The 288,358-nt window shown below is 44.2% G+C and overlaps 4 protein-coding genes across 4 annotated transcripts; 2 read left to right on the forward strand and 2 right to left on the reverse strand.

The window, feature by feature from the left end:
- The first annotated feature begins 35,897 nt into the window (after positions 1 to 35,897).
- Frem2 (FRAS1 related extracellular matrix 2) lies at positions 35,898 to 175,120 on the forward strand. The gene is made up of 24 exons (XM_087899508.1): positions 35,898 to 41,303; positions 46,902 to 46,991; positions 92,334 to 92,480; positions 97,425 to 97,655; positions 106,870 to 106,995; positions 108,506 to 108,757; positions 133,600 to 133,749; positions 135,732 to 135,941; positions 138,221 to 138,418; positions 139,806 to 139,970; positions 141,518 to 141,700; positions 144,630 to 144,760; positions 146,884 to 147,042; positions 148,528 to 148,831; positions 150,293 to 150,424; positions 150,687 to 151,018; positions 160,162 to 160,354; positions 162,598 to 162,702; positions 163,955 to 164,082; positions 164,167 to 164,301; positions 165,037 to 165,163; positions 166,228 to 166,415; positions 166,625 to 166,771; positions 169,058 to 175,120. Exons 1-24 carry the CDS (start codon positions 36,170 to 36,172, stop codon positions 169,565 to 169,567), a joined length of 9,477 nt encoding a protein of 3,158 aa, XP_087755634.1. The 5' UTR covers positions 35,898 to 36,169; the 3' UTR covers positions 169,568 to 175,120.
- Positions 175,121 to 179,618: 4,498 nt separating this feature from the next.
- Stoml3 (stomatin like 3) lies at positions 179,619 to 197,291 on the reverse strand. The gene is made up of 7 exons (XM_048424651.3): positions 197,128 to 197,291; positions 189,880 to 189,983; positions 189,727 to 189,799; positions 186,651 to 186,733; positions 185,043 to 185,246; positions 182,602 to 182,736; positions 179,619 to 180,650 (listed from the first exon to the last, which is right to left on the reverse strand). Exons 1-7 carry the CDS (start codon positions 197,165 to 197,167, stop codon positions 180,426 to 180,428), a joined length of 864 nt encoding a protein of 287 aa, XP_048280608.2. The 5' UTR covers positions 197,168 to 197,291; the 3' UTR covers positions 179,619 to 180,425.
- A 4,425-nt stretch (positions 197,292 to 201,716) lies between these two features.
- Proser1 (proline and serine rich 1) lies at positions 201,717 to 223,197 on the reverse strand. The gene is made up of 13 exons (XM_085682437.2): positions 222,546 to 223,197; positions 220,336 to 220,401; positions 218,589 to 218,657; positions 217,799 to 217,893; positions 216,915 to 217,008; positions 214,985 to 215,095; positions 213,543 to 213,626; positions 209,212 to 209,290; positions 208,180 to 208,275; positions 207,920 to 207,964; positions 203,909 to 205,592; positions 203,402 to 203,552; positions 201,717 to 202,991 (listed from the first exon to the last, which is right to left on the reverse strand). The coding sequence occupies exons 1-13, from the start codon at positions 222,588 to 222,590 to the stop codon at positions 202,869 to 202,871; spliced, it is 2,742 nt and encodes a 913-aa protein (XP_085538563.1). The 5' UTR covers positions 222,591 to 223,197; the 3' UTR covers positions 201,717 to 202,868.
- Positions 223,198 to 223,599: 402 nt separating this feature from the next.
- Nhlrc3 (NHL repeat containing 3) lies at positions 223,600 to 234,368 on the forward strand. Its single transcript, XM_048424919.3, has 7 exons — positions 223,600 to 223,800; positions 224,353 to 224,505; positions 225,018 to 225,165; positions 228,062 to 228,262; positions 229,238 to 229,329; positions 231,715 to 231,827; positions 232,252 to 234,368. Exons 1-7 carry the CDS (start codon positions 223,717 to 223,719, stop codon positions 232,502 to 232,504), a joined length of 1,044 nt encoding a protein of 347 aa, XP_048280876.1. The 5' UTR covers positions 223,600 to 223,716; the 3' UTR covers positions 232,505 to 234,368.
- Positions 234,369 to 288,358: the final 53,990 nt, after the last annotated feature.

Consider the following 288,358-nt stretch of genomic DNA (forward strand, 5'->3'; position numbering starts at 1 on the left):
TATTTTCGCAAACTTAAACATGTCTCCCTCAGACAGGACTGGAGAAACAGCTCATTGGTTAAGAGTATTGATTGCTCTTCCAGATGACCCAGGTTTGGTCTCCATCACATACGTGGCCACTTACAAGCTTCTGCAATTCCAGTTCCCAGAGATCCGGTACCTTCTTCCAGTCATTACAGGCCCTGCACCCACACAGTACACAGATACACATTCAGGCAAACACTCATACAAATAAAAATAAATCTTAAAACATGTATTTCTCATTCTTCATTTACACAAAAAATAAACTACATTCATAGTGCAATTTTAACCAAAACTAATTATTATCAAATATTTTCTTTATACATGGATTTTAGAAGAGAAAGAAGACTCAACTATCAGGTAAGGTAGAGACCTGAAGATAATAAAGTCAAAGAACTACAAATAAATGCTCAGGGAGAGTACACAAGCGAACAAAAGACATACATAGAAAACAAAAACAAGGAGAATCAAACAGATGAAACATGGATTAAACCATAAAAGGAAAAGTAAGGAGTAGAGTTCAAATAAAAGGAATTAAAAATCCATACTATGTAGAATAGCCAATCAACAATAATTTTAGAAGCCCTAAATAAATCAGGTAATTTGTGTCTCACTTTTTTACTAACTGGTTAATAGGCTGTTCAATTAAAGTGTCACCAAATATAGGCAAGACTGCTAATTCTCAAGTTGAGGTATGATTTAATTTATTGAGAATTTTATACAGTTTATGTGATCACATTCACTGTTTCCCCAAAGTCTTCTGTAACCAACCTCTCTATCCTCCAATCCATTCCCACCCAGCATTTTTCATAACCACCCCTGCTACCCTCCAATTTATTCCTACCCAATGTTTCCCATAACCACCCTCTCTACCCTACAATCCATTTCCACTCAACTTTAAGAACTTTGTCCTTGGTTGTTCCCACATAATGCTGGAAAAAGTAAGTCTCAAATGTTTTGACCTTGTGGCCCCTTTGTGCTCTGGATAAGCAGTATTCTAAGAGTCTCACTGGTCTTTTGCTTACGTGAATTTATTTTTTAAATATTTACCGTATCAGAAGTTAAATTTGTGAACATTTTAAAAGATATAATTTTTAACTTCTATAAAATAGTCTCCCACAATAACTATCTTACAAATTTAGTGAGAAAGTTGATATAGATTTACGTCTTTGGCATTTTCTCATTTCTAACACAAAAGAAGGCAGAAGAATGCCACATTTGCTTCTGTATCTGGTCTCTAGCAATGCTTTATTTGGTTGAAATATAAAATGATAACCTGGTCTCATACAGATATTTAAAAAATGATTAGAGTATTTTAATAGCCTTTCCCAATAATTATGGATAATCTTTTTACTATGACACCAAATCTCACTAGTGTTCAACCTCATAGAGATTAGTTCTAATAAGAAGTAATATGATACTACAGGTTTTATATGCGGTTGTGTTACAAGCTTTTCCCTATCTTAAAGAAATAATTTTTTAAAAGATCCATGAATGAGTTTGTAATATCATTCATTCATCATTAGTAAAACAGGAGTTCCCTGAATCATCCATACGTCAGCACATTTCATTATCTATTATCAAACTGTGATATATGATAGACACATGTCTTTCCAAATTCTAATTCATTTTCAGGGGCTGGAGAGATTGCTCAGTGGTTAAGAGCACTGGCCGTTTCTGCCGAGGACCTGGGTTCAGTTCCTAGCATCAACACTGTAGTTCACAACCATCTGTAACTCCAGTTCCAGGGGATCCAACAATCTCTTCTGACCTCCACAGGCATCAGGCACACACTTGGTGTACATCCAATACAGGCAAGCCACACACATACAGAAAGCACATCAACCTAAGCTTCTTATTTTTTTAATAGTGCCTCATACGGGGAAGAGTGGCTTATCCAGTTTGTAGCTGGAACAAGTGCACATATACTTTCCTTCAAAACATCAATACATCTTTGATATGGAGCAGAAGTGTCTGTATGTGCTCCCCATTGTCCAAGAATGCAAGGAGTGCAAATGTAATAAATGGATATATTTTATAAAGCTTCATCAGTAGTATTCTTAACGGGGAGTCTGCAGTGATCAACCACAGTGACTAATCATTACAGCTTAATAGACGGGGTCATATATGCTTCAACACCAAGAGTTTTGCCCACGACTGCTTTCATGACCTCTGTGTAAACAACCATATGATACAACATAAGAGGCAGATGGCATCTTAGTATTAAATCCGAAGAGTTTAGATTTTTCCAATTTCATAGAAAGGGCTTTAAAAAAAAGTCTGATACAGATTGAGTACAGATTGGGAACCAGCAGAAAAAATATTTCTTATCCGTCTTGAATTACCAATGGACCTCCCCAGACTCACTGAAGCAACAGCCCTGCCCTGATACAGTGTATTGGAAGAAACCCAGTCAAAGTAGCATTTCAAACAAAGAAAGCCAAAGAACTCCTAAATGTAATGCTTTTTGCTAAATTTCTACCAGTAGATAAATTTTAAAGGCAGTAGAAAAATTATTTTGCTTTAATCCACCAAAAATTTGTTGGACTGAAAAAAAAATGGTTCTGCTTAATCCTTGACCTGTTGCCATGGAGTCAGACTCCCCTGTTGGGTGGCAGCTAGCTTCTTGTAGACAATACATACATTTCACTTTCTAGAACAGTTGTAAAGCCTAAGTAATGACTGCAGATACTTTAAAAAAAACGCACATAATTAGCATAGCTGTATTTTTATTTGGTCAGGGGAGCTTAACCCCTCCATAATAAAAAAGAGAAAAGAAAGGAAGGGGGGGGGGAATCAAGCTCTGTCTGTGGGACTTGTTTGAGGTACTCTGAAAACATGGTCTGGCGAGCAATTTTATGAGGCTAGCATATATATCCTCTTTGATATATACTCCATAAAATGCTGAAATATATGTTCCACTACAGGGCTTGATGAGTGACGTCATGATCTAAACGACACACTGAGAGTCAGGACATGACTGACAGTAACCGTTCATCCACTTGTCTCCAGCTGCAGGAGCCCCTTCGCTGTGCACTGAACTCCGAGGAGCACTCCTCTTGGTTAGAGCAATATGGTCAGAAGACGCTATTTACTTAGTCGTGTATGTTCTGTGGAAACAAGGAATCTTGCAGTAATCACATGGGGCACAAAACTAAGCTTTCTCTCTTTCCTTTCTCGGGGCATCCGACAACACAAGTCAACTATACTATGACTTGACAAGGGTAGAGAAAGCAGGCAGGCAAGGATCCATGTGTTTGTGCTCACTCTGTTCTTGATCGCGGATGTGATGGTTTAACTTTTGTCTTGTTTTGCCCACAGTAATGGACTGGTACTGTAAGCCAAATAAAACCCTTCTTTCCTCTTACTTTCTAGTGTTGGAACCATTTGGAGTCCTGGCCTGCAGCTGCTCTTCCCTGCTAGAGATCTTTACTTTCCTTCTGATTTGAGTTACTAACGCTGTGTCAAAGTTGTTTACCAGCTCTGCTGCTTCACAAGCACGTGTTGCCTTGGCCTTGAGGATCAGAGGATAAAGTTTTCACCTGTTGGCCCACCTGACTGCTGGGTATATAAGCCTCAATAGTGCTATTGAATAAGGGGCTTCTTACCAGTGACTAGAGGTCCGCGTCTCTGTCTCTCTGTCTGTGTGGGCTTGTATATTTCAACCTCCAGCCCCTTGCCTGAAACTTGCAAACTGTATGGTAGCACATAAAACTGTTTCGTTTGTATTCTGAGAGCCCTAAGGTTAAAAAAAAAAAAAAAGAGTGCTGGGGAGAAGTAGAAGCTTACACAAAACTAAACCTTTCCCCTTCAGAGAAGGAAGCCATGGAAGACAACGGATTTTATAGTTAGTCAAGTGTGGACCTTCATGTTGTTCCTTTCTCATAGAGAAGGTTAGTTAAACAAAACCAGAACAATGTTTAAATGGCCAATTTTGCAAAAACCTATAATCACGTGAGAAAAGTCTTAATGATGGGGCATTGTCTTAATGCTTAACTGACAGAGGAAGATACATCCACTGCGGGCAGCACCAATTCCCTAGGCAAGGGAGTCCAGAACTGTACAGAAGTTGATACAGCCACAACCACTTATCCATATACTCCTGCTTTCCGAACATTCTTGCTTCCGTGCTCCTCTCTTGAACTGGCCTCTCCAAACACCATGAAGCAGCTTATTGTTAAGTCCACGGAGCAGTGTCCACTCTGCTTCCTCTGTGGGTCCACTGAATTAGTCTGTTTCGCCTTCCATTTCTGACAACCCATTGTCAACATCCTTGTCATTCTGAAGATACATCATTTGTCATATTCTCTCCTCCCTTCCTCAAAAATCCTATTGGCCAATTGTTCCAGGCTTCTAACTGTAAGGTGAGCTCTCACCCCTACTTCGTCATCCCTGGCTCTGACCTGAGCTCCTATTGGGCATTTTCAGTCAGTGGACATTTCCGCCCATGCTTCTATATAAAGTACTTAAAAATGGACTTTTAAATAAACCTCAAATGATGGCACTTGGAATTATTCCTTTTTCTTATTTCTAGATGTTATGGCATCACTTTACAAGTCAGGCATCTATCTACCTGTCTGTCGCACTACCTGCTACCTACCTATCAATCTATCTATCTATCTATCTATCTATCTATCTATCTATCATTATTTATCTCTATCTGTATCTCTAGTCCACTATAAAGCATTGCTGACGCCTGTGACAGAGGCGGCAGGCCCTCCCACTTACCAGCAGCAGCACTCAAGACAGTGAGCCCTGCTCTTCATCAGCCTAGTAGTAGTCTAGTAGGCTCCTTCATACTGTACCCCTTTCCTGGGGTTCACTTTGCTGATCACCCCTATTGAGCCCTCTGAGAACTTCTGCAGTGAAAAGAAAATTCCTTTGGCTTCCTCACATCCGCCTTATATAAAAGAACCCCAAATCTACCTTTGCAGTTTCCTGTTTCATCACCACCAGAGCCTCTTGTTCCAGATCACTGGGTCTTAGTGCCTCTCTCTCCTCTCCCCGCGAGCACGGATTTAACGAAGCAGCACCTACTCACATCCTGCTTGCTCGAACTCAGATCCTAGCCACATCCCACTGTCTCTTTCCGTTTCATTGCTTCTCCCGCGGGAAGTCTTTCATGTTGTTTAAACACCTTCAAATGCTTTTTACACTGTCTTGTTTTTCATTAAGGAAAGCACGGAGACTTATGTATCAAAAATGGTCAAAAGATAACTGTTGCTACTTTCGGATGTTTAACTTTTCTTTTTCTCAATCCTGACTCAGAGAGCATCATTTAATCCAGCCTTCAGTAGCTAGCTCTCACACAGATGTGGGACATCCCTTCAGACTCCCTTTCCAGCTAATGCCACTTTAGTTGCTGCCCCGGCTACCGTGCTCCTTGGCCCCATCTACCTCCCGAGAAGATTCGATTTCATCAGAATGGAAACTGTTGAAAGACACAGAGACTTTTCATCCATGCCTTAATTCCTGGACTAGACTTAAATTTCTTTACATCTCTAGCAATGAAATCTTGGAGATGTGTATCAACACATCTCATATTCACTAACCCCCAACACCTTGGTGGTTAAACTGGGAAGCTTTGATACATGAATCCCGGACTCATGGGAAGGCACAATCTAAATATCCAGGCCAGAAAATGCCTCTTGTCCTTGGGTCACGATCAATGATTTTGCTGCTGCCTGGATTTGTTTCAAATGCCCCTGAGCTTCTTTCTTTTGTGGATAGAGGTGAAATTCTTTTTGAAAGCTCAACTGGTCCCCAAAGGTCCTCTATCCTTGTCACATCTAACTTGTTTGGCTAACTTGTTGCTGAGAGTCAATCCAAGATAGTTAAAAATAAACTACCTTCCAGATAATGCCCTCCGTGCCTTAGATGCTTTAGATACTGCCCTCAAAAATATCCTAAAACCATAAAGTTTTTGTATCTGTTGGGAGATTTCTATTACACTGGATTTTCTTCTATTTTATAATGGAACAAAAGCAAATAACATGTTGTTCTTAAACTTAAAAGAGTCTGTTATTCAAATCTGCCCGCAAACCCACCCATCCCCTGTGATCTCAGTGGAACTCTGAAAACTAGGCTGCACCTGCACAGGGCTGACCAAGAGGTGAGTGATCAGCCAGTCAGCTGGGCATTCCACTCCCTAGGCCTAGCGAACCCCTCCCCCACTTGCCTCAGCTTCACTAGCCAGCCAGCAGGCAAGGTTCCTGCTGGTAGGCTGCTCCAACATGCCTCCCTCCCCCATTGATCAGACCCTGTAAGATACAAGGCCCACTCCGCCCCCAAACCTACCCATCCCCTGTGATCTCAGAGGAACTCTGAAAGAACAGGCTGCAGCTGCACAGAGTGGACCAAGAGAGCTGGCCAAGAGAGACCTCAGCGGCTCCCGGAGACACAGACAGCAACTGCACAAAGACTAAGAAGACACAAGCAGCAAGTGCAAGGCTTAGACCAAAGGCAAAGACACTGCCAGCACCACAGGAAGAGATGGGTATGCACCAATGCAGCATCCTAAAAAACAGTATGATAATACCAGAACCCAGTGGTCCTACAACAAGAGGACCTGATCATCCTAACTCAGAAGAAGGAGAAGAAAATGATCTTAAATATAACTTTATGAAGATAATAGAGACCCTTAAAAAAGAAATGAAAAATTCCCTTAAAGATATGGAGGAAAAGGCATACAAGAAATTGGAAGAAATCAATAAATCTCTTAAAATAAAAACATGAGAAAACAATCAAACAGGTGAAGCAAGCAGTTCAAACAGTTCAAGACTTAAAAATTGAAATAGAGGCAATAAAAAAAACACAAATGGAGGGAATCCTGGAAATGGAAAATCTGGGTAAACAAACAGGAACTACCAATGCAAGCATAACCAACAGAATACCAGAGATGGGAGAGAGAACCTCAAATGTTGAAGATACGATAGAGGAGATAGAGTTATCGGTCCAAGAAAAGGCTAAACCTATCAAATTCTTAACACAAAACATCCAGGAAATCTGGGGCACCATAAAAAAGACCAAACCTAAGAATAATAGGGATAGAAGGAGAAAAACTGCAGCTCAAAGGCACAGAAAATATATACAACAAAATCATAGAAGGAAACTTTCCCAACCTAAAGAAGGATATGCCAGTGAAGGTACAAGAAGCTTACAGAACACCAAATAGACTGGATCAAAAAACGTCCCCTCACCATATAATAATTAAAACACAAAACATACAAAATAAAAAAGAATATTAAGAGCTGCAAAGGAAAAAGGCCAAGTAACATACAATGGCAGACCTATCAAAATTACACCCAACTTCTTAATGGAAACTGTGAAAGGACAGATGTGCTGCAGATACTAAGAGACCAAAGGTGCCAGCCCAGACTACTATGCCCAGAAAAGCTTTCAACCACCATCAATGGAGAAAACAAGATATTACATTGACAAAACCAAATTTAAACAATACCTATTCACAAATTCAGCCTTACAAAAAGTACTAGAAGGAAAACTCCAACCCAAGGAAGCTAACTGTAACCCCAAAAGCCACAGAAAACCTCATACCAGCAAACCCCAAAGAAGGGAAACACAAACACCACCACAAAAAAAATAACAGGAATTAACAATCACTGGTCATTAATGTCTCTTAATATCAATGAACTAAGTTCACCTATAAAAAGACACAGGCTAACAGAATGGATATGAAAACTGGATCCATCCTTCTGATGTATACAAAAAAAAAAAAAACACTCCTCAACTGCAAAGACAGAGTAAAGGGATGGGAAAGAATTTTCCATTCAGATGGACCCCAAAACCAAACAGGTTTAGCTATCCTAATAGCTAACAAAATAGTCTTCAAAATAAAATCAATCAGAAGAGATGGAATAGGACACTTAATACTCACCACAGGAAAAAGCCATCAAGATAAAGTCTCAGTCCTGAACATTTATGCCCCAAGTATAAAAGCACCCACATATGTAAAAGAAACATTTCTGAAGCTTAACTCGCACATCAAACTCCAAACACTAATAGTAGGAGACTTCAACACCCCACACTCACCAATGGACAGGTCAACCAGACAGAAACTTAACAGACAAATAAGAGAACTAACAGATGTCATGACTCAAATGGACATGACTGACATCTAAGGAACATTTCACTAAAACACAAAAGGATATACATTCTTCTCAGCACCTCATGGAACCTTCTCTAAAATTGACCACATTCTCAGTAACAAATCAAACCTCAACAGATTTTAAAAAATGGGATAACTACCTGTATCGTATCACATCACCATGGTTTAAAGTTATAATTCAACAAAAACACTAATTGCAAAAGCCTACAGATTCATGGAAATTGAACAGTGCTTGATTATATCACCCCTGGGTAAAGAAAGAAATAAAGAAATTAGATATTTCCTAAAATTTAATGAAAAGGAAGGCACAACATACCCAAACCTGTGGGACACAATGAAAGCAGTGCTAAGAGGAAAGTTCATAGCACTAAGTGCCTACATAAACAAAATGGAGAAATCTCACACTAGTGACTTAACAGCACACCTGAAAACTCTAGAACAAAAAGAAGCAGACTCACCTAGAAAGAGTAGATTACAGGAAATAATCAAATTGAGGACTGAAATCAATAAAATAGAAACAAAGAAAACAATACAAAGAATCTATGAAATAAATAATTGGTTCTTTAAGAAAATCAACATGATAGACAACCCCTTATCCTAACTAGTCAAAAGTTGGAGAGAGAAATTCAAATTAAGAAAATCAGAAATAAAAAGGGGGATATAACAACAGACACTGAGGAAATCCAGAGAATCATTAGATCATACTACAAAACCTGTACTCCACAAAATTGGAAAATATAAAAGAAATGGACAATTTTCTGAACAGGTACCACATACCAGATAAAATCAAGACCCAGGTGAACAATTTAAATAGACCTATAAGCTGTAAGGAAATAGAAGCTGTCATCAAAAGCCTCCCAACCAAAAAATGCCCAGGACCCAATGGCTTCAGTGCAGAAGTCTATCAGAACTTCAAAGAAGAGCTAATACCTATACTCCTCAAAGTGTTCCACACAATAGAAACAGAAGGAACATTGCCAAACTCTTTCTATGAGGCTACAGTTACCCTGATACCAAAATCCCACAAAGATTCAGTCAAGAAAGAGAATTACAGACCAATCTCCCTGATGAACATTGATGCAAAAATACTCAATAAAATTCTGGCAAATCGAATCAAAGAACACATCAAAAAATCAACCACCATGATCAAGTCGGCTTCATCCCAGAGATGCAGGGATGGCTCAACATATAAAATCTATCAATGTAATAAACCATATAAATAAACTAAAAAAATATGATCATCTCATTGAATGCTGAAAAAACATTTGACAAAATCCAACACCCCTTCATGATAAAGGACTTGGAGAGATAATGGATACAAGGAACATACCTAAACATAACAAAAATCACATCCAGCAAGTTGACAGTCAACATCATATTAAATGGAGAGAAATTCAAAGTGATTCTACTAAAATCAGGAACAAGACAAGGTTGCCCATTCTCTCCATCTCTATTTAACCCAGGTTTTGAAGTTCTAGCTAGAGCAATAAGACAACAAAAGGAGATCAAGAGGATACAAATGGAAAGGAAGAAGTAAAGCTTTCACTATTCACAGATGATACGATAGTACACGTAAGTGACCCCAATAAGAATTCTATCAGGGAACTCCTACAGCTAATAAACACCTTCAGTAATATGGCAGGATACAAGATCAACTCAAAAAAGTCAGCATCCCTCCTATATACAAATGATAATGAAGCTGAGAAAGAAATCAGAGAAACATCACCCTTTACAATAGCCACAAATAACATAAAATATCTTGGGGTAACACTAACCAAAGAAGTGAAAGACCTGTTTGAAAAGAATTTTAAGCCTTTGAAGAAAAAAAGTGAAGAAGATATCAGAAAATGGGAAGATCTCCTATGCTGTTGGATAGGTAGGATCAACATAATAAAAATGGCTCCTACCAAAAGCAATCTACAGATTCAATACAATCCCCATCAAAATCCCAACACAATTCTTTACAGACCTCGAAAGAACAATACTTAACTTCATATGGAAAAGCAAAAAAAAAAAAAACTCAATATAGCCCAAACAATTCTGTATAATAAAGGAACGTCCAGAGGCATCACCATCTCTGATATCAAGATTTATTATAGAGCTACAGTCATGAAAACAGTTTGGTATTAAAAACAGACAAGTTGACCAATGGAATTGATCTAAAGACCCAGATATTAATCCACACAACCATGAACACCCAATTTTTGACAAAGAATCTAAAATTATACAATGGAAAAAAGAAAGCATCTTCAACAAATGGTGAAAACTGGCAAAACTAGATGTCAGCATGAAGAAGAATGCAAATAGATCCATACCTATCCCTATGCTCAAGACTCAAATCCAAATGGGTTAAAGACCTCAGTATAAACCCGACCACACCGAACCTGATAGAAGAGAAAGTGGGAAGTAGTCTTCAATGTTTAGGCACAGGAGACCACTTCCTAAATATAACACCAGCACAGAGACACTGAGAACAACTATAAACGAATGAGACCTCCCGAAGCTGAGAAGCTTCTGTAAAGCAAAAGATACAGCCAATAAGACAAAAAGGCAGCCTATTGAATGGGCAACCCCACATCGCACAGAGGACTGATCTCCAAAATAAATAAAGAACTCAAGAACTTAGACATCAAAATATCAAATAATCCAATTTAAAAATGGGATATAGATCTACAAAGAGAATTCTCAACAGAAAAATCTTAAATGGCCAAAAGACACTTAAAAAAATGTTCAACATCCTTAGTCATCAGAAAAATGTAAATCAAAATGACTCTGAGATATCATTTTATGCCAGTTAGAATGGCTAAGATAAAAAAAAACACCAATAATAGCTTATGCTGGAGAGGATGTGGAGTAAGGGAAACCCTCCTCCATTGCTGATGGGAATGCAAATGTGTACAACCACTCTGAAAATCAGTGTGGCAGTTTCTCAGAAAATTGGGACCCAACCTACCACAAGACCCAACAATAAATATCACTCTTGGGTATATACGCAAAGGATGCTCACCTATACTACAAGGATATTTGTTCAGATATGTTCATAGCAGCATTATTTGTAATAGCCAGGATCTGGAAACAACCTAGATGCCCCTCAAATGAATAATGGATAAAGAAAAGGAGGTACATTTACACAATGGAGTATTACTCAGAGGGAAAAAATGACATTTTGAAATTTACATGCAAATAAATGGAACTAGAAAAAATCATGCTGAGTGAGGTGACCCAGACCCAGAAAGATGAGTGTGATATGCACTCACTTATAGGTGAATACTAGCTGTAAAGCAAAGGATAAGGAGCCCATAGTCCACAACCCCAGAGAAGCTAAGTAACAAGGAGAACCCTAAAAGAAACATACATAGATCCCCTGAGAAGGGGAAATAGACAAGATCTCCTGAGAAAATTGGGAGTGTGGGGGTGGGGGGACAAGGGAAGGCAGAAAGAGAAGAGGAGAAAAGGGGAGTGGGGAGGAAAACTTGAGAGATGGGGGAAGGACAGACAGAGAATAAGGAAGGAGATATTTTGATTGAGGAAGCTATTACGGGCTAGCAGAAAACCTGGAACTAGAGAAATCCCCAAGAATCCACAAAGATGACCCCAACTAAGACCCTAAGCAATAGTGGAGAGAGTGCCTGAACTGGCCTTACTCTATAGTCAGATTGATGACTACCTTAAATGTCATCAAAAAACCTACACCTAGCAACTGATGGAAGCAGATGCAGAGACCCACAGCAGAGCACTGGGCTGAGCTCCCAAAGTCCAGCCAAAGAGTGGGAAAATGAGAATATGAGCAAAGAAGTCAATACCATGATGGGAACAACCACTGAAACAGTCTACCTGAGCTAATGGAAGCCTACTAACTCCAGCCTGACAGTGAGGGAGCCAGCATAGGACTGAACTAGACCCTCCGAATGTGGGTGACGGTTGTAAGGCTGGGGTAGACTGTGGGGCCAATGGCAGTGAGACCAGGATTTATTCCTACAGCTTGTTCTGGCTTTTTGGAACCCATTCTCTTCGGAGGGATACCTGGCTCAGCTCCAATTTAGGGGGAGAGACTTGGTCCTGTCTCAAAGCAATGTGCTAGACTTTGTTGACTCCCCTTGGGAAGCCTTACCTTCTCTGAGGAGTGGATGGGGGGTGGGATGCAGGAAAAAGGTGGAGGGAGCAGAAGAAGGGGAGGGAGGGGAAACTGGATTTGGCATTTAAAATTAGAAAAGATAGGTTTTTTAAAACAAAAATTTTTCTAAAAAGATCCTGTTACTCATATACAGGGGGCAAAGATAAAAAACAAAGGGCATACTCCCATCTGGTCCTTTGAAGACATTTACAAAAAAATAAATAAATAATAATGACTAGAATTTTTTTAACTGGTTAATACCACTAAATCTAGTGAGGAAAAAAAATCATAGTCCAGAGAATAATACAAATTTGTGAGGTAAATCTGCCTAGTCAGCTTGAAGCAGACATACTTAAACTTTTTAAGTATGTGATATGAAGTCATTTGGTTTAAATTCATGGTTTAAAAACTTAATATGACATTTATTTAGTGTACCAAATCCAGTGATATTTGAAACACGTGACTGGAGTTCCTCTTTTAACTTTTCTTAAAGATTAACTCTGGTGGGTCTTAAACTTTCCTTAGTCTTATCTTATTGTAATTAAAGAGATTGTGCTGAATTTTAATTCCTCTTTCAAATTAGGATGGAAGAAAACTTCTGTTTCATTAAGCAGGAGACAAAAATCTCTTTACACAGTATCTTGACTGGGAAAGAAAATGGCAAAAGAAAGGAGCTGAGTTTTTTCTTTTTTGTTGTTTTTATTGAGCTATACATTTTTCTCCACTCCCTATACTTCCTTCCCTCTACCTTTCTACCCTCCCCTATGATCCCCACACTCCTAAGTTTCTCATGAGATCTTGTCTTTTTCTCCTTCCTATGTAGATCCACGCACGTCTCTCTTAGGGTCCTCTTTGCTGCCTACGATCTCTGAGGTTATGGACTGTAGGCTGGTTTTTCTTTGTTTTATCTCTAAAAGCCACTTATGAGTGAATACATATATTTGTCTTTCTGGGTCTGGGTCACCTCACTCAATATGTTTTTTTTCCAGTTTCATCCATTTGCCTGCAAATTTCAAGATGTCATTTTTTGACTGCTGTGTAGTACTCCATTGTGTAAATGTACCACATCTTCTTTATTCATTATTTGGTTGAGGGGCATCTAGGTTGTTTTCAGATTCTGGCTATTAAAAATAAAGCTGCTATGAATATACTTGAGCACATGTCCTTGTGGTAAGATTGAGTGTCTTTTGGGTATATGCCCAACAGAGGTATTGCTGTGTCTTGAGGTAGATTGTTTCTTAATTTTCTGAGAAATTGCCATACTGATTTCCAAAATGACTGTACAAGTTTGCACTCCACAAGCAATCGGCAAGTGTTACCTATACCCCACATCCTCTCCAGCATAAGCTTCCATCAATGTTTTTGATCCTGACCATTCTGACAGGTGTTAAGATGGAATCTCAGAGTTGTTTTGATTTGTATTTCTCTGATTTCCTCAAGTGTCTTTCAACCATTTTAGATTCCTCTGTGAGAGTTCTCTGTTTAGGTCTGTATCCCATTTTTAAAATTGGATTATTTGTACTTTTGATGTCAAGTTTCTTGAGTTCTTTGAATATTTTGGAGATCAGTCCTCTGTCTGATGTGGGGTTTGTGAAGATCTTTTCCCAATCTGTAAACTGCTGTTTAGCATGATACAAAGCTAAAAAAAAAAAATCAGTAGCCCTCTTTCATACAGATGATCAATGGGACAAGAATGAAATCAGAGAAACATCACCCTTCACAGTAGCCACAAATAACATCAAAACTATCTTGGGGTAGCACTAACCAAATAAATGAAAGACCTGTATGACATGAATGTTAAAACTTTGAAGAAAGAAATTGAAGCAGACACCAGAAAATGGAAAGATCTCCCATGCTCTTGGGAAGGTATAATTAACAGTAAAAATGACAGTCTTGATTCAATGCAACGTCCTTCAAAATTACAGCAAAATTCTTCACAGACCTTGAAAGAACAATACTCAACTTCATACAGAAAAGCAAAAAACCCAGCCTAGCCAAAATAATCCTGTACAATAAGGGAACTTCTGGAGGTATCGCAATCTTAGACTTCAAACTGTACTATAGAGCTACAGCAATGAAAACAAGCTGGTATTGGCACAAAAACAGACAGGAAGGACCAATGGAACCGATTCAAAGGCCCTGATATCAATCCACACATCTATGGACACCTGATTTTTGACAAGGAAGCTAAAATTATAAAGCGGAAAAAAGAAAGCATCTTCAATAAATGGTGCTGGCATAACTGGATATCAACATGTGGAAGAATGAAAATAGACTCATATCTATTGCCGGGCCCAAAACTCAAGTTCAAATGGATCAAAGACCTCAACATCAAACCAACCGCACTGAACCTTCCTGAAGAGAAAGTGGAAAGTACACTTGAACACATTGGCACCGGAGACCACTTCGTGAATATAACCCCAGTAGCACAGACACTAAGATCAACAATTAATAAACGGGATCTCCTGAAGCTGAAAAACTTCTGAAAAGCAAAGGACACAGTCAACAAGACAAAACGGCAGCGTACAGAATGGGAAAAGATCTTCACCTAGGTTTGTCTTAATGTTTCGTTTTGTTTCTGCTTAGTGACTGTTTCTCTTTCCTTTATCTTGAGACAGCTGGCAAGGACTTCATACTAAACAAAGGTTTTCCTTATTTGTGATATTACCCAAAGGAACTAGTCAACCTGTAGAAACTCACGCCCGTCAGTTCTTTCTTAAACACTGGTATCTGTAAGTTAAATGGAATTATGATCACGTTCAACTGCATGTCGTCATTTCTCCAAGTGAAAAATATACATGGTTTAATTTGCTGCTGTTTCAATACAGACCAAAACATTTACTGTAAGCCCCCAATATGGTATAGCAACCGAAGACGACATTATGAGAAATGTGGGTGGATTGTATATTTTTACTTTGCCAATATGAAGGGTAATAGATCCCTCTGCAATGGCTTTCATGAGTTCGGCCTCTAATTTCTACATGGTGTAGTCTACTCCCACAATATGCTGGAACTACTCTTTATAAAAACAGAGACAAATATTTTGTAATAAACCTCCAGGAGGATTTCTGCTGGAACAAAGTGGTACAAGCAACCTGCCACCATTGCTTAAAAGCAAACCTGGGCCTCAGTGCCCTCCAGTTTTAGGGAGGATAAAGGAAAGACACAGCATTACAGGAGCCAGCAGGAGCAAGCCCATCATGGGAGACCCATCAGTGAGCACACATCCTCACTGACAACATCCCCAGGAGAGCCCCGGCTTTAGCTGAGGGAAGTTTCATTATTTAAGACAACGCTTATACACTGAAAATATTTATGTTAGTTGACTTTCCAGGTTCATATATGATGTGTAAAGGGCTGAGATATTTCATCCCCACAATGTTCCATTTGTCTCCATCTGTTTTGCTAAGAAAGTACAGTGTTTGTGCCAACCTGTTGCTTCGGACTCTCACAAATGACAATACCTAGAGGTGACACTCGAATGTGGAAGGCGGTCATGTTTTTCAATTCTAAACTGCCTTGCCGTGTGGCTCAGCTATATCGTTCCTCAATATTGACCCCCCAAGACTCCAGGTCAACATACCAAAGAGACATTTACACATTGCTGTTTACTGCAGCACGGTTCACAATAGCTAAATTATGGAACCAAGCTGGGAGTTCAAGACATAGGCACAGATAAAGAAAATGCGGTTTCTACACAGTGGAATTTTCCCACCCATAAGGAATGAAGCCAGCTAAGTAATGATGTTGCACACCTTTAATACCAGCACTTGGGAGGCGACGTAGGTGGATCTCTGAGTTTGAGGCCAGCCTGATCTATACATTGAGTTCCAGGTCAGCCAGAATTGTTACATAGAGAAACCTTGTCACAAAACAAAAATGAACAAATAAAAAACAAATGAATGAAGTTATATGGGTCTGAAGGCAAAAGGATGTAACTAGAGATAATTGTATTAAGTATATTAAGTTAGTTTCTGAAATGTAAATCACATGGTCTCCCTCATTTGGGGGCGCTTGACATACTAAAAATTGCATGTTTACTAAGGGCGTGAAACTCAGAAGGGCATCTTGACAAAAGGTGCATACAGATATGCTGTTGACTTGGTGTGTCTTGAGAACATGAATGCTTTGCATTGTAGACTTTTCTAGATCTTGATCTATATGGCAGAAACAGACATTAGCTACTTTCTTTATTTCTTACTTGCCCATAATTTCCTCATCTGCAGACACATCCCATTAGCCCAAGTTCTGCTTTTAACCATTATATGCATTAGGTAAGTGATTCTTTTGCTTAATAATAAAGTAGGAGATGGTGAGATAGCTCAATCATTAAGAGCTCTTGCTTCTCTTCTAGAGATCTCAGGTTCAGTTTCCAGCACACAAATGAAAGCTCACTTGGTGTGAGACAATGGTCTGTATTCTGTCAATTATATTTTAAATAAATGCTGATTGGCCAGTAGCCAGGCAGGAAGTAGAGGTGGGTCAATGAGAACAAAAGAATTCTGAAAAGAAGAAAGCCTTTTCTGCAGTTCTGTCCCAGCCACAGAAGAAGCAAGATGTGACTGCCTCACCAAATAAGGTACCAAGCCACGTGGCTAACATAGATAATAATGTGCTAATGTAAGAGTTAATAAGAAGCCTGAGCTAATGGGCCAATCAGTGTATAGTTAATGTAGACCTCTGTGTGATTTCTTTGGGACCTAAGGACTGCAGAAACTGGGCAAAACAGAAAAGTCACTCTCCACTCACTGGAACTCGCCTGGAGCTCTAGTTCCAGAGGACCCAGTGCCCTCTTGTGGCTTCCACAGGCACCAGGGAAATATGTGGTGTGCATATGTACATGCAGGCAAACATTCATCCACATAAAATAAATGTTTATGTATCTTTAAAAAATAAGAAATAGGGGAGGTGCTGGAGAGATGAGTCAGAAGTTCTGGACTGCTCTTCCAGAGGACCTGAGCTTGGTTTTTTAACCTCCAGGCCAGATGGCTTACAGCAGCCTGTAACTTCAGCCCTCTTCTGGTCCTCTTGGACACACATGGCAGAAACACACATAAAAATTAAAACAACAGCAACAAATAAACAGTCTCTAGTGTTCTGGCCTCTTTTGTTAAAAACAGGCCTGTGGTTTCTTTCTTTCTTTCTTTTCTCCCTGGAAGAGCTAACAGAGGGCAGAAGTTTCGCTGTCTGTTTTTCTAAATGCTCTATTTTATCTGCCGACTGCGAAGAAAGGAGGCAGATTACAGAGTCAGCTGCAAGACCCAGGCGAGACCCCAACTACTTATAAGCAGCCACTCCCACAGTGAGATAAAAAGAAAGCTAACACAGAAAACTCCAGACAGAAGCAAGTTTAACTGTTTCTGCTCCAGAGGCAATCTTTAGGCCAATTTTGTCTTCATGTTGAAGTTGATCAGAATTGTTGATTTGCTTTTTCCAAAGAAAACACATGGAAACTTTTTTAAAAAAATTATTGTGGACATAATCTGAGGTTTATATTTCTAATGTATACCAGTGTTGTGTGTGTTGTGTGTGTGTGTTTGCCCTCTCCACTAGTCTTGCTGCTCAGGGAGTTCCCAGGATCCTTTCCTCTCTACCTGCCAATGCTGGGACTGCAGACCAGAGTAGCTACGCCCAACTTTTGATGTGGGTGCTAGAGATTTGAACTCAGGTTCTCGTGCTTGCAGAAAGCCACTAACCATCTCCCTAGCCTCGCATCTGGAGGGTTGTATTGCTGGTACGTGATACAGGTGGCTCCATGTATCCACAAGGGTCCTTAGTCACAGATTTCAGCCAGTCATATATCAAAAAGTGCCCTGCGCTCGGCCTCGCCTGCAAGAACCACGCGGGACACAGGATTCTTTTGTAGAAATGGCTTTAATCCTCTTGGGAGCTAGAGCATAAGCCATATGGCGGAGACCCAGATATGAAGGAAGCCATCCCTTATATATGAAACAGTCCTAGCTTCAGACGTGTCATTCTTGGATTGGTCAACTGCTCCCAGTCCCAGGTGATACCTTGGGAGTAGTGGAAAGTTACCAACACGTGTGAGCTTTCTAGTTCACCTGGCGGTGCAGCGCCATCTATGGTGGAGAGTGTGATTGTGGCCTTCTACAAAAAAGTTTTGGTTTTAAGTGTCTTAGTTTTAAAGTGTCGATACTGAATTTATAATGAGATTTTTCTAGAAATAGCATTTATGCTGAATTAAGTAAAGTAGAAAAGACAGTGTCCAAAGGCAGAGAGTAGTATGAGATGGTGAGGCCAAGGCGAGTCTTCTCCGTCCTACTGGTAAACGCACACATGTGGGCAGCAGGCAATAGTTTCTCAGGAAATAATTCTACTTAAGGGATTGGCATAGGTTAGCAATCTTTTAAGAGCTAGGAACCCATCTACCTCATTCCAACTCCGGCAACTACTGTTCACAAACCTGTGATCTCTATACTGAAGGCAGAGAGGGGGATCCAGGGGAATCATTGCAGACATTCTAGCTGGATCATCAAACTCTGGGATAAGTGACACTCTTTTTGAAATAGCAAGCTGGAAAGTGATTGAAGAAGATGCCTGATGGCCACTTCTGGCCTCATATGGATGTGAGTATATGTGTACCTCACACATGTGAACATATGCACACATTCATACAGAGACCCAGACGTAGACACGCCCCCCCCCCCCCCCGCACAGGGGCAGCTGTTATTCCACAGTCTGAAGTTCACGCCAGCCACTATACTCGTTAGTCCATTTAATATTTCACCACCTGGGACAGAAAGAACACTATGAAGAAAGTGGAAATTGAACAATGATAGAATAACACGCTTCTTCATACCTCCTATGTAGAACCATGCCTTAAAATGAGCAAACTGGCCTTTGACATACATCCACAATGGCAAAGGGAACATTGCAAAAGAAATAAGCAGTTCTGAACAAGTGGGGGTCCCTTCCCTTCCCACCACCCTCTTCTCAAGCCCCTGTGTTCCCACAAGTACTGCATTGTTCCCAAAGCCCAAAGCGAGAAATTCAAAACAAGCACGGACTTTTCTCGGTGGTGGTGGTGGTGGTTGGGGGAGCACACTGTAGTTCGGTTGCTCAGTTGCTCACAATTTTTTTTCCATCACATTACTTTTTTTTATTTGACTCTTTTTAGTTTCTCTGCTGAAGTGCTGTTGTGTCTAGCCTGCTCCAACTCTGGCTGCTCCCTGTTCTGGCCACTGAGGCAGGAACCGCTTTGCTCTGATTATGGGGTCTCCACGCTCTCCACAACTTTTGTTCCCCAGGTCTTGCTGACTTTATTGATCACATGAAGAAATATATATATATATATGTATGTACATATATGTACATATATGTATATATATATAAGTTTGTGTTTATGTTTAAATTACAGAACATGTCCCTAAATTGCCATTACATTTTCTTCACTATAGGGGACAGGAGGTGTACTGAAGTTTTCTAACTGTGAACAGAGCTACTGAGGGCCTCTGAGTTTCCTTCCTAACACTGCTAAAATTCACTGTCTGCTTGACTAGTGTTTGTCTTGACCGGGATTTCAAGGGCTCCAAAGACAGACATCATTTGCTGGGTTTGATATGGTTTACTTGAATGTGGCTTGTTTTCATTCTGACTAAGCAATACAAACTCAAAGCTGAGCACACAAGGTGAACGGCACACACAGCGAATGACTAATGCCTGCCGTCAAGGACCAGATTGAAATCTTAGCCAGCCCTCTGCAAACCCACCTGTTAGGTCACAGGAATTTTTCCATAGTCTACACGGCCTGTAGCACCTCTGTTCTGAGTCCACTCCTAGAAACATGTGTCTGCTTTTCAAACTGTCAGCGTTGCTTTCAAAGACACAGATGAACAGAGACACGCAGCGTGGATCAACAACAATGCCCCATGCATGTTTAAACTTGATGACATGTCGTATCCGTGCCTAAGGAAATGTGTCGGAGTGAATTACGAATTCACGAATCACGAATACACAAATGGTATTTTGCCCGCAGTTGTACCAGAAAATGTCTGGGCCTCCAAATCCTTGAGAACAAGAGACGATTTCACAGGGTCAGCCATCAGGTGTTACAGAGGGAAGGTACTGACATTTGGGGTGACAGGCAACAGACATGAAGTGCAGTGATGTGTCCAAGCCCTGAAGAAAGATACAAACATCAACTAATATAGCTGAGCAAATGAGGGGCAACTCTTGTACCAAAGCCCGTATCACTGACACACGCATTCTGTTCCTCTATTTCCGTTTAATCCCCACCACTTTGCAGTGAGACTGAGTGACAGAGCAAACCAATATGCTTGTGTATCTGAGGCTTAAGCACAGTGTTACGGGGTTGATCAGTTATGAAATTAAAGAACGTTTAAATCCAAAATCCAGGAAGGCAAAGAAGAGGACCAGAGGACACCGGGACAAAGCAAAGTAGGGTTTGTGATTTAGCAGAAGAACCAGTTCTGAACGACCCACCTCTTCCTAGCTTCTCTCTGCTTCCGGGCCTCATTCCAGTTGAATTTCTATATTGAAAGCTAAGCCTTTGGCATCTGCTTTAGCTCACACTGTTTGTAAAGAGCCGGTGTTCTGACACTCAGTTCTGAGCGCCTGGCTCCCTTGCAACAGAAAGGTCATAAGCATGAGCCCTTGGGAAAAAAATCCTGTGGAAGGATCAAATCCCAGTACAACTGTCAGTGGAGCTAAGAACACACACACACACACACACACACACACACACACACACACACACAATCAAATTCATCATTGCTGACCTAAAAATTAATCACCATGCCTTCTTGTCTTAGTTAGGGTTTCTATTGCTTTAAAGAGACACCACGACCATGGCAACTCTTATAAAGAAAAGCATTTAACTGGGGCTGGCTTGTAGTTCAGAGGCTTATTCCACTGTCAGCAAGGAGGGAACCATGATACAAACAGGCAGACATGGTGCTGGGGAGGCAGCTGCATCCAGACCTGAAGGTAGCAAGAAGAGACTTAGAGCCACTAGGCCTGACTTTAGCTTCGGAAACTTCAAAGCCCACTTCCTAGTGACACACTTATTCCAGTAAGGCCACACCTTCCTCATAGAGCCACTGCCTATGACCAAACATTTAAACTTGAGTCTGTGGGAGCCATTCGTATTCAAATCACCACACTTGGCAATGCAGCTTGTTAGATCTTTTGTAAGTGTTTGTTTTGTTTAGAAATACAAAGAAAACATTAAATTAAAAAGTTTAGGTAAATATGGAGCCAAAGACACAGAATTGTAAACAGTGATCTTGCCTGGCTAACCCTTGAAACTAAGCACAATTATTGCAATGCCTGCTTCTTTCAAAGCCACACCTCCATTTTTTTCCAGTGCCATACTTTGATGATCCTCCTGCTTGCCATACTCAGTGAGGCCCTCCCTCCTCTATCGATTGATGGGGCCACCAACTCTTTTAATCATGCCTTGGTGACACCTCACTAAGGACTGCCCCTAAAATAGCCTTCCTCCACCTTTAAGTCTGATGAGATCTCAATTTGCTCTGTAGAACCTAAGGTGACAGAAAGAGAAGCCCTGCCACCGTCATGAACATGAAGGACACAGACAAACAGCCAAGGTTTGTGTGTGTTGACAATATAGTTGTGTGTTGCTCTGTCCACAGTCACAAAAGACAGAACAGTTTCCTGAGGGACTGATGCACAGACAGCGCCGACAAACCACAGACACACCGAAGCACAAGAAGGGTGGAGGGACCAGGAAGTAGAGAGTATTCCAGACCTAGATGTAGGCCCACCAGATGTGAAAGGGGACAGAGAAAGGTCAGGTGGGATGAACTCCAGATCTCAGAGCAGTTTGGGGAAAGTTTTAACCAGGCCAAAGTTACCTGTGGAACCCTCTTATTTGCTCAACCTTGACACTCAGTTGTCCCTAACTATAACAGAAGAGGTTGCCCTGGCCCAGCCCAGAAAGGGAAATGTCATTTCTTATTTTCTTAACAATGGGTCATTCCTAAAATGGGCTGTGGTGGCGCACACCTTTAGTCCCAGCACTCAGGAGGCAGAGATAGACGGATCTCTTTGAGTTCAAGACCAGCTTGGTCTACAAGAGCTAGTTCCAGGCCAGGCTCCAAAGCTACAGAGAAACCCTGTCTTTAAAACAAACAAACAAACAAACAAAGAATCAGAATGGGTCATTCATTATGTATCTGTGATGAACTCTGTAGCCTTGTTTCCTCCCAGGAGAGCTGCCCCACGATAGGTTCAGTCATGTCAAGTCCTCATGTTCTGAGCACTGTCTGTGAGGTAGGCTAGCCCGAGGAAGGCCAGGAACAGAGCTCTGAATCCTCACCCCTCACCCCTTGGCATTAGATACATACCTACTGTAGACCGTGTGTGACTGGCACACAATTTATTTTTAAAAAATAGAGGGTTGGCCGGGCGGTGGTGGCGCATGCCTTTAATCCCAACACTTGGGAGGCAGAGACAGGCGGATCTTTGTGAGTTCGAGACCAGCCTGGTCTACAAGAGCTAGCTCCAGGATAGGCTCCAAAGCCACAGAGAAACCCTGTCTCAAAAAAACCAAATAAATAAATAAATAATAAAAAAATAAAAAATAGAGAATTGTATTGATTCACCCTCTGCTGGATTGCTTAATCTTATTGGTAGCTATGAGAATTTATGCAAACCACCCCACCATGCCTGGTCCACTGTTGAAAGCAGCGTCCTTTTTAATGTCAGTAAAATTCCAGCATATCATTTGAGAACCACAGAATAGGAAATGCTTGTGTTAGGCTGGGTCAAAGGAGTTCAATAGTCTAATAGTAGCTTTTCTTTATTTGTATCCCAGGAAAAGAGCCATGTTGCAGAGTCTAAGGAAGAAGCCATAGTTAGAACACTCTGTCATTAGTTCTTTTAATAACCTGATTTTCCCCCTATCTGGTATCACCTAGAATACTTACAAAATAAGTTGGTATTTATAGTTATGGAAAACCAACTATTTTCACTCATGTGAATTCAGAGATGACATCAGAGTAATACTACGTTAAAATAAAGACTGTTTTATAAGCTATTTGATTGTTTCTATCACCTATGATAGATCCCCAACTAGTATGTATTTTCATTATTCATTATATTTATTGTTCATGTGTGCATGTATGTATATATATGCATGTGTGTGTGTTATTATTTCTTTAATAGCTTTCCTACAGAAGCCAGCATAGCACACCCTGTATCCAAGGCAGCATTCTGATGTGCCTGTTTTAGCACACATGGGGTCATGGCACTGGGAGGCCTGTAAGGCTGGTATCCTGAAAAAAAGACTTAGTCACCAAAACCAAATAGTTCAGCACAGCTGAAGGAAGAAAGGTACCCTTTCTCTGCTATCATAGCCTACATTGACAAAAAGGCAGGATGTTTCCATATTAAAATCAGAGAAGCCCCAATACACCCTTCCTAAGACTCATCTTGCTTAATTGCATCTTTGTACAAATGCCATCTGCTCACACTGGAAAGCTGTTCTCAAAACCAGAGCCAGACAGACACCAACACACATGACTCTTGAGGAGTTCGGAAGAATATATACAAATGTGCCAGAAGTATTTGTTTGAGTACATAACTGAAAAGAAAAAAGTTGCTAACTTCGATAATGTAAGAGGCAAAGTAATTACATTATTCCAAAGTTGAAAATAATACTGCAAAGATCTTGAGAAAATCTTGCCTCTGAAATTGGAGATATTTTGACTATTCTCTGTAGTCCCAGCAGAAGTATCTTTGTACTTCACAGCGTTTTATTAAAAATAAATCAAAGAAAACTCAGCAGTCTTGTGTGTAATCAAATTACATTTCTCTCCTTTGATCCGGCATGTTAGACATGGGTGTGTATGCATTTACCTTAATGCAAGCTTTTTGAGAAGCTTTGGGGGAAGACTCTGGCTTGCATCACCGTGAACTCTGTTCTCTGGTTGGTGGGTGGCACATGCTTGAACCTGGCGTTCCACTTCTGATGGAGACAAGTTTTCAGGTAAATGCTGGACAGCTGTCTTTGCGTCTCTCTGGGCTCGCTAACCTGCCTAGTCTTACATAGTCCTCTACAGGTACTAAGAATTCAGCAATCAATTATTTAAATTACTTGCTGTGGATATATTGTTATCTCCAAACATCCCAACCTCCCCTGGTTTCCTTGTTTCTGTAGCCCCCGTCCACCCAATGATGTTATCCATCCCACCACAATGGCTTCCTAAGCACTATGGTCACTCTGCAGACCTAGATGTCACAGCAATCGTCCTAAAATATTGCTATTACTTTAAAAATCTACTGACCACTGGATTAGTTTTAGACTCTTCAAACGATTTTTTTGTTTTATTTTGTTTTTTTTTTTTTTTTTACAAGACTCTGAAGGTATCAGTCTCTTTATCGATACTGTCCTTTATACTGGAAAATCACCTAGTCTTACATGGCTGGTGCTAACACCCTGGTTTAACCACAGCGACTCGACTCGACTTTTAAGCTCTCTTCTTTTTCTTCAGTTGTCCAAAGTAAACTTTCTATTTCAAGACTTTCATTTCCTTATCCTTCCTACTTAATTTACCTTCTTCCTCACTCTCTGAACAAGCCTGGATTTCACCTAGCACCTTCTATTATGGAATCACATGTTAGTCCTCCTTCTCTCTAGCCGCTCAGCATAATGTCTTGTTGGGATGCATTATGTACAATTTCAGAGGTAAATCCTCACGCACCGGGTTACAGTTTTACTCATCATGTCTAAGGCTAAAATCATGAATCACGGGCATGGAGGAAATAGTTATTGGCTTTATCGATGCTACACATTGATCCTCATCTGCCCAGACACAGACAGTGAGAAGGGGATAAAAAACTGCTAGTTTCCTTCTTTAAACCATCAATCTGAATGATTGGCATCTTGTAAATATTACAGAAAACAGTAAGTTTGTCAACTCAAACCCTCACAAATTTAAATCTTCTAAAGAATTTTTAAAAGGGTGTGCTTCTGTGGGGTTGACTCCTGTAGTTACACTCACAAAGCATTCTAGTGAATCTTTGTAGATGTTAAAGAAAGAAAGGCGAGGAGCCTAAATGCTCTTATAAATAATGTGAAGTAAGGGGCTGGAGAGATGGCCCGGCCAGTGGTTAAAAGCACTTGCTGAGGGGACCCGGGTTCGGTACCCACCAGCCATGTGACAGTTTTTGACTATCTGTAACTCCAATTCCAGGGGATCCAATGCCTTCTTCTAGTCTCCGTGAGCAGCGCACACATAGTGCACATACGTACATACAATTACACGCACATAACATAAAAACAAGTAACTCAAATAATTAAAAATAGTGTAAAGCAAAATGATTACATTTATTAAGAGAATGAACTAACAATGGGGAAAATAAGATTTAAAGTCATTTACTTTTCCTATTTTAAAATTGTTTTTATTCTTAAATTTTAAATAAAGTACAGGAAGGGACTCTGCGCACTATCAAAATAGGAACACAAACACCAACCCTGCCACACACACTTTATCTACAATTATGTAGTACCTGTAAGACATGCCAGTGCACTGGTGGCACAAGCTTGTGGGAGCAACCAACCGATGCCTGATTTGACTTAAGGACCATGAGTGGTACCCATCCAACACAGGGGTGACCAAAAACCTGGGCAGAAACCTGGGGCAAAATCAAATAATAATCGTCTAAAAAGCCAGAAAAGAAAAAAATAAAGTGACCCCCTAAAGATATTCTGCTATATTTATAGATCAGTGCCTTGTTCAACCAAAATCAGGGAAGCTTCCTCCGGAAGCAGATGGAAAAAAATAGTGAAACCCACAGACGTTATGCAGAGAGTGAGAACCCTTGTCACACTCAGCCCTAAATAGGATGTCTCCTTCAAGCCCCTCCCTTCAGAGCTCAGGGAGCCCCACAGAAGAGGAGGCAGAAAGAGTGTGAGAGCCAGAGGGGATGGAGGACACCAAGAAAACAAGGTCTTCTAAATCAGCATGAGCCAAGCTCACGGACTCACAGAGACTGGAGCAGCGTGCTTAGGGCTTCCACACTTCTGTGACTTCCAGTTTAGTGTCTTTACGGGATCACCAAGCACAGGATCCAGCGGGACTTGGACTCGGGAGCCCTCATGGGCTCTTTTCCTTCTGTTGGTCTGTCTCGTCCGACTTCAAAGGGATAGCTTCTGCTTTATCTTAGTAGATATTACTTCGTTATCTTTAAAATGAAGGAGTGAGTGAGTGAAAAAATGATTGAATGGAAACCTAGTTACTAGAGTACAGGTTAACAACAGAGCTGTCAGTTATACCTGCTGGGAGAAGAAAAATCAGTTTTCTCCCATGGTGTGAATGACAGAAGGTATATCAACCTCTCCATGTTCAGACCTAAGGTATATCAACCTCTCCATGTTCAGACCTCATGTTCAGGAACAATGGTTATTTTCTTTTTCTTTTTCCTTTTTCTTCCTTCCTCCCTCCCTCCCTCCCTCCCTCCCTCCTTCCTTCCCTCCCTCCCTCCTTCCTTCCCTCCCTCCCTCCTTCCTTCCCTCCCTCCCTTCTTTCCTTTCCTTTCTTTCTTTCTTTCTTTCTTTCTTTCTTTCTTTCTTTCTTTCTTTCTTTCTTTCTTTCTTTCTTCCTTTTTCAAGACAGGGTGTCTCTGTAGCTTTGGAGCCTGTCCTGGAACTAGCTCTTGTAGACCAGGCTGGTCTCGAACTCACAGAGATCTACCTGCCTCTGCCTCCCGAGTGCTGGGATTAAAGGCATGCGCCACCACCGCCCAGCATGATTATTTTCTTAAGCACTGGATTTAGAAGTATTATGAAATATCCAGTTATCTAAAGTCAAACAAACACATTCCACTTATTTATTTATTTCTGACGCATCTTTAAATTATAAAATTGACATTTTCATTTAAGAAGGAGCAAGGGAAGGGGCTGATATGTGGTCCCCACTCTTGGTGCACGGCCTTCTCTCAGATGGTAAAGTCATGCTCCTAGGGAGTTCTCTATGACTGGTGGACAAAGGAAGGGGAAGCTCTGGTTCACATCTGGTTCTTTGTGCTATGTAGGCCTCATATGCCTTCACAGCCCCAGCCTCTATGCACTTTGGAGAATCTTGGCCTTTGTCATGTTGTTAATACTGCTCCCAGCCAAACAACTCGCTCCCTGGGAAAAGACAGTAGCAATAGGCCGAGACTCATAGGATCGACTCGTATGACAACATTCCCTATTCATTTCAAGCAGGTGACATAAGAGTAGAGTGACCTTTTATTCATACATTAAATATACTCATTAAGGAAAAAAATCCCACGCAAATTGACATTATTTGAAGAGCAAATACCTGACGTGTTGTTAAGACCTCAGTGATGTTAACTTTCTCTTGTAATGACACAAAAGCTCATAGGTAGAGCACACGCTGCCCAATTTTGGATAAGTACAAAATTGGGCCGGCTTCTGTTTACACAATCTGAATGATTGTACAAATTCAGCTCAAGAAAGGGACATCAGCTCATCCTTCAAAAGACTTTGATAATGGTTTTGAGGCAAATATCAGTCAGCCTCACAGTTTTAAAAGTTTTAATACAAATTCAGCAGGGTGGCAACCAAAGAAGCGGACGTACACTTACTGTATGTTGTTTTCAATGGGTTCCCTGAAGTCTGTGTGTCTGACTTGATCTTCAGCCTATAGTGCTGTTGAGGCACGGTGGGGCATTGGGAGGCAGGGCCTTGCGGCTGTTTTCTGCTCCCTGAGGTCATGCTTCTGGAGGAATATTGGGAATGTCATCCTTCCTTCATTGACGCTTCCCAACCATTCCATGCCAGACTCCACAGAACATTCCTCCCATGACACTTTTCATTACCACAGACAGACTCAAAAGCAATGGAGCCAAACTCTTATGGACTAATACTTTCCTGATCAAAACTAAATATTGTTCTCCAGTTATTTCATCTACCGAATATCAAGAACGGATACTTGAATTCAGAGACCTATCAATAGATTCCAGTAATAATTATTGTTTTTGCACAGCCCTCAACTTTTTGTTTGTTTGTTTATTTGGTCGGCTTTGGTTTTTCAAGACAGGGTTTGTCTATGTAGCTCTAGTAGTCTCAGAACTTGCTCTGTAGACCAGGCTGACCTTGAACTCACAGAGATCCACCTGCCTCTGCTTCCTGAGTGCTGGGATGAAAGATGTGTGCCACCACTGCCCAGTGCCCTCCACGTCTTACCCATGTGTTTATCTTTCATACTGCAGTCACCATTCACATATTAAATAAGAGTTCTCTACACTGCTCCTTCAGGTATCAACATCTTATACATACACCGTTGAGTCCACACAATTGGATTTCATGTATTTCCATTATTCAGACAATTTTTCTTTATAATTTTTTTGTTTCATCAATATTACTGTCATAAAATCACTATCTACATAGCACTTGTTGTAACTTGGGTTGGTTACTAGAATAGAATTTTGGAATTGTAACTGTTATTTCATAAGGAAAAAAGTATTCTCTTCTAGGGAAGCTAACCAAAAGATTTATAATAATCTATAATCTATCACTTTTTTAGCTAATATGGTAATGGTTTGTACTGTCCATAATTGAAACTTCCTCTCTTTCTACTTTAAAGAATGGTGATTGTTCGGTTAACCTCTAATAATTTAAGAGTGGGCTGTGGAGACTACGTTCTTTCTGCCATTAGGACCACTTTTGCCACTCCAAACACGTTAACCATTCATCTTTAAACCACAAAGGATAGAGGGAAGCATGGTGAGGGACGGACGAAACATTTATCTAGTAGGGAAGAACCCCATCATTGTACACATGCAACCCTGTTTCAAAACTCGTGGACTCTCAAGACAGAAAACACAGCGGCAGGGGTTCCCAGATGTGTCTTCAGCGGCAGTGGGGAGAAGCAGCAATATTTAGTCCATACTAAGATAACAGGCTGGGGAGTGTCTGCGGTCTGGAATGCCTGACAAGCTGTCATGTGGACGAGGGAGTAGGGAGAATCTGTTTTGTGCTGGAAACGGAAATCTCTCAGAAATCTCTCGAGGAGGCTGTCGGGGGCTCTCCAGGAGCACCGGCATTGCAGCCACTTTAGCTTTCCAGTGAAGGGCCTGACTCCACACGGCATGGCAAGCTTCTGTTGTTGGTAAATGTCTAGCAGCAACCCAAGGAACAATCTATTACAGACATCATGAGGTAGACTGAAGTCTGGACAGGTGGAGAGGCGGAAAGTGGACTTTTAAGATTTTCTTTAGATGATTCCTGTGCTGAGAAGGTTTATGCGAGCAGTTTGGTGCCCTGGTTTGTTTGAACCAAACAGGTAAGCTTTATAAACTGGGGCTGGAAAATTCAGGAAAAAAAATGTTTAGGGATTAATTTTAAATGATAAAGGAGAATATTTTCGAAAAAGTGTTAACTGACCTGGCAATAAAATCATTCTCAAAGCTGATTCATTTGAACGATGATTTCTAAGATTAATTCTGCATTTGTTTTATATGCTCTGGTTTTATATCTCAGATTTGAAACTTTTATATTCTTTCCCTCAATAGAAATATAAATTATCTTACTTTTATATTCAAACTATATTTTAACAAGTTTCCCCCCCCCCTTAGATTATTTCTGTAGAACTGGATTATTTCTAAGAGAAGGAAAAACACTGAAAGACCTTTGCTAAATATCTGTGTCTCCCATCAACACTGTGGAGGTTTCCATGGACACCTATCACGATAATCAGAAAAGAAAATTATAGTCAGAAGCATTTGAAAGTACTCATGGGCAGTATCTTTTAAAGCTTTCAGTAAAAGTCACAGTAAGAGAAGAGTTTTGTTCCTTTTTTGTTTTTGTTGGTTGGTTGGTTAGTTGGTTGGTTGGTTAGTTGCTTGGTTGGTTGGTTGGTTGGTTGGTTAGTTGGTTGGTTGGTTGGTTAGTTGGTTGGTTGGTTCTGGACTCGGCCCACTGATAATCAGTTGTTTAAATTGTTTGAATTCTACTTCAATATGAGCTTGTTTGAAAACCTGCAGGTGGAGAATCTATGACCTTTAATGCCCTGGGATCACTGTTTTCCAGGAGATCTAAACGAATACTCAGCCAAAACATTGGGGGAAATCAAACTAAGGAAAGGGTGCCCAGGGAAAGGCTCTGTGTTGACTGCCAGGCCACGCTGAGTGTGCATTGTTGGCCCTCTGATCCCTCCAGCTTCAGAGTCCACAGTGGCCTGAACGCACCACATCTCCTCCATCACGACAAGGGTGTCTCACTGTATGAATGTAGGAACCTGCCGATGGTATGATCCTGTAATCCCCATCATCAAAGCTTGCCAGCTCATAGGCAACCAAGGGTCTTTTTCCTCCACTCTGCACAGTTCCCTCCCTCATCCCCATACTGGGGAAGAAAGAAGACAGGAGAGGTCTGAACAAATGCATCTGAAAGTAGAAAATGAGAAGAAATTTGAGATAAAAGGAAGCCCATACCAGCGGTAAAGTACCGGAGAGAGGTTGAACACCCCCTGTCTAAAACCTTCAAGTGTAAAATCCTCCAAAAATCCAAATATTTTTACATTCTGAAGAATGTCACAAGAATTCCACACCTGACCTCATGTGACAGGTTGTCATCAAAGTGTTGGTGCGATAAGATTACTCCCAGTTTATGTGTGTAAGATGTATATGGTGAGGAAAAGATGTATACAGTGCATAAGTGAGTTTTGCTTTATATGTGTACCTCAACCCAACATGCTTCATTGTACATTCGCAACTATATATAAACAAAATATTTGCATGTTTGACATACATGTGACTGTAAGCATGTGTGTGTCACCCTGTATGGTTCATATTAAACACACACACTATCACATCCAAAAAATATTCCACAGCCTGAAAAAACACTGTCCAACTTCTAAAACACTTGTAGTCCTAGGCATTTCAGGTAAGGAAACTCAAGCGTAATTGGATGATTTCAGTGCTAATCATTTTCATTAACTTCCATTTAATCTAATTTCCTTCATTTTAATTTTGATAGTAATTATGCAAACTTGAAAAAAAATCACCATTTCCCTGGCCAGTTGTCTCAGACATAGATTCTGAAGCCATGTAGTTGTTATTCATTCTGTTATAATGAGCAGGGGTCCTGTTTGACTCTCTTGAATGACAACCTCTTTCTCCTACTTAAGAAATCCCTGTGGGGGGCTGGAGAGATGGCTTAGCAGTTAAGAGCACCAGCTGCTCTTCCAGAGGTCCTGAGTTTATTCCTCAGCAGTCATATGGCAGCTCACACCCATCTATAATGGTTTTTGATGTCCTCTTCTAGCATGCAGGCAAACATGCAGATAGAACACTTAAACTCAGAAAATACATGCATTTCTGAGAAAAGAAAAATAAATTAGAGAAATCCCTATGGTAAGACTGTGTGGCAAGGAATCCACACAGCATCAGCATCAGGAAACCAAAGAGACTATAGAGGTTCACTTCTCTATGCCTATGTAGCTCAGGCCTAACACATGGACAGTCCAGTCATGCCCTGGCCTTTGAATTTGCAGGGACAAGAACAGAGCACCCAATTTGCTTGGTGGTAATAGTCCAAGCCCCTAGACACAGGGTACAGCAACTTCAGGAGGTTGATTCACGTTGAAGCTAGACATTGCCACCTGCAAGGACCAGTGTCTTGCAGTGGTCACTGTGTTAGCCCCATGAAGTATCTTGATGCTGGTTTTCTTGGCTTTTAATATTTCTCTGTCTCCCTAGAATCACGGGAATGAGTCAATATCTAAAAATCCCCTCCTACCTCGATCAGAGTCAGTTTCTGTTGATTGCTACCAAGAAAACTGAATAATCTAGTAGGCTACCTTACAAAGACGTTGTGAACTAATTATTAATTATTGGTAAATAATTAAGTATAGACATTATTTTCTGAGTATTTGGAGAAAAATGTATCTTAGTGTAAAGGATGAAATCTGTGCTAAGACCCTTTCACAACAATGACATGATTCCAAGCACTCACATGGCGGCTCACAACCGTCCTTAACTCCAGTTCCTTGGGCTCTGACTACATCAGGCACAGGGGACATACATGCTGCAAAAACATTCATGTAAAACAAAACAAAACAAAAAAGCAAACACAACCACCCATGCACAGAAGACAAAATAAAATTAAAATTTAAAAATAGCAAGGGCATGCAATAGTAGGTCACCTATATCTGCAATAAAAGAATAGAATCAGAATTTAACTTTAAGGGTAAAGCTCTTTGTTCGACGTCTGAGACCTAGGTAGGAAAACAGGAGGCCTTCTGCTACAGCCCCCTGAGCTGGAAGGAAGGATCCCCCTCCAGATTAATCAGTCCAACTGATTAATCTCTGTTTGTTCTTCCTGCTTCTTTGAAACCGTCTGTAGGAAAGCCTGTTTTTGAAGCTGCTCAAAAATAAAACTCTGCTGAGAATCAGCAAGTGGTCAGCACAAAAGTGCGTTCATCTGTCTCAGGTGCAGCTGGCTCTATGTATTCAGGACTTCCACAATCATTCAGTCAACAAACCACTGACTGAAGATATTCAGAAAACCTTGGTGTCTGGGCTGAACATGGACAGATGGTTCTTACGTGTTTGTCCTCTGAAAAACAGCACACCCATCTACACATTTATAGCATCTTGGGTACTATGAATAAACTAGAGGCGACTTAAGTATACGGGAGGATTGCACAGATTATACACAAACAGTTCACCTGCTTTACATAAGGGACACACACATGCGGATTTGGGCTTTCGAGGGAGGATCCTGAAGCCAATCAACCATGGATATTTAAGGAGGGCCGAGCATATTTTTAAAGCGCCTCTGAGACTATTAGAGTCTCGGGAGCCGATAAAAGTCCATGAGGAGAGTGAAGCAGACTCTTGAATGAAAACTAATGTTCAAATTTAACCACCTGCTCCCTTAGCGCCTGCCCGGCTTTGTATTTCCACCCCTGCCGGTACCTTTCCGGCTGCCAATCTTGCCTGCATCTTAAATACCTCCTTTACTTCAGGAAATCAGTTCCGTGCTACTTAACCTTAGGCCGGAAATCTTCCAGGGTTTTGGTAATCATTAAATTTGAGTTTGTTGTTTTGAAGAGACTCTTTGTGTGAATTTTCTAAGAAGAGATAAAAAAATTAAGACTTTATCCTAAGGAATACTTTGTCTGGATTATCTACAAGAAATAGCACAAGGCTTAAGAAATAAGAGCTAAAGAACTAAGCTGGGATTTAAAAAAAATAAGCAAACATTTGTTAGCTTTTTTGTCACCTTTAAGATCAAGAGCATTTTCTTTAAAATGATATTTCCCTGCTAACTTCAACACATCTCTTTTAATGTCAAAGTATCAGTAGTAATTTCTCTCTAATAATAATGTGCTATTTTACTGTTTTAGCATTGATCCTCACTATAAAAGATATTTAGCAACTCTGCATTGCTAGCTATCTGATTAAAAAAAAAGCTAAAATAATTTTTTTTTAATAAAAAACGTTTCCCAAGACACATTCCATCACTTCAGTTAAGGAAAGCTAAAATTAAAAGCCACAATGAGTCCAGTTTATTGATTTTCTTAGTCCACTTAAAAATAAACTCGAGCCTGTATTTTTAGCATGAAACAAAATATTGAACACTGCCCTTTAGGCATCCGACCATACTTCAAATGCTGATCTTATCACTGCTGGCAATCAAACATTGGTGGACTTTAAAAGGAAGAAAGAAAAAACGCCTGGAGCCACTGGGAGCCGTCAGAGGTCCAGCTGTGGCTCTCAGTCAGGCCAAACACACACACACACATAAGGACACTTATTTGACTTCCTTTTCAATAATTAGGATTTAGGACATGATACAGAAAGACCCTTATTCTGAAATTGATCTTCTACCCTCCTTGTTGTCTCCCTGTGCATCTGCAAACAGAAAATGGGATATTCTCATGTCTCGGTCACTTGAGTTCCAAATGAAACCGTAAATCAGCACGATAAATCATAAAATAATTAAATCAAGAGAACTGGAAATTGGCCAGGAGTCGGACGGGAATTTTCTCATGTGTTTCAAGTCCTGGCAGTGTCCTTTCTATTTTTGTGACAAACTGTGACATGTCAGAAGGAGTTGAAGGCTCCCCAACCGTCCAAAGCACACAGAACAAGGCTAAAGCTCTACTGACTAAATTTTCCTGGTTTGTTTGCATAAATGTCTCCTCTCTTTTTAAAAAGACTTTCAGAACCTTCCACTTCTGATTCTCAGAGACCAAGGGCCAGTGGGTTTCTTGGAATAGAATCTGACGTTTGCCAAAGTTAGTGTTGTGTAAATACATCAGACAGGAGAAATCTCCTCAAATAGAGGCGCTCAAATTGATCACAGAAAGGACTAAGATGATTAGCATTTCTTCCTAAAATTCCCCTGCTTAAATCTCGCATCTTTCATTTCCACTGAAATTTAAAAGGGTTCTTCACACACCCCTCTTTTCCAAATTCGGAGCTTTATTGAAGAAAAAATAAGGGAATTGTTCTATTATTCCAATTTCTTGTTTCATAGTCCATTTGTGTCATTGGGAAAAAAATATTTCGACCTAGCAAGCAAGACTGGCCAGAAATCCATTGGAAACGGCTCTGAATTTTGATTGTGAGGGGCTTCGGGTGCAGGGAAGGGAGAAGAAAACCTTTTAAGGGGTATCTGCCTGCCGATGAAACCTGACCAACCGACGCAAGGGGGCAGGAAGCGCTCAGGGTAGAGAGTTTCAAACTGGGCTATTTGAGCAGAGACACTATCTAAATTCTTCTTCGTCCTCCGGGTGTTTATCAGTTGTCTCAGCGTGCAAAGATTTGCGACGTTGACGAGTGGGTTTAGATTGTACTTCGTCTAATTACTGCGAAGGGAACAGAGAGCTTCTGCTATGACAGCTATCCGCCAGCGGTGGCTAGAAGACAGCCTGGGGCTACATTCTCTGGAATGTCTGTCTTGGAAGACTAGCGATTCTGATCAGACTGCATTTCTCACACATTTCAAATGCCTCCCTTCCCCCCTTTAACTCTGTGAACTTTGGTTGCAAAGGAGGGTCTTGTTAAAAACCCACCCATCTGTGGACTATGTCCATTGTAAAGTAAGGGGAAATCAGTGAAGAGGAGGGGGAAAGAGGAGGTGAGGGTTGCAACCTGCTCTAGCTAGCTGGGTCTGGTTTTTAAATCTCGGATTCTTTTGAAAATCCCCAGTGTCTTCCCAAACTGCTCTGAGTTCCTATTCAAACTCAGATGATAAGGTCGTTTAACTTTGCTCCCACAGCTTCGAAAGTTTCGGCGAGAAGTAGTCCTCCTGGGAGGGATGTCAATGACCATGGAAGGGGACTGAAATGAATTAATCTTGGCCCCAGACCTGAAAACCTGAGACCGTAGTACCGCGGAGGGAGGAGGGGGTGCTGGCGGAGCCACAGTCCCAGGTCCAGGGACATCTATCCTCCAGCAAGCAGATCCAGGAACCCCCTCTGTTCCAATCAACCTGTTGCACCTCTCTCTGCGCAAGTTTCCCCGCCTGGGAGCTGATTGACAGCAGTCACTACCCAACCCTGGACTCAGAGCCTCCTCCAGGGACCAGCGATTGGCCCCCTGGCAGAATTGGAGTTAGGGGGTGCAAGGGGAGGGATTTCCCTCAAAGTCTAAGGTCCCGGGACCTGGAAAGTTGGGACTGTTCTGCTTGCAGCGCGCCCCGGACGCGCTGGAAGTGTTTAGCATCTTGGGTTGCCGCTCCAAGTCGGGACCGCACGGCGCGCTGGGCCATCCTCCAGGTCCTGCCCTGCCACTGGGAGGACCCCACAGGGGCCGCGCCGAGTTTTCGGCCCTTCCCAGCGGTCTCTCTGGAAGCCTGCACTCAGACTAGCTTTGCAGACGCGCGGGGTGAACTATCGGAACCCTAACGCCGGGACCCTGCACACCACACAAGAACTACAAGGATGGCCACCCGAGCGCGCTTGAGAGTCAAATTCTCCGGCTTCCAGACGATACCCAAACAGTCCCTCAGGCTGCTCCTGCTGTTTCTGTCACTGGTAAGCCGCGTCTCCACACAGCCTGCTGCCCCAGGCGCAGCACTTCTGTCCCCGGGTCTCTCCGGGGCTTCTGGAATACCTTCGGAGGACGCTATAGTGGTGGCGAACCGCGGGCTCCGAGTGCCCTTTGGTCGCGAAGTCTGGCTGGATCCGTTGCGGGACTTGGTGCTGCAGGTGCTGCCAGGGGACCGCTGCTATGTGACGGTGCTAGACAACGACGCGCTGGCTCAGCGGCCAGGCCGCTTGAGTCCCAAGCGCTTCGCGTGCGACTATGGCCCCGGAGAGGTGCGCTACTCGCACCTGGGTGCTCGCAGCCCTTCGCGAGACCGCGTCCGGCTGCAGTTGCGCTACGATGCCCCGGGAGGGGCGATAGTCCTGCCGTTGGCCCTAGAGGTGGAAGTGGTCTTCACCCAACTGGAAGTTGTGACTCGGAACTTACCTCTGGTCGTGGAAGAACTACTAGGGACTAGCAATGCCCTGGACGCTCGGAGCTTAGAGTTCGCCTACCAGCCTGAGACCGAAGAGTGCCGCGTGGGCATCTTGTCAGGTTTGAGTGCTCTACCTCGTTATGGAGAGCTCCTTCACTACCCACAGGCTCCGGAAGGGGACAGGACGGGAGGGACCTCGGAGACCCTTTTGATGGACTGCAAAGAATTCCAAGAGCTGGGAGTGCGCTACCGGCACACAGCCCCCAGTCGCTCACCTAACAGGGACTGGCTGCCTATGGTGGTGGAGCTACATTCGCGAGGGGCTCCTGTGGGCAGCCCGCCTTTAAAACGTGAGCACTTCCAGGTGCTCGTGAGGATCCGGGGAGGAACGGAGAACACTGCCCCCAAGCCCAGTTTCGTGGCCATGATGATGATGGAGGTGGACCAGTTTGTCCTGACCGCTCTGACTCCAGACATGCTGGCAGCCGAGGATGCTGAATCCAACCCAGACCTTTTGATCTTCAACCTCACCTCTGCCTTCCAGCCTGGGCAGGGCTACTTGGTGAGCACGGATGACCGAAGCCTGCCTCTCTCCTCCTTTACACAACGGGATTTGCGCCTGCTGAAGATTGCCTACCAGCCTCCCTCTGAAGACTCTAACGAGGAGCGTCTGTTTGAACTGGAACTGGAGGTAGTGGACCCTGAAGGAGCAGCCTCAGACCCTTTCGCCTTTATGGTGGTGGTCAAGCCAATGAATACATTGGCCCCAGTGGTCACACGAAACACTGGCCTTATTCTCTACGAGGGTCAGTATCGGCCGCTCACCGGTCCTGTAGGCAGTGGACCCCAGAACTTGGTCATCAGTGATGAGGATGATCTAGAAGCTGTGAGGCTGGAGGTGGTGGCCGGGCTCAGGCATGGCCACCTTGTGATTCTGGGTTCTCCCCGGAGCGACTCTGCTCCCAAGACCTTCACAGTGGCCGAGCTGGCTGCTGGCCAGGTTGTCTACCAGCATGACGACAGAGATGGCTCACTGAGTGACAACCTGGTGCTTCGCATGTGGGATGGAGAAGGCAGGCACCAGGTGCAGGTCCTGTTCCCCATCACGTTAGTGCCTGTGGATGACCAGCCGCCTGTCCTGAACGCCAACACTGGGCTGACGCTGGCAGAGGGTGAAACTGTGCCTATCCCACCCATGACCCTGAGTGCAACTGATATGGATTCCGATGACTCGCAGCTGCGGTTTGTGCTGGAACCACCTTTCTCGACCACCGGGCACCTGCTTCTCCGCCAAACTCACGCTCCCCGGGAAGAGCAGGGGCTGTGGCAGAAACAGGGACTATTTTATGAGCGGATGGTGACAGAATGGCGGCAACAGGATATCACAGACGGGAAACTCTTCTACAGACACTCCGGACCCCACAGCCCTGGGCCAGTGATGGACCAGTTCTCATTTAGAGTCCAAGACAACCACGACCCCCCTAATCAATCCGGAATCCAGAAGTTTGTGATACGCATTCATCCCGTGGACCGCCTCCCTCCGGAACTGGGCCGTGGCTGTCCCCTTCGGATGGTGGTCCAGGAATCCCAGCTCACACCACTGAGGAAAAAGTGGCTGCACTACACTGACCTGGACACCGATGACAGAGAGCTACACTACACAGTGACCCAACCCCCCATGGACACAGATGAAAACCACTCGCCAGCTCCGCTAGGCACTTTGGTCTTCACGGATAATCCCTCAGTCGTGGTGACCCATTTTACCCAAGCCCAGGTCAACCATCATAAAATTGCCTACCGGCCCCCGGGTCAGGAGCTGGGAGTAGCGGCTCGAGTGGCGCAATTCCAGTTCCGAGTAGAGGACCGAGCTGGGAATGCGGCTCCGGGCACCTTCACCCTTTACCTGCAGCCTGTGGATAACCAGCCCCCTGAGATTGTCAACACTGGCTTCACGGTGGAGGAGAAGGGCCAGCACATCCTGCGGGAGACGGAGCTGCATGTGAATGACGTTGACACCGATGTGGCCCACATCTCCTTCACTCTCACACAGGTCCCCAAGCACGGGCACCTGCAAATATCCGGACAGACATTGCATGTCGGAGGTCGCTTCCGTTTAGAGGACATAAAGCAGGGCCGAATTTCCTATTCAAATAACGGGGATGAATCTTTGACGGACAGCTGCTCCCTGGAGGTCAGCGACAGACACCATGTGGTGCCAATCACTCTCAGAGTGAATGTTCGGCCAACGGATCGTGAAGGTCCCATGCCACTCCTTCCGGCTGGCACTCTGGAGTCCTATCTAGATGTCTTAGAAAACGGGGCTACTGAAGTCACTGCCAATATCATTAAGGGGACCTATCAGGATACTGATGATTTGATGCTGACTTTCCTATTGGAAGATCCACCTTTGTATGGGGAAATTCTGGTCAATGGAGCTCCAGTTGAGCAGTTCACCCAGAGGGACATCCTGGAGGGCTCTGTCGTCTATGCCCACACCAGTGGTGAGATTGGCCTCTTGCCCAGAGCAGACTCTTTCAACCTCAGTCTGTCAGAGATGTCCCAGGAATGGAGAATTGGCAGCAGTATTATTCAGGGTGTTACTGTCTGGGTGACCATCCTTCCTGTGGACAGCCAAGCCCCGGAGATTTCCATTGGTGAGCACTTTGTCGTGCTGGAAGGTGATAAGAGTATGATAACCCTAACCCATCTAAGCGCCGAGGACATGGACTCCCTCAATGATGACCTCTTGTGCACCATCGTCATCCAACCCACCTCGGGTTATGTAGAGAACATTTCTCCGGCCCCAGGCTCCGAGAAGTCAAGAGCCGGGATTGCCGTAAGTGCCTTCACGATGAAGGATCTCAGGCAAGGGCACATTAACTACGTCCAGAGTGTCCACAGAGGGGTAGAGCCTGTGGAGGACCGGTTTATATTCCGCTGTTCTGACGGCATTAACTTTTCCGAGAGGCAGATTTTCCCCATTGTAATCGTTCCTACCAATGATGAGCAGCCAGAACTGTTCATGAGGGAATTCATGGTGATGGAAGGAATGAGTCTGGTGGTCGACACACCCATCCTCAATGCGGCCGACGCTGACATTCCCCGGGATGACTTAACGTTCACCATTACACGGTTTCCGACTCACGGTCACATCATGAACCAGCTGATCAATGGCACGGTGTTGGTTGAAAGCTTCACCCTGGACCAGATTCTAGAGAGTTCCAGCATTATTTATGAGCATGACGGTTCTGAGACGCAAGAAGACAGTTTCGTGATTCAACTGACCGACGGCAAGCACTCCGTGGAGAAGACAGCCCTCATCGTGGTCATCCCGGTGGATGACGAGACCCCCAGGATGACCATCAATAATGGGCTAGAAATAGAAATTGGGGAAACCAAAGTTATCAACAACAAAATACTAATGGCAACCGATTTAGACTCTGATGACAAATCGTTGGTGTATATCATTCGTTATGGGCCGGGACATGGCTTGTTACAGAGACAAAAGCCTACAGGTGTCTTCGAGAACATCACTCTAGGCATGAACTTTACCCAGGATGAAGTGGACAGAAATTTAATTCAATATGTCCATTTGGGGCAAGAGGGCATTCGAGACCTAATCAAATTCGATGTGACAGATGGGACGAATGCCCTTATCGATCGCTACTTTTATGTGTCTATCGGAAGCGTGGACGTTGTCTTCCCTGATGTGATAAGTAAGGGGGTGTCCTTGAAAGAAGGTGGCAAGGTCACTCTCACAACAGACCTCCTGAGCACAAGCGACTTGAACAGCCCTGATGAGAACTTAGTTTTCACCATCACCAGGGCCCCCGTGAGAGGGCACTTGGAGTGCACAGATCGAAGAGGGGTGGCCATCACTTCCTTCACTCAGCTCCAGCTGGCTGGCAACAAAATCTACTACATCCACACAGCTGAGGATGAGGTCAAAATGGACAGTTTCGAGTTCCAAGTCACCGATGGACGGAACCCCGTCTTCCGCACGTTCAGGATCTCCATCAGTGACGTAGACAACAAGAAGCCGGTGGTCACCATCCACAGCTTGGTGGTCAGTGAAAGCGAAAGCAAGCTGATCACTCCCTTCGAACTCACTGTGGAAGACAGAGACACTCCTGACAGGCTCCTCAGGTTCACTGTCACCCAGGTTCCTGTGCACGGTCGGCTCCTATTCAACAATACGAGGTCCGTCACGGTGTTTACGAAGCAAGACTTGAACGAAAACTTGATCAGCTACAAACATGATGGCACAGAGTCCACGGAAGACAGCTTCTCCTTCACGGTGACTGATGGCACCCACTCCGACTTCTATGTCTTTCCGGACACGGTGTTTGAAACTCGGAGACCTCAAGTGATGAAAATCCAGGTGCTGGCGGTTGACAACAGGGTCCCCCAAGTTGTGGTGAACAAAGGAGCTACTACGCTTCGGACTCTGGCCACTGGCCATTTGGGCTTCATGATCACAGGAAAAATACTGAAAGTGGAGGACAGAGACAGCCTGCATTTTTCTCTCAGGTTCATTGTGACAGAAGCCCCCCAACATGGCTACCTTCTTAACCTGGGCCACGGTAACCACAGCATCACACAGTTTACTCAAGGTATGTTCTGCTTCTCTCCTTACAACCAAAGTTCATGCGGGCTTTTATTTTTTGAGAATGAGCCCGTCACTAAGCCTTATAAGTAGAGCATCAATATTGAGTTAAAAAGAAGAGAAAGGGAAGGGAGAAGAGAGGAGGAGACAGAGGGGAGGGGTGCACATAAATACCCACAGTTCTGGGGAAACACCCGCTTTGCCGGGTGTTGCATTGTAGAGACCTTTGTCCGAGGGACTATAAAGGCACTGTGACCGTGGCAAGATATGCTTTTGAGGCGAGAATGAGAATACGGGGGTTATGACAGAGGCTGACTTTGCGGTGCTGTTTTATTTCGCCAAATTTTTGCCATTTTCGGCTTTGTACACTGCACATAGCCGTCAAAATATTTTAGAGCCGTCAAGAGAGTCAATGCGGTACAAATTACAGAAAATCACGTCTGCATTCATTGGCTAGCTAGTGACCCATCTCTTTAAAGTCAGCATATAGGAAAAGAGGATTGATAGCCAAAGGAGGGAATTATTTCATTATTATTTTTCATGATTCTACTGCTTTTATTATTATTTGTTATTATTTGTTTTTCCTTAATTACTTTATTATTTGCTATCATGTTATTTTTATTATTGTTATCATGACTTATTTCATTGCTTTTTTTCATTCACTGCTCTTCATTCACTATTTCTTCACCGCCTTTTCTGCCCGGTCCCAAGCAAAGTGTCAGGCACCCCTTGCCTGAAGCACCTGCGTAGCCCCCCCACCCCCACCCCCCCCACCACCCCCCCACCCCCGCCACCAGGCTGCAGGCTCTGATGAGGTCAGAGATGGAAGGGCAGGTGACCTCTGCAGAGTGGCCCAGAGCTGGAAAGGGAGAAGCCATTCAGAGGCTGGCTGGGAGGTGAGGGCTCTGTTCACAGAGCCTGCCACTTTCATTACAAAGGGATTTGTGTTGCTTTCAGGGAAATCTCTCAGCACCAGAATGGAAACTGGATCTGCCCTCGTAGGCTCTGGGGTGGAAATGGAGTGTAACCCCAGGACATCCCTGTGGGGGTGTTCTTTTTCTACTGCAGCTTTCTGCTCTAACACAACAAACACTTTGATAGACGTGGATGTTGTGTTGAAGCGGTCTACTTTTCTGTTTGATGCTGGCAAACAGCTTCACACCCCAAGCCTCTGACTCTTGGCTGAGAGCCTGCATGTACCTCGGGCATGCAGGGACAGGAAAACCCCAGAGTGGGAGCCTGTCCTGCCAGCCCAGCAGAGAGTTTTCTGCAGTGTTAGGCTGGCGTGTTTTCATGGGAAGGACGGAAGAACTATTCGAGAGCAGAGAACCTTATTTCTCACCCTGCCCCCTGACTCCAAACCGATGTGTTTTCATAGCATTTTTGTTGTTAAAAGAAAAAGAATTGGAAAAAGATGAACTAATGATTTCTTTTACATTCTACAGGCCAAATTCCACAGCTCAAAATTGCTCCAAATTATTCCTCATTTATTGAACTTTAAAAATTAACTATTTTATTTATTAGGCATTTTGTTTTGTTGTCACGGGGTTACTGTGATTAAGTTCTATTAGCCTTGTAATCGTAGAGCAGTTGTATTTCGTCGCAAAAAAAATATAGCTTTAAAAGTTACATTTTGAAGGACCTTATCACATCCTAACACAAATTCAGACTCGAAGGAGGAGCTCTTCTGATATTTAATCACACCGCACTCATCTGAACAAGCTGAGGCCGGAGTTCGGCTCAGAGCAGTTATTTATGGAGATTAGATAAGTAGCTAAGGATGCCGAGGCCTCCTGCACAGCTGGCTGCTCCTCCTGGAGGGGAAATGGGAGCCGCGCGGGGCGTGAGGACTGTGTGTGCCGTCCATCTGGTTTGGGTTTTGCCTTAATCATGAAGAGATAAGGGAGACTAAATTCTGACAGAGTTAAACACTTTTAGCAAAGGTGGCCAGAGAGGTTATTCCTAAGTTGATTAACTAAACGACCCTTGGGGGACATTTTAAATTTATTCCAAAGACTTAGAAAAATGCGTTGTCAGGAAAGGTTCACGAGTGATGTCCCTGCCTACACCGGAACAGCTTGCTCCCGGGTCTGAAGCAGTCGTCTCAAGTACCTAGACTTTCCTTTTTTTTCTACAGTGATGAGGCTGCAGAGATGGCTCAGCAGTTAAGAGCACCGGCTGCTCTTGCAGAGTGCCCAGCTTCGGTCCCCAGCACCCACATTGCCGCTAACAACTCCCTGTAGGTCCAGTTTCAGCAGATCTGATGCCCTCTTATGGCCTCTTTGGGTGCCAGGCAAGCGGACAGTGTTTCCTGCTGTGTGTAGGCAAAGCACTCGTGTACATAAGATAAAAACAAATAAATAATGAACACATACTGATCTTTTGGTTGGATAATTTGTTAATCATTTCCAGGCCTAAGAGGCATGAAGGCCTCCTCTATTTGTACCAGCTGTCATTACCAAGGACTTTTGATTAAAATAGAAACTTTGGAACGGTTGTATAGATCAATGAAATAAATGTATCAAATAGAGCAATTAGAAGAAAGTCTAATTTTTAGATGACTGTTGTCACAGTCTAGCTGTCTTAATTATTGTGTTCTTTTTACTTAAGGAAGGTACTGTTTGTGCACATGTGCAATTCATTAATGTTTTTGAGACGTACCTGTGCAATGACAGCATTGTCACCGAGGGCCTCCCAAAGTTGGAGGGAAAGTGATAAGCTTTGAAGTGGTCAAAATTTCGGTGGCATTCTCTCCTAATGCTGTGTTTTTTAAAGAAAACTTTGACACATGATGTATAATAGAGATTTTTTTTTAACTTGTATCTTTATTTTGTTTTTATTGGATGAATGTTTTGCCTGCATGTGTGTCTGTTTGCTGTGTGTGTGCCTGGTCCCTGTGGCGATCAGAAGTGGCCATCAGCTCCTCTGGAACAGGGGTCCCCAGAGGCTAAGAGTCACTCTGTGGTTGCCTGGAATAATTCCGGGGTCCTCTGCAAGAGCAGCCAGTGCTCTCCACTGCTGAGCCATCTCTCCAGACCCTGAGCTTCATGTCTTAATCAGTTAAAAACTTCTGTTTAGACTTATTTTTACGTGTCTGTGTTTTGCCTGCATGTATGTCACCCACGTGCATGCAGCGCCCAAGGAGGCCAGCAGTGGTCAGTAGAGCATCTGTAACTGGAATTAAGATGGCTGTGGATGCTGCGAACTGAACAATGGTCCTTAGCAAGGGCAGCTGAGCCATCTCTCCAGTCCCCTATCATGATCATCATCAGTGATTGTCATTTTGATTATGATTATTACTATTATTATTTTAATTGCCAAGTAGTACATTTAGATTTTCGTATAAAATGTAAGAGGAGATGAGAAGTTTAGAACCGAGTTTTTCCTCATGGCTGCAGGTCATGGCTGGTACTATAGGGATGTATGGTCAGCAGGATGCTCATCACGGCTTACTTGAGCAGGTAAACAGGTCAAAGAAGGGCTGTGCAGGGCTGTACAGTGGCAGTGGTACAGGACTGTGAAGGGGGTACAGAGGTTGTACAAGGGGGTGCAGGGGTGGTGCAGGGGTCGTGCAGGGGTTGTACATGAGGGTGCAGGGGTGGTGCAGGGGTCGTGCAGGGGTTGTACATGAGGGTGCAGGGGTGATGCAGGGGCTGTGCAGGGCTGTGCAGGGGCTTGCAGGGACTGTGCAGGGGCTGTGCAGTGGTGGTGGTGCAGGGACTGTGCAGGGCTGTGCAGGACTGTGCAGGGGTGGTGCAGGGGTGGTGCTGGGGCTGTGCAGTGCTGGCAGAGGCTGTGCAGGGGCTGTGCAGGGGTGGTGCAAGGGCTGTGCAGTGTTAGCAGAGGCTGTGCAGGGGTGGTGCAGGACTGTGCAGGGGTGGTGCAGGACTGTGCAGGGGTTGTACAGGGACTGTGCAGGGACTGTGCAAGGGCTGTGCAGGGCTTGCAGGGGTGGTGCAGGGGCTGTGCAGGGGCTGTGCAGGGTGGTGCTGGGACTGATCAGGGACTTGCAAGGGGGTGCAGGGGCTGTGCAGGAGCTATGTGAGGCTGTGCAGGGACTGTGCCTTTGAGTCTCACAGAGGCTAGCTCCAGGTTAAGGTGGAGACGTGGATGAGTGGGTGAGGCCACCTAGCTCTTTCATTTCAAGTTACGACTCATAAGAGCATTTGCTGACTGTAAGACCTTCAATAGAGAACTGCGACATGTAAAAATGGGGGGGGGAACCTTCAGACTTTAATTTTCTAGGAAAGAAATCTGTGCAGATGGATTTAAACACTCAGTAAAGGGTATAGGCCACTGTGGCAGGGCTAAAGATAAAGTCCTACAGGGGGGGTTCAGTACATTTGGACTTGGTCCTATGGACTAAAAAGCAGACTTTCCCATTGCCAGGAGCGTTTCTTAGGCAGGATCGAGTTCGCATGTCAGACCTCCTAAGGAGAGATTCAGAAATCTTTGGCAGAACGCGCTCACTCTAAGCACTCTGCTCACTCCAGACAGCTTTCTCATATTGGCGTTTTGTTTATTACCCCTGCGAGCTCCATGGCACAAACCTCACGGAGCTTTTAGAAATTAGAAAAGTCGGGCTGGAGAGATGGCTCAGAGGTTAAGAGCATTGCCTGCTCTTCCAAAGGTCCTGAGTTCAATTCCCAGCAACCACATGGTGGCTCACAACCATCTGTAATGGGGTCTGGTGCCCTCTTCTGGCCTGCAGGCATACACACAGACACAATATTGTACACATAATAAATAAATAAATAAATATTAAAAAAAGAGAAATTAGAAAAGTCACAAACACACAGGAGACAGATAAATACTACATACCTGGTTGATGGTGTTTCTAGCTACATTCTCATGTCGTGTAACCTTAGAAGCTCACTTACTGGCCCAGCTCCAAGACAGATATGTTTTAAGTATCACAGGACAGAATGATATTTGTTTCATTAAAGTGTGTGTGTGTGTGTGTGTGTGTGTGTGTGTGTGTGTGTGTGTGTGATCATTAGAAAGAGGAGGTGGTAAAATGGATGAAGTTTTAAGACTGTGTGTTAGTGATGTCAACAGATCTATGCACACGAGTTTGGTGGACTTGGAAGCAGTGAAAGGGGCCATTCTGGGGCGCTAAAGCCTCTGCAATGCCTGAAAGCTTTACAGCTATCTACTGCACCATAGCAGCTAAGAAAAATCACTACCCCGGGGGAGAAAACCTCTGTTCCTTCCTTTGGCTTCCTGTAAAACTCACTCTGCAAAGGAGGCAAAGCATGCAATTTCAAGAGGCCCAGGAAATCTGCCATGCCTCAAAATATCTTCCTTCCCACCTGTCATGGAGCCTGGCATGCCGCATTTAGAGAGCCACTCCTTTGGTGGGAAGGGACACCACCTTGCTATTATTACAGTCTAAGCCTGGCCCTCTGTTTCTCTGTGTGCAGGATCATATTTCTACAGGACAGCTGGTATTAGGGTGTGGAGATAGAGAAGTAAAGCATCGTTCCCCCTAAAAGGGGATCTAAACATGGTTTCAGAAACTCAATAGCCAATAGGATTTATTGTAAGCACAAGCTATCTGTTTTGATACCGCAATTAATCACCTTGCCCTTTGATTGCTTTTTAGCTGACATTGATGACCTGAAAATATGCTATGTCTTGAGAGAGAGAGCGAATGCCACAAGTGATCTGTTCCATTTCACGGTGGAGGACGACGGTAAGCATTCCACTCTCTGGGTGGTGAAATCGGGAGGCCTTTCCATTTCCATTTATTTATTTGTTTATTTTGGTTGTTCTCGGGCCACATTGCTACAAGGAATCTTTAGCAGATGCTACTGTGTGCTCATTTGCTTTAATGCAGAGTGAATTCTGTGTCTGCTATAGAAGATTTGGTGGTTTCAGTCAGACAGAACTCTGTCCTTTAGGGGATACCGGGAAATGTTGTGTTGTTTCTGTCTTGTGGTTTCTAAAAGCGACGGTGGCAGGAAGAGAGAAGAAGACGGAGAGGTACCTCTGCCCTGTTCAGACTACTTAGGTTGCAGGAAGATACTGGAATCTGGCCATGCTCTCATCGAAGCCTGTACCTGCCCTGGTGGGTCTTCCCCAAAGAGGATCCCCTTGGGCACTGGCTCTACTCAACCAGAACTCTGTGATAAATAAACATGGCCTCGTGGCCCCCGTTTCAGGGTGTATACTGATCTTAGCTTGGGGGATTTTTGTGAGTTGGTCTAGCTAAAAGCTTTCCTTGGCCAAGTTTGAAGAACGCTGTAGAAACTGGTGTGTGCCTTTCTGTCTAAGTCTCCTAGACAAGAAGCTTTATTACCACCACCCACCCTCAGGCCTGCTCGGGTACCCTTCTGCTCCCAATGACTTCCTTCTCACCCTGCAAACACAGACCTGGAAACATCTAGCCACTTCTGGATTAAGGATGAAACTGTTTTTGTTGTTGGGTGTCCTCGTGGAAAGCCACGGAGTCTCACCAAGTATTTGAACAGGACGCAGGAAGTTCCAAGAAAGAAGCCAACATGCTAGGGAGAATATAGAGAGGAGGACTCACTCAGACTAGGTCTGAGTCTGCTTCCTTGTGACACTTTGAAAATATGTTCTACTGTCAGGTTGTCTACCTTAAAAAAAAAAAAGAGGTGCTTCTTGCATAAAATGCTCTTGCTTAAAACTCCATTGGATACAGCATGACCAGGTGTCTGAAAGCGATGTCTATTTCGTGCGTGCCAAAGAGGCCAAAGAAGGTTTCCCAACATGGGCAGAGTTATTTGATTCCTACTTCAAATCCAAGGCTTAACATAGCTAATGCCTGTGTTTGAAAGGAACCAAATCATAGTTTAGTATTTGACGTACTGACAAAGGAATCTCAGTACAGAGCAAAGTCCAAACCAACTGACAAAACCAAAGCCGTCTCCTTTCCGAAGCCTGCTGCTCAAAGGCCAAACTCTGCTGACAGAAATGGCAAAATAAGACCTGAGGTGATCAAATATTGATTTCAGGTAAAAGGTTTGTCTTTAGAACGAGTGAACAAGTCTCAATAACAAAAATATGCTTTCTTAAAATTACAAAAGCATTAAAAATCCCGTGGCTTGCTGCTAGAGGGATGGCTCAGCAGTTGGGAACACTACTGGCTCTGGCAGAGGACTCGGGTTCGGTTCCCAGCACCCACAAGACAGCTCACAACCATCTGTAACTCCAGTTCCAGAAGATCCAATGCCCTCCTTGGATCCTTCTGACCACCTTGGGCACTGCACACATGATCACATATATCACAAGTACAAGCAAAACACTCATACACAAAAATAAATCCTTTAAAAGAAATACCACAGCCTTTACTTTTAAAGTGTTTCTTCGCATTTCTATATACACCTGTAATTATTCTACTATTCCACACATTTTCTTGCTGGGTGGGACGGAAAAATTACGCTAAAGCTGTATTCAAACTTTGGAATTGTATTGTCTATCGTATCTCAAAATAGTGAGTTAGGATGCATGGTTAAAGAGATCAGGTTTATATTTAGGTTGCTGAAGATGTGGTGGGAGTTTCTGGAGATGATCTTTATGGTTATGAAACTGGGAATGAAATCATCCCAGGAGTTCCTTTTGAGCTTCATTTTACATGGACAGAATATCTTAGAGATGTCCATCTGTGCCTTCCTCTCCACAGGTGTATCATTACCTGCAGGGCACAGCTAGATCCTGGCAAAGGGTCATTAAGCAGAATGTGTCTGGACCTCCCTGATGTAAGAAAAGTTCCTTTTGACAGAATAAACAGGAATCTACAAGACCGAAAAAATAGAAAGTTGTATGTGTATCTTAGAATTGAGTTCACTAATTTTTTAAGCTGGTTGTTGTTGTTTTATTTGCTTTTTTGAGACAGGGTTTCTCTGTGTAGCAGTCCTAACTGTCCTGGAACTCACTCTTGTAGACATAGAGATTACCTGCCTCTGCCTCCCAAGTGCAGGGATTAAAGGCATGTGCCACCACCACCCAACTTAAGCAGGATTTGATGTTATCTTGCAAAGGGTCTAACATTTGGATAAAGCTTTCAGTTCTGCTGAGACATACAAATTATTAGCCATAGTGATCTTTCTACTTTATACAAAGAGGATACCTGCATCTTTAAGTCACCTGCAAGATGTGTAAACAGCTTCCAGTATCTCACATCTGGGCAGTTGTCAGATACCACTGCATAAGATAAGGAACATTCAATGTTCAAGCTTCTTTCCAGCCTGTTGAAGTCAGCTTCTTCAAACCCACAGGACTGTTTTTAGAATGGTGACTAGCGACGCACATTCTCAGGACAAACATCATCCTTGGGTCTTTCTAAAAATAAAACATTATAGCCAGACAGTGTTTGCGCACGCCTCTAATCCCAGCACTTGGGAGGCAGAGGCAGGTGGATCTCTTGAGTTTGAGACCAGCCTTGTCTACAGAGCAAGTTCCGTAACAGCCAAGGCTACACAGAGAATCTTTGTCTCAAAATAACTGAATAAATAAGATATTACTTCATGTCAAGGATCAAGAAATGGCTGGAAGCAGAAGCCTAAGAGTTCTTGCTTCTGATTAGTTATACTTGGTTAGAATTTGGCGGGTCACAGGATTCTCCTGTTGCGATGTGGTCATGAATGGGTGACCATTCACCATTCAAGAGAGGGTTTTTGGAATGCCCTCTTTGCACTTGGAGTTTGGAGCACTTTGATGTTATCTATCCAGTGGTGGGAGGAACCATTAGTTAGAGATGGCTAATGTTGGGTTTTATCCCAGGAGGCCCCCTGTGTTCTAACTTAACACAGTAAACCAGCTCAGAGTTCCTATTACTGTTCTTGAAGGAGCTTTTCAGAAAATAAAAATAAAAGCAGCAGTTAGTATATTATATAAACAATTCCACAACTTAAAATTGTAAAAAGAAATAGGCATTTTTCTATGTGATGTACTGTAGAACATACAAGCCACACGAAGCCCTTAGATCTCAGAGATCTCACAGGAGGCTCCAACCCTTCTGTATGATTTAACGTCACCCGCACAATTACAATTTTGTTCTCACCACATCTGAGCTCAGTACAACAACAGCAAAATAGCATCGTTATTTGGAAGAAAATGAAACTGAGTCACAGAAATGAGCAGCCAACCTCTTAAGTGGCCCAAGAAGCGTGAACTGATGAAGCCCAGGTTCTTCCACTGGACACTGAAACCCGTGACTTCCCACTGTTGCTGATCTGTCGAAGAAAGCAGAGACTCCCTGTCCTCGGTTCTGTATATTGAGCTTTCAGGGCGAGTGGTGGTGGCACACGCCTTTAGTCCCAGTGCTTGGGAGGCAGGAACAGGCAGATCTCTGTGAGTTCAAGGCCTGCCTGGTCTACAGAGCAGGTTCCAGGATAACCTGGGCAACAGAGAGAAACCCTGTTTCAAAAAACAAAAGCAAAACAACCATAACAAAATGGAATCAGAATACTGTCTGCCTACAGAGTGTCTTTTAGATTAATTTTTATCCTAAAATACTTCATATGTCCTACAGCTCTCAACTTTGTAGTCTTTTCCCCTGATACTGTGGTTTAATTGTTAATACTACAAGGTAGTCTCATATTGAAGTTATTTAGGGGCCTGTGTAATTTTCTCTCCAAGGGACTACTCTAGCTGTTTATTGTGATGTGAAAGCCAGTTTCAAGTAACTATTTCAGCTACGTCCCACCCTTAGCCCTAATGACTGCTAATCTCCTTTCAGCACCAGCTCGAATGTCATTTCCTCCCCAGATCTGTTCCCTGTGCCACGATTAGGAAGTTAGCCATGGCCTTCTTGATGCTTTATATTCCTAACTTTACCTACAGCAGGAATGCCTATTGTGCCAGTTAGATCATGGTGAGGGTCTCCATCAATACATTCGAACACCTTCATCTCAGGATGTAACCTTTTGTCCCAGGACCTCCTCAGAGATGAGCATGAGGCACATACAGGACCAATGTTAAAATGGATACAGCCACAAATGAAGGTCAAGCCCTTTTCTATACAAGGACCGGTTAAACAGTATCCAAAGGGACGTTCCTATAGCTGTTTCCGGGGGAACCTTGGCGTTCTGTATGAACATTCTCTGATCCCAGCTTTAACTTAAATCCCTATGGCACCACCAAGGATTCTTAGTTAAGCCTCCACGTTTATAAGCGTACAAAACCAAGTACTGTAGAAAGTGCTTTGAAATCTTCAGTGAATGGACTTAAGATCAGAAAGAAACCCAGTTTAGAGTTCTTGTTACTATTCTTAAGGAAGCATTTTTTGGGGGGGAGGGGAAGCAGCTTTGGTATATTGTGTAAACAGTTTCGCAACTTCAAATTTAAAGAGAGATAAGCATTTTTGACATTCCTGAATTTTTAAAGCCAGACCATAATTTTTGGGCAGGTTCTTTTCTGCGTTGGTCACCCCAGTCTTTTATTTTGAGGGGATATGAGATTTCTAGAGAAATAGAAAGCCGTCTTCATGTAAAGGATGCCCAGGGCTCATTTGAAAGGTGTTGTGTCATTTTTTTTTAACTTACTTTTGTTGTTGTTTGTTTGTTTTAAGTCTCAAAGATCTCAGTCACTGATCTGAGAGGGTCTTGGGGGAAAACGGGGATCCTGGGGGGTTGCGTCAGACTCACGCTTCACTACTGAACTACATCTCCTTAGTATGTTTCTCAATGAGCCTAGAACTTGGCTATGTGAACAGCTGCCTTGATAAACGATGTGAGAGGAATCTTACTTTTATTCTGTATGAAACTGGTTTGGGTTTGTCAGTTCCTCATCCAAGTTCTCACGTGTCCCAGGCGTGCCGTCTAACTCCGCTCTGCCTGCCCCTCCTGGCACTGGCAGTGAACAACAGACATAATATTGATCTGTGTTGACTATTACAGGGTGTTCGGCCCACAGCCAGGTCATTTGCTGTGTGGTGGCTGTCTTTGACTTGATGGTGACCAAATTCCCGTCCACCCGGATCTTTAATTCATGAGCCACTGGAAGATATAAATAGCACCTTCAGTTAATGCAGGAAGTCACGGTCATTTCTGTCTATGAATGGTCAGTTAAGGTCAAGGCTTTCAAGTTCTTATTCAACATTTGGCAAATTAAATACTCAAATACAAAAGGGTCTTGGGAACCGTTTCATTCTAGACAGAAGGAACGATGCGTCTTGACTTGAATCTGGCTGTTACATCAAGATTGAAGGCAAAGAAGTTACTGATAATTTGCTTGAATTTAGAGAAGGGGCTAAAAAATATAAGTACAAAATGCAGGAAAATGAAGGTTGTAGGAACAAGCATTGAAAGATCATCCTGACATTGAGCTGAGAGAGAAAGAAATGTTTGTAGGAAGTCAAGTCACTGCCTGAGAACAGAGGCGGAGAAAGAATGGGGGAGCCAGAGCCTTGACCTTAACTACAAGATAGTGAAATGGTGCCAAGACTTTAAACTTGGATGGGATACAGGCACCACTGGAGAACAGATCTTGGGAAGGACATTGGCTATGTGGCTATGGTCTGTAAGTCCTGCTTTATTCTTTGAGCAGTTAGAATAGTTCCGGTCATCAAAGTCCATCTCTGGTGAGTTATCATCTTCAAGGTGTGGCTCTAACAATGCACCTACTTAACCTCTGTGGAAGAAGTTACTCTTTTGGTACAAAAAAATACAATTCAAATTTTAGCAGATGTCATCCCCAGAGTTCACGTCATATTAATACACACTTGGCTTTATTCCAGTTCTTATTTTCCTTACATCATGAAACCACTTAGAGATTAAATTCCTATAGAGAGACTTAACATGAATCCATATTTACACCCCCAAAAAATAATAGTCCCTTTAAAAACTAAATAAATCTTTCTATCACAGGTAATTAAAAATGCCATAATATCAAATCAAACACTTATTTGTGGTACATGTTCTAAAACTGAGTGCTATCTTATCCTATATCTTGTAAGTTTTTTCTGTGTGACTGAGACAAAGGGAAGGCTGTTTTCCATAGACAAATTTATGGTTCTAATCAGCTTTATTCTGTATTTTTGTAGAGTCAAATAAATGAAACCAAGAAACCAAGGGTGATATAGGAGAAAGGTCAGAATTTCTGTGGTTAAACTTATTTGTTATGAAGAGAGTTGATGTGGGATTTCCGTATGTATGCTATGATTACCATTGATTAATAAAGAAACTGCTTTGACCTACAGCAAGGCAGAACTTAGCTAGGCAGAAAAGACTAAACTGAATGCTGGGAGGAAGAAGGCAGAGTCAGAGAGAAGCCATGGAGCTGCCACCAGCAAGCAAAGCCCATTCGGGAAAATAAATGTGGCTAAACTTTGTCTTTTAGCTTGTGATAGGGCAAAAGAGTAGAACTAGGTGGGGAAAACTAAACTGAATGCTGGGAGAAAAGAGGCAGAGTTGGGGAGAAGCCATGTAGCCCTGCTGGAGACAGATGCTAGGAACTTTATCTGGTAAGCCACAGCCACATGGTGATACAAAGATTACTATAAATGGGTTAAATTAAGATATAAGTGTTAGCCCATAAGAATCTAGAGCTAATGGGCCAAGTAGTGTTTTAGATAATATAGTTTCTGTGTAATTATTTTGGAGCTGACAGGCAGCCAGGAAACAAACAAATGGCTCTCCTTCCAACAGAGAGTCTTTATTTATTTGTTGAATTAGTCAACAAGTTCTTTTGACATTCCCAGGATGTTTCAGGTGGGGACGTGGGAAAACAGCAATAAATAAATATAAACATATATACTATACTATAAATATAAATAAAAATAAGTATGTTGATTGACGGCCTTGACCTTAGGTCAGTCCCAAGAATAAAGCAATAGACAGAACATTCTGGAGTTTGTGAGCTTGAAATGCAGCTCGGAGGAAACATCTCTGCAAGGTGATTATTTGAATGTAGGCTTAGGATGAGCCACATGTGGCATGGAGTTGAGAGGGTCAGGCATGTTGGTACACACCTTTACTACCAGCATTCGGAAGTCAGAGGTAGACGAATCATTGCAAGTTTGAGGCTAGCCTGATCTACACAGTGAGTTCCAGACCAGCCAGGGCTATAAAAAGACAGACGCCCTGTCTCAAAACAAAACAAGACCCAGAGGCAAGAGGTTAGCCGTCCCACAATTTTGAGTCTAAATGCATAGCAACTTTTGTTGGCTCATTGAAGAGGAAGGAAGGAGTGGGATGTGGGCATAATTCTGGGTGTCACATGGAGAATGACAGTGCTGTGCACCAAGATGGAGTGGACTGGAAGGCCCTGATACAGAGTCGGGGTTGACGCTCGGGTGGTTTGGGCATACTGACTATGAGAAGCCCCACTTCTCTGAAGTCTGTGTACAGAAGGCTGGTCTTTGATTCTGCTTCTCTGCCTCATCTAGCCATCTTAGAAATAGGAGTCGTAACAAACGCTGGTAGGGACCCTTTCCTTCACCGAAGACCTGACCCTGAGCCAAGCATCTCCCGCTTGGCTGGTCTCAGTGGCAATTATAAAGGGGCTGGGGGTTGAATAGTGAGCAGCTAACGGGGCTCTTTCAAAGACTGAGTAGAAAATGCACAGAGAGATCGCCGTCTGTACATCTCAGTTCCCGGAAGGAATTGCAGGGAGGTGCTTCTGTCCAGCTGTTGTCCCGTCCCTGAGGACTTGGAGAGCTTCTGACTCCTCCATTTCTCCTCTCTTCCCTACTTCCCTCCTCTCTCTTAGTTCTGTTTTTGTTGGTTGAGGCAAGGTGTCATTATGTAACCCATGCTGGTCATGGCCCTCCCCGCTCAATCTCCCTGGTGCTGGCATTTACAGGAGCATGTCACACTCATGGTCCTTCCCCCCCTCAGCCTCCCTAGTGCTGGTGTTTACAGGAGCATGCCCACACCCAGAGTATCTCTCTCTTTTTTTGCAATCATCTTCACATGTCTCTGCTTCTGCACTTTTCTTCTTTCCTTCTCTTATTCCTTCCCTTCTGCCTTTGCCATGGCAACCGTCTGTACAGTTTGACTGGCAGCTTATGACTGACAGGTGAGGGATCTACAGGCATGAAGACTGGAAGGTGGTAAACTTCTCTTCAGTGCAGAGGGCAGAACCTATGGATGCTTCAGAACCACTTTGCAGGGTGTCAGTGGCCTAACTAAGATTGTCGTGAGGAATTTTCCCCATGTTTAGATAGCAGAGATATACAATTTATATCTCTTAGCTCTGTTAACTTGTTTGGTTTCTCCTTTCCTACAGCTGGGAATATACATTTTGTATGACTGAAAGTTAAAGAGAGTAACTTGATTTTGTTAAAACTGTGTCTCCTTAAACAACTATATTTAGCAAATGTTCAGTCAAAGGGTAGTTTTATATGGAAATTTCTGGCACACAGGCTGAAGACACTGGTAACAGTCTCTAAATATTCAGCTCTTCAGATCATCTAATTGTACTTCATGTGTATACACACATGCACACACACACATGCACACACACACACACACATTGCTGTAGCCACTGTAGTGACAGATATTAGTGAAGATTGTAAAGAAAAGGCCACATAAATACATGTACAATTGAGAATATTCATAAATGCAAGCAGTGAGAAGAACACAGTCTAGGAAACTCGCTCCTAAGGTTATTGAGAGGCGAGTGCCGTGTACTTTGCCTGTACTCAACACCTTCCTTCAAAAGTCAGATGTTGCCTCTGAAATGATTTATAGTCTAAGGTGCCCTTTGACCCCTTGTAATGAGCACTAAAATAATTATTTTCCTGAGACTAGAGAAGAACTTTGTAGTATGTAAAATATTGTAATCCTGAGGTTTTTATAAGCAAAGGCTGGGAGATAAATGAATTTTACTTATCATTTACAATGATAAAGTTTTTACCTTCTATTTGTGAAAGCCATGTGTCTCTGAAATCCCGGCGAGGTCAAAGATGCAAAGTGACGTACATAATCCTCAGTGCAAATAAATAATAAGATGTGCTGAGCTTGGACCTGGTGAAAATAGGAATGAATAACACGCAAACATGGAACATTGGTGACTTTGTCCTTTCTGCTTACACGGAAACTGATTTCTTAAGTGCATTTCCTTAGGGCTAAAATATTTATGTAAAGGAGAAAGAAATTTTTATCATCAGCATTCAGTTTTGGAACAGATACTATAAATTTGCTAAAATTATTAATTTACTAATTTGTTTCTGACTTTGATAATTTAAAATAAAATGCTTGTGAAGTGGCTGTATATATGCAGTCTTTTAATGTTAAGAAAGCCGGCGTACCTTCAGCTGACTTACATATAGAATCCTGACAATGTTGCCAGGGGAACTTTCCAGAATGAATTATTCAGTTATAGCTAATTACCATTTAATACAAAAGATGGTATACGAGTTTTAGCATCATTTGAACAAAGAAACTAAAAAAAAAAAGAAAAAAAGGCTGAGAGATAATTACAGAGCTATGTTTAATTTTTTTCTTTTAAAAAGTAGTTCTTTGTTCTTAATGTTAAGTTTGATCTAAGCTTGGAAAATAACACCCTTCATGCTACCTTGGATGAGGGAACCCTGGCGACAGTTCTCTTAGTCCCACTCTGGCAACACTCCTTCAGATGGAGGGCCTTTGCTCCTCACTCCTGTGCCGGATGCTTGAGCAGAGAAAGCCATCCTGTCTTGGTCATGCCACCTGCTCCCTCTGACTCTGCTTAGGCAGCTGTGAGTTGTTCAGCACATTGAAAAGAGTGTTTCACGGGGTGTTCAGGAAAGCCACTTTAGAAGGTGAAGAGAAAGCCTTGAAACTTGTCAGAGGACTTTAGAAATTCAAGAGGCAGGAGAGAGCCATCTTGTGTTCCCATAATTCTCTTCCCTTTTGTGTAGAAATGGCTGAAAATTGAGGTCACATCATCGTGGCCATGAACCATGTAAAACCGCATTTGAGAAATTGTTTTATTAAACCTTTTCTTTCTGTCTGGACATCAAAGTCATTTTGGTGCACTATCCATATCCACCCAGATCCTAGATCCAGCCAGTTTTACCTAACTTTTGGTTTCTGATGAGCTTCACGCACACTTAATTCCTTGGCTACTCTTTTCGTTATGAGCATATTGATTTAGGAACCCAGCAGATGGAAACTGCTTAAAATAATGGCTGGTACAAAGTAGGTGTTGTTGGCATTTTCTTTGAGTTGCCAACCAGCTCCCAAATAAGTACACAGAGACTTATTATTAATTATGAATGCCTGGCCTTAGCTTAGGCTTGTCTCACTAGCTCTTTTAACTTAATTTAACCTGTTTCTACACGTCTATGTTTCTCCTCAGGGCTTTTTACCTTTCTTTCATTCTGTATGTTCTACTTTTCTCCTTCATGTCTGTCTGTCTGGCCCCTGACATCTCCTTGGAATCTCTTTTCTTTCTCCTCCTGCCCACCCCTCAGCCTAAATTCCTCCTCCTACTTACTCTCTCTGCCCTTAAGTCCCACCTACATCTCCTCTCATGTTATTGGCTGGTCAGCTTTTTTATAGACCAATCAGATGCCTTGGGCAGGCAAGTCAAACAGTCAATGCTCTGTCTTATCATGGGGCTAGGTCCATTCTCAACTCTCCTAAGGTGATTGCACCCAAACTGCTTTTTTGTTTGTTTGTTTGTTTTTTCTGTTTTTCAAGACAGGGTTTCTCTGTGTAACCCTGGCTGTCCTGAAACTCACCTGTAGACCACACTGGTCTTGAACTCATAGGAATCTGCCTGCCTCTGACTCCCAAGTGCTGGGATTAAAGGCATACACTACCACCATCTGGCTCCACATTGTTTTTAACTTTACACTATGGGAGAGATTTTCATACAGCCAGTATCTGTATTTATATATAAAATCAAGATGGAAATCACATTCAGAACCAATAAACTGGAAATATGGATGGCTGTAAACCACCATGTGGGTACTGGGAATTGAACCTATGTCCTCTGGAAGGGTACTCTTTACTCTTTAGCCTTCGCCCAAGTCCCACCTTTGCACGGACTTTTATGTCGGTGTCAAGCTGTGTCTCACTTTTTAAGAACTGATCTTCTGGCTTGTGTATGTCTGTGTACATGTATGGAGGAAAGGCATTTGCTTTTGATGTCTCAGCGTTTGTCTATTCTGCAGCTTCTTTAAGCTGACTGCCGTAATAAGCATATGTGTATGTTTCAGACCTCACTGAGAAGGGAATGGGTTGTTCCCTCATCTTAATGGATTGATTTTGCCCCCTTACCCCACATCTCTCTGCCTTCTGTCAGCAGCTGCTGCATGCCCCTTCTCTATGTCTACCTCAGACCACTCTGCACCTGGTACGAATAAACATGTATGAGAAAAATCATAAGGTCAGTTGAGTGACACAGGGTACCGAGTCATGTAGCATGGAAACAAAGATCATACTGGCAGACACAATGTGGACCAGCAAAGCACTGTGTAGAAGAGAACTTCCCAAGTAAACAAGGACCCTAAATAATATAATATGAAGTAAAATGATATGAAGTAAAAATGTCTGGGAATAAGCTCCATTTAAGCTCCACAAAAGCTGTCCTCTTTTGTGGGTCTCCATTGATCTTAAGTTGATGGCACAGTAGTTATATTAATATCTGTGTGACCATGATAAAGACCTTGTATGAGAACGGTTTGGGAATTGTAAATTGCTCAAGCGGGTTCTGCCATACCTAGTCCTTCCTGTGAACACACAGGTTGTGTGCTCACCTTGACTCTCTCTAATACTTACTCATTTGATTTCTGTGAACTACAGCCAATGAGCTCGCCTCTGGCTATTTCTCTGTGCTACGAGTTGTAAAGCATGGTTACTGTTTTCAACTAAAGAGTAGTACTTAAGTAGATTTGGCTCAGCCTGCACCTGCATATCCCCATGCCCACACTCTCAGGGAATGGCATTGTCATTCTCTACACTGTTATTGGACATTTTTAACACAGAACCTTTGGGTCTTCCTCCCCATCCTTCTCACACGCCCACTCCTTTGGCCGGGACAGGAATCCTCTCTGGTATCTGTTGTTTCCGGTCATCCCAACACACCTGGGTGCACAGTTACACACTTGTGCACAGGACGGCACTACCACTGTCAAGAATTTAGGGCTGATCCCTAGGCGGTACGCAAGAAGGGGCAATGGTAGTAACTGAATTTCTATGAGCCCAGAGTCATTGAGGAAACCTTTCCGATTCAAAACAGTTTCGTCCTCATCTTGATAACTGTAAATGTTTTCCTTGAAAGGTTTTTCATTTCATCACCTGAAAGACGATTACGGTAAATTTTATCAGTGGGATTCACTGGAAGTGTTCTTTTTACACAAATATGCATATTCATTATAGGGAGATACTAAATATAAAACTAAAATTAAAAACGTACATTAACTTAATTTTTAAAACCAGGCAAAATCACAATTATATTTAGCAAAATATATTTATTATGATTTTTTTCCCAGATCATATGTTTTATCCCAGAAGGCGCTGTTTCATATAGTCTGTTCTAATGCTGAATTATTGAATTTCTTGGTACCTTTTGAACATTTTCTACATCAATAAATATAGATCAAGAGGGGGTTTAGTGTGTGTGTGTGTGTGTGTTGGTGAGGCATGCTTGTGAGTGTGTCAGTGTCTGCACCCATGCACGCACATGCAAAAGCCAGAGGGTTGTCTTCTCTCTCTACCTTACTCCCCTGAGAAACTATCACTGAACCAGAAGTTGTCATTCTGGTGACATTGCTTGGCTAGTGAGCTCCCGGGATCTGCTTTCCTGTGCCGTCCCACCCCAATGCTGGGGTGCCAGGCATGCACAGCCTTGCTTTTCATCTGGGTTCTAGGGATTCCAGCTCAGGTCTCCGTGCTTACACAGCAAGCTCTGTCACCACTGAGCCATCTCCTCAGCCCGCCCCTCCCCCAGAGGTTTCTAATGATAAATTTGTGATTCGCTACATGATGATATTCTGCAAATTACTTAAACAACTGCAGGCATTTTGAAAGAACTCTACATTCACATAAGAAACTATACATTCTTCCATGCCTTCCTCTGCTGGGTGTGACTAATTATGGCGCCCCCTGCTCTACAGGTGAAGGATATTTTGAAACCGTTCAAGTCTGTTCCGTCTTCTGTTGCTAACAGGTAGAATCTTGCTGCATTCTTGTGTTTTTTTTTTTCAGCATTGATAAGAACGAGATCCCATCTGCCATGCCTTCTCCTTATTATTAATAGAAAGAAGGTATAGTTTATAATGGCTTTTTGACCTTGGCATTCCTGGCATGCTTATTCAGAGCATTTGCCAGCTCTGAAGTCATTTTATATCCGCGTGTGATAAGTCCTGTGTAAACAGTGTTTCTTTAGTATGTGCTAATGGTTCCTATTTCACTGGTTTCGATTTCTTTTGCTGTTAAAAAGAGAAAAAAAAAGACTTTGCAAATATTTCTTTTAAAAGATAATTCTAAGACAGGATTAGGGGGGCCTGCTTGTAATCCCAGCACCTGGGAGGCAGAAGCAGAAGGATCAGGAGTTCAGGGTCATTCTCAGATATTTATGGAGTTCAAGGGCTACATAAGATTCTGATGAAAAAAAAAAACCTCATGAGGGAGCGGGGAGAAAGTGGAGAGAGAGAGAGAGAGAGAGAGAGAGAGAGAGAGAGAGAGAGAGAGAGAATTTTATAATAATTAGTAATTACACGTGTCTCATAACACGTGTGTTATGAGCACAATTGCAAGGTGGGTAGGGTGGAGAGAGGCAGGATGCTCAGTCAACATTTCCATCATGGCGAGCAATAATTCTCATTATCTACATTTAACACAGGAGAAAATAAAAACTCAAGGACTAAACCAAATTTCTCCGAGGTGGAGGAGCAACCCAGTAAAGCAGGTGCCTGCCATTGGCAAGGATTTGAGTTCAATGTCTAGGCCATCCCAAACAATCACACAGACAAATTTCTCAAAGTGTCTCCATTTATTTCCTATTGTTATAACACATTGTCACAGACAGACGTAGTGGCTTAAAACAACATGAGGGTTGGAAGTCCAAAAGGGATCTAAGTACATCAAAGTCAAAGGTATAAGCAGGTGTGTCTACCTAGAAGAGAAGTACAGTACAGGCAGGTGTGTCTTCTATAGGAGATCCTGTACACACACACATGTGTGTGTGTATATACATATACACATACATATACATATACATATGTATATGTATATATACCTATATAAATAGATACATATGTATACAGACGCACATATATACACAAGGCTGGAGAAATGGCTCAGTGCTTAATAAGAGCACTCACTTTTCTTGAAGAGGACCCAGGGTTGGTTCCCATCTCTGACATCAGCTAGCTTACAACCATTCGTAGCTCCAATTCCAAGGGAACTGATGAGCTATCTCCATAGTGGGATCTCCCCTAGCGCAAGCATGGGAACATGAACACACAGCACCGTGACACTGGATTGGTATCCTTGCTTACCCCTGTGCTGTTCAGACTTGATGGACCAAAGAAAATCACTGGTCCACTACCAACTACGTTTGGATGAGTGGGCAGAGATTGACAGAAGGAGCAGCCAATTCAAGTGGACACATTTTTATTGACTTCCTGGTATACACAGCACATGGGTGGAAGGTACAATGCATATCCACGTTCTAGAAGATTCACATTGTGTCTCTCCTTGAGTAGATCCTGACACAAGAGAGTAAATGCATATTTTTAGCCTATAACTGAAGGAGCAAAAGGCTGTAGTCTTCAATAACTCACTAGGGTGAGGAGGGAGATGTCAACTTGCCCAGGGGTTTGGGGTCTGAAAGAAAATTTTCTCCTTCTGAAAATACATTAATTCTATCCTTGATGTAGGGCCTGTACTACTAGGACATTACCAAAAGTGGAAGGGTATTGGAGATGTTCAGCTAAGGATAGGGGCGTGCGCACGTGCACACACACACGCACTTTTTTTTTTTTATAAGTTGAAAGAGACAAACATATTTCTATGCATGAGTTCTTTGAAGCTAAGTTCTAGTGTCCCTAGAATTTGGGGAGAGCAAGGCTGTGCAAAGGAGAAGCCTTGGGTGAGCTGCAAAGCGGTGATGCCAGGACCGTAGTCTCCTGGGGGAGCTGTGCAGCAATGTAGCCCACAGTCACGGGTGCCTTTGCTGTGTGCGACAAACCGATTCTTATGGCAGAGGGGGTTTGTAATTTGTATCAGACCAGTGCTAATCTATAAGTCAAGTGTGTGTTGGGGGGGGCGGGTTGATCTCTATGTAGTTCAAGGTGACCTAGAATTCACGATCCTCCTGCCTCTGTCTCCCAAATGAGGTGTTTACGATGTGTGCCTCATGCCTGGCTCCGAAGGCAGTTAAACAGCAAGTTTTACGACAAATTGTGGTTGGCCAGGCTATGCGAACTCCAACCATGAAACAAGCTGTGAGGCTGTAGGGCAAAAGATGCCCTCTGGTTCTCGCTCCAGTTTCTGGGAGTAGTCTCCCTCCTGGAAAATGTTTTAGTGCGGATGGATCCAGTCATCTTGAGGAAGCTTGCCAAGCTTAGTTTTGAAAACCATACATTAAGTGGCATTTACTCTCATGTGCTAACAGAATAACTGCAAGCGTGTTACCTCCCTGTGGTACCCATGTGACTCCTGTCAGACAGAATGCCAGGATAGACAAGGCGTTTTTGTCCTGCTCGGGAGGAACTGATGCTTGGGGAGAGGGTGCGCACCACTCTGCAGGACTCTGTGTCACCTGGAGAGGTTGTGCATTTTCCTATCACCTGGCAGTTCCGAGAACTGCAGTCTCTAGTGCCCTTGTTCTGATTTCTGCAGAGGCTCACACCAGAGGATGCCTTGACTCTTGGAGGAGACATTAGGCTTGGGCTTTTGAGCAATACTAAATAATTAGGACATGGGGGTTTGGGGAGATGGGATGGGTGCATTTGGCATTGTGAAATGGTCGTATTTGTGAACCAGAGGATGAACGTCTTATTATGTACCTTAAGATCCTCCCCCTCCCCCAAAGACTCATACAGTAAAGGTTTGTTTTCCATTGATGTGCTACTGGGAAGTGGTAGACACATGAAGAGATAGGGGATGGCAGGGTTATTTTCTAGTCATTGGGAATGGGACCCTAAAGACTGGCTGAGAGACCCCAGGACTCCTCTTTTCTCATCCTGGTTGGGAGGTTTATGGGCTTCCTCTAATTTCATGCTCTTGCTGTGTTATTAGACTGTCTCCGGTTCCAGGGGATCAGGCATCAGACACGCACATGGTACATGTGCATACATGTAGGTAAAACACGTGCACACATAAAATAAAATTTAAAAATGAAAGTATCCAAGGTTGGAGAGAGGGCTCAGTGGTCAAGAGCACTCCCTGCTCTCCCAGAGGACCTAGGATTAGTTCTCAGTTCCTGTTTGGTATCTCACAATCATCTGCAACTCTAGGTTCAGAATTCCCAACACCCTCTTCTGACCTCCACAGGCTCCTGCATACAATGTTGTGCACGCACGCACAACACACACACACCTGCATACACAGATGCACATAGAACAGATGAACAATTAAAGGTATCTGTTACTCCAGTTGCTGGCTCCATGCTGTGCAGGGTCTCACAGTGAAGCCTCAGAGTGGTCAGGAGCAAGGAGGAGACATGGGCATGCGCCTCTGTTGTGGTGTGTGGGGGCAAAGCAAGGCAGAGAGAGCAGGCTAAGGCCTGGCTACTTTGAAAAGTTTCTGCGGGCTTAAGGTGCAGGGCCTGGCTCTTTGTCTGGTTGCTCGTCCTAGAGGTGACTTGGCAGAGAAGCTGACTTTAAAATGAAGGGCCATCTGTGAGAGGTGTGCTGTCCAGAGCAACACTTGCTATCTCTAGGAATTAGCCAGTCTCAGTCAGAGCAGGTTCTCCTGAGCTGGCAAGGGTCCAAATACCTGGGCATCAGGAATACAGAAAATAGAACCGATACTGGGGCCGAGGTAAGATTTGAAATGAAATCTCTCATGGTGGAGATGGGTGGAGAAGGTTGAGCTGTTGGAAAAGAAGATTTCTTTTTTATTGTTCTTTTGTTTTCTCAAGAATGAAAGACTGGGGGGCTGGAGAGATGGCTCAGCGGTTAAGAGCATTGCCTGCTCTTCCAAAGGTCCTGAGTTCAATTCCCAGCAACCACATGGTGGCTCACAACCATCTGTAATGAGGTCTGGTGCCCTCTTCTGGCCTGCAGGCATACATGTAAACAGAATATTGTATACATAATAAATAAATATTTAAAAAAAAAAGAATGAAAGACTGGCTGGGGGGAGGGGGATATCAGCAAAGAAATAGCAGCTGCCTTTTCCATATCCATCCTGTTGCCCAAACCACTCCAGTGTATTGTTTTACCTCAGACAGACGGCTGTGGGTGGGGAAAATAAAAATATTTACCCACTATGCACATAATGGAATGACAGCCATGGCTACACCTTAATTTGGGATCTCATGGGTGTTTCCGAGGAGTTAAGTGGTGGTTCCGTTAATCGGTAGAGTGCTGCTAAGCTGCCAGGTACGTTAATTAAAACGGTTGAAATGAAAGGTGGTGATTGTCAGCCCTGATGGAGGAAGAGCCTTTGTTGACTTTAATTAACGTGCAAAAAAAAAAAAAAAAGTATTGTTTTAATTCTCCGAAGCTTATCGAACGTAGTTGTTAGGCCTCCAATACACTTTCAGCTGCCCTTAACCAAGTATTTTCATCCCTTGCGAAAAATATCTGAATCCCAAGCACGAGGGTTTGGGATTTGCAGTGAAGACGCACAACTCGTTGCTGTTTGGTTGGTAAAAGTAATTCTGAAGTTTTGTTGTCTTGTTCCCTTTAAGCACTGTGAAAATGCAGATCCGCTGTCTGCATTTGAGTATTTTGCTTATATAGATAAAAGACAACATGAGTTGTGCAAGGACCATTTTCCCTGAAGACAGGACCTCAGCACCGAGGAAGCCCGCCGAGCATCTCGTGAGTGCATGAGCAGATGCACACGTCGTCCATCCATTGGCGTGGCAGCTGATGTAGCTTCAGCCACTCATATAGTCCAGCACAGGCCTCGGGAGAGGTCTCTTCCTTCAGCTTTCTGTCTCTTGCTTCTGACAATAATGTTTTGTCATTTCGTTGTATAATTTTAGGGACAGCAAAAGTCGATCACATTAGAGCTCGAAAGCTTTCATTCCCCTCTGATTATAATGGCAAATTAGCCTGAGCTCGTCCTCTGAGTGAGGCTGAAATGGCAGCTGGTTATGAAGCCACAGCGTCTCTCAAACTTCCAAGCAGGTTTGCTGAACCACACAAGTGCCTATCTCAGATATGGGCGATCCATTTCTCGGATGAAGGAAATAAGGGTGGGTACGTAATGAGTCTTTCTCCGTCCACCAGCCAGCTCCCAAATGCTGACATGAAGACTTATTAATTATGAAAGCTCAGCCTATAGCTTAGGCTTGTTCCTAACTAGCTCTTATGACTTAAATTAACCCGTTTAGATCTACTTTCTATCTCATGGCATTACTTCTCTTCCATCTTGCACTATGTGTTTTCTCTCTATGTCTCCTGGCTTCTCCGGCATGCCTCTATTCCTCCTCCTCTTCCTTTCTCTCCCTGAAGATCCTGCCTCTACCTCCTCCTAGCTATTGGCCGTTCAGCTTCTTATTACACCAATCACAGCAATCCATCTTCACACAGTGTACAAATATCCCACAACACAGTAGAGGTGGAAGGCATGTTTAAGCATCTTCTTCAAAGGAGGGTATGCACATTATATTCCCGAGACTTGGGAAGTAGAGGCAAAGGATTGCCGTGAGTTTGAGGCCAGCCTGGGATAAAGTAAGCTTATAACTAGCCTAGCTACAGAGTGAGAACTTCTCTTCAATGTAATCTTCTGGGGCTAAAGAGATGGCTCAGTGGTTAAGACTACTGGCTGTTCTTCCAGAGGAACTGGGTTTAATTCCCAGCACCCACATGGTGGCTCTCAACCATCTGTAACGCAGTTCCTGGAAATCCAATCTGGCATCTGTGGGCACCAGGCACATGAGTGATGCACAAATGTACACACAGGCATAACCACTCATACACATAAAATCAAAGTTTTTTTCTATGCATGTGCGTATAATATTGCTGTTTTAGCAAATTATTTTACTTATGAGATAATATCGAGATACGAATATGTATGATATTCCTGAGACGTGGGGCTGGATGACTGTCTAGAAACAGTGAGGTTTATACCAACTGCAATGATATGTCCCCATTTAATTTCTTTATTGTAGCATCCTCAGACTGTGAGGATTTCATTTAATTTTAATGCTTTTAGCTAAATTACTGACTTAACCAGGAACTTAGGCAAGTTTCATATCTAGCATCTTAAGTCTAACTAAAAGACTTGTATTTGGATTTTAAGTCTCACTTAACTTTTTTTTTTTAACCAATTAATACTTCTGAAAAGGCCTGATGGCTGTGACACGCACACCTCACAAGACTCTGCCACTGACACACCAGGCATTAGTGTCAGGAGGAATCTATTTCTATTTTTTTTTTCAAGACAGAGTTTCTCTGTAGCTTTGGAGGCTGTCCTGAAACTCACTCTTGTAGCCCAGGCTGTGCTCGAACTCACAGAGATCCGCCTGCCTCTGCCTCCCGAGTGCTAAGATTAAAGGCGAGCGCCACACCACCACCCTGCCGGAATCTGATTTCTCTGTGACAGTCTATTCTCTTCCACCTCGAGTTGAAAGAGGAGCTGCTTCCTGCTGCCCGACTAGCTTAACCCTGAAATAATTACACAGAAACAGTATTCATTTAAACACGGCCTGTCCCATTATATCTAGCCTCTTCTTGACTAATTCTTACATCTTGATTCAACCCATTTCTAATAATCTGTGTATCACCATGAGCTCGTGGCTTACCAGGAAAGATTCAACATGTCTGACCTGGCAGTTTCATGGCTGGCGGCTCTCTGCCTGCCTTCTTTCTCCCAGCATTCTGTTCTGTCTACTCCACCTATCTAAGGGGCTGCCCTATCAAAGGCCATGGCAGTGTCTTTATTTAACCAATGAAAGCAACACATGGAAAGAAGACCCTCCTACACCAACCTCTCAGACTGGAGTTGTAAAGAAACACTCACTTCTGGGAGATACCGGCTGTCCAGATGGCTCTGCTGGCACAGGTGTCACTTGTTGGAAGCCTGACAACCTGAATTGGATTCCCAGGATCCACAGGGTGGAGAAGGAAAAAAAAGACTTCAGTCTCTATGGGGTCAAGAAATATATTCATTAAAATGTATTGCTTTGGGTGGAAGGAAAGCACCTACCCCCCAAGTTGTCCTCTGACCCCCACACATGCACTGTTGATGCGTACGCTCATGCCCATGCACATACACACGGTATTAAATGTCATTCAGAAGCATGATTTTCGCAGACGCTAGTTGGATATGTACTGACTTTTTTAATGGCTTTGCCAAAGTCTGACTGTGGTCCGCTACATAGCTGAGTTCATCTTTTTTCATCACGCTTGGGCAGTTGTTCTTCTCAGAGATGTGTTAAGCATCTAAAATTATGTTTCCTTTAAGTTCATGCTGCTAGAGGAATGGATGGATGGTCATACTGAGGTTGGGTAGCAAGCATAGCATATCTGTATATTGCTTAAATATTGCTGTATCCTGATGTAGCCAAATAAAGAGCAGCACTTCATTTGAGGAATAGTCTACCTCTTGGTGTAATTATTAGGAGTTGTTAGGAGGGACTGCACCCAGAATAGTCAAAACTTCAGAAGCTGTTAAATAGACCAAGATCTTGTTGTCAGACATCTCCTTGGTCCACTGGCATGGCTGCAGTGTGAAGGGGTCTTTGCTGTAACTAGAAATTTCCAGTTCTCTGTTTGGCTGCCATGGTCTTCATATGACACATTTGTTTAAGAAGTGGGGAGGGAGGGATTTGTTAACACGTGAACTCTTTTTTAAAAATGGTATTTCTTTCTGTTTATAAAGTGGTTCTGTCTGCTAACCATCATTCAGTGCTGACACCTCAAATGGAATCCAAGAATCCAAATGGAATCCATTTAAATGTAAGGAATACACAGGGGATGTGAACAGGGCATCTGGGCAGTTCTTAAAAGGCACTTATAGGCTCGACAGAGGGATTTCTTGCGTTCTTGCTGTTCTGCTGGTGTGAATCTGTACCCACTTCTGGGAGGAAGGAATGTTGGATTGCTGGAGTGTCTCATTAAGGCTTGGCACTTTTTTGGAAAGACTTGCAAGAAAAATGAGAAAGAATTACATCTGACCTGTTCTTTAGGCAGCCTACTCTCCCCTCCCACCTTCCCCCAAAACTATTATTTGCACCTCAGGTTTTGAGATAGGTTTATAGCTTCGCTGGTATAAGATGAAAATGCTTTTATCGAACTGTGATTTGTCATGTGGACAGGCTCATCTTGTATGTGCAGATAACATGGGAGATTCGGGAATATCATTGCATATTACAAAAGAGAACGGTCAAGCTCCTGAAGTTTTTGAACAGTAAAAACTTGTCACATGGACATCGTTATAAAAATGCTCTGGGGCCTGGGGAGGTGGCTCAGTGGGTAAAGTGTGCAAGATGAGGACCTAAGTATCCAGAACACACATAAAAGCCAGCATGGTGAGACACACCTATAATTTCAGCAATCCTACAGTGAGCTGGAAGGCAGGGAGACAGACAAATCCCCGCAGCTCGCCAGATAGCTAGCCTGGCATACACACACAGCAGTGCATGATAAAGAGGTAATCCTACCTCAAACAAGGTAAAAGGTGAAGACTGACACCTGAGGTTCTCCTGTGATCAGCGCATGTGCTCCTGCCTACATTGCAGCACACGTACACACACACACACACACACACACACACACACCACATTCTGATGTAGCTTATTTCTTCCCATTTCTCAGGTGTGTCTTTGCTCAGAGATTTTCACATATATGTGTATTAGAAAATAGTTGAATATTGCCTAGAGAATCCATAGCTTCCTCTGTTGCCTTTAATTTCAAAGTCAAGACTTCATAATGCCCAACCTCAGTCTTTTTTGTTATAACAATGTTCCAAAATTCTAAAATAGTCTCAAGAAAAGCACATAAGGAAATCTTCGAAAAGTTTGTGTTAACGTCTATAAAATGTTCCTGGTGCCATAGCCGAAAAAGAATATATGCTTAACTGACTTTCCTTAGAAGCTGTTGTAAACATGAAGTCAAGAAAATTATAATGGCTAACGGTGATGTTTTTAAGAGGTAAATGATTAAAGACTGCTCTCAGATAAATTGGCTTTTTAAAAGCACATTGTTGGAAGATCCTTGATAATCTAAAATGTCCATAGAGAGAGCCAAGAAGCTAGGCATTTGATGAATGGGCTAGCTTGACAAAGGGCCTTTTATTTCATTACGGGAAAGGATTGGGTGGAAATATAATTTATTATCAAGCCAGGCTATTCTGAGAGACAAGGACACTGACCATATTGTACACAAACCCAACCATGGAAACTGGGACAGTCCTGAACCAGTAGTGAACCTACAGATGATGGCTTGTCACCAAGCCTGCCCATCTCAACTCACCCACGTTAGCAATTACAAAATTAAATTATTAACACAAAGAAGTGGTCTTAGCCAACTCCATGAAAAACTAGCATACCTTTCAGCTTGCAGCAAAGAAATTAATTGGAGCCTAAAGCAACGCCACTACTGAAAAGTGATCCAAGGAACTGAGTTTAAGGCCTCCTAGAAAGCAGAGGACTCTGAACCCTCATTGCTTGATGAGTTACCTGTTTGGAGGTCCTTTACCACCTGCCACTTCATGTTCGGTTAATCTGGTGACCACAAGAGAGAGGTGGGAAACAGCAGTGTGGAGTGTACATGTTCTCTCTGCCTTTAGAACAGCATTCTTAAATAAGTAATCTGGGCTTTTCCAAAACCCTGCTAGGCAAATGTAACCATGTTCGGGTCTTCGGTGTCTCTTAACGTTCAACCGAGCATCGTGCACTCTTGAAGATTTAAATGAAACTGCATATACAGACAGGTCAGAGCTTGTCAGTTCTGGTTCCATGTCTTGCCAGATTACTAATTGGACTTTACCATGGGTCCTGCTAATCGAACAAATTATTGCCAAAGGTGAAGCAATTATGAAAACTTGTGGCTCATTTTACCTTTTCAACCTCTCTCATTATAACACACATTGTTTTCAAAGTGTGTTACATACGCAGTTCATAAGACTCTCTTAAGACCTATGGGAGGCTTTACATTAGACTCTCTATGGTGGTTCATGATCAGCAAGATGGCACCCGTGTCGGAGAGGGTGTAGGTGGGAGGGTGCTTAGATACACAGCCCTTCTGCATGTCACCAATGCTCACTGTAGGAGGTGACAGAGAGCCTCACCAACTAGAGAGTGCACTGGTGGGCTGAGAACACTGTCGCACCTGGATCTGGGAGCCCCAGGGCTTGGGGGTGTCGTGCCGGCTTGGAGCTGCCGTGCTGGTTCGGAAATAGTGAGGGGGGTTACTGTGTTGGGAAATTGTCCCAGAAACTAATGAAGATTTAACAGCTGTTGGAGGATGAGGGGGACGAAGCCAGAAAAGAGCTTCGACGAGAACAAAATGGTAGAAGCTTTAATGGGAAAGACGAGGACAATATGGTAGAAGCTTTGATGGGAACAATACAGGGCTAGCTTCATCAGCTTCCATTGCTGCTCCGTGAAGTTCTTCTGCTTGACGATCTTGGTGATAGACAGAGGATGTCAGCAGGTGACAGCAGGTGAGAGAGCTGAGCTGCAAGCCCATAAAGAGGACAATGTCTTAAAGGTCTAGACCCAAATGCGGCATCTACAGAAACAGAGTATTCAAAACGTGGGCTGGGGAGATGGCTGAGTCAGTGAAGCGTTTCTGTCGCGCAAGGATGAGGATCTCAGTTTGAATCCCCAGGACCTGTTTTAAAAGCTGGCATGGCTGGAACAGAAGTATAATTACATATACAGATGCATATGTAGATAGATAGTTCCAATCCTTTATTTTACTGCTTTAAATTTTTGTTCTTAAACTATTAGTGTTGCTGGTGAAATGATTTTGTGAGTAAAAGCACCTGCCGCCCTGCTGATGACCTGAGTGTGAGCCCCAGGACCTGCATAGCAAAGGGAAAGATTCAGCTCCTACAAATTCTGACTTCCATATCCAAATCAGTTCCCGCAAGTTGGGATGTAGCTGCTGATGTATGCCTTTATTTGAATGCTAAAGTTATTCCAATGTTAATTTAGTGATCCTTTAAATGTAACAATGGACTTATGTTAAACAACACTTTTATTTACGGTCAATAAAAATCTTAGGGTATAGAGGATCACATGTTTAAAAATAGGAACACCATGCTTCCTAGGAGACCACTGGGCTCAGATCTGGTTCTGTTCTGTCTGGTCATTTGCCACTTGGGATGAGATGCCTTGAGAAAGGAACCCTCACTGCTTTCCCTACCATGAAGGAATTCTATCTGTACTTAACTCTTAAAAAGTCAGAATCACCTTCATGCATAAGATGTTAAAGTCATCCCAGTTTGCAACAATCCTCGCATTAGAAATGTCCCCCTTACTTTAGAAGTCACGTGGCTCAATTTAGATGAACAGAGACCCAGTGCAACAGCGTCACCCACCCAGTGACGTTTCTGCTTGCCAGTGAAGTCCCTGAAAAAGGGGAAATACTTGATGCTTCTCCCTGATTATATCTATAGAAGGGGTAGGACCCCTTTGTCATTTCATTTCCGCTTTTATTCTTACTAGAAAAAAAATTATTTCTCAAAACAGTAATTACTTGCCACCCTCACAGCAGGAAACTGCAGCAAGATCTCTTTAAAACACACCGCTGGGGAGTGACTTAGGAGAACGTAGATGCTGTGTGTACCACAATCAAGATGACGGGGTTAGGCCGAGGAGGAGCAGATCTGAGGTTGACTCTGAGAGCTGATAGGGCTGCTCCTGACAGGGAAGCCTGTGAGGGGCTTTGAGCGCCCCGCCTCCTCTCTGAGCGCCCCGCCTCCCCTCGAGAGCCCCGCCTCCTCTCTGGGAGCCCCGCCTCCTCTCGAGAGCCCCGCCTCCTCTCTGAGAGCCCACGTGCACTCTTGGCTCCAGGTGACTCGAGAAAGAGCGGCAGTCTGTCCGCCTGGCTTCTCAGACAGAGAGGAGCTTTCTTGGGAAAGCCGCTGCTGTCTGTGGTTCCTGGGTCAGACAGCAGTGGTCTGTGGTAGGGTGAAGGCCCCTGTGAGTGTTAGACCAAGTAGTGTCCTGACTGTCCCCAGCCCCCTTCTGGACTGGTCCTGATCGCACTGCTTATTCACGCAAGCTCTTCTCTGCCGTAGATGCCCGCTTAACGATAGAAGCTGCCCCAAACCTTGAGAGATAATTTTTAACTATAAAGTAACCTATTTAGAAGAAGAAGGTTTTAGCAGGTGGTTCTAACTAGCACGTTTCCTGCCCTTAGGAAGCTGCAAGTGTTTCAGGAGAAAGGTAAATGACTTAAAATTGGATACGTGGAAATTGGAGTACAGAGACTGATCTGTGTGGAGACCTAATTTAGAAATATAAGATGATTCTGTTAACGGATCTTTTATCGGGACCTCTCTGAAACCAGGCAACAGTTTTTTGCAAAGCTAGAGACAGGAAGTACATTTGACTACAGGAATTTGTGTCATTTCAACACGTGAAATGTTTTTGAAGGTTTGCAATGAGCGTTTGCAGTATTTGTGTGCGTATACTCACACACAAATGCACACAGCGGGGGTGGGGGGAAGAGAGGAAAAGAGAGGAAGAGACAGGGAGAGGGGAGATAGAGAGGGAGAAGGGACAGAGGCTACTGTGCCCAGATGTTTATTTAAGACACGGTTCTGTCTATCCACTGTTAGATGTGCTACATAGCGTTATATGGCAATGCTATTTTGAGCATGAGGCTTATGGAAGAGGACAAACCACAGGTCTACGGTTAAGCCTCCCCTGTTAGGAAGACAAAATAAGAATCACGGGCTAATCCTAGTTAAACTAAACCATGCAAATCATCAGGGGAAGCATTCGTATGGGTGATAACAAATACTCACTTGCTTTAAGAAAACCGGGTAAGGCCCTTCGGGGTTGCGCAGACCTGGACCTCACTGACGAGCTGTCTGCTCTCTGTTTCCTTCTGTTTTCTCCCTCCACACTCATTTTCAGTGGTGTCTGCACTTCATCTCTCTGGCTCTCGTGTTTTTACGGCTTTCTCGACTTAGACTTGATTTGCTTTGTTCTAGACTCAACTTCAACACGCTTTCCTTCCGGAAGGCTTGCCACTGCCACAGAGGCTTCTGTGTGCTCCTCTCCTGCTGGAGGGAGTTCCGAGTGAGGTACACAGGTCTGGGCCCATCTGTCTCCTTCATTCTTGTTTCTTCCACCCCAGCACAGCTCCTTAAGCCTTGCTTATGTTAAGGTGGTGGAAAAAAAGAAATAAGACAATTACTGAACTTCACTTTTGAACAATCAGGGACTGAAGAAATTCTCCGGATGTTTGAATATTAGAAGTTTAGAGTACACGTGGGTATGCATTCAATATTATAACCCATGTAATTCATAGTATTATATATTATAATTCCTTCACCAAAGACATATCAAAAAAAGCGAGGAACCATATTAGAATAACCATATTAGAATATTTTTATCCAACATCTAAGGCAAAGTACAGGCTGTTGTAAATGATCTGGTTTATAATTTATGTTTATATGTACAGTATGCAATCTGGTTCGGGACTCTTAATTTGAAAGTTGGAACTAATAGTAAATTTAAAGTAAATCACTCGAGAGTTTTCTAGAACACAGGACAGGGTAACAATTCAATCACTGTTTAGTGAGCGCTAGTCGTTCACTAAAGATTTACTCTGTTGGGAGGACTTGGTGAAGCCTCTTCATGTTGCTGGATCAGGATAGTTTGGGGGTGGTTTACATGGAGGTATCTGAGAAGCGAGAGTGGGAAGGTTAGGGGAGGTTCATGCACCTTCTGAGGTTTTAGATATTCTTCTCCAGTCAGTGGGGAGACGGGGAAGGGGTTGGAAATGATGAATATGCTTATCAGGCGTAGTCAGGGTGTTCGGATGCTAGATAAGAGAGAAGAGCAGAGTAGGAGGCTGTAGACAAACCAGGTAGAGAGATCACGTGGCAGAGAGAACAAGTTGCTATGGCGAAGGGAAAAAGGAGACGGAATTCCAGAGATGTTTAGGCCTAGTAGCAATTAGATAATGGGGCCCAGTGAATGTAGGGGAAGCCGGTGTAACTATCCCAGGGTTCTGCCTAGCAGCGGAAGAGGGAAACAGCATTATTCTTATTCTCTATCATATGAAACACAAGAGGTAGCTAAGCAAAGACATAGTGCGGGCGCAACTTTGGGATGTGTGTGAGATCCAAGTTCCCCGGGGGACAGCGGGGCTGCCGCCCTGGCAGTGCAAATGGATGATCCAGCTCCAGCGGAGATGAGTGGCCCCACTGCAGTCTCTGGAGACAAGAGTGCGGGCCGGGACTGTGAGATGAGCTCAGTTTCAGAGGGCTACAGAGTGTGAGAGAGGCTGCGCGCTCTGAGAGCTCCCGCGACTGCTGATAACAGGATGTATTGTGTGGAAACAGAAAAGAGAGTCCCAGGGAGCACAGAAGAAATCCGAATGCGCGTGACGTCTTGCTCCATGATCTCACTTCTCAGGCGAGGCAGTTTTCAGTCCCAAATCAGCTGACTGCACCCCACTAATTAGGGGGAAGTGTTGGAGGTGGGGGACCGGATGGAACCCAGGTTCCTGACTGGAAAACAGGCACAATAAAACTATCTACGTTGCTATGTTCTCTTGGGGACCTAGAATGCCACTTAACAACTCTCGGCAATGTCTAGTCCACCCTGGGCACCGGAACCAATATGTAGCACCCCTCTGTGGCCTCTGCCTCAGCCGCTGCCTCCAGGTCCTTGCCCAGCTTGAGTTCCTGTCCTGACTTCCTTTGATGATGAACTGTGGTGTGGAAGCTGAGCAAATCCTCTCCTCCCCAGGTCTCTTTGCTCATGGTGTTTCATCACAGCAATGGTGACCTGAAGGCAGAGAGTAAAAAATGAAAAAAAATCTCCACCAGGTGGTAGTGGCACATGCCTTTAATCCCAGTGCTCAGGAGGCAAAAACAGGTGGACCTTTGAGCTAAAGGTCAGCCTGGTCTCAGCCAGGACTACACAGAGAAACCCTGTCTCGAAAAACAAAACAAAACAGAAAGAAAACAATTTTTTAAATTATTTTTAATAATATGTAATTAAAAATAGTTGTGTACCTGTGTGTGTGTTGGGGGGGGTGTGTGCACATGTGGTACAGGTGCCCACAGAGGCCAGAAGAGAGCACTTGGTATAGTCAGAGTCTCTTTGGATCACCAGCTCCCAAATAATGACACGGAAACTTCTTATTAATTATGAAAGCTTGGCCTTAGCTTAGGCTTGTTACCAACTAGCTCTTGTAACTCAAATGAACCCGTTCATATTAATCTACATTCTGCCATGTTGCTTGTTACCTCTCCTCAGTACCATAGTCCCATTTTCTCTGTGCCTGGCTGGGAAATTCTGCTTCTCTTTTTCCCATAGTTCTTATCTCTTCCCAGAGGTCCTACCTAGCTATTAGCCATTCAGCTCTTTATTAAACTAATCAGAAGGTGCCTTTGCAAAGACACATCTTCACAGTGTACAAAACAATTATCCCATAATACCTTGGAGCTGGAGTTATAGGCAGTTGTAAGTTGTTTGACGTGGATGCTGGGAGCCCAAGTTGGATCCTCTGCAAGAGCGGTACATGCTCTTAACTGAGCCATCTCTTCAGTCCCTGAAAGAGACTTTATTTGTTTTTTATAGACAAACTCCAGGATAGAATAAAGGAATAATACAAATATTACCAAATTTTCAGTGAGCGTGGCAACCTAGATAAACGCATTTCTGGGGTCAAGAAACCCCACTGTTCTGAGGATGAAGTTCACGGAAGGTGAAGGGTCTGGGGTTGTGGGTGTTGAGTTCGCTCTTGATTGGTACGAGAAGGAGAGTTAGAGAACTCTGAGCTGCAGGGTGCCCCGCTTGGTCTTCCATGCATGAATGAGCATGGCCTTAATTCTTCCTGTGCTTGTCTGGTGGATGTACAAGGTCTCCCTTCCTAGGACGTGGAAGCCCATGCTGCTCCCTGCCCAGCTGAGAGGAACTCAGCTCTGCTCCCTCTTTGACTGGCTCTTCTGTGTGAATCATGGCACATAATCCCTCCTCTAGCCTCACAGCCAAACGCTGCTCATGTGTTACTCACAGATATTCTGTGAGAGTCTGTATAGAGTGGAGCCGTCTTTTCTGGTGTTAGCTGATATGGGATACATAACTGGGTCTTGCTTGTTGAGGATTATGCAGTGATTGGCGTACACTATAACCTAAAGTTACTGTCTGTACTGCTTTAGAAAATACTGAGGCTGATCTCTAGATCTCTATTTTATGTTCATAGTTAGGCCTGGGAGTATTCAGAGAAGAATAACAGCGGTCAGTGATAGTAGTGCTTTTCACATTCGAATGTCTGTTAAGGCTTGACTCTAAAGCCCATGGAGTGGTGCTAGCTGAGATGGCACTCCTCACAAGGTGGGGCCTCATTGGAGGACATGGATTTAGAAAGGCAGATGCTAAGGGCTCTGTCCTGCCTCTCTCTTTTGTTCTACCCCCCCCCCATCTTCTTGACTGCTGAAAGGTAGAAGCCTTGTTTCCCAGCATGCTCTCTGCCACGATGTTCACAAAGCCAAAGCAGCAAAGCCTAGTGGCCATGGTCTGAATCCTCTAAGACCATGAGCCAAAGTCAAATCTTTCCTCTTGTCAGCTGACTCGGTATTCTCACAGCAACAGGAAAAAAGCTCACGTTTAGGTTTATGGCTGCACATCACCACTCTTCCTTCTAGTAACTATTTATGCCTGCTGAGTAGCACAAAGCCAAAATAGCCAGAAGCTTATCACAACCAAGCCATATTATATAAACACGAAGGGGCATTCAGCCTGACCCAGGATCTAGGGTCTTCGTCAGTGTTTTTATATAAGCAAGTCCAGTTGTAACGGTGCAAATAAGTTTGCTCAATTATTTAATCTATAAAAATTATTTAAAAGGACATTTAATTGTAGATTGTATTTTGCCGGTCTGGAACTACATGATCTCATCTCATAAACATTAAAGACTTATGGGCGAAGGATGAAATGAGTGTGTTTTAAATATTTAAATATTCAGTATTTTCACAATGGGGCTTTAACAATGTGAGCACTCAGGACTCCCGAATAGACCTGAAGCAGAATTGTTTATTGAGATTATTAGCTGAAGCCAACAGACAAATCCAATGATCATGTGGCCCATCCTCCTCAAGAACAAAACATAGAGGGAGTTGCCCGTTCCCGTTTCCCATCGCTCTTCCTCATAAAGAAACAAATGGATCCTTCTATATTCTGTTCATGGTGTTCTCTGGCTTCAATGCAATACCCGCCATGATGAAAGAATACAGTAGACTGTTATTGACTCTCTGGGCATCCATAACTGCTGCAGATAATTAAAATGTTAATTGCAAAGAACCACCATTGTATGCTATCACCTTTTAAAACAGTTGTGCCCTTGTATGCTGCACTAAGCCGTTAGGAAAGTTTTATTCATGGCATCCTTTCAGAGACTTGCCCTTTTATGACTAGTTCCTGTTGGAGGAATAGTAGTAGGAGATGTGTGGGGTTAGTTATTAGTGAGGAGTGATGTGGTCGAGGGGTTCTCTAGTAAGGGAAAAGTAGGAAGGTAGCACTCACCCTGTTTCTAACAGCTTGATCCCTCCACTGTCCCTTCTCTAGGGACTCTCTCCTCACCCCGGGTAGAAGTACTAATTGAACTCACCAGAGGGTTTTTGTGGGTCTTTTATGGCTATCGTTACTCCTCTGTCCTGAATTAAACCTCTGGAACTCTAAACCCAGCCTCAATCACTCCAGGTCCTTTCTCTGCAAAACAATGTCCCACCTTCATTGAACTCTTTGGTAAGGCTGAGGGATGCTTATTTAGTAGAGAGACCTGCACGCAGCCAAGCTTCTACGCTGCTTCAGTCTGTTACCCGTGAGAGTTTTGCAAAACTGTCCAGGAATGTCCAGCATAAAGCATAATGAAGTTCTGATTAAGACTTTTTTCTAATACATAAAAATGCCCGTATTCCGTTTTGAAGCATCTGGGTCACTTTTCTAGGTGACAGTTTTCATTCAGCAGTGACGTGAGTGAGGGATGGAATGTTCAGGAAGTCGGAACTGGAAGATGAAGTAAACCATCCATGATTTTGTGAACTAATATATGGGAAATTAGTGAAAGCCATGGCATTGTACAAACAAAAATAACTGAAATACTCATGCTTATAAATCCTCTTTTCATTAGAATATTGATATTGGGACTGGAGAGATGGCTCAGTGGTTAAGAGCACTGGCTGTTCTTCCAGAGGACCTGAGTTCAATCCCCAGCCCCCACATGGTGGTTCACAACTATCTGTAACTTCAGTTCCAGGGACCCAATGCCCTCTTCTGGCCTCTGTGGGCATCAAACACACACGAGGTGCACAGACATGTATACCTGCAAAACAACCATACACATAAAATAAAAACCATATAAGTACAATAAAATATTCGCTATTGTACAGCTCTCATTTCTCGGAAAACTTGAAAAGAAACGCCTGTGTGCAGTGTAAGCTGGATAAGACCCCTGTGTGTAGTATAAGCTGGATAATTAACTGAGTGTTCCCTCTGCATTTGACAAACAGCATTTTATAGCAGAAGTTAGGAAAAGGGGGAAATTGCTGAAGGGAACGATTGGCATGAAAGGAATGAAGGTCCTAAATACCTAAAGGGGCTTGAGTCCTAGAACAAATGAAGTCCTGGTAGGCGGGGAGAGTTTACCTAAACAGGGTTTCAGCAGATGCCCCGCCTCCTAGCTGGAAGCATTTCCAAACACTGGCCCTGCAGTCTCTAATCCAGGCCACGAATCTTAACTCAGCCCTTATATGCAAGTGAGGGCAGCTCAGCCTAGCCTTTGCCCAGATCTCCTTGGTTCAGCATGTATAGGTCTCACTGAGCCCTGGGCTCCTCTGCCATCTGCCCTGTCCCCGGATCTTGAGACAGGGGATACAGGATCACAGCCATTCTCTTTGCCACCAATAAGGTAAGAAAAAAAAATATCATGAAGGTTTTCTGTGAATCTTGAAATTCCTAAAACATGGGTTTTCTACTGTTCTTTTAAGGGTACTGATGACTTTCTGAGTGTTCATTGTCTCAGACAATTATTAGTTTCAATTTCTAGGGGCATACAGTTGGACATTATGTGTGTGTGTGTGTGTGTGTGTGTGTGTGTGTGTACATATTATCCCATGTGTATTATAAGCATATTTATTGCCCCAAAGTTCCAGGCACACGTGTGTGTATGTATACACACACACACGAATCTTTGTACCCAGTTGCAACACAAATGGGACTAATTCATGATTTTAATTTGAAACATGTTCGATTCTTCTGAAAACCACAGGAATTTCCCAGTAGAATATGTCAACATCATTACAAAAAACCCGTCTGAGATCTGAATCAGAATGTCATTTCTATTTCCTCTGAAATTGATGGGTACCTGGGACTGGAGAGATGGCTTGGTAGTAAGAACACTGGCTGCCCCTGCAGAGATGACCTGGGTTCAGTTCCCAGCACCTACACAGAGGCTCACAGCCTCAGAATCAGCTCCAGGGTTTCTGTTGTCCTCTCTTGGCCTCTACAGGAATTGTATGCCCGTGGCACATACGTATCAGCATGCAAGCTCTCTCGCTTTCTCTCTCACACACAAATACAATAAACATAAATGTTTCTGAAGAGATGCTCGACACCGAGCTGTTTGCTGCAGTTCTCCTGGGACGGAGTAGCTGATGAATGAGATAGAAGTTCAGACTTGTGGACCGTGGGCTTTCACACTTTGTTTATTTAGCCTCTTTCCAGAGCCCTGCTAAGCCCATACTTCCCGAGCTGGTGATTTCCTTGCTACAGAAGCGTTCTTCTTAGTAAGCCTGAAAATCTGAGTTGGACAGATCATGGGGTTTAAATGTCCACAGGGAGCAAGTTTAAGATCCAACGGAAAACCAGGTGCGAATGTCGCTCAACATTGCTGGCAGCTTTGGCCGGATTTTTGTTTGTTTTTAAGCTGGAGAAAATCCTGATCTTTGTCTCCATTGAGATCTGATCCCACATTTGATTAATTAAAAAAAAAAAAGTGGAGCACTCTATTGTTAAGTCACAAAAATTGAACTATGTAAATATGTGATCCTAATGATCACTGTGTCTTCGATGGCACAAGCATACCAGGGGCCAGCTGTATTTGTTCGAACTCGCTTTTCTTGGCATCCTACAGATAAGTATATTTGCTTTGCCATCTGAATTAGAAATTAGGAGCACCCAGTTTTAGTTGCTTTTCTCATTGCTGGGTTGAAATACCTGACAGGAAGCAATTTGCAGAGGAGGGGGGTCACATGGCATCCACAGTCAGGAAGCACTGGGAGATGAATGCTGGTGCTTAGATTCCTTCTTATCACTCAGTGTAGGACCCCACCCCATGGAATGGTGCCACCCACAGTTAAGGTGGCTCTTCTCAACCCCATGGAATGGTGCGCCCACAGTTAATGTGGCTCTTCTCAACCCCATGGAATGGTGCGCCCACAGTTAATGTGGCTCTTCTCAACCCCTTAGAATGGTGCCACCCACAGTTAAGGTTGCTCTTCCCACCCCATGGAATGGTGCGCCCACAGTTAATGTTGCTCTTCTCAACCCCTTGGAATGGTACCACCCACAGTTAGGGTGGCTCCTCCCACCCCATGGAATTTGGAAAAAAAAATATTTATTAATGGTATTGGACTTTACTCCTGAAATTTCTGAAATCCCATCCTACCTGTTGGTGACGGATGATGGGACAGATACTCAGGACCCTCTGCCTGGTCTTTGTCCATACTGGAAGCTGACTTGTTCCAAGGTATAGTTAGAGGTCGCTTAACAAATGGGATCCCTTTCTCATAGGCCTTCAAGACACAGTCGTGACTCAGAGTCCCAGGTATTTCTTCAGGATAGGCCATTTATACAGCTTAATGCTGCCAACATCCTTCCTAGTCAATGCAGTGTGTGTGTGTGTGTGTGTGTGTGTGTGTGTGTGTGTGTGGTGGGGTGACAAAAAACCCCACACAATGCGGGTCAATGTCCAGAAAATATGAATTCCAAAAGAAAAATTGCCTCCTGCATGTTGGCGGAGGAAAATGTAAAAGGAGCTAGCTATATGTTCTATGCTTTTGTTTGTTTGCTTTTATGTGTATGGGTGTTTTGCCTGTCTGTCTGTATGTATGTATGTATGTATGTATGTATGTATGTATGTATGTACGTGTACTACATGAGTGCTCGGTGCCCCTTGTAAGCTAGAAAAGGGCATCAGACCCCCTAGAACTGGAATGACAGACAGTTGTTAGGCACCATGTGGGGGCTAGATCCTGGATCCTCTGCAAGAACAGACAATATTCTTAACCGCTGAGCCATCTCTCTAGCCCTGGTGTGATACATACTTTTGGAAACTGTTCAATCTCTGTAAAAGGAAAAGTGAGAACGTGCATGTATGTGAATATGTGCATGCATGCATGCGAGCATGAATGTGTGTATAGGAATACGTCTGTATGAGCATGCATGCATGTGTGTGCATGCACGTGTGTTTACACTCAAGTCCATGCTTGCATTGAATATGCGGTATTTCCACTATTGACAACAAAGCATCCTAGAAAGTGGAAGGCTGAGTAGAATGTGTTCGGTGCTCAGCCGTGTTATCTACAGCGACTTCAGGAAACCCTTTCTGCCTTCATGTTTCCAGACTCTCAGGTGCTCCGGTGAAACCTCATCTACTGAAAGATCTAGAATACAGCAAGCCAATCTGATACTTGATTCCTATTAAAGCCTAAACTAGGTGTCGAGTTTCACGGGGACCCAGTGAATTTCTAAAGGTCCTTCCTCACCCCAAGTGTCCCCTGGGATTAGCTGTACATTCTAACTGATTGGGAAAACTACCAGCTCAACTGTTTCCTGCAGAAGGAAAATAAAACACCTTTGCTGGAAACGTTGCTGCGCCAGTGGGAGAAGGTCTGAGTACGTACACAACATCAACATACTGAAGATACAGTAAGAAAACACGGGTTTGCCCAGGGCAGTCTGCCGCTGTGCTAACATTAGGTACCCTTGGACCAAAGCCTGTCTGCATTTGCATGTTGATGTTTGGTGCCAGTTAATTCTCTTCTTAAGACATAGTTGGTTTTTATTTTTATTTTGAAGTATATGTAGGTTTGTGTGAGTGCACGTGGGCACATGCTTGTGAGTTCAGGTGTCATGACACAGGCGTCTGATCCCTGAGAGCAGGAGTTATCGATGGTTGTCAGCCACCCAATATGGATGCTGGGAACTGATCTCAGGTCCTCTGGAAGAGCAACAAGTACTCTTAACCACTGAACCCTAGGGAGATAGTTCTAAGGTTTTGTGTATGGATGTAGGGTGGAATCTGTCTGTCCTGGGTATTGTAAGACCCTTGGTCTCCCCGAAGATGTTGCTCCCTCCATCTTCTCCCCATCCCTCTCCTCTGCAGTTATGACAACCAAGACTGCCTTGTCTAAGGGCCGAGGAGCTGTCTAAGGGGCTAGAGAGCTGTCTAAAGGCTGGGAGGTCTCAGTAAGTGCCTGTGGCACAGACATAAAGACCTGAGTTTGGATCCCCAAAACCCCCATAGAATCAGGTTTGATTGCCCCTGTCTGTAATTTCAGCTTTGGCATATGGGTGTAGGTTCAAGACAAGGCAGCCTCAGGAACTCACTGGGCAATCTGCTAACTGGTGAGCTCCAGGCTTAGTGTGAGAACCTGTCTCAAAATATAAGGTGGATAATGAGTGATCAAAACCAAACACCTACTGCTCGCTTCTGGCTTCTATGTGCATTCAGACGCATATGCACACGTACACTCACACACATGTGTGCACATGTATGAGAGCATAAAAACACAAAGTCTCTAGACTTTGCCAAAATGTTCCCCAGTAGCAAAAATCACCACCCATTCCCAGAGAGAACTAGGTTAGACTATATTAAAGGCACTGTGTTTGCTTTTGAAGGATGCCCTTTAAAAATGCCTGCCTGGAATAGGTATGAACTCTGTTGTGACTGTTATCTCAAAGTGTTAGCAGGTTCACCGTGCATGGCCCATTAACCAAGTAGGAAAAAATGTCGCTTGCTTTGGCCTAAGAGAACAGTTTGTCAACTGGCCTTCATTTTCTACCAAGTAGACACCAAAATTCAAAATTCCACAAGATGCCTGGTCAGGTCTTCGTATGATTGCTCAGAACAAACAAATGCTGGGGTTACCTTTTTTAACAGCATTTTTGGAAGGACTGAAAATTACACCAGGTATGCTCGGCGTTATGAACATTACAAAGTCCAGAGACCATAGACTACCTAACATTAGGACCCGCAACTATAGCTCAGCCTGTCTCCATTTTATTGTAATACTGAAGAAAATTAGGCTCATGATTTGTTGGCAACACCTCTATAAACTTTTATTCCCAAAATGCCATTGAAGATTTACAGAGATACCTTATCATAGCTAATCTGATACTACTTCTTATTGCTAATAATATATTTTTCCCTCCGTAAGATGTGTTGCTTAACAAATAAGAACAGTAAAAGATACTCATAAAACCCTTTTCTAGCTGAAAAATATATTTTTAAGTCACACATGGTGCCACACACTTTTAATCCCAGCACTCAGGAGGCAGAGGCAGGCAGATCTCTGTGAGTTTGACTCCAGCCTGGTCTACAGAGCGAGTTCCAGGACAGCCAAAGATACACAGAGAAACCTTGTCTCGAAAAAACAAATATATACATATATATTTAGCTTGAAAACAACTGGATCCAAGCTTTAAATTATTTTCCAAACATAACACTTCCAGTCTTGGTGTTTTAAAAAGACAGAGGTGTCCTTTAAAAAACATGCTTGTTGAAGAAGTGTAGACAGTGGACACTTGCTGAGTATGTAGAGGGTAAATGGGTCCCGTCAGTTTCTTCTGCTTCTCTTCTTCTCCCTCCTCTCCTTCCTTCTCCTGCTCGCCCCTCCAGCCTCTTCTCCATCCGCTTTCCTCCTCTTCCCCCGCTAAATACACAAACAAATTATTGTGCTTTAGAGACATACATCACCAAGAGGATTCCATTGAATTGCTTGCCTAACTTTGAAGGGATCAGACCTGTTACCAAAGGGATTGACTAATTAAATACTCCTGCAGGTTAAGCAGCAAGGCTCCCTTTGCAAGTCTAATCTGAAGTAGATGAGAAGAAACAATGAACACAACGAACTGACCTGTGACACTGAGGCTGCCCACGTCTCTGTCTCTGTCCCATCTCCTCAATGCTTCCTTCCTTCCTTCTCTCCTTTGTGGACAAGGCTGTGCTGATTCCTGCAGGTGCAATAGCTGGATAACCAGGCATAATTCCATAATTGTTTTTAATTGTAGAAACTTAAAGCTTACAACTTCAAAAACAAACCAAAACAAAACAGAAAGATGGACCATTAGGGAAAAGGAAGCCAGGGAGTGAGCATGGGGAGAGGAAGGCAAGAGAGGAGTGACCAGGACAGGGGTGGGAGCTGGTGTGGCCCAGCCAGCCATGCATGCATGCAAGTATAGAATGTCACAGTGAAACCCTTGAATTTCTGCACCTAATATGATTGAATCATTATGATTTTTAAAAAGAAATTCCAAATTTCAGAAACTTAACTTTTTGCTGCCAAAAATAGAGCCGAGAATGTGTGAACAATTCAGATTTCTATCTGTACAGCCAACAAATAAAGCAAAAATTAGCTCTATAAGAAGGTTCCTCTTAGTTCTGGCCTGCCACTGTCTCAGTTCAAAATCAATCACAGCATTTTGATCATACAATGACTTTCCTGCTCCCATCTCAACCAAACCTCCCAGCCTTGCCATCAAATTTAAATGCTGGTGATAATGGAACAAGAGGAATTAAGGTCTTGATTGTTGTTGTTTCCTTTTTAATAATCATCTTAAGAAACATATACTTTTCCATTTTATATTTTTGTCTGTTCCCATGGATATAACACAGAAGAAAGCATAGTTGGGCCATAGTGCCTGTGGCTGTATGTCTTCACCTCACTGTGGTGTGGGATACTGTCACACTGATGGTAATTACAAGCCTCACCTCCCTAGGGAATCAACTACAACACACTAAACCGGTTACTCCTGGAGGTGGTGGGCCACGCCTCCTCCCTCCCTTCCCCTCTTCTTGGGGTGGGGGAGCCTGTCTGGCCCTGGCGCCACAAAAGGAATTAAGCTTTGGTTTGAATAGAGACCCGGAGGCCATTAAGTTTATTTTAAGAACATGTTGCCAGAGATCTAATAAATTTATTTGTAGCTTCAGGCAGGGCTTGCGTGAAATCTTGCTGCACCAGGTGTTTGCTTTTGTGTTTTTTTCCCTCTCCCCAGAGGGAGATGTGGGTGTGGCTCTTCCTAACTCTGCTCTCTGGAAAAGCAGTCAGGGCTTCTGTGAAAATGTTTGTTTGCTTACATCTTTATTTCTGTGGGAAATCAGGAAGATGATAGCAGATTAGTTCTAGGTGGCTTTTAAAAAGAGAGAAAAGGTAAGACCTCCCCAAAGCTAAAAACATACACAGGCATATATTAATACTTTTATATTTCATATTTGAAATGTTTAAATATATAAGCCTATCAAAGGACCACTAGAGCAGGCTCAAACCACCAGGTAATATTTTTTAATCTTTCACAGTAAAGCAATGCCCTTACAATCAATCCATCGAAACTACACCTTTCTAGGGCATTAATAAAATAGCAAGTGAAAAGAAATTGCTGGTCCATGCTCTACTCTAAAATACCTAATGTCTGTATTTGTGCAGTTCAACAACATAATTATTTCTTTAATGTTGCCTGATCAGCAAAATTAAGTGAAAGAAAAAAAAATCCTTAGCTGCTTGCGTGACATGAATGAAAATAACTAAGTGTTAGTTCCCAGGCTGCAAATGCTCCTGAAACAGTGGGTGAGAGTTCACCTTGCAATTACCTGTGTTTGCTTTGTCCTTTGCCCTTTTCAGGTGCACATTCAGGTGGATGTGCACCGGAATTCCTCATCCTGGAGGTGCATACCAGCAGCCAAGACCTTAGTTCCACCAAGTCTAACTCAGGAGATGACATGGGACACAAACCAGTCAGGCTTGATTGAGCAAAGGACTCTCAAAGCCTAGGTCGGAAGATGGACCTCAGTGGTTCTTCTGTTGTGAGGGGGTTGCAAGAATGAAAATAAGCACATTCCTTTGCATTTTAATTCCTTGTTTGTTGGGCAGGGGCAGTGGGGGGCGTGACGGGGCAGCTGAAGCTTAGTGGGGGGAGGGGTCGTGCTTAGTTACTAGAAGGAGCCCTGAAGGCTCAGGCTTGAGGATCCCATCCAGCTGTGGCCTGCCAAGTCCCTCCATCAGAAGCGGGTACCTCTCAGCTTCCTCAGCCCAACCTTCAGTAGCCTCTGAATGCCTTCTGAAGTTAGGGACTCTGAGCTCTTGTGTTCCTTGCTGTGTTCATCTTACTGTCCGGGGGCCTCGGGGTCTTGGCCAACATGGAGGGACAGTCACTCAGAGAGTGTTGCTTCTATTCCCATGTATGAATTCATTAACCTGAGACGATTAAAAGGATGCTAGCACGGTCTGAAATTCGACGTTGGTTGACCTCAATGAACTGATCAGACGACTCGGAAGAAGGAGAAAAGAATACCGGAAGTTGGTGTTAAATTGGCCCTGACACACTCTATACACAGATTTAACCCCACGCCCTCTGACCTGGTTCTCAGAGTGTAGAAATCCCTGACCTACTGTGTGTTGAATGGGGGTAATAATGTTTCAGAAAGATTATGATGACTATGGCCTCCGACCTGTCCGCATGCCTCACCAGGCCCTTGAAGGACCCACAAGTCTCAGCTGAGTTCAGCCAGTTTACCCCATTCCTGTGTTCCTTTTGCCGAGTGTTAACACTGGTAGAACCAACCTCGTGCTTCCGGTTACTAAAAATCATAGTCACAGGCCTTCTGGTACAGGGTAGGCAGTCTCTGCATTCAGCCCCGGCCTGCGGTGAGAGCACAATCTCCCTGTAGTCTTGACAGTTATGTCCAGCTTCCTTATAGCAGATAACACGTGCTCCCAGGAGCCCCCAAGCCAAGCCCTAGAGCTGTGTGGTAATCTTTTCTGCTCTTCTGTATCTGAAAGAAAAAGGCTTCCAAGGGGGACATGAAAAAGATTAAAATGTCTGATTTCCAGGGACCTCAATAGCAAGAAGAGTAGAAATTCGTATGTAGCAAATTCCCTAGGCACCCACAAAACTGCATTCTCTGAAGTTCTCTTGTTCCTGGGCTCCTCATCCAGAAGCACCCTTCCCTCCACCACCCTGAATGTCCAAATGGCACCCTGACTTAAGGACCATTTAACCACTGTCTCTTCCATGTGTTGTCTCAGATTCCCTCTGGGTAAAGCAATCCCCCCCTCCACATGCAGGGCAGCGCCTCGCAGTGCTTGACAGTCTCTGGCTTGTATGGTTTGCGCATGCGCATGCGCCATGCCCCATAGTTGAAGATTGACTCCTGGGCTCCAAAGACCCAGGTCGGCTTCTGTTTTGTACCAGGCAGTATTCAGTATTCAGTAAAAATCAGCCTGACTGTAAGGGGCAGGGGTCTGGCTCTACAAGCTGACAGCCTCTCCTATGAAGAACCTATGGCCAATGCAAAGTTAGAGATGCATCTTGTCATAGACACAACAGTGAAATGAATCCTTTCCGTGAGCATAGCGGGAATCACCAACTCCCATAAGCATAGCTGGAATCTCACCAACTCAGTCCTGATGGTGATTAAGTCTGGCTTGCTTTTAAAGAAAAAAACTTTCTAAAATTTGCTTAAAAATAAAATGGCATAATTTTGCCTATAAATCAGATAATAATAATGCCTTAAATCTTTTCCAATATAAACACCCATTTCTAGCTGAGCACCCTACCATTGACCTACATCCCCAGCCCTTAAATATCTGTCTCTATCTTTGGCTTTGAAAGGTTAAATCCAGATTAGCTTTTGTTTCATTGTGGATGCCTATTTGACTTCTAAGGAAGTCTCCAGATTGAACGTTATTCTTGGCAAGTGGAATTTACGATAGAAGGACAGTTTTTCTGCTAATTAACTTTTGTCTAAGGGCAGATTCCTCATCAAAGCGAAATGTTGGGCATCCTCCCTCAACAGCACAGGTCAGGGCTGTGGCACACTGTGCTATGGTTATTATGTGTGCCTTGTCTTAAGGGAAATCAGGAAAGCCAGTTTCCAGGGAGGGATCTCTGAAGATCTGCAATTCTTTGTTATTCTAAAGTCACTATTGAGTCTGAACTGAAAGAGAAAATTGTAACAGCCTAAAGACCAGCTGGAAAAGTTCAAAGGAAGCCTTCTCATCAAAACCTTAATGGCTCTGGTGTCAGGGCTTGGGGACAAAGCATTGGGGAGTGTGGTTATCAGCTGTCAGGCACCTGTTGTGGAGATTTATGGCAGAAGCCATGGGCCTTAATTTGTTTCCAGCTCCTCGGGCATCTGACACCGGGGTCTGCTTTTAAAAAGCAGCCAATCACGTAAATAAAATTTGTCTGGTTTTTAAACTGATTAATTTTATGTACAATTCCACAGTCATGTAGCCTTAGTTAACAGCGTTGACATGTAGTATTCCCATCTGCGGAGGTTAGAGGTGTTCGCATGGTATATACAAAACAAGGTTGATTTCCACTATGTTCTTAAAACACAGTTCAGTTCTACAGGATCAATCACACTCTTAACACACAGAGTTAAAGTCAGCAAAGTTTAGTCCTTCCGTATCCCGGCATCTTCCTTACACAACAAGGGACTGCTGAGGTGTTGCAAGTTCTAAACCTCAGGATGGCCCACGTGTTCAGAGGAGTCAGGTGGCAGATCACTGTTTTGAATTGGACTATACAGGTGTGACTTGGTGCTCTCTAGTTAAATATCCACTAAAAAATCCCAGCTTTACACTAAGTTCTAAATCCCTGTGGTAATTCACCTGGACCATATCATCGTCCTTACAGAAGCAAAGGCTCCTGATATTGTTTCTGGTTTTCTTTTACTAAAAGTGTTGGGAATCCATGAAAATATTTATTCAGCCAGATGTGATTGAGAACTGTGGGTAAAATCAGTAATTTGGTACCTATTCCAAAATGAAAGACAATTTAGATGTATCCTTAAAAACAATAGTTTTAAATGAAAGGATTCGGGACTGGAAGTTACATAAGTGTAATATGACCCAGTAAATGGGGCACTTCCTTTAACCAAAGCATTGAATTCTACTCCATGTAGTGACCACTTTTTTTACTCTAACAATAATCAAAATAAAGTGCCTGCTCTCTAGATCAGGGGTCAGACTCAGAAGAGGCAGAAACGACCAGACAGAAAATACCTACATTTAGAAAAGGAGGCAGTGGAAAGTACTGTGTAGTAAAACTATTCCAACAGAGAGGTCAGCGAGTGCTACAGCTTGCTGGGGTGTCTTGATTCATTCAGGGATGATCAAAGCCCTCCACCACCCAATAGTCCTCGGTGTGTAGTGTTTAGAAGACATTGCTGCTTCTTAGACTATTTCAGCAAAGAGAATCAAATTGTAAGACTGGCTAAATATCGTCAAATTTGGAAAAATAATCATTGCCAAGAGGAGGAGAAAATTGATGGGTGCTAGAAAGGAGACTGTGCATCATGCAAACCCCACCCCCGTGTTCGTACATTAAGAAAACAGTTGGATATGATCGCATCTCTTCCTATACAAGTGACGATGCGCTGTGATATCCTGTCTGCGTACGCGAGGGGGGCTACTTACATCAGGTAGCTAGTGATTCCATCCCTTTCTCCTTTCTTCGTACCAGAACCTTCAAACTCTGTTCTGGCTACTCATAATCTATACAATCAGTTAGATCAGGTCTTCTCTGCTGTAACAAAGTGCCTGAGATAACCATCGTGATAAGAGCACAGGTCTACTTTGGTTTATGTGAACAATTGGCCCTCGTCCTTTGGACCTGTGGCATGACAACAGATCATGCCTGTCTCCCTGACACCCATGTGGTGGCTCGCAACCACCTGTTACCCCAGTTTCAGGGGATCTGATATTCTTTTCTGGCCTCCACAAGCACCAGGCAGGCTTATGACACACACTCATACATGCAAGCAAAACACCTATACACATAAAATATTAAAATAAATATTAAAAAAATTTAGAAAGTAATTATAGAGGGTGTGTTCATCTGTATTCAAGAGACTGAGTTAAGAGTATTGCAAGCTGAAAGTCTATGCTCACATTATGTAGTGAGACCCTGCCTCAAAATCCAAACCAGCAAACAAACAAGTCAAACCAGAAATTAACAAAAAGCTTAATTGTCCAGCACCTCATCAACTCTAAGCATGCAATAATCCCGTGTGTACGGTGCATTCTATGTAGTCGCATCCAAAGCACATGTTGTCGCTTCTGCATCACAGTTTTAAGTGCTTCAGTAAGGATTTTGTATTTATTGATTTCCGTGGTGGTTCAACCACTCGGCGGTACTGGGGATCGAACTGAGGACCTTGTAAACACCAGGCAAAAAAGCGCTACCAGAGTTGCAGCTCTGCCCCTGAATCTTCTGTGCAGTGACTGAAAGGCTTGGCAGTGGTCTGCTGTAGTACACTAGAGTAAGTTTTGTCAGGTCTGGGGTGATGAAGGAAATCGTTACAATGAGTGCTCCCTTACAAATCTGTTTTGGCTTCTTTGGGGACAAAACTCCCTTGGAAGACTGACAGGAGCGATCAAACATCCCTTTGCCTCTGGCATGCGCTGTGGGACTTTCTGAGAGGCTGCGATGCCAAGTCAGACAATAAGAGAACCAGTTTCCCTGCATAGTCTCAGCTGCATGAGGTTTTCAGGTGGGAGAGTTGATAACTCAAAGTCACCATGGTTTTTCCTTATAAACGTTTAAGATAAAGATGGTATGTTTCTCCCCTGGTTGCTTTGCCTTGTACAGATTTTCACCCAGCCAGCCAGAGCCTTGACATTTCTCCACCTCAATTTTCTCTACATAGCTCTCTTTGTGTGGACTCAAAAGAGGGGAACCCAGAATACAAATGCCCCTTTAGCTGTGTTTGTTATTTAGGCTTTGTCCTCTTACCCTTTTCCAGAAAGACTTAAAAGGAATTAGTGATGCCTTTGTTTATAAACCTCACAGATCAAAAGGCAAGATGTGGAGGGATAGGTGTGGAGTGATCAGCTGATAAGCAGTTCTTTGATTTACTCAATAGAGTAGAGAGAGATCACACACAAGGTTCTCTTTCTCCCTAGAGGCTGCCAGCTCCGTTTGGTGGGAAGGTGGGAGGAGAGGGGAGGCCAATGAAAAAGGCTGTCTGTTTGCTTTCAGGAATGGAGTGGAGTCTGGTGAAAAGGGGGGTGGAGCAAGAATATTTGTTTTTCTGTAAGTGGTTATAATTAAAGCCTTCCACCCAATTGCTCTGTGAACCAGAAAAAGGTATTTGGAAAGGTTTTTGTGTGTGTAAGAACATTGCAACCCTCTATAGAGAAAAGCTTGCTCACCAGCGGCACCTTGTGGTGAGTGTTTTTTTAAAGTATCTTTTTATTAACTGACAGCCCATACAAGGTGTTTCCATCACATTCATCCCCGTGCTGTTCCCAGATCTACCCCTCCCTGTTTTATGACTTTCCTGGCTTCAGAATACTACGTGATCCTTTCTGCTTCCCACCCTTCCATCCTGAAAGAAGGAGGAATTTCTGAGGGACCATATCATCTGGAATGCCTGACAGTCACTGAGAGGCCGGTTCTACCTCCACGCACGTGTTCCAGAGTCATGTATTAAATCCAGCAGTATTCTTTTCAGAGTTTTCTCGTTTGTGGACTGTTAAGGCTGTCCATTCAAGAACGCAGTAACGTAAGGTTTTACATTCTTATTTTCCAGGTGGAAACAAGTTAACCAACCAGCATTTTCGACTGAACTGGGCGTGGATCTCATTTGAAAAGGAATACTATTTGATCAACGAAGATTCCAAGTTTCTAGATATTGTTCTTAAACGCAGAGGGTACCTGGGAGAAACTTCATTTATAAGTAAGTTTAATTTGCACTTCATATGTGTTTAAAATTTTTCTCTGGTGATAAAACTATAGCACTAGTTTAGGTCACTGATCTTGGCTAAATTTTAGTGAGACGTTGATATTTAACTTCTAAGAGATATCAACAGATATGCATCAAGGTGCATGATTGTGACCTTTCTGTGGTGTAGAATAAATGCACAAAATTGGAAGAAATCACCGATGAATTCAAAAATTAAATCAAATGTTCCTAGGTTAGAATAAACTAATGAGAATCTAATTTATCCCCAGGGTACAATTCATCTGAAACAGAACTATAAAAATACATACGACAGCTGGGCTTTGGTGGCACACACCTTTAATCCCAGCACTCGGGAGGCAGAGGCAGGTGGATCTCTGTGAGTTCGGGGTCAGCCTGGTCTACAAGAGCTAGTTCCGGACAGGTTCCAAAGCATAGAGAAACCCTGCCTCAAAAACCTAACAAATGAACAAACACACAAACAAAACATATGACAGCTACTTTAATAAACAAGCAAAACTATTCATGGAGTTGGGCCCTGTGGCCCCGTGGCTCACCGAAGTCCCTTCCTGACCACTACATGTTAAGATGTTACGTGTTATATCCTAGTCATTTTCTCAAACCAAGAGCCAACAGCAAATGGATAAAACCCTTGTTCAACTCCGACTCAAGGCCACATTTCACTTCATCTAATCATAAAATAGGGGAATGTGTGAAGCAGAAATACAGTCTGTGCAGAATACTGACTGCATTGACAAGAAGTGGCATTGCACCCCAGGCGATGGTACCACCCTGAGAACCGCACATTTAATAGAGTGGGTAAGTGCCGAGGAGGGAAATTATTAATCACAATAGAAAGCTAGAAAAGGACTGGCAAAAATGAAAGGGTTGTCTCTGAAATTATTACTTTGAAATTGCGCTGGCCTGTCACCCCCTTAAACATTCGGTCCCTATCTACAGACGGGTCCCTCCACTAAACACACAGCTCTCCCCTGATGTGTTTGGACCATGGATATTAATTATTCTTTCCTTTAAAAATAGGGCTTTTATTTATATTTTTTTCTTGTCTTTTGAAAAGAGGCCTGTCCACCTTCAACTGGGCTGCCCTTCCTGGTCCTTCCTGTGCTGTACTTCTGCAAGTACATTCTCTTTGACTTTCTAGATTCTACATTCTCTTTGACTTTCTAGATTCTACATTCTCTTTGACTTTCTAGATTCTACATTCTCTTTGACTTTCTAGATTCTACGTTCTCTTTGACTTTCTAGATTCTACATTCTCTTTGACTTTCTAGATTCTACGTTCTCTTTGACTTTCTAGATTCTACGTTCTCTTTGACTTTCTAGATTCTACGTTCTCTTTGACTTTCTAGATTCTACGTTCTCTTTGACTTTCTAGATTCTACGTTCTCTTTGACTTTCTAGATTCTACGTTCTCTTTGACTTTCTAGATTCTACGTTCTCTTTGACTTTCTAGATTCTACATTCTCTTTGACTTTCTAGATTCTACATTCTCTTTGACTTTCTAGAGCGCAGTAGATGTTTGTCCCGCTCTCCTTCTTAGGGACTCAGTCTCTCTGCCAGGGCTCCCCTCTGCACACCCCCAGCAGATGTTTACTGTCAGCGAGAGGTAGGTTTCAACTGTCCTTTGTGCCTGTAAACACAGTGAATAAATTGCACTGAAAACAGGGGAAAGCGGAGCCCCTTGGTCCTTATCAACAATGTTCCTGCCTATTTGCATTCTGTCCACGTTTTTGGCAAGTTTGTGTAATTTGAATTCACAGTTGTCCTACTCAACTGTTACTGTTTCTCAGGTAACACTGAGAAAGTTAACCATTGAAAGGTGTTTTAAAGACTTTCAGATCTGAATATTTTCTCGCTCTCCTTTTTATTATTCTTCTTTAGTGAAATACTAATGCATTTTCCTAAGTTGTTTGTTTGGACCAACTATGGTTTCCTATGACTGTGACTCTCCCAGCAATTCTACAAGGGCTCCCTAGCTCTGCTTGGCTCGCCTCACACAGCTACTTAGCAGATGGAATGGAAGAATATTAGAAAGAACCTGTGTGTCCACGTCTCCCTGTGTGTCCACATCTCACTGTGTGTCCACGTCTCCCTGTGTGTCCAAGTCTCCCTGTGTGTCCAAATCTCCTGTGTGTCCATGTCTCCCTGTGTATCCAAGTCTCCCTGTGTGTCCACATCTCCCTGTGTGTCCATGTCTCCTTGTGTGTCCACGTCTCGCTGTGTGTCCAAGTCTCCTGTGTGTCCACATATCCCTGTGTGTCCACGTCTCCCTGTGTGTCCACGTCTCCCTGTGTGTCCACGTCTCCCTGTGTGTCCACGTCTCCCTGTGTGTCCACGTCTGCCTATGTGTCCACATATCCCTGTGTGTCCACGTCTCCCTGTGTGCTCACATCTGCCATTATTGAAGATGACCCTAAAATTATGCCAGGACCTGGACTAGAGTTCAAGTGCAACGCAAAGCAGATTTATAGACGTCTACAATGAAGATGCTGGTCCCATAAAATTTCCACTTCCACATACTGTCTTAGTTACATACACACTAGAACACATGGTAGCTGCAGATAGAATATCACTTGAGTACAGTTTATAAATCAAGATTTACACAAAACAAATACATACATTTTCCCAAGGATGACTCTTCGTCTTGTAACCCTGTGTTAATTCATGTTTGCATTCCTGTGACGGAAACTCCTGACCAAACCTACTTACGGGAAGGAAGGGTCGCCCAACCCCCAACACTGGCAGTGAATGGACAGAGGCAGGAGTGACCCCCAACCGTGCCAGCAGAAGCAGGAGATGGGACTGTTCACATCTTGGTTGACCAGAAAATAGAAAGAGCTAGACCAGGCCCAGGAACAAATATAACCTTCAAAACTTGACCCTAGGGACCTGCTTCTGCCAGCCAGGCCATACAACCTTTAAAATAATGCCAACAGATGTGGCCCACACATTCAGGACATCAGCTAAGCAGGACACCTCATGTTTAAGCCATAACAAACTTCTTAAAATTGAAGGTCGGCGTATAAGCTAATGGGGTTTGCTACGGCATTTTCATACACACACATCAGGCTTTGGGCTTGCTCACCTTCTGCTACTGCCCTCTTCCGACCCCCGTTTCTGCTTTCATGTGGCATGAATTCCCTCACCCTCCCTATTCCACTCCCCTTAAGATCTCTTTCCTGCTCTCTTAGTCTCCTTTATACTTTCACAGCTTACACACACACACACACACACCTAGGTTTCTCATTAAAGAAAACCCATGTGCTTGACCTTCTGCTCCTTGCATAGTTCACTTACCATAACGAATCTCCATTCGTCCGTTACATTATCCTATAACTGTCATGATTCCGTTTTTCTTGATGGCTGAATGAAAATCCATTGTGTCCGTGAGCCACAATTTCTTTATATGCCATCCTTTGCACGGTCATCTAAGCTGCCTCCATTTCTTAGCAGTAATTGGACATGCTGAGATCTCTGCGGTACATAACAACTTCTTACGATCCACTGCTGAACTAAATGCGCATTCGTATTTGATGATAGTCTTTGCATCTCAGGGATCTCACGCCTACTGGTTAGCAAACATCTATTAATGGCAAGAACATCCTTAAGCCCACTGAGTGCTCTATCCATCTCTCTTCCCCTTATAAGCCTTCATTCACCAGTTCCCCAGTCCTTTAGTCCTGACTGGTGCTGCACTAGTCAATAGGCCTACAAAATGGAAGTGGTTGTTACTGCAATCTGAGTCTTTATCCATGCCAGGGCTAGTCCCCAGTACCCTCCAGATCTTAACCCCACGAGAAAAATACCATTATATCTTCTACTTCACAAGTGAGCAAAGAGAAAATGTGATACTCCCAAATAGTCAGGTCCCAGGGCCCACACTGATAACCATTTCGCCAGACTGTCTCATAAACCGAGAGCGGTTAGGGTAATAATTGGTTTGCATTCTATTGCTGTGTGGCTGAGAGGATTGAAAGTCCACTTTCTCAGTCCAAGGATGCCTTGTTTCAGCCCCGCACTGGCAGAAGTGCATTGCTTCATTCCGCCCCACACCGTTTGTCCGCGTGAGAAACGACACAGAAGTGGCTTCATTTAATAACTGAAGGGAACGCAGGTGGGTGTTTTCAGTAGCAGCAGTGGGGATTCGGTATTGCAACCTGTGTTCCATCAGGTGGATGACTCTGCTGTCCTTTGGTAAATGTGGCTGAAACTGGAGGTGATGCTTTATAGGATAGGAATTCCTTTCTGGCTTTAACTGTCCTCTACATCTTCTGGAAAGAGTTCATTGCTGATGAAAGAAACTCCAGCCAAGCAGGCAGCGGTCGACTAGCAGGCTGCTGTGATGGTTGTGGTGGGAAACTCAGCCAGATACAGAGAGCTGGGACTCCTTTTTGGAGCCCTTCATCCTTTGCCATTAAATGAGCTGTGCTGTCTGCTACCGAAGCGGATGCATATGTGAAACACTACCTGACTGATGTTCTCCCAAAGACTACAAGATGAAGTCTTTTCACAAAACCTTTATTTCCATCTTCATGTTAAGATTAGCAGTCTGTGGTGTATTCAGATATATCCAATTTCTTTTTCCTTTTTTTTTTTTTTGTGTGTGTGTTTGGTTTTTCAATACAGGGTTTTTCTATGTATCCTTGGCTGTCCTGGAACTAGCTCAGTGGACCAGGCTGGCCTCGAACTCACAGAGATCCACCTGCCTTTGCCTCCCTAGCGCCGGGATTAAAGGCGTATGTCATCGTCACCACAGGAGGAAAGTAACCTTATATAGGCATTCTAAGGCAATTTGTTTCGTTTTAGTCTCTGATAGAGATTCAGCAATTAAGGCAGAGCTGGATGCCCAGCAATGAAGCAAAGCAAAAGAGGGAATGGTTCCATTTCTTCTAAACGGAATGGTTTATACTGTCTCTGCAGGCATCAGCACAAGGGATGGGACTGCACATAAAGACAGTGACTTCAAGGGCAAGGCCCAGAAACAAGTGCAGTTCAACCCCGGCCAGACCAGGGCCTCGTGGAGAGTGCGGATCTTGAGCGATGAGGAACATGAGCACTCGGAGACCTTCCAGGTGGTTCTCTCGGAGCCCGTGCTGGCGGTCCTGGAGTTCCCCTCAGTGACTACTGTGGAGATCATCGACCCAGGCGACGGTGAGCGTGATCATCTCTCCCATCCGTCATTGCCGATGGGAGTTTAGGAGAAAACACTTTCCCTGTAGAGGAGCTGAAAGTCACTGTGTGGACTTTCTACACAGAGAATTTTCCAGATTCTTTAGAATTCTCAGGCACATTGATGGAAATGGGGAAATGTAACCGTAATAAAGGGAAGCGATATCTCAGGTACATTAGCTGCAACCAATGCCTCAATGCCAGGTCCTCTCCATGACTGTCCTTCTAAGAACCAGTGTGGTTGGTTCCTCCAGTTTTTGTGGCCCCAGTTCATCAGCTTTGAAGTCTTTCAGATGTCTTACAATACCTTTTGAGCAAATGGTTTGAGAGTCAGACCACTCTGGGATAAATTTGTCCCCATATTGCATTTTATTATTTCCACCTTCACGGGGTAGTGCCCACCCTTTTGCTCCCGACCGCCCCCCTTTCTGCAATGAGCCATAGTTCTGAATTTCTCTTCGACTACTTTCCTTGTCAACGTGTGCACTTGGCTGACATTGTGAAAATGAACATTAATGTTCTTGTAAGTTGACCTTTTTCTGCCCCTTGCATACAATCCTGGTTTGTCTTCATGCGTATTTGAGTTAGGGCAGGGGAGGGGGGTACGGGAGTGAATGGCTTTTTGAGGCCTGGCATTTACACAGACCTCATCGAGACTTCTAAAGTTGAGATGCTGTCAGAAGCCAGACATGACTTTCTTTCTAACTGCCAGCCTGCATTATTTTGTCAGTCAGAAAATTCTTAAATGCACTCCAAAAATGCAATCTGCCGAGTTCAGAAAATGGGGACTCATGCAAATCCCTGTGTTAAAAGACTCAGCATAATTAAAGAACTGAGGGCTTCCTGGCATCCTGAGCTTACCTGATTCCTCTGCCTTCAGTCAAATATGAAGTTCCCTTATGTTTGTGATTTTCATTAAAGAATATTTAACATTAATTGCATACATTCTCTGAGTGAATAATTAAACTTTCTTTTAGTCTGCAGCTTTGGGGATATACTTCAATAGTAACGCTTTTCCCTTTTGAACAATCCCATGACAACGTTAATACATTTAAGCTGATCTGTTAGTTTAAGCTGGAAGCTAGCTTTTGGGATTTTATTTGTTATTTAGTAAAATTGCTATCGTTTATGTTAAGGGATAAGACTTAAAACGTATTTCTGCATTCCTTACCATAAAGGAAGATATTTCTCTCTACCAGTGACATGTCTGAGCAATGGGATTTTAAAACAAGGGAAACACGCACATGGGAAAGCATGTATGTACACACAGACACCCTGGACCTCACATAGTTATAATTATGCATAGTTATAATATCTTCTCTATATTCATTTATAGTTTTTAATTGAATAGTTGTGATTTAGGGAAGGATTTTAAACTATTTTGTATTTCACTCCATATATTAGCTTCTATATTCATCTGCAAACACACACCCTTTGTTGCTTATTTATTTAATGGGAAGTCATTCTCAGGGCTAGCATGGATAATGTCTAACTCCTCCCTTGCCTGCCCGTTATCTGTGGCCCTCTGCACCACTGGAATAGGTACTGACCTTCCACCTCCACCGCAAGACGAGGTCCAGTCCTCGTGTGCCTGTGGCATCCACGCCGCAACAGTCTCGAGTGGCAGATACCAGGGAGGGTGCTCCAGAACTCCCCTGAAAATTTGGAGATGACCGTGAACACAAAAAGAGTGAATCTCCAAGCTGCCCTGTCCCTTGGGAAGGGACTATCCAGAGGCAGTTTACCCATCCAGTGGATCCTTGTGTCTAGAGTAGACGTATTTTGCCGTGTGGAAATGTGGGATGGAAAAGAAAATTCAGTGTTATTCAGTAAGCTGTGGGGGAGGGTGGAGAATGGCTAGAACCTTCTTCTGGGGAAATAGATAGTGGCAGCCTCCTAGACTAATAGATTCGTATGCTTATTGAGCGTATCAATAAACTATGTCAACCAATTCCTAGCTTCTTACTGGTTTCTGTATAAAACCTGGAAGGTATTAGCTTCAGAGAATAAACCCAAGTGTTGTAAAAACAAAACAAAACAAAACAAAAACAAACAAGAAAACAAGAGTGCTTTAGTCCTTGTATTTTGTGCCTGTGTAGTCAAAGGCTTGCTGAGCATCTGCTGTTGATGCCAGGAATTCTGCTAAGTGCTGGAGCCGCAGGTGAGACAATGCAGGTGTGCAGTGAGTGCTAGACCTTGTGACCACACTCCGTCCGCTAATAGTATAGAGAGCTGCTTGCTACGATATATAATATGAGCCATAGAAGGAGCAGTTAACCCATTTTAATTTTTTTAGAGATTTATTTACTTATTTTATATGTATGTGTTTTGCCTGCATGCATGTATGTGCCTTATATCCATGAAGTACCCTGGAAGCCAGAAAGAGTGCATCAGATGTGCTAGAACTTGGGTTAAAGATGGTTGTGGGTCACCATATGGGTGCTGAGAACTGAACCCAGGCTCTCTGTAAGACCAGCCAGTGTTTTGAATAGCGCTGAGCTATTGCTCCAGCCATAACCCAGTTTTGAGAGGTTTTCAGGACAACAATTCTTAGCTTTCTGTCTATTAAATCCTGTATCTCAAATAATACCAGCGCTTCTTACTCTTAGAAACATATGGACATTACCTGGTAGTAAACCTTTTCTGTTTAAGGAAAGTTTCTGTTAAAGGAAAATGCATAAAAACTAAACTTAAATACAATAGATCCTATTTGTCTTTTCACTTCTTAATCTCTCTGCTCAGAATAAAATGAATCTTTGTGTATATTTATTGGGAGACCACAACCTCAAATAGTCAAATAGAAACACATAGAGAAAAATATAGAAAGCTCATTTTAATGTAATTATTTGCCTTATTACACCTGAAACGCTTATAAGCTTTTACCCATCATGTCATTCTGATATTTCCCTCATTATATATAAAATCATGAGTAAGTAGGTCAGCTCTTCCATTTCTATAGGAATCAAATTGAGTTGCTGCCTAATATTATACATATATAAAAAAATAAGCCTGGCAGGAGAGATGGCTCAACAATTAAAAGTACCTTCCGGCTCTTTTGGAGGACCTGGGTTCAATTCCTAGCACCCACATGATGGCTCACAACCATCTGTAACTGCAGGTCCAGGGGATCTGATGCCCATTTCCGTCCCCCATGGGCTCCTGCATGCCTGTGGTACACGTATGTGGTACACTGGATGCAGACAAAACATCCAGATACATTTAAGAACATAAAGATTACCAAGTCACTTTAAGCAGTAAGTTTGAAGGGCTATCTTTGGATCTTCTACTCTCTTGATATAAACTTGTATCCCCTCTTATGTGGGTCAGGATGATTTCGTCTGCTTCTTTCCTAAGCTCCCGTTAACAATGGTCTGTATCGACTTGGTTCATTTTAGAAGAATAAATAGATAACAAAGTGTTAAAGAAATGCCCAAGTTCAGACATCAGTGGCAGCATTCAGACGCTTCTGCACTGAACACGCTGGCTGGCCATGGCCTGAAGATGTGCTGGAAGGTCTTCTGAGTTGTTTTCAAACCTCCCAGATTCCTGCAAGGCAGGGAACACTCATTGCTTTCATCCACGCCCCAAGTTCTCTTCCTCTCCGCCTATTGTGACGGGTTTTTAGAAGATCTCTTGTTCTGTCGTGGTTTTAGGATTTTCTTCATCTGTGCAGTGTAATGGAGAGAAAGGACAGGATGTACATTCTCTCTCCGCTGTAGCTCTAACTCTGTTTCTAAGAATTGAAGTCACTTTTTTGTTTTTTTCCCCCGCCCCCCGTTGCAGCATCGTCAAAACTTAAAAGTAAAATTTAGAGCTACAAAGCAGTACTCATTATGGTGTTGTCATGCTGGTGGATAAAGAGGATGCATCCACTCTATCCAGGTTTATCCTTCAAAGTGAAGAATATTCACATTCACCCTTAAGTGGGAAGACAGCTCACATTTACTGTCAGAGAGAAAATTCAGTACGCTCCTAAGAGTGGGAAAGAGGAGAGGTGTGAGGGGCGGAAGGGACCCTAGACTTCCTGTTTTCTTGCCTCTACAAATCTGAAACTAGCAAGAAGCAGAGAGTGTTCATTTTTCAGTCACTATAATCCTCCCACATGGAGGCGGCCATGGCTGGTGTTGTGAGCATGGCAACACCCGCGGTTGCCTTTTCTCCTACTGCCTTCCGTTTGCTTCTTGAGAATTTACCAATCCCATAACTTATCCCTCAGTTCTTCCTTCATAGGGACTGTGATAGTTCCAGCCTGTTGTGTACGTGGGGTGTAACATGGGTACTTCTAGGATATATGTCTTTGTATGCTCTCTGTCTGAGCTAGTGGATGCTAGTCACGCTAGCTCCCTTCAGGATTCTGTATGTATGCAACAATCTACATAGACTAACACAGAATGTGTGGGAGGTTCTCCGCTCTTTTAAGGAGTCGTCTGGGTGCTTGCTTTCAGCTTCCTTTTAACCTTCCTCCCCTCTCTTTGCCCTTTCTCCACCTCAACCACGCTGAATGCCTCTTGACATCGGTTAGCTTTTCTTTTCCTCGTGTGCTAGCCTTGTCTTTCTCACCCCGCATAGCTTCCTTTGGGGAGAACCCTGGGCAACCATGGAACAAGGGCTCTGAGATGAGTTGTCAGAGTTCAAATGCAGTGCCAGTGCCTCCCCACCTGTGTGTGTGTGTTTATGTGTGTATGTATGTGTGTATGTGTGTGTTGTGTGTGTATATGTGTGTGTATGTGTGTGTTGTGTGTGTGTATGTGTGTGTGTATGTGTGTTTGTGTATGTGTGTGTATGTGTGTATGTGTGTGTGTATGTGTGTTGTGTGTGTATGTGTGTGTTGTGTGTGTGTATGTGTGTGTGTTGGCTCCTTAGAGCTAAAATGCAGATCACTGAAGTTCTTACCGCAAAGGTGATTGCAAAAATAAAGCCAGTCGATACATGTGGAGTGTTTAGAATGGGACTTGGCAAGTAGTGAGGCTCTGTCGGTGTTAGCTAACTACATTTAAAGGCTGGTGCAGCAATGGTGCTCTTTAGCTTTTCACTCACAAAAAGCTGTGCTTCCTCGAGGCAGCCTGCGTATACACTTCTGCTGTAGATGTGAAGCAAGGCTGGAAGATCATGTTGACCTGAACGGCAACCGGAGAAATCGTTCAATTGTCTTTCTGACCCTTCCACGGTTACATATTTATGTGGAAAGTTGGGTCAACAGAAGATCTGAACTCGATACGGGCGTATTTACCCTCTGTCAGATCAACTGTAGCAGTAAATTCCAGGTCTGAGGCCATTGTCCAGGCACACGGCTTTCGTCTCTATTCACGGTTCAAGCCAATAAGCACTGGGGAGAAGTCCTGACTTGTGTAATCCAGCGTGCATGGGTCATGGGGTACAGAAGGAACCAGACCGTGAGTCCTCGAGGTTTAGATCCTTTGGGGGCTGCTTAATTAAAACCCTACACATACACCTTCCTTCAGAACATACTTGAAAACAAAACCGGCCAGGACAAATCTGCAGCGTGGAATGAACGCTGTCTGATTAACCCCGGTTTCATCAGCCCTCGCTTTTGTAACAAAATATCATAGATTGGGTGACTTTAATATAACAGATAATAATATCCATCTGTTCCTCACAGTCGTGGGGGATTAAGAATTTGAGCTCAAGGTGAAAGGCTAGGAGTAGCGGGCTTGCTTAGTGTGTTTGTGACCCTGACTCTCTCTCCAGCGATGCTGATACAGAAGCAACAGATAAAGCTTGGGCTAGTATACTCAGGTCCTGCTAAGGGTCGTCCGGGCTTACAGACATTCGTCTCCCGGGTGTGTGCCACCCTGAATTCCTTGCCTGTTGATTGAGAGAGAACTCTCCCATTGCTTTTACAAGAACACGAATCCCTGTTGGGGCCTCCACACTCAGGACCTTGTCTATATCCACACACTTCTCAAAGCCCATCTCCTTCACCATCACATTCAATGTCTGAATATAGAGGTGCGCAAACATTAGCACGTAGCAAAACTTTGGGATAAACCAAGGACTTCATGCCAGCTCCTCCTGCTTCATGTTTATCATGCAGCAGCTGAAATATGTTCATAGAATGCATCAGAGTGCAGCGTCCCAGCTCGGTCCACGCCTTCTAGTGCATTCACCTGGAGATACGGACTAAAGACAAGAGGACGTGTGAAAAGCTGTGACCCACTCTCTGTACCATCCGGGAAGCCAGACAGTCCTGTAGCATGTTGAACCCCAATATGATCAGCACTTGAACTCACAGTTTCCCTAATTGTGGTCCCTAATTCTAACTCTGGGCCATTCTGTGCACAGCCCCGTTGCCCGTCCCCCTTCCTGTTTACATGCTACAGTTCCCCGTGCCACACAGTCTCCCATCGTGGCACACCTGAGTCTTCCTCTCTTTCCCCCTGTTACATGTCCCCATTCCTTTGCCTGCCTTCAAGTCTGTCTAAGCACCAGTGAAGAGCTGGGGATGTAAGTCTGCGGTTGACTGGCTAGTATTCTGTCCACTTAACACGAGCTAGAGTCGTTTGGGAAGAGGGAATCTCATCTGAGAAAATGTCCCCATCAAATTAGCTGGTGGGCAAGCCTGCGGCACATTTCTTAAATTGTTATTTATGATGTGGGAGAGCCAAGTCCATTGTGGGTGGTGCCAAGCCTAGTCAGGCGGTTCTGAGTTGTACCACAGAGAAGACGGAGCAAGCGTGGGAGCAAGCCAGGAAGTGGTATGCCTCCCTGGCCTCTGCTTCACTTCCTGCCTCCAGGTTCCCGCCTTGAGTTCCTGCTTTGTCTTCCCCCGGAGATGGAGTGTGACCTGAGTGTTATAAGCTGAAAGAAACCCATTCCTCCTCAAGTTGCCTCTGGTCATTCTGACAGCAAGAGAAACCCTAATTAAGACACCGACTATTCACAGGACACTGTAGAAAAAAGGAAACAACGAAAAGGAGAAAGGTGGCTGACGTCATTGCTCTAAGGAGCTCTAACTATAGTTTATTCTCACCCAGTTCATTGGGCAGCTTTGCTTATGTCTACATCCTAATTAGAGTGAAAGTCGAAGTCCTCCCGGCGTCGCTGAAGAGGTCTGTGTGATCTGCACACCCTCCGCACCTCTTCAGCTTCATGCCTGCCCTCTGCTTGCCCTCCACTGCCCTTCTCCTTGCCGTCCACGCTCTCACCCGGACCCTCTGCCCACTCCTTGCCCAGTCGCAGCATACCCTGCTTTTGGGTTCTTTTCGCAAGTAATCCTTTTGTATGGGGTTCTCTGCTCTTCACGGAAGACATCACAGCTCAATTGTACCAGCAACACTTGCCGTGACTTTCCTGAGTGTTGTAGGCCACCCAGAGCACTCATCCCCAGATACTTGATTTCCTTTGTCACGTTACCCCTACGTCATATGCATCTTCTTGTGTATTTGATTGCTTTCTTCCTACTTCCAGTCCCTCAGCAGAAAGGAAACTCCATGAGTGTGCGGGTTTCATTTATTTCTGCCCCAAGGTGCCTGGCAAAAAAAAGCCGTGCTTTTTTGTTTGTTTGTTTTTTTGTTGTTGTTGTTGTTGTTTTTCTGTTGTTGTTGTTTTGAGACAGGATTTCTCTGTAGCTTTGGAGCCTGTCCTGGAACTTGCTCTGTAGACCAGGCTGGCCTCAAACTGAAAGAGATCTGCTCGTCTCTGCCTTCCAAGTACTGAGATTAAAGGCATGCACCACCACCGCCTGGCATGAAATTAGTGTTTAATAAGTGAATAATTAGCTATACAATGGGGTCATTCTAAAAGTGAATGTATTAGTGAGAGTCTCAGAAGAAGACAGATGATACTGGGAAAATTAGTCATTTCAAAAGCATTTCATGTCACAATTGTCTTCCAAGGTTGGGGCGGGATCTAAAGTCCAGATATACAAAGTGCCCCCCAACCCGGGCAGTGAGGGCCAGTGCCAGAGTCACCTCTAGGTCTGGAGAGGGTGGCACATGCCTCTGGGTATCTGAGAGTTGTTGGAAAACTGAACTCCAGAGCTCATTGGCTCTTAATTTTTTTTAAAAAAAATTAATTTATGTGTATCTATATCTTTGCATATGGAGTGGTGCTTATGTGGTGCTCACGGAGGCAAGATGTCAGATCCCCTGGACTAGAGTTACAGGTTGGTGTGAACCACCATATGTAAGTGTTAGGACCTGAACCCTGGTCTCTCTGCAAGAGCAGCACGCTCTTAGCCACGGAACTATTTCTGGTTCTTGTCCTACAAGCCCCTTCCTGCAAGCTCTTCCCCTTTGGCTGACCCACCAGCATCCTCAGCATGAGGGAAACGTCTTCAAAGGCGTTCATCCTTCACGCCCTCAGCCACAGGGCAGGGAGAACTGAACATCTTAACTGTGTAGGCTATTCTCGAGTCTTTCATAGCCCCAGAAGAATTGTGCGTACTGTTTCAAAGATGATCAGGAAGTATGTTCTGTGTGCATGTTAAGGCTATCAGGGAAATGGCTTCCAGAGGAATATCACCATTTGTTTGGGGTTTATAATGTCAAACTATTGAACTAAATCATCATGAAAGCTTTACACAATAGATCTATTTTTAACAACTTAATTATACTACTTGTATTACTTGATGTACCTTTCATCTGTGTTAAAATGAACCATTGAGACTTATAATCTTATATAAACATAGTTTTTATATCACAAGTAATTGCTATCCCGCTAGAGAGGCAAAAGCATTACTGAGGTGTTTTTATTGCTTATGAAAAAGGCGCTCGGGAACTCAAAAGGAACTGCTGTCTGAATACAGTTGAACAAGTATACTGTTACGTTTTTAATCACGATAAGAATAATAATAGAATAGACAGACGTCACAGAATCTGAGTTCCAGTCCTGCCTAACGAGCTTGCTTGGGAGCCAGGTTCAAGCGTATGAACCTGGGGTCTGCAAAGGAGGCATTTCCACCTCTTGGGTTACACCAGGGAAGATGTCATGCTGTAACAGGAGGAAAGAAAAGGATTGAAAAGAACCGTGCAATGGTATTTTTCGAGAAAAAAAGAGATGGCTGGAGAGAGACGCTATGCTGAACTTCGTGTAGGTGTTCTTCCCCTCTCCCGCCCTTCCTCTGGCATTGTTCTTCTAAAACAGCAACAAGCAGAGAAAATTTTAAGTTTCTGAGATAGGGAAATTCTGATCTAAAAAAATTGTTATAGTGACTGTAACTGTGTATTCTCCTTAGAATCAACCGTGTTCATTCCCCAGCCGGAATACTCCGTGGAAGAAGATGTGGGCGAGCTGTTCATTCCCATCCGGAGGAGCGGCGATGTCAGCCAGGAGCTGATGGTGATCTGCTACACACAGCAAGGTAACGCGATTGCCTAGTGAAGTGAAGTAGCCCGCAGTGTGCCCGTCAGCCTCTTGTCTGGTGGAGCCCCAGGGGGGTGGATTTTGTTGGAAGTTTTTTTGTAGACACTGAAGAACTGGACGTTAAAACATGTGCTTTGGTATTGTATTTCTAGGGGCTTCTTTGTGTCTGTCTGGCAGGAGGCTGTTGCTTCTTCCCTCAGATTTTGGTCTCTTAGTCCAATTTAAGATGGTGGGGAACTGAGGCCTGTTCAAACCTTCCAAGTTAAAGAGAGTTATTTAGAGGTGGGGTCTGGTCTAGTATCAGGGTCCATGAGATAATAAACAGAAAAAAAAATGCATGGTTGAATCAAAAACCAAAACTGATACTTTTATACGTGACTGTAGAACTTTATTAAACTGAAGACCATTTAGATAATGAGTTATAGACAAATCATTATCAATTAGAAATAGATCAATGAATTATAGACAGGTCACTATCAATTGGAAATGGGTCTAAACTCTTCCTAAAGATGCCTTCTTAGAGTACATAAAAAATAAATATTAATCGTTAAGGAACCATGTAACAAATATATGCAAATTTCCCTTTGATGTCAATAGATTTCCCTAAGCATATGGGTTTTTTTTTACATAATTAGTGCTAAAATGACCAGGATAACCAATCCAACGTGTTTGGTGAATTCTGGAGAGACTCGTGGAGTTAGAGCAGTGATAGAAAGCCATATATATCTTCTTGAAATGCTTCAAAGTTTCAATAAGCATTAAACTCAATTTTAGAAATGTTCTCAACTTGAAAGAACCGTAAATGAGTATTTAAAACTTTAAAACTAGTTAATAATCATTGCAAACAATTTTCGAAGTACTGTTTTGCCTTTATGCAAGAAGGAGGAGCTTGATCCTGCCTTAACTTGATATGCCATCCTTTGTTGACTCCTATGGGAGGCCTTACTTCTTGTGAAGGGAGATGGAGGAGTGGAAGGGAAGGGGATAGAAGGGAGGTAGGGGGGAGGAAGCGGGAGGAGAGGAGGAAGGGGAAACTGCGTTTGGTATGCACAAAACCCCAAAAAACAACAACAACAACAACAACAAAAAAAAAAAAAACTCAGTCTCGGTCTTGGGACCCAGGTGGCAGAACTAGTGTGTTGACTTCTGAATGGCTCACTTCCCCAAAGCCTAAAACCCAGTAGATGCATGGAAAGACTAGGCAAACACAGAAAGCGAATGGCCTTGGCCTGTATATGGGGAACGTTTGGATAGTGGGAGGTATTACCTTCCCGGTTATGTTGACTTGAAAGCCTGTTGGAAAGAAGGCAGGAGGAAACACTGGAGGGCCAATATTAGGCATGCGTGCGAACATTCTGCAGGAGACCCGTGATGCTAGAACACTGTAGTTGCCAGTGCAGTTGAGGTATTGCAGTATACAGTCGCAGTCGTTAAATACTGAACCTGAAAACAACACGTTTGGAAACAGTGGTTCAGCCCTGATGTCTCTTGGTTCTTTCGGGCCCTAGGGACGGCGACCAGCACTGTGCGGACCTCAGTGCTTTCTTACTCGGACTACATCTCCAGGCCCGAGGACCACAGCAGCGTAGTTCGCTTTGACAAAGGCGAACGTGAGAAAACGTGCCGTGTGGTGGTAATCGATGACTCCTTGTATGAGGAGGAGGAGACCTTCCAGGTCCTTCTGAGCATGCCCATGGGCGGGAGGATCGGTGATAAGTTTCCGGGAGCCAAGGTGACCATCCTCACAGACAAGGATGATGGTGAGTTTTGATTTATCCTCCCTGCGGCGGCAACACCAGACACAGCTTTTTAAACAGAAAAACTAGAAAGCAAATAGAATCACCGGGTGCATGTTGTTTCACTGCTGGATCGTATGGTGACTTAGGTTCATCAAACACTGGCTAGTCAATCATTCCTCATTCCTCATGTATTGTTTCCGTGCCCAGTTTCCTCTCTAGGTCCTCTTACAGTTCAACTCACCAATAAGTAATTGCAATCAGCTTCCATGGTGAAGAATCAGCATACTTTTAATAAGCATCATGGATTGCCTTCTCTTTCCTAACTTTAACCCAAGTGTTTGGATCTGTTTTTCAAGGAGACCCATAAGAAGGGCTATCAGATGAATCACTGGGTGGGAAACAGCTCTATGGGAAGTTAAGTCTCAAGACAGGAGGAGTTGATAGACTAGACCACCCTTCCCTGGGGAAACTTAATTCCGTGAAGCAACACCAGCTGAAAAAAGGTTGGCATGTTCTTGTGAGAAGAGAGAGAGAGAGAGAGAGAGAGAGAGAGAGAGAGAGAGAGAGAGAGAGAGAGACTGACTTCAAATGATCTTGTGATGCAGGCAAAGGGTGAAGCAGACAGCACTGTCCTCCCATGGACTGGTTCCCGTCTCCCTCCCTTTTCCCCATGACAGATCAAAGAGGATGGATGGCCTTTGCTTTTGGAGCGAAGCTGTAGGAGAGTCAAAAACCCAAAGAATCTTAAAACTCAGGAGACTGAAAACAATCTACCAAGAAAGGTCTTGGCTAGCTAAGGTGAAGGAGAAAGTGTGAGACAAAGCTGTCAGGTTGCGTGCACACACACACACACACACACACACACAAAACCCTTTGTTTTCGCCTCTAAAAGTCCTCTGAGTTAAAGAATGAGGCCTTTTTGTGGTTGGAAAAGTTTAAAAACACTGATCATACATTCAGAAGTGACTTCTGACAAAAGGCACAGAAGAAAAGCTCTCCTGAATTTAGATAACATCCTTCATTTTAAAATATGTTTCTCTACTCCTTCACTTAATAAAGGGTCCTGTATTCATTTATTTCTTAAATTTTTAGTTATGCAGATGAGGGTGCACTTGAGTACAGGTCCCCAAGGAAGCCAGAAGTGGTGGTCAGGGTTCCCTGGAGTCATAGTTACAGATGAGTGGATCTGAGCAGCCCTGGTAGCTGCCGGGAACTGAACTTGGATTCTCAGTAAAAGCAAAATGCACCTTAACAGCTGAGCCATCTACTCTGCCGTGTTCTATATTTAAACCACTATAGGAATTTTATTTCAAATTGAATCATTCTTAGAGAACCAGTATTTTAAATGTTCAAAAATAAGCCTCAGAATTTGCATCAAATTCCCGTGTATCCTCTGGCGGACTCCTTTCTTTGCTCTGTCTGCAATGGTGTCGATGGAGCAGGACATCATTTAAAAATCGAAAGCCGAAAAAAAAAACATCAAAAGCCAAACTGCTGTTGCTGCTGCTGCTGCTTCTACTTCCCAAAGTCTTTAAGTGTGAATTTCTATAGCATGTACGTGGGCAAGGCAACATGTCTAGAGGGGAAAGTTCGCATGTGTGTCACCAGATCTTAACAAGAACCAAGAGTGGTAGTCTTCCCTCTGTCCCATTGGGTAAGATAAAAATTTAGATGTGTGGGGTAACTGGCTTGTGTTTACATGGCTAGGGCACACACAGGGAAGTGGACAAGGGCTCCAAATGTATGCACCTTCCAGGCACCTTTGTCTGGAAAAATACCTTCTTGTGGTGAGTGGAAGAACCATTGCCAGAGTCCTACTGTATAGTATTTTGCAGCATACTTATTTTGCAAACCTTGACCCTGAAGGATTAAGGTTTAAGGCTCTGGGGTCACCGGTGAACACTTCCTCCTCAGTAGCTCGGAAGCCACGTTCAGATTAATCTGCTTGCCTGTCTTTCCCTTCCATCCCTGTGTCACCGCCCTAGTTCACACAGGCTGTTTTCTTTCTTCCTAGGTCTTAGAAACACCTTTAGTAAAGCAAGCCCAGTTTCTAGCTGAGTGCTCTATTTTCAGTCCTGAGAAACTGTTATGAAATTCCTTTGACCTACAAGAAAGGGATTGTCCCTGGCTTCTATAAGTGGATAGAACAAGATGCCCCAAGGCTTCATTTTCTCACCCCAGGGTTCAAGTTCAGATGTCCACATGGTATTCAACTCAGCAAGAACTCACTTCGGTGTGGCTGAAATACTATACTTGATAGTACTTGATACTAAACTTGATAAGTTCATCTGACATTTCTTCAGGGAAGGTTTCAGAGATACTCAAACAATGATGTCCCGTAGCAGGCTCTTCAGCAAATGGTACTCAGATGTGATAGTCCATCAGATGTCACCCCCTCTTAAGACTGGTAACACTGACCTGCAGCCCCTGCGTCCTGCACTTAGAGTCCCACGTCAGTTAGTTTGCATTATGCATGACAGTTTGCCCTCTTCTCTAGACTGTCCTTGATATCATGTTGTCTTTATCTTCTGCCATATAGGACCTTAGTTTGGTGCTGTGCGGAAACACAAAAACATGCACCCACATCTATCTATCTGTATGTATGTATGTATGTATGTATGTATGTATGTATGTATCTATCTATCTATCTATCTATCTATCTATCTATCTATGTATCTATCGTGTGTGATAGATAATATCTATATGTATGTATGTATGTGTCTGTCTATCTATCTATCTATCTATCTATCTATCTATCTATCTATCTATCTATCGTGTGTGTGTGTGTGTGTGTGTGTACAGTTTGGTTTGAAAAAAAATCCTTTAAGTAGTCACTGTGGGTTCCATACTCTACACCAGGAAAAGAGGATCTGTGGATTGACAGGCAGATATGATAATTCTTTATGTACTCCATGCCAGATTTTGAAAACATCCAGACTAGCAAACAAGAGTAAAATGCCACAATAGCCATGCCTGTGTCTGTGGAAATGGGCACAACAAATGAGGCATTAAGTAGCTGATTCTGGTTTTTTGAGACAGGGTTTCTCTGTATAGCCCTGGCTGTCTTAGAACTCATTCTGTAGACCAGGCTGGCCTCAGACTCAAAGATCTGCCTGCTTCTGCCTCCCAATTGCTGGGATTTAAGGTGTGTACCAACACCACCTGACTAGCTGACTGTTTCTTCTTTTTAATTTTTTGTTGTTGTTGTTGAGCTCTACATTTTTCTCTGCTCCCCTCCCTGCCTCTCCCTTCCCCTTCTACCCTCTCCCATGGTCCCCATGCTTCCAATTTACTCCGGAGATCTTGTCTTTTTCTACTTCCCATGTAGATTAGATCCATGTATGTCTCTCTTAGGGTCCTCATTGTTGTCTAGGTTCTCTGGGATTGTGAATTGTAGGTTGGTTTCCTTTGCTTTATGTCTCAAAGCACTTATGAGTGAGTACATATGATGTTTGTCTTTCTGGGTCTGAGTTACCTCACTCAGTATGGTATTTTCTAGATCCATCCATTTGCCTGCAAAATTCAAGCTGTCGTTATTTTTTTTTCTGCTGTGTAGTACTCCATTGTGTAAATGTGCCACATTTTCCTTATCCATTCTTTGGTCCATGGATATTTAGGTTGTTTCCAGGTTCTGACTATGACAAATAATGCTACTGTGAACATAGCTGAGCACATGTCCTTGTGTCACGATTGAGCATCCTTTGTGTACATACCCAAAAGTGGTATTGCTGGGTCTTGAGGAAGGTTGTTTTCTAAAAATCTGTTTTTCTGAAAAATCGCCATGCTGACATCCAAAGGGGCTGTACCAACTTGCACTCACACCAGCAATGCAGAAGTGTTCCCTTTTCCCCACAACCTCTCCAGCATAAGCTGTCATCAGTGTTTTTGATCCTGGCCATTCTTACAGGGGTCAGATGGAATCTAGCTGACTGTTTCCTAATGAGGAAATCAAGTCCTCTAATTTTGTAACCCAGGGAACTCTGAATCTTCTGAAGTGAGATTGTCCCTCTGTGAAGTTATAAAATGGCACTTGTGTCCCTTGCGTGGAAGACGGAGAAGAGGATGGTGGCGACTTCTCTTATGGGCAAATCCCTGAAAATCTCCACTAGGACCAAGAATCTCTCTGGCGATGTACAGCTATAGGGATGTAGGATGGGGGCCACAGAACTACAGAAATACATGTCTAAAATCTGTACTGCTTCAATAAGAAACAGCTAAACCTGTTGTTTGAAAGAGCTACACACTATGAATCAGGATGTGTCTGAAGTTAGGAATATGCAGGCATCCTAAGCGTCCTCCAACAGCATCATCAGTGTTCTGTCCTTCTGCAAGATACAATTAAATGCTGCAATATTGGTTCCTTACAAAAAGCATTCATTCAGCACTAAGAGTAACTTTGCTGTCAGTCCCTGGAGTGAATGAAGGAGCTGAAGCTGAATTCAGGGTCTGCCTTTGTGTGACAACCGTCCCAGGGCTTGGCTCCAGTGCCTGTCTTCCTTGACGACCCTGGAACAGTTACTATGCCAGACAGAAAGTAGGGCTTTGAAAATGGCAATAGGATGAACCCTGTAGTAAATGAATCTCAGTTCAAGGCCGTTCAACATTAGAGCAACCTTAGACTCAAAAGTGGAAACACTTTTGCGGAAGAAAATGCTTTACACTAGAAAAAAAAATGTCCCACGTGGATAAACTTGTTTGTGCAAAGCTGAAAGACCTGCTTGCCTTCCTTTTTTCTCTTCTTTTTTAATGTTAAATACACTTACTTACATTAGTTTAAGATCCAATTAAGAAATGCCAGCCAGTTCATGCAAGAAAGGGCCAGATCCAATTAAAGTAATAACTTGACAAACATAGTCTGCATGAAATACGCCTAAGCTAGAACGCTTTTTAACATAAAGAGGCAGGTGTGGGGGACAAGTTTGTAATTGTTCAGAACATCATCGATTCGTTTCCGGTTCTGCAATCACACTAGCACTACAAGTCGGTACAGCCGCAGTGACTGAATGATAGAACCAGAGAGGTTTCCTTCTCCATGGACAAGATGCCACATACAACACCCTTGACACCAAAATGAACTGAAATAAAAAAGAATAAACAAGGCATTTGGTCCTTCAGGGAAGTCTAAGCATGCAGCAAGCACCTGCTGTGAAGCCCGTATTACTTGTCATAGACTTAGGAGAACTTGTCATGGGCCAGAAACCCCCAAGATTTAAAATCTGTTTCTGCAGGGTGGGGCTGAATATATAAGTGAGGTTAAATCAGGATACTATATGATGATATCTGAAGCAATAGAAAGGGAAAATAAGGAAGCAGGTTGTGGTTAAACACACAGCGACTTTGTGAGTCAGAATTAGCGAGACCTTGAAAGATGCAATGGTCTTAGGGCAGCAGAGAACAAGACTAATGTTGACAGAAATTTCTGTCCTGCCCAGTCCTGCATCCGTTCAATCCAAAAGAAACACACAGAGGCCTACATTAATTATAAACTGGTTAGTTTATATATTAATTATAAACCAATTAATTATAAATTGGTTAGTAGCTCAGGCTTTCTTATTAACTAATTCTTACATCTTAAATTGACCCATAATTCTTGTCTGTGTTAGCCATGTGGCTTGGTACTTTTTATTAATTTTATTAAAATGAGGCATTCTCATTTTGCATCCTTTGTGTCTGGGTGATAACTGCAGACTGAGCCTTTCTTCTTCCCAGAATTCTCCTGCTCTGGTTGCCCCACCTATACTTCCTGCCTGGCTATTGGCCAATCAGCATTTTATTAAACCAGTACAAGTGACAAATCTTTACAGGGTATGAGACCATTGTCCCACAGCAGACTAATTATGATTTGACTTCACAGCTAAATCAAAGGGAGTATTGGGTTATGGAGCCCTGAGGAACCCAGTTGTCCTAGCCGCAGTGTTTTAAGAAAGCTCCCGGTGAAGATCTACAGGCAATAATGGCTGTTGAGAGGAAGAATCAGTATTCTCCAGGGAGGAACCCTCTGACTGCTTATTCAGTCCCAGGCAGTTAGTCATAGACACATCTACATACTAGTAGCACTAAATGGATCCAGCAGGCTATATTTGTATAGGCATGTGTATATTTATTATACAACTATATATAACAGTAATAATAAAGTTAAGGTGATGGATGTGAGAGATAGTTGGGGGAAAATATAGGAATCAGTGGAAGGGAGAGAGAGGGGTCAAAAATTATTTAAATATAATACTCTGGTATGAAATCCCCCAAAATAAAAATTTAAATTAAAAAAGGTTTTCTGCCAAGCTCCACAGCCAGTGTCCTGGGCTGCTCCTGTCTAGCCAGTGGTTCTTGTCCTTCCAAGCAAGTCCCCTCCTTGTTCTCCAGCCTGCTTTCCTCTCATGAAGCATGATATGGCTCAGCTGTCTCTACTCATAGCGTTTTGTGGAAATTAGGTAACATCATCTGTAGGGAAGTCCATTAAAAACTGACTCAATAGAAGACTGTGAGCCTCGTGGGCAGTGAGTCTGGGAAGATGGACTCGAAGCACCTGAAGATGCCTCAAATAAAAACAGATGGTCTGAATTATTGCGTAGGGAGAATGGGGAAGTTTTTGGACAATATTGTGAAAATACCAGAGTGGAGTCTAAAGGTTATTGATTAGAAGACAGTGGAAATTAACTGAAATCAGAACCAAGGCAGACATTGGAAGTGGAGGGAAAGGAGGTGAAGTTAAACATAAGAATGAACACCAACCCCAAAATGACTAGGCCTCTGTGTAAGAAGAAGGGAGGAGATGAATTAAAAAAGGTTTGTGTCCCGAAAGCTTGTGGGCGGTTTAATGCGTGGTCTTATGCTAAGAATTTAAAAGAACCAGTGTAGGAAAAGAGGTTAAAAGGCAGTGAGATGAGAAATTTTATTTTTATTTTATTTCATTATACGTATGGATGATTTTGCCTGTGGGTATGTCTGTGTACCATGTATGTGCCTGTTCTTAGTTCTTCCACTTAACCTTTTCCCATTCAGCTATTGGCCAGTCAACCACTTTATTAAACCAATCACAGCGACATATATTCACACAGTGTAAAGGAATATTCCACACTTAATTTATTTTGAACTTTATAAGTCAAAAGACTGTAAGTTTAAAAAAAATCACACACCAACATAACCCAGACCATAAGACTAGACAACTCAAAATCACACACCAGAATAATCCAGACCCAAGGACTGTACAACTCAACAGGTTTTTTTACAGGAACGCAGCCATGCAGAGCTGAATCCATGGAGCATCTCATTGGATTTTACACTTTCACTGTTGAATATATTTTTATGAACTTATCCAGTACCAAAAATGAAAATTCCATGCCCGGCTTAGAAGTAGAAAAAGAACTGACTTATATACTCTTTCATCACTCATGTCCATGGCCTGCGTTCAGTCCTTCCTCATCCCATAATACTCACTTTCTTTTCCTTTTCCTTTCTTTTTATTTATTCTTTGTGACTTTCACATCATGCATCTCCATCCCATTCATTTCCCTGTCCCTTTGTATCTGTCCTCTGCCTTTCAACCTCTCCTGCCACAAAAAAAAAGAAAGAAAGAAAAAGAAAGAAAAAAATTGAGAGAAAAATAGAAAAAGGAAAAATCTCGTCGTGGAAGCTGTAGTGTGGCACAGTGAGCCACGCAGTAAACCCTTTTATCCATGTATCTTTGCTTAGATGTGGTCACTGCACAGAGCCATTGGTCTGGTTCAAGGCCTCTGGTTTCTACTACACTGTCAATGCTGGCACCTCCCTGGAAGTCCTGTTGGTTATCCTGCTGTTATCCTATGGCATAGAGACCCTGCAGCTTTGCGTCTGCAGGACCAGTCACTTCATGTGCTCCAGTAGATCATAGATGGGTAGATGTTGGGGTGGGCCAACTCACAACCCATGTTTCTGGGCATGGATAGTTGCAGGGTTGGTCAGCCAGTCAGCTCTCCACCATCCTAAGCTCCAGGATGAGCTCTCCAGCATTGGCCTGGATAGTTTGAGGAGCAAGGGCTGGGGTCAGTTCTCCTGCTTTCATGCCCTCGGGGTCATTCTCCCACTCCTGCACCTTCAGGGCCACCTGTCATAGGCTTCAAAGGGAGAGATATCTCTACCAACCACAGCACCATATGGCAGATGAGGGGCAGGGCCAGATCACCCATGTTAGGTTCACCCACAATACTTTGCCTTTCTTGTTCTCTTTTCTATATATACTGTATCCACATATACATCTGTTTACATATATACATATATTTACTACCACATGAGGGAGAATATGTATTTTTTTTCTCTGAGATTGTATAATCCAAACTGATTTTGAATGTTGCAGCTTTTCAAAATAACTAGAAACTGGATGCTTTTGTTGTGTCTTTTTGCAAATCAAGTTAAATTTTAACTACTTTCTGATGAAGACTCATGTTGTATCTTTGTTTAATTATGATTTCTGGATAAGCATTGCAGAAGTACAGCATGTATTCATTTTTTTCCAAACACATGAGAGTGGGAGAAAATGGGAAGGAAAAAACCCCCGGGGATGTGAGTTAGCAATTCACCAAAGAGGAGGAGGAAGAAGAGGATGAGGAGGAAGAGGTGGAGGAGGAGGAGGAAGTAGAGGAGAAGGAAGAGGTGGAGGAGAAAAAATAGTGGAGGAAGGGAAGGAGGAGACAGAAGAGGAGGAAAGAGTGGAGGTAGAAGAAAAAGATGAGGAGGAGGTGAAAGAAGAAAAGGAAGAAGAGATGGAGGAGGGGAGAGGGAAGAAGAGAGGGTGGAGGGAGAGGGTCTAGGCCTCTTCAGGTTTAGCTGCTGGAGGACCTGTGCTTCTGGGTCCCCAATTCCTAGCCCCCTCTCTTTAATTCTGTACCTCACTCAAGAAGTCAACAGACCAGTAAAGGGAAAGTTCCCAAGGAACAAGGGACACTTGCTGAACTAAGAACCATGTCAGGAACTGCAGGAGTAGGGTCTGTCTCGGTTGGGGCACCTTTGATGCAGCCCCCCAAAGACCTGGCTGTTTGGGAGGTCCCTGATCTTTCTCAGTCTGTAGGCACAATTCACTACTCACTGCAGGAGAAGCATTCAGATTTTTTTCCCCACTGTACACACGCAAGCTTGGCGGGCAGCCACTTGGATCCCTTCTCCACATTGCCTGAGAACATTACACCAGAATTACCAGAAAAGGAAAAGACTCCAGAGCGTTTTATGAGGAGGGCTAAATGTTTTGTATAATTTACATGGAACAGTGACCTTGCTGCCCACAAAGAAAGAGAGCCCCAGGGGACTGTGCTTGGACCCAGAATGGGTTACCCAGAGTGAGCTCTGGGTTCATAAAGCCTGTGTGTGCAGGCATGGGCTGGAGAGGTTCAGGGCGGAGCTGTTGTATAAAAGCTGTCTCCAGTATTACGTTAATTCCTGTTTTCATTTTTCAGGGTTTAAAGAGAAGGGTGTGGCTCAGTAGTAGAGCAGTTGCCTAACATGTGAAAGGCCCTGGATTTGATCCCAACGCCCGCCACAAAAATATCACTTGATTTTCTAGTGCTGCATATCTAACGCATAGCCAGTGCTAAAACAAGTGCCTTCTAGGCTCTGGCATTTTTTCACTTATCACACATACATTTTGTAGAAGGCACAGCCTGCCTGTGCTCTGTCATTCGGTTGTGCTTAGATAACTCACCTAAGGGGAACAGTCGCTGAGCGTCGAGCCAGTACAACTGCAGAACGCTTGACATTAACCTGGGCAACCCACTTCATATCCTACTGGCGGTGAAAATATTGCGCAAACACAGTTGCCTTCTGCTTCTACTGCAAGATTCAAAGGATTTGGGATGCCCTAGTAGTGAACTTGCCGCATGAAGCTCTCTGCTCTTTTGTATGTCTCCAACCTCCAAATATCCTAGAATAACTGAAGTATTGTAGATGTTCCAGTAATTCACAGCTGAGCCTTGCTAGCTCCCTCTTTGCCGACTCTAAGCCCTCCAGGCTTAGACCACATTAGTGCCATCTGTTGCATCAAGATAAAGATGGCTCTGCCTTTGGCACGCCATTTGAGAGCCCAGCCAGCAGAGACTGTTACCTCTGCAGTGCCGGGGCTTCGGTTCGCTTGTCAGATTCTTTCAGACACATGGTGTCTTGTGTTTGGTTTGTGTTTTTCAGAGTAGCACTGTCGGCCTGATACCCATCTCTTCCACACTCGAGAGCGCTCTCTGGCTCTGCTATCCCTGCAGATGTCAAGAGTGTAAACATCCACCCTTCTTACCACTAAAACCCTGGCAGCAGATCACTAACATTCATCCTTAGGATCTCAGGCAGCGATGAGTTCTCTCAGGGCTAGAAAATGTCACATAAATGCCAGTAGCCACTTTTCAGACACCAGACTTTTAAAATTCATAAACTTAGAACTATCGAGGGAAAGTTTCTTCTTTTTTTTTTAGTATTTGTATTATTGTTTATGTGTACCTATGTCTTTGTCTGTATATGTGCATGGACCTGAGGTTAGGGCTGTCCCATGGAGCTGGCATTGCAAGCAGTTGTAAGCTGCCTGATGTGGGCGCTGGGAATTGAACTCAAGTCCTCTGCAAGAATGGTACATGTTCTTAACCACTGAGCCATCTCTCTAGCCCAGTTTTATTTTCTAATTAATTTTTTAATTATTTTATTTTATATGTGTTCCTGTTTTGCCTATATGTGTGTCTGGGTACCACATGCCTGGTGCCCAAAGAGGCCAGAAGAGGGCATCAGATCCTCTGAAACTGTAGTTCCAGGGAACTGTAACCACCAAGTGGGTTTGTGGAAATTTCATAATAAAATGCATTCAGAGACTGAACAGATGTCTCAGTGGTTACGAGCACATGCTCTTTTTTGCTTTTTTTTGTGTGTGTGGGAGGGGGGTTCTTTTGGAGACAAGGCTACTCTGTGGCTTTGGAGCCTGTCCTGGAGCTAGATCTTGTAGATCAGGATGATCTCGAACTCACAGAGATCAGCCTACCTCTGCCTCCCGAGTGCTGGGATCAAAGGCATGCGCCACCGCCACCCAGCTTAAGAGCACATGCTCTTATAGAGGACTCACGTAGGGTGAGTCACAAATATCTGTGACCCCAGCTCCTGGGACTCTGATGCCTTCTCTGGAGTGGTTTTTATTGTCTCTGGCCTTTTTTCAAAAAGTTATTTGCTTATATTTTATGTGACTGAGTGGTGTGGTGTGTGTGTGTGTGTGTGTGTGTGTGTGTGTGTGTGTGTGTGTGTATGTGCACGCAATGGCCTCAGAAGCTAGAAGAGGCACTCAGATACACGGAGACTGGAGTTATTGGCGGTTGTGAGCTGCCATGTGGCTGTCATGACTGAACCTGCCATCATCTTAACTGATGAACATCTCTCTAACCCCAGTCATTGGTCTTTAAACAATACTGTGTCTCAACTACTGACAAAATGCCTATGAGTACCCGGTACTATAATAATCTGCAAAGGACTTCAAGTACATGGAAAGATGTGTAGGTTATACACCAGCGCTGCTCACTCTGTTGAGGAACCTGGCCAGCTGTATACTTCGATATTGTGGGTGAAAAACACAATGCTTTGTCCAAAAAAAAAAAAAAAAAGTCCAAAAAAGGGGGGAGAGAGTTTATTCAGAGACTAATATGAGTGACTACGGCCCTGAAGCATAGATCCAGGTTCCCCTGATCGGCGGGTCCTATCATCAGTCAGATTGCCTGAGCTTTTATCAGTCACAGAATAAAAGGAAATTGTAAGTCAGTGTGCTTAGCAAATACATCCACCAGGACATACATTGGGTAGACCAGTGAGAGCCTAGCAGGAAAACCTCTTCTGTCTTATTCTTAGCTTTGAAGGAGGTGGAAACTAATGTCTACTGAGTTGATATATTTCAAAGGTTGCCTAATAATCAAAGGGATATTAAGTCAGAGATAAAGGCTGGTGATAATTAGAAATTAAGGGGGCTAAAGGCACCCCAAGATAATTTTGGATTTCTGTCCGCAACATCTCTGCTCTCTGCAATCATGAAGTCCTAGCCAATCAGCCTGTCTGCAGAATTTCCAACACAGGCATGGCTTTTCTGGGAAACTTCACCACAAGAGTGCCCACCAGATACCCTGCAGTGACCCACGGGTGTTCAGGCAGTGACTGTTTCCTTAGATGTTTGCTAACTACTTGTATTGTTCAAGACGCTGTGCCGAGATGTCAGAGGCGAAGAATTCGCTCTAACCTTTCATGTTTCCTGAACCCCTATAAGTGTTGGGTAAGTTCCCAAGGTGCTAAAAACACGGAGGTGAAGAGAGATCCCTTTCTAGGAGAATCTGAACAAAGAGCTCCACAGATCCGGCACTTTACTGCAAATGATAAGGGCAGGCTTCCCATTGGCAGCTTTCTGAAGGTCGTGAAACTTGGCCTTGACCTTCAGGAAGCCTTACCACCCCTTCCTCCTTACAGAAAAGACTTCACTTGAATGGAGTCGCTCACACTGGCAGCTGGTAAATTAATGGGCATTGTCATGTGTCCCTTGGGCTGTGACAGTCTCTCTTTTGTGAAGACAATTGCACTATTGGGAATAGCGCTGCCTTAGCAGGTCAGCAGTCCCTGAATGCAGCCCTTGAAAAGAAGTAAAATGGTCGGTAGCTTTTTATGAAAATGCTTTTTAAGAAGTGAAATCACAGGCCTGTTACAGGCCTCTTACAGGGCTGAAATAGATCTCAGCTTCTGTCTCCCTGGGGGTGAGGGTGTTTCACAAATGTTTGGTTTCACAGCCCCTGGAAATGTGTGTTAAGAAGTGAAGCTGTTAGGTCAGAATGCCAACAAGGAGCTCGCTCTGGGTTTCCTGGCATTTTTGTTAATGATCATCCTCATCCTGAAGGGTGATTTTCAGGATTGTTCACTGCCAGGAAGAATTCAAAAGCAAGTAAACACAAAAAGCCACGGAGTTCCCACAGCCGTAGTGTGGTGAGATGGCCCTGGAGAGGAGCGCTAACATGGAAAGAAATGCCAGGGTTTGCTCCATACCTGTGCATATGAGCTCCATCTTGGCTGGGGAGGGGGGCTATCTAGACTACCCAGCGTGATCACAAAGATGTGATGCCCCTTTCCAGGGATCGCTGTGCCCTTGACAGTTGGAACCTGTGACCTTGCTGAACTTGAACTCACACGTTTGTGTGGCCTGGATCGGGTTCAACAGTCAGCCATTAGCAGAGAGCCCTTGATTAATTCTCTGGGGACAGGAAATTGCCACTTTGATCAAAACATTTTTTTCTCCCTTGGCTGTTCTAGAAAAGACACTTGAAAACTCCTGTGTCATAATTGCGGGAGACCTAGGAATTCAGCTGTAGATCAAAAACATTTTTCTTTTTTCTTTTTAACGAAGGAAAGGACCGCCACACAGCACCACCCAGGCTCCAGGACACTAGCCTTAGAGGCCAGACGCAAGGAGAACAGAAAAAGCTTCAGTAGCTGTCACAACTAACCCTTGACCTCCCCTGGTTTCCCTCCTGAAATTTTTAATTATAATAAATTATTTTGTATGTACGGATGTTTTGCCTCCACGTACATCTGACCACCACCGGCAGAGCCTGGAAGAGGGTGTCAGATCTCCTGGAACTGGACTTCCGGGTGGTTAAGCACCACCATGGTGGTGTTGGGAGCTGTTCTTAACTGCCTAGCCATCTCTCTAGGTCCCTCCCCCCGGTATTCTTCGTCATAGATGCCAGCCTCTTCCTCTCACCGTCCACCCAAGATCCTTATTCGTTTTACGTCCCTATGGTTTGTCCTTCTACCAGATTTCTTCGTACAAGCAGCTCACACAACAGCCAAGCTAGCTTCAAGTGGCCCCTAGATGCTTGTACTTGCTGCCTGTGGGCTGTCCATCCACCTTCCACGCCCCTAAAGGCATCCTCACTTAAATGAGTAAATTAAATCTCATCAGCCTCTCACCCTTCTTAAAACTGAGCACACCTTTGGACCAGATATCTACCAGGACGAGATTCCAGTCACAGGGGCCTGCAGGGCCTGGCCATTGGCACCTATTTCTTTGTTCACGTTGTCTCTTTTCCTAAGGATTATACCACAACCATGCCAAATGGTGCTGTCCCTAGGTAGGCAAGGCCACGGACTCATCCACACCGCTGCTTCGCTTCTGCCCGTCATCCTCCCTCCCCACCCCACCCCTCCACCTTCTCCTGACTGACTCACATTAGTGCCCCCCAAATCCGGCTTCTATAGCAGCACACCACAGGCATCTTGCTTTTCCTATGGAAAAAAGCCACCGTGTCGACACTGTACACATAGCCTGACAAAGTGTATTTGAGGTTTACGGATCTTCCCAATTCTATCGTTCTCTTTGCACTTTCTCCCAACTCCATAGCCTGCAAAGCTCGGCCGGGACCATCCCTCAGGTCATAAACTGGGGCTGCTGTCTTCCCGTCTAGGAGGTTTGACTGCTTTATTATTTTTTGTTGTTATTCTCTGTAGATTATGTTTATTAGTAAAGTAGCTATAAATCAAAGACTTTAAATGAGCAAAGTCTTAGCGTTAGAGGCAGGTGGGTTTGGGCGTATGTTGTCTGCCAGGAGATATAAGAGCTACAGTCCCTACATTTTTATCATATTGGTATATGGCTTCTGCAGGTGACCACGTTATGAGACAAGAATGTTTTTCCAGCTCCCACTTGAGAGACTTTTCTTCCCACTTACCTTCTACTCAGGAATACAAAAAGTAAACCGTGAACGGGTTGCGTGAACATAAATAAAAAAAAAAGAAATGGCTCTAACTAGAACACACACACACACACACACACACACACACACACACACACAAAAACAACAACAAAAAAAAACAACAAAAAACAAAAAACCTCCAATCCCCAGGAGGGAAAAGGGTATGATAGCCTAATAAATCAGGTGATCTGACATCACATGGTCCAATTGGATTGCCCTTGTGTTATAAAGCAGAATTTTAAGACCCAGGGAAGTGACTCCTTCAGGTTCAGGCTTTGCACAGTGACCCAGGAGGTCCTGGGCTTACAACTTGAAGCGGGGAGCTCTTCTCATGGCTACACTGACCACAAAACCACCGGCAGAGCTGACAGCCAGCCACCCTGACGAGCGTTCACTAGGACTCTGACAGGAGAAGAGTGCATTCCTTTGAGCCCAGAACAGAATGGAGTGGCGCGGGCTGTTTATTCTGGACCGACGCTGGCTGCCAGCAGACGTGTTCCAAGCGTTGTTTCTTAATCAGTCTGTGGTCAACATTATTTATTTTCCCAGTGTCAGCCACACGCTCTTATCCCTGGGACCTCACACGGATTGTGTTTAACACTTTATTCGTCACGGTCTTTCTTCCTTCAGCTGCTGAGATTCCCAAACAAATCAGCCACATGCCGGAGCTTTATTGATTTGAAATCTTGTAAATTTATCATTAGTTAGCAGGCATGAAAGTGTTTGTGTATGCCTTCTGCTCGGTGATTTCTGAAGTAGGTACAGTTGCTTTAAGCGCCATCTCGTCTCTGTCCCCATTGTTCCCCTTTAGTTTTTGAGTGATTGCATTTCTACAACTTAATACAAATGCACACATAACACTCTTGCTTTCCCATGCAAAGAAAGGTTTTTTTTTCTTTTCCTTCACACAGTCATTTCTACTTATGCATCTTTAAAAAGAATATTCTAGAAATATGAACATCTAAGTATGTTTATTTAAATATTTTCAAAGAAGTTGCTACGTAGTGGAAAATAATTCACATTTTACTATATTAGTCTCTCATGTTTGAATCCTGCTTGTTCTATGTCCTATGTAGCAAATTGTTTAACCCCTCCAAGACCCAACTTGATTTTGTCAACAGTAGATAAAAATAATTACCTTGTAAGACTGTTAGCTCTGGCCAAGCCCTGGAGACAACTTAGCATAGGGACTAGAGATGGTGATGTGACCTGAAGAGGCGGATGCCCAAATGCAGCTGGCGCATCACCCTGACTGCACTGTTGCCATGGCAGGAACCTGGTATGAACTGCTGTGTTTTCTCCCACACAAGAGGAACTTAAAGCCAGAGCAATTCCTTTACATCAGATAGTCAGAAATCTTAACTTATGATCCCAACTCTTTTTCTTTCCCTTCCTTCTTTATTCCTTTCTCTCTCTCTCTTCCTTCTTTTCTTCCTTTCTTCCTTTCTTCCTTAGACAGGATCTTACATTGCCCTTACTGGCCTAGAACATGCTATGTAGATCAGACTCGCCCTAAGCTTACATAGATCTGCCTGCTTCTGTCTTTTCATTGCTAGCTTAAGGCCTGTGACATCATGCCTGGCTAAAAGATTGTTACCTTAATTTTTAATACATATGTATGTGTTGTGCTTTGATATATACATATGCACTAAATGCCTGAAGAGGTAGAAAAAATATATTGGGTTCCTGAAGTTGTAAGCTACATGAAGTTGTAAGCTACATTGACATTATAGGTTGTTGTGAGCTGCCCAGTGTGTGCTACAAAATGGACCCTGGGTCCTCTGCCAAGAAGTACTCTTAACCTCTGAGCCATCTCTCTTAACTTTGTTCCTTTATTCATTTATTTTATTTGGAAATAGGGTCTTTATATATAGCCCTTGCTGTCCTGGAACTTGCCATGTAGACCAGGCTGGCCTCAAACCTACAGAAATACACCTGCCGCTGCCCCCTGAATACTGGGATTTTACGCCATCATATCCAGCAAAGGGAAACTGTACACACAGGCTTTGACATAGGCGCCGAGAACTGAACTCTCAGTGTTTGGGTGGTGAGCCTGAGCTGTCTCTCCAGCCCTCCTTTGAGTTTCAATGAAACACATTATGTCAGTGCAGTCTGGAAGCGGAAAGCTACGCGGGTTTAGAAAGAAGCTAATTTTACCCACATCAAAAACTTGGTTGATTTCCACCTGTGATTGGCTTTTGATGTTTGCCTCTCTGCAATCTTTGCCTTGTAAAATAGATGTAATGTTGACTGAAGGCTTTTTAACTGGTCTCCCCAAATAATTACGCTCGTGACTGTAAACCGTGTCCCATTAGCTCCTCGGAACCCCCAGCGATGCGCCCTCTGTACTCTTATCCGGGATAATCTTTCGCTTTCACAGTCCCTCCAAGGCACCCACAGGCGGGAGCAGGACGTGGTAAGAGACAGTTATTCTTACTGCAGCAGTTTTAAAGAACTACATCAAACAAGAGTCTTGGGAAAGCTTGCAAAGTAAAGCGGAGTCTGGGGAAGTCAGTGGGGCTTGGCTCAGTGACGCTGTGAAGGCCTCCACCATCGAAACGCTGCCCAGCTAACATCCTTACTAACCTGTTCCACTGACAGGCACTTGCTTTTGACTAGGTCTCCAGCTCTTAGGTCAGCCCCGCCCGCACAGTGCACTAACGTTCCCTTTCTACAATCCGGGTTTCAGATCCTGTCCTTTCAAGATTACAAACTTCTGTCATCCCCCCCCCCCATTTCTATTCTCAATCAACACCCACACCCTCCCCTCCCTGTCCCTGATACAAGTCTGTCCATTGGCTGCTGTTCGCCCCTGCTCAGTCTGCAGGGCAGCTCCCTGAGTCACTGTCAAGCAACAGGTCACCCTCTCAGAACCTCCACACTGTAGGGTCTGTCACCTGGTTCAGTGCCGTGTTCCTGTACCTTGGCCCCCGAATCTTATGCATGCGATTCACCTGAGACCCTTCAGAATGTTTGTTCGGTGTCCCGGCTGGTTTTGATTGAGATGGGTTGCAAGGTGCGAGCACTGCCCTGCAGATCTGTGAGCCCCTTCGGGCAACATTGCCGTAATAAAAACTGTTTGGCAAATTCTAAATTTCACCCCATTGGCTTGAATTTGCCATCAGCAAGTTTCCCATCCCTTCCTTTGTTTGCAGATTATAAAATACTATGGGATAAGAAGTTAATTAATTTATTAATTAAATGTTGGACTGGCAGGATGGCTCAGCCTGCAAAAATGCTTGTCATGTAAGCCAGATAACCTGAGTTTGATCTGGATTCAACAGTGGAAGGAGAGAACTGACTCCTAAAAGTGTCCTTGGGTTACAAAATGTATACCATGGTAAATACACACACCACACCAGATACACACACAGACATACACACACACACACACGCACACCATGCACACACATACACACACCACACCACAGACACACACAAAACACAATACATACATAACACACAAATGCCACCCCATACATATACAACATGTACATACAACACAACACACACATGCATATACCCCCACACACATACACACGAACACACTCACACACATAGAGTCCATTTGTAAATTCCTAATTCATCCAAATGCATAGTGAAAAATTTTCATGATTGTGGTACTAAAATTTCCCCTAAAATGTGTGTTGACCTTCAGACAGATCAGGTCTGTTTTGGGGGTGAGACTGTAATGGCAATAGACTGGTAACATTATCTTTCTGGAGAAAGGCTCACCCTTCCTTTTGCTTATCTAAAACCTTTGGAAGATACAATTGCTATCGGCATCCTAAGGATGTACTGATTTGTCTTGATTCTTTCTGGGGAAGCTATTGTTGTTGAGAATGAAATGTCAGAATGTGCCTTTAAAATGAGGTAGACCTTTAAACTTCCTTTGAAATATACATTTAAACTTCAGTTTTTTTAACAAGAATTTTGAAAACTGGTTTCAAATATCAAACAGGAGGTCATTTTTAGAATATATATTTATGTATTGAAAGTATTTCTGGAAAAAAAAGTGGGACCCAGCCAAAATAATTTAGGATTGTATTTATACTTCCAGATCAAAAAAGGGCTTACAAAGTCATTCTCTGGCACAAACAACCACATACTCCCTCTGGGGTGCACACTGTCCCTGCCTGGCGCTGAGTGCACTTGGCTTCCAGCACGGAGGCACATACATTAATTCAGTTGCTATGGGCAATAAATGATCTTTACACTGCTGCTAATTCACTCAACAGATACTTGTTGTGCACCCACTGACAGCTATGGATAGAGCTAAGTGCCCAGGAAGTATACATGAATAAAGGAAGCTTAGTCCTGCCCCTACAGGCTGAGACAAGAGCAGAATGGTCCCCAAAGCAGCATCTTCCTAAGGGAAGACTGGAAGAGACAGCCAGAGGCTGGGAACAGAACATACAAGATATCCCAGATGCTGTTACCGAGCAGAAAGTGACCAACACGGGGTACAAAAGGCAGAGAGAGAGCCTAAGTTTCAATGCCTTGTAGTCCATAGTGAGGAGTTTGGGGACATCCTAAGGATAGTGAAGTACACTAGAAGCTTTCCAGCAAGACGGTAAGTGTGGGGTTTCTGACTTTGGGGCTGTCTGTTTTAGTTAAGAGTTTCTTTAACTGGTCCTTGGGAGAATTCAAGCATCGGGTGACGCTAGCGGCATCCAGTGATGAGCTGGAGAGCAGCAGGAGGAAGGAGTTACGGTTTGAGAGTGGACTGTTCCCCACAGGCTTGTGTGTTGGAACACTCAGTCCCTATCTGTTGGCATTGTTTTGAAAGGTAGAGAGCCTTTAGTAAGTGGAGGTTCACTGGAGGAGTTGTGTCTCTAAGGGTGGGCCTTGAGGGTTGCTAGACTGACCCCACTTCCTGTCCGTGCTCTGAAAATGAACGCGGAGGCAGCATGTCTAGCTACCGTGTGTTCCTGCCATGATGTATCCCCTCAAAATACAAATCAAATTAAATCCATCTTTTCTAAAGTTGCTCCTGTTAAGTCTGGAGCGTAGTCTCCAGGCTCTGGCATCCATCCCAGTCAACCTGGCCTAGGAGTTGCATTGCTCTGGACTCCAAATCCCAGCATGCCCGGTCTTGACCGCTCTGGGGGTGGGGAGAAATCAGGACCGCTCCCACAGGGTAGTTAAGTGGGCTTCCAGAGGCGAAACACGTGGTTCTGCTTGGGCTTCCTGCTTTCCTGTCTTCCTGCCATGCGCTGGGCCACCGGAGAGCGCTGTGCTTAATAAAACGATACGCATTTTCATTTGGTTTGATTTGACCTAATTGGATTTCTTGCTACGGCAGAGCTGCCCTTCTTAATTTATTTTTTTTTAACAGCTCCGTGAGTATTTTATCACAGCAAAGCAAAAAGAAAGGGATACAGGAGTGGAACTAACCCTCCCCACCCTGAGGGAAAAAAATGAACTTGACATGCTGTGGGAAGTGGGTTGTGAGTACTCAGGAAGCCAGGAAGGCCTGTGCTGGTCAGTTTTTGTCAAATTTACACAAACCTAGGCAGCTCTTGGAAGAGGACATCTCAGTAGAGGAACTGCCTCCATCAAGCTGACCCATGGCTTTATCTGTGGAACCTGATTCCCATGATTGCTGAATGATGTGGGAGGTAGTAGCCCCATCTCTGAACATAGAGGTCTGGGAAATACAAGAAAGGTAGCTGAGCAAGTCAGGGAAGCAAACCAGAAAGTGGTCTTCCTCTATGTATGGTTCCTGCCTCTTCTCCTGCATGAGTTCTTGCCCTGACTTGCCTCAAAGTTCAGCTACAGTCAAGACCTGTCAATCAAATAAACCCTTTTCCTCCCCATGTCATTTTTGGTCGTGGTGCTTATGTATTACAGCAATGGAAAGCAAACCAGGGCAGCACGGAAACCTCCAAAGGGATTCCTAGGTTAGAGTCGATCCCCTGGTATTATTTTCAATACCAAATCCAAAGACAGCGTTGACACTTTGCCCAAAGATAGCGCACAGACTTGCATCCCATTCCGTTTTAAGCAGTTAGTTAAATCTACAGAGCTTGCTTGCCTGATGGTTCTTGGGCACACAGGAGTCAGTAAGATTAGGCTCCAGATAGCAATTACAGCCTGCACCTCTTCCTTTCATCTCAGGAGACACAATGAAATCGTAAACACCAATCCAGACACCAAATAAATAGATACATAAATAATAAGAAGTTCACTTCCTCCCCTCTGGGAAGAGAGCTTGAATTATTCTGCAGGTGTGTGCGCTGTGTGGTCTTGCCAAGCCTTTGCCTTCACTTCCATGTCAGCAGAAGAGAAGTGAAAGTGTTCACAGCCTGGCAAGTCTGACTCCTGCTTTATGAGCCAGAGTAAGTCTCCTAGCACCAGCGCCTTTGCCACCTCTGCCCTTGAACTTAAAGAGCGCCCCAAAGAATGAAGAGAGATCCTGGCTTCCTTTGGGAATTTCACACATTGTTGCCGTAGCCTTTAAAAAGCCTCCCTTTGCAGGGAGGTTTGCCCGTGCTTTAGATGAGACTTATCTGCCCTGTGCGGAGAGACTAAGCATGTTCTCTGAACTCTTGTCTGAGAGGGATGAAGGGCCGAGGAATGTTTTCAGGGAGTGGAGGCTGCAGGGAGCAGGGCTTTATTTTATCATCCTTCTTCCCGTTGATAGTAGCAGCTACTGACTGCTCTACATTAAGTCTGTGCGCGTAACTGCGGTTCAAGGTGCAGTATAGCAGTATGTACTTAAGCACCAAATTCGGGAACTGAATGGATGTTTTCTACTTGGCTCTAGATTGTAATGTGAATATGTCTATGGCAGATTTACAGAGGTCTCCAGTTAGTATTAATTTTTAAAAACCAAATGCTAGCGAGAGAGACAGAGAAGGAGAAGCTTACCAAAGAGGCTCGGTGTCTTAATGTTCTAATGCTGTGAAGAGATACCATGACCACAGCAACTCTTACAAAGGAAAGCATTTAATTGGGGCTGACTTAGAGTTTCAGAGGTTTAGATCATTGTCATCATGACCGAAAGCATGGCAGTGTGCTGGCAGATATGGTGCTGGAGAAGAAGCTGAGAGTTCTACACCCAGATCTGCAGGCAGAAGGAAGAGAGAGACACTGGGCCTGGCTTGAACTTCTGAAACCTCAAAGCCAACAGTGACCAGTTTCTTCCAGCAAGGTCACACCTCCTAATCTTTCTCAGGTAGTGCCACTCCCTGATGACCAAACATTCAATACAGAACCTATGGGGACCGTTTTTATTCAAACCACTACACTCGGCAAAAGTTGTCCTTATAAAAACTATTTACTAGAGCAGACAAATTAGCTGTCCTGAGTTTTGCATAGGTTCTTTGTCTTCTAGTGAGCTTCAGCCATTCATTCATTCCTTCTTTTGGGTCCTGTGGTATCCTTTTAAATGTCCCAAGCATAAGGCTAGAGAGATGCTCAGTGGTTAAGAGCATTGGTTGCTTTTCCAGAAGGACTTGGGTTCAGTTTCCAGCACCCACATGGCAGCTCACAAACATCTGTTACTCCAGTTCTCAGGAGCCCAATACCCTCTTCTGGCCTCTCCCAATCACCAGGCACACAAGTGTTTTACAGACTGACTTACAGCTTAGTCATTTTGCTACCATCTCTCTCACACACACTCTCTCTCTCTTCTCTCTTCCTGTTTTCAACTGTGAATAGCATATTAAGCTATAAGGTGAAAGATTTGCTCTATGGTTAGCAGGATGTGTGTGAGTGCACTTGCAAACACAGTTTCTTCCACCCACCCTCGTCTCCTCCCCCATACACACACCACCCCCAGCATGTTGCTCCCTTGCTGTTTTATGATGACGCTCATGTGATTTTATTCAGTTCCATTTCAAATATTCATCTGGGAGGACTGGGAGGATGGGAGGTACAGCTTTTGCTCAGAAACCTAATTCATGTGATACCAGAAATGTGGAGAGACTTAGTGTAATTCTTTTAGCCACCCAAAAGGCTACACTTCCGGGTTCTGAAGCTGGCACATGTACCCCTATGTGCGCATGCGTGGGTCGCCTGCCATCTGCGTCATTAGTGTCTGACCCAAAAGCCCCCGTACGCAGGTGCAAAGCGTAGTGTCGCCCATCATCAGCATCTGACGTAGGCATGTCTTTCCCCTCGTGCACCTGTGCTAGGAAGCCATTAAAGGCTGGGCGCGCCATTTCTACTTCCTTCTTCCCCTTCTTCACACCGTTTCACATGGCCTGTGAGCACAAACCTCCCTAATAAACTCCTGTGTGGGTTCGTTTGTGTCTCGTGTCCTCTTCTCATTTCCGCCGGACATTTTTACTTAGAAAGGTCGCTTGTTGGAGGCACATGACCAAGCTTCCATAATAATCATGAAAGCCTCTTGAGGAGAAGCTGCCGTGCCTAGTTCAGCCGTCTGCTTAGAATACTCATTTCTGGCTTCTCTCCCTTCACCTTTGCCCCTCCTCAGATGTGAGAAATGTAAGGAATGTATTAGTTTGTCATTCAGGTCTGCTTGCCTAGGGTTATAAGATAACAACTCCATCTGTACAGACACCCAAATGTTCAAGTTGAAAGGAGAGCAGGGAGGTGAACCATGCCATAGGCAGATTTATCACCTCCAAACCAAAGCAGGCAAACATTTCCAAGATTGATTTCATATTATCTAAGAGGTCAGTGGAGCTAGAAGCTTTGAAATATGCCTGCCAGTTGGAAGAAGAAAAGAAGCAAGCATTTGTAGTATACCTTCTGAAAAAGATAATTAACTTGCAGATAGGGGAGTGAAGAAGGACTGCCTTGGGCTTTTTCTGTGGTTTTGTTTTATCCCGCGTGTAGGGGATGGAATCCAGGGTTTTGTACACGTTAGACAACTGCTCTCTCCCTGAGCTCACCCCACCACCACATTCATCCCCATCGGCACCCTGTGGCTTTCTGAGCCATTGACAGTGGACTCCCTTCCCCTTGAGCTTTTGGGGAATTCAATCTAATTCTAAGAACTAGAACAACATCCTTTTAACGATGCTAAGAAGCCCTGGAGTGAGCCGTGTATTCTTGGATAAACTTCTTTTGAATCTTGTAAAACTAAAGACAAATAAATAGATTGCTTTTCACGTGCTCACTTGGTTATTTTACTTTGTTAATAATTGCTTATATGATAAACTCTTAGTGGGGAACTATTTGCAGTTTCCTGGACGGCTATTCATATTTCAAAATCAGGTATTTTTGAAAGTTTTCCCGTAATTCATCTCAGTTTTCCCTCGTCATCTACTGTCTTTCAGACCTCTGGCAAGAGTCACGGGTTAATCATAAAGAGAATAGATAGGAGAATTAATAGGAGACAGCTACATCCATTCCAATGCATCACCAGCACAGGAGAAAACAGTACTCCGGAGGCAGGAACTACAGACAGCATCCTTCACATTCAAGAGGATAGACGCTAACCTCTTAACATGAGATTATCTTAGTGAAGCCTCAATTTGTATAGAGGATACCAAAAGCCCCACAAATAACCGGCAACCAGTTCTGGGTCTCTCTCAAATCTTAGGGACTAATCCTTGTTTTATACTGTAGAGGCTAATCCTGCTAATTAAAAGTAGACTCAAATATCACGAGTTAAATCTAAGTCCAATTGACCAGAAGATAGCTTAGGGCAAATGCCATCTCTCTGTCCCACAGTGGGTTAGTGAGTGCTGAAGCAAAACTTTAAAAAAAAAAAAAAAAAAAAAAAAAAAAAAAAAAAAAAAGAGCCAGGCAGTGGTGGAGCATAGCTTTAATCCCAGCACTCAAGAAGCAAAGGCAGGCTGACCTCAGTGAGTTCTAGGCCAGCCTGGTCAACAAAGTGTTATATGTTGCGCTTCATTTGATTGTATTTTTTCAGCTAAGCTTCTAAGGATGCCTAGAAACCACTTATAACCTACATATGAGTTCATGGATGTAACTCAGTGGCACAGCACTTTCCTGGCACGCATGAGGCCCTGGGTTCAATCCCCAGCATCTGAAAACACAACAATACAGGCATTGCATAGATGAAGAGCAAGCCAAGTCATGTACCTTGAGATGAGGTCTGTTAACTCACTCAAAGGAAACATGGCGCGGTGCCAATACAAAGAAGCAGACTCGGGAATGGTTGATGTAAAGAGAGAGAAATAACAGCAATGTTTTCTGTATCCTTGTTGACAGAGCCCATCTTCTACTTTGGTGATGTCCAGTACTCCGTGGATGAGAGTTCCGGCTACGTGGAGGTGCAGGTATGGAGGACGGGTACTGACCTCTCCAGGCCTTCGAGTGTCACCGTGAGGTCCCGGAAAACGGAGCCCCCCTCAGCGGATGGTGAGCAGTCTGGCCAATTAGCCTTTTGTGTCATTCAACAGCGTCCAGCTGCCAAGTGCTTCCCCTGACTGAAACATTCCTCATGGCTTACTTTTCCTGAAATTATTCCTATTGAGTATGTAAATTTAGACTTTACCATTGTAAGGAAAGAGATTTAGGCACCATGAGCCAGAGTTCAGGTTATAAGATTCAACGGCTAAATTGCGATGTCCAGATTTGCATGACTTGGTTCTCTACCCAGCAAACCTAATACACTTAGCTGTTCTGACGTTCCCAGGGGAGCAGTCATACCCACCACCCTCACAGAATCTAAAAATGCTTCAGCCTCTTCCCAGTGTGCCTCTTCACTTGCCTCCCTCCTCGTTTTAACAAGTGTCCCTCTAAACACTTCAGATTCAGCAGGCTTCCCTCTACACAGCGCTACATAAAGTGTCCTAGGTGCCACAGCGCTGACTCTGATCCCAGACTCTAAAATGCTGATGACAAACTTTAGGGGCAAACACGAGGCTGAAAATTTCATTTTCCTTTTTTCAGCTAGCTGAATACAGTTTCTCTCATATACACCTGTCCCTCCTGTGTGACTAGTGTGTGACATGACCAAGTGCACACGGATCTCATCATACACGCTACCTGTCGTAAGCCATCATGTAGCGCAGGCAGGAGCGACTCCATTTTAAAAGTCACCCATGGGTTCTAACTACTTGAATATAGTTAACCAGCAGGTTTATGCCACCATATTCAGCCCCTAAATTATATTATTATTATTATTATCATCATCATCATCATCATCATCATCATCATCATCATTTTGAAGCAGGGTCTTTCTACATGGCCCTGGCTGTCCTGGAACTTGCTATGTAAACCATACTGGCCTCAAACTCTGTCTCCCAAGTGCTGGTGTTAAAAGTGTGCACCACTGCACCAGGCAAATTATTCACTTTTAAGAATAAAATTCAAATCAGAGTGAAGGCTGTGCATAAGGAAAAAGAAGAATAAACAAAACAAAAATACAAAAGAAGCATAAGGAAACATTTGTGCATGTGTGTGCATTTGGGTTTTTTTGGGGGGGGGGGCCGTTGGATGCTAAAGATTGAACTCACAACTTTGCAAGTGACCAGTACATACTCTTCCACCAAGTTTCTATCCCTTATTGTTATAAGGAATATAAATCTTATTTCTTAATCAATCAAAGACAAATACACTCATAGTTGCAGATTCAGAGATAAAATAGGTTAGAGAGAGAGAGAGAGAAAGAGAGAGAGTTAGAATTGCCAGACTAGTAGGAAAAGAAACCAACCATACAGAATTACTGTCCCCCACCCTCAAATCTTCTTGGACACAGTGGCTGAAGATTAAAAGACAATTGCACTTTTACCTACTTTATATGTAAATGGAGGTGTCAACACTACATATCTACTGCATGGTCTCAAAAGTCCAAATTCAGTATCAAATATGTCTTTGGAATTGATGCTTGCTTTAGTGACCTAGAGTGAGTGTGGGACAGAGGAACTTAGCACTGAAAAATGATGGGTTCTAATCAAGAGGCCACAATAGGCCCCAGTAAAACAGTCCCTCCAGAAACAGAGACAAGATAGACATTTAATTGACATAAACAAAATTTAAATGTATCTACTATATATACAGTCTTACCATGCATTTGACTGATATGCTGATTGTTTTAGAACTGATTATTAAAGGACTTTAATAAAGATGAAAAAGAGAGAAAATGGGAAGGTAGCATATGTAATTCAAATCCAGTCATTGTAGATAAGGTTTAGGCCTCGAATCTAAGAGAATCAGCTTATATTCAGACATCAAAAACCACGTAGATACCAATCTTTTCCCTCCTGTTAATTGAATGTGTTTCTCTGTAGTATTTTGTATATATGTTGTAGTGTAAAACATTAACTATAAGTTTGTCTATATAATTGATTTTTTTAAATTTAATCCCCGTGTAAATAATCCTTTCCTTATGGTTTTAGCTGGAACGGATTATGTGGGAATCAGTCGCAGCTTAGATTTCGCACCGGGAGTCAACATGCAGACTGTTCGTGTTCTCATTCTGGATGACCTGGGAAGACCCATGCTGGAGGGAGTTGAAAAGTTTGAATTGGTACTTCGCATGCCGATGAATGCGGCCCTTGGCGAGCCCAGCAAGGCCACGGTGTCCATAAATGACTCCGCCTCAGACTGTGAGTGTCTTTAAGTTTTACAGTGCCAAGGCTGAATGTGTAGAAATGGCAGGTAGGGTGTTAAGCTTAGTTTGCCTTTGCTAAGACTGACGATGCAAAGGGCCACAGACCAGATGGCGTGAGCAACAGCAGCCTCTGCACTGCTAGTGAGGAGCCTAAATGAGAGTCAGCAGCCTTGGTTCCAGCTGAGACTGCAAGGGAAAGGATACCACAGGCCTCTCTCTCTGACTTGTCAGCAGCCATCTTGTCCCTGTGCCTCTCCACATCATCCTCCCTCTTCAGACATCCATGTGACCAGTTCTCTGTGTGACAGGAGAACACCTGGCATATCTGGCTGACATCAGTCCTAACGACCTTAAACTTGATTACCTGTTACCAAGGTACTTGGGCTATAATTTCAATATATAAGATGTTGGCGTGGGAGACACCATTCACTCCATACAAACACCCCAAGTCTTTTCTCTTCCTTCTCATTTTGATAGACTTAGACAGCCTTTAAAGACAATCATTAGTCTTTTTATATTTTATAAAAAAAAAATGTGGTATTGTCATTAGTGTGACATGATTCCAACATGTCCTCACTACCTGCATGGAGCTGAGTGGCCATGGTCTTTTTCTGCTTAACACTAAGCCGTTTCTGTCACCCAGCCACACCTCAGATTTCTGTAATCACGTGTCAAATACAGTGTTGTGTGTTACTCCTCCTAAGGAGACCAAAGTAAGGATACCACAGGAGTCCAGCTGGCCGGACCTGTAAGTTCTGTTGGGGTCACTGACAAGGAACAGAAATGACTCAAAGACAGCTACACCACCAAAGCCCACCCCTGCATGGGTGATAGTTCACAACGCTGGAAACCTGGGGCACACTGCACAGTCTGCAGACAGATCAACAGGATGGAGAGTGTCTCTGCTAGACGGTGGGGCTGGTCTCTGCCTCTTCCAGGCTGTTTGGTTTGTCTGGCGGTGTCTACCAGCTTATATATGATTGGAAAGGGCAGTGGGGAGCTAGTGAATCTGGTCAGCTTCAGGGACTTCCTGGAGGCTTTGTTTACTCCCTGAACTTAAGCCTCTCTGCAGGGTGGAGGGTTTCTCCCCTCAGAACACCCTGTTGTTTCATCGCCCTCTTAGTGAGCTTCCATCCAAACCGGACATTTTTCTTGAAAGAAATTGTAACACTAAAATCTCATGGCAAGCCTCTCTAAATATCATCACTCACTACAGAAATCTGTGTACCTTCCTGCCATGAAATGGTTCTTGGAAGAAAGGAACCTGTTACCAATGAGACCTGTGTATGACTGACCTGGCTTCCATGTCACCTAAAACTAACACATGCTCACATTGGTCAGCTTTCCCTACCATTCCTGTATAACATGTACTTGTCCTTGAAAGGAAAGGTATTGGTTCAAGACCCCAAGACCAAGCTCTCAGCACAAAGGAGATTTATTTGCCGCAAAAAGGGAAGGGAATAAGAGATAGAGACAAGAGATGGGGTGGGGGAGAGGGACAAGGGAGAAGCGGGAGGAAATAAGAGAGAGGGGGGCATTCGGTATTTGTCTCAGAGGGTCAAAGAACTGCCTCTGGATAGAGAGACAGAAGTGGCCCATAGGCAAATGGCTGTTTATAAAGGTAGAAGGGGGAAACCCTGTTAGGATGAGGTGTTTAATTTTAAGTAAGCATATTAATAAAAATGGGGGCAGAGACTTTTGGTTACTGGACTTAAATACTTTGATAGCTGAACCTATCCTGAATCAGCCTCAGAAGGAGGAAGTGGCCAAATAAGGGAACAGACCTTGTAGACTAGCTTTAGGAATGCAATCTAACGGTTTTTACCAAGACAGAGAACGTTGGAGAGACGGGCAAGGCCTGCCAGAGCCACGTTTGCCAGGCCCAGGCTGGCTGGAGTCCCTTCTGTTATTATGTGTACAATATTTTATGCTCTTGATATCAAGAAAATTTTAAAGTGTGTGACCGACCAAACAGCAGTTTTGATACAAGTATCTGAAAGTCGCCAGTTCTGTCTACCTCTTCAGCTTCCATTGTGCGTGCTTGCGTCTTCAGCTTCCATTGCGCATGCTTGCATCGCAACAGAGGCCAAGGAAAACTGCAATGATGAGGAAATGAAACGTTCGCGGGGATGTGAACTGAGCAGAGACCGAGATGCTTTTCTCATTTTTTTTTTTTTTGTCTTATTTTCTACCTTAAACCTTATCACCTGAAATGCCATTTGAAAGAAAGGACGCGTCTACGCGTTTTGACTCATGCATTTCTTTTCTGTACAGTGCCTAAGATGCAGTTCAAAGAAAGAGTGTACACTTGCAGTGAAAATGATGCGCGTGTAGCTGCCGTGATCTCCAGGAGTGGCGATGTCCAGCACAGGTCCTCTGTGAGATGCTACACGAGGCAGGCCTCGGCGCAGGTGATGATGGACTTCGAAGAACGCCCAAATACCGATGCCTCCATTGTCACCTTCCTTCCTGGTATGTGTGAGCTCGGAAACATCTTAAATCTTTTATTAATTTATTGATTTGGGGTGTATGAGCATGGGGGAGGGGCGTGTGCGCGCCACAGCTGACATGAAGTCAGAAGACAAGTTTTAGGAGTTGGAATTTCTCTTCCTCCCGGACCTTGTCTGGAGCATTAAACTCAGGTCGTCAAGGTTACGGAGACAGTGCCTTAAGCTTTTGAAGTTTCTGGGTGTAATTTAAGAACCCCAAGTGTGGATTGAGAAATAGGTTATCAAGAAAAGAGAGTGAAATCAAATTTCCCAGTTTCCCAACAAGCTTGCAACATGAGCTTATGTGCACCAAATGACCAGGCATATGCATTGCAGCAGGTTAAATAGATATCCTGGGGTCTCTTCATTAACTTTTTGATTCCAAATGATGTATTTTATTGTTAGTTCAGAACTCAGCAGTAAAGAACCTATCAAATATGCAAGTTTTACAAAGCTAGAATTTGAGTTAATGTTGAAATGTTGTTAGGCAAAAATGCATCTCCTGCCTTGACGGTTTTTTAAATGTATTTACTTTTATTTTATGTACATTGGTGTTTTGCCATAGTGTCGAATCCCCAGGAACTGGAATTACAGACAGTTGTGAGCTGCCATGTGGGGGGTTGAGAATTGAACCCAGGTCCTCTGGAAGAGCAGTCAATGCTCTTAACCTCTGAGCCATCTCTCCAGCCCTTTATCTCACACTTTAATATATGTCAGTGCCTTCATATACTTCATTACTTTGGCCTAATAGTTTAATTTTGTGGAATATATTCTATCGAAAAGGACATTCGTGTGGAGAGTTATGCTAATATTGATGGAGTATTGAGAGCAACTTAAGTGCTCAACAGTAAAGCTTGTTTATTAATATTTGAGCATCCATATGTTTGTATGTCATATGGCCGCTAATCTGTTTTTAAAAAATTTTTAGTGAGATTGGAAAAAGTCAGGCCTATAATATTGGTCCCAGTTATTAGAGGCAAAAATCCAATTGTTTTGGGTCAATGATTTGTTCAACAAGCCAAAAGTTAGGAACATGAAAACCCAGCGCAGTGAGATTAACAGACCATCAGCAGTGGTTTGTTGACCCACTTCACCACCACAGTTCTAGAAACACACGCGCAAAACCGGCATTTCCTTTTCCCTTTGCTGTCCAAGACAAATGCTAGGCTGTAAAGAGAGAAAGTGCAGAACTCTTTATAAGTATGGGCCTGTGTACAAATAGTCCCATGGTCAGAAAATAGCTATTCCAGAGTTATTACAGACAGCAGCTTTTGCGCTGGCAGAGCAGGGGACAGCAACACCCTTGCTCTTCTGCTTGGTTCTCATTGCCGGCGTCTCCTTCTATCATGTGTCGCTGTCGTTTGCTCCAGGTGAGACAGAGAAGCCCTGCGTCCTTGAGCTGGTGGATGATGACGTATATGAGGACGTGGAGGAGCTGCGCCTGGTACTTGGCACGCCGCAGAGCAGCTCTGCCTTCGGGGCCGCAGTCGGCGAGCAAAATGAAACTCTGATAAGGATCCAGGACGAAGCTGACAGTAAGAAGTCTCTGCCTTTGCTAAACAGTGACTCTGGAACTGAAGGCCGTTCCCCACCCCCCTCCCACCCCTGAGTTTCTGGGTGGTGCAGAAAAGTATCCCCTCTTTTTCAGTGGGACTTGCAGACAGACTGAGAAGAAAACAAGTGGGGAACAAAACAGCCCCCACACTGATAAATTTAGGGGCTAGGGAGATGTTCAGTAGATAGATAAAGTGTTTGCCAGACTTTTATACTTTAAAATAAAGTCCGAGGGCTGGAGAGATGGCTCAGAGGTTAAGAGCATTGCCTGCTCTTCCAAAGGTCCTGAGTTCAATTCCTGGCAACCACATGGTGGCTCACAACCATCTGTAATGGGGTCTGGCGCCCTCTTCTGGCCTGCAGACACACAGACAGAATATTGTATACATAATAAATAAATAAATATTAAAAAAAATAAAATAAAATAAAGTCCGAGACTGGCTGTGGGTCCCTGCAAGATCCCGGCAAGCAGGCCATGTGGCGACAGGCAGACACATATCAGGCAGGCAGGAGACAGAGACGTGGATATACACAACATGTAAAGTGAGATTGAAATATTTATTCAGGAGGTTATGGAGGGGAAGGGGAAAAGGGGGGACAAAGAGGGGGTGAGAGAGAGAGAGAGAGAGAGAGAGAGAGAGAGAGAAAGAGAAACGGGGAGACACGTGCAACCCCCAAGAGAGGACAGTAAGAAATCAAAGATGGCGGGGAGAGGTCAGGGGTCGCCAGGAATGGGCGTGGCTTACCCCTTAAAGGGCCAAAAGCATAACACAGACAAGCTGGAGATGTAGTTTATGTCCCCAGAACCCTCATAAAAGCTGCACAGGTATGGAAAGCTGCCAATAATCCCCTACTTCATCTAGGAGGCAGAAGAAGCAGGATCTCTGGCGCAAGCTGCCTAGCTAAGACTAGTCAAATTGGCAAGCTCCGGGTTCAGCGAAAGACTCTGCCCTGGAAAATCAAGTGGGGAGTTCTGGAGGAAGACAAGCAGCAGCAACTTCCGGCCCCAGCATGCACACTGACAAACAAAAACTGACAAACTGAAAAGCTGTGGATATAGGTCAATGGTCACGTTCATACCTAACACGCACAAGACCCTGAGTTAAAGGCCAGCACTACAAAATTTAAAAATTGACAAAGGACTTTGGGGTGGCTATGGTTTATGTCTGCATACTGAAGCATAAGCCTTCATACCTGCCCTTGCCCCTACATAGGTCTTTATGTCTACCCAGTCCTGGGCCACTGGTTTCCCCTTCCACCGCCCTTCTCAGTGGCATTCTCTCATAAGCTCTATGGGACAAAGAGACACCCCAGAGGACATGCCTGTTGTGGGCTCCCAGGAAGGATTGAGATGTTACTCACCAGCTTCTCCTTCTGACCTCACACTAATATTGAGGCAGCAGAGAGAAGCCGAAAGGATAACAATAATTAAAAAACCCTATGTGGAAAGAAACAGAAGTGGGGTAAAAACATCCACCCCCAAAACTTTGCCAGCCACTTAATTTGTCTGTGTTTTCCACACTCTCAGAAGCCGTGATCAAATTTGGAGAAACCAAATTCAGCGTCACTGAACCCAGCGAACCAGGAGAGTCAGTGATTGTCAAAATTCCAGTGGTCCGCCAAGGAGACACTTCAAAGGTTTCCATTGTGAGAGTCCACACCAAGGATGGCTCGGCCACCTCCGGAGAGGATTATCACCCAGTGTCAGAAGGTACGGGTCTCCTGGGGTCTGTCACCAGCTGGATTGTGACTGCACCCTTGGAGCTGAGACTGTGAGGAAGGGGGTGGGGGCACACGGACTGTGAAAATAAATGAGCTTTTAAACTACCTTAGAAAGACAAAGCGCAGAATCCCCAGAATTCTCTCTGAGGGAAATTTTAGAATTGCTGTGTGTGTTTGGAGCCCACGGACTGAGTTTTACTCCGGTTCTGTGGTCAGACGTTATAGCGTGCATTCGCTGTGAATTTGAAAGTGTGTGCTAGCCACGCTGGACAGCTTCATTCAAACATTAAGGGTAGTGTGCTAACAGGGAACAGTGGATAGGTGATAAATACCAGCCACGGCAGCCTCGATTCTGTGGGGTGTAGGAGCCTCTGTCGTTTTCTCCTTCTGCAAGTTTGGGTACCAATTCATTGTTTACTTCCAAGAGCTAGTGAAACAACTAGATGCTTCTCTCTCTCTCTCTCTCTCTCTCTCTCTCTCTCTCTCTCTCTCTTTCTCTCTCTCTCTCTCTCCCCCACACCCCATCTCTCTGCGTTGTTTGCTAACAGCATAATCATAAACATAAATTCTGCTTATCAGCATATGTTCCTGTTTTTCTGCCTCAGCTCAGCGGCCATTACCTCTTTAATCACAGCATTCTGGGCATTCACTTTGATTTTCTGACTCATTAACAAAATGTTACAAGTGACTGATGGGTTATTGAGTCAGTAACAAAATTAGTAAGTAACATTAATAAGAAACATCACAGCTTCTACAACAGAGCTTGATTTCCCTTGCAGAAACAGTCAGCGTTATTCCCAGACTTGGAAGCTCGTCATTTGTAATTCAAAAGCCATGAAAGTAAAACAGATTTTTCTATCCAATTACAAAATCTCAAGTCAGTTTTTCTTGTAATGAACAGATTTTACATGAAAGAAAAACTGTCGAAATATCACTGTGTAACCTTTTAACAGAATTCTTTTGTCTTAGAAATAAAGTTATTCTTTCAGTGAACAGAGAAAGCTTATAAATATGTAGTAAACTCACAAGCAAGGGCAAAGTTAAACAATGCTAAATCCACCTGGGTGTCAAATAACCACTAAGCTTATTGCTTATAATAAAATTTGGCAGGTTTTTTTCTAAGATATGTTTTAATTATTCATTTTATGATCTAAATTGGGGTCATGCGCAATCAAATAGGGAAAACATTACCACAAAAGTTGAACTTTTGTGAAATGAAGTGGGAGGGCGTAAGGCAAATGGGACTGAAATCTCATCAGGAAAATGCACATCAAAGACAACCACTGAGATGTTTGCAATAAACTATTTTAAAAATGTCTTAGACATTTGCTCTGCCTAACTGGAAGAGGGCTGCAAAAGTTTGAATGCTTACACATTGACGTCTGGTGACAGAAATCAGTGAAGTCAGGGAACACGGAGAGGCTGGAATGCTGGTCAACCTGAAAGTCCACTATAGAGAAAAGCCCACAGGTGCCATTAGCTCAGTTACCAAGGAAGACACAAAACAACTCAGGTGTTTGTGTTTTCCTATGCAATGCCCCAGTGTTTTTAATGTTAAAAAAGCAATTTTTAGAAATCACACCAGACAGATCAATCCAAACTGTTTTTATAAAATAGCATCACATGGCCTACCCTACACATACACACCACCAAATTTTGCTTTTAAAAAAATTTAAAAGCCAATTGGTAGGCTAGAAATAATTAGCTATTCTCATCTTCCTATGTTTTTCATGGTGGCCAAAAAAAAAAAAAAAAGATCCAAAATTGTTGAACTCAAAGAGCATAATAAGGCTAGTAATTGGGGGAGAAAATGTATCCAGAATTGAAACAAAAAATTTTAATTGTGTTGATTAATAGCTGATTGTTAAATTTCTTTGTTATAATTTGTAATAAAGCTTTTTGAAGTCCAGAAGTGTGGGAAGCACATGACCAGTGCAGTCTTCTGCTGTAGAGAATTGACACCTGCCTGCAGGCGCGTCAGGATATAGCGCCGACTCTGCTATTTGGAACGATGGTGTTTGTCTTTCCTCCTATTTTCTTTTCAGACACAGTTTCTCCAAAGGGGGAATAACACCTTCAAATCAACTCATCTAGTCTCTGCAGGAAGGCCTGATGCTTAGACTTCAATAAAACCTAATCATCATAATGCTTTACCTTTTTAAAAATGAGTGCTAGCAGCGTGCCCTCGTGGTTAGATTGTGTTCCCGTGACAGCATAGCAGTCCTTGCTGAGTAGGGCAGGTGAGGGAGAAAATGCTGTCCTTCACTCATAACAACAGCAAAAATAAGTCCTTTTAAAATATAATTTAATAATGCACCTAAACAATTCCAACCCAGTTTATGTATCTCCCTACACCCACTAGCATTCAGTCCTTCCTATCTATGGTCCTGTTTCCACTCATTGGGCTTCATTCACTTAGGAAACTAGTGGGCTAAAAGGGGAGTCTTTTTCTTTTTATAGCCCAATAAAAAAACCGTTCACTGCCCCTCACTCAGCAGTTTCCAAACTGTGGAGCAACAAAGCAATTTAGTAAGGCACAGTTAGCATTTTCCTTTGGCGAGAAAAGAGAATAGAATGGTAGGAAATGTGAGTGGACACTGGGGAGATGCCTCAGCAGGTAAGAGGGCTTACAATTCAATCACAAAAATCTCAGTTCAAATCCCACTACCTCTCCTGGCTCCCCATGCCTGGAACTCTAGCGCTGTAGGAGTCAGAGATGGGAGGATCAACGTGACTTGTTGGACCCCAGCCAAGGTGTATAGTGGTTTGGTTTGATTCCCTTTAAGTAACCACACACATGCCACATGCATGCACCGATATACTGGACCCCAGTGTAAAATGTCCTTGTTATAAACCAAGGTCCAAGAAGATCTCAGGTTCATATGCAAAAGCTTAAATCAGTGACTTTGTATTTGTAGAAATCGAATTTAAGGAAGGGGAAACCCATCATATCGTTGAAATTGAAGTACTCTTCGACGGGGTCAGAGAGATGAGGGAAGCCTTCACGGTTCACCTAAAACCAGATGAAAACATGGTAGCAGAGACACAGGTAAGTGAGACTTTAAGTCCACAGTCAATCTTTTCTTAGAGTAAATGCACGTAAGAAGTCACAGCAAAGAGGACTCAGGGTTAGAGAGATGGCTGAGTTGTGAAGAGCACTTTCTGCCCTTGCAGAGAACATGGGTGCAGGCCCTAGCACCAACATGGTGGCTCACAACCATCTGTAGCTTCAATTCCAGGGGATCCTATGTCCTTTTCTGGTCTCTGTGGGCACTGCACACACAGTGCACATGCATAAATGGAGGCAAACACTCATGCACATGATATAAAAGTAAATCCTTCTTAAAGGAATGATGACGTTGTACGTGAAAGGGGATGTGCATGAAGCCTTTCAACCACCCACGTTAGTTTCTGTTTTGATTGGATAGATATTCCTTTTTGTCTTTGGAAAATCGTGTTGATGGGAATTCAAAGTTGTAGTCCCTGGACCCCACATCAGCCTGTGTCGTGACTGAACTTGGAATTGGCTGCCACAAAGATGACATAATTATTTAACATTCATTAAAGCAGGCATCTTTATCCACCAAACACTTTCCTGGCCCTCAAGGTACCCACTCGTTCACCCTACTATGGCTAGAATCTGATGTTGAAAACGTCAGGTGCAAAGTTTTATAGTCAAAAAATGTGTTTCAGACATCATATTGCCTGCCAGATTTTCTTCAAGATAGATGTAATCGCCATGGAATTTGTTTTTGCACAGTGGAAATAATTTCTTAAATTACATGCCGTTTGTAGGAAAAAGTCAGTTTCAATAATACTATGTGTCAGTGTACTACGCTGCTTTCATCATCTTGTTCACTATCAATAAGGAGTCAAATGGGGGAATATATTATTCTGTAAAAATGGTAATTCTGTGACATTGCTGTCCCTTAAGAATTTTTTAACTTTATTTTTTTGTATTCGTGGTGGGAGGGGAGTGCCATGGAGCACACATGCAGGTTATAGGACAGCTTACAGAAGTTAGTTTTCTCCTTCCACAGTATGAGTTCTGGAGATCAAACTAAGGATTCTGGGCTTGGCAGCAAGTGCCTTACCCTCTTGGCCATCTCCCAAGCTACATTGTCATCCTTTTAAGTCATATTTAGAACTCAAGATCTGCAGGTACAAAATCTTGATCAAATAGATTTTCTGTGAATCTTTCACTGTTTTTATGGAGTGGCATGTGACATTCTTTTGGGTAAAGGAACAGTGCGTAACTAAAGTCACTTTTACTGTTAAAGACCCTTGAAAACAGAGAAATACCTTTGGTGTGACCGTGATTCAGCTTACATTTCTTTGCCTTTACAGTGCTGTAAAATTATTTGTAAAAACGTTAATTCGAATTTACTTTATCCTTATTCTGTAGTCATGAGCTGCAACCCTACAGCCCTGTGTTTTTGGTCCATGATGTTCGGTAGGTTAGGAAGATTAAACACACTTGCTTTGCAGTATTTTCAACTCTTGTAAGTGTCAGGGTGATGCTTGAGAACTGCCCTATCAGTTATCAGAGGTAGGAAAGCTGCTCAAGAGCCAGGGACATGGGCAGAGGTGATTTTCCTCCTTGGCTAGACAGTGTCCAGAGCCGCCTTCTGAGCAGCTCTCGTCTTCTCTATCCCGTGGTACAGGTAGTCCTAGCCTTTGTCCACCTACAACTTAGCTTCTCCCTGGCCTCGCCGCATCACAAAAATGATCACACAAGCCCATGACCTTGAAAGTCTCACGTCTTTCAAGGTGTCTGTCAGTTTATTTCCTCGCACTATCAATTAATGGGTTTTTGTTATTGTTGTTGTTGTTCGTGTTATTTCAACTTCACAAAGCCACAACTGAGTTAGCTACTATCCTCACAACTGAAGAGAAAACCTTAGAACCTGAGCATCTCAGGGGCTAGTAGCAAGCCTTTGGATGAACCACTCAAGGCTTAGAGGTCCCTCCCCTACAAACATTCAAGATGAGCAAGGCCACCAGGGTCACATGAAATAAGCTGTGTGTGGCCTGTCACTCTGCATGGGGTCTGGGCAGGACAGTTTCTCATCGCAGTGATTCCCAGGGATTTTCTAGTCATTATTCTGACAGAGAGAAGTTCCAAGAACCCGGATATTTAACAAATCAGTGATCACTCTCCTTTCCTTCCAGGCAACCAAGGCCATTGTTTATATAGAGGAATTCAACAGCATGGCGGATGTCACCTTTCCCTCTGTCCCTCACATTGTGTCCTTGCTGATATATGATGACACTTCAAAAGCCAAGGAGGACGCTGGGCCTGTGTCTGGTTATCCCGTTGTCTGCATTACGGTGAGTAAGAAATAGATCAAATTGGGAAAACTTTTAAGATGATTCATTTTTTAAAAAAATTATTTTTTTTATGTGTATGAGTGTTTGCTTGCATGTTTTGTGCACCACGTGAGTGCCTGATACAAAGTGCAGAAGAAAGCATAAGATCCCCTGGAACTGGAGTTGCAGACAGTTGTGAGCTGTCACGTAGGTGCTGGGGACAAAACCCAGGTCCTCTGTAAGAACAGCAACTCTTAACCCTGAGCCATCCCTCTAGCCACACAAGACAACTATTTAAAATAATTATAAACTTTAATAAATAGTATCTTGGGAAATTTAAGGTTTAAACTTCAAGCTGTGAGAAACAGAAAATAACAATAGTTGAATGAAGTTCTCATTTCCCCCTCCCAAAACACAAACAAACAAACAGAACCCTATTAACTGAGTTCACAGTGTGCGGCTCTGTCACCTTCAGGTAAATCAGTAAAGCATGATCTCGGCACAGAAGGGGTTAAAGAACAAGGCCAGGTGGGAAAACTCGGGCTACATAGCGCTGAGGCAGAGTGTAAGAGCTAGTGTGGACGCTCCGGTGTGGAGGATCACATAGACTTTTGACAGTTTAAGATTTGGGTATGGGGAGAGATCATTCCAGGAAGGGCGGTTGTCAGGGAGAATGGGAGGGATCCATTACAGGTTCTGCCTGCCTTCTCATAACTGACTTCTAAGTTCCCCGTGAACAAAAGCTGTGACGTGCATTTTTATGTCACCTCAGCCGTAATCAGACACTCCACATATCACAGGCACACAATGAATCTTCGCCGGGGTACCAAGGCGTGAATAATTTGGTGTTCACTAACAAGGGGCTCTAAATGTCACTTTAGGCAACCTGGAATTCATCTGTTGGGTGGCAGGAAGTGTTCTCATGCAGAACTGCCTGAGAAGAGCTTCATGTTGGAATGTTAGTGGGGCGGTAGCGCGTAACGAGCTGGAAAGGGAGGACTTGAGTTAGCTGGGATGCAGCCATGGGAATGGCACAGAAGGCATCAATTTAAGGAGCGGAGCTTTACAGCGCAGAGTGGTCAAGGTCACCCACCTGCTGGACGTGACGAAGGGAAGAGGATTGGGCTCCCGATAGATGTCTGGTTGGCACTCCTGCTAGCCGTGGTAGTGTGACCAGCCTCACAGGACAGGGAGATTCTCATATCTTTTGTAGAGCAGAGGGAGAGGGGACAGAAGCATGAGAGGAAAGGGTAAGAATGACTCTGGGGATTCAAGAGATGCTGTCGTGATTAACACTTCTGAGCGCGGTAATGTGCAATGAGCCGCTGGAAGTCTAACGGTCAGAAAAACGATCACAGCTGGGAATAAGAATTCAGAAGTTCCATGCCCGAAATGTAGCTTTGGGGAGATGGGCAGTGGAAGCATGAGGGCTAAAGGAGCTTGGGAGGAACCTAGTCCACAGTACTCTCTGCTCTGCTCCTAACACTGTTGTTTGCTTTCCCCTAGGCTTGCAATCCCAAATATCCAGACTACGACAAAACGGGCTCTATTTGTGCCAGCGAGAACATCAATGACACTTTGACCCGATACCGGTGGCTGCTTAGCGCTCCTGCTGGCCCGGATGGCGTCACCAGCCCTATGAGAGAGGTAGACTTCGATACCTTTTTCACGTCATCCAAAATGATCACGTTAGACTCCATATACTTTCAGCCTGGCTCCCGGGTACAGTGCGCAGCCCGTGCCGTGAACACCAATGGGAATGAAGGCCTGGAGCTGATGAGCCCCATCGTCACCATCGGCAGAGAGGAAGGTGAGAGACCGTTTCCCTGTGAATGGCGGAGAAACACTGTGGTACCGCGAATACCTCATTTCTGTGAGGTTTTGATTTGGTGGGTTAGGTTTGTTTTTAAAGTTTTCTTTATTTTCAGCTTAAGTGTATGTATATATGCTTGTATGTACCCATGTGTACCATGTGTGCTCAGTGCTCAATCAGGTCAGAAGTGTATGTATGTATGTATGCTTGCATGTACCTGTGTGTACCATATGTGCACAGTGCTCGAAGTGTATGTATGCTTGTATGTACCTGTGTGTACCATATGTGTACAGTACTCACTCAGGTCAGAAGTGTATGTATGTATGCTTGCATGTACCTATGTGTACCATGTGTGCTCAGTGCTCACTCAGGTCAGAAGTGTAGGTATGTATGCTTGTATGTACCTGTGTGTACCGTATGTGTACAGTACTCATTCATGTCGGAAGTGTATGTATGTATGCTTGTATGTACCTATGTGTACTGTATGTACACAGAGCTCACTCAGGTCAGAAGAGAACATCACATACCCTAGAACTAGAGTTACAAATGGTTGTGAGCCACTGTGTGTTCTGGGAACTGAACTCAGGTTGTCCACAATAGCAGTCAGCAGACTCAATCACTGAGCCATCTTTCCCGGCCCTTGGGTTTCCTCTTGGAAGTGCTGACAATGGAGCCCAGGCTCTTACACACTAGACCAGTACTCTACCTCTGACTCAGACTCCTATTCTTAAATTAAATGGGTTTTAAAACTTGTAATGCACATTTCTATTTAAAATGTGTTTACTCTCAGGTTAAAGAAGTAGTTTTAGGTAGCTGGGTTGATGGCTCAGTGGTTAAGAGCATGTACCAGAGGAGCTACGTCCAGTTCCAAATACCCACGCCAGGTGGCTCACAGCTGTAGGTCCAGCTCCAGGAGATGTGATATCTCTGCCCCCCCTCTCTCTCTCTCTCTCTCACACACACACACACACACACGAACAGAAATTATAATGCAGTAAAGCTCTGCCTTCAGTTCCAGCACTGTTCAAACGCACACTCACTTCTAGTTTTATTCTCTGTAAGTAATATTTAATTATAGCTAATATATAATATGTATCTCATGATTCATCATATTGTTCTAGAGTAACATTAAGATTCACTCCATTTGACTATACTTGACTTGTATTGTATTTTGCCCATTTTCATTTTATCTGTTCACATTATACAGTAATTTTGTGAATCTGTCCCTGGCATAAATGATCATCATATATGGTCAGTCTGACAGGAACTGTTGAGAGGTCCCCAAATGCATGCTGCGGTCGCCTCTGACACAGTCTTCTCCTTCCTTCTGATGCCCATTCTCAGCCAGGTCTTAGGTCACGGGGAATATTAAAATATAGAAAGCAATGACACCTACATTAAAACACTCCTTATGTGCTGTCCTCTTCTCTTAGCATAAATGTGTTCCTTTTCTTCAAGGTCTCTGTCAGCCCCGCGTGCCTGGGGTAGTAGGGGCGGAGCCATTCTCAGCTAAATTGCGCTACACTGGCCCCGAGGACCCGGACTTCGCAAACCTCATCAAGCTCACCGTCACGATGCCACACATAGATGGTAGGTGCCGTGGGTAAAGCGAGACCTCGGACACATAGATGGTAGCTATCCTGGTAAAGCAAGACCTTGGGAGTTGGGGTGCTTGTAACCTGGTCGGTTTCGCTTCCTTAATCCTCAGTTTGGAAGGTGACTTTCAAGTCCGTCTGCTTCTTCCAACTCTTTCTACCTCGTTTTGAAAGTCTGTCAACTTAAAAAGCATTCTTTAAAATTCAAACAAAAGTTCAAGTAAGGGCAGGTGGCGCTTCGCTGTGCTTCCCTGCAGGGATGCTGCCCGTCATCTCCACGAGAGAGCTCTCCAACTTTGAGCTGACCCTCAGCCCTGACGGCACAAGAGTTGGTAACCACAAGTGCTCCAACCTGCTGGACTACAACGAAGTGAAGACCCGCCATGGCTTCCTGACTAACGCCACCAAGAACCCGGAGGTCATTGGAGAGACCTATCCTTACCAGTACAGTGTGCCGGTCAGGGGTTCCAGCACCTTACGATTCTACCGAAACCTGAATCTGGAAGCCTGTCTGTGGGAGTTTGTCAGCTACTATGACATGTCGGAGCTCCTGGCAGACTGTGGAGGCACCATCGGGACGGATGGCCAGGTACACCTTCCAACACCTTAGCCTTGCTCCTTGGACGAACCAGCTACTTGGTTCTGTCAGTAGTTTCTGACTCTCAACTGTTGTCTCGGTATTGTAGCCTTTGGTCAGAGGGGGACAGCTGATGGATGCCATCCAAATCTGTCATATTACATATTAATATACAAGAGATACACAAAGCCTCCTGCCACACCATCAAAAGACCACTGCTAAAATAATAAAGAACAGAGTCCCTGCTTAGGTTATACATTTTAAAAATCTAAAATTTGTATTGAAAACTATATCGAGTATTTGAACTAAAATCCTGAAGTAACAAAATGTGTAAGAGGGATCTACACGTTAAAGTAGCAAGTGACATGCAGAATGCGCCACATCTTTCAGTATTTAGCTAAGGGCAGTCTACTAGAATTGGAAGTCCCTGAAGGTGTATTTCTAAAGGCTATGTTCCTGCTGGGTTCCTAGTGAAATAAAGGGGAAAGTCTATGGTAACGGCCCATCAGCTCGCTCCCGCAGTGGAACTGTGGAACCCGGCTATCTCAGCCACGGTCGCTGTTCCATGGGTCTCCGCTCATGATGCCTGGAAGCCAGTGGGGAGCAGGTGCTAGGACTTGCTGCTCTCAAAAATCAGAGGCGTCAGGAAGTGGTGTGAATTAGTGGACGCCTGTATTAAAGGCAGTGTGAAGTGGTGGGAAGGGCCTGATGCTCTCATCAAGCAAACGGACACTTGCCGTTTGAGTCTGATGCATTCTAGCCGTGTGTCTCCAGAGACACGTTACATAAAGCCTTCGTGGGTGATAGTCCATTGGGTACTTCTTCCACAGTCTGGCCTCGCCACATGAAAAGGAAGAAGAGAAGGAAAACACCACCTCAGCAGCCTTCTCCTATCAGATCCCACACCTTCAGCTCTTCCTCCCAGAGTTTGTGCCGTCGTTATAAAATCCCTGTCTCCTTTCTGGCCGCTCCAGACACAGGGTCAGTTGACATCAACGAACTAAGACATGCCACAGGGCTGCACAGTGGTTTGGTTGGGTCACTATCGGCTTGCTTCTCTGTGCTTCAAAGTGTCTCTGTGGGCCTGTTTGTAGACTGTTTCACCCCCCAGGAACATCTTTCATCTTCCCCACAGAGTGGAAATGGAAACATGTCTCTCTCATCTTTCATCTTTCATATGTCTCTCAGACAGCTAGTTTTCCCACTACATCCCTTCCTTCTTACTGCTAACGCTTGTTCTGCCTTTGCAGGCCAACGTAATGCACCAAGCTTGCTTTGGAGGCAAGGCTTGCCTCTGAGCTGTTTAATTCTTTGTACTAAATCTGGGGGCTCAATGTGAAGTTTGCATTTAAACTGATGCTACTTTGTTTTGTTTTGTTTTTGCTTTATGCTCATCGTTCTGTTGAATCATTTGGGTCCAGAGATGTTTCGTGTCCAGGAACCTCAAGTAACTGAAGCTAGGGCTGCATCTCTGATTGAGCTGTGGGTGGTTCTGTTGTTAGGCTGGACCTGGCAGCTGTCAGTTTCAGCCAGCTTTGTCTTACATGAAAAGCTTGTATAACACACTAGGCGTGAGAAAGAGCATACCCTAAGGTCAGTCGGCCAATAATTATTTGTTAATTTATTTGTTTGTTTGTATGGACATTTTGCTTGATACCCCCCAGAGGCCAGACGTCCTCTGGGATAGAAGTTACAGATGGCTGTAAACTACCATGGGGGTGATAGGGTTTGAACCCAGATTCCAGGAAGCACAAGTGCTCTTAACTACTGAACCGTCTCTCCAGCCCCCAGGATATCCAGTCCCTAGCCATTTCATGTAAGCTTTTTCAGTAGATGGTCTAAGTCTAAGAATTCCTCTAAGAAGGTTTTCTGCTTTTGTATTATTGAAAATCAGTCTGCTAATGGAACCATGATGATCAACATCACTGAGGAGAGCAGATTAAGTGTGAGTCACTGAGGTTGCAGGTTTTATTATGAAAGTCTAAAAAACCGTCAGTGTAATCTACGTGGTAACAAGCTAGTGAAACCCAGTGTTTGCACTCTCAAAGGAAAGCTTAAAAATGGACAATTCCACTCACCCCTACCTTCTTCCTTGGCCTAAACTTTAATTTCTCTACAGACTATTGATGCCTTCTTCCTTTCTCTCCATAGCTCACATGCACACTGTTGATCCATGGGTAGAAGAGGAAAAAAATATATAAGTTCATAGAAAAGAAAGCTGGCCCTCCAGGACATCCCCTTCCTTTTCCTCCATTTATTTATGGATCTAAGAATGAAGAAAAACAGTCAAATGGTAGTTCTGAAAATTAAGCTAATGGCACTGGGGATGGGGATACAGCTCAGTCGGCTGGGTGCTTGCCTAATGTACATGAAGCCCTAAGTTAGCCAGCACCACACAGACCAAGTGTATCAGTGTACACCTGTCACCTGTAGTCCCAGGACTCAGAACTAGAGGCACAGGGATGAGAAGTTCGAGGCCAGCCTGGGCTATACAAGACCCCGCCTCAACCAAAACTAATAACAACAATGTCGGTGAAAGTCGGAATAATACTAACTAGTAAATTTATTGTTACGTGTGCCGTCCACTTTTCTAAACGTGTTGTTTTCTAAACAACATGACCTCACAACAACTCCATAAAAATAAATACTACGCCCTGTCCCACCCACTCCCACTTACAGATAAGAAAAGAGAAAAAAATACAACAAAAACTCAGATAACTTGTTCAAATTCCTCCAGCTTGTGTGTCTGTGCTTGCCCCGTGTGCCCGTGCCGGTAACCCATCGTGAACTTATCCTAACATGTAATTGACTATGAAAGTGGATACGGTCATAGACACTATTATAAGAAAGCCAACTGAACTTCCCAATGTCCCTCATAGATAAACTTTGCACAGCACCCACTATGGAAATCATGTTCCAAAATACATCCTCAGCTGAGGCGCTGAAATTTGCTAATCCAGGTCCTGGTACAGGAGGTGCACGGCCCCAGGTGCTGGAGATGCATGGGGCCGCTGGTTCTGGTGCACTGCATGGGCCCTGGTGCAGGAGGTGCTCTGGCCCTGGTGCAGGAGGTGCGCAGGAGCTGGTGGGAAGTCTGCAGCGTGAGCTGCACACAGACAGCGCAGTCTGAAAGGGAAGCACAATTCTGGAGGTGGTGCTCGAAGTCACCGCATCATGGAATAACTAGATTCTGACTTAGAATTTCTTCAGTCTTATAAATGGTCACATTTCTGAATTAATAATTGGATAAACCAGTGACAATAAAGAACCATCACCTTGAGTGGCAGGTTTAGGATGTAGGAGTGGCTCTGTGGGTAGCCAAACATTCCCATCAGCCGCGCACACACTCGTCTGTCTTTCACTTGCCAAGAAATGTACTTCAAAGTCCTGGCCAAGCGCCGAACAGACACCACCTCCAGCCTCAGCACCTGTCCTAGACTTGGCACTTTAGCCTAAGCTAGCACTGTGCAAACAACTTTTATTAACCTGTTCTTTGCTACCTTTGTGAAATATTGCTAAGTTGCTACCGTGTTTGCGTGTGTGCGCGCGCTTGTGTGTGTGTGTGTGTGATGTTTAAAGTTCTGCTTTTGACACATAGAATATTCTGCCTTCAGACTCCTTATTCAGACTACTTCACCTATAAGAAAGAATTGCCAAAGTGAAGGGAAAATTGGAAAAATCCAGAGTTTTTGTGTGCTGATGACAACGACCTTTGTTGACCTTTGTGCAGTTTGACTATAGCTCTCGTCAGCTGGTATCGAGGCCTCCTTATTCAGCTGTATATGCACAAAGTAGTCACTTGACATATAGTCTATACTGGGAAACATCCCAGGGACTGGGTGAGAACCCCATACACACCAGCAAAGGAGACTTATATAGGTCAAGTCATTACCCATTAAAAGGCTAAGAAGTTTGCCTCTTAAGAAAAATAATTTTAAAGTTCTTTAATTTTATTCAACTCTAAAACAATCTTTATCCATTAACCTCAAAAATGCAAAGGCAGATAACAAAAAAAGAAAGGATACATTATTATTTAATAAATAATTCTGTTCTACCTCTATGTATATTCCATTTCTGTTCTTGTTTTTTCTTTAAGGTTGCTTGAGCATACAGTAGAAACATGTGATGGAAGTTAAACTTGAGGTTTTTGGTTTTTTGTATGTTTGCTTTTTGAGATAGGGTGTCTCTATGTAGCTTTGGCACCTGTCCTGGATCTAGTTCTTGTAGACCAGACTGGCCTCAAACTCACAGAGATCCACCAGCCTCTGCCTCCCGAGTGCTGGGATTAAGGGCATGTGCCACCACTGCTTGGTTCAACTTAGTTTTTTGTTTTTGTTTTTGTTTTAATTATTTATTTTATCATGTATACAATATTCTGTCTGCAGGTATGCCTGCAGTCCAGAAGAGGGCACCAGACCTCATTACAGGTGGTTGTGAGCCACCATGTGGTTGCTGGGAATTGAACTCAGGACTTTTGGAAGAGCAGGCAGTGCTCTTAACCGCTGAGCCATCTCTCCAGCCCTAAACTTAGTTTTTAAACAATTGGAAGTTTTGGTGATTTTTTTTAAACAAGTTGTTGTTGTTATTTTGTTTTGTTTTGTTTTTGTTTTTGTTTTAAAGTAAATGTATTCTTCTCAGCTTTCCTGACTGTGGTTCAAGGCTAGCATCTTGACTCTCTCAACTTCTTAGGGACACAGCAGTTGGTCACGTTGCCCAACTGGCAGGCCTAAGCTGTAGATATGCAGCCCAATTACAGCTTGCTCTTACGGCATGAAGTTGCAGTATACTCTGGGAAGACACTCTGTGGTCTGGAAAAGTGAACGAATATTTTTCTTAGCTGGTTTGTTTGAGGAAGAATTTTTGCCTCCTTTTTACAGGAGTGTTTGGTTTACAAACATGAACCCTGAGGCCAGAATGTGTATCTGAAGTCAGGTCTTTTTATCCTATTATTATTTTTTTAAAGATTTATTTATTTATTATGTATACAACATCCTCCCTTCATGTATGTCCACACATCAGAGGAGGGCACCAGATCTCATTACAGATGGTTGTGAGCCACCATGTGGTTGCTGGGAATTGAACTCATGACCTCTGGAAGAGCAGCCAGTGCTCTTAACCACTGAGCCATCTCTCCAGCCCTATCCTATTATTTTATATTTCCTTCGCTGACTCTCTTATAAGTAAGTCATGCTGCTCCAGTCAAGAGCAACCCAGCTCACATGTATGTATGTTCATGATGTATGTGGTTGCCTATGTTCTCAGATTTAGCAGTTAATTTTTGTAACAAAAATAACATCATTTCTGAACTCGGGAGGACAAATGAAAGTCAACCCAAACCCCGCCCATTATCCCACCACGATGTCACAAAGCCCCATTAATCTCTTTAGTAAACATACACATCACAATCATAGCGGCTTAATTTTTCTTACTTTATTTTGTATGCTGCTTTATGTAATTTAACATGAGCATGTGCCATGACAAGGAAAGGTCTCCAGAGTTATTTTTTTTTCCCTTGAGACAGCCTTACTCTATAGCTCTGGATGGCTTAGAACTCGCTGTATAAACTGGGCTTGCCGTGGACTCAGAGATTCACCTGCTTCTACCTCCCGAGTGCTAGGATTAAAGATGTGTGCCACCATACCTGCCAGACTCATAACTTCATGGCTCCATGATGTTCCCTTTTTGAGTGTTTCATCATAACGTCCTCAACCATGCATCTGTGTTGTTCATTAGGTTATCTATAATCCTACATAGCAAGCATCCCTTGAAGTTGCCCTTCATTGTACAAATTAGTGGCTCAATATTGGTGACTACCCAGGGTCTGTGTCTTCCTCTCTGATTCGTCCGCCTACAGAAGAGCTGTGATTGGGCAGAAGCCGAGGTCTCCTTGCTCCTAAGCACTCTTGGGTGTTACTCAGAAAATCTGGCTGAAGATTTGAAATGATCCCCTCAACTGAGCTCCTAGCTGCATACTGTGAAACTTGAAGCTTTATTTTTTGGCGGGTGATGTTTTATATAGTCACCAATACCTCCATCTTGATAGATGTTTGAGGTGATAAAAGAACCAAGAAAAAACACATCACAGTGGGGGTCATTCCCCACCAGTGACATCCCTGAGCAAGAATGCTAAGAACTCTGTCTGTGTTCTGTCTTTCAGGCAATACAAACCACATATGTTGCATTAAGGAGCCATATACATGTGCTGGCAAACAAATTTTCAATGTTTTTTGTTTCTAGTGTATATGACCTAATTTAAAAACCTCAGATATGGGAGTCTGCATCTGTGCTGTCCGGTGTGATCGCTGTCAGCTGTGTGTGGCTACTGAGTATGGGACTCTAGAGCTGTGATGTCCAGCATGGTAGCCATCAGCTATGTGTGGCTAATGAGCCTTCTAAATGGAGACCGAGTGGCGAGCCTCTATATTCATATAATGCTACATATGACATTCATCCCTGCCCCTACCCATCTCACACACAGAGAGCCCCCTGCCTCAGGCCCTTAGGCAAACAATATCCTCTCTACATAATATGCTTGACACTCGATTGCATAATATAAATTTGACAGTGTGTTACTTTCTCCAGGATATTTGCTCTTCTTAAATATAGTCTTAAAATTGCTGTTTGCCTCTCTCTGTTAATTAGATTTAAATGTCAACAAGGGCATGTCAGTTCACTAATTGGGCCTCAGCTGATGATTTATGCCTTTAAAGGTCCTGGGGTTTTTTAAGCTTAAAAGAAATTGAATCTCTGGAGAGTGGCGTCGGAAATTAATGGTTGCATTGCAGTTTTTGGTTGAAGAAGCAGGCAGGTGACTGAATGGTTGATGTAGGGTCCATTCAGTTTCTGTTATCACAGCACTCGGGAAGCTGATGCAGGAGGATTGCCACTAGGCAGCAGAGTAAGTCTCAAAAAGTTAAATAAAACCCAATGGGAATCATACAGAGTGCTATATTCCAACTGTCTTTTTGAAAGTAAAAGTTAAAGATTCCCTCCTGAACTGCTCCACATAACATTTGGTGGAGAGTAGGTCAATATTGGCGAACATAAAGCTACATTTTTAAATTGGAAATCCATGCCTAAAGCCTAACATTTTAACTGGTGGATTATGAGAATCACAGAATGAGGTGTAAATCTTAACCACCGGTGGCATTATGAGTTGACCAAGTCACTTTCCCAGAGTGTTAACTGCTCTTCAGAACCTATTGATCAATGGTAGTAATTATGTTTGCTCTTGGAAAACACATCTCAAAGCATTCAAGTCACAAGACTCTGACTTGTCAGGGAGCAGGGTGTGTCCACTTCCCACAGATGAGAACCACGCAAGTTGTTTATCTGGTGGCTGACTCCTTCTCGTATTCTCATTATTGATTTGGATTGGTGCGTGTGTGGATGAAAGACTTTGTTCTCAACTCCATGATAGCGTGACTCATAGAGCCTTTCTCATGACTACATGTCTAGTCCCTGTGTCAATTCTTTGAAGGACATCAGTTCCAACAACCTGATTGGAACATCCAAGAAGAGTCAGCTGACCATTTCCTCCTGCACGGAGAGGCAATGTGATCGCTGCCCTGGTCCCTTAGAGCATTTGGAGATTAAAATGCAGTAATATCTATTAGGTGGTCTTAGGGCTGCTCTGCATTGTATGAAGTATACTAAAGCGTGGGAGAGATGAACACAGGCGAGAATCTAGGTCCAAATTCCATAGGCCACTCAAGAGGTTCAGAGACTTCTGATGAGGGGGGATGGAGAGATGGAGAGGTGGCCCGGTAGTTAAGAGAACTGGCTGCACCTGCAGGCTTTAGTTCACAAAACCCACATGGTGGCTCACACCTCTCTGTAGCTCAAGTTCCAGGGTATTTCATGCTTTTTTCTGACATCTGTGGGCACCAGGCATGCACCATGTGGTACACATACATACATGCAGGCAAAACACTCGTGTATATGGAATGAAAATAAGTTTTCAAAAATTTTGGTGAACTTGCCTAATTTCTCTGAGTCTTTATTTTTCTACCTCTTTGCTTTCTAGCTGTCATCCATCCATCCATCCATCCATCCATCAAATCACCTTACATACATACAGTTATGAGAATGAAAATATTAAATAGCTTTCATCAGTAACAAACAGGTTGTCTGAAATGTGGAAGATGCTTGACAGGTGTTAATTTGTCCTCTGGACCTCCTTTATCCCGCTGTTGAATACCAGAAGAAACAAAATATAAAATTCAAAGACAACTTATTTAAATTGTTTTGAAATATCCTAACTGCACCATGTCGTTGTTAAATATGTTTGTTTTTACATCTTTATGTTCTTCCTAACTTCCTCTATATGATTAAAAAAATAGTTCGTAGACACATCTTTGCATAATAGTTCTAAACATACACCATTCCTCTGATGAGGGATCAATAAATTGAAATACATCTATATAGCAGCCTGTTATCCCTTAGTAAAAGGTAGAAGTGAACTGGAATAAGGGCAACTGACAAGATTCATTTCTACATGATCAGAAGAGGCAAATACAGGGCGTGGATTAGCAGCCACCCAGACCGTGAGGAGGGTGACTTCCCCGGGCACTAGATTCCTAAAGTTGATTGTGGTGGTTGCATGGCTTCTGGATACATCAAAAGACTTTTGAATTATGCACTTAATTGGTAAATTATGTAGTGTGAGGCCTGTTCCTTGACAAAGTTGCTGTTATGAAGACGCAGTGCTATCGGTAATTAAAGGTCCCCAGACTATCTTACAAAAGATACAGCTTTAATAAAACAGAAGGAAAAACTTACACCAGAATCCCAACAGTCCGGAAAGCTGGATCCAGGCCAGAGCGAGAGAGGGCTGGGAAGCGCACCTGCCTTGGTTTATAGGTAAACTTTTGCCTTAGGGCAACACGCCCCACAGACAGAATGTGATTGGCTGAACTCCTCTATCACTGTTATATGCTGCTGAAAACAGTGTTTATTTTAAGGAAGGCTAGTGTATATCCCTGTTGCCTGTGATAGTGGTAACTATATGTGAAGTCAGGAAAACAGCGCTGGGGAAGGATGTCCTTTATATTCTTCATTGATGGCACAAAATCTTCAGCGAAGGGAAAAGAGATGGCTTCTGCCAAATTGGGCTGGTTTGCTTAACACTGATGGGAGTGATTTCATCGTTTTAGGTCCTAAACCTAGTGCAGTCCTATGTGACCCTTCGAGTTCCTCTGTATGTCTCCTACGTGTTCCATTCCCCTGTCGGGGTGGGAGGCTGGCAGCATTTCGACTTGAAGTCCGAGCTCCGCCTCACGTTTGTGTACGACACTGCCATCTTGTGGAACCATGGGATCGGCAGCCCGCCGGAAGCTGAACTTCAAGGTGGGTGGGTGTGACTCCTGAAGCAACTCTCTTACCTATGGCAATGATCCAGGAAGATAATTTTGTTTTTTCTCACAGGTAAAAATAATGGGAGCACCTTTTAATACATTTTATTTCTATATTCATTAATAATGTGACTTTTTAAGCCTTTGTCATGCATGGAAAACTCTTGCTTTAACAAAATCGTATCAATGCCTCAAACTTTGCATTATGTGTGACTATGACATTTAATTTCTTTATTTCAGGATATTTTATACCCCACTCTGTCTATTTCAAGTGATTAATTTTTATATTTTACATAGTGAATCCATATTGCTTCCTGACTTTTACCAGATAGAGAGATCCGAGTTGAAAATTGGGTGTAAAATCAAGGAGTACAGTTGCACATTTTGCTTCCAAAATGAGAGGATCAATTTATAGTCCAATGATAAACCTTGTCCTGGGTTCTAGTTCTGACACTACAATTAATTAATTGTTATCTGTGTCATCTCAAGCACATTGCTTAAACTTGGCAGGAGGGGGTAATTTCGTGTGAAGGGTACACAAAGCTTCTATCGCTTTCTGGTTTGAACTCTGTCACTCTATGATACCTTAGGCAAATGTCCTACAACACAGGCAAGGAGAGCCCTTTAGCACCTGCAGATCTGCCGGTACCCATGTGGAAACTGTAAAGTCAACTGTAAAGTGCAGAAACTCACCAGGGCATGTGACTCACACCTGTGGTCCCAGCATTCAGTGGATGAGGCAGGAGGGTTGCTGTGGGCTGTGGACAACCTGAACCACTTAATAAGACTGGCTCTCAAGAAAATATTAAAGAGCAAAAATCAAGCCAAACCCACTGGTGTCAAACTAACTTATGAACAGAGTTTGTGGACTTTTTTGTCAGTAGCACAGCTGAAGTATAATTCCATCATATGGGACAGATTAAAATTCCCTTAGCACTATGGGGGAATGGTGGTGACCACCTAAATAATCAATCCAGATTACGTCAAGGGTTTTCACTCTACATCTTTAGAAGATACATTTAAAGTTAGTACCTCCCAGCTCTCTCTTTTAGGTGGAGGTGTGGCGGTTGGGAGGATCTTACCAGGCTGGCCTGGAATTCACTGGGTAGCCCAGACTGGCCTCAGATTCTCTCTCCTACTTTCAGTGTTGGAGACGTATTTGGAATCTCCAGTTGATTTTTGTCAGCGTGTTCATCTGGCAAGGATACTGGTGGAGAATCATCAGAGTTTTCTCTAAACCCATAAATTTTGCAGTTGTTCTGGGAATGCAAACCAGTTTTCACTCACCTGTCGCAATCTCTACAGTTTCGACAAGGCCGTTTGTTTGTCATGTCTATTAAATTACAGATTGGTTTTTAAAAAAATATTTATTTATTTATTATGTATACAATATTCTGTCTGCGTGTATGCCTACAGGCCAGAAGAGGGCACTAGACCTCATTACAGATGGTTGTGAGCCACCATGTGGTTGCCGGGAATTGAACTCAGGACCTCTGGAAGAGCAGGCAATGCTCTTAACCACCGAGCCATCTCTCCAGCCCCAGATTGGTTTTTTGTAAACTAGAACTGTAAATAAAAAAATAGTCATAGGCTTCTGTGTATTTTATGACATGACTTATATTAATTTTGCCCCATTTATCCTTATAAAAGAAACATGTACCATTTATTATTATTATTATTATTATTATCATCTAGAATTCATCTGATAATATCTGCTCATAGAAAGTTTAAAGAATGTAGTGGTATATTATCTGTATTTTGGCAAATAAATTTTGCCTGAAGACGAGAGGTAATTGTGACATATTTGGTGCCCAGTCTGGGGCTTGAACCCATGACCCTGAGATTAAGAAGAGTCCCATGCTCTCTCTCCTCTCATTTTATATTCCCTCTAGTGCTGGGATTAAGGGCGTATGACTCCCTATTACTGGGATTAAAGGTGTAGGCCACCACCATCACCTGGATTTGTTTCTGCATTGATCTTGTGTAACCCAGGGTAGCCTTGAACTCACAGAGATCCATCTGACTCTGTCTCCAAATCCTGGGATTAAAGGTGTCTGTCACAATTACCTGATCTCTAGTGGCTTTAGCTTTGCCTCTGGTCTTCAGGCAAGATTTATTTATCAAAATACAAATAATTTACTACTCCAAAAGACTACATAAGACCAAATGTGCCAGAAAGGAATCTGTACATCAGGGTCTCCGGCCACCTGTATTTTCACCCTCGTGTGCTTTCTGTAGGCTCTCTCTACCCAACCAGCATGCGCATCGCTGAGGACGGACGCCTGGCTGTGAACTTCAAGACAGAGGCTCAGTTCCATGGCTTGTTTGTGCTGTCACATCCTGGTAAGTCCTGTTGTCAGGGAGCTGCCCCCTCCCACACAACCACATGTACAACTTCCTGTCCACACGGGTCTCAGTATGCTTGCTGGCTGGCTTTGGAGCTCTTCATTTCATACGAGTTCACTATGTGTAGTTACATCCTTCATGCTTGGTCACCATTCATCTATGTCTTATATTAGAAAACTATCGCTATGCAAGCTTTCATAACTGTCTTTCTCTGTGCTTTGTTACTGATACCTCATTTCCGTTGATTCATTTGCCAGCACTTCTCTGCTCAGTTTTTTTTCTAGGTCTGTGAGGAACCTTTGAGTGGAGGCCGAAAAGGTATTTTGCTTTCATACTCGAGTCAGACTTGTGAGTTGCAATTGATAGAGATTGACTCAGCAGTGACTGCCTGTGCTTTGAATATTGATAGAATATGTCAGTATGTCAATAAGCTCATATCTGTTCGTTTTACAAAGGCTCCATGATTAGAAATGGTTTGGTTTTTTTCTTTGACTTCCCACGTTGCCCAGCTGGTTTCCCGTGTTACCGCAAGGCCGCTTCTGTCGGGTTGGAAGTGGAAGCTGTCCATTGACTAGCTTCACAGTCATGAGCTTCACGGCATGAGCTCTAACTAAGGAAGGAGAGAACAGCTGAATGATCAAGAAGAAAAGAGGGCCCGTAGCAATGTGTTACACAGATTAATTTGTAAGAAATGGGGACCCAAAAGGGATCATATGGCCTCATTGCCATGATGAGTTCTGGAGAGCGAGAGTATCCAGGACTTTGGGGGCGCTTCTAAGTGCCTACCTCTCTAATGGACTGGCTCTGTGATTAGCCCCGGTTGCAGGCAATCTAATTAGAATTACAGTTCATTTATAAGATGACTTTGCTAATGGAAAGTTCTGCACCTGGCGTTGGTGTGCTATCCCAGCATTCGCTCAGCCCAGGTTGCTGCACAGACTCCCTGGAGAAGCCCTGAGTCTCTACCTTTTGGCCAAATTATATAGATCAGAAATACAGCAGATGAGGAGTCCAAAGTCGCACAACCTATCTGGGATTTTTGGAGTCTTCCCATAGTCATTTCTGCCCAGGACTTTTTATTACTGTTGTTGTTTTGTTTTTCCCATTTTGCAATGCATATAAACATATCAGCCTTGAAGACTTGTAAGAACAAATTAAAACCGAGGCGATATCGTACTTCGAAAACTACACGATTATGGACTCTTTCAATTTAACCTCCAAACCTCTGTGACTCCTGGTATTTTTTCAGCCTCCTTTACCAGCTCGGTGATCGTGTCCGCTGACCATCCAGGCCTCACCTTTTCCCTCCGCCTCATCAGGAGTGAGCCGACCTATAACCAGCCAGTCCAGCAGTGGAGTTTTGTGTCAGACTTCGCGGTAAGTGTCTCCAAGACCTTTCTCTGCTGCCTTCTGATGACACTACGCATTTCAAACAGAAAATGCCTTCTCTCCTCTTCAAAGGTTCGTGACTACTCAGGCACATACACAGTAAAATTGGTGCCCTGCACCACCCCACCCAACCTGGAGTACCGGCTGCCTGTCACCTGCAACCCGCGAGAACCTGTCATCTTTGACCTTGACATCCGTTTCCAACAGGTACATGTCACAGAACTATCTGAACAGAATCCACTTTGTTCAAAGTCATGATTTTCTTTAATCAATACATGTGTTTTCACAAGTGGGTGACTTAATTCTCAAATGCTGAGAGAGAAAGAAGTTGGACAGGAAGGAAGAGAGAAAAGGAACTCTATTTTGTCTGTTTTTATTTCTAACATAAAAACCATAGTCTCAGTTCGTGGAATATAAAAACCATAGTCTCAGTTCGTGGAAGAACTGTTTAGATGTTATCTGATCTTATGTCTCTTCTGCAAGGTGCTGTCTTGGAAGTGTGACAGTTTCCCATAGAATTCTACACTTCATCCTGTTCTCAGTCTTTAAGGACAATGAGAATCCACCTCTTAATACATAACTGACCTTACGGACTGGTAAAAGTCGAATACCAGTCTTGGGCCAAGAACTTATACTGTTAGCCTCCTGCTGACCATGATACTTACAAACACTTTACATATATGCCCTCATCAACCTGTAGATACAAGAGCAAGTGACGCCACTCACTCTCACTCTAAAAGAAGAAATGGTCACACATCACCAGTTTTGTTTCTCAATAGCAAAATCGGAACCATTGCTCCTTAAGCTACTTTGGATGGATAACTACATTTCAAGAACAGGTTCTCCTTGGCAGTGTGCAATGATTGTGTGCCTATGGGCAGTCTGGTACGTGCCTGGACACATCAGGGCCACCAATAATAAAAGGTTTCCCCTTTGGCGTAGGTCAGCGACCCAGTGGCAGCCGAGTTTAGCCTGAACACGCACATGTATTTGCTGTCTAAGAAGAGCCTCTGGTTGTCCGATGGATCCATGGGATTTGGACAAGAGAGTGACGTTGCTTTTGCAGAAGGTAATACTTAGCAGATGAGATGATGGCTCTGTTCTCCTGCGTGTCTGCGATGTTCTGTGTCCTGCGTGTCTGTGGTGTTCTGTGTCCTGCGTGTCTGTGGTGTTCTGTGTCCTGTGTGTCTGTGATGTTCTGTGTCCTGCGTGTCTGTGATGTTCTGTGTCCTGCGTGTCTGTGATGTTCTGTGTCCTGCATGTCTGTGATGTTCTGTATCCTGTGTGTCTGTGATGGTCTGTGTCCTGCATGTCTGTGACATTTTGTGTCCTGTGTATCTGTGACATTCTGTGTGTCCTGTGTGTCTGTGATTTACTTCCTCTCCTGTGTCTATGGTACTTTCATTTATTAACATTTCCCGGGAGAAGCCTACAGCTTCTTTGGCATGATAGATGAGTCTTATTCATTTTGACTTATGCAAAAAATAACTAAAATTTGGTATAGGATGCTGAATGGTTTTACATTTCAGGAAATGTGATGTCCATCTCCATTTCCTAAGTCACTTTTGGGTTATTTTGTTGTTGTTGTCCATTGGTTTTTCAAAATTCTTTTTGAATTTTCTTAAGTTGGAATCTCTGAGCTGTATGAGTAATACCTCACAGGTGAAGTCTGTGCCTCCCTTGTTCGAGGCTGTATGCTCAATTCCTAGCAAAATACGTAGTGAACTCATGGATGGGATGTAGGGAACAATGTCAGGGGCTTTGTTAAACCCACCTTCAAAGCTAATAAACTGAACTAGGGTTTTTGTTGATATGTTCTTTCTTAGTGTTATTTTGTGTTGTATTAGTCAACATTTCACAACTAATTACCTCATATAAACTGGACTTCAACCACAAATGGGTGCTATACTACCGTGTCATAGATCAGACCTTTAGAACAGTGCCTCCATAGGCCTTGCTTCTCTGTGCTCAGTCTACAGGGTGTTATAATCTGAGTCGCAGGGAGTAGGCCAGATCCAGAGGCTCACACTGAGAGAGCGTCCATGTTCAGCGACAGGTTAGGGGGGAGAAGGAAAGAATCTTTGTCGTTGTTGTCACCTCATTGACAGAACTGCATTTCCTTCTCTGTTCCAGGGGACATGATTTATGGCCGTGTCATGGTGGATCCTGTCCAGAACCTCGGTGACTCCTTTTACTGCAGCATCGAGAAGGTGTTCCTGTGCACAGGGGATGACGGCTACGTGCCAAAGTACAGCCCGGAGAATTCAGAATACGGCTGCCTGGCTGACTCTCCTTCGCTCTTGCACAGATTTAAAATTGTGGTAAGGGCTTTGACCCGGCGAACTGTATCAAGTGTCAAAGATGAGGCTTCTCAGCTTAGCTTATATTTTGAAGTGATATCATCGTTTTATTTAAATTACATAGTGACATTTCGTGGTGATTTGTTCTTGCCCAACGTTACTGGAGAACTTTCCGTCCTTACAAAGTTGGCACTGGCTACAGAAATAATCATCTTCCTTCTTGCTTCCAGGATAAGGCTCAGCCCGAGACTCAGGCTACCAGTTTTGGAGACATTTTGTTTAATGCCAAACTGGCAGTGGATGACCCTGAAGCCGTCCTCCTTGTAAATCAGCCTGGATCAGATGGCTTTAGAGTGGACTCGACACCACTCTTTCAGGTAGGTGTGTCTGGACCTACTTATGGTAGCTATTGTAGCTGGTAAGTACTCAACACTCTGTCTCAGTCGTTACATAGAAAAATGAAAATAAGAGCAGCTATGCATATAGTGAATGGGAAGAATAGGAATTAGGTTCTGCCTATTTTTATTAGTGTCTATGGCTAAGAGCACTGGCCACTCTTGCAGAGGACCTGGGTTTAGTTCCCAGCACTCACACATCAGTTCACAACCATAGCTAGCTAGCTAGATAGATCCAACTCCAGAGAATTTGAATCCTTCTTCTGTCCTCCTCATTCATGTGGTACATAAACACACAGGCAGACAAAATACCCATCCACATAAAATAAAAACAAATAAACCTTTTTTTCAAAAGAATGTGTAATAACGATTCTTACCCAACTTATCGTACATGTTTGACAGTTGGGCAGTTTACTTTTCTTAGTCCTGTGTTTTGATGATCCATCTTATTAGAGTAAGGGCTTATATAAATTGATAGGCTCAGAAAAGCCATCATGAACAGGAAATAAAGTCTTTACTCTTGGGGATTCCACAGACCAAGACTGAAAATCCTGACCCAAAGACTGAATGTATAGAGAGATGCAGGTAGTTACGACAATGCCAGACAGACGTGGGTGCAACACCTAGAAATAGATGGGCCTGTGTCGTGGGCAAGGGTGTTCTTCAGGAGAGTTCCAGGGGAGTTACACAAGCAGGACTTTATACACACAGGGGAGATGTGTTATCCTTTCTCAGCCTCAGGAAAAACGTGCACATGCGTGCATGGGTGCACACATGATGGGGGTGGGGTGTGTGCGTGTGAGGGTGTGGGAGTGTGTGGTGTGGGTGCTAGAGAGAGGAAGGGAGAGTGCATGTGCCCACAACACAGGGTATGTGCACATGCATACACATGAATGTGGAGGTCAGAGAACGCTCTGGCCTCTTTTCTCAGCAACTGTCCGCCTTATTTGTGAGTCAAGTCTCTCACTGTCCCAGAGCTCACCAAGAAGGCCAGACTGGCTGGCAAGCCCCAAGGGTCCAATACTTTCCCTTTTCCTAGGACGGGGACTACAGGTGTGGGCCACCGTGCCCAGGTGTGGCCCATCAATGTCCAGGTAACTCCTCAGGTATGAGCCACCATGCCCAGGTGTGGGCCACCATGCCCAGCTTTTTTTACTTAGGTTCTGGAGTTCACTTTGCCAACCGAGCCATCTCCAAGGAAGGACTGTGAGAAAGCCTGTTTCTTCATCTGAATCTTCTCAAACTAGAATTCTACCATTTTCATTCTGAAGTCTCAAAGCAGCCCCCTTCCCTAAATCTTGAATGCCCCAAAGGATTATTCTAAAAACCTTCCTTTTCCAGGTACTTAAAAAAAAAAATAAATAAAAGCTTAAAAACTGGTTTGCCAGCAGGGCATGGTGGCTCACACCTTTTATCCCAACACACAGGAGGCAGAGGCTGACGCATCTCCATGAGTTCCAGGCCAGCCTGGTCTACAGAGTGAACACTTCTAGGCTCCCCAGGGCTAAACAGTGAGACTCTGTCCCACAAAAGAAACTAAGAGAAACCTGATTTCCCAACCCCCATAGTTTTGGGGCAACTAAAGGCAAAGAAGTCACAGCAGAGAGGCTGAGGCTTGCGCTGTGGCTCTGACTGTAGCACTAAGTAGGGGAAAGAGGTGGACAAAACACCAAACTATGTGTGTCCTCATTCGCCTGTTTTTTAATGAGCAAGGTAGACTGAGAGATCATTTAAAAAGGCATAGTGTTTGCTGTGACTGTAAATGCAGTCCATGGTCTCCTAAGGGGTACAGGACGCTCTGGAGCTGGAGAGATGGCTCAGTGGTTAAGAGCACTGACTGCTCTTCCAGAGGACCTGGGTTCAATTCCCAGCACCCACATGGCCATTCATAACTGTCTGTAACTCCAGTTCCAGGGGACCCAACACCCTTGGCAAAACAACAAAGCAGATAAAATTTAAAAAGGAAAAAGAAAAAGAAACACAGGATGCTCGGGGGCCATAAGGCAATGATATAGCACTTGTTTAGCATATATAACAGCCTGAGATTGAGTCCCCCAACTGTAAAATAAAGGGGCGTGGGAGTTACCCAGAGCATATTATGGAGTTGGGGTGCTTTATCCAAAGCCTGTCACCGAAGAGTATGGTGTAAGTTAATTCCCAGACAAAATGTCATTTTCATGACCTGTGCCATTCATTTCTCTTGCAGATCATCCTGAGTTGGGACTACACAGAACTGAGTTTCCTAACACGTAGGGTTGTGTTTTCCAGGTTGCTCTGGGCCGAGAATGGTACATACACACAATCTACACCGTCAAGTCCAAGGACAACAGCCACCGAGGAATTGGCAAGAGGAGCCTGGAGTACCAGTACCACTCTGTGCTGCATCAGGGACAGCCCCAGGCACCTACCACGAGCTGGAAGAAGAGAGCCATCAGGAGCACGCCCTCGCTGGCTCGGGAAATAGGGGCTGAGAACAATCGGGGAACAAACCTCCAGCACATCTCCCTGGACCGCCGTGACAAGAGGCAGGTCCCCCATGGAAGAACTCCCCCTGATGGCATCCTGCCTTGGGAGCTCAATAGTCCCGGTTCTGAGGTCAGCCTTATCACTGTCCTGGGAGGCACTGCGGTGGGATTGCTCACTGTCTGCCTGGCTGTGTTTGCAGCCGTCGTGTGCAAGAACAAGAGCAGCAAGGGTAAGGATGCTCCACGGGGCTCTGGAAGCAGTGAACCCATGGTGCCCCCACGGAACCTCTACAGTGACAGCTCGGAGGTGTGATAGCGATCTCTTCCTGCGCCTCAGAAAAGACTGCGAGAGCCCCAACTGTCTGGGACTAGCAGCAGAGAATTGGGGATTTCTGCGACAAAGGTGCTCAGAGACCCTGACTGCATTAAAAGGTTTTGATTAAAACTCCACTGCATCATACATGCATCAAAGGACAAATTCAGGCCACATCTTTCCTGCTCCCCCCGCCCCCAGAAGCATCCAGGATGCTTAGAGTCCTGGATGGCTGTCAGGGTAGGTGCTTCTTGGTGTAGGCATCAGAGGAAATGAACCTTCTCAACAATGCTCAACGGTGCTAAAGAACTCTGCGAAGTCTGAGAGAAGCTGGCTATTACTCTGTTGTCACATTAGTGTGAGCTCTGAAGGCGCATTTGTCACATTGTTCATTGTATAACTGAAAGGTTTTCCTTGGTAGTCCGGAAGGGTGATGAACACACTGTTTGACAAGTTTTCCAGTCTGTGAAGACAGCATAAAGTCGTGACCAGGGCTAGCTCAACCCACAAATCACCTCTTACTGCTGGGAAAGCATAGGAATGAACAGAGAGAAGGAAAACACCTCACTTGGCTCTGAACTGCTTCTCATTCTCCTCCGACCTCATTTGTCTTTATTTGCTTATTTAACGTTAAGTTAAACCAAAGAATATGTTCATTCTGGAAACGAGTTTTAAGAGACTGATATGTTTGGTCTATAGTAGCACCCACATCCTTGCTAATCATCCTCACTGGTGCCCAGCCATAGAATGGGGAGCTGGAGAGCTGTAGACTTGTTGGTAAAAAGATGCCGTAGAGTTAGGTTCACCACAGGACAAGGTTCTTAAGAACTGAGCCTGGATGTTTGCAGTACTGAACCCTTAGAACACGAGGAACATCTTTACCAATGGTGAAGGGAGAAAGTCGTACTGATTTCCACTGTGTACAACCAGAATGCCTCTTAGGCACGCTGTCGAGAACGGGGGTGGCAAGTGATGTTAGACCTCAGAGTAATGTCCACACGGCAACATCCGGCACGTGGATCAGCCATAGAAAGTTGTATTAGGTTGATATCCATCTGAATAATGGGAATCTCTATGCATGTCACTCCGGAAATTGTTTGGGAGGTGGCCAGTACTGTCAATCATACGCTATTGATCCAAGGAGAGAACATACCTGTCTGGCCTCTTCAGTTCAGGGAGCCGGTGCTATGAAACCCCCTCTGTGATTTTATTTGGGGTTTGTCACTGTGCAAAGGCTCCTTGGCATTGCCTATCTCTTCAGGAATGGGTCTCTACCCAACGTCAGAAATTCTTCTTAGAAGAGGAGCATTTCAGCTGAGTAATGGCCACTCCCCTAAAACCTGGTGAATGTATGTCATACAGAGATGAAGTGCCTTCCACTTATAACCCTAACCCTCCAGTGCTGCACAGAGTGATTCACCCTTCAGTCGCACCCTGGCCAAGCTGGGCACCCTGGTAGCATGGAGGTATGTGGAAGGCAAACTTCATCTCTGTCACTCCTGTATGTCTGTGGGTTCATGTGAGTAGCCATCAATTGAGAAAGGGGGGCTACATTGCTCCTTCCCAGTCAATCTCTTACAAGGGATGAGGTAGACTTTAGCGTACTTCTACTGGGGAGCCTTACAAGTTCAGAGGCTCCTGCCCCCCAAGAGGACTCACGGGAACACAAAGAACTGGCCACGCCAGGGGTCAAATCACGTGGTTTGCTACCAACCTGGCTTTGTTTTACTTCTAGCAGGTGCTCAGCTCCATGCTTGGCTACCTCGTAATTTGGGAATTCATGTGATGCCAACAGCGTAGGAATTTTGACTCCTTAGCTCTGGGCCCAGCTTCTGAAGACTGCTCGAGCAACTGTCTCAGTTGGCTGTCTGTCACTAGCAGTTGAGAGCTTCCGAGCCTGCCTACCCTGTGATCTTCAGGTCAGGAAGTGCATAGAGTAATCTGTGCCACATCATTAGAACATGTGTTTTTGCCAGGCAGCTCCTATGCCAAATTTCAATCAGCTGTACATTGTTCTACTGAAGCTATTGTCTATAAATTAGATGGTATATTAAATACAATTCCCAACAGGATAGATAAGTATTCTTTCTCTTTTCCCCATCCCTTCCCTGTCTTCTTTTATTTGTATTTTTTCATAATTTTAAAAATATCTATTTACTAAACATGGTGCTTAAAATGCAGTAATTGTTTTAAAAGGCTTTTCAATAGGAAAAATGTTTTTTTTCTAAATAGAGTCCTCGTTTCCAATGTTTTTTAAAAATATTCTGATATTTTGAGAACAAAAACAGGAAGTAACTTTCATAGAGAATAGGAAGTCAGCAATTATAGTTCTTGATTTCCTCCGAACCTCCTGAGACAGACCAACATCTGGTTGATATTACACACCAACATTTGGTTGATATTACACACTAAAAACAAAAATAAATGTTACCATGTGTGATTCTTCTAACAGGCAAGAAAATATTAAAATATGTGAGTAATAGGGTTGGAGAGATGTCTCAGCAGGGAAATACACACAACATAATATATACATTCTGTAATGGGGATTACTGTGACTTACACGGGCCAGGTGGCACCCCATCTCTGACCTACAGCCCTCAACCCTTTCTGAACATTTTGCTTTGAGACAGCCTAAAAAAAGTTGCCCTGACTGGCTGGGAATTTTCTCTTTGGCTCAGGCTGCCCTGAACTTTCAGTCTTCCTGCCTCAGTCACTCATATAGGGAGGACCAGAGGCCTGCGGCAGCACTGGCCTCTCTTCTAAGATTGGTCATCCGTTCTGAGCAATGGCTCCTCACCTTATCTTTGGGCAGCAGGTAATCAAATACGGCTCTGTCTTTGGAGAAATGGATCAAGATTAGCGGAATCTCCTCTACACGAGAACACAGAGGTGTGTATGTCTGTGACCCCCCCAATGAAAACCTCTTAGAACATCAGCATTAGGTTCCACTTTTTTAACCTTTAAGATAATAGCCCTGTGAGGCAAGACTAGTAAACAGCCTGACATTTGTAAACGCTCCATGGCTACTCAAAATCAAGGGAACACCTGTGTGCAACAAAACAGTTCCTTCAAGCCATCTTACTGTGAGTTCTTCCTCAGGGTAACAAAGTCAATATATAAACGTGTGTATAGACAGGTGTGGTGGCTCACACCTTTAAATCTCAGCACCCAGGAGGCAGAGACAGGTGGATCTTAATGAGTTTGAAGCCAGCCTCAACTTAATGAGTTCCAGGATAGCCAGGGTTATGTAGAGAGACCAGTGTAAAACGACCTCATGTGGTGGTGCATGACTTTAATGCCACCCCTGGGGAGGGAGAGGCAGCTGGATCTCCACAGTGAGGTCCAGGTCAATCCAGAGTAACACAGAGATCCTGTCTCAAAAACCAAACCAAATCGTGTGTGAAAAGATTACAGAGAGCCCTTTTTCACACACCGGTGCTGGGGGTCAAACTGTTTCCAGGAGGAGAAACAAAGTGGCGAACTCAGAATTGAACGCAGAATCATGGGGTTTAAGAGTTTGTAGAGTTTTTTTGGAAAATCTGTTTGATGGTGACGTGGAAACGTCCAGTTCTTTGATAAAAAGAAAAGAGAGAGAATCTTTATAGTCATACAAATGCTTTACAAATTCCAAATGACCTTGAAATCAAACCAGGTGGCCATCTTCCTGCATCCTTTCCTCTTTCAAACCGTGAAAGCAGCCACGAGACAAAGAATATAAGTTTTCACTGGCTTACTACAAATGAATGGGTCCCCAATGCCTCCTGGCTTACCAGCGCTCAGCTGTGTGTAATTAGGAAGAAACATCTAACTACTGCTATTACAATGCTATTACAATGCTTGCAGACACATGCACGTGCACGCGCGCGCACACACACACACACACACACACACACACACACACACACAAATCTCAGTTCCAGGCAGAGAGAATTGCTAAATGCATTGTTCTCATTGAAATAACATGGGTGATTTTCATTTGTCAAAACCTATTGTTGGGGGAGGGTTCGCAGGGTTGAGTGGCTGCTTCCACTTTGATCAAAAATTAAAAGTAGAACCTGTTTTCCTTCCTTTTCCACCAGAAGGACCACAGAGAAGTCGGGGGGGGGGGGAGGAGATCTGATGCCCTAACCCAAGCAGATAAAATAAAACAGGCTAAAAATGATTCCTTTGGTTGCGGAAGATCTGTGTTTCCTCAGTTTCTCCTGTCATAGGACCGCGTTCGATTTCTTTTCTTTCCTGTGCTGGTGTACCCACCCCTGCCACCACTTCCCCTTTTCCTTTCCCGCCCTCTTTCTTTAACAAAATTGGCTAGATTTTTCTGTAGGGTTTCTTTCCCATGTCTCTAGCAGCACCCTCCAATTCCTTGTGAAACCTTTAGCATTTCAGGGGGTAGAGAGAATTGTAACCCGTCCTAATGCCACACCGCAAGCATGCTGCCAGCATCCAGTGTGAGATATTCCAGGTTGAGAGTGGGGGAAAAGCCTTTCTGCCAAAGGGAAAGGACCGTACTGAATGATAGGACAGCCACATACATCTCAATGTTATCGTCTCAAGATAGATTTCATTAAGAATAAAAGTAAAAAATAACACATAAAATTCATTAGACTAACTGAATACTTTGTCGTGAGATCAGCAGTCAAGAATGTCAACAGCATTGAGGCTTTTAGAATTATAATTGTTAAACGCCGAGTGCTCTTCTGCTATTAGCCAGACAGTACCTTCTCTGACTGCGTGAGTGCTTCAGCAACCCAGGCCAAGTTCTACAGGCATTTATTTATTCCTGGGCCTGGACACTCCTCCACACTGTCAGTATTGTACTCCAAAGAGAGAGGAGGGGCGAGAGAGAGAGAGAGAGAAAGAGAGAGAGAGAGAGAGAGAGAGAGAGAGAGAGAGAGAACGTAGATTTTTAACTAACTAAAAACAGCATATAATAAAAATGACATTGTAGAAAGTTGGTCTTGGATTAGAATAAAACATAAATTCTGTACGGTTGCTCCTGTTACCACACACAATGTTCAGCGGTCTTCTCCTGTGATGGGACTTGAAGCTTCCGGCAAGGTTCCTTTGGTTTGTCTTTTTGCTTTTTGTATTTTTTGTTTGTTTGTTTTTAATTTTTTTGGTTTTGGCCCATTTATGTATAAAACAAAGCTTTATCCTGGACAAGGACTGTGTTTTATAATTGTTTCAAGGACGTCCTTCCTTCCAAGGTGACTTTCAATATGCTAGCAAGCACGTATTTATCTACCACTGAGAGGCACATCTGTGTCATGGAACTATTTGCAACCTTTCCTGTTTCCGGTGGGAATGCTTCAGAAACTGACAGGGTCTCATTGCTTCGCGTTTTTGCTAAGGTATTGCATATTTGCTGGATATTAAAGTTTATTCCTGAAAATTGAATTATGCAAATAGTTTGGAGCCATGCACTCTTAAATCCATGTCTTAAATAACTCCTCCTGTTATTTGTACTATAACCACACCTGTTTTGCTTCAGATTGTATCATATGCTTAATATAAATAAAAATCTGTATCACTTGTGTTCAGATGACCAGTTTATTGCAGTGTGTTTCGGTTGTTTTTGTTTGTACTGAAGTGAAAAAACTCCCGCAGACTGCTAAGAATAGCGTTCTAGTTCTGGATTGGGGCTCACATGTGCCCCTTGGTGAGTGTATGATTTCCACTGTTTTTCTGAAATGGGTAGCAAACATATTCTGTCTCTTAGCAAGATAAACTCACAGGTCCAGGGTCTTGTCCACCAGCTGTAGCAAGATACAGCCAAAGGCCTCCCTGGTTGTTTTAATGAAACAAGTTTGAACTCACCAGGCCTTTGTTGCAAGGTGGTTGGACCCTGCTGTGATTAGGAAACCTGACCTAGCTTTACTGATGAGGGTAAATCCACCTTCTGGTACCAGTGTAGACTGGGCACCCTTACCCAGACTTCACATACGCGAGTGATATTTCTGTTAGCGTAGATAAAACTTCTGGCCAAGAGAACAGAGTCTCTGGCCTGGGCATAGCGTTCCGGTTGGAAAAGGTCAATCACTTTGTTAAGGGATCAGCCCTAGGAAGGTCAGCTCACCCTAAGCATTGCTAAAGAGATGGGTGGAATAATTAATCTTTTAACAGGACACTACTCTCCTTTCCAGAACCCCCACCCCTGGTGCCAAAGCTTAGGGGGCCACAGCCAAATAAGAGCCATAAGTCTGCCCACTTTAAGTCATAGGCAAGTGCGACTTCCTTCCTTCTGACTCTTTTCTGAGATGATTTTTCTTATTTTCCAATTTCCCCTCAACACTTCTGGCTAAATGAAGGGACTCTAGCCAGTCTTGGCATGGCAAATGTGGCTCTAGCAGGCCTGTCCTTCTCTCCCATTCTCTCTGCCTTGCTAAAAAACCATTAGATGGCATTCCTAAAGCTAGCCACCAAGGTCTGTTACCTTATTTGGCCCTTTCCTCCTCCTGAGGCTGACTACCAAGGTCTAGCTATCAAAGTATTGATGTTCAGCAATCGAAAGCCCCCTTTGGCTCACCTAATTAACATGCTCAATTAAAATTAAACATCTCATTCTAACCTAGGGTTTCCCCTTTTACCTTTATAAACTGCCATTTGCCTATGGGCTGTATCTGTCTCCTCTCTATCCAGAGACAGTCCTTTGTCTAGCCCCCCTGTCTCTCAGACAAATAGCCTTTCCCCCTCTCCCTTGTCCCCCATCCTCCCTCTCCCTTGTCCCCCATCTCCCCTCTCCCTTGTCCCCCATCCCCCCTCTCCCTTGTAACCTTTTCCCCTCTCCCTTGTCCCCCCTCCCCCCCTCCCTTGTCACCTTTTCCTCTCTCCCTTGTTCCCTTCTCATCTCCCCGGTTCTCTTTCTCTTGTTTTCGTTGCTTCTTCCCTTCCCTCCATCCATAAATCTCCTTTGTGCTGAGAACTTGGTCTTGAGGGTCTTGAGCCCACTCCAAGGTTCCCTACACCAAAACCATCTTCCCTGCCTTGTGACTGCCTGCCCTCCAAGAGTCTCTCTCCCATGCCACCTCACATGGCATGGAGTTTTCATTTCTCCATCCTTCTCTGGGCAGCAACTGAAGTTTACAGTTTACCTGCTCTGGGTTGGTTGGTTGGTTTGGTTTGGGGGGGGGGGTTGTAAACTCTAATAACATTGTTCTTGTGCTTCCATTAATTCCATCTAAAATTATGTTATTAATAAGACTAAGAAGCCCTCAAAGGGGACCCTGATTTCCTCTATATCAAATAGCTTAGCCTTTTAACATGAAGCCACCACTATTTAATTATAATCATCATCATCATCATCATCATCATCATCATCAAAATACCTGCAAGCATATATTTCAAGTATCATAGTACAATTCTAAAAAGAGGGACCACGCTAAAGAAGGTGAAACAAAAGAAAAGCAATTCACTGTATTGTCAAGGCACCTTCAACATCTTAAAGATGAAGGACAAAATTGACCGTGTGCCAGTGGAAAAGCTGTGGACAGCAACAGAAATGCTCGGGTCAATCAGGCTTCTAGAAAGAGTGACAACCAGCCTTTGCAGTGGAAAATTCCCCCACTGCTGAGGGGAGTCTGGCCTTTCAGACGTCAAGGGAAGAAGACCTGAGAACGACGGAACCTAGAACCACCAGGACCAGAGAGAAACAGGAACCCAGAACCTCTAGGGCCAGAGAGAAACAGGAACCCAGAACCACCAGTACACAACGACAGGAACCCAGAACCACTAGGACCAGAGAACTACAGGAACCTAGAACTCCTGGGACCAAAGAGCGACAGGAACTCAGAAGCACCAGGACCAGAGAGAAACAGGAACCCAGAACCACCAGTGCACAATGACAGGAAACCAGAACCACCAGGATCAGAGAGAGCCAGGAACCCAGAACCACCAGAACCAGAGAGAACCAGGAACCCAGAACCTCTAGGACCAGAGAGTGACATGAACCCAGAACCACCAGGACCAGAGGGAGCCAGGAACCCAGAAGCAACAGTGCACACTACCCAGCAACAGGAACCCAGACACACCAATGCCAGGAGAGTAGAAATGTGACCTCCCTGCTGTGAATTCACAATCACTTCAAAGACTCCCAAGTTTAAAAAAAAAAGAAACACAAAAAACCCAAGCCAAGATGAGACACGTGACTAGAGGAGAAACTAGGGATGGATGGGGGTAGAAGGATGAGGTGCACGTGTGCCAGCTCCCTCCTTGCTTCAACCAAGCCAGAATACCGCCCTATCAGAAGCTTGTCGGTAATCTTTGACAACCGCCCCTCCCTCACAACAACCCAAAGTGTACTTCACTGTAAATGCGACAAGCTGCAAAACAGCAAAAACGGTGATTAAACAGTGGAGGGTTTTAAAACCCAAGGAAGTAGAGCAGGACGGAGATGTATCCAGGGTCATTACCATGGGCAGGGTCTTTTAAGAGGGCATGCGCAAAAAGAAGAGGTTGAACTATGTCTTCAGTTTCAGTCTTTCCTTAAACCTCGGGATGCTTTATCTTCACCATCAGCTTAACTGAATTTAGAACCCCCTAGGACAAACAACACTGAGCTTGTGCATGCGGGTGTTTCCAGAAAGGTTTGACTGAGAGTCGAGACCTACCCTGAACGTGGGCATCACGTGGATGAGGGTCTCAGCCTGCCCACTGAGCACAGGCATTCACCTCTCTGCTCCCTGACAGCAGGCTCTGGTTCCCTTCTTCCTTCCTTCTGTTTCCTTCATCAGGTATTTGGAAACAGCACTGAGAAATGTACCGACTGAGTCAAAACTGCAACACACACCTTTGTCTGCCGTCTGCTTTTCTTACCTCCTGTAGACACAGCTGCCTTAACGGTTGTGAATGTGAGCAACTGGTAGACATCTGGCTGGAGGGGACCGTGTTGTTCAGCCTAGATGCTACCAGCAAGGTGCACCTGGGAAAGGCACAATTCAAATTCACACACACACAAAGAAAAATGATTCCACATTTAGCTACACATAGCATTCTTGTATAACCATACAGGCTGCTACCAAGAGTCAGAAAAACTCAGATTTTGCACAACACATTGGCTTTTTGTGAATCTTGTTCACTTGTCCATTTCATACCTTGTAACCCTACCTGGGGCAGCTCAACTATTGGCCATCTCCCTAGAATGAGAAATGCACACACTCCCTCATTTAATTTTAAGGTTGCTTTTGTGGGCTTCCGTCCCCCCCCCCCAATACTGGTGGCTAAACCTAGGGCCACACACATGCTAAACAAATACTCTACCAACAAGATTATTTTCTCAATAATCCGGCCCCACTTCCGATGCATCAGTGGGCCTCTGTTCAGTTCTTTGGGGACACAAGAACCCAGAATCCCTGCGGGGGTCCCTAAGGAACCTAAGTATCAGAGGGTAGCTGGTAAGGCAAAGGACTCGGCTGACAGGGGTTCTTTGCCCTCTTCAAGACTGATGCAATCCATGGCTGTGCCTCCGGGAGACATTGCAGGAGAGAGGTTATTTGCCATTTCCCTCCCTCTCCCCCAGGGAAAGGACCTTACCCTAGTCTCAGTGGAGGGGGTGGGGGTGTTTTGAATGCCATCCTGGCAGTCTACACTCCGTGATTGTTCTACAGTCTTGTTATCACCAACCACACTTATTGATCTTCAGAGGGTCTTCGTTTAGTCAGTCATTAGTAAAGGCATAAACTATAAAATGCACTAAAGAAAAAAACTCACCCTTAATGTCATCAAAGACAGAGTCCCTTGAATCTGCAGGAGGCTGTTTTGTCTGTTTTGGTTCATTTTGTTTTAAGATAGGCTCTCACTATGTAGCTCTGGCAGGCCTAAATTTTCTATGTAGACCAGGCCAACCTCCAACTTGCAGAGATCCTCCTGCCTCTGCCACTAGAGTGCTGGGATTAAGGGCCTCGTCTATGTAGCAAGTTTCAGATCCGCCAGCATGACATAGTGAGTATTAAAACTAAATAAATAAGTAAGTAAAATAAAATAAAATAGACCTCATTTCTCAAAACTAATCTCCAAAGAAAATCATATCTCGGCAATGAAATGAACTCCACCAACGCAATTTTTAAAACGTGCTCACTTCCTATGACTTTCTTTATTCACAGCAAGTTGTTCGAGTTGGGGAGAGAATACAAATAGCTCTTAATCACTATGGCTCTTGGGACTCGCAGAGTGAAAACATGCAGCTCAACGGAATGACCTCCCCAGTGGTTACAGATGTTCTGGCTAGTACGAAAATTGCCCTTTGCTTTTCAGCCTCGCTGCTCCTCTACCGCTGATAAATTCGCACAATGATGAGAACGGCCCAGACCCTAACAGGACGTGCAGGGTGTTCGGAGAGCGGGACCTCAGCTGGCACCTTTGCCCTGTGCGCTTGCTGCTACGTCGCAGCTCTCCATCCAAACCGATCCTAATTTTCAGTCTTGAGGGGTTTCCTTATGTCTACTTGAGCTATAGCAAGTCATTTTCTTGGAATAATAGTAAACTGAATACATAGCAAAAACGCAGGCCCTGCTTTCTTTTACAAATGACCTAGGGTCCTTCTCCAACACAGCTTAAATCTGAAGTTTTTGTCAAAGTCACCCACAGTCTCCACCCCATCTGAGAGAAAGGCCCTGCTGGTTGTCAGGGACAACTACTAACTAATCACATAAGAATATTAAATATTGGTTATGCCTTACAAAGAAATGTACCGTGCAGCCCTCAGCTTTGTTTTTGTCTGTGTAGCTGCTATGTTTCCCCGTGGGAGGTCTGCTAGCTGTGGTGCTACTGTAGCTGCAAGGTGCTGGCCTCTGTCTTTTCTAATGGCTGACCTCTCATGGCACAGAAAGGCCCCTCTAAGCAATAGGCAGTCACTTGGGAGAGCTCAGGCCTTCTTATTGTCGGCCTTCTTATTGTCATAGCTGATGCCGCCAATGCCCTTGAGCATGTTCATGGGCAAGGGGAACACGATGGTGGAATTCTTCTCAGTGGCCACGGTGGTCAAGGTCTGAAGGTACCGCAGCTGGAGGGCAATGGGGGACTCGGACAGTACCATGGAAGCCGACTTCAGGGACTTAGAAGCGTTCATTTCTCCCTCGGCCGCAAGGACCTAAAATGAGAGAAACAAAAATTGATGGCTGCATGGTATCTGGGGCTTCTTTTTCTGGGTGTGGGTCCCACTTATGCCACTTGTGTCTTCGCCGCTTACTCTCTAAACAAAGACAAGATTTTCACATTCAAGAAACTGCCCAAAGCGAATGTTCCGGTTGGGTTTTTTTGTTCACTTAACTCAAAGTAGAGTCATCTGTGAAGAAGGAGCCTTAACTGAGGGATTGTCTCCACTAAATGGCCTATCGGCAAGTCTGTGGAGCATTTTCTTGATTAATGATTGATGCGGGAGGGCCCAGTCCACTTTGGGCAGTGGCATTACTGGGTAGATGGTCTGGTAGAAAGCAAGCTGAGGAAGTCATGAGGAAGAAATCAGTAAGCAGCATTCCCCCACAGCCTCGGCGTCAGGCCCTGCCTTGGCTGAAATGAACCATTCTCTCCTCAAGTTAAATTTGGTTGCGGTGTTTGTCCTAGCAACAGAGGCGTGGACTAGGACCCTGGGGCTAAATATTTTACACATTGTTAGCCCTCAAATTTTACTTTCAAGCAGATAAAAGCGGTGCCATTTAAGCCAATGAAACATTGGCCTGAGAATGTACACGTGAAGGCCTGAGAGCATTCAGGAGCCAGCTCGCCCCTGTTGTGGATGATAGGAACCCAGCTCAAGAGGTCAGGCTAGCACAACAAGCGCTCTTACTTCCGGAGCCGTCTCTCTGACCCTCACTTCATTCTGTCGCCTTTAGCCCCATTCTTACTAAAGTGCCAGAATTGTTTCTAGTCGCTCAGCTTTTGACCACAGCAGTAACGAGCCCCAGTCCAATAACCCTCACTGGGGCTCTCTCTACTGACTCTTCCTCTAAATTCTGAGATTGCTCAAGAGAAACCCTGGCCAGGGCTCGACTGACCCGTCTGTGGGCAATTGCTTTTTATGGACCAAAGGAGTCTTACTTAGGAAATGCTGGCACTCAGTAGACAAAACAAGGAAGATCAAGAGTAAATAAAACCTTCCTTAGCCATAGTTTGGCTTCCTAAGATAGTGTGGGATTCCCCTCTGTATGCTATAAATATGGTTTACTACCGTTGGTTATTGAAGAAGCTGTCTTGACCAATGGCTTAGTAAAGCCAGGCAGAAAATCTAAACAGATATATAGAGAAAGTAGGCATAGTGGAGAGATGCCATGTAGCTGCCAAAGGAGAAAGATGCCAGCCACCAGCCAGAACCTTACTGGTAGGCCACAGCCTGGTGGCAATACACAGAAAAATAGAAATGGGTTACTTTAAGATGTAAGAGTTATCTTGAAACATGCCTAAGCTATTGGCCAAACAGTGTTGTAGTTACTATAGATTCTGTGTTATTATTCGGGTCTGGATGGCTAGGAGATGAACAAGCAGCCTCCGTTTACCTTAAGAGTCATACTTGAAGATTTCCAGTCTCTGACACCAGTAAATCTATCCATGCAGAACAAAGGTGACAACAGATTCTAGGACACTCGGGGCCAGCCTGAGTTTCCCATGTTCTAACTCTGACCTGGCTTGTATTCAGACAATCTTTTAAATTCAGTAACATTTATCCTACTCTAGTAATAATGTTGAAAACATAAGCGCTACACTAGCCACTCCAGAAACCTTAGCTTTGTAACTACTGTGGTCCCTGAACGACTCCAGGCTCCGCCTCCCAGGAGCTGAAAGGCTTTGCTAAGTCACAGTCTCCAGAAGACCTGATATGGGACCAATGTTGCTCCCTGACTTGCTGATCACTCCACATGCAGCAAGCAGAGTCGTAACCTGTTACCAACCTTACTCAAGTTGTGGCAAACTGCCCACTGTCTTTTAGGGAACTTCTTGGGAGAGAGAAATCAGTGGAAAGAATCTCTTTCAGAACAATCATTGCGATTCTATCCTCCCCTCAGCTCCATCCTTGTCTGCCAGCATGCTAACCCAGTGTTTCTTACCTTGGCTCTGGCTTCCCGGGTGGCCTCAGCCTCGGCCGCCATGGACCTCTGCAGCTGCACAGGAATCCGGACATCTTTGATTTCCACCCTGGCCACGCGGATCCCCCAGAGCTCAGTGGCATCATCAAGCAAGGTCTGTATCCAGAAGAAGAGGCATTGATCAGAATACATGTGACCTGCCCATGTATCTGGTGTGTTTGGTGGGGCTCTCTTTTCTAAACTCATTGGTGACATTTGGAATCGAAGTGAATCTCCTGAAGGTTTCATGAACAAATCTTGACCTGGGGGTTAAACTCTGTTGGTAGAGAACTTGCCTAGCAGGTAGAAAATCCTGGGTTTGATTCCCAGTACCACATAAAACTGGGCCTGGTAGTGCACGCTTGTAATCTCAGCACTCGAGGTAAATAAAGGCAGGAGAATTACAAGTTCAAGGTCATCCTCGGGTAGTGAGTTCAAGTTCAACCTGAACTCTCTCTCTCTCTCTCTCTCTCTCTCTCTCTCTCTCTCTCTCTCTCACACACACACACACACACACACACACACACACACAAATCTTGATATATCACCTATTGGTCTGATGTGGGATTTCCCTCTGGATGCTGTGATTACCACTGATAAATAAAGGAACTGCTTTGGGCTTATAGCAGACCTATAGGGGAACAGAGCTAGGCAGGGAAAACTAAGCTGGATGCTGGGAAAAAGGAGGTGGAGTCAGGGAGAAGCCATGGAGCTGCTACTGGAGACAGGCATGTTGAAACTTTGCTGGTAGGCCAAGACCTTGTGGTGATGCACAGATTAATGGAGATGGGTTAGATGAAGATGTAAGAGTTAGCAAATAAGAAGCTGGAGCTAATGGGCCAAGCAGTGATTTAAATAATATGGTTTCTGTGTGATTACTTTGGGTCTGAGCTGCTGAGCGGCCGGGAACTAACTAGCAGCTTTGCTACAACATTGGTCAACTAAAAGAATCCACTCCCTAAGAAGTTAAATGATGTCCTTGCGGATCTGAGCAAGGGTTCCAGACATCAGTGACTGGGATTTTGTCCAGGTCGCATGATTAGCAGCTGCGAATCATTGAATCTGCTTGACAGTTGGCGTGCCAGCATCTCTCACTAGGACAGACTCCCTGTCAGCTTTGTCACTGGGGTTGGAGGTAACGCACATATCAGCCAGTGCCCCCAAACAACCCAGGGGTCCTCAGCAATTAAAAAAAAAAGACTTGCTTTGCTTTCATAAGTCTTTGCCCTGTGATCATTTTAAGCAAGCTTTTTAAAGCAAGAGATTTTTAGAACATATTTTTAGTGCATTTTAGTAATAGTCTGTCCTTTGGGCAGCCTTTAAACCCTGGAAGATAGGTTGCAGGTCGCTCATGAGAGCCGCAGGGGCGACTGCACAGCCAAGCCCCAAAGGGAGGGAGAGGCAGAGAACTCCGCCATCAAATGACCAAGATCCCTCTCCTGCTGGCCGTGACTCTGTGGGACCCCAGGAACTGTTGAGACCACCTAAGGTGCTCGAGACATGGATTGGGGTTGCTGTCAAATTTTCAGATTTCTTACTGATGCTGTGGGGATCCCTTATGCAGAACTGACAGGGCGCTTTTTATCCTACCTTACAGACTGCATGGGAAGATGTGAAGGATTCAGGTTGAATTTCATTCTAACTCACAGAGAGGAGGTTCAGAATCATAAGGTCATGGACATAAGAAAACATAGAGATGTCATTTATAAACTAGAATATGGCAGTGGTGAGGCCAGATTTGTTAAACCCTCAGTGGTTATTATTATGGATAATTATTAACACTGGGTAGAGGATAAGGTTTAAATTGTCCATATTTTGCCCAGTTTTGTTGTCTCAAATGAACTTTCCTGCTTTATTCCACTGAAATGTAGGGATCCAAGGGCTGCCTGGTAAGGGTTGTACTTCCTTTAGAATAGCTTAATCTGAAAATAAAAAAATGGCTTGCAATTTCTTTTTTTAAAAGTTAAGTGTGCAGTGTTTGTTCATAATTTCGAATTTAGAGAGAGAAAAAGATAAGAGAAACAATTCCCAAAGCTCTCTCCTCCCATACAAGTATTTAATGTTTTAAAATTATTTATTTTACATCTATAGATGCTTTGACTACATGTATATCTATGCACCATGTGTGCCTGGCACCCAAGGAGACCAGGAGAGGGCATAGGATGCCCTGGAACTGGAGTCACAGTTATGAGCTGCCATGTGTGACCAAACCAAAGTCCTCTTTGCAAGAGCAGCCAGTCTTCTTAAGCACTGAGCCGCCTCTTGAGCCCCCGTGTGATGACCGACTGATGACATTACCAGAGATAAGGAAACCCATCTTGAGAGGGAAGCTCTCTCTGAATCGAAGAGTTCTCTATTGGAACTACGGATGTTAGTGGTCACCAATCCCCGAGATGCAGGCTCCAAGTACTCCATGTCCTTACCTGGATGCTGTGGGCAATCTCTTCTCGCCCAGATAAGATCTGGGACAAGGTCTGTGTCCCTAAGACGTTTCTCAGAGTGGTTTGAGCCAGCAGAAACGTGGCTTGGTGGACGTCATTCACGTTGGCCACCGCTGAGACAGCGCTGTAGATTCTGTAATAGACAACTCCGTCCACTTGGGTGGTCACAGAGTCTCTTGTGAGGATCTGCAGAGCACAGAGTGAAACCACGTGTATCTTACTTTACTATTGGCAAAGAGCGAACCAACCGCAGAGCTCACCCTTCACTGAAGGACTTCCTTAATAGCAACTCAGACAGATTGTCAAACGTTTGTCCTGGCTTCAGAATAACACTATCTCACAGCTAAATGACTGCACGGGTTTGGTCCCTACCTATCCTGTAGCTTCAATTTAGAGAATTCTTACAACCCATAGGGAAAAGCCCCGCCTTCTCCTTCCAAACAGACTTAGATTTGCACCCTGTCGTCTATCTGGTATGCAGATCACTTCGGACTAAAGCAATATTTCTTAGGAACCATAGATGGCGCCAGAGACCGTGTTCTATATTCAAGCAAAGCAACTGAGACCCAGTCATTCTGAACAATGATCTCTCCTTTCTCTCTCCTCCTCCATCATCTCTCTCTCTCCTCCTCCTCCTCCTCCTCCTCCACCTCCTCCCTCTCCCCCTCCTCCTCCTCCTCCATCTTTCTCCCTTTCCCTCTTCCAATGATATTTCTGGGATATTTCTGGGATTATCTGTCCACTACAGAGCCACAAAAGTCTTTGGAAGCTTTCCAGTAGCATCTGCGATGGCTCAGATCTGAAGCCGGTCCTCCTCGTCTCCTGACAGCCCACGGCAACTCTTAGGTACCTGGGCCTAGACTGGTTCCCTGCCTGCTTATCGCTCTGGCCATGCCCCATCTTTCTTGCATTTTCTTTTCATTCTAGATGCCTTTGGCTATAAGAGGGCAGCTGGAAAGCTTGTCGGTGTCATTTCCTCTTCTCTAGCACCCAGTTTCCGCTTTGGGTCATTAATGCGTACGATTTCAAGAACCATTTGAAGTTCAACTTCAGGCGGGTCCTGTGTAGCGTCTGTTCTGTCCCAGTAAGTACACACAGACACCAAAAGTGAACAGCAAAAGTAAAGGTGAGCGTGCCACTGTTTCTAAAAGCCCCTCTGGGAAGGCTGTGGAGAGTGAATCCTGACCCCCTCCCCCCACCAAACACACACCACCCCCACCACTCCACCACCTCCTCCTCCTGCTCTCCACCGCGGTCCACTCAACTTTCCCAGCTGCGCCCTCCTAAACAGCTGAGCCCTCCAGTCTCCCTCCTAAACAGCTGCCGTCAATTTCCACCCCGCTTTCCCTTCGGCGCTCAGCCCGCCTCCACCTGCTGTTCCATTTTTCCAATGTTTCAGCCCTGCCCTTCCGATTCATTCTCATTGGCTAACCGAAGCCACCTGAAGCCTTTCAAGCAGGTCGGGGAGGAGTGGGGAGAAGGGGGACGGTGGGGATAGGGGATGGGGATTAAGTCACCTTCCCCTGGTAGGTTAAAACTATTCCCAGACTATAGGGTTTTGTTTTTAGCAACCCCTGTTTAATCTTGTACCTCTTGTGGAGGAATGTTGCAAGTGACTGTTCGCAGGTCTACTTTGACAAACACGTCAATGCAGGGCAGGACCAGGATCAAACCTTTGAAAAAAAGAAAACTGATTTAAAATTTGACCTATTCAAAAGAATGACGAAGGCGGTCTTCTACAGGGGTTGAGCATTGCTGTATACATTTCTTGAATGAACACATTCAGCTTTGGTGAAGGTGACTGAGTCTGGTCATTCAGTAATTAAAGGAAATGAACTACTTAGGGATCAAGGATCTGTGGCAAAACGCTAAGGTCCCTGACACACAAGTCTTTAAATTTTTTTTATTCTTCGGTAATCTACTATATGACCATTTATTTTTGAGACTAATTTTTAAAAAGGCATCTCAGAAAATGGTTTCCTAACTGGAAAGAGTCATGCTTGGCTGTGATTATCAGCTCCTGACAACAGCCTCCGCATCACCAACAGGAATACGGCGTTAAAATCTTCCATCCAGTCTCGGATTCAGGAAGGAATGAGGTTGGTGAATTACAAGTTCGAGCCCTTTCTGGGCTACATATGGAATCCAAATACAGCTTGGACAAATTAGAGTTTGTCTCAAAAACATTTTATATATGTATATGCACACACATACATACTCAAAAACACATACATGTATATATGCACGAAACATCCATGCGTATGTATGAATGCTTGGCACTTGGCGCTTGGCACTTGGCACTTGGCACTTGGCACAGGCTTCCAGGGCTCAGGGTCCCTGCAAACAGTGCATGGCAGAGCTGAGAGCTCACTGTCTCTTTAGCTGTGTTCAAGTGCAATGATGTCCCCCAGTGCAATCGTCTCTGTTTCTGAGTAGTAAGTACTGAACTTGAAGGAGATCAGGAAAGGGCGAAGTAAAAACCCATCTGAGAACACTGGGTCCTCAGCTTTACCCCAGAAGCGTTCGCTCTTTACGGGGATCAGGGCTATGAGGCAGGACAGCAAGGTTTGGACAGGGAGCCGTTTCCATAATCAGAATATGTTTATATTACTGCATTTGCTTTCAAGGCAGAAATCAGCTTTTAGTCTGAGTGAAGAGCCAACAACACAGACTGAGTACACTGTGGTTTTGCTCATTCATTCATGGTATTTCAAGCTTTACTTTTTTCTCTAAATTTTCTTGAATCCTGAGAACTACCCTGAGTTCAGTGTCAGCCAACCCCATGTCTGGGACCATTCACCCATCCCTCCCGAGCTTTACCGACCACGTAGAAGACGTGGTGAAGCTGAAGCACAGGTCACCATGACAGCAAATTAAGTACCAAGCACCAAGTCAAGCATCCACGAAGTGCTGGATATGGCTGCTCTTCTCGTTAATACTTTTATTACTAAAGGATAATTTGCCATTTGCAAAGGCCTTAGCAATTTGGCTTGCTTCCCACTGGTCCTCATGATGTTCTGAGGTAAACCATTAGCCCCAGAGACATGTGTGACGGGGGTTATTGTCCTGGGACTCTCAGCAGAGAAATCTTTTGGGAGAATTCGTTTAAGAAGAACACTTTCTCCTCTGGAGTTTTCCAAGTGGTGGTTATTCTGCCTCTCTCCCTGCTCTAAGTTTACTTATTTATTGTTTGTTTGTTTGGTTGGTTGACTTTTCATGACAGGGTTTCTCTGTATAACAGCTATCCTGAATCTTGCTCTGTAGACCAGGCTGGCCTTAAACTCACAGAGATCTGTCTGCTTCTGCTTCTGCCTCTGCCTCCCAAGTGCTGGGATTAAAGATGTACACCACTATCTCTCGGCTCTAGTTTCACATTACTATAACCTTGGATCCATCGATGGGAAGTGTGACAGAAGAGAGAGCTTAGTGACTCTTCATTGGTAGAGTCTCTAACACTGATGTCTTGACACATGTATAAAGGTATCCACAAAAAGTGATGCTTGCCTTCTTCTCTTAGGTTGGTTATGAAGTTAGACAAACGTTAAGCCATCTTAAATGGTCAAGGCTCATTCACAAAATTATCCTCGGAAGTTTCTCATTTTTTTTTAAATGTAACATAAAAGAACACACAGTGTTGTTGATACATGCTCAGGTAGAGTCTCACCACGCATATAAGGCTTCTGCTCCCCTACCCCAGATCTCACAGTGTGGATGGAGATAAAACAACTTCCCTCAAAGCATAGGAGGTGGGCAGGAAGCTAATGTTGTCAGGGAAACAAGGCTAATGGCCACTATCCTTCCTAACCATAATATTAATCATATGAAATTGTCATTGTTATACATTAAACAAATGCAAGCAATCTGTGATTGAGGAGAAGCTGTGGCTCAAGACCTCAGGTCCAGGGCTCCTTACTATTCAACACCTCCCATCCGCTCCCCCAGCCAGGGGTCACTTTATACTCTGAACAGTTGGTAACCGATTTTACTTCCCAGAGTTGTAGAGAGAGTGGAAAGAAATGCTGTGCCTGGAATTGGATGCTGGGAATCTCCTGTTTACCGCCAGCCGTTGGGATACTCACTGATAAGTCATTAAATCTATATTGGCCTCAAGGTCTTCATTCTCAAAACTAGAGAATTCCACCCAGGGAATCACATCTGACTTTCAACTCCTCCCATTATCCATCAGCTCAACACAAGAGGAAGATATATATATATATATAAAATAGATAGATAGATTATAAAGTGACACCATATATATATATAAATATATATATATATATATAATGTGCATATGTGTGTGTGTGTGTGCATGTGCGTGTGTGTGTAGTCTGTTAGCCCTTTCCAAAGATAATAAAAATCCCAGCTCCTTGAGCAGTCACATGGACCATTTACTTTCTTCTTTCACTCCCTGGACCTGGCTCTTCACAGCTCTGGGCACAAATGGCATCCAATCAATGTTACCCATTCATTGGACTACTCAGGGGTGAGTTATGAAGTGGAGGTTCAGATTTCAAAATGCTTTAACTGGCGGTCTCTCCCACTAACAAGCCCAATGGATCGGCATCATCTGCTGCCTGGAAAACAAGGTCTCCAGCTTTCTGTGTTTTCTCCTTGGACATTCCCTAGATCCCACGGCTGGTGGTGACAGACGTCCGCAGTCCCCTACCTGGTCCCCTGGCTTTGTCAGCTTGGATGCGTCCCAGTCGGAAAACAACAGCTCGCTCATACTCCTTAATGATCTGAAAGATGAAGGGAGACCCTTCAGTCTTCCTGGCAATCCACAGGGAGACGCCCACTTATTTCTCAGGGCCTTCCTTACCTTCAAGCACATCCATATGGAGATGGGGAAGGTGATGAGCATTAATAGTAAAGAAAGGAAAAACAGAATCCAGCCACACACACCCAGCCGGTTTTTGCTGATGCCTGGGAAGAGAGCAAGGGGTAAGTTTGTAGTACAAGTGATTCTTAGCAAAGTGATCAGGCAGGGTAGGTGGGCAGGGACTAGGTCCTGACACTGCCCCTGCCTGACAGGACGGAGAAGCAAATCTAACTCCATTCACACCATGAGTATAGTTACAAACAGTTGTGTGCACTCCACACACACACACACCACATACACACATGCCATAACTCAAAATTTTTTTATGGGGAGTTGCTTAGAACTTAAAACCGATCTTCCCTTCCAAGAAGTCTCCCAACGATCAGCAGTGATAATCATCATTATGTTTTTGTAAGGCCGGGATGGTTTATCATTATCCAAACAGGAAAAGATGCCTTGGAATATGTCTATGAACCTCTCACACCAGGACTAGCAGATTCATGGGTTCCTTGAAGTCTCCACATGAAACTCAAAACAAGTCCTGAGAAGGGTAGGGAGGTGCTATCATCCCTCGGGAGGACAGTGCTGAGCATGTGGGAAAACATCGGAGAAGCCCTGGGTGTGAGCAAGTTTCTGTGCACGGTCTCTCATGTGCCGACTCTGGAGCTTAACACAGCCCGTTCCAAAAGAGACTCTGCGTCTCCTCTTCATCAGTAAGATAGGGATGGAAGTTACCTACTTTGGAAGACCCGGCAATGACTAAATGACAATCCATGCATTACTGTGTATGTCTATGTCTGCGTGTGTGCCTGTGTCTATCTACCTATGTATGTATATATGTTGTCTGTATCTGTATGTGTGCGCGCATTTGTATGTCTGCATCTGTGTGTGTGTGTATGTCCCTGTGTATCGTATTATTCCCGCTTACAAGATAGAAAATTCAGGGACTTATCAATCTGCTTCCTCCTTCAACAACTCAACATCTTGAAGCTTAGTCACATCGATCATCATTTTGTGTTCATAAAATGTGCATATCTGGCCAACCCTTTCATGTTAGAATTCTTTTCAGTCGCCCTTTTGCCTCCTCTGAGTCCTCTGTTCTCTTTGTCGAGACAGTCACCTCCAGTCTTGTCTCCTAATCCCTTCCATTAGAGGCACATGCTCCACTGCAGCATTAGAACTAACTGTCCTTACTAGATACACCACCCTGACAATCCCAGACACGCCCCTGCCCAGGTTAGAAGCGCAGGAACTTCCACTCGTACACACGCGCGCACACACAGACGCGCGCGCGCGGCAGGTCCCAATTTACTTAATATATATATATATTTATTTAAATTATATATTTACTTATAAGTATATATTTATGTATTTACTATCTATATTTACTTAAGAGGGTCCTGAGTTCTTGCTTTTATGAACAGTGAAGTGATGAACATATCTGAGCATCTGTTTGGCGCATGTGTGTGGAATAAATCCCTGGTCGTGTATGTGTTAGGGTAAAGAGATTTACACTCTTACTCAGTAGTCAATGCTAGTTGAGAAGTTTGAACTCCACCCCTCCTCTTTGACAGTACAAGTACCTCCTTCTGCATGGTCTGAACTCATGACATTGCTGTCAACTCTTGCTGGGGGTAATTATCTCCATTTTAGAGTTACATTTAGTATTAGAACCTTTCTAAATGTTCTGTATAGGGGGTAAATATGCACAAAAGTTGCATCATGAACAATAATGGCTTGCCTGCCTGCACTAAAGCTAAGGTCCTGAAATATCAGCGTCTACAGTGATGGAACTCCTCTGAGGTGAACCTGACGTACCTGTGCAGGATAAAAAGACACGCTGGCGCTGGTAAGGTGGCTGGGGGGTAGAGTGCTTACCATCGAGACCTGTCTGATTCTTGGGACATGCATGGTGGAAAGAAAGAATGAACTCTTCTTGCAAGCTGTTCTCTGACCTCCATGTCCTTGATGTGGTATGTGAATGTGTGTGCGCGCGCACACACACACACACACAGAAATATAATCAAGGTTTTAAACAAAATATAAGATATTGGGTGTTTATATGCTCACAGAATCATTACTACGTCCTATTTGCTAGTGATTTTTAGTATTAATGCAGACTGCACATATGTTCTCACTGGAAAAAATATCAAAGCTTCAGACTTAAGTTTCCCTTAACTACCTCCTTCTCAGTTCTACATTTATATAGAGAAGGAAAATAATCATCACCAGTTTATGTCTGTCATTAAAGGTCAATTCCCAGGAATTTACATACATACATGTGTCGCTAGGAATGACAGTCTGGTCTCCTACCGATCTTAGAGCAGGCAGCTTTCTGTGGTGTGCATTGGAAACAATGATTTCCTGTGCTGTTTGCCTCAGAGTTCACGGGACTCTTATTTTATATACAGTCTGCCCATTGTCCCTTCCAAGCTAAACACTTAAATCTTATGCCCATTGTTGTTTTATACCTTGTTTCAATTTTTTAATTGTATAAAGACTGGAGATCCAAACAAAGATCTAAGGTCCCACTAGCTCTGAAATGGAAAATTCAAGGCTTAGCCCTACCAGCTCAGAAAGAAAAGCATCAAAGGCCCTTAGCAGAAGCAGCCCAGGCGCAGACAGGTCGTGAGCAGAGCTGGAAAACCAGGCCTTGGGTCGCGTGGCCACGTGTTCTAATCAAGACAACTGTCCCCCAAAGCCAGAGATGCCAGCATTCGCTTGTTCTGCTCCCATCAGCAACCTCCTCTGCTGCAGGATCACAACAGCTGGCTGGGAGGAGTTGCGAGTACGGAAAGGAACTCCGAGTGCCACAGGTAGGGTGGTGAGACCCTGACAATTGTCCAGGTTTTTGTGTGTGTTCATATGAACATGTGTGTGTGAGCGTGTGTACATTCATGTGCATGCAAATGCATGTGTCTGTGCATGCAGGTGTGGAGATCAGAGGTGGACACTCGATGCCTTCATCTATTAGTCTGTCCTTAGTTTTTGAGACGGTCGCTCATTGAATCTAGAGCTAGCCATTTTGGTAATGCTGGCTGGCCAGCTACTCGGCTCCCCAGGGATCTTCCAGTCTTTGCCCCCTTCTCATCGGCACTGGGGTTGGGATAATGGACACATACAGTATTATTACCAGGCATTTCCATGGGTTCTGGATTTCTAAACGCATGCCCTCGTGATTGCACATCAAGTATTTTACCTCCTGAACCATCTTTCCAGCCTCTAGCTTTTAGTAAATTAAAGAGAGAGAGAGAAAGAGACAGACAGAGGCACAGCAAGGGACAGAGACAAACAGAGAGAGAGAGAGAGAGAGAGAGAGAGAGAGAGAGAGAGAAAGAGCAAAAAGAGGAGGAGGAAGAAGAGGAGGAGAGGAAGAAAAAGAAGAAAAAAGAAAAAGTGGCTTATAACTGTCCATTTAAAATAGTGCAAAGTCGTTCATGCCGATAATACAGGCATGTGCGCAGCTGAGCCAGTACAGTGAGTTCACGTCCATCCTAGACTACACAGCAGCGCCCATCTCAATAATAACAGCAAAAGTACCTTCTAAAGCAGAGCAGGTCAGTGATGAATACCATGAGTTCTCCTCCTTATGCACCCCTCCCTCCAGAGACCTTGCACCACAGTTCATAAAAAAGACCCAATGTGGGGCTGGAGAGATGGCTCAGTGGTTAAGAGCATTGCCTGCTCTTCCAAAGGTCCTGAGTTCAATTCCCAGCAACCACATGGTGGCTCACAACCATCTGTAATGAGGTCTGGTGCCCTCTTCTGGCCTGCAGACATCCACACAAACAGAATATTGTATTCATAATAAGTAACAACAACAACAACAACAACAACAACAACAACAATAATAATAATAATAATAATAATAATAATAATAATAATAAGACCCAATGTGGCAGCAGCACCCCAGCCTGGGACTCATGAGGCCAGACTTGCCACCCAAGCTCCTGAACAGTAGGAGTTTAGGTTTCAGTAGCTCAGCTGTTGATGGTCTAGTTTTAGCGACCCAGACATGGGTCCAGGGAAGCCCTCCATAGGTCTGCCTCTTGGCACAGATCTGTGTCCCATAGTGCCACTGCATCCCACATACTCCTTTACTTTGGTTCCCCTACTCTCTTCTTCCTATAACCCCCACTACCGCCACCCTTGGGTGCTCTCAGGTCCACTGTGGGTTTTAGCTGCTTCCTGTGTCTTCCCTAGGAATGTTTAGCACTTTGGAGGGGTGTTCCATTCCTGGCTCCCTCCTGGGTTCCAGTAGTAGCCAGAGAATGAGCGGATGGTCCCCTCAAACCCACTTTGAAGTCTCAGAATGATGCTCCACCACGGGTTAGCCTTATGGGTCTGTTTGGAAACTCGTGTCAGAAATAATGATCCATCAGAAGAGACTCTCTCTCTCACGAGACTTAATTAGCCCAAGAACCATAAGCCAATGCATTTTCTCCTTCATGTTTCTGCCTTCATGTATACCCGACCCCACATCATTATGAGAAAATACAGAGAGGCAATGTCCTTGCATCTTTCTGCTCTGCCCCACCCCCATGCTTCCAGGCCGCTGTCTCTCTGAAATGACAGCACTGCCCACATGTACAGATATTTTGTCCTTAAAATTTATCTCCAGGTGACCTCACAACAGTTCCATGTATACCAGTGTATAGCAGACACCCTGGCAGACACATGATATTGTATTTTTGCATACATTTTAGGAGTTAATTGTGTCATTAGTTATGAGTTAACGGCATCATGCATCCTAGGATGGACCCAAACTAATATATAACTGGAGATGACTTTGAACTTCTGATTCTCCTGCCTCCTCCTCCCCAGTGCTGGCATTACTGGTGCGTACTCTTGTCTGTGCTGAGGATTTAACCCAGTATTTTTTTGTGCATGCTAGGTAAGTACTCTACAACTTGAGCTGTGTGTCCAACCCACGTGAATATGTTTTTATAGTTTATAAAAATGCTTGAGAATCATTATAAAATGATAGAAACAGAAAAAAATGGTATGGCATAAAATCCCTCGGTCAACGGGCTCCTAATTAGTACAAATATAAGCATAAAAAGAATGTTAAATGTATCTGAGTGGTGAAAACATAGTGGTTCTGAGTTTTTTAATGTTTTATAAAGATTTTTATTTATGTTTGTTTTTTGTGTATGAGTGTTTGCCTTCATGTCTATGCCTGCACCGTGTGCCTGCAGGGCTATGCAATGCTTGAGAAGGCCACAAGGGGGCGTCAGATCCGAAGAACTGGAGTTACAGATACTTGTAAACCACTATGTGGACACTGAGAACTGAACTGAGCTTCTCTGCAAAAGCAGAGACAGTTGATCCATCTCACCAGCCCCTGACTCTACACACTGTATTGCTAGGAGGTCTGCACACTAGATCCTGACTCTATTGGAGTTGAGCAGGAGCAAGCTCAGTCTCAGTCTCAGAAGATCCACATTGCACTTCTCATCCATTTCTACAGCACAGGAAACGCGAGCCCCAATTCTGTTTGTTCTGCAAGAATATAAGTTTATCGTTTGACTAAAAAGTCCAAACCACAAAATCTTATGACCAGTCTAAGATGCCTAGTGATGAGACAGCACCAATCACACCCTCGGCTCAGGTGCTGTCTGCCCCTGTTAAAGTGGAAATCAATAATCCTTGCAGAACCACTTGATTAGATAGGTGATGCCCGGCATGGCACACACCTGCACTATGGACAGTACAGAGGCTGAAGCAGGAAAATGGCCAACCTGAGCTTTATGGTGTGAAGCCAAGTTCCCCCCTCCCCGCTCAAAGCAATATAAGGCTGATCAGTTGGTTGGACTTTCTTAATTGGAGAGAGTTTCTAAGTCTAGGATTTGTAGGTGCAGAAGCAAAATTCACATGGAGTCCCTTCATCTCCTTATCACCCCTTTAAAGCCCACCTCTCTGTCCCAACATCAGTGTGAACATCAGGTCAGTCCTTTCGGGAGGAGTCCACTTAAGAGATTGGCAGGTTCCACCTCCACCCCACTGTACCCTTTCTGATGTCCCCACCAACGTACTTAGAGAACATCTTGATTCAGGGATTTCTTTTCCTCTCTATAAAAACTCCGTAAACCATTTCCACAGTGGAACGTATTGTTTGGGACAGCTACATTCCACGTTCCTCGGCCACAATCACTCACATTTGGCTCAAAAAACAAACTATCCCTTATTCTTTTTGAGATGAGAGTTGTGTTTTTTAGTGACAATATGAGAGACCTTGTCTCTTAAAATTAAAAAAAAAGAAAAGAACACGGTGGTCGCACCCCTGCAATCCCGACACCTAGGAGGCCTAGGCAGGAAGTTCAGTGGTACCCTCAGCTACCAGGCAAGTCTGAGATCAACAGCCTGGATGACGAGAGAAGAACTATTCTCGAATTTTCAAATGATGTTTAGTGATTTAGGTTATCAGTACTGCTATGCCTACGTCAAGAAACAAGATCATTTTCCAATTTGGTTAAATGTCTATCTTTCTTTTCTGAATTAGGAGCACTAAAGGTTTTCACCTTGAAATACGGTTTTGGCAGCTGAAGGCTACAGAGCGTAGTTTAAATCCCGTGCACAGACACACTCCCCGACTTGACATCACCACCATCACCAGCTCCTAAACTCTCCAAGACCCAGTGCTTCATTTGTAAAATAATAGTAAAGACTTCCTCTACAACTGTCAGGCCTGAGAAGGTAACAGGAATCAGCCACTTCCCAATTCATCGCCGTCATTAGCACGAAGCACAGTATTTGGTACTTATGGGCTAAGTCTTACTCTTTCAACTTCTCTCCATTGATCTGAAGTTATGCACCTTATGCTAACTTTTTTCCTTAGACAGAGAGAGAGAGAGCATCATCATATACATTTGAAGATGGAGGAAAGTCAGCCTCCACCATATCTCGGCTATGCAAAAGTGAAGAAAGCGCTATAAAGATAAACAAATGACTATTTGATCACAAAGGGAGCCAAGACGAGTTACAGACCACCATTCAAAAACCAAACAAAACCAGAGCAAATACAAAACAAGCGGTTTTACGTGGAATTGAAGGGGGCCCCACCCCTCTTTGAGATGGGGTCTAGTCTTGAACTCATAGCAATTCTCCTGCCTCAGTCTCCAGATTGCAAGCATGCCCAGCTGAAGTCAGTCTCGGTGGGTGTACCCGTGACACATCACACCCCTCCAGTGCTCCACGCCTGCTCTGAATGACACGCGTGTGACATTCAGAGAGGAGGAAGGAACCTACCCACTAAGCTGTTCTTATCCAGTTTCTCGGGTGAATCCATCTCATTCTTGAGACGCTTTCAGATCTGGCAGGTGGTCCTGGGTCTGGATCCAAGCAAGACTGCAGGCGTAAGCTGAGCAGTGTGTAGAGCGAGTCAGAGCAAGGGAGGCTCCCTCCCCTTGGCACACACCCTGAGGAGTGGTAACCCTGGTGCGAGAAGCCTAGAAACATAAACAAAACACCTTTCCTGACTTCACTCTGTCTTTGTTCAATAAGAAAAGGTAAAAAACAGAGAGCTTCCTAAAAGATATGTCATGTGACCCTGTATCATTTACTTACTCTAAAACATTGCTAGGTCCCTTGTGGAACTTATTGTCTGATATACAAGGATGTCTGTTCTCATGTATTATAATGCAATGATGCAACCTAATTCATCCAACACATTGCAGTGAGAACACTTTCAAATGCAAACCTAATTGTGTCACATCCTTAAGAGAACCCAAGTGCTAATTGATGGACAGTTGAGGCTAAAGTCTTAAAGTCATAGATGTCCCAGGCATCTGCCCAGTCCTTCCCTTCCCTGGCATTCCCCGCTCCCTATGCATCCATCAATCACTTTAAGGCTTTTAGGTGTTTGTTTTCAGATAGGATTTCATTCTAACCCAGGCTGGCTTTGAACTCCTAAGAATCCTCCTGCCTCAGTACCTCATCCCCCTTGCCCTGAGTGCCAAGATTGCAGGCATGAGCCAGCACTCAGCTTTCTAAAACTTTAAGCAGCCTCTTGCCTCGGGGCCTTTGTACTGCAAACAATGCTTGACTTCTATTTTCTTTTTCTTTTTCTTCTAGAAAAAGCAGGGTTTAGCCTGCTACCTGTTCACTTAAAGTGAACCGCAACGTCGCACAGCCATGTCCCTTCCTTCCTGTATCATCTCTGGGCACTTTTGTGCCACCTCAGTAGTGAGGGGCTGTGACAGGACCTACATGGGCTGTAGAACTTTAAGTACTTTATGCCCCTTTAAAGGAAAGGCATGCTGGCCCGTGCCTGATACCACATTACTATGTGGAGAGTAAATAGGTTATTCCCCATCACACCCGGAGTGTCTGGAGCATCCTGGACGAGAGCTGATGTTCAACAGATGTTTGTCCAGTGGATAAATATGTAAGGGAAGAATGATAAAAGTTCCTAGGAAGCAAAGCTCCTTCTCAGACGCAGAGCTTCTGCTTCCTGGCTACACTGCTCAGAGACTCTTCATTTCTTTGTCTTTGTCAGCATTTCCTTGATTAGTGATTAGTGTGTGTGTGTGGGGGGGGAGGGTTCCAGCCCACCGTGAGCAGCAGCGTTACTCCAAGGCGGGTGGGTCTGAGTTGTATAAGACAGCAGGCTGAGACAGCCATGCAAAGGAAACAGTGTTCCCCTGTGGTGCTTGCTTCAGTTCTGCTGTGAGTTTCTGCCCTGGCTTCCCCCAGGTGGTCTGTGAGCTCTGAGATGCAATCAACCTTTTCCTCCCCAGTTCCTTATAATCATGGTGTTTATTAAAGTAATAGAAAGCTAACTAAGGACATGGCCCAGGATTTCCTTTTTTACCGCACTTTTAGAAATAAGTGTCTAATACTGAGAATCCCTCTCTCGCATCAATATCCTAAATATTTACTTCCGCCTGTGTAAAAGAACAAAGCAGCACAAAACCGGCAGCTCTTTGTCATCTAGCATCTTCTAAGCTTTCTGTTCCCACCTGTCTAGTTGTTTTCCTCCGAGCAGGAGCATCTTTAAACACTTCCCATGACGTGGCTAGATTTACCAAGGGCTTAATTGTCTTCTCTGCAGACTCAAGCGTGGCTCTTGTATGGGTACATGTAGAATTTTAGAATTCTAGACAAGGTAGCTTGGTCCAGAAAACCAGACTCCAGCAGAAACGTGAGCGAGCCCACATGAGATGGGGTCCTTCCAGTCTACACCTTAATCCTAGCGCTCTGTGTCGAAGCGATGTGGGGTGGGGGATGGGCTGAGAAAGCAGCTTGGAGCCCACACTGCCAGAGTGGCCAGAAACTCCTGCTTTGTCATGTAGAAGCCATGTGACCGTGCATCAGATTTTGTTTTTCCTTTTTGGTTTTTCGAGACAGGGTTTCTCTGTGTGACTTTGGAGCCTGTCCTGGAATTCGCTCTGTAGACCAGGCTGGCCTTGAACTCACAGGGATCCAACTGCCTCTGCCTCCCGAGTGAGACTTTTAAATGCAGAATAAAAATAATAGAATTACCAACAAGTTATTAATGTGAAACTCATTCCAATGTCGCATTTAAATGGAGTGCTGTTTGGAGCTGGTAAGGGGTAGTTATCATTACCGGGAAGGAGAGCCAAGTCCCATAATTGTGACTCAGTTATCATCTAAGTGGGGAATACTGAGTTAATTCAATGTCTCCCTTTTCGTTTCTTTTCCAGTGAGCCCAAGCTTGATTCATTACAAGAATACTTTGATCAGGCCTCCTCTCTCCCTCATCTAGCATGACCCTTATTTTCTATAAGTTTGAAAACTTAAGAGCTGGGGATAATGGTGCAAACATGTAATCTCAGCATTCAGAAGGCAGGGGCAAATGATTGCCACAAAGTTGGGGGTCAACTTGCTCTATGTAGAAGGTTCTAGATCAGTCAAGAATACATATCTAAAATCCCATGAAAAACAAAATGAAACAAAAACAGGAAAGAAAAACCCAGAAGTTCCAGGCCCACCCCTGGCTCTGTGTTGCTGATGCATAGATTCTGTTTCTTCTTAGCCTTTGCCCTCTAGCTTCTTGCCGTCATCTTTCACGACAAACATGTGCTGTAAATAGCAATAGGAAAGCTTCCTGTTAGCATCATTTCTCATGCCTAAGCAATATTTAATTTGCATCCAGAATGGGACAAACGTTCTCCTTTGAATCAGACGCCCCTTTCTGGTCATCTAGCAGAGGTTTAGCTTATTATTCTAAGGACATTTTCCCCAGTGTTGGCCAAATGCCATTTATGTTGTAGCTGCCACTCAAGGAAGTGCAAGATTCACAACAAAAACAGTAATTGTTCCCAGGGGCCGCTAGAAAGCGTCTCGGGAGAACTCGCCGAGCATCCCCTTGGAAGATGACTAAACAGCTGTTTTTCTTCTTCTTGCAAAATGTTCCGAACTCTCCACCTCGAAAGCATTGGTGGCTTCAAGTAATAAACACCCCGAGTCCCTACAGAGGATTTTTCTGTGGGTAGAGTAACCCCAGGTCGGCCTCAGGCAAAGAATCATCGGATGGTCTTTTCTCCTTTCATCCTGAGGGGATGCGTGTGGGGTTGGGAGGGTGGATTTTGCAGTTTGGATACTTTTACTCCATCCATTCTTGCACTAGCTGAAGTTCTACCCAGAGGACAGCTGTCCCTCCCCTGAGGACCTCCAAATGCCAGGTTCCACCCACAGAACGCTCTAACTGCCCTAATGGTCGAACTCTGCCCCACCATACAGTGTAAAAAGTCCAAGCTTTGGACTTGAAATCCCACTAATCCCCACCCAGGAAAGTGTCACCCTGGAAAGTTCCATCCCCCTTCCCAATAAACTCTATATAAACCCTGCCTTCTGTCCAGCTCCTTGCCCAAGCAGAGGCAGTCACCTTCCTTGTTTTTTCCCCTCCCCATAAATGTCTTGTGTGAGGTTGGTTGTGCGGTGTGACCGTGGATTCCTAGGCTCCCAACTGCCAGGATATCCTTCCATTCGAGCTGTAATGCTTACACTGGCACCAACAGGATTTTTAGGAACTCAAGAGGCTGTCAAAGTATTGAGGATTAATAAAGTTGAGTGATCTTTTTACTCAAGTCTCTCTTGCTTCTTAGTTTTGTTCAAACGACTCCATTCGACTATACTCTTAGCAGGCAGTTTTCTCAAGTTTTTCACATTTTCTAGAATGTTCTTACTTATCTCTTAAGACTTTTAACAACTTTTAAGTTTTCCTGGACCCACAAAGGTAAGGTTACCTCCCTACAACTTGCCCAAGGGCTCCCTTTGCAGCCGGCTGGTAAGTAAACATTGGGTTTCTCCTGCCCAGTCTGTGCCTCTCCTCTTGGCTTCCCCATCAGCAGATCAGACTGACTAGCTGTTACTTCAGAAGTTTGTGCACCACAAACATAAAGCCAGACCCCAGTGCCTACTACCTGTACTCAGAAATGTTATCTAAACGTTTCCATAAACTTTTGCATGTCCAATGCACTCAGCGTGCTAGGGCACAGTAAAAGGTAGATACATGCTCTGCTCAAGGGGCCCAGAGGGTAGCCTGTATTTCACAGTAGAATCACCGTGAAGACTACTCAATCGGTAACCATTTTCCGAAGGGCCAGCACACGTAAGACTGATACGATCTTGAACGTGGACTTGAAAAAGGCAACTTCCAGCAACTGGTATTGGTCGGTGCTTGAAGAGACCTTTCTGTTCCAAGTGTTGGTCATTGTGTGACTTTCCCATAAGGGTTTTAAGGGTCTAGGCAATCAGTACTCTAAATGGAGCTTCAACTAAATGCAGACAAAAATCTTCAATATATTAGCCCTAGAAATTAGAAAAACTAAGTAGCCTGTGTACCTAGCATATAATAAAACACTTCAACAATGTTTGTCATATTCATAAAGTTTATTTTAAAAAATGTTAAAAACTAACCATACAGGATTATTCAATATACTTAAAAAGTTTGTTCCCCATGTCAAAGGAAAATACATTTGCAACATCTTCCGGACACCATCTTTATAAAAGTAGAACCTCTAGGTGTTGAGATGTGCTACAGCAGAGTCTACGGTTTACATCCGTCCTACACCCCCTCCCCTAATGCGGCAGACGCTGCTGAGGACGATGGTGGGTCACATTCTGCCACCAGGGCCTGTAGCGCATGCTGCGCTTCCTGACAGAGCGAGCCTCCTCAACCACTGCCGCACGCTTATTTCCCAATGGGCATTTGAGTAGAAATACATCCATGACTGTAAACATTCACCAAGAGCTTCCAGGGTACAAGTAGTAAGAGTGGTGGCCGGGGACTCTCCTGTGGGCATACTGCTGAGAAAACTGCGATGCAAAATTATCCTAAGCCTCCCTTCCTTATACATATGTTCTGGGTATACATTTTTTTTTTTTTTAGTTGAAAACACCTGAAAGTCATTCTAAAGACTACAATAAGCACCACTTTTACCTGGAATATACTGAGTTAAATTCAGCAGTATGCATGATAACTAATAACATTACAAACAGTGGGTCTCGAGTCCCCCTTTGTGAATACACACGGAGAACTGCATTCCAGTGGATGCTAACTGGAGCCGCGCATGCATTTGTAGAATAGCAACTCCCCCACGGCCACATGCAACCCAGTCTGAGGCACAATGATCACTTCTGTCCACGGAGGCCATACAAGCAGATTTAAGGCTGTATTTGGTTATGAAGAGTTCCATCTCCTATTTAATAGTCTAGATCACATACGCAAGTCAAATAGATCACATATGTAATTCAAACCCCTGTAGAATGGGAGGCGAAAATTCCCACATAATTTAAACCACTATTCTCCATACAATTCATTGTCAGCATATTTACATGTATAGGAGTGGGGGTACTGGTACTTACAGTCACTTTAAGAATGGAACCTGAACGCCTAACCTCTGTCCCCGTGTCCCTAAGAGAACGCCCTTTCGGACTATTGGACAATTTCATATCTGTCAGATTGTTCATTGCAGTTCTTGGGCAAATTTCATGTTGCTCCTAAGAATAACTGTGTTTCAAACTCATTGCCATCCACTTTGGGATAGACCCGGTTGCAAAGAAAATGGTGTTCCAGGTGTGGAGGGATAGCTAGGGAACCCGTCGGGTTGGGCGGGGTAGCTCTCCAGAGCGGACGCAGAATGGACCTGTAGGGAGAGGGACACAGTTAGCAGAGTCCCAGTTCACTGGGTGTGGACCAGATCCTACCCACATACAACCAGACAACACAGGCACGAGAGGGCAAAAGGTGTTTTAAAAATGTCAGGAGGTGGGGTTTTGATGTTGTTTTGTAGAGAGAAGTAGCCTTACTGTTCATTATGGCTTAAATAGAAGACATATTAAACTGTAATTGTCTTGACTTTAGTTTTCATGTTATAACGTCTCCAAACTGAGATTTAAGAAAATTCTCTAAACGGGGAAAACAATTCATGCATTTGACTACCATCTTTGTTACTTCTCAAAGGAGAGAAACAAACCACACTGATACCCTGGTAAGTCCCATTCCCGTCCACATTGGGCTGTAGGGCCGTTCACCCCTGCAGTCTACACTACGTACCTGCTGTAACAAAGCCGACTGCGCAGCTGCGCTGTGCTGCAAGTCTTGAAGGGACGACTGCGAAGGAGTCTGGGGAAACCCAGGGATACCTGGGAGGGACAGAAGGCCTGGAAAAACAGAGCTACCAGCAGTTTGGAGTCCAGATGACAAACTGAAAACAATCAGTAGAAAAACAAGTCAAACAGCAGACAGGGCGGAAGAGGGAAAGGCTGCTGCCGTATTTGGCAAGGGGCAGCTTAAAGATGGTAAAAGCAAGAAAACAAATTGGCTCACGTCTCTGTAGGACGGAACAGCGGAAGTGAGCCACTCACTGTCGCAAAACTTACTCAGAGTGGATAAAAATTTCAGCAAACTAAGTAACCACTCCGCCGAACATAGGTGAAGAGTCATGGAACATTCTGGGCACCGCTCTGTCCTCCCACCCCTCCGTAGTCAATACGAATCAAGACTCGGCTACATAAACTTGGTGAGAAGCGACTTGCATCTGTCTGCAGCCTGGTCACATACCCTGCTTGTGCCACCAGGGCGGAGTTGAAGTTGGAACTGAAGGCCGAGGCAAATCCAGGGAGGACAGGCGCAGGTGATGGGGCCGAGGCAGCCACCGGCAGTGGGGTGACCGCTACTGTGGAGGGCGCCTGCAGCCCCGGGAACGAGGGCAGTGCGGGGGCACCACTTGGGGCACTGGAGACAGGGAAGCCAGGGTAGGAAGGGTTAGATGCGGGAAGAGGGCCCTGGGTGACCGCGAAGAGTGAGGGCACCGCAGTGGACAGGTTGAGTGGGAAGGCTGCAGGCGAGGCGTTGGAGGTGGGCAGCACTGGGCGCACGGTCGCAGAGCTGGGGTGCGCAGCTGCAGATGTGGTGGTTGACGGCCCCGTGAGGGACACAGCGGAATTGAGAGATGGACTGCCCGGTAGAGGGAAACTGTTGGTCAACGAAGTGAAAGGGGGCAGGGCCGTGAACACAGGAGCAATGGGCGTGGAGGATGGGTGTGGTGGCAGGGACATAGAACCAGCCAGGGGGTTGCTCAGGCTGGAGAGCCCGGACAGTGCAGGGTTAAGGCAAGTGGACACACTAATGGGCACTGAGGTCGGAGGGTATCCGCGGCCCAGAGCGCCCGACAGGCCCAAGGTACCGCGAGCAGGAGTCCCGGGGTGAGCAGGGCCTTTGAAGGCCGAGGGAGGGGGGCTCGTGGGCTCACTTTTGATCATAACGGGCACAGTGACTGCAGCAGGGGTGGATGAGATGCCGCCTGCATGGGGACCATGCAAAAGTGAGCCTGAGGAGCCACAGCTGACTGGCACTGCTGTGGAGGAGGGAGTAGCTAACGGAGACTGCGCGGGCAGCGCTGGGGCTGCAGAGGTGGCGCCGGCCACAGGGGACTGCAAGCCTGGGAACATGGCCATTCCTGGGGTAGAAGACCTCTGCGTGGCAGCAACAGCTGCCGGGGCATAGCACTTGTTAGTGGCTGAGGCAGGAGAATCCGAGTTTTGATTGGGAAAAGGGGATAATGAAGCCAGGCCACTTGTGCCCACAGACGACAAGGCAGAGGAATTGATTAAGTGTGTGTCATTTGACGTGAGGAAGCCTTTTAAGGCAGAGAGGAGAGGGCTTTTTACAGCGTGCGGATTTGAAGCACTGGCAATCAGCGAGGGAGTTGGGGCGGCTATGCTGCTGTGGCATGCTGGCGGGAAGGGCAAAGGCAGGCCTGCAAAGACAGACGACAGGGAAGCTGTGCTTGGGTTACTGGTTGAGCCAGCGGCAGAGCTGGCCAAGGAGTGGCTGGTGAACGGGGCACAAGTGGAAGCAAAGGTCTCACTGGAAGCCAGTGTGACCCTTGGCGTTGAGCTGGCCTGAGGAGATGGGGAAGGGGTGGCAGAGGGACCTGGCAGGGGCACTAGGCCAGAGAAAATGGAAGGGACAGGAGCAGGTGTGGTGCTGTGGGCAGACGTAACGGGTGCCGCGGGCACCGAGGGAGTCCGGATCACAGTCGGGTTTGGCGTGGCTGGCTGGGGTGCTGGGAACACTGACAGGGCAGCGTTGGGAGCACTCATTCCGGCCCCAGTGGCAGCTGCTGACACGGAGGGATGGTTTACTGCCTTGACTGGGGACACAGCAGGGACAGGAGTCACAGCAGGGGTCGAAGGATTAGAACCGTGAGGAGAGAAGAGCTGACTGGCTGGGGTGGAAAACGCTGTGGGGAGAGAAGAGGCAGGGTTTATACTGTGCTGGAATGTTCAATTTAGAAGAAACATAACCAATTTTTTGTTGTTATATTTCACAAATACCAAGGAAAACCGATGGCAGACTTTAAGTAGCTCTTTACATGTCTGGACTGCTGGGTCCATCATCCTACTTCACTCTGGAGCGTCTGTGGTCAGGACTCAGCCCTGCAGTGCCAGCCATCAGCCAGGAAGCCGGGGGGAGCTCGAAATCTTCCTTCTCTACTTTTCTGCTTCATAAACACTGGCACCACTGGTGAGGAGGTACTCACTGGCTTCACCCTGGACCACTTGGGGAGGGGTCTGAACGCATGCATGACCTCCCACCTCAGGCCCTGAAGGGCCCACAGCCTGAGTTTGCGCACTGACAACAGCTCCGAAGCCGCACTTAGCCTATTCTGGGGACACATTTAAGTGTAACACTGTGTCTAATTCATCCTTTACTTCAGGCCTTGCTGTTTTAGTAAGTTTGTGTCAGGGATCCATACAGGATCATCTTAGAGGACAGCTCCCAAACTATCCAAGAACTCGTTCTCAATATTATTTTCTGTTTGCTATGCTATATTTCTTCTGATAAGCCCTATGGATAATTAAAAGAAGGATTTGGGGGTAATTTGGGTTCCTCTTCCTAGGATGAGTTCAATGTTGTGTCCGAGGCAACATAGACCGTGCCTCCATCTACAGCCATAACTACTGAACGGCATTTTCAGGGAGCGATCCATGTGGAAGGCAGATTCTCGACCTTCGGACGCTCACATGGTCAGCACAGTGATGGCCTGGTGGGAGAGGAGCTCAAAGGAAACACCAGAACTGAGCCACTGTGCACAGTGCGGCTGTGAAACCCTTGGTACTTTTTCAGAAAACAAACATGATAAGAAAACTAAAAATCAACAGTATGAATACTTCAAATTCAGGGCCACACCATATTCATGTTTCTCACTTAGGTCTATTTTCTTTTTCCTGGTGTAGGAGATTAAATTCAAAGCCTTGCACATGCACACTACCAAATCCATGTTGTGAGCAATGACTGAATTTCATGAAAAGACTCATTTTATAGTCACCATGAAAATGGGTCTGTACTGTACTTCTGTATGTGTTTGGTAAGAACCAGGATCATCAGGGATGAAATATGGGCTGAAGTTGGAGTTTGTATCAACAAATGCATTGATCCACCGTGACTGGGAAACACGAGAATTCAGTCTTATTCACTGATAGGCTGAGGACCATGTACTTAATACAAAACTAGAAGAAAAGGCCAGCAGGCCCTCCTAGAGCTCTCAGAGATATTCCCGCTGAATCTCTTAATCCACAGAGCACAGACTCAGCCACCAGCAGTCCCTGCAGTAATTTACATGACAAATCATACCTTCCTGTCACCTGCTGTGAACACTAGCCATCACACATTATCTGTCACAGCCCAGCTAGGTGTCACTTATGGCCACCAGTCCATCTGTCCTCACATTAACCCCGAGACCAGCACTCCCACTTTATATATAGGTAAGCTGAGGTGTGGCAAGGCCAGCTGTTTATGGAGAGCATGCACAGGGCCCTGGGCTCAATCCTCCAGCACAGCAAAAAGCACAACACAACAAATAATATCTCAGGGCTATCAAGTACCGAGGACCACGGTCTTACCCTATAGAGGCAATCTTCATTACTGTTCAGTAGGTTTTAAAAGGGGGGATATTTTTAAATTATAAAACTAAATGTAAAGACTTTAAAATTATTTATTATAAAATTATTATTTTATTTCTATAAAGTTAGACGACTTGTTCACAAGGCTTGGTGGTTCCATGCGACAGTAAGAAATACTGATGTTTGTTCTGTTTCCTCTGCACCCCTCCTTTCCATAGGAGTTGCTGCACCTACTAGGCACCTTCATGCGGAAGGAGTTTCCCCAGCAAGACAACCTGAGCTCAGTGCCCTCTGCGGCTCCAGTGGACTTATCACTTTCCACCTTAGGACTTACTAGACTTACTATCTGTCAGAAAGGGTTATCTTCGTGTGCATATAAAGATCACCTTTCCCACATCAGAATGCTAAGTGGACATGGATGTATATGCCACGTGACCTTCAGATTTCACAGATGCAAACAGGACACAAAGTCATAAAATTAACTGAAATACGTACATTTTGTGCCTGTCAAACCTCTCCTGTCAAGTCACTCTGGGCAGGCATGCGTTCCTCTACACCTAGGAGCCTCCTAGGACATCCACAGATGCTAAACTCAAGTCTCCAGTGGGGAATGGTCAACGATCACAACAGGCAGCAGTTGTCTTTGGGTCTGTTTGGTACTTACTTTGACTCTGTGCAGGTTTTGACTGACTGGAGAGGTCTTCATTGTCTATGGAAAAATAAATGATTTCAAGCTTTAGTCAGATTATTCCCCATCATAATCACAGACAGATATCAAAAAAGAAAAGTCAAGACATAAACAGACAACACTGAAAACACTGCAAGGACACGAGAATCATATTTGCATGGATAAAACAGGCTGTTGCCGTATAGACACGTTTAGAGATGAATTATGGGCACTAAGTGCACAGCAGCAGCCTTTACCTGTTCCTGCTGGATTTGGAGTGTACGGAGGTGGAGGAGGGACCCCTGGAGCTATCACATTGGCTAACGGCACCAGACCCGCATTGTTGTAAGCACCTAAAATGAAACCATAAAGACAGAGAACTTCGCATCACTGCTGGGGGGTCACAGCTGTGTGGATACAAGGATGTGCTTTATGCTAAACTGTCACGTCACAGAGATGCACCTGGGAGTCACAGCTGTGTGGATGCAGGGTGTGGGTGTGCTTCACTCTATAAACTGTCACTTCACAGAGATGCACCTGGGAGTCACAGCTGTGTGGATGCAGGGTGTGCTTCACTCTAAACTGTCACTTCACAGAGATGCACCTGGGAGTCACAGTTGTGTGGATGCAAGGTGTGCTTCACTCCAAACTGTCACTTCACAGAGATGCACCTGGGAGTCACAGCTGTGTGGATGCAGGGTGTGCTTCACTCTAAACTGTCACGTCACAGAGATGCACCTGGGAGTCACAGCTGTGTGGATGCAGGGTGTGCTTCACTCTAAACTGTCACGTCACAGAGATGCACCTGGGAGTCACAGCTGTGTGGATGCAGGGTGTGCTTCACTCTAAACTGTCACGTCACAGAGATGCACCTCACACGGAGAGTTTACGTGAGAACTGAGTGAGGGGAAGACAAGACTGCTGCACTCCCAGTCTAGACAGTTTCTGAAAGATGAGGCAGGCTGGACCCTCCTCACTTAAGTCCCATTACATACTCTTGATCTTTTTGAAATGCATGGACACCAGCTACCTAAGAAAGGGCATTTAAGGCCATTTATCAAAGTGAAAAGCCCTAATAATAAAGTGTGATTAAAACAATCTGCAGTTCAACCATCAAATTAGGAAAACATCCTAAAAATAAACTATGCCTTCAGCAGCACGCCATCAGCAGGCCATCAGCAAATTAAACTCTCAGAATTGTGCTGTAGATTTACCAAACACATAAACCAGCCTGTCCTTTCAATTTAATGAACAGCAGAAAGAAAAAGTGAAACCCAGAAAATGCTTACTTGGTGCGATAGTTGCATGTGGCCGGCATGGAGGTATCGGGTAGGGGACAGGTTTGTGTGGATTATACGTTGAGGGAGGCTGGGGAGGGAAGCACAGTGATGAGACATCACCAAGACATTATCTCTTGGCAACACAGTACAAGTTGTCTTTCTAAGCACCTTGTCATAAGATGCCCCAGTTATCAAAGCTTCCAACTAGAGAAAGGTGGTTCTTACTCAATTCCAAAGGTATAGCTTGCTAAACATGCTATGCTTCTTTTTCTTTTAGCAATCAATTATCCTCAATCATCTCCAATAAAGGCCAGACCTGACTCCAAACAGCAGGCATCTTTCTGGTCCAGCCTAGGTCAATCCCAGGAATTCCTAACTTCACTATGAAAATGTACAGAATCTTCAGGGTTTGGTCTCTACATCACATAATGACCTCAAGGGCAATGTCCTTTCACTTTATTAGAATCTCAGAACCAGGAGGGTCATTAGCACCTAGCAATCCAACAACTACATAATGAATTAGGAATTCAGTGTTTTTGTTCTTTGGAAACCTGTAGATTCACAAGCACTTTATTTTACAGTTGACAGCATTTACAGAATCTTGGGTATCCAAAGCTATATTAAACACTGTATTTTACCCAGATCAACAGAGCGAGTAGGCGTCGCTGGGCAAAGGGACACACCAGTAGGAAGGTGCTGTGAAACAATCCTTGTACACCGTAAATGTGTAGGGCTCTCATTGTTAATAAAAAGCTGATTGGTCCATAGCTAGGCAGGACTGTTGAAGCAGAGAGATGCTGGGAAGAAGGGCAGAGTCTGAGGAGTTGTGAGAGACACAGAAAGAAGATGAACGTCCCTGTTGAAAGAAGGTATCACCACGTGGCAGAGGATAGATAAGAAATATGGGTTAATTTAAGTTCTAAGAGTTAGTAACAAGTCTAAGATTTTTTTTTATTTAAAGATTTATTTATTTATTTTGTTTACAGTGTTCTGTCTGCACGTGTGCTTGCAGGCCAGAAGAGGGCACCAGATTTCATTACAGATGGTTGTGAGCCACCATGTGGTTGCTGGGAATTAAACTCAGGACCTCTGGAAGAACAATCAGAGCTCTAAACCTCTGAGCCATCTCTCCAGCCCCACAAGTCTAAGCTTTTAGCCAAGCATTTAACTAATACTCAGTCTCCATGTTGGTTATTTGGGAACTGGCGGGCAGGCAGAAAAGAAAAGTCTACTACAAATGGCACCCAATGTGGGATACCTACATCCACATAAAACCTGAGAAAGCTTAAAAAAGGTTCTAAACACACAAAATCAGACCCAAAAAGCAGATTCCTAGTTTCATGTCTCTTGTGCCAGCTGTAGTACATACATGTATCTCTTGGCAGCTACCAACACACCAAGAGCTAACAGGCTGTGGTACAGAGAGGCATCTTCCAGTCACTGCCTGAGGGCTTGAGTAGCCAGCTCGAGCTCTGTTAGCACACTACATGGTGAGTTTGGGGTTTTGCTCATGCAGACAAAAAAGATTATAGATGCTCAGTAAAGACAGACCCAGCTGGTAAAAAAAAAAAGCCTGTAAATAGGTTACAGTGTGTTTAAAAATGTGCAAAGGCTTGGGAGAGAAAAGAGGGTACAGATATTCATAAAAAAATGTAGTTTTAAAATAATAAAGTCCATCAAAAGGAAGTAAAGTGATATAAAAGAAAAAAGTCACATAAAGATGGGAAATGTTATTATGTTGTCTTTAAATTTTTTGACTGCTAATGAACATGCAATAACTGCTAAGAAATACTGGATTAAACAACCTATAGAATTTAAAATTATCTCATCTTCAAATGACAAATCAAAAGGTGTGTTATTTAGGGGAGAAGCTGTGCTTTTATTTCCACAGGAAATGAGAAACTGTGGATTCATTCCAGGCTAAAGATGATCAGGTTTGATTGAGGAAGATCCCCTGAAAATCCTGACTACAGACATAAAGATATAAACCTAAAAAAAAACCATAAAATATGTAACATATCTTTTACCCACTAAAATATAAAACAAATAATCATCTTTGGCTAACTGTGTACAACACAGTCTATACTTGTACTAATACAGATACATATGTTACCTTTAAACGTCTATGCATTTTCAGAGCAAGGGAACCAGACACCAATGAAAACAGATGGCCCAGGTGATCCAGCCCCTCAGAGTGCCTCTGTTGCAGTTTTCTCAAAGTTCTGCATCCAGAACAGCTTTAAGGCTACTAGCTGAGATGGTCTAACATCATAAACTACTTCAATCAAACTAACAATTATCCTGATTTTCTCAAGGTTCTCCCAAAGATGCCAGTGACCATGGACAACAAGAAGTAGTGTAGAGAATGATACCCATATTTCCAAGAGATGGGATATGGACGAGTTTTGGTAATTCAATGGATTATGAATGTTTGTCATTGTTTAGGGAGGTTGGTGATAAATTATTGGACATAGTCAGAAAAATAGCTAAACAAAGAGTTAAATTCAAAGATCTCTTTCTAAAGGAAAAAAGAGGGATATAATATAGAAATAATAAAAAATGGTAGATTAGTGAATCTACTTTAATTCAAAAAACAACTATTAATCTCAAAATATTTTACATTGTTATGAATTTTGGTTTATTGAAACAAACTTAATCTTGTTATACTCTATATATATTTCTGTTGTTATTTAGGGTATTGTGCTTATACAACTCATTTAAAAATGTAATGTATAACTTAGAAATACAGGTTAGTAGTTAGTCATCTATAGTAATCAAACTTGTAGTCACATTAGATGTTACCAAGGTCATACTGATATATTTAGACATGATAGATGATCTTTAAACACTTCAAAGACCTACAGAAAGTGGAATTTAATATGTTTAATAACCTAAGGTTTTTCCTGACAATGAGACATGTCTAATCCTGGCAGCACCAATCTACTTCAGAGAAAATGATGGGCACTGAAGAAACTCTGTATGGAGTTTGTTTTCTTTATGGGAAAAGCTAGCCATGTGGACAAGGAAACTGCCCTTGCCTCAAGGACACACACACACACACACACACACACACATACAAGGAAACTGCCCTTGCCTCAAGGACACACACACACACACACACACACACGAACAACTTCCAAACTTTCCCAGACAATGGATAAGGTAAACAATCCTTCAAAATTTCCTGCTTCCCAAAAATGTCTGTCAGATATATTAGGCCCTGTAGGCCAAAGCTGGATGCCCCATTTACAGAACACTGTGTGACTATCCAAGCAGTCAGATGTCCCTGTCGTTAGATAACATTTCACTCTTCTGGAGGTCTTTGATGGAGTTAAAGACTAACTATAGTTTGACTTAGTTATTCCTTAAGTTTTCCTTAGTTATGATTCAAATATAAATTAGGTATAAAACGTAGGTTCACAAAGATAAGATGGATAACAGAGTATTTTCTCTAATTTTGCCAAATACAAATGAACTGGATATTGTAACTGTAATTCTTCATAACTGTTTCTGTTGTATATAATTTTACTATCTCAAAGTTAAAACCTTCTTTCTTAATTAGACAAAATAGGGGACATGCTGTGGAACAATCTTTATACATTGTAAATATTTATTGCTCTCAGTGTTAATAAAAAGCCGAATGGCCCATAGCTAGGCAGTACTTTTCAGGGCAGAAAGAAGATAAATGTTCGGTGTAGAAAGAAGGTACCACCACGTGGCAGAGGGTAGATAAGAAATATGGGTTAAGTTGTAAGAGTTAGTCTGCAACAAGTCTAAGCTATCAGCCAATCGTTTATAATTAAGTCACCATGACTGCTTTTGGGAACTGGAAGGCAGGAAAGAAAACACCACCCACAGGAAGGCACCATTTCCTCCTGGCCTCAGGAACAGTCACCCTGCCTCTCCTATCGAGAATGGGTGGAGAAGGCAAGGTCCATGTGTGGGCCATGAGCACGTCTGCACTTTCTCTACTCTGGAGGTCCCATTCTCCTGTTCAGTTTACATTTCCAATCATTGCAATCATCCCTTGAAAGGACAAGCCCAGCTGTTTCACTAATATCAACACTAATTAGCCAACAGAACCCTGTCTAAAATAAACACCACACTCCAATCTTCATCTGAACAAACGAATGTGGCCAGACCAACTTTCCTGGATGAAACACTTATGCTCCAAAGAGCCAAGAACATCAACATGTCCTTACACGACAAACCCTAGGCCATCCTCTCTGATCTGGAATTTTTACAACATTAAACTTTGCAAAACACATAAAACTTATTTTATACAGAAAGCTACACATATAGGAATTAACACTTGTTTCTTCTTTTATTTCAAGACATACTGGTTTGGATGGTCCAAGAATCCGTGCTGCTATCCCTTTGCCTTCATTGGTACTTTCTTCACCGTCCTTTTTCAGAGGCGTTCCCTATTTAAAAAAATGAAGACAGCAGAGACTTTAGACAACAACAAACAACTACGCTGCATTATTCCAAAGAAAGGGACTTACTTGTCAGGGATAAGTGATGGATTCTAGACCCAATCCAGCCCATCTTGCTGCCTGACCTTCTCTTAGCCCTCCTGTGTCACAGAGGCAGAAGGGGGACAGAGAGAAGGATGACGTGTACTCTAACACTTTCTACGCGCGCACACGCACACACATGACTTTAATGCCAATGTTTATGACTTAGAAGCTGAAAAAGAAGCCTGGCAACCGAGACCCCATTAAAGGATGCTCTACAGAATAGATCAGAACAGAATATCCTTATATAAGCTTATTCTGTTCTGTTTTACATCAGTCTGCCCTCACAGGCTGTGTCCTTGGGTAGGACACACTGGGAGGGGGACCAGCTTCCAAGATGGTTCTTGCCTTCCACCATCCATCTCAGAATAACTAGGGTTGAATTGCTTCACTAACATGACATTAACGAATGGCACTGACACCCAAAGCCTAAATGGCCTTCCACAGTTGTCCCTGCTTCTGCTTGATTCAATGCATGGTGGAAACCAGCTACTATGTCATGAGGGTAAAGACTCCTGACGACAAGCAACATTGATTTGCCAGGCCTGGAAAGAAAAGACTATCTCTGTGTGCCAGTCAAGCTTTTGAATGAAACCCAGGCCAGAGCTACAGAGCTAAGCCACTCCCAGCTTTCTGAATTATGAAAAGCAGGAGCACAATGTGGTGGTTCGTGCCTTTAATCAAAGGCAGTGGTGGGTGGGATCTCTGTGAATTCCAGGGCAGCCTGGTCTACACAGTAAGCTCCAGGTCAGCCAAGGCTACTGAATGAGACCATGTCTCTAAATACCAAACCCAATAACAAAAAAACCAAAAACTATTGGAAAGAATAAATGTTTGCTATCAAATCCATGAAGCTCTGGGGTTGTGACACAGCTAATAGAAATGTAAAAACTTTAGGAAAGGTTATTTTCCAAGGGCTTTGAGGACTACCCTCTGGTGTCCAAACAATATTCTCACAGGGCTTTATCAAGGAGTTTCCTAAAACGGGTTCTCAGATATGCAACCATCAGAAATCCTGAGAATGCTCGGAAAAGAAAAACCACAATCACCCTTTATCTGGCATGTTCTGAAGACAGGTAACACAATCATTTAATGGCATTTACATGTGAACTGTGGACTATCAGTTAAATTGAAGACATGAGACTCCATCCTTTGCAGAAGCATCATGAGGTGGCATGTCCTCATATGTAGCACCTAAGTGTACAGATCTGTGCTGCAGTCATACTTAGTCAAGGGAAATTCCATGTAAGTAGAAGTATGCTTACGGGAAAAATGCCATTTATGCGGCTGGGTTTTCCTTTGGGATAGGGGTTTCCTGGGATGGTTCCACATGAAGATATCATGGCGTGAGGGGCTTTGCAGCCCGCTTTGAAAGCCTGCAATGCAAAAAAGAAGATAGTGATTAACAAAACTCAAACCACCATATCAGGTACTCCAGATAACAGAAGTCTGGCTAAAGTCATGAATTAAAGAACAGCATGGCATTCACACATTCGCCCATCAGTTACCATGGTGTCCAAAGAGTAGAGCCATACCATTATCACCATGGTTACACTCCCATCCACCATCACCAGTGCTATAAGCAACAGGTTCAAGAAAATCTGTATCTAGCAGCAAGGTGTGGTACACACACCTTTAATCCCAGCACCCAGAAGGCAGAGGCAGGCAGGTATCTGTGAATTTGAGGCTAGTCTGGCCTACATAGTGAGTTCCTGTTCCATTTCTTTACTCAACCTTCAAGAAGAAAAGAAAGTTCCAAACTACACAAGCCTGGCTCGTGTTATGAGAATGCTCTGAAAACGTTTACAGTTCAGTTGAAAAACACACAGGTAACAGGGGTGCATTGTGGGGGGGTTCAGTTGTTAAAAAGCTCTTGTTGCTCTTGCAGAGGACCTGTCCCAACATCCATGTTGGGCAGCTCCAGGTGATCTGGCACCCTCTTCTGGCCTTCACAGGCAACCACATGCACATACCCCCACACAAAAATAAGAACAAAACGAAGCATTTTTAAAAGCTTAAAAAACAACCCCAAAGAGCCAGACTACTGGAAAAGCAAGAGTGACTTATTACAGCTTTCAGTTGTGAGACACAGGGAATGGGGTTAGGTCTACGGTGTTTACACTGCGTCCTCCACTTCTAAAATGGCGTCTTAGGCACTGAGTTGGAGTTGGGCTTTGTAAGGCTAGTCCACTCCAGCGGATGCATACTGCATTATAGGAATACAAGATAATGTGCAGTATACATAAAACAGTCCTACGCATATCAAAGAACTTACAGGAAGGCTGTTTGTATTTGTAATTATTTTTATAAATTCCCCCCCACATTAATTGCATAATCCAGCCTCTAACCTTAAAACACCTCCAACCCCTCAACCTTAGGAAAAGAAAATCACTTCAACTTGATCATAATAAGTTGCACTAGGCAAATACCCTGACCTATAAACTTGTATATTTCCTTAGGACAAAGTAACAGTAGACTTTGTTCATTTACATTAATGGCGGTCCATTCTACAGAGCACATGGTCCCAGAACAGTTCTGACCCAGAGTTATGCAGAGAATACACCAGAGGGAACAAAACTACAACTATATTTATCACAGCCCTAAGATTTTGTCAAGAAAACCGGGGAGAAGGTTGTTTAAGAGATGTGAGTGAGGCTCATCTCAGCAGGGAAACAAGGAGGGAGGCAGAGCTGCCCTTCCTGAACGTGGGAGGCTTTAAAGATCACACAGGCGAGCAGCAGGGCCCAGAGAGCGGAGCGCAAGCAGCTCCTTCAGGGGAGGCAGCATGACCTCAGGAATCTGCAACAGCGAATGGCAAGTCCAGGTTCAGCGCTCGGGTAGATACTCTGCCCGCTTTACGGACGTGGAGCGTGAATTCTGTATTCACTGCCATGAATTTGATTACTGCGAGACTGCCGATAACACAATGTGAAGTCATTGTTCTTGCGCACGAGGATAGAATGCCCGGCACCACGGCAGCACTCCACAGAGGGAAGACGTGAACCGCCACTGGGTTTTCACTCCCAGTGATCTCTGCCCCCACCAGCTTTTGCTACAAGGCCCTGTTTGTGCCCCTCGCTGACCAGAATGTCTATGTCTATGTTTGTCCCCCGCACTGCCACCATGAGGCAGGTGCTTCATGTCCACCGACACCCAGCTTCAGCCAGGCAACGGCACAGCGGCTGGGAGGAGTACCTGCTCCAGGACTCTCTTGCACCGTTTCTTCTCCGACATGTTGATCCTGAACAAATCTTCAATGGGGCGCGAGTTCTGTGCATCCACGATGTTTCTGCCAAGGAAACATGACTTAGCTTCTGTCACAAATGTCTTTAAAACATGTTTTGTGTTTGTGGACATAGCAACACATCCCGAACTATAGACTACATTGCCTATGAATAAGCAACTGAACCCCCCTCCCAAACTTTGCAGAGGGTTCCTTCTCCTCAACCTCATGCTCACATAAGGTTCTCAAAGGTCAAGTGCGGAGCACTGCACAGACCACATCACTCCATCACTTGGGTAATCGCAGGCTCTGAGGTTACAGGTGCCCTGCTCCATAGACATCCTGCATTTTCATCAGCTCGCCTTTCGAGCTACTCGGGACAGGAAGTAGGCGAAGCACATGCTGACATGCAGGGGTGTGAGGCAGCCTTTCGACTGTGAACCTCAAGCACAGATGTAGGAAGGACCCGTTACTCTGGGAGCCATGTCCACATCTGTAGGAAGCACAGGGCTCTTGACTATGTAAAGATACCAGAACCCAGTACCGTGCTTTCCCAGGATGTGGGCATTTTTGTTTGTGTTGTTAGGAGACGGGTTCTTACTGTCTTACTCAGGGTCCCCTGCCTCAGAATCTGAGGCTCTGAGGTGACAGATGTGTGCTGTCACACCAGCTGTTCCCACGGATTATGTCACTAGAGCGCGGCTTCCTCTGTGATTGACACATTGACACAGATCATTTTTCACACTATCTCATCAGCACTCAGCTGCCTCGCGTGAGTGTCACACCGACACAGAGCAGGGACCTCAAAAGGCAGGCAAGCTTCTGGGTCTGAGCGGGTGGTAAAAGAGGTACTCACGAGGCCAAGAGCTCCAGAGCGGCCAGCTTGTCTTTACTAAAGGTGAAGCAGCTGAGGATGCTGACCACTTCCGCTGGGTGGACGGCCACCATTTTCTATGAGAAAAATAACGTTTCAATATCAGACTTCTGTGCCCAACCCTACCTGCTTTGGGGAACTATAATTAAATTGTTAGTATAAGCATTTCAGGACACATCCTACCTCTTAGCTGAGAGGAACACAAGCAAGAGGTAAGCCCCAGCAACTCATGGGAACCCTAGAAATACTGAGTTAAACTTGGGCTTTTTAAATTATAACCATTTCAGAAGCAGGTCGACGTTCTACGTGTGTCTTAGATCTGTTTCCCAATGTGCTCGCCTGCAACAAGCCTAAGTTCCTCTGAATGGCCACCGACAGAGCTGGCATTTACACAGGGAACTCAACTCATCATGCAAGGCACAAGAGTCACAGTCAGGGGAAGGACTGAGCTTCAACTTTCCCGATGACAGGGCCTCCTTTAGCCTACAGTGCTTCATGGCGGCAGACACTGCAGAACCTGAATCCGAAGGGTCTAAAACCCAGGACTCTGCTTGGCAATGAGCATATGCCCTCAGTTTGCCAATCAGGACTGGATTTAACAGGAGCACAGTGCAATTTCATACCCTGGAAGGCTTTCACTTTTTAACATAGTACCAAAGTATAATGGGATTTGACCTAGCTTTTCTGATACAAACCACAGCTTGCTCTGGCTCATGCAGAGGCAGGGGAACGACACAGTGTTACTCTGCACATGGTGAGAAGGGAGACTCACATGCTGGAGCGCTTTCATGGCCTTCAGCTGCGGTTCTGCCCAGGAGAAGTACCTGAGGAGGTCAACCACCTGCAAACAGAGAGACACTTCAGCTCCGATGACAGTGTCTGCACACGCTTCTCTAAGACAGATCTCAGCACTTGGAATCCCCATTGCCATGTGTAGATGATGAGTCTAACGGTGTGGCAAACTTCAGCCACTTTATAAAACTTAAAACCTCAGTCCCACAGCAGCACAGGCCTCAGGTCAAGTGCTCCAGAGCCACATGACGCCTACAGCTTCCACAAAGGACGATGTGGATAAAAGTGTTTCTGCCATCATAGAACCTAGTGGACAGCGCTGGTCTAGGAAGAAAGAAAAATATACAGGACTGGCAAGATGGCTCCGCGGCTAAAGGGATTACCATAAAGACTGATGACCTAGTTGGGATGCCTGGGACCCATGGGTGGGAAAGAAAGGATGCCCACAACCTATTCTCACATCACCACATGAATGCAATGGCTTGCCCTGCCTACTCTCCACAATAAATGTTTTTCCTCTTTCTCTCTCTCTTTTCTAAGAAAGGAGACACACAATTTAGAGTTGGCCTGGTGGTGCATGACTGTTAACACCAGGAGTCTCAAGAAAATGAGCTGGGATGTAGCTCTGAGGAGGGGGCACTTTCTCAGCATGTGCAAGGCCCTGGGGCTTAATCTTCAGTATCACAAAAAAAAAATAAATTATTAAAAGATAATGAAGAAATCCAGGAAACAGTGTATACTGAGAGAAGAGGGGGTCAAAAAGTTGGGTGGAGATGGACCGCCACTCTGTTGATGTGAAACAGAACAAACGGGAAACCACACAGCACCGGTGGCAGCTCAGGTCATTCACTGGGGTGTGTGGTGCTGAATGAAGGCCTGCAGGTCTACTTCTGCCCTTGGGTCTGAATCCGCAGAGCACACAACAGTGGTCAGGCATGGATCTAGCTCAGTATTACACTATGAGAGAAAGGATCTTAGGGGCTCCTACCACCACCCAATGAAGCCTCAAAGCAAGGGTGAATACTGCGTGATGCCAGTCAGGAGTGAGCAGGGCATCCAGAGTCCCTGACCCTGGGCCACTGTCCTGAAAGAGAACCTCAAAAGACAGCACGAAGGAACAGAACAGTCTGTTGGCCACGTAGCAAACAGTTCAGCGTTTATTCATGTCTTCTTTGGCCATACAGTGAACTTCAAAACTGTTAAAAATACCATACAAATTTAGTAAAATTTACAAATTCATAACGTCAAAAGTTTTACTAAAGATTATGATTCATGTGTATGAGTATTTTGCCTGCACATATGTATGTGCATCACACATGAACTTGGTGCTCCAGGAGTTCAGAAGGCATCAGATGCCTTGGAATGGGAGTTTTGGAGGGTTGTGAGTCACTATGTGGGTGCTGAGACAAACCTGGGTTCTCTGCAAGAGCAGAGAGTGCTCTTAACCACCCAGTCATCTCAAGCCCCGAGTTCATGAACTTTTGATATTTTCCCCAGAACAACTGACAGTTTAAGTTGTTTCTTAAAAAGTCACTGTGTTTTCAGATGGACATATATAGAGTAGGGACTGTGGCGTGAGTGTAAAGCCTTCTGCGAGATCTAAGAGCTTCTAAAGCTCCAGAGCAAAGAAGGCCACAAACTCAATGCAATTCTGAATGCATCCAATAGGTAAACAGACGTTAACCACAACACTTGTATAAAAAGGCTTTGAAAAAAATGACAAATACCTGTTCACTGGAGAAGTACCCATGAACATATTCAATTGCTTTTAATTTATATTCTGTCAAAACAGCCTAGAAAAGGGGAAAAAAGAATTAATACATATCAGCAGCATGGTAATAAGCAGTTACTCAAATTACATAACCCCCCTACTCAACCTGACAGGGCTAGTCTCATTCAGTTCTGGCTGGGAGCAGAAGCAACTCAGGCAACCTTTTAAACCTGCTGGGTCTCCACAAACACATGCACAAAATAAATAACATTGTAATACAGCCAACATGAATAGAAATGATGTATCAATTCCTGAATGTCTAATTAGTTTCAAAACATCTCTAATTGATACAAATTGCCATTCCTTTGCCTTTTTCTTCTTTCTTCCAAGAGAGGCCTCACTACATCGACCAAGATGACCTGGGACTACCACTGTGGCCTCAACAGGCACCTTACAGCTTGCTTCCTCATTCATAAAGGGGAATCCTGTAGTGAAGTCCTAGTAATCAGAGATCTGACACAAACAGAAGTTTCATTAATGGCTTCTTTCCTCTCTGGAGCCTCTGACCTGGCATACTATTTAGAGCTAACGGACGTCACTGAGTCTCCTCTCAGAGATGGTAGACCAAGCAAACCACCCTAGCCTGCAAGTCACTCATCACAAAATACGAACCAGCCATTTCCTCCTCACCGCAAAACAGCTACAATATTTGTATTTTTCATTCTACTAGTATCTAGGATCATTCTACTTGGAGCAAATGCAATGACCAGTCAAAACATTCAGGGTGCTCAACAGTTTAATCTTTACAGTGCATTCTGGGCAATGCACTCTGAGGCGTGTGATCATCACCATTACAGAGCCAATCAAAAGCAAGGTTCAGGATCAAATCCTGGCTTGAGTTGATGACATCAATCACATCTCAGATCTTCTCCCAATGATGGGGAGGTCCAGCTGTGGGTCCACACCCAGGGTATGGAGCTCAGGGTTACGGGGCCTTCACGCCAGACTCCCAGGTGAGCATTAGCTACTGAAGGAGACTGAACTTGGGAATACACCGGTCCATCACCAAACTCCACAGATGGGGAAGCTGAAGTCAAACAGGAAGGGCTCCAATTCATAGCTCTTATTAATCACATTTTGAAAAAAATGCCTCTCCAGCATGTTTTGTTTTAAGACCAGTGTGGAATTACAGGCTGCGACAGATGAGCAGACTTTCATCTCCGGAACCTTCCCGAGTCCCTCAGTGACATTTATTACTAGACATTTTCACAAGGCTGAGAAGGGGCAGGATATACACACGGATTGTCTGCGTTCTTCCAAAGCAAAAGTCTCCATTCTCGTCTACCTTACCTTGAAATTTATCATCTCACAAAAGTGATTAAAAATCAGTTTAGAAGCCAAGTGTGGCAAATTCTAAGCAGACGGTAAGATGACATTTTGCTTCAAATTTTAATTAGAGGAGGGGAATCTACAAGAGCAGAAGTCTATGTGAAAAGAAAAAGAACAGCATCATTAAATATGAAAGATTAACCCTGTTAATTTGAAAAGGAGCAAGGGAGAACTACAGGTCTGGCAGCAACCTTCGCGGTGAGCCTTGTAAGTTGACGTAAATAAGGACAGCAATGAATGGAAACGACTCTTCCAGTACCAGTCAGGGGGACCGATTTGAGATGCCAACTGAGGCGTGACAGCCCAGTGCCAGCTCTACTGTGGTGGCTATATTTTGCAAGACTCAACACTACACTCCAAATTTGCCGTGTGGTTCATATTAGGAGAAAGGAAATATAAAACAATCTCAAAAAGCAGAAGGAAAAAAAAAGGCCCAGGCAGGGAATAAATTCTGCTTAGCTTGAGATTTGAAAAGCAACTTTCTAGGTATTACTTATTGCTTCCAGTGTCGAGTCTTTCCTGTTACTGGGACATGGAAACATTGAACCAAATGTTATTTAACCAAAAGGTCTGAGTTAGGAAGGTTTTACATTGGCTCCAGAACTGTGGGCAGCCCAAACGTAATTCCCGTACCAACCACACACAATGATTTCTCAAGTTGAGCAGTCAGGTGGCTTATCTTCTATTTGAACCGTGCAATCTACCAAGATCACACAGGACAGTCAAGTACCTTTGGCGATGCGATGACTCTTACAATGCACTATCATCTACACTTACCATCTCAGAGAAAGTAACTCACAATTATCTCAGAAGATTTTTAGGGCTCAAAGTAGTTACCTTTCGAATTTCATCCAGCACCGTTTCAAAGGACTTTTTGTCCATCTTGAGTACTATTCCGACGTGCTTTCTCACAGTTCTGCTTGCAATTACGAAACGTTCATCCCAGGTCCGCCCCGCGGATAATACACCGGGAGGAAAAAGGAGGCGAGGAGGTAGAGAGTATTGCAAACTGCACCGAAACAAAACAAAAATCCCCAAACGGAAACTTAGGAAAAGTTTTTATTTAAAACCAGACTTCAGTAGGTTCTTCGCACAAAGCTTGAGCAGCTCAGATCAGAATGGGCTGGGGCGTCTGCAGAGACTGGCGCTCCAGAGGGCGCCGAGGGCCGGGCGCTCCGAGGGAAGGCCGCCGCGTCACGCGCCGCTCACCGCCGCGAAGGTGCTCGGTCCCGCCACTCAGCCCGACCCCAGAGTCCCGCAGCTCTCGCAGCCGGCAGCCCTGCAGGTTCTTTGTTACTCGTTTTCGTAGCTTCCGGGAGCGGGTCGGCGGTCGGGGAGCCCTAGGAGACGGGCGATCGGGGGACACAGCCCAGTGCAGGGAGACCCTCGAACACCGCAGCGCGCACACGGCCAAACGCCCCGCAGGAGCACCCCTAAACGCCCCCACCAACTCCAGGGGACCTTCGAGAGAAGGCGTCGCGCCGATAAGACGCAATCGTGCACCGCCAGCACAAGTCGCTAAGGCCCAAAAAACAGTAACGGGGGCGGGGGGTGAATGGGTAGGGGGTCCTAGTGTGGGAATATAGGTATCCATAGTAGACGCCTGAATGCTTCTGAAACGGATGTGCCTGAAGTCCTTTCCAGAGGTTCGTAGACATTGTTTTAGCGCCATAGTCCCCTTAGTCTTGAGTTTTGTGGTGTTACATTCTGATTCTTGAATGTGAATCTAGAAGAGTGGACTGTAAACGGGTCAGGAAGATCTGCGGGCGCCACCATGCTGGCGGCTGGAAGAAGCCCGGGGCCAGGAGCGCCGCCGAGCGGGGAAGCGTGGTCTCTGGGTCACACGGTGGGCACCTGACTCGGAGGCGGGGGCGGAGGCGGGGAAAGGAGGAGCCGGAAACCCGGAATTTAGAAGTTTCTCTGCTCTAGTTTTCCGGAGCTTTAGACTGACGACCGCCCCAGACGCCGCTTCAGTCCCCGCCGACCATTCGCCTCCAGGACCCGCAGGATGGCGAGAGCCTGGGTCTGCGTGGGAGGCGCCGTCTTCTTTCTCTCCTGTCTGGTTTTGCACTGGCGGTTCAGTGACCCTCTGGTGAATAGCGGGGATGAGGCTGTCGGTTGTGGGTGACCCGAGGGGTGCAACCCCAGAGGCTCAGCTGCTGGCGAATTTTTTAGTGCTAAAAAGTATGCGTTTCGGGCCTGGGGAGGAGTCGCGGAGGTTGAGAGCTCTTGCACAGGACTAGGGATCGATTCCCACCACCAACATGACTGCTTACTCCCCCACTGTCACTCCAGATCCAGGGGACCTGATGCCCTTTCTGGTCTTTGTGAGCGCTTGGTGCACATAAAATATTTCGGGCTCACACAATACGTCGAAATAAAAATAAACATATCCTTTTAAAGTACATGTACATACTGGATTTTTTTTTTCTCCCAGCTCTTACTACACTCTAGAGCAATTTACAAACCTTTTATTGTGGTTGTTATGATATTTAGACATCAAAACCTGTTTATCTGGAATTATTCTGGCTACCTTCTGGCTGTCAAGGCAAGCTGTAAAGATAAGAGAAACACACATATAGACTGTTTTGGTTTTTAACCTGGAAGGTAAACTGAATCTGAGGTTTATTTTATTTTATTTGAGGTTTCAAGGACAATTGCTTTTTACGTACCCTGGAGAAAGGAGGATTCTCTTTTCCGGCTGGATTTGAGTTGGCCCAAGTATTCGGAGTATTTCACTGGTTCGACATTTTCTGTTGCAGTTGACTCCATCAACGGGTTAGTGTATGTAGCTCAAGTAAGTGGAATGAATATTTATTATATGCGAGCCCGTGAGATCAGAGTGTGAATGTGGAGATCTGAGGACACCTTTTGGGATTTGGTTCTCTCCTCCTACGAAGGGGTTCGGGGATGGAACTCGGGTTGTCAAGCTTGCTCAGAGAACATTCCTATCTTCTTAGCAATCTCCCATATTCAGTTTGATCGTAACAGAAAAGAAAGAAGAACATTCAACCTGAACATTAAAAAAAAAAAAACAGGAAGGGAAGAAATGATTTACCACCCTTGATGGCCAATTGCATTAATTTTTATATTTATTATGTTATATTATGCTAATTGTGCGACAATCTTGAGTTGGCTTCAAGCACACATTTTTGATTTGTATGTGATGTTATTGTTAAGTGTTGAAGCTAGCTTTTTACCCATTGCTAGGTTTCTCAGTTATCCTTTAATTTTGATTTCTCTCTGACAAAAGTAAAGATTAGCATTCCTCTTAAGTGATTCTAAGCAGTTATTTTTGTATGCCTTCAGAGAGGGGATAACATCCCCAAGGTATTAGTGTTCACAGAGGATGGATATTTCCTTCGAGCCTGGAATTATACAGTTGACACACCCCATGGTATATTTGTCACCGGCACACCGTATGAACAGTCCGTCTGGATCACGGACGTAGGAAGTGGTATGTGTAGCATTGTCTATTAAATTGCTTTTCCTGGTGGAAGTCAGATCTTTGCCCATGTTCTTGCTTGTTCGTTTTAAGGCTAGCATTGCTGAATATAATCATACTTTCTTTAATATTTTCACAAAATCATTTGTTATACCATATTCCTGTTGAATCAAGGGATTCAATGATGCTGTAATCATGATCTTTTAAGCTTGTCAAGGGACTGTGTGTGGGGGTGGGGTGGGGGGAGGTGTAGGCCAGAGTGTCTGTTCCTCAGGGCCATCAACCTTGTCTTTTGAAACAAGATTGTTCACTGGCCTGGAACTCACAAGCAGTCTGGGGTACCCCGGCCAGTGAGCCCCTGGCAGCTTCCTTTCTCCTATCTCAATGCTGATTACAGTGCACACATGCATCCTCAGTGGGGTTTTAGTCCTCCACCCCCCACCCCCATATGTGGGTTCTAGGTATGGAACCCAGGTCCTTGTGCTTGAGTGACAAGCATTTTCCTGGTAAACTGAACTATCTCTCTCTTCCCCTTCCCCTTCCCCCTCCCCCCGCATCCCAGTTCAGGATCTTTCTCCTTTGACCCTTCAGTTGCTCTTCTTGGACTAACCCTAACCTCTGTAAAGTCAAATCAGATGTCAGTATTTTAAACGAAATCCGTGGCCTCTTAACTCCCATTTATACCAGTTGTCTTTTGAGAGGATGAAGGGACAAGAACCCACAATTTGCTGCCCAGAGAGAAAAGGTTAGCAGAAACTGGTGTTAACAGCTCTGAAATTCCGTTGCCTTAGGCATGTCTGAAACCTTCCTACCATCCCATGCCTTTAGTAGGCAGTGCTGAAACACAGAGTAGACTCTGGCTTCTCAGAGGCTGTGCTCCACCTGTGCCGCTGGTGCGTCCTAGCAACACCAGAGCCAGTTCCTACTGCCTGGAGAGGCCAGCAGGAGTGGGGTCATCAGCGGGGGTGTTGCAAGTGTCTGTTGGTCTGCTTATGTCCCTGGCTTGAAGGGCATCCTGCTTCCCCCGCGTTTGATAATTCACATACCACTCTTTAGAACCAGTAAGGCCTAAGTTTCTGTGAGGACAGCTGTTGTCACTCTTGTTCACAGGGTGCAGAAGCTGTCTGGGCTCCAGGTAGTGAGCAGGTGGTCCGTTAGCGAGCGGTTCATTAGCGAGCGGTCCATTAGGGAGCCAGCGCTCTGTTCGTTTAGTCTTTGTTTTGGGAGGTAAACGTTGGTCCGGCAGCTCAAGACTGGCAGCCGCAGCCTTTTCCTTCTGCCCCCTTTCTGAGTCTTTAGAAAGCATCACTTTTCCTCTCTCTTCCTCTCATCTCTTTTTTCCTCCTTTCGGACGCTTGCCAAAGCCTGGGCGTGTGTCTCTGAACACTTGCATCCTGCTCTGCCATGCTGCTGCTTACAAGCTGCATGGCTTCCTCAGTTCCCCATCTTCACCTTGCTCTCCTAGGCCGCTGCGAGATTTACGTCTTGGCTTCCCAGGAGTTTTTCATTTAAGTCCTAGTAAAACTGGCCTTGAACTTGTAAGTAGATCCAGGAGCAGGAGAGATGCGCAGTGGCTTAGAACTCTTGTTCTTCCAGGGGACCTGGGTGCAGTTCCCAGCACCCACACAGCAGCTCACAGCCATCTGTAACTCCAATTATGGGGAGCAGATGCCCGCATCTGGCCTCTCTAGGCACTGTACCCATACATACATACATACATACATACAGGGAAACACTCACCTACAGAAAATAAAGTAAAATAAACTATTTATATAAAAAAACTCTTGGAAGTATATCTGAGTTTATGCAGTACTGTAGTGAAATTTGACTGTTTTCTCCTCTGTCCCCAGAGGTCACTTGAAAGACCCTTATTTTTAATTTACTCTGATCATGCCATCCTCTAAAAAGAAGAAAACCTCCCTGGTTCCCAGAGGTAAACGTGGCTCGGATGATCCCATTCTTTCCACTGTGTCCTGTTTTCCACCTCACGGCCGAGAAACTCTTTATGTTCTTCCCATTTTCCGAATGAATTGATTTCTTCAAATGAAGATTTGGCTGCAAGTCAACCACTTAAAAAATTTTAAGTACTCTGCCTTTCCGAGTCTTCAGAAACCTTGAGCTGTGCTTTCTCTGATATGTCGTGCTCTCTGTGGCTAAAACCTCAGCCCAGGCGTTCAGATCCAGTGCAGTGGTCAGGTGGTTCTCCGGGTAGACTGGTAATGTGGGCTCACTCGCTTGCCTTCTGGAAGCTCCGTGCGTCAGATCAGTAGTCATGGGTGCCAGTTGGCTACTTCCGCCTCCTGTGCCTTCACCCTGGCCTCTGCCAAACTGCCACATGCCTCCTTACTTGCTCTTATTTACTTTACTCTTTAACTTGTATGGTTATTTTAGCGCCAAGATGATTTTTCTCTCAAGAAGTGATCAATTTCGAATTTGTTTCTGCTAGGAGAAAAATGTATTTTTTTAAAAAAAATCTGTGTTGTTTTATAGAGAATTTTTCTTGTTGACTTCTGAACATTTAAAACTTGTACATGGATGATTGAAATAACAGCTTTGACTGTAAGTTGCTTGTTTTTTACTTCCTTCTGGATTTATTTTGCAAGCAGTGTGTTTTAAAGGGGAACCGTGCACAGATTGTTCTAAGCTTTCTGTGTAACGAGCCAGCGTTTTTGCTGTAGTCCTTTGTGGTTGCAGTCTCCTGAATTTGGAGTGATTGGATACTAACTCATCGGCAGGTTTGCTCAGACCTTAGGACAGGCTGCTTGCTGTCACCTGTTGTGTTCACGTGTGCGTGCAAGTCCGTTGGCTTCTGTAGCCGTTCCAGCCCAGTGACAGATTTGCCTTTAGCTTACAGAAGAGGATGTGCACGCTGTGCGGTGTCTCTAAACGTGCTTGTCCATCTCTACAGGATCCTATGGCCACACGGTTAAGAAGTATAATTCCCTGGGTGATCTTGTTCAAGTCCTGGGTACCCCAGGCAAGAAGGGCACGGGCTTGAACCCGCTGCAGTTTGACAACCCTGCAGAGTTATATGTAGACGACACGGGAGAGATTTACATTGTGGATGGAGACGGGGGATTGAATAACAGATTAGTCAAACTGTCCCAAGGTAAATCTTTAACTTGCTGTGATCATAAGGATATTATTTTATAACAGAATCTGATTTGTTTGCTGCTTGGCATAATGTAGCCATATTGCACATGAAGCTGTGTAAAAGGCTCAATACGAGGAAAACAGACGGGTGGGATTGCCAACAGCAAATGATTCTCTCATGGGTCTGCATGTCCACCAGGGCCAGGAGATGCCTCCCAGGGACTGGAGGTGGTGTGAGAATTTAAAGGACTTCTGAGGATTTCTTGTCCTGCATACACTGGGGAAGCCAGGAAGCTGGATCCCTGCCAGACTTCCTGCAGCTGTGACAGGGTGACTTTGCCCTCCTCACTGTGTGTCCTCTTTGTGTGCCTGATTCTCATATCTCCCTCTTACAAGAACTTCATTACAGCCTTAAAACTCTGCAGCCAAAGGCCACATTCTCAGGTGTGGTGTGTCAGGAGTGAACTAGTCTTTTCAGAGAAAGAGTTCTGTACATAGACTGTAACTCCTTCCAGAGACAAGAGGGAGACTATAGAAATCTAACAGAGGGCATGATGGCACACATCTGTAATTCCTGCACTCCAGAGACTGAGACAGGAGGATTGCTAGGAGTTTGAGGCAAGCCTGAAGTACATAGTACAAAGCCAACCAGGACTACATAATATAATTGTCTCAGGACAAGAAAAAGAAATTTGAACAAAAGTTAACTTTTTGTACATGGGGAACTAGTTTGAAGCAACCAATGCAGGAATTCTGAGCAGTGCTTTAGAAGTCGGAACAGCTCAGGCAGAGATAATGGAGCAGTGGATTGTTGGAAGGAGCACGTGAGCTAGACAGATCCAGACAGGACTAGGAGACAATACTCGGGTCCTCGGTGTGTAGTTTTGTTTTTTTTTTTTTCTGTAGTTTGTGAGACAAAATTAATTTAAAATTGTGTAAATGCATAAGGCATTCTATGTGTTCATTGCTTGTGTGTATTTACCATTTATAGATTTCATGATCCTCTGGCTGCGTGGAGAGAGTGGAGCAGGACCTGCGCAGTTCAGCATACCTCACAGTGTCACACTTGACGCAGTCGGTCGGGTAAACACAGCCTCCTTGTGTTTGGAACAGCATGCGTGTGGGTGGGTGGGCGTATCTTGATGTGTGTGTCTGGGTGGATGGACTTGAGTATTAGGCGATGTTTCTATTTCATTTCTATTGCTGTGATAAACAAACAAACAAACTTGATGGAAAGCCAGGTAGGGAGAAAGTGGTCAAGGCAGGAACTTCAGAGTCTCTGCTGTGCAGTCAGCACAGAGAGGAATGAGTGTCCAGACACACTCACATAGACACTTACATAGGCCCGTGCTGCCTTGCTCACACTCATGCATTATTACACAGCTCAGCACCCCCTGCCTAGGGAATGATGCCACCCACATAAGCTGAGGGTTCCCATATCTATTAAAGCAGCCAAGACAGTCCCCTTCAGACGTTACCACAGGCCAACCTGCTGTAGGTTTTGCTTGTTGAGTGCTCTGTTCCCCGGCCGTCCTAGGTTATACCAAGTGACAGTTAAAGCGAGCCACAGTAGGCGCGTCTAGGCAATTTCTCCAGAGGTGGCTGTGCACACTTGCTCTCAAGTGTGAGATGTGTGAGCTCTATTCTGAGGAAGTTCTCCAAATACTTAGAAATTCGCAAACTAGATAAGTCTGTAGTCTTTCAGGGACAAGAGGGACAGGTAATGAATCCAAAACCAGAAAAGAACTTTGCCTTCTGCTAGGAAAACTGTACTGTAAGTGTTTGAGCTGTCTCTAGTTCACAAGGTGGGGAAGGCCGCCCTGATGGCAGCGGGCAGATGAGTGCCAGAGGCTTATCCTCTCCATGACTCCTGTCCTTTCTCTCCCAGCTTCCCCGCCTCAGCTACTGCCCCCCACCTCCAGCTTTGCCCCTTGGCATCCTGGGGTTACCTTCTACCAGGCACGTCTCCGTCAGCCGTGTTTCCTGCCATAGCTGTTCTCTGCCGCACAGCGTGCTGTTGCATAGCTGCTCCTCTATAGATTGCGGCTTCTGGTGGGCACGGCTAGTTCTAAGGGGTCATACCTGTGGTATTAAGTAAATGTTTTGATGCACAGTGCTGTGTCAACCTGCCTTTATTGATGCAAGCCCTATTTATAATAATAATAGTATTGTTATTATTATTAAATTCCACTTTGCCAAGCATGAGAAATCTGACACAGTCAAATTCACCATGATGAGGAAGGTTTTTAGGGGCTAGCAAGATCTTCTGGAGGAACAGCCTGAGATTGCTGAGGCGTGACAAATGACAGCCCTTTCCCTACATCCCTGTGGATCATTGCCCCAGCTGTCGGGTTCTACATGCCAGGAGAGCACCCTGCTAGGGCCCTGCGCCCTCGCCCTGCACCTGGTGTTTTATGACAGTGGATATGACTCATTCCATCACCGTCATAGCCTCTCACTGTGGAGTGAATTAACTCCACAGTTAAGGACTTCCTCTTTCAGACAGACTTTCTTTTGATCAAATGTGCTCTGAGAAAGAAAGAAAATAATCTGGAATGTCCTTCAGTCCTGAGACGTGACTTTTCCTTCCGTGGTCATCTGTCTGAGGCAGTAATGCCTGATCCCTGAGCAAACCCATCTTGGATCAGGAGGAAGCTAGAACTGTCCACCTGCCTGGGCACCAGCCTCTCACTGTCCTGTGCTGTGTCTGTTTGAGAGGCAATCAGTGGCTTCCAAAATTAGTACACACCAATGGAGATAAAGTCAGGGTCTCCCTGAGCTACACAGACCCAGGAAATCTGAAGGATCTGCCAGGGGTGTGGTCTGTGCTGTAAGGTGAACTTAGAATTGTATAACTCAGGGAGTTCCATAAATGCTATTGAGAACAAGCCTGAGCCTCCTGTTTTATTACAAGAGTGTCTTAGTAACTCATTACAGTCTATAAAACCCGATATCAAACCCATCATGTTTTATGTGTTGCTGTCACACCCAAGCTTCCTCCTCTTCGGTGACTGTACTTTGACCCATCCCAGGAGTCCCAGGTAGAGGTTTAGAGATTGCACTGGGAGAGTAACAAGACTGCTTTTCTGTGTCTTGTGACCTGGCTTAGGAGCCGGCTCAGTTGTGCAGTGGTGGTGATGTGTGTTAGAGGGGTGGGTGAGTCTGCCCCCGTCAGTGTCTCTGGTCTGCTACACAGTGGCAGAGGACCCGGGATTTTAGGTACTTACATGTTTAGTGTGGTTGATGGCCCTGTGGGCTGTGGGCGGAGAGAGACACGCGGTAGACTATAGCATTCACATTTGTTAGTGCGTTTCAGACAAGGTGTTTAACCCTCCTTTAATGGAGGCTAGAGGTGCCATCTTTAGGGCCCTGTAAACGCTAATGGAGGCAATGGTGTGGAGCTAATGATAGTCATGTTTCTTCTCATGTTGTGGGACTCTCCCAGCTGACGTAATTTTGATTTCACAGGTGTGGGTTGCTGACCGAGGAAATAAAAGACTCCAAGTATTTGATAAAGACACTGGAGAGTGGTTAGGAGCATGGGACAGCTGTTTCACGGAGGAGGGGCCTTCGGCTGTTAGGTAACCATTGCTGTTTGTTTGAAATGCTCATTCTGGCTGGTTGTGTGACCCCCCAGCTTCTAAAGAGCAACTGAAAGTCTCAGGTGTTTATTGTTAAGTTTAAGCAGGGAAAATGGAAGGAAATAAGTTTCCAAAGAATAGTCCGAGGCTTTCTTGGCCTCTGGGAGATTTCCGCTCACAGAAGGAAGCCCAAAGCTTGGGTCCACACTGTTGACCTCCCGAGCTTCTCGTCCTCCATTCCCTATGCCGAGCCTGTCTTAATGCAGGCAGGCATTTAGTTTCCTCTGCTATCCCAGACTTCCATGCGGTTTTGAATTCCTAGAATCCTTCAGGCAGTGATTCTCTGTTGCTGCAGCATGCCCATTTGCAGAGGACGCAAGCATTGAAAGAATGATCGTAATAATTGAATTCTCCTTCCTCCTAGGTTCACCCCGGATGGGAAGTACTTGATTGTGGCCCAGCTGAACCTCAGCAGGCTGTCAGTTCTGACGGCCCCACCATCTGGAGGCATTGGCGACTGTTCTGTGATCAGCAGCATCCAGCTGGCTGATCAGGTTCTGCCCCATCTTGTAGAAGTTGACAAAAAGACCGGAGCCGTTTATGTAGCAGAAATTGGTGCAAAGCAAGTGCAGAAATACGTGCCGGGGCCCAGCCCTACTCCCGCCGTCGGGCCTTAGGGCTGCCCTGCTGGAGGAGCTGCAAGGAGCAGCGCAGAGCCCCGGAGTCATTGTGTTTCAAGCCACCGAGGCACAGGGCCATTGGTACCTCTTCCACCAGAGAAGTGTGTTGGGATGTCATTAAGAGTCATGTCATGTTGAGGTTCCTGGGACTTAGTTTTACAACTAAGAGTTTTTTGTTTCTTTTTTTCTTTTCATTTTTGAGAGTCATGGATGTTGAACTCAGGGCCTCATGCACGCTAGGCTGCTGCCCTAGCACTGAGCTGCATCTTCACGTAAGCAGCTTTTAAAGAAAGAAATGCAATCCCAAAATGGGGTTGTGAAGGGGAACTGTGATTGCAACCAAGTTACATGTACAGGCTGATTAACTCCCCGGGCTCCTAGGACAGCCTGTTGATTTCGTGTGAAGAACTGGAAACTACTGGTGTGTTTAACATCTGTAAAATGGCCTGTGAGAGATGTGGATGAGCTGGCTGTGGAGCAGTCTGGTGCATGCACAGTGCCACACCAGGTCCAGAGCATGCTGGAGTGAGGAGCAGCATGGTCTGTCTTGCAGTCCAGCAGGGACAGAGTGGGCATGGTGACGCAGGAGCAAGAGGACCACGACAGACAGGACAGCCGTGCAGGGTGCATGTGTGAAAACTGCAGGCAGTGACAGCTTGGCCTCAGATTAGCCAAGAGATGAGTGAGAAAGAGTCAACAGTACCATCCAGGTAGAGGAGACCTAAGCCTTACAGACTTCCCGTGAATTCTGAGGAAAACACAAAGCAAAGGTTTTGGTCTTTTTTTTTTTTTCTTCAAAATGCTTAATCTCACCCTTTACAAATAAGTTGACAACAGCCAGCACCTAAGCACTTTGCTAAAATGGAGATTTATCAATGGTATTTTAAGAGTTAGTGCCAACAATGGGTCCCTCATTGCTGTTGTCCATCCCATTTTTTAGAATGAACTCACTTTTCTACTAGCACTTATCTACCTCCAAGATATTTTAGGGGGTCAGAGCCCTCCACACGGACGTGTGCCAAGCGCTCTGAGGCGTTAAGCTGCATCTCCCTGCCTCTCCAGGCCACTCTTGTTCTTTCTGAATGCTGGCCTTCAGACGCAGGCTGTGTGTTCAGTCTGTTCTGGTTTATACTAGGTGTCCATGGTTCCTTTCCCTCTCAGGGCCTCTCGATCACCCTTTGCCCCATCAGCATCCCCTGCTGTCCCAATGTTACATGGTGATTGTGCAGCACACGGGATGCCTAAGCTGACTTCATTCCCCACCACCTACAGCTGAAGGGGCCTGGGCTGTTTGGGTGCTGGGGTCACATGCGGTGTTGGGGGAAAGTGAGCCCCAAATAGAAATGTGCTGGAAACCAAGGTTCTTAGAAGTGTCCCTGCCGCTCACCAGACTGTGATTCAGTAGTCACCTCTGTCTTCTCTTTAGTAACATGGGAACATTGTTTTCTCCTTGCTCACCATTGCTGTGTGTATTGGATACACAGCAGGCACAGGTGTCTGGAGCCTGGGGTGCATTACAGATGTCCTGACACAGCCTTCCAACTGTCCTGTCATTATATCACATGCCAAGTTTGCCTGACAGTTCAAGGCTGTAGAGAGCCGCATGATGCCATACCTTACAGGTGGGGCTGATTCCCACCTTCCACCTTTCCAATGGTGAATGCTCTCAGGTGTGAACAACTCCACATATGGCTGACGTTAAAGATCTGGTTTAGGCTACCCAGAGGCTATTTAAGCTGTAGACTGGCTTTTCCCTGGGGTGAGAGGTTGAGAAAGGTAGCGGGAGGTTGAGAAGGAGCAAGAGGTAACAAGAGATAGTAAGAGGGTGAAAAGATCCTGAATAAAACCACAGTTAAGAAGAGTCTGGTGTTGCATTCTTCCTTGCTGGCGAGGTGGGCGCGACAATTGGTGCCGACACCCAGGAAACGTCAAGTGACGTACGGGGACACAACCTCTCATCTGGACTCAGAACTTGCTGTGGGCAGGGATAGTGCACTGAAAAAATTCCCAGGTAAAGGGGAAGTCCGTGTCAAGAGCGGGGGTTTAATGACCACAAGAGTGGTGTTAATGTGACTGCTACAAAAGCAGGGTTAGTGTAAATGTGTACAGATGTATGTTATATTGTTTGTGTTGGTTTTGTGTACTGGACAGGAGAAAGATATTTGAATTTAGGAACTCCTAAAAAAGGTATTTTGAATTTAAAATATGGGCCTAAGGATATGATGTTTTGGAAAAGAGGTTCTGTTTTCGTCTCCACAGAAAATGAGAGCCTAAGGATGTATTTGAGATTTATGTGGTTTGAATCACCGAGACCTCCTGAAATGTTGTAGAAAATACCCCTAAGAATGCAACATCCCTGTTCAGCAGGAAGTAGCCAGACAGACTGACAACGCCCAGATTCCCTAAAAGATTAAGGGAGGTCCTTCCAGTGGTTACAGAGCAGCAAGCCTGCTTCTCTGAGTTCCGCTTCACTCTGTGCACCAGTTTGGACTCAAAACGAATGCAGCTGTGGCTAGAAGGCAGCTGGAGCAGAGCTTTGCTAGGTGGCTGTGGTGAAAGGCACATTGCGCCAGCCCAGTCGGTGCCTAGCCTGGCAGGTGCCACAGCAGTGCCGAGAATAAGAGCAGTGCCACAAGCTGTCAAACCGGAAGACTTACAGTGTACCTGAAACTGTGAGGGGCTCTGAGGCTGGAGTGGCTCCGGTTCCACTTGGCTATGCTAAACTATGCTGACTTCAGGCAGGACTGGTCGTAATTATCATAATAAAAGCGCAGTTAAGGTTTAGACGCAGTAAACAGGCAGTACTGTATTACATCTACATAGTGCGACCTAAGTTTTTAAGAACTGCTTAGCATTTTAAGAACTCACGTCCTCCTGAAAGATTGCTGTATATACGCTTGGTTTATCTAATGTTTCAGGATCCACAGGGAGGTGGATGCAAAAAGCCCTTGGATTTTAAGGTGATTGGGTCATTGGCTAAATCTGTGAGAATTTACCGCCTCTTTTACGGTGGCACAGGTGTTGAGAGTTTGCTAATAAGGAAGCGGCCCTGTTCGCCGCCTCTCCCATCAGCCCCATGAGCTGCAGCGGCTCCGGCATGGACCTTGTGTTGCCGGCCTGTGCTGCCTTGGTCACCGGTCTGGCACCTCTGGTGTCGGCTCCCGCCACACTCCTCACCAACACAGCCGCGGAGAGCAAGGCTAACCCCGCGGGGAAGGCAGGGGGGCCTGGGGCTGGAGCCGTCACTACGGGCATGGGCTCCATAGCTGTGCAAGCCAGGGAACTGGCGGAGCAGTGCGGACTGGCCTCCCTGAAGGGGCAATGTCTAACGGGGTTTACGCCCTGCCGAGTGCGGCCAAGGGAAAAGTAAAGCCCGTAGTGTCCAGCAGGCCTCTGGTAGACTTCTTGATGCAGCTGGAGGATTGCACCCCTACGATCCCAGATGTAGTGACTGATTATTACCTGAACCATGCTATAAATTTGTCTAAGCAATTGTCTAGTTATCTTCTAGGTAATTGGACTGGAGAACTTGATGCTGTGATGGAACAGCTGAGGATGATCATCGTCACCGTGAACTCTACCCGAGTGGATGCAGGAATGACTGAAGGACTCTCGTCCTGGATCTCCACTGCCATGAAACATCTAAAGGAGTGGGCGGGCATGGAATGTTAGCAGACCTTTTGGTGTTAGTCTCCCTGGCTTGCCTGTGGTGTATATGCAAGATCAGGTTTTTTCAGTAACGCGGAGCAGCCATGATTATTAAAGCCGTTACAGCCATTGAAGCAGGACGGTCCCCCTACACGTTCAGGATGCAAGGTTACTTTTGCCTCTGTTGCATTTAAAACAAATAGGGGGAACTGTAGAGAGCCACGTGATGCCATGCCTTACAGGTGGGGCTGATTCCCACCTTCCACCTTTCCAACGGTGAATGCTCTCAGGTGTGAACAACTCCACATATGGCTGACGTTAAAGATCTGTTTGCTTCAGCATTTCTGGACCTATCTGCGTCTGCCACGTGGCTTGCTGGGGTAGGCTACCCAGAGGCTATTTAAGCTGTAGACTGGCTTTTCCCTGGGGTGAGAGGTTGAGAAAGGTAGCGAGAGGTTGAGAAGGAGCAAGAGGTAACAAGAGATAGTAAGAGGGTGAAAAGATCCTGAATAAAACCACAGTTAAGAAGAGTCTGGTGTTGCGTTCTTCCTCGCTGGCGAGGTGAGCGTGACACAAGGCCTCTGCAAAACAAGTTTTCCTAAGGTTCGTGCATTTGCTAATATGACCGAAAAGCAATGTAAGCTAATGTTTTGTAGGTGAGCCAGAAAAGAAATGCAGGTTCCTCTTGGAGGGAGAGTAGGCTAGCTGAACTGCCTTTGCTATTTCGACAGTGTTTTCCTTAGCCTGTTTGTATAATAGATTATTTTCATTGAGGTTTCATAGTAGATAACTTATGTTTTGATCAAATCCATCCTTCATTTTCTCCTTCTTAGTTCCTCCCCACCCCTGTCACTTTTCCTCCCAACTTCATGTGTTTGTTCTGAATGAACTTCGTGCCACCTGGTTGTGCATGGGTAGAGGACAATGTACTGAAGCAGGGGTAGCCTTTTAGGAAACAATGCCCCAGAAGAGAGGTTCTCTCTCCTCCAGCAGCCTGCAGCCCCCAGTAGCTAGCTTCTCAGCGGTAGGCTTCATGCATCTCCCCTGCTCTGAGCCGGGATTTTGACTGCTGTGGTCCTGTGTGTGCAGTCATGGCTGCTGTGGTCCTGTGTGTGCAGACATGGCTGCTGTGGTCCTGTGTGTGCAGTCATGGCTGCTGTGGTCCTGTGTGTGCAGACATGGCTGCTCTGAGTTCTGTGTGCAGTCATGGCTGCTGTGGTCCTGCATGTGCAGACATGACTGCTGTGGTCCTGTGTGTGCAGTCATGGCTGCTCTGAGTTCTGTGTGCAGTCGTGGCTGCTCTGAGTTCTGTGTGCAGTCATGGCTGCTGTGGTCCTGTGGTCCTGTGTGTGCAGTCATGGCTGCTGTGGTCCTGTGTGTGCAGTCATGGCTGCTGTGGTCCTGTGTGTGCAGTCATGGCTGCTGTGGTCCTGTGTGTGCAGTCATGGCTGCTGTGGTCCTGTGTGTGCAGTCATGGCTGCTGTGGTCCTGTGTGTGCAGTCATGGCCGCTGTGGTCCTGTGGTCCTGTGTGTGCAGTCATGGCTGCTGTGGTCCTGTGGTCCTGTGTGTGCAGTCATGGCTCCTGTGGTCCTGTGTGCAGCAGCTCTCATGTCCAAGAGATGATGCTTTGCTGCTGACGTCACCTCTACCCTCTTCTGCAGTCACCCCCAAGGCTTTCGGATGTTGGAGATGATGTAGATGTCCCATTTAGAGCTGACAAGTTCACAGTCTCTTATTCTCTGTGTTTGGAGCAGTTGTGGATCTCTGGATTAATGTCGATATATTCACAAAGAAGCTTCTCTGATGAGCATAGAGACGCAGTAATGTACAGGTGTGAAGATGAGAACCTCACAGGGACGGTTTATCACTACAGCCTTCTAGCAGGGTAGTAGGATTGATTGCCCTCTGGGGCCTAAGACCTGGCCAGCCAACACTACCAGGCAAGGCTTCCAGAGCAAGCTTTAAGTCCAACCAGAAAGTCGTTGGTCACTCTCACGACATTTGTGCAGCTCCTGCACCTGTGGGCACGTCTCAGCAGAGCTCGATTGGCGTTCGCATGGCCCCACAGCCATTTATGATTATTGAGTATTTTTCTCGTTCAGTGGCGGAAACAGAACCTCTAGAACTGTGAATGAAGCCAAACGGATGAAGCTTCCAGGCCAGTGCCAGCATTACTTCTTTACGGGTTCTTATAAAGCTTGCTGAAAACATTGTTCTTGTTTATCCTAAAAGGCATGTGCTTGTAACTAAAGTATTTTAATTTAACTAATTGATCCTGCCTTTAAATCAATTAGTTAAATAAATAAGAATTTTATTTTCTATTGGAACATTAAAAAGTTTTGTAAAGAAAAATTTACAGGACTTGGCTATTTAAGATTGGATTTTGTTTTTTTGTTTGTTTGGTTGTTTTTTTTTAAATAATTAAAGAATTTCAGTGACCATAAGATCCCAGGTGGTGAGTGTAGGCATGATGGTATACATCTTGGTACCCTGGATCTCAGGTTGCAGACCAACCCAGCTATTGACTAAAATTGGCTGCATAAACCCAGGACTAAAGGCTTTTCAGAGCTAAGAGAATTCTTTGTTTCTGCCTCATAAAGCATACTCTGCTGAGGTGTTTCAGCTGGGCTGACCTAGGCTTACAGGGATGTGTGTTCTTGCCCTGCTTCTCTGTGGGTGGGAATTTGAACCCAGGTCCTCGGGTTCACCCAGCAAGTGCTCTAAGCTGTGGAGCTATCTCTGCAGCATTACACAATTGATACATTGTTAAAGACATACTTTATTATTTTCAATTATGTTCGTGTATGTATCTGTTCCTGTGTGGGTATGTGCACACTGGTGTAGATGTCGATAGAGGCCAAAGGCATTTGATCCTCCTGCAGCTGGAATTAGAGCCAGTTGTGAAACCAAACTCAATCTTCTGCAAGAGCAGAAAACGCTTGTAACTTCTGAGCTCTCTCTGCCCCAGGAGTCTGCATTTTGTTGTAGATATGAAACTTCTCGATGCCTTTGCTTCCTAGGGTTATTCTTGATAGAGGAGGAGGAAGTGTCCTAATGAGAAAACCAAAGGCTGTGATTGTCTTTCCTTCCACTCTGATAAGAATGAATGACTCTAAGATGGAGTGTTTGTCAGTTGGAGAAAACGTGGTTACAATCCGGTAGCCACAAACCACTGTGCTGCCTCGTGTGCCGTTGCTGGGAGGCTAAGGTGATAACGAAGTAACTGGTTTTGCTTCTTCTAGTTCTTAGAGGTTTTTCAGTTTGTTTTTTGTCACTACATATATTTATTAAGGAAATTATATGGGTTACTGCAAAAACACAGTAAAAAGACTGAAGCTTGACCCTCTTCTGCTCAGGACGCCCCGTTACTCCGAAGCTTCATGTTGTCCTGGCCTCTCAATGCATTGCCACTGTTAGTGTTTCTCTTCCTTCTGATCTTCTGTTCCCCAGTATCAGAACTTCCAGAATCTTCCTGTTCAGATGCCGTCTTTTTATATGCCATTTGAAAGAGTTTCAATGATGCCTGCTGAAGTGAAGATGCTGCCTGTCTAATGTTTTCTCCCGTTTCACTGTCCTTCTGAGCAAGGAGTTCTCTTATTTTGGAAATCTCTTTCTTTAGCTTGTGGCACTTATTAGCAGGTAACTGGTCCTTGAATTCTTCCATCTTGGTTTCTGTGTCATGAATAATTCCTTCAGCCATATTAACTGCTTCAACGTGTTCCTTCTTTCTCCAGTCTTGCTCAGCATACTTCTCTGCATTTTAAATCATATTTTCAATGTCATCTTTGCTTAATCCACCAGAAGACTGGACCACAATCTGTTGTTCATGACCCGTTCCTTTATCTTTGGCAGAAACATGTACAATACCATTGGCATCCATGTCAAATGTAACTTCAATTTGAGAGACTACATGAGGGGCTGGTGATTTTATAGTTAATGGAACTGGAAATTCTAAAACTTTCATTCTTAGAGTCACTAAATTAAATCAGACTCATGAAAATAAAATCCCTCAACTTACATGGGTGGATTGTCTTATTTTCAACTGCGTACTTTAAACAATAATCAAACAAAAATTTCGAAGTCAGAATTTATCAGCTGTATTTGTTTTTACAAAACCTATTACAAAAGTGAAGTTTTTCAGACTAATTAGAGCAGCCACTCCTCAGGGCTTCCTGAAGGAAGGTACAGTTGGTACCTGTGTTACAGCCTTCACCCAGAAGAGGGCAGCAGAGTTCCGCGTATGGTAGGCATGGCTTGGAATGGCTGGGGAAGTAAAATGCCAGGCTTCCGTGTGCGCCTGAGTTTAAAAATTGCAGCTGCAGTCTTAGGGATGGAGAGGGAGGAGGAGGGGGAGGGAGGGAGTGGGAGGGTGTTGGGAGGAGGGGCGGAAATGGAAACTTTAATAATTTAATAAACTTTGAAAAAAAATTGCAGCTGCAGCATTGAACACACTTGTGGTTTTCCTCTTGCCCTACAGCACACTTATCTCTTGAGGAGGCTAGTGGTCACATGACACACTTCTTGGAGATAATGTTTTTATGGCTTAATTTGTCCTACAATTAAAAGGGAAAATGTTTTAATTCAGTAAAAAATAAAAGTACTAAATAAAATAATAGTAGTAATTTAGACTAACAGACAGAAGCAAATTATCCAGGCAAAGCTATAGTTGGACGGTGAGCGTGGTGCATGGGGACTCACGGGGTGAGTATGTTGAGTTCTTTTTGCTGACTGGATCTTTGAAGTGTATTGCTTGTCATTGCTGGTTAGTTTACAAATGAGAAAAGTGAATTATGTATCTAAAAGGCCAAATTCATTTTTCTACCTGCCCCTTAGCCATTCTGTGAGCTTATGGCATAAATTAATTACTCAATTACCTTATAACGTGTAATTACCTTCCACATGTAAGAGTTGAATGGAAGCTGAGCAGTGTTTAGTTAGGGTTACCGTAACTGTGTTGAAGCACCGTGACCAAAAGCAGCTTGGGAAGAAAAGGGTTTATTTGGCTTATACTTCCTTATCATCGAAGGAAGTCAGGACAGGCACTCTAGCAGGGCAAGGACAGGATGTGGGGTCAGGAGCTGATGCAGAGACCATGGAGGGACGTCACTTATTGACATGATCCTCATGGCTTGCTCAACCTGCTTTCTTATAGAGCCCAGGGCCACCAGCCCAGGCCTGGCACCACACACAATGAACTGGGCCCTCCCCTTCAATCAGTAACTAAGAAAATGCCATACATACAGGTTTACCTACAGCACAGTCGTATGGAGGCAATTTCTCAATTGAGATTCCCTCCTCTTAGATGACTATATCTTATGTCAAGTTGACATAAATACTAGCCAGCAAAATTGACCCTTGTCAACTTGACACACAAATACTTCATTGTTAAGCCATAACCTTTCCTTTCTCCTTCACCCACAATGCTGCACATTAATAAATATCACAATACAAAACATTTCAAATGTAAAAGTCTCGCAGTCTTTATATACTTAAACAATTTAAAAGTTGTCCCTTAAAAAAATCCAAAGTCTATTTCTAAAAGATCAAAATCTCTCAACCATGGTCTCTTGTGAAATCAAAATGAGCACAATTCTTTCTTATTCCAAGAGGGAAGAGCCAGGACAGGGTCACAATCACATCAAAGTGGAACCAAACTCCAACAGCATAATGACTCATTATCTCATATGGATTCACTCACAATCTTCTGACCCATCAAAGGCCCAAGTTGCTTCTCCAGCTCTACCCTCGTGGCACACACAGCTGATCTCCTAAGCTCAGGTCAGCCCCACTCCACTGCTGCTGCTGGTCTTGGTAGCCATGGTACTGGCATCTCCGACACGCTGGAGTCTTCTGCTGCTGCCCTTTCACCCTTTTCCCTCTTCAGGGACTCCAGCACCGCCACACAATGTGAAGCCTTGGCTATTCTCCATGACCTGTGGAGACCCAAAAATGTGAGCTCCAGACATCCGTGCCTGCTGTGTATCCAATACACACAGCAATGGTGACCTAGGAGAAAACAATGTTCCCGTGTTACTAAAGAGAAGACTGAGGTGACTACTGAATCACAGTCTGGTGAGCAGCAGGGACACTTCTAAGAGCCTTGGTTTCCAGCACATTTCTATTTGGGGCTCACTTTCCCCCCATACCGCATGTGACCCCAGCACCAAAACAGCCCAGGCCCCTTCAGCTGTAGGGGGTGGGGAGTGAAGTCAGCTTAGGCTTCCCGTGTGCTGCACAATCACCATGTAACATTGGGACAGCAGGGGATACTGATGGGGCAAAGGGCATGGGTGATCGAAAGACCCTGAGAGGGAAAGGTTCCATGGACACCTAGTATAAACCAGAACAGACTGAACACACACAGCCTGCGTCTGAAGGCCAGCATTCAGACAGGATAATCTAACGGTCAGAGTTTGAGCTTATTCAAAGTTGTTAACAAGTGTGGCTACACACCCTGACCTAGGGTGTGGCTACTTGGTATGTTGACGAGAAGATGGCCCAGAGAGGTCGATCCACTTCACCCTGACCAAAGGCCAGAGAATTCTTTTGAAAGAGGAGGTTTGACCTAGGGAATGACTGCAGGACACTTGGTCTTAGGTGTTTTCACTGCTCCAAATATCAAATACTTTTTCTCAGGAAATAATGGTTTGATGTCTCAAAGTATATGAAAAATAAATGTGAGTGAATTTAGCATTCAGAATTCACCGAGTTGCACTCCCATTACTTTCCTGGGTCTCTGTGTTTCTTTCTTATCTCTATTCCTCCTACTTAGCACTTCTAATCCTCATGCTCCTACCCTGGAATGTATGAAACCTGCGATGACTCGGATCACGGCAGAAGTCACCCCCAAAAGATGGCTCCCCAAAAATGACTCTTTTTTCATGCCTTTAAAACCAGCGTCAGCAAGATTGGCTATCAGCAAAAGGTACCTCTGGAACACAGATTTTATATGCTCACCTTGGGCAAATGCCTTAATGTTGCTGCTGCCCTCTCTCTCTCTCTCTCTCTCTCTCTCTCTCTCTCTCTCTCTCTTTCTCTCTCTCTCTCTCTCAATAGAAGGAAGCATTTAATTGAGCTTACAGTTCAAGGGGTTAGAATCCATTACGGTAGAATGAAGACACAGAACCAGTAACATCGAGAGCTCACATCTTTGGTTGCAAGCAGGGGGCAGAGAGGGCACACTGAGAATGGCATGAGACCCTCAAAAACCTCAAAGGCTGTCCCAGTGGCACACACCCTCCAACAAAGCCAAACCTCCTAATCCTTCTGAAACAGTTCCACCAACTGGGGACCTAGTATGCAAACATATAAGCCTATGGGTGCCATTCTCTTCCAAACCACTACAAAGACTGTGTGTGGATCACTCATTTCATGATGAATGTCTAGGTTGCCTCCATATCTTAGAGTTGTTGAAATTGGATCCATATGTATAAGAGTGTAACTACCCCTAAACCATACTGGTTTAAATTCTTTTGGGTATATAGCCAGAAGTGGGATTTCTGAATAATATAGTAATTCTATTTTTAGTTTCTGGGGGAACACCATATATACTATTTCACATAATGGCTGCAATTAAATTAATTAAATTAACTTAAATGCCCACCGTGTGTGTGACCTGTGGTTTTGTTTTCTCCACATTCTTACCTTCTAACCTTTCCTCTTTTTCTTAGCATAGCAAGGCATAATGATTCACTGGTAACTTTATGTTTTGTAAGAAGAAGAAAACAATGCTAAACTATTTTGTAGCATATACATAAAGCCAAAATAAAGTCATGTGTCATCCAGTATTATACACTACCCACAACTGTATGCGTGACTGGCATGTGGCAGGTTGTTTTCACCCAGCTGTGCCGCAGACAGACGTGCCATGCGCTGAAAGGCAGCATCACTGGGGACAGGATGTTTTCTGCTCTGCTGATTCTACACGACTGCTGTTGCACATGCAGCCCACGTTTGACTGTCGTACCTTTAAGTACACGCATGCCGTAGAAGTGCAATTCTCTGTCTAGTATACAGTAGCTATTTTAGTATATAAATCTTGGTCATGACTTCCTGTTGAAGGCATAACACACTCGCTGCTATGTGAAGGTGACTATTGGTGCTGGAAGTGCAGATATTGTCAGGGTGCTGCCCTGATGGCTGAAGGACCACTAGCGTTTTGCCACATTGGAGCCATCTCTGAGCCAACCACATGTTTCTAGGTCTACTTCCAACCTTTTCCTCATTTCCGCCATCAGCATTACCCATCCCCTTTTATTGAAAACAGCTTTCCCCTCCTCATATAATATATCCTGATTATAGTTTGCCCTCCCTCTACTCCCAGTCCCTCCCCAGTTCCACTCCCATCCAGATTCACCCCCTTTCTGTCTCATTAGAAAACAAACAGGCTTCTAAGAATAATAATAAAATAAAACCCATATATTGGAATAGGACGAAACAAATAACCATAAGGAAAAGAGCCCAAGGGAAGGCACATGAAACACACACACACACACACACACACACACACACACACACACACACACACAGACCCACTCCTTCCCACATGCAGGAATCACATACAAACACTAAACTGGAAGTCAAAATATATACCCAAAGCACAGTCTGTCTGCCCCTTCTTCTGTGGCGCTCCCGAGGCCTGAGGGAGAGATCAGATAGAGACGTCCCATTTAGGATTGAGTGTTCTGAGGTATCTCATTCTCGGCGTAATATCTGGCTGTGGGCTTCTGTATTTGTTTATATCCTTTGCAGAAGGAAGCCAGGCACTGATCTATGAGTATCACAGAATGTCTTTAGGAATCATTTTATTGCTGTTTTTTTTAAACAAACAATAACATTGTCTCGTTTCATTTAGATCATCTTCATATATGTATATATTTTGGAATCTACTACTGTACCAGGTTTTTATACTACCCCTCAAACAGCTCTTAATTTTAGCTGTCTCTCCCCAAATTTCCTGCCCCATCTCCTCACGCATACCCATTTGGCCCCTCCATTCTAGCCCCACCTTTTCAACCATCCACAGCTATTATCTCCTTGTCCTAATGAGACCTATCTGTCACCCTAGTCCCTTACCCTATAACCATCCCCTGTGGTTCTATACCTCTGTGTTCTAATATTTATCAGCTATTATCCACATAGAAACAAATACATACCATATTTGTCTTTTTGTGTCTGGGTTACCTTTCTCAGGAAGATGTTTTTTTCTAGTTCCATCTATTTACCTGTGAAGTTTATGATTTCATTTAAAAAAAAACAGCCAAATAATACCCCATTATGTAAATGTGCCACATTTTCTTTCCCCATTCTTCTGTTGAGTGACATCTAGGTTGTTCTCAATTTCTGGCTGTTAAGAATAAAGCAGCACTAAACATGGTTGAGCAAGTGTCTCTGTGGTAGGGTGAAGCATCCTTTGGTTGCTATTCACAAGTGGTATAGCTGAATCTGGAGTAGATCAATTCCCATCTTCCTAAAAAACCGCCACACTGGTTTCCATAGTGACTGTACAAGTTTGCACTCCCCCCAGCAATGGACGAGTGTTCCCCTGACTCTACATCCTCACCAGATGCTAGTCTCTTCATAATCACAGTTGATTCTTGAGCTCTGGAGGAGCAGTATCCGTTGTTCCAGCAGAGTAAAGGCGTCGCTTCTGTGATGCTGGTCCCTTGTCACCGCTGGTTCTTCAGACCCCGCTTTCAAGAGCCACAGATTCTTACTCAAAACAGACACCCCTTAGCCCTGTCACCACCCTTGCAAACGATGGCACTGACCATTTAGCCCCGGGTGGCTGTAAAGAAACTAGCGCGTAGTAGGTGAGTCTTTAAAAGGACAGGGTTAATTTGCATGTGCCATGCAGGTCGATGTCACAAATATGCTTCTCAGTGTTTTTCTACTTTTCTACTTTATTCCCAGGACAAAAAGCGTTAGTGGCCTGCTCTGGACTTAGTCTTAACTGGAGTTAGTTACTACAGTTTGTGCCCTGAAAGAAAATTTCTATATAGTTTACATACAGGTGATCACAGCCACCAAACCTTAATGCGCGGTAGCATTTTCCTTCACAGCCGGGAGCAGTGAAATGTTGGATACTTATTATACTTAAATTCAACGTCTGTTTACCTTAACTAATGGGATTTATGAACCAAAGATAAGATAAAAATATTTAAAAGAAATGAATATAGCAAGTTACAATTTGTATTCATTTCCAAATAAAAACCCTTCTTCCCAGGGGAGTGCTCACTGGTGGAGTGAGGTGGGTCTGTGGGAGGCCAGGCCTAGGAAGGGGTGTGAACCTCCCTTGGAGGCTCTTGGGGATGCCTTTCTCTGGAGGCAGCAGCACAGGGCACCCCTCCTTCTTCGGGGATATATGTATGTGTCCGTATATGTGCAGGTAAGCTGTCCATGGTAAGGTGTGAGCCACACAGAGCAGAAAAACCTGAAAACTCATACAGACCCTAAGTCTCCCATACACATTCCAAAATCCATGAAAGGCCAGGAAGAACGGTGTTAACCCCTAAACCCAGCGTGTGGCAGGCTGGGGCAGAAGGTTCAGGAGTTGGAGGTTAGCCGGGTCTGCATAGTGAGATAGTATGAATGAGACAGGATGGCTTAGGGACTCCGAAGCTGGAATTTAGATTCAGGTTAAGCTGGATTCTGATCTCGAGTCAGCCTGTCTCACTTTTCTCATGGGAACTGAGAATGCTAGCGTTTTCTCTATGGTGTGATTGTGAATACCAGTAGGATCATGGACGTAAACCATTGAGCCACATTTTCTGACACAGTCAGCACAATTGACCTTAACAGTATCTTGAGCAAACTCACTGTAGAGTTACAGCTATAAATCAGGTCTACGACACTGTAGTATGGACAGACGGCACTAGCAATATGGGGGGAGGGTTCTTCAACTAGATTTTGATTTTAATAGAAATACTAGTATTTTGTCAACTAATGATGTTTGCTTTAAATCTAGGCAGTTGCATTTAGACCGTTCTTTGAATCTCCTGTAAGTTTATTAACATTACTTCCATAAATACCTTTGGCATTCATGTATTCCACGTATTGCTCTTAGGAGGGTTGAGCTTTTCGCTTTGTGGAAACAGCATCTTGCTTGGAGAATTTATCCCTGAAGCAAAGAGGGCAGTAGAGTTCTGTCTGTTCTCAACGCATGTGTGGCATTTCCCCTGCTCTGCAAAAGGAATGTGGGTTTCCTCGCTATAAACTATTTAGAACTCATTAAGATGGAGTGAGTCATGTCAGACATTGTATGGGGAGATAAAAGAATATTTACTCAAAACGCAGATTAATGCTATAGCGGTGAGTAGCTGTGACAAAGGAGAAAAGGCAGATACATAATCGTTACCCAGTGGAAGCAAATAGATCTAGTCTCTAGAAAGCAAACGCGTCTGTTTACTTTTGCCCACATTCTTACAGGTGAAGCAAAGAAATACATATTCAGAGCTTCAATATGCTACGACGGGTCATGATTGTTTTTTTTATGAAGACTCAAGAATGAATGTGAAGAGGGTATCTTTAAATGAGGTAGGAAAACAAGTACAACTGGTCACCTTTGGGGTATGCGATGGTTGATATTGATTAAAATCTTGACAGGATTTAGGGACACCCAGGGGACGAGCCTCTGGGCAGGGCTGTGGCAGTGTTTCTGGACTGAGGTAACTGTCATGGGACAGTCCACCTGAACTGTGGACAACACCATCTCATGCACTGGGGTCCGGGACTGTGCACATGTCACCAATCAGATGTCTGGGCTTGACACTACCTAATAAAAGCAAAGATCCTGATGTCCTGCGTCTCTGTCCTCCAGTGTGGTAGCCCCCAGCCCGTTTGTTTAGTGAATACCTGCCCTCCAGCCTGTATGCTGGAGAGACTGGACATTCTGCCGTATTTTAATTTAGTCCTCATACAGGGCTGCCAGTTACTGTGCTAGACCACACAGCAAACAGCTCTTGGTTCATCATAATAATATAATTTGGTTTTCCCCAGTTTCTTTGTTTTGTTTATTTTTATATCTGCCTCTACTTTTCCAGTTCCTAGCTCTATTGAGGCTCCAGAATGGCTAACACCACTGCCTGAGCAGGAATGGAAGGAGAGCTGGACAATGGAATTCAGAGCAGGCCATCCACAGCGGGCCACTCACAGTGGGCCATCCACAGTGGGCCATTGGTGTGGGAGAATTGTCTGTATTCTGTCAATCATATTTTAATAAAACGCTGATTGGCCAGGCAGGCAGTATAGGCAGGTCAACCAGACAGGAAGTAGAGGCGGGGCAATGAGAATAGAATAAGGCTACAGAGGAGAAAGGTCCCTCAGCCACTCCTGCGCAGACCACCGAAGAGGCAGCATGTAACTTGCCCAGCTGAGAAAGGTACAGAGCCATGTGGCTAATGTAGATAAGGATAATGGGGTAACAACATAAGTTATAAGAGTTAACAAGAAGCCTGACCTAATGGGCCAATCAGCTTTATAACTTATAGAGATCTCTGTGTGATTGATTTTCCTTGGGGCTTGCTGGCTTGTTGGGGTACCGGGCGGGACAGAAACCCCAACAAGCCAGCCCCTCATGTTACAGGCCATCCACAGTGGGCCACTCACAATGGGCCACTCATCCACAGTGGGCCATCCACAGGATATTTTTCCTTTCCAACCTAGACTCTGGCCTGATGCGTACTGGTTAGACCAGACACTTTTCCAATCACCACACGGTCTATACCCAGAAAGTTTAGGAGAAGACGGTGAGGTGCATCTACTCTACTTTTACAGATTCTGACATTGGTGCCACTCAGAAAATGACATGGCCGGTGTGCCGACTGGATTTATGGTAACTTGACACGGTATAGTTATCTGAGATGGGGGGAGCCTCAATTAAGAAAACATCTCTATAAGATCAGGTTGCAGGCAAGTCTGTAGGGCATTTTCTTAAGTAGTGATTGATGGGGGAGGAACCAGACCACTGTGGGTGGTGCCATCCTGGGCTTGTGGTTCTTTAGGAAAGCAGTCTGAGCAAGCCACTGAGGGAAAACCGGTAAGCAGCACCCCTCCATGACCTCTGCAGCCACAGCTCCTGCCTCTAGGTTACATTTCCCTCCTCAGGTTACATTTGGTCATGGTGTTTCATTGCAGCAACAGTAACTTCAACTAAGGCAGAAATTGGTACCACCATAGTGGCATATCACTGGGACAGACCTGACCATAATTTGGGGAGGATTGTGGAAGGACTATGGAATTTGGGGCTAGAAAAGCCATTGAGCGTCGGGAGTTCTGTGGGCTGTCCTGTAGGAAGGTCGAAGATAGACTGTTGAGAGCCATGCAGACAATGGAAGCCTGACCTGTGAAGTGTCAGAGGGAAGCCAAGACTCTGTCAGGCCGTTTGTGTGAAGAATCTATGGCGCCCCATCTGCAGGAGCTGAAGAATTGGCTGATTCACAAGAGACAAGAGCCAGTAAATAAAACACTTTCTTCGCTGGGACAATGGACGCTGATCGGCCGGGGCTGAAGAGTCAGCTGTGCTTGAGGAGAGAGCAGCATCACTGAGGTGAAATCTGGGAAGTGTTCCCTCAGGGTCAGCGTGCAGAAGCTGTGCTCCAGACGCGGAACGTTGATATCTGCATCACAAGGTTGTAACACGTGCTGGCAGTCAGTCTTGGTGGTGTGAGAGTATCCCCCCCCCCCCCTCGTGGTACTGGTTTGAAAGGCATGAAGGAGTCATGGAGCATAGCTGAGGCTTCACACTGAAGAGAGTCTCAAAGAGGCTGTTGGTGAAAGTGCAGCGCTGCAGCCAGGGACCCCAGCATGCTGGAGTCACCAGTACCGTGGACCAGTTACCAAGAACAGCAGCAGCAGTGGAGTGGAGCCAGCCAGGGCCTAGAAGACAGTGCAGTGTGGGCTGCAGAGGGCGGAGCTAGGAGCTAGAGAAGTGACCCAAGCCCCTCGGAGGAGCCTAGAAGACCCGGAATGGATCTCGGAGGACGTTGGACACGGAGCTGTTTTCCCAGTTGGAGTTTGGTTTTTGCTTTGCTTTGATTGTGACTGTGCCCTGGTTCTTCCCTCTTGAAATAAGAAAGTTTAAATTTCTAACTTGTTATTTTTATTTTATAGGAACCCACTGTTGGAGACTATAAATTTTATAAAAGAATCTGGATATTTTTGTTTGTTTGTTTGTTTGTGTTTGTTTGTTTTTGAGGACAGGGATTCTCGGTGTAATAGACATGGCTTTTCTAAAACTTGCTCTGTAGACCAGGCTGGCCTCGATCGAAGTCACAAGAGATCTGCCTGTCTCTGTCTTCTGAGTGCTAGGAATAAAGATGTGTGCCACCACCATCCGGCTGGATTATTATTTTTTTTATGAGACTGAGTTTTTAAAGTTTTATATAAGACTGGGACTTTTGAAGCTTGATAATTGGCAGGCACTATGTTGCCAAGAGGGAAGGCCACTGTGGTGAGTGTTTGTTTGATTTTAGCTGTGCTGTGGATATTAATGTGTGAAATTGGGGATGATCAAGAAAGGAAAGTTTGCGGCTTTACACTGATGTATTTGTTTGTCCAGTTGACAAGGGGTCAGTTATGCCGACTGGTTTCATGTCAGCTCGGCACAAGCTAGAGTCTCTTGAGAGGAAGCCTCAACTGAGAAAATGTCTTTGGTCTGGACTGACGGCTCAGCCTTCAAAGGCTAGGCTCACACCCACAGTGACAAAAGAAAATGCCTCCAAAACATCAGGCTGTGGGCAATCCTGTAGGGTATTTTCTTAATTAGTGATTGATCGGGGAGGGCCCAGTCCATTGAGGGTGGGACCATTCCAGGGCCGGTGGTTCTAGAAGAAGGAAGTCTGAGCAAGCCATGAGGAAGAAGCCAATAAGCAACACTCCTCCTTTGCATCAGCTCCTGACTCCAGATTCCTGCCTTGTTTGAGTTCCTGTCCTGACTTCCTTCAGTGACGGTCTATGTTGTGGAAGTGTAAGCCAATTAAACGGGTTCCTCCCCAAATTACTTTTGATGGAGGAGTTTCGTTACAGCAGCTGTGACTCTGACTGGGACAGCCAGAGTCAGTAAGCCCCAGAGACTATGTAGCTGAGACTAAGTGGCCTCTGGGTGGGTTATTTGGACAGTACTTTACAAGTATCTACCCTGTGGGTTCTGGTGATTCTCTCCAGCATGACTAATATTGGAGTCCTTACTACTGTGTTGGGACCATTTGGAGTCCTGGCCTGCAGCTGCTCTTCCCTGCTAGAGATCTTTACTTTCCTTCTGATTTGAGTTACTGAAAGCTGTGTCAAAGTTGTTTACCAGCTCTGCTTCACAAGCACGTGTTGCCTTGACCTTGAGGATCAGAGGCTAGGTTTTCACCTGTTGGCCCACTTGACTGTTGGGTATATGAGCCTCTATGGTTCTATTGAATAGAGGGCTTCTTATCAGTAACTAGAGGTCCGTGTCTCTGTCTCTCTGTCTGTGTGTGTTTGTATGTTTCAACCTCCAGCCCCTTGCCTGAAGCTCGCAAGCTGTATGGTAGCGCATAGGGTGCAGACAGGTGTTGTGTGCTGCACTACTGAGAGTTGTGCAGCTAGTTGCTGCTAGAGACTGTTCTTCATATGTGATTGCTAAACTGTGTTATCAGATGCAGGGAATTTTGTTTGAGAAAGACAGACAGACAGACAGACACACACACAGGAGAGAGAGAGAGAGAGAGAGAGAGAGAGAGAGAGAGAGAGAGTTGCACATGACTGTGCCCAGCCCTGGAGATTTTTTTTTTTACAGTTTCCTATTTTTAATTGTAAAATACTACACTTATGATTTCAACTATCTTTAACCGCACATTTCAGTAGCTTTAGCTGTGTGGACATTGCTTGTTACGGAGCTTTAGGGTCTTCACGCAGAACCAAAACCACTCACCAAACAAGACCCCGCTCTACCCTGCAGCTAGCTTTCTCCCATCAATCTCGGTCTCCATCACTGTGACTACTCTCTCTCTCTCTCTGCCCTTCTCCCTTCCTCTCTTCTCCTCCTCCTCCCTCCCCCCTGAATCTCACTCTCTCTCCCGCCCCACCTGTTTGACTAGCATTGCACTTAGCCTGATGTCCCCAAGCTTCATCTGTGTTATGCGTGCTAGGATTTCCTTATGCCTAGAGGCTGGATTGCTTGTATAGAGTATATTTAAAAATCTTTAGTGGGCAGTTGGCCCATTTCTTAGTTGTTGTAAATAAGGATACAATGGACATGGATATACACATACCTCTCTGAGATCTGACCTTCTGTTCTTGAGGATCTATTACTGAAGTGGGATTCCTGATCATATGGAGATTCTAGTTTTAAGCTTCTGATGATGTTCTGCATTGCTCCATTATGCACAAGCCCCCAGCACTGCACAAAGGTTCTCTATATCCTTTCCACACCTGTACTTTCTTAGTTTCTTTTGATGGTGGTCATCCTAACTGGTGTAACTTTGAGTGTTAATTAGAACTTTTGTGTAACTGGGGGTTTCTCTCCCATCTGCCAGTTCCCGAATAGCTACTCTGAGGCTTAATATTAATTACAAACCGTTTGACCTATTATCTCAAGTTTATTATTAACTCCCTCTTACAACTTAAATTAACCCATTTCTATTATTATATATTTTACCGTGGCTTGTTACCTCATATCTTGCTTTCCTGGCTGAGTGGGGATTCCCCTCGGTATGCTGTAGTTACCATTAATGAATAAAGAAACTTCTTTGGACCTATAGCAAGGCAGAACTTAGTGAGGAGGAGAAAACTAAACTGAATGCTGGTAGGAAGAAGGCAGAGTCAAAAAGAAGCCACAGAGCCACTGCCAGAGACAGACATGCTGAAACTTTGCTGGTAGGGCACTGCCACATGGCCAATACACAGATTAATGGAGATGGGTTAAGTTGTAAGAGTTAGCCAATAAGAAGCTAGAGCTGATGGGTCAAGCAATGATTTAAATAATATGGTTTCAGTGTGGTTATTTTGGGCCTGAGCAGCCGGAAACCAACAAGTGGCCTTCCTACTATACCTGGTGGCTACTTCGCCTCTCCTCTGACTTTCTCTGTATCTCTGTTTGGGTTTCCCACCTGGCTCTATTATGCCTGGCTGTTTGGCAAGTTAGCTTCTTTATTAACCAATAGTCATAACACACTCACAGCGTACAGAAAGATATCCCACATGTTTGAGTTAGTACAACCTGCACTTCTACATGTGAGATGCTCTGAGAAGTACCAACTGACATTTGCTGAGGACAGCTACCGGCAAGCTGTTCCCCTCAGCAAACAGCATCAGCTCTGGAAGCCCTCACCAGGACCTTTGAGGTGAATAGGAATCTCTAGATGACAGAGCTGTCACAGCTACTGTGAGCAGCTGCAGAGCTACAGAGATGGAATTCAACCCCGGGGCCTGAGCTAATCCACCTCTCTCTCAGAGGGATGCACATGTGCATAGCTAACGAGCGTGCTGAGGAAGAGTGAAGCCTGTGCTGTCTGTTAGATGGAAAGATCTAGAAGTTACAGTTAAAGACGGCAACGTAGAATGGATGAGTGGGGGGTGGAGAGCTGATTTGGGAGTTAAGAGCACTGGCTGCTCTTCCAGAGGACCTTCACACAATTCCCAGTCACATGGCGGCCCACAACACTCTGCCACTTCAGTTCCAGAGGATCTAGTGTCCTGGACTCCATGGACACCACACACATGTGGTGGTATAGACATGCATGCATTCAAGCTACCTGTACACACAAAGTAAAAATCAGTAAATCTTTAAAAATAACGATTTGTTCTGTACCAATCACTTTGAGCTTATTCAGAAGCCCGCATGAAGATGGTTAAGATAAAAACAAGAAGTGGGAAAGATATGAAGGGATATGGGGTTGTGATGTTCACTGTAGTTATATTAGAGACACATAGCATGTACAATGCAGTCTCTTAGCTCTGTACCATTCTTAGCACTTTTTTCTGCCTCTGCCTATTTGAGTTCTCCAGGCTGGATTGCTTCAGGCTCTGGTCTAGTTCCTGCTTTCTGCCAGGGTTCATCTCCTCTACTGTCTTAATGAAATCGGTTGTCATCCCAGTGCTAATAAACTCATTAACATCTACGGTTCAGATTGCTCTTTTGTGCTCTGGACGTGAATAGACAATTACCTCCGTGACATTTCTACTTGGTCATTTAATGGTTATTTCAAGTGTAACATGTCCAGGATAGATTTCTTTCTCCCCATCTCAAAGAGATTAGAAACCTTGGGGGATTTTTTTTCCCCCAGACATTTTAGTTGATTCTCTGTCTCTCTGGAATTTCCTTGTACCAGACTTTTGCTCAGATTCTGCTCCAATACGACCTCTTTAATAAACTAGGTTCATTTAATGTTGTGGTTGGAATTGTGACTATCTCCCGAAAGCTCAGGTGTTAAGTGTCTGGCGGCACTCTTGGTCAGTGGTGGCACATTTAAGAAGTGCATGCCCTTGAAGACATTATGACAAGACCGGACCAATTTCTCCTCTGCTCCCGGACCTAAGGTAAGCAAACCCCATTGTCATCCACAATCACTATCATGCATTGTGCTGGCACAGGCCCAGAGCAGTGGGCCCAGAGCTGAAATCTCTGTAAGACGTGTGTCACGAGCTCATAGTGTATGATACACCAGAAACATAGATGAACACTTCTGTGCCTTTCCACCATGTCAGAATGTATTGAATAACAGTGAGTCTGTGGGGTTTAGAGGACTCAATGACAGTAGTTTGCCATACAATCCTCCCTACCTTACTAACCTGGCTGAAGTGAGTGCAGGGACTTTTATTTCAATCTTAATTGCCAATATTAACTTTTATCACTCAGAACATGGCAAATACGTCTATAAACCTATCTGCACACTATAGCTCACAGAACGAATCCTAGTTAAGGAGGCCGCGGCTGAGTTGGAAAGGTTTCAGAAGAGGCCGAGAGAGTGTCCATGTGGCTAAGGTAAGGGGCCAGACTGCTGTGGAGGGGCAGTTACTGCGAGAGCTGCTAAAATCGGGAGCAAAGCTGCAGAGGTGAGCTGCTAGGTGAAAGACATAATATCCCAGACCAGAATCGGCTCAGGAGTGGGAAACAGTGGGTCAGGTCAAGCCAATGGGCGAACAAACAGACAGTTGAAAAGGCCACATCAACAGCAGGGGACTGAGCAAAGCTGAAACTCCATCATTGCATGGGGGCCAGGGGAGGGAGTTTCATCCTTTCCTTGTCCTGGTAAGTCAAGGTCTGGTTTCTCTGATGAAATTTTAACATGCCCGTGTACCCCAAAGCCTCAGTTCGCTCTAATAAACTTTTGTGTAGTTCCCTTTCTATTCCTAATCTAATCATAGCCTGATCTCATTACACATATTATACTGAGCACAGGAAGACGAAAATAAGTAATTCTAGAAAAGGAAAAAACTATAATAAGAAAGAGATCGGTGGTTTTTCTGAAGCCATAATGGCTGCTGGATATTGACTAGATAATAAAGTTTTCATACAATTTAAACAAATCTTCATTTTAGTGATGGAATCATAAACACACATATGTATTATGTGCATATATATATATTTGTCAAAATTTGTCAAACTCCATTTGAAACGCATATTCTACTAAAAATTAAATCTCAACATTTTTGTTAAACACAGAAAATGTTGGAGAATGGGAGCAGCAAAATAGAGGATGGGAGAACGGAGAACAAACAAAAGAGAAATAGACTTCAAGATGGACAGATGGGAAGAGATGGCTCGCTAACCTGGACCTATAAGGGCCAGCGTAGAGGAGACTCGGTGAGTTAGCAGGAGCAGTCGCTGCACCAGGCTCTCTCCTCTCTCTTCTCCAGCCATGGCTTTCAGGTCAGAGGAAGCAGAAACGAGGGGCTGTAGAATGCACAGGGCTGGTAGGCACTGCCTGAGGTGCGGGAGAGAAACGCGGATGTGGCTAAGTGGTTTAAGCAGGGTAATTCGTGGGCAGAGATGGAGCAGAAGTGCCAAACCTTGGCAGAGGCCGAGCATACATGGAGGGTGGTGAAAGTCATAGAAGAATGAGCTGAAATAAGAAAAATTAGTTCCTATACCAGTTGATACATAAGCCAGTTAGAATAGTAATGACAGGCAGCGAAGGTTGAAAATATAAGACGTTTTTATTTGGCATGGATTTAGAAAAAAGTCCCTCTCCTTCCTGTAGGGGAATAATGTCTGTAGATAACATCCTTATCATTTGTAGCTTTGGTACTCAAACACTTAGTATCATACTTACCTATGATTTCCTATGAACAATTTTTAAAAACATTATTTTATGCCCAGCCTTCCAGTTTCTGGTATACCTTATAGTCTGTGCTATAACTCCCAGAAGGAAGTATGTTTTCTTTAGACAAAAATGTGGACTAGAATGTCCTAGGGCTGGTGATGGGTAGTTCTACATGAGAAGAGGGGGACAAAATGGCCTCTTAGTTTCTCAGAAAAGTGGCTCGAGTTCACATTTAAAGTTGACTTTAAATTAATCTAAAACAATGCACAGGAAGATTCTTGCCTTCCCTATCCAGACATCTCAGATTTATAACTATAGAGGCAGCAGCTTAGAATCAGCAGCAAAATGAATGTCACTTTTCTTATTTAGAAATTCTTCTAAATAATATACATGGCAAATTTTAAACAAATAGACTTGATACCGTCTTCATTATGACTTTCTTTTATATAGATTTTGATATTTTAAAATTTAATACCTATGTGGCTGGAGATATGGCTTGGGGGTTAAGAGCACTGATTGCTCTTGTAGAGGACCCAGACTTTGTACTCGGCACCCACATGACAATTTACAATTAATAACTTTAGTTCCCTGCGATTCAGCACCCTCTACTTGCTTCCATAGGTATCTGTATGATGCCCATGGTGAACATAAATTCATGCACACACACATAAAAACAAAAAATCTCAAAAATGAATAATAATACATGTTGTTTATTTTAATTACCACACTCTTAACATGCTATTAAGTTTTGTGCCTCTCTCTTCATCCAAACATTAGCTTTGAGAAGAAGGCTCAGGAAAGAGAGAAATAGTCCTGGTGCAGAAGCTACACTGAGAAATAGTACGCCAGGTTCCCTCTCATACATTATTTCCTTTGCTCCTGACACCTTCCCCTAAGGCAGCTATTATTGTTATTGTTATTATAAGGAAACTGAGTGCCAACACTCATTGCAAGGGTGGAGGGTGACCAAGCTGGGCTTCAGCCAAGGTCTCCCTTCTCTAGAGCCTCGCTGGCCCTTCCCAGCATGCCTCACAGCTTATGAGCAGGGTTAACATCATCTCAGGCCACAGACTCTGCTCATGAAAAGAGGATTCACAGTGGGAAATTTGACCAACTGACTCTCAATGCTGCCTGAAAACGTCAACCACGGCTGTTATTTACTGATGTTCCTGAATATGTTACATCCTGCGTCACTCAGGCCTGGTGTCCGTCAAGGAGACAGTAGGAGGATTGATGGGATGCACCCTTTCTATATGTAACATGTGCTGCTGTGCTTGACTGGTGTATTGTTTGCTGTATTCCAGTACGCGTGGAAGAGGTGATTGGTCATCGAGTGGATTCAGCCATGCTTTACATCTGAGCTACAAATTCAGTCAACTGTCCCTGGGAATGCCATCTTGTGTGCCGTGGAAGGAAGGTAGCTTCTCTCTGAATTTTAAATGTAATTAATTGCTCTATGGGATTTTAATCATTCAACTTATCTTGTTTATTTCATTATTTATAATAGATAAGTTGATTAAAGATTTATTTTTCATTATTTTGTGTGTATGTGAGAGTGTATAGGTGGAGGCTGCTCATTCGTTTCCCAGTCGCCCAGATCCAAAGTAATTACACAGAAACTATATTAATTAAAACGCCGCTTGGCCTATTAGCTTAGGCTTCTTATTAACTAACTCTTACATCTTAAATTAACCCATTTCTATATTCTATGTATCATAACAAGGCTGTGGCTTGCCAGGTAAAGTTCTGGCACCTGTCTCCTTTGGCAGCTACATGTTGTCTCTCTGATTCTGCTTTCTTTCTTCCTAAAGCATTCAGTTTAGTTTTCCTGCCTAGCTCTATTCTGCTCTGTCACAGACCAAAGCAGCTTCTTTATTAACCAATGATAATAAAACATATTTGCAGCATGCAGAGGGGAATCACACATCAAGAGTGCATATATGCATATATTGCATGTGAACCATATTCAGGGAGGTCAGAAGAGGACAATGTATCCCCTGAAACTGGGCTTATAGATGGTTATGAACTGCTGTGTGGGTGCTGGGAACTGAACCCAGATCTTCTGCAAGAGTAGTAAGTCCTCTTAAGTATTGAGCCTTTTGGCCAACACAAAATATGCTTATTTTTCAAAAAAGAAATAAGACTGTAACACTTTCCTTCTTTGGAGTCACTATGGTCCACTAATGAAAAATATTCATTGTGGTTTCTTTGTTCACATCAGGAATCCAGTCCTGTTGATAGTCTTCACTATTCTCAACTGCAATTAAGGGATAAGATGCTTGGTCTAATGGATGATTAAGTGGATCAATAAATGACTGCTCATAAACCTGGATCTACAGGTTATTTGTTTATTTTCTTCTGTTGTAGACACACTTGGCGTCGGTCACAGCTTGGGCTCCTCTCCATACACAGAGAACTACTAAAGACACATTATTGTAGTTTTTCTTGTTCATACCATCTTGTAACAACAGCCATTTATTATCTAAGATATTACTTTTTGGCTCCCAGAAACTCACTTCTTGTGAATAATTTACAGTCAAGGCTTAGCCATTATCTTTCAGATACAATGAATCAAATGGCTCTTCAATTTGTAGCATGATTCCATTATATTTATTTCATCTTTGTATATTTAATACTAAGCACGATGTATATGGCACATAATCAATGATTCAATATGATTCTGGATGGAGCTCTCTAGGCGGTTTGTTTGATTTTTATCTCTGTAAAGCCAAATTCTGTGGATCCTAGCTTCTTCAGAGCATCATCAAATGTACATACCCTTTAGCAAATGAGCCATTGTTCTAGGTTCACTTTCGTTGTGATAAAACACTTGGGCCAACAGCAACACAAGCGAGGAAAGAATTTATTTGGCTTACAATTCTGGGTCACAGGCCATCATCCAGGGAAGTCAAGGTAGGAAATCGAAGGGGAAAGCCTTCTTATTGTTCCACACAGTGCTATCTCTGACTAGGGAACTCACGTCACAGCCAAGGCAGTGGGGCAGGAACCATGGAGGATGCTCTTTGTTGAGTGGCAGGCAGTTCGGCTTGGCTAGCTTTCTTATACAGTTCATGTCCATTGGCTTAGGGAATGGCGCCTTCACAGTGGGTTGGGCTATCCTCCACCAATTAACAGCCGAGATGCTCCCCTACAGACCTGCTTATCCAGGCAATTCCTCAATCCAGATTCTCTTCCCAGATCATTCTAGGTTGCATCAAGTTAATAAATAAAGCTAAGTAGACACCCATGAATGAACCCTGTTTCATTTTGTACTATCTCAAGATTTGAAAATGAGAATGTGAGGCACAGGAGTTTTATAGTAGGAGGATACTACTATATAGCTGTCCTGAGTGCAAACCTTTCACCCCAGCTGCACACAGCAACAATGACTTGACCCCACAATGCAATAGAAGTGACCACCATTTTAATGATTCTCATCTGTGGCTTGGGCATTTGCTGCCTTGTATAAACTGGCAGCCACTATTCCCAAACATGACATTGCTTACTGTCATCCCTGATTTAAGTATATCCGAACAGAAGCTCTTGTCCAGTCCACTGGGCAAGCAGAGAGCAAGGGTTGATATTCTGCCCGCTTCTCCACCTTTCTCATCTTTCAAGTGAAAAATGATTGCTATGGAGAAGCTGAACGTGTACGCTGGAGTTTCATTTTGTGTCAGTAAAACCCAACTCAGGTGCTCTGCCCTTGGGTTTTATATGAGAAGAGAGCAGCTTCCCATAGTATACGGTTATTCAGAGACACCTCTGTTCCTGTCACTTTGGAAGTTGTGATGCCAGACACAGAAAACGTGGAAAACACAAGATAGAAATGATGTGTGGCGATGTAGCAAGATTTAACTTCAGAGGAAGTAACACGGGAACAAAAGGCAGCCTTTTGACTCAGATCTCAAGGGAGGCTGCAACCGTGACATTCACTGCATGGCTGGGCTAACGCTTTTACCTCTACACACCTTCCTACATAAGGGAGGGGGCGGCTGTCACCCTGAGCAAGAACACAGAGCCCTTGTCTCGACTGTATAGATTTTATACTCAATTTCACGAGTACAAGCTTTCATGGCCTAGAAAGTGAGTTTAAATCACGAGATGAAATAACCCACTTCAGTGACCAAGATATCAATTAGGGACTAGGGAGACAAAGTATCTGCATCCTCAGCATGTGAACCTGAGCTGGCATCCCCAGAACCCATGTAAAGTCAGGTACGGTGACCTGTGCTGTAACCCCCTGCTCAAGGATGGAGCAGGAACCAGAGACAGGCCAGTTCTGGAAGCTCATTGGCCAGCAGCCAGTATAGCCAAGGAGAGATCCTGTCTCAAATGAAGGTAGAAAGCAACTGAAGAAAGACAACCTATGCTGAGCTTGGGTCTCCGTAGGTACACACACACATACATGTTCACACAAATGCACTAACGAGATCATCGCACACATATGCACGCAATATTGGGGCAGCAAATTCTCTCCTATCAGCTGAGACCCAGGAATTGAATTCAGGTCATCAGGCTTAGTAGCAAGCTCCCCCCCCCACCCCGCCGCCGCCTAAGCCATCTCACTAACCCCATAATCACACATTCTATTACAGTTTTATTAGTTTCCACACATCACACGTGTCTTCTTTGTCTCGTGTGGAATTCCCATGCCTGCATCCCAAAGTCATGTTTACTTTCCTGGCATGTCCTGTTTGTTTCATTATGAAGTACATCATTTTCTAATCTTCTCGGAAGTTAACATCAACATCTTTAGAGAGAAAATAGGAAAGCTGGCCTTGATGGCACATACCTGGTAGCCTAGCTGGGAGGCTGAGACAGGAAGAGTGCTATGTATTTGAGCCAACCTGGGCTACATGATATACACGAGACTATACAGGGGTACATTGGAAGACCTGTCCCTACTGGGCGAGAGCTGCCTTCCTTCTTTGTAAGCAAGAACCGAAGTGAAGGCATTGCTTGGTTTTTACGTTATTTCATTTCTGGAAGGCTACTATGTATTGGGTGGAATTGATGTTCAGCTATCACACATATGGCAACTTACGTCTTTTTTAAAAAAAAGTAAATGAAAAGAAATGTGCTCTGTGACCTATTATACCACGGGGTTTCCTGAAGCAAGTCCACTTGTCTTTCTGGGCCTCAGCTTCCTCACATCTGAAGTGAAAAGCTGAACCAGGTTATCTCTAAACATCCTTCCGGCTCCTGGCGGCGTGCTCGGTGATGTCTTTCCTGCATTTTGGACCTTGACGTCTGAGCATCGGCATCAACTATACTAGCTTTGCTAAACACAATTGCAGAAAGCAGGTGCTCATCCGCAGTTGCAATAGGAGGTTAATATGTTCCTGTACGTGGCCGCTGATCCCCATTTTTTCTCTCCCAAATTACATAGAAAGCAATATCACTTTCTAGAGCAACCAGACAATGTTGCTTTTATTCACCTATTCACCTTTATCCATTTTTCTTTTTTAGAATATATATTAAAAAGTCAGGGGTATTAAAGTGCAGGAAGTAATTGATCCATTTAGTGGATTGTGCCATTGGCTGAATTACCCAGTCTCTGAGTTCCACGGCTTGTTCATTATTCCTTGTGACTTTTATGGTTCAATTAAGAGTCACAGTTGCATTAAAACAGGAAGGAGCTGCTTCCAGGAAATAGGAAGTCCTTGGGAACAGTAACAGTGCCTGCTTCCCTGATAGATTCCTGGGGGAGTTGACTGTGTCGCTAACAGTGGCTTGTCACTCACTGAATGCTTCGGTAAGTGAGAGGAACATGGGGACACAGTGCCCATATACCTCCTTCATAGTCTAGCAATTGACAAAAAAGAAAGGGAATTCCTGCCTGCTCCTTAGAACTGAATTAAATAAGTTATTGCAGCTAGATTTGGGGACATTTTTGGGTTTCCATTTCATCTTCCACATTCCATTGTTCCTTTTGGTGCACTTTGTAACCAAGTGTGGCTGTCGGTGCTGTCTGATTTTTTTAGGGTTATTTTTATTGTATGTGTATGAGTGTTCTGCCTGCATGTATATACGTGTCCAACATGTGTACCTGGCACCCTAGGAAGCCAGAAGAGGGCATTCGGTCCCCTGGAACTGGGGTTACAGGTGGCTATGAGCTGCCATGTGGGTTCTGGCCTGAGACTGGGCTGTCCGCAAAAGCCGTCAGTGCCTTTTCCCACGGAGCCCTCGCTTCTGTTCCTAAACAGTTAATTTTTAAAGATAATGTATAAAACAGGAGCTTTTGGACTATTTAAATTAACAAGCATCTTCCTTGCTTCCTCAGACTTAGGCTCAGTTTTACAAGCTTACCCCAAAGGTTTTCCACTTCATTTTAGCCCCATGGGGATTATTTTGTGCTGTTTTACAAGATCAGTTGGCACACACGACAGGATGCTCGCTGTGTTTCACCCAGCGCTTTTTGTTGTGTAATGGGAGATTTGTTATTCAGATGAACTCTACAAGCATCTTGTTGAAAATGCCCTTGGTTTCCACCTTCCTACACACACTAATGCCAACAAATGCAAAGGACCTCCCCCGATTTGTGAACTTTTTTATGTAAAAAGACAGGCATAAAAATTTAAATTACTATACAGAGAAACCATGTCTTCAAAAAAAAAAACCAAAAAAATTACTTCGTCCCATCTTTAGTCAGTCATTCAACAATCCTCTCTGAAAGCATAAAATGATATAAACTGAGAGAATCGCAGAAAATGCTGAGCATGTGTTGGCTGCTCCCATGGCTCATTAGTCATTGTTCAACTTCTCCATCTCTGATCTGGGCACAGCTGCATCTGGGGCTCGCTGTGTGCCACGGAAGACGGGGGACAGGCTGTTTAAAAGAGAAAGAATTGTTTGCAGATGACAGCTACTGAGTCCCAGTTTACAAACCAGAGCTTAAGTGCTTAGCAGTCCTTAGACTTTGCTTCTAGGGGCTGGAGAGATGGCTCAGCAGTTCAGAACGCCGGCTACTATTGCGGAAGACCCACATTCCGTTCCCAGCACACGCTTGGTGGCTCACACTTATCCACAACGCCAGTGCCAGGGGGTCGTATGCTCTCTTCTGGCCTCTGTGGGCATGGCATGTATACACAGATACAGTGAGTTAAAGCCCCTATGTACATACACATAAATAAATCATTTTTAAAGATGAGGTCGGTTCTGGCATATGCTGCTTGATTCTACTGCCTGAGCTTAACTTATATATTGATGCCCTTCCGGATTATTTCTTTCCGTGGAATATATTTCCTTTCTCTCACGGTGGCCATCTGTCATCATAACTTCTGTCATCATATCTTTTATGCTGCCTGTCTTTGGATATGATGAGTTCTGGTTTCTGACTCTCGTGGACCTCATGGTTCGCCTCCGAAAAGGAGGGTCTCCCTGTGACTGCACTTTGACACTTGACTCATCTGGGTTTTCCGCTGAGATTAAAGTTTGAAGTAGAAAGCCAATCAAGTGTTTTCTGTTTAGGGAGGGGTTGTTTTTTTTTTGGTGTGTGTGTGTGTGTGTGTGTGTGTGTGTGCGCGCGTTTGTGCTCATTTGGAGAAGGCAGACATACATTGCTGAATCCCACTGCTCAGTAAGCAGGGAACAGATGGCGCTGTCAGTTCCAGGCCCAGGACAATCACACACCATATGAGCATTCCTAAACAGGGCTGCATATGCAAACCCAAGCTGCCAGCCATCCCTCTGATACTCAAATCCCCAGAGCTTCCAGACAGCACATTGCACTGCCTTCCGTTCAGCAGTAAAAACTGCCTGTCATTCTGCTTCCCTTACACATTCCTCCCTGCACCCCGCTCCCCAGGGCATCTTAGATGAGTGGCAAGCTTCCATTTTATGAAATCGAGTCTTCAGTCATTTGTTCTCCAAAGCTAAGAGATCCGGACACGTGGCGATTTTTGAAATAAAAGAGTATATTCATTGCAAAAGGTGGGACTGGCGATTTTTCTGTATACAGTCCCTGCCTTCAAACCAACACCAACGCAGAAGAGATAAGACACACAATTGACCAAATACACACGGGGACAGGAACTACATAAAGGGAAAGCCTAAACGAATGACATCCCTGCTCACTGGGAGGGTAAAGGACGCTTCAGAGGCAGGGGATTGAAGTTGGATTTTGTGAAGGTCATCTTAAAGCTTCAGGACCAGGGACTATAGTTTACTAAGGATATAATAAACCTGCAATATGTCACAGGAGTGGCCACCATCTCTATCAATGATTGTCCTGTATCCCACGAAAAATGAAAGATACATTAAGCAAGTTGGGGATCTAGGCATTTTCTTCTGACTGATGCTCTAGGACTTCCACTTTGAAAATGGATGTCCTGCTAGACCCTGCACGGTGCTGTCTGGGTGTAAACTGATGTAAAAGTGCACTGCCCCTTTGTGAAGGTGGTGCTGACCGTCCTCCTGTGTTCCCTTGAGTCCACTCACACTTATTGACCAACAGGCGTATTCCACAATGCGCACAGTGGCACCTTCAGTCTGTAGGAAGTGTGTGTCATAATTATTTTCCATCATTGACATACCAATAGCTAATGTTTTAAAGCCATATAAGAAAGAGTATAAACGAATTGATGTAGCAATCATGAATGTATCCTGCTATCTACTCTGGACTGAGCCGTACCCTCCCACCAATGATGAATTCCTAACTTCCAGTGAAATGGGATTCAAGATGGGATCTTTGAGAGGTAGGTAAGGGAGATGATTCTGGAAGGGGGATTGACTCATGAGACTCATCAGAATTAGCTATTACTGTCTATTATTGGGAACCTCTCTGAACACATATGTACTATTTCTCTACAGGTCATTGCTTTGTCTTGATTATACATTTGAACTGGCCGTCAGATGTCACTAACCAGGTCACGGTTAGTCTGTGATCATATACAATCACGAATGAAATCATGAACTTCTCACCTGCAAGGGAACTGAATGATCTCACTCACCACTGTAAAATGAACCCAAAGCCTATTGCCTCTCAGGCAGAGTCTGCTATGCCTATCTATTGAGAACACAATATCCTTATGTCTTACTTTTAATTACTTCCTTCTAATTGGCTACTAACATGCTAACCAGTGGTTTTTTTCCCTCTTTATCGATTCATTTATTTGATCATATGCAATTAAATTTGGAGCTAGGGATCAAACCTAGGGCCTCTTGCATCCTAAGCACGTGTTCGTCCACTAAAGTCACACTCCCAACCTCCATATATACTTAGGACATATGGAGTCACAGTTTTAAGAATCCAAAAGCAGCGCTGGCCATGTGGCTCGGTTGGTAGGGTGTTCACCTAGCAAACACTAAGCTCTGGGTTCAGCCCCCCAGAATGGCACGATCATGGGGGGGGCACATGGAGAGAACTCAAGCACCTGGGAAGTAGAGGCAAATGATTCGAAGTTCAAGACCATCTTCTGCCACATGGCGAGTCAGAGGCCAGACTGAGCATATAAATAACATAAAATCCAAGCCCAGTGACTTGGTATGTTTTTAGAAAACAGTCTAAAATCATGTACCTTTTCCACTTTTCGTTTCTCCCTGGAGAGGATTCAGCTGGATCAGTCAGCTGTCACTGGCAGAAAACAACTGGAGGCAGGCTATTTAATTTCGAGGTTTAGCTTCTATATCTTTAAGCCCAGCACATGTCCAAGGAAGAACGTGCTGGGCAGCTGCATTGACAGCTACATTCTCTTGGATGATAGCCAAGGGTGCAGGCTCCCACATTCGGAAAACTGGATCCCCCATCACTCCCTCAGGTTAGTTTGGTGGGGACGCCAGCAAAAGGGTATAATAAAAATCTCTAAGTTTGTGTTGATCTGGAAGATCCTTTCTAGCTTGTGGAATCTACTTTGGAAGTAGAAAGGCCTAAGTTGGCTTGGCGTCTCCTGACTGGTTTGTCCAGTTGTTTTAATTGGGAAAGTCAATTTGGTGCACAGAGATGATCCCTGAAGAGTTGATTCTACATAGCAATCGGGTCATATAATCGAACTCTTACAATGAAGCGTCTCAATGGTCACTGCACAGGGTATAGACTCACAGGGTAGTGAGCCACACTCAGGCCCTGGGCCTTGCTTCCTTGCTGAGTGCCTCCTCCACGGCTTTTTCTGGACAAGCATAGCTAGTGTCTTCAGATAATTTCCCTCACTTCTTATTGGGGAAGAGTTGTTATTTTTGGTGAATTAGTAAATTTCCAAACTGCTGTTTCCCAGTGTGGTAAAATATTTACTGAATAGAATTGAAAATATCCCAATTCTTCAAGTAAGCTTTCTTCAGGCTTCTGTGTGAAGTTTCTACCAGCCCCTTGTGGGGACAGGATGGGGTGGGAGAAGACACGGTGGGGGACGGGGACAGCCTTGGAACTGGGAGGTGGAGATGGAAGAGATGGTTTAGACATGGGTTGTTAGTGGTCACTAGGATGCTAATAAATGGGGGAGGGGAACAGGAGGTCCAGTGAAGGAAGTGGAGCCTGCATTCGAAATATCAACACAAACCTGGTCCAGAAAACACTGCCCCCGAATAAGAACTTATCCCTCCATTCTACTGGAAAAACAGAACATGGGGCTGGACGAATGGCACAACCAGTCAAAACCAGGCACCATGGGGGAGCCACCACAGGGCTGCCATTCCTTGCAGGGCAGGAAAGGCATGATGGGAAATTACAGGCAGAGTTGTTCACTGTAACCACTCAGGACCACACACTGCCCTATCAGGACAGCCCTTAGTCTCTAGGAGGGCGTTGCATGCTGGGAAATCGTACACAAGTTGGCTCACCCTGAGCAGCACGGACCTTTGAGCCTCTAAGCGCAAGGTGGTTTTTCTCTCCCAGCATGCCTGTTGCTGTCTTCTCAGGGAATCAACTGAACCTGTTTTCTTCTCAGTCGGACACAAGGGTGAATTCGTTCACCACTTGGCCACCCCCCAGCACAGAAGGTCATACTTTTTGGGCTGGATTTGTAGCGCGATCCAGGTGAGTGTTGATGGATCTCTCTGTTTACTGCCCTCCCCTCCGCCTGCTCCTTTCTGGAAAATTATCCTGGAAGCTTCACAGCTACTCTGTAGGGACCAGACAAGCCGGAGGTGACCTTGGCTCCCTCCATGCAGGTCTGCTTTCCTGAGTGTCTAACCAGACCACAATTTTCAATAAGTGTCCATTGACACTATATTTGGTTTATAAGCTATTAGCCAAGAGCTCACCAATGTAAGTGTTTATATCCAGTCCTCGTGATTCATGTGGCAGATAATATATTTTTTTTTAATTTTTATTTTCAGTATTGAGACTTAAACTCAGGTTCTTACACCCTGTAGGTGGGTACTCAGCCACTGACTTCTAGTCTCAGCCAAGATTAAAAAAAAAAAAAGATAACTCTTTTAACCTGAATTTGCCGCCTTTCATGAGTGTTGTGATTTGTTTTGGGGTCTTATGGTATGCAGCATGTTTTACATATAAAAATCCGCTGATCAAGATATGGTACACAATTCAAGAGTAAAGAATTCTGTAAGTACAAAGTTCCAACAAAATTTTGGTACTGTAAAAATGACTGTACATTTTCTTGAGGAGAGGGTGCTGGTGTAGGCCCCCAGTGCTGGCTGGAGGTCACAATGGTCATTTGTAAGAATTTCATAGCAACGGATCCTAATGTCATCTTCCATTTCTGTCTTCTCTACGGTAATTCCTTCAAGAAGCGGCCTTTCAAATCTATTAGAACTCATGGACGCAAGTGAAATGTAACGGAAGCCAGCTGAGCGCCCAGGCCTCTACTGAGGTGCTTGGTAATTCAATTCCCTTAAACAAGGTCATCACCAAAGAGACATTTGATTAGTTATCAGGAGACAAGACTGCCAAGCAATGTCAGCTTCAAGTCGCCCTTACGTAATTGCCGAGGCGTGTAATTAAATCATGTACAAAGACATTAAATATTTGACCAAAGTTTGCTTTAAGTTGTTTTACCCCTTGAAAGACACTAAGACAAGATCGTTTCCCCAGATAAATGAGCGTTAGCTGTGTTGGGGGGTCGACCAGACAGCAGCTGCGGGTTTAATTAAACCTTTGCCTACCCATCTAAAAAGGCAGTGATAGATCTGCGTGGCATCTGGCAACGTCACCATCCTCCGGCCGTCCTTTAATTAGCATGCTGGTGAATTTAAGAGAAAATGGCTTCGACTCCGGAGCAGATGGCACTTCCGAGCGACAGGAGGAATGACAATTTCTGTCATGTTTACTTCCTGTGTAGCCTTCTGGTCTGAAAGATTCCTTCAACGCAGGTCTTGATGGGAACAGGAGTCAGGTTTCAGGACGGCTTACTCCGAACTGAAAAGTACGACCCGTGAGCCCCTAACCACCTTTCCCTGTCCCCTAGTTCTCATGCGTTCGCACGAAGTGGGCCTTCTAGGAAGGCTGAGACTTTTAAACAGTCTCATGGTATTTCTGAGGTAGATAAAATGACGTCTGTGGGATCCAATACAGGCTCTGAAATCAAATACATCGTCACTTTTAAAGATTAGGAAGCTTGAATCCCATCTCCCTCATGGGTGGGACTCAGACAAACAGTTTTATTCTCCACCCCCATCTCCAAGAATGCTAAGATTTTGGCTTGAGTTCTCTCGGTGGGAACTGATGATGAATGGGGCGTGGTAGTCGAGGCGTGGCAGTTCTGCAGAACACTTGAATTCACCACAAGAAGCTCCTACCGCATGCTTAGTAGACAGCGCTGGAGTTTAATAGACCTCCTCAAAGGGATTCAGAGATTTACTGAGTATTTAAGTGCACACATCTCTCAAGCATGTGCCTTGTCTGCGGATGTTGTGCAATGGCAGACTTATTACAACCATGACAACTTCCTCTTAAATGAGTTTCCTGCTAGCCGTTTTGGGAAAAATGGAACATCACTCCGAAGTGAGAACTCTGAAATGTGAATTAATGTTTATGTAGAAGTTTCTATTTCTTTGGCGTTACCACCTTGGGGATATATTTAAACCGAAATGACTTCACTTTGCCCCTTTGCAGCAAGTTACTGACACTTGCTAGTGGTAATAGGTGTTGGTATTTGCCTATCGAAAGATAAAGGTACAGGCTTGAGTTTATTAATACAGAGAAAATATCAGAGAAATGGGAGGGGCAGCATGGGGTAGGGTGGGGGAGGAGGAGAGGGAGACAGAAAACTCAGGAGGGAAAGGAAGAAATACACCCAGCTAGAGGAAAGATGCCAGGCCAGGAATTCCGGTGCCCTAACAAAGTTCCTTTTCTCCCCTAGCTCCTCATATGTCTTGTAAAAACCTCAAATCTCATCAGGACACATTTTCTTAAAACGTACAAACAAAAAACAAAACAAACAAAAACCTCTCAGTCTGTATTATTCTGCAAACTACAACTTGGTTAAAAAAAAAAGTAATGAAGCCAAATCTACACCTTGAACTCTCCAAAGAAGTGGATATTGCCAATAGCAAGGAGATATGGTATTCACCTTAGAAACAGAGTTATGAACTGTGTGACTCTAGTCTTGGCTTCTGATCTTGAGCAAGGACTTGCTACCCAGCCTGCAGAGAAATCAGTGTTAAGTAGTACTGGGTTCTTGCAAGGAGAAGAGAATTCTCGACAGAGGTAGTGAGTGACCTGCAAGGGGACTGGGAACCATAGGTCTGATCTGTCCTGAGGGCTGGTAGCAGGGGAACATCAGTTCAGAGTAGGGAGAAGTTGTTTGTTGAGTGGACCACAGGAGCGGGGAGCAATTGGCATCTTTTGCTCAGGTGGTTGAAAACCTTTTAGGGGAGATTCCATGTCTTTAGCCAGACAAACTAGCTTCTCTTTTCCGCCCAGTCTTGAACAGCCAGTTCCAAATCATTCTTGAGTGGGCTCTGGGGACTTTTCCTGAAAGATCACATGAGCAATTGGCCGAAGGAATCTATGTTTGAGCATCTAACCCTTGGCTGGTTTTCTTTTTAATGGGGATTTAGCCTAGACTGTAGAAAGAAATGTTTTATGCATTATAAAATCCTCACTGCAGCAGTTTCTTGGAAGCCATAAAATGGTCCATAAACATGTGAAAAGAGGCTCTACTGGACTCCCAATAGCAAAAATGCAAATGAAAGCAAATGAAGATATTGCTTGCTTTATCTATCACCTTGGCAAAAAAAAAAAATTAACAACACACTGTCTATAGGACTGTGGGAAAAGAATTGTTCTCATATATGACTGACAGGAAGGCAAAATGGTGTAGCTGTTGTATTAATCAGGCACTGCAGGAAAAAAGGAACCGTGTGTGTGTGTGTGTGTGTGTGTGTGTGTGTGTGTGTGTGTGTGAATGAGCGCACACATACACATGCAGCAACACAGAATTCTTCTAAGGAATCGGCCCATGCTGTTCTGGAGGATAATAAGTTCTGACACTGCAGGGTAGAGCAGCAACCTGCAGACCCAGGAATAGCTGATGCTGAAGCTTAAATCCAAAATCTGTCGGTCTGGGGCGTTTCCTCTTGCTGAGGTCTTCAACTAATTGGCTGAGATGCAGTCACAATAGGGTGGCCATGTGCTTTATTTAAAGTCTATTGGTCTTTGAATTTTAATCTCAATAGTTACATCCCCAAAGAGACACGGAAGAATAATGTTTGGCCACCTATACAGGCACCATGGCCCAGATATGACACAGAAAATTGTTCATCACAACCGGGGTATAAGGGAATTCAATAATACTATATCTGCATTTTACCTTTTGGCCTAACAAACCTTCTTCTGGGAGTTTTGAAAAAAGACATTCACAAGCAGAAACCAAAGTTTGCATTGCAGTATTGTATAAAATATTAAAATGTTGGGGAAAACTGGAGTTTGCTCAAAGAGACTTGGTTTACAAACCATGACATATCATCTGTATGACAGAGTATTGGCTATTAATAAAGATGCTAATATGTTTGATGAGGTGATTTACAGTTATTTCTGAAATGGTTGCCTGTAGTGCACAACGCCTGTCTGCACTCTATGCACAACGATACAGCTTGCGAGCTTCGGGCAAGGGGCTGGAGGTTGAAACATACAAACACACATAGAGAGACAGAAAGACAGAGACACAGACCTCTAGTCACTGGTAAGAAGCCCTTTATTCAATAGCACCATGGAGGCTTATATACCCAGCGGTCAAGTGGGCCAACAGGTGAAAACCTTATCCTCTGATCCTCAAGGCCAAGGCAACATGTTCTCGTGAAGCAGAGCTGATAAACAACTTTGACACAGCTTTCAGTAACTCAAATCAGAAGGAAAGTAAAGATCTCTAGCAGGGAAGAGCAGCTGGAGGCCAGGACTCCAAATGTTGGGCAATGGTCCCAACAGTTGCCCAAGTTTTAAAGGCAAGATGCAAATGAATACATCATGATACACTTTGTAAGAAATAAGAAGAGACAATACATACATAATACATATGTGTAAATATGCACATGTATATACAGAGTTTGGCACAGTTATACATGGAAAGTCTAAAAATTAAACAAAAATATGATTAACTACAGAAGGTAAGTTTAAGTAATTTTAAGTGCTCTCCTTTCCCACATTGTAGGGACCCACTTTTTTGGGGTGACTTCTGCCATGATCCTAGCTATGGTGGTTTTGTACATTCCTGGGTAGAAGCGTGAGGATTAGAAATGTTAAGTAGGAGGAGAAACAGAGATAAGAAAGAAACACAGAGACACGGACAGTAACAGAAGGGCAACTCAGCGAATTTTGAATTTACCCCGTGTTTATTTTGCGTATACTTTTATACCCGAATGCATAGTGGGGAAAAAAGGCAAAAGACTGTTTTAACATGATACAAAGGACAACTTTTATAGTTACTTGTTTCAATACTTGAGACATCAAACCATTAATTTCTAAGAAAAGTATTTGATGTTTGGGGCAGTGAACCCACCCCAGACCAAGTATCTTGCAGGTTGCCGTTCCCTAAGTCAAACCTCCTATTCCAAGAGAACGGGCAAGTATGCTTGAATCCTCTGACCTTTGGTCAGGGTGGAGCGGATCTACCTCTATGGGTCATCTTCATGTCTAAAACACCAAGTAACCTCACTCTAGGTCAGAATATCATGTTTTGTAGCCACCTGTGGTCAACACCTTTGAAAGAGCAAAAATAAACTCAAACTCTCTGACCTTCAGACAAGGTGGAACAGGCTCACATTTTTGGGTCTCTATACCACATTCCACCTGGAATCATTTTATTAGCAGTTACAGATTGGGTCAGTGAGATAGCTCAGGACAAAAGCACTTCCCACATTAACCTCATGACCTGGGTTTCATCCCCAGCTCCCAAGTGGAAGGAGAGAACTGACTAACCAAAGCTGACCTTTGACCTCCACATGTGTGACAAGGGAACACCTGAGCCTTCCCTCTTTCTCTTTTTTCTCTTTCTCAATGATAATAATGATAGCAATAATAAATAAGTAAATCAATAAAAACCCAGTTCTGGATCTCTAACAATTACCATTCTGTCCACTTAAGATTCATATACCAGGGGCTAGCGAGATGGCTCACTGGTTCAGAGTCCTTGCTGCTCTTACAGAGAGCACTTGGATCCTGGTCACAGCAGCTCAAAACTGCTGCTAACTCCAGCTCCAGAGAACCCAGTACCCTCTTCTGGCCTCTGTGGTCAATGTATGCATGTGCTGCACATATCTACATTCAGGCAAATACTCAAACACTAAAACTGAAATGAACATTTTTTTTAACTAAAAAATAGGTTCAGATACTAGTCACCAAGTACTGTATTCCTACACACAAGTGGGAGTTAAGAACCTAAGTTCTGTCAAGTCTATGATCATAGAAAATGGAGATTATTATTATTTTTTTGCCCTGATCTCCACAAATGAAGCTTTCCAGATTGTAGGTACCCTTTTTCCCCCCGATTTTTGATAGCGATTTATTTTCGCTGATCTGAGAGCCAGATGGGACTCAAACTCAGGTCCTCTGGCGGAGGAGCGTTAGGCGCTCCCAACCTCTGAGCCATCTTGCCGGCTGCTTGTAGGTACCTTTTGACTCAGCCCAACACACCACTTTTTTTTTTTCACTCAAAGGACATACATGTCAGGGGAAAAAATGCAAAGTTGTTAGCCCAAGTTTCATAGTGGGCACATGGTTCGTCTCTGGATGTCAACACTCTGTCCAGTGACATGCTTCCTAAAGCTTTCCTGGGTCAGTCACCAGAAGAGGATGAGAGAATTGCTGGCTGTCCTGGAGGCTGAGTGGAAGGAGAGGAGGCACTGGACACAGGATAGCTAATGCCTAAACTAAGGCCTTGACCGCAAGAGAAAAGGAATGGTGGACGGGCAGCCTTTGTAGATGTTCCGACGACTGACTAGAGTATCTAGATCAGTGTTCTCCACCTTCCTGATTCTGTGGCCCTTTAACCCAGTTCCTTCTTCATGTTGTGGGGACCTCAAGCAGAAAATTATTTCATTGCTATTTCATAACTATAATTTTTCTAGTGAATCAGAATGTAAATATATGAGATGTAGGATAGCTGATATGTGACTCCAAAGGGGTGGTGACCCACAAGTTGAGAACCGCTGATCTAAGTAGATAGTTGCCTAAGGTGGCCCATCTTGGCTTATGTACTATGAATTATTGTCAAAAAGGACCACACAACAGTAGAGATGGCAAACAGAAAATAAAAATAACCATAACAAACCAAAACAAAAAATGATTTGACATTTTGACAAACTGGCTCTTTGGGTCCTAATTACATGAGAGGAAAATTATAAAATTTCCCTTCCATGCTAGGGTAAAATATAAAATGTGCTTTTCTTGTAAGTCTGGTGGATGTTGGGTGGGGTTTATCAGTACCCTTTTTGGTATCCATGTACTTGGGAGCTCACCTTTCTGGAGCGATGAGGGAAAATGTGATCTCTATAACCATACACAACAATTCTGCTTGATTTGGAAAATGAATGCTATCTAATTTCCCATGGAAAACACTAATGTTTGAAATACAGAACAGTGTTGATGTACTGGGGAGAAAACGGCCAGCTCTATATCACTGCCTGTCAGTCCTGTGCAGAGTGATGTGCCCTCCCCACTCAGGGAAGGCATGACAGCTTGCAGAGCCACATGAATGCACAGATATGCTCTTTGCCTGAAGATTCAAGGGGAATACAATTCAAGACAATCGGGAAAAATAGAAAAGATGAGGTCAGTGGTTAGCGTTAATCTACTCCATAATAAATACTCAGAATGTTCAAATACTGTTGCGGTATAGGCATATTCTTTCTTCCACACATGGGGAGCTTTCTGGTGAGCCGTTTGCTGTTGAAAGGCTGCTGCAGGAGGGCTGTGGCCTCCTGCCTTGCTTAGGCACAGCTGTGCAACTTGTTTGCACCCAATAAAGTGTGAGTGGGATCAAGAGTTGATATTTTTGAGTAAAATTTAAGAAAGCTAGTGAATAGTTCTGTATCTCTTTGTTCTCTGATAGACTCATAAGTTCAGGTGACTTTATTTTTTTTTTTTAATGTCAGACAAGGTCTTGAGTGAAATGGTGCGGCAGAGCATTAGTTGACCCGTGATGGCAAATAATGTGAGAAATTGGGAGGGGGAATGTAATTTTGTTACTGAAGCAAACATTAACCCACACTGACAGAATTATATAGCTTTCTCTACCCTTTATACTACATCACATAATTTTGTAGATGTGCTACAAAAATCTCAGTTAGTATAATAAATGAGTTGTTTCCTGGAACTGTGGATTTGGCACAATGATAGAGTTCTTGGCCAGCATTTCCAAGATCCTGGGCTTGATTATCATGCAAGCAAGCAAATGAGACAAGACTACCATGGTTGCATGTTCCTCATGATCCAAGGAAAGAGATCCTTTGCCTAAAGAAAGCTTTAGGGTCTCTAGTGTCCGCACATGTCAAGAAGAACATCCATTGGCCAAAGCATTCTGTGGTTTGAATAAGAAATGGTCCTACAGGCTCAGCAATTTGAACACTTGGTTCCCAGTTGGTAGAGCCTTTGGAGCTTTGCTAGAGGATGTCACTGGGGTGGGGAGGAGGGTGGGTGTGGGGAGTAGGCTTTGAGATTTTGTAGCTCCCCCCCACTCCCAGTTTTCTTTCCCTTCCTTCTTTCCTTTTTTCCTTCCTTCCTTCCTTTCTTTCTTTCTTCCTTCCTTCCTTCTTTCCTTCCCTTTGTTTTTTTCTATCTCTCTCCCTCCATCTCTTTCCTTCTTTATCCCTGTGTGTGGATGAAATATCCTACTCTGTCACCGTACCATGCCTTCCCCAACATGATGGACCGCATCCTTTAGGAAGTGCAAGCCACAATAAACTCTTTGATTATTTGCTTTTAGTTAATTGTGATTTAAGACGACGGCAGAAAAGTGACTAATAAACAAACCTGGTTGCTGAAGTCAGGAACAGTGAAGCAAGGAAATGCGCTATGTTCCCTGTGCAGTGAACTCCAAGTTTTAGGGCTACGGTGGTGCACAAGGGGAAGGGGAAAATAATAATCTAATCTATCACTTGTTTTGAGAGCGTGGGTGAAGAAGGACTGAAGAAGAACCATAGGAGCCGTGTGCTCCCAGCATGAGAACGTGGCATTGAAAGGCAGTGATACTGACTCCTGAGGGACCTGAAGTTTGTGCATTTGGCATACCATCTCCAAGTAAAGACACAAGGTTCTACACATGCTCATTGCTAGCTTCGCTGGGGTCTTCAATGTGACCCACGCAAATCAAAGTCCCTGAAACCTCACCTTCCCTAACTGCATATTAAGTCAGTCCCAGATCACAGGTTCACCGCCTGAACTTTGTTGAGACCTCTAACTCACCTACAGGTTTTCCTGAAGTGTGTGGGTCCTCATGCAGCTGAGGGCTTCCAGGACATTCTACACTGTCTTGACTCCCATCCTTACCGTATTTAATTTAATTTAATTAAAAAAATAAGTTCTTACTCTGTAGCCCAGGCTGGAATTGAACATACTTTTGTAGTCCAGGCTGGCCTCAAACTCACCATCTTTCTCTCTCCACTTCTGAAATGCTTGAAATCAAGACATGTACTCCAGCATCCAGTTTGTTAGTGCTTAGAGCGACTGTCCCAAAGTCTTCTCTCCCAGACTCATAGAAAATCATCTCTCGTCCTTGAACTCTCCCCTGCTTTCTTACTTTCATTCTTCTCTATAGGCTTACCATTGTCTTAAATGCATATTTTACATATGTATTTATTTTCCCCAGCTAAAATTTAAGATCCAGGAGGGTAGGAATTTTCTTTTTCAGTCTTGATTTTGAATATGCTTGGAAAGTCCAGAACAATGCCTGGGACATAGTAACTCATAACAAACACTTATGGAATACATGACATTTTAAAAACATGCATTTTGATATTTTTATTTTGATGTATGTTAAGAGAGAAAACACTAGAAATAAAATTTATATTAAAACAGAGACAAAGGATGTAGCTCTGAAGTTATAGTCTGAGTTTATTTAGAAATTTAAGTCCAGTGGTGGTGATGGTGGTGCACATCTTTAATCCCAGGACTTGGATGACAGAGGCAGGGAGATCTCTGTGAGTTCAAGGCCAGTCTGTTCTATAAATCGAGTTCCAGGACAGCCAGGGTTACACAGAGAAACCCTATCTCAAACAAAACAAAACAAAACACTCAAAGAAAAAACAGGCAAACAAAAATTACCAAATCTTGTAAAGATTTGCATTTTTAACTTTTGCAAATTTGACATTTTTAAATAAGTACATTGGTCTTGTAAATGTGGCCTGTAAAACCAAAATGTTGTCATGACTTTTATACCATTACTAGCCGTGAAAGGATACAGGAACAATGTTTATAATTATAAGAACCCTTCAGTCATTCCTTTCTCTTTTAGTTTATGTTTTCATTCCAGTTCCCTTTCAGACATTTATCCTGAATTATAATATGTTTTTCTGCTTGAAAGAGTGGTTTCGCTGGTTTTTATATCATAATAAAGTAAGCAGAGGCTTATATTTTAATCAAAAAATCTTCTGTAATTGTTATAAGGCTTAAGACAATTTCTTCCTGGATTCAGCTTTAATAATTTAATAATTTAATTGTTACAGTAAATTAGCCAAAGTATCATAAACATATATCTTATTAGGGAATTATTAAATAAAGAAAGATGTATTAAGTTCATATTTCATAATAAGATGGAAACTCAAAACAATTACTTTATAAATGTTCACATATGCTCATGTATATTTATTAGCTAAAATGAGGTAATGAGGTACTCAATATTGATTTTCTTCTCTATTTAGCATTTGTACTAAAATTTGTCCTAGTATTTTGTACATACAATGGCAAATAAAATCCATTTATAAGCTAACAGAAAGGATTAAAAGAGACTGTGCTGGGAATATGGTTTAGATCTTTGAACTTCTAGCTACCAAAAGCAAATCCCATGATGGTTGACATCCAAGTTATTTTTAATTAACTATCGCTTGACAGCAGGGTGGCATCCCTTCAGATTATTCGAGAGCAACACATCGGAGCCCTCTGATTGTAGATTTCTTGTGGTTTGTTGTCTCAGTACCTGGGTACTGGTACTCCACATTTTTGACCACTCCCCCCGAAAATGGGCCATGACAAGCTGTAAGGAGAGAGGCACAGACCTCCCTGCACTCCCAGCCCAGAAGGCCCCACAGTTGGCTTACCACACTCGCTTGAAATTCCTCAGAATTTTGAAAGGAGTGGACTCACATCTTCACTTTGGACCGGTCCCTGGTCCGTTTTCTGTAATGCAGAAGGAGGGCCATTGTGAAAGAGGAGTTGATGGAACAGATACTGCCGGAACAGGGGCCTTCAAGGAAAAGCAGCCTGGACAAAGGGTGGTCCAGTGAGGGGGGTCTTCAGACAGATTTCTTTACCTCCCTGGAAAGCCTTTTCCCAATCCCCAGCCCCACAAGGATTTGGACAGCCTGAGGACGCTGTGGGAACTGTAAACAGAGTCCTCAGCCCTTCCTCTCTAAGGGTTAAACGAGACAAAGTTCCATTAAGACAAATTGTAAAGAAGCCCCTTGGCAGGAATTCAAATTCTTCCAGTGTCAGCACTTCTCGAGATCAAAATATCTGCTCTGGTTTTATTTCTCCCTAGAAACGGCAGCTCTGTTTTAGTCAGTTTCATAAGGACTGGAAGCTGAGCTCCGACCAGAGCGAGGAACAGGACCCCCTGTGTTAGGAGCCTCAGGAGCATGCTTTCTTCTTGCTTCAGTGTGGGCGCATACCCCTCGGCCTGCACCCCTCTAAAGATGTAAGATATTTTGCAGCATGAATTTTAGTTGGTCTTAATAATAAAAACCCAGAGACAGATATAGGGCTTAATGCTGAAGATCAGAAAAGCAGGGTGGCCAGCCACCAGAAAGACGTTTTACCTCTACCAATGCTCAGACCAAAGGGACAATCCTGTCCTCAGACTTTCTCTTCAGACTTCCTTCATCCTCAGTCTGCTGCTGTCCCCACCAAACCTCAGACTGCACTGAGTTCTTGTCTCCTTCTGCCTTATATTTATTCCTCTCTCCACCCAGCCATCTCACTCCTGTTTCCACCTCCCTAGTGTTGGGATTAAAGATGTGTGATCCCAAGTGCTGGAATCACCATTGTGTGAGCTCTGTGTCTCTTTTAGACAGATTCAATCTTGCTTAGCCCAAGGTAGCCTTGAATTAACAGAGATCCCTTAGCTTCTGTCTCCCGAGTCCTGAGATTAAAGGTGTGTGCCATCACTCCTGGGCTTCTAGTGGTTTAGCTCTGCGCTCTGATCTCCAGACAAGCTTTATTTGTTAAACCATAAAATATCACTGTAGTTTTTCCTTGTAGAAACACTTGTATCATGTGGTTATTTCTCTCAACTGCGTCTGTCTTCTGATGTATTTGTCTGCAGGGCCTGCTTGGTATTTGCACTGCACTGATAAAAGTCTACATATACACCCACCACCAAACACAATTCAAGCCACCATATCATTACTGTGCGGGTCTGATTATTCTGTAGTCGTGACGCAGGGGCCAAGGGATTCTGTAGGTGGTGGCCACAGCCCCAGTGCTTCCTGATGGCCTGCGATGATGTCACACTCCGAGATAAGCACTGTTGCAACCCTGGGTTTCTCTAGAATCCACTGTGGGCTCTCTGAGGTGACAAGAAATCCTATCATGCCTCAGATCAGCAAGCCCGTTTCCTCTGCCTTCTTTCTTCTGTCACAGGCTTTTTTTAGTGCTCTTTCCAGGGATTTTAGCTCTACATAGGGGGAGGAATAAGGCCCAGAAGTCTTGGGGTTTTTTAGTGCACACACGGCAGATGCTTCTGCTGTCTCTTTTACTCCATCACTCTGAGCATGACATCATTCTGTCTGATGTCTTAAGGCTCTCTCACCCGTCTTTTATGCTATCTGCCACTTATCATAAATACTTCAGAAAAGACTTCCTGCTTGTACTCTTGGCTCTAGACACAGGAGAGATTGTTTAGTGAGGGACATACTAGTCTATAAAATAGCGACACAATTAAGAGGCTCTTAATTTTTCTAATGAAGACATTATTCTTCAGTCACAGTGACCACTCAGAGGTCTAACCTAGTAGATTGTGCAAGGAATCCTTTTGTTCTAAACACAACGGAGCGCAGAACATCCAACCGGGACCGTTTTTGGCACTTGGAAATGCTTTCTTTTTTTCTTAAATAAATGTTACCAGGGGCCGTAATGGGAAAATTGGCCACAGTCAATGACCAGATAGATTCCTCAGTCAGTGTGGATGCTGTTACTATTTCCAGAGCATCTCCAAGAACCAGTGTTTACGGACAGAAGCCATCTTGCACAGTCCTCACGCTGCAGCAGGCTAAAACTGCTCCTCAAGACTCTTTGAATTAATCCTGTCCTCCTGCTAGGAGTCAGCATCAAACGAATGGCAATTCTTTGGGAGACCTTATCCCCCGTTTTCTGAGTAGCATTCTTTAGGGCAGTAGCAATGCTGTTTAGTTTTTTGTTTTGTTTTGATTTGATTTTTTGAGACAGGGTTTCTCTGCAGCCTTGGAGCCTGTTCTGGAACTAGCTCTTGTACACCAGGCTGGCCTCGATCTCACAGAGATCAGCCTGCCTCTGCCTCCGAGTGCTGGGATTAAAGGTATGCACCACCACCGCCCTGAACTGGTTGGTGATTTTGTCACCTTGACACAAGCTAGTCGTGTGGGAAGCAGAAACATCGTTTGAGCAATTGCCTCCATCAGATTGGTCCGTGGGAAAGTCTGGACCTGAAGGTGTCCCTCAGAACTCGCGTGCTGAGGCAGCAATCCAGTGTTCGAAAGTGGGGCCTCAGAACATAATTGGTTCCTGAATACTCTAACCCCTTCAACTGACTGGCCCATTGATTGAGTTGTAGTTTAATGGCCTATTGGTAGAAGCTTTATGAGGTCCTTGAGAGCTTGGATTTGAAGGCCATCTGTGACTCCTATCCGTTACATTCTCTCTTTCCCACTGCCCTGCTCCATTAGAGCATTTTCTTAATTAATGATTGATGGGGGAGAGCCCAGCCCACTTTGGGCGGTGCCACTCCTGGGAGGTGGGCCAAGGTTGTATTAGAAAGCAAACTGAGTAAGCCATGGGGAGCGGGCTAGTCAGCAGGATTCCACCGTGGCCCCTTCTTCAGTTGCCGCCTTGATTTCCTCCCTCTAGCTCCTGCCTTGGCGTCTCTCAGTGATGGACTATAAAGTATCAATCAGCATAAACCCTTTCCTCCACAAGTTGTTTTTGGTCACGGCATGTTTGGTCATGTTTTTATTGTAGAACTAGAAAGGCCGTCTAAGCGAGCCGCTGAGGGGAATGCATAGTTCTCTTGCTTCTGGGCCTGAGGTGAGGCAGGACATTTATGATGAAGAGCGTGACAGGAACAAGGCGATTCATCCAATGGTGCAGGGCAATGGGAGAGAGAGAGAACGAACATAGTAGGTAAGAATCATGGATAACCTTCAAATCTGGCTCCCAGGGACCTCCTAAGGCATCCACCAACAGGCTCAATGAATGCACCAGTCAGATGGTGGCATTAGAGAGCTCAGGAGCCAATTATGTTTTGAGGCCCAACTTCTGAATGCCGCTGGATGGCTGTCTCAGCACGTGAGTTCCGAGGGACACTTCCCATCCCACCCACAGCAACGGCTCACTGCTGCCCAGGGGCAGGGCGCTCTGTGCTGTGATGTGGATGTGGTTCGGATGTGTTCTGAAACAATGTGTGTGCTGGCAGCTTGGTCCTCAGTTGATGTTGACATGCGGAATGACACGTCAGGGGAGAAGCCTAGGGAGAAGCCACAAGACGGATCTCTCTCCGGGCTCTGGCTTCCTGCCTGGCGTGATCATCCTCCCCTCTTGTGTGTTTCATTGGCTGATTGGAGACTGATGGCCAAGCTTCCAGGGCCTAACCCTTTCATAGGCTCTAACCCTAACACCACGGGTAACAAAATGTGACTTCCACAGTCGAAGAATGGTAGGTGGGCCACTCAATGAACTACGTATTTCAGCTAACAGAAACCAGGTGGTCCCACACTGACGGCAGCCTTGAATCTCTCTGTCTAGAGGGCCAAGATGAAGACTCCTCTGTGCCTGGTAGACAATGCTTTCCTTCCTGTGGGCATCATTTCCTGAGAAGTGCAGAGAATGACTTCTTTGTTCTTCCCGGGCTTTTTATTAGCACCTGCCTGGGTTTGTCTCTCACTGCACTTACTGAGTTAGAGATAGCAACGTAATTCGTGGCTGCTTAGAAGAGTCTGCTGACAGGAGAGTTCAGACAACCATGTCATTCTCTTGGAGCTCAGGGAGTGACAGGTTTTGAGACCTCACCTGTGCTATTCCTTTCTCAAAGACCGTTCGATGACTCTCTAACCGAAATATGTAGAAAGGAAGTAAGGGAGGGAGGGAGGAAGAAACTCAGAAAGAAATAGAGAGTCCCAATGCAATCTGGCATGTTTAGAATACAAGTGTAGCAGTCTCCTTTGAGGAAGATGCTGGCCTGCAAGTCTCTGTCATGAGGAATTCAGAGAGATTTAAAAATAAGCTCCTGAGGTCTACAGCACACGTGACTGTTCGGCACCAGCTCTAATTTCAAAGGTGACACAGGAAAGGAATTTTTCAACGTGACCTCTTCTGAGCTTGGATTTGGAATAAGCTGTCTGTACACTAATATCCTTATCATCGAATAATTCCCATCAAATGAGCTCACAGTCTGCGCGTAATTGCTAGAGTGTGAGAGCCGAACTCCACACTGCTAACCCTGCAGGTACTAAATATAAACCAGCTTCACTTAAGAGGAAATGGCCTGCTGGTTGTAACCATGACGCCCGTGGCAGCAAGTTCTTAGGGTTTCCGCACTTGTTCCCTAATAGGGATGACCCTTCCCTTCCCCATTGTTTCTTGTTTCTTTCTTATTTCCTCTCACATGAAGGATGGCCATGCACAAAGTAAGATTCTCACCTCTCCAGAACCCTCTCCAGGCAAGGACACATGCAGGCAGCAGGAAAGAAGAAGGCGGGGTTGTGTTTCTGAGGATGAAGGTAATCAGGAATGAGGTCTCTCAGCAGAAAATTCCAGGTCCCCAGTCGCTATAACAACTAAGATCTGAGCCCAGTTCTCATCTGGGTCCCCCAGTACAGGAACTGTTGGAAATGGGGAGGGTGGGATCACTGTTCCCTAGCTGGGCGGCCGTGACAACTATCCTCGAAACTAAATGAGACCCATTCCTCTTTCCTTCTTTTTGAAGTTTGAATGAATATTAAAAGTGCCAGTGCTAGAGTCTAGAAATGCAGCCAAGAAAGTCACAACTTCAGCTAGCCGAGGACATCTGTCACTTGGTAACCGCACATGTGTGCAAAAGGTACTAACTGTGGTGACTTCGGGCTAGCAGCCAGCCAGAAGGCCATCTTTATCCACAACCCTCATTAATTAGGAAAGATGACTTCAAGAGAATTTAAAGGTGACCAAAATTAAAAGTGGAGGAAATTGGGGTATGAGGTAAGGTGTTTATTCTGAAGAACTGCCTTCAATTATGGAAATTAAATATGCATTCATTATAGTAGACAAAATTCCACCAAAAAAATCGCTTCTATGCACCAGCTCACATAATGACCAGAGATAAAATGAGGGTTGACTTTAGGCATCATATAAGACTTTCTGTTGACTTATATGACAACCTTCCAAGTTGCCATTCACTTCGTGTTTAGGCTTGTTGCTCCGGCCGTTTGGTAACTCCATTTGTAAAATATGCCCAAGGGCCTTCCTTTCTCTTGAATAGTCCCAGCCCCAAACTCACTATGTAGCTGAAGATCACCTTGAACTTCTGATCGCCATCCTTCTACGTTTGTGCAAAGGTACCACAATGTCTGGATCCAGGCCCCCTTAAAGTCTGGAGGCACTGAAGACATTTCTCTTGTGGAATGCCATTGACCTGCTTGAGAAGAAACTACAGAATCAGTTGAGAATAAACGTCAACACATCTAGAAGCAATCTAGCCATTGCTCATCTAGCCTTTTGGTCAGTCCTCATAGGCCTAGCCAACTGTGTCACCTTCTCATTCATGTATATTAGTGCTGGACATCTCAGAGGTCCCCTGAGGACAGATCAGGCAGGTGCCTACTTTCTCTTTCTTTCTTCCAAGTTCTGGTTTATTTTTGTCACCAGCTGTGTCTCTGGTCACCTTGATTTGCACTGATTTTCACTTTATCCTTGTTTAAATGGAGTCTAGGAGGAGATGCACTACACCAGCATGGGCCACCTTCTTCAACCAGCAGCCTCTGTGGAGTTGAGTGTGGACGGGGTCATAGTTAGAGCAACGAAGGGCAGAGATGGAGGCGGTAACTGGGTCGGAAGCAGCCAGTGGCTCCCTATCCTCTGCTCATTCCCAGCGTCGATGCAAAGCACACCGCAGTCCTCAAAGGAAAGAGAAGATAATTCAGTCTGAGCCAAATACGAGTGGCCATGACCCAGGAACACAGAGCCGGTTACCCAGAATTACAGAAGCAGATGCCAAAGTCAAGACATCTCCTAAATACATTAGTTGGTACAGTAAGTAGGCAAGGTGCAAAAGAGAGGCGAAAACTATGCTGTGGATTTTAGATGCTATCTGATGACGTTCTTCAGTTTCGCCTGTAGGTTGACGGACTCTAGCGGTCTGTTAATGTACTTTAAAGCTTTTACCTGAGAATTAAAAGTTTGTGAAGTCATATACAGAGAAGGGCAACGAATGGTCATTCGTGGGGCTAAAGATAGCCCAACTTGTTTCTAGTCCTGTAGTTTTCCAAGCCTCTACAATCATGGCGTTCTAATCAGTCAGTCTGCCTGGTAGGATCTCTAATAGAGGTGTGGCTTTTTCTGTAAAGTTCAGCTTACATCAGGGAGCTTTTCCAGAGCACACTGTGTTTCCTGCCTCTGTGTGGTGATCTCTGGTTATGCCTCAACCCCTTGTAGCCCGGTTTTCGTACTTACTACTCTACTTGAATATGCTTTGGCCAGACTTACAAGTAATGTCCCATTTTCATAGCCAGCCCATCTGTCTCTCTCTTAATGGTGGCATTCTGCCACCTTTTGTTTTGTTTCATTTCTGTATTTTCCCTTCAGATTTTTGCCACTGACTAGCATTTCACATCCTATCCCTCTGTTTAATCCTTGTCTTTTTTTTAAGGTTTATTTGTTCATTATGTATTCAGTGTATGTATCCAGAAGGCGGCGCCAGATTTCACTACAGAAGGTTGCGAGCCACCACATAGTTGCTGAGAACTGAACTCAGGAAATTGTATTTATTATGTATTCAGTGTTCTGCCTGCAGGCCAGAAGAGGGCACCAGATCTCGTTATAGATGGTTGCAGACCACTGTGTGGTTGCTAGGAACTGAACTCAGGAAATTGCTGTCTTTCTTTAAATGCTGATGTAAGCCATGATCTCCCAGTGGCTACCTTCTAGTTTTCAATGTACTCTTTTTGGATTCCAAATGTAATTCTAGTGTGCTCTCCCCTTTGTGAGGTCCAGATCCTATGTCCATGAAACTCCTGAGACGTCTTTGTTTTGATTTCCACAGGCATATCAAACTCAGTGCATTCAAAACGGGAATCCAGGCTCTCTTCTTTCACCGAATTTGTTTCTATTTTCTTACATACTATTGTCATAAATGATGCCACCATCTCCATATTTGTTGAGCAAGAAGTCTGCTCAACAGTTTATTTTATTTTATTTTTATTGTGTATGACTGTTTTGCCTGTGTGTGTGCCCACATACCACACGTGTGCCTAGTGCCAAGAAAGCCAGATGAGAGTACCTATTTTAAAAGTGACAGTTTTAGCACTCTTTTATACCTTTGTCTCAAAGGTCTAGAAAAACGTTCTAAAAGTCAGAACTATTACATTGGAGACAGATATGAAAGAAACTCTCCGCTCCTCAAATTACTTTCATCGTTTCAGATAGGAAAGACCATTAAATTATGCAAAGAAATATTGTAGGGTAGGAAGAGGGGCAGATTGAAGTACGTTTCCTGGGGTTTCAGGAGCAGAGAGAAAGCAGTCAGGAATGCCGATTTCACGTTGTCGTTCCTGGTGGAAGAGTCGCTGGAGTCGGGTAGCTCTTCGGGGCCACTGAGGCCACTGCACCTGCCGCAGCCCTTAACAGCAGGAACCACCAGCTGAGGAACTGCACCACCAGCTAACAGTCTTCTCACCGGGGAAGTGAGTTTGCATCCAAGAGGGTGTTGGTGGCTGTACATCCTGCTCCCTGCTCTACTCTGCCTCCTGCCTGGGGTCTGAGAGCCTGGCTGCAGGTTTGTGCTGTGCAACCTCCCCACCCTCTGAGGGGAGAAGAGACAGCCAGCCCCACACTTAGGCCACACAGGCCCTGATTTTCGCTTTGGCGCCAACCTCATTGTCCGTCTCTGGTGCTGGGGGCTGAAGTCGCTTCAGAGCTCCTCCATGTTGCTGTCTGTCTGGTCATAACATTAATAACCCAACTAAAAGACTTCTATTCCCTGGCAGTCCATCTTAGTGTCCGCCTTGAATCCTCCATCCCAGACCTTGCACATGGATGCCTCTTACGATTCATATTCTGGCCAGCCATGAGCAACGCTCTTGGGTACTGTTCGTGAGCTATTAGAGGTGAAATTGACTACTCTTTCTCCAATACACCATGAATCAGAGATTTTTACAGTCAACCGCCATGTCTAATGTGCTGAAGTTCGATTCAGTTTAATTCATAAAAGCGCAATTCAATTTGTAATTCTAAAGCACCACTTGGAACTGCTGCTGGTAAACCGGTTAGCATATTGAGTTGCCCTGCAATCCTACCATATCTGAAGCCACTTGTTATTGATCTAAAAATAAAAAATGTCATTTAAAAAAAACATAATAAGTAAACTACTCTCTAGAAATGGCTGAAATCACCATGTGTCAGAAACACCTTCTTTAATTGGCGTAAATATAGGTGACAGAGGGAAATGGGCCTCCAAAGTCTCCACTTTGGGTTAGTTAGCCACATTATGCCAGCATCCCCTGAATGATTTAAACCAATGGTTCTCGACCTTCCTAAAGCTGTATTAAACCTTTTAATACAGTTCCTCATGTTGTGGTGACCCCAAGCATAAAATTATTTCATTGCTATTTCATAACTGTAATTTTGCTACTGTTATAAATCATAATGCAGGATATTTGCTATGCAACCCCCAAAGGTTGAGAACCAAAGGGGTCATGACCCACAGGATGAGAATCCCTGACTTAGATAATTACCCAACCAATTTTTGGGAAAAAAATAGTTTTTAAGGCTGATTCATCATTTCTTCAAACTTTCTTCCTAAACTTATGAAATAGTCCTTGGATTCTCTTTTCCTTCGGAGAATGCTTAGAAACTCCAGGAGAGATAAGACTCCCAGCGGCCATAAAAGAAGTCAGAGCATAACCAGCCGAGATGAATCAAAGCGCCTTTGATCACGGGCTTAGCTATTTATTTATTCTTTCAAAGGCCAGGGCAAGAGTTTATAAGAAGATTGTGTGACGTTCCGGGAGTGGGTCTTCCCATCCCGTTTCTCACCTGCCAGCAGTGACAGTCGGAAGCAGGGGGTGGCCTGGAAGAGTCCCGCCATCTCCATCTCTGTACGTGTGTCTGGCCTGTTGATGTCTGAGCCCGACCCGTCAGCGGCTGCCTTGGAGAAGCTGTGCGGTAGCATACGCCACAGTGAGTGATGCCTGCCCTTAAAACACACCGCAATCCAAAATCTACCCACTCTTAGTCATGAAACAAAACCACGCATTAAGGGAGTTCTATTTTAAACTGTTGATGATATGTCACAGATGGGACAATGCCAACATTCTAGGGGACAGTTTCACATGGTAGCCTTCTTGCAGGGCATTCAGGCCTCGTCATTAATGAGGGAAGCATCTCTGCAGACATCATAAATCAGCTCTCACCAGGAAACTGTCCTTCTCTGCATGCAAGTTTAGAATCTGTTAGTATAGAAGTCAAGCCCTAAGACAATTACCACTGCTCAATGGTTCCTAGACACGGCGTATTGCCCAGCAGGTACCTTTGTATTTTCTCATCCTTCTGAGATGATAGAGTGGCTAATTAGGTACCATCTTGCCTAGTGCAGTCATAGGCATAACTTTCTAGTGCTTGTGACATGGGCTGCATTTAGAGACGAAGTCACAAGTGTCTAGAGTCATCACTTTGTTAAAGTTTCCAGTAACTTCAGAGAAGCATGGGGGTGAATTTTGGGCACTTCTAGGCAAATTCCTCCTGTAAGGGTTAGTCTTGATTGCTAATTTGATAGGTTCTATAATCACCATGGAAACAAACCTCTGATCATGCTTGTGGGGGGACATTCTAAATTAGGCTAACGAAGGTAGCAAAACCCAGTCTCAGTGTGGGTGACACTGTTCCACAGGTACCCAAAGGGAGAAAGAAAGCCAAGAACCAGCTTCACTTCCCTCTGCTCACGGCCTGTACTGGCTGGTTTTGTGTGTCAGCTAGAGTCACCAGAGGAA

The sequence above is a fragment of the Myodes glareolus genome, chromosome 20 (genome assembly GCF_982192425.1).
Source record: "Myodes glareolus chromosome 20, mMyoGla1.1, whole genome shotgun sequence".
In the NCBI taxonomy this organism is placed as follows: Eukaryota; Metazoa; Chordata; class Mammalia; order Rodentia; family Cricetidae; genus Myodes; species Myodes glareolus.

Excerpts from the sequence above, each read along its gene's own strand:
- Frem2 (XM_087899508.1), top strand. The coding sequence starts at position 36,170 with ATGGCCACCCGAGCGCGCTTGAGAGTCAAATTCTCCGGCTTCCAGACG. Across the intron at positions 138,419-139,805 it reads CATTGTCACCTTCCTTCCTG|GTGAGACAGAGAAGCCCTGC; the intron begins GTATGTGTGAGC and ends CGTTTGCTCCAG. Across the intron at positions 166,416-166,624 it reads TGCACAGATTTAAAATTGTG|GATAAGGCTCAGCCCGAGAC; the intron begins GTAAGGGCTTTG and ends TCTTGCTTCCAG.
- Stoml3 (XM_048424651.3), bottom strand. The coding sequence starts at position 197,167 with ATGGATTCACCCGAGAAACTGGATAAGAACAGCTTAGTGG. Across the intron at positions 189,984-197,127 it reads GGATAAGAACAGCTTAGTGG|GCATCAGCAAAAACCGGCTG; the intron begins GTAGGTTCCTTC and ends CTCTCTTCCCAG. Across the intron at positions 182,737-185,042 it reads AGATTGCCCACAGCATCCAG|ACCTTGCTTGATGATGCCAC; the intron begins GTAAGGACATGG and ends TTCTGGATACAG.
- Proser1 (XM_085682437.2), bottom strand. The coding sequence starts at position 222,590 with ATGGACAAAAAGTCCTTTGAAACGGTGCTGGATGAAATTCGAAAG. Across the intron at positions 217,009-217,798 it reads GCTCTGGAGCTCTTGGCCTC|AAACATCGTGGATGCACAGA; the intron begins GTGAGTACCTCT and ends TTTCCTTGGCAG. Across the intron at positions 205,593-207,919 it reads AAAACCTGCACAGAGTCAAA|CGTTTTCCACCCCAGCCAGT; the intron begins GTAAGTACCAAA and ends CTCTCCCCACAG.
- Nhlrc3 (XM_048424919.3), top strand. The coding sequence starts at position 223,717 with ATGGCGAGAGCCTGGGTCTGCGTGGGAGGCGCCGTCTTCTTTCTCTCC. Across the intron at positions 225,166-228,061 it reads GATCACGGACGTAGGAAGTG|GATCCTATGGCCACACGGTT; the intron begins GTATGTGTAGCA and ends CCATCTCTACAG. Across the intron at positions 228,263-229,237 it reads ATTAGTCAAACTGTCCCAAG|ATTTCATGATCCTCTGGCTG; the intron begins GTAAATCTTTAA and ends TACCATTTATAG.